This window comes from Ovis canadensis, chromosome 18 (genome assembly GCF_042477335.2).
Source record: "Ovis canadensis isolate MfBH-ARS-UI-01 breed Bighorn chromosome 18, ARS-UI_OviCan_v2, whole genome shotgun sequence".
Classification (NCBI taxonomy): domain Eukaryota; kingdom Metazoa; phylum Chordata; class Mammalia; order Artiodactyla; family Bovidae; genus Ovis; species Ovis canadensis.
In genome coordinates, this window is record NC_091262.1 from 24,003,324 (window position 1) to 24,272,500 (window position 269,177).

At 39.0% G+C, this 269,177-nt stretch overlaps 3 long non-coding RNA genes across 13 annotated transcripts; 2 read left to right on the forward strand and 1 right to left on the reverse strand.

The window, feature by feature from the left end:
- Nucleotides 1–112,941: 112,941 nt before the first annotated feature.
- On the reverse strand, nucleotides 112,942–243,585 carry LOC138423861 (uncharacterized). Of its 10 annotated transcripts, XR_011250490.1 has the most exons (6): nucleotides 242,976–243,456; nucleotides 218,036–218,232; nucleotides 214,532–214,605; nucleotides 132,216–132,366; nucleotides 129,586–129,703; nucleotides 112,942–115,377 (listed from the first exon to the last, which is right to left on the reverse strand). It is a non-coding gene; the product is annotated as an uncharacterized lncRNA (long non-coding RNA). The 10 variants fall into 10 exon arrangements; XR_011250489.1 differs by lacking the exon at nucleotides 129,586–129,703; XR_011250485.1 differs by lacking the exons at nucleotides 112,942–115,377; nucleotides 129,586–129,703; nucleotides 132,216–132,366 and adding exons at nucleotides 186,938–188,230; nucleotides 208,710–208,773 and having other exon boundaries at nucleotides 214,536–214,605.
- On the forward strand, nucleotides 113,135–134,228 carry LOC138423862 (uncharacterized). Its single transcript, XR_011250491.1, has 7 exons — nucleotides 113,135–113,381; nucleotides 115,232–115,438; nucleotides 115,915–116,100; nucleotides 122,836–124,899; nucleotides 126,633–126,663; nucleotides 132,239–132,333; nucleotides 133,667–134,228. It is a non-coding gene; the product is annotated as an uncharacterized lncRNA (long non-coding RNA).
- LOC138423863 (uncharacterized) lies at nucleotides 182,421–234,963 on the forward strand. Of its 2 annotated transcripts, XR_011250492.1 has the most exons (4): nucleotides 182,421–182,505; nucleotides 198,747–198,951; nucleotides 218,888–219,007; nucleotides 234,485–234,963. It is a non-coding gene; the product is annotated as an uncharacterized lncRNA (long non-coding RNA). The 2 variants fall into 2 exon arrangements; XR_011250493.1 differs by lacking the exon at nucleotides 198,747–198,951 and having other exon boundaries at nucleotides 182,442–182,505.
- Nucleotides 243,586–269,177: the final 25,592 nt, after the last annotated feature.

Below are 269,177 nucleotides of genomic sequence, written 5' to 3' on the forward strand. Positions count from 1 at the left end.
GGCTAATACTACTTGAAGTGAAAGTGTTAAAACACTCAGTCATGTCCAACTCTTTGTAACCCCATGGAGTGTAGCCTACCAGGCTCCTCTGTCCATGGAATTCTCCAAGCAAGAATACTGGAGTGGGTAGCCATTCCCTTTCCCACGGCATCTTCCCAGTTCAGGAATTGGACCTGGGTCTTCTGCATTTTAGGCTGATTCTTTACCATCTGAGCCACTAGGGAAGCCCCTATACTACTTAACCTAAGGATAATTGACCACATATTGTTGGACATTTTTCTTTCCATTATGGAGCAGGCAGGGGGATGGGGCAGACACATCATCAAGCTCCTTAGTATGGCACAGAATTCTTTCAAAATTAAATCTTATTCTAACTTTTAAAATCACCTCCAATCACTCTCTCCTATAACAAGAAACCGTGTTTCCCCAGATATATAGGCTTAAAGTCTTCGTTTTGTCTTTGCCTGACACTTCTCTCCTGCAATAAAAATCTCTCCTTCAATTTCCTACTCTTCCTTAGAGACCTAACTCAGAATTTGGCTGGATCAGTGGTTCCCTCCTTTGTGATGCCAAGAGCACTTATCTATTATATGTAAATATCTGTTTACAGTTCACTGGAAAGATGTTCATGGAGGAGCTTATAGCAACAACAACAACAGACCAATAGGAAATAATTTTTTCTTCCTCTAACCTAACACAAAGTCTGGAAGATAATTGCTAATAAATAAATAAATGATGAATGAATGACCTTGTATCAACCATAGGACCTCTGAAAGATTATTATAATGGCACCAACAACGAGATAACTAATATAATTTTACCAGTTTTAGAAAGCCCAGAAACTGAGGCTTTGTGGGGACCAGTAGTCCTATTGCCTGTTTCTTTGCATTGTGTTAGCAATTATGTGACACTCCATGAAGGACGCCAGGCTTTTATTCATAATTATATTTTTTTTTTCTGTAAAAGATAAATCAATTATGAGGGTAAAAGCTAAGATGCTGCTGAAGGAATAAGGGAAATCTAAAACAGTCGGAATACTCAAACCATAGAAAATCATGCAAAAGAATTCTGAGTATGTTGAGTAGTCAACAGACTGAGTGTCTCAAATTTGAGTTGTAACGAAAAGACAATTGAGAAAAAAAATTAAATAGAATCAGTTGAAAAGTGAACATAAGTCTTCATGATACAATATCAAACATTTTTCATCACTATTCATTTTTAATCTTAAAAAACATATTGGTAGCATTTAGTCCCAAATTTCCCAGCCTTGTTCTCCTTCACTGTGATGTTATCAGCTGGAAGGGAAAGCTGGCCACAAAACTGTTATGTTAAGCACTTTTCCACAGGAACTTATTGCTTTAATAAGTTGGGAAATGTTCTTAAGGAAAAAAAAGTCATTGAAGATTCATTAGAGAGGGAAAAAAAAATAGAAAAAACCTACTTGATTCTCCATAGAATTCACACTTTCCTTACCATGGGATACAGCATATACCCTGAGGTCTCCCCAAGGGTAGGAATAAAATAACTACTTATCTCTGGAAAGAGAATTTTTTGTTTGCAGGCCCAGCAGGGTAAGACAAAAATCCACATACTCACCATTTGTATAACCAGCAGTTATCCCGATATCCCATTGGACTAGGGATTCCAAGGTAAACAATGCTTCACACAGGTAAGTGCTCAATAAATATTTTTGAAAGAGTGGATAAACGTTAGAAAACACGTGAATGCTCTTTGATGACTGTAATCACCACCCCCACCCCCCCACAATCCGACCCCTGTGTTGATCAAATTCTCACCTTATAGGAGTGTATGGGAAAGAAGTAAAACTCCATCTCCAAGAGGATTTGCATATCTGTGAATCTGCTGCCTTAGACTCTCTTTAGAATTTAATCTTTTATTCTAATAGTCTTATAGATTTTAACCAATTCTGAAGGCCATATGCAAAAACACAATAAACATGCTTTATGACCTCAGTAAAAAGATAAGTATCTTTTCTGTTTCAAGATTTTGTTTATAGTTAACCTTATTGATTAAAACTTGTATTTTTTAAAAAAAGGCCTTAATATAACACCCATTATAACTGAGAGAGAGAATATTTGCAGTCAGATCCACTACCTCCAGCAACCATTGGTCAGTATTCTTTCACTATGGGTCATTTTAGCATTTTTGAAAATTTCATATAATTTAATTGTGCTGTATGTAGCTTTTTATGTTTATCTTCTTTCCCTCAACATAATGTTTTTGAGATTTAAACTTGATGATGCCTATGTCCATAATTTGTTCCCTTTTACTGCTTAGAATTGAGTTTAAAGAATCTGCCTGCAATACAAGAGACCCTGGTTTGATTCCTGGGTAGGAAACTCCTGTGGAGAAAGGACAGGCTACCCACTCTAGGAGCTTGGGCTTTCTTGAGCTTTCCTGGAGGCTCAGATGATAAAGAATCCACTTGCAAATATGGGAGACCTAGGTTCAATCCCTGGGTTGGGAAGATTCCCTGGAGGAGGGCATGGCAACCCACTCCAGTATTCTTGCCTGGAGAATCTCATGGACAGAGGAGCCTGGTGGGCTACAGTCCATGGGGTCACAAAGGGTCGGACACGACTGAGTGACAAAGCACACTGAGTCTAAAGACAAATAACAATTTATCAAATCAACTAGTGATGGAAATTTGGGTTGATTCCAGGCTTTGGTTATTATAAGTAAAACTTCTAATTACAAAAAAAAGAAAAAGTAACTTCAGACAGATCAGCTTATGGTTAAGAAAATACTGAGTATCATTAAAAAAAAAAAAAAATTCTGAGTCATGTGCATACTCCATGAAAGGGAAAGCGGATGACTCACTTTCCCAGCAATGAGTCTTGCTGTGGGTTTCCTGCTTTCCCGCCACCTCCTTCCACTGTCCCATAAAGCCCCACCCATAGCAAAAGCCAGGCAATTTCTCCTACTTATACAAAGTTTGGATACTTTAGCATGAAGTTGTTCTAAAGTTTCAGTTTGATATGGTCCAAAAGAGCAGGAATGGGAGAGAGAATGGAGCTGTATCCAGATTCCATCTGTGACTAAAACCCAATAACATTCTTTGGTACCAAGTAATCACCCACTCACCTAATGGTCTCTCTGGATGATTGCGAATAGCTTAAGCAAGTACATAGGAGTTTAAAGAGCCACTCCAAATGACTGAGACGCAGGCTGCCCACAGAGGAGCCATGTCACTCCATTGACAAAAAAGTGTGGAGGGAGCAGGCAATAGGCTTCCCAGGGGCTTGCAGGCTGAGAGAGGGAGAACCTGAGTGAGTATGAGAATAAGTGCTAGGAGCATCCTGCTCCATCCCACTCCTACTATTATATGAATGCTATGTTTTTTAGGCTAGCTCCCTCCCCAGCCACCCTCCAAGCAGTTCATAGACAATAAAACACCAGGAATCCCTGAAGAGTGGTAAAATGCTGACATGATTTAAGAAGGAAGACTCTGATAAGAAGATAAAAATCTAATAAACAGAGTCTAGAGAACCTTGGTGCGTCTCAGGCCCTCGGCCAGGGTAAGCAAAACCCTCCCAAGGAAAACAAAAGGAGCCTTAATCGTAAGGACATTCCACTCACAGACCATCTGAAGGAGAAAGTTAAGGCCGTGACCTCTGCAGGCTGCAGTTATGAGCGCTTTGACAAGAAAATATTTGATTTGGTTCAAGAGGCAAAATCAGTCACTGGATTTTTTTAATACCTTTTTTTTCTTCAAGAAAACAAAAAATCATGTATTTTGTATGTGCTTGAGAGAGAGAGAGTTCTGTGTACGTGGTAAATATTTCTCCAAACCTTTGTATCTTTTCTGTTTAACTTGGTTTTAATTTCTTCTTGGATTTTAATCAACTCCAGGAAAAGGTGGATTCACAGGCCCATTGATTTCCCTTTTTTAATTAACACAGAGCTCCCAAAGGCTAATCTTAAGTTTCACACGTGAATCTGCAAATATGTAAAGACATACATTCTCTACCAGAACCAGGTCGAGAGAGTCATAAAGCTGTTTATTGCTGAAGACTTAGGACGACCTCCAACAATTCATCTGTGTCTTTGAAATCTAGAACAGAGAATTGCATAGAAAAATGTTGAAGTGCTACCCAGGCTCTCAGCCTAATTCAAAACAAAGCCTTTATATTGGTTGAAAATCTGAGCAATTTTGTCACACCATTGATAAAACATGTGCAATAAGAAATATTTATGTAGTGATGTATGCATTTGGTATTAAGGGAACATATGTAGAGTTAGGAAGGAGGAAATCTGTATGGAGATTTTAAAGAGCTCTTTCGGTATACTTATAAGAGCTTCAAGGCTTGCAGATACTTCAAGATTAGCTTAATTTTAAGATTCAAGGCTTTCTTTTCACTAATATAGAGGCAAACTGTACTTGTGCTCATCAGATGTAATTAGTTTATTTTTAATACTTATTTTTCCTCCCTAAGAAGAAAAGTGGAACATAGGTATAAATGAGCATGATCTAGAAGGAAACAGGGAAGAAATGAAGAAAAGGGAAGAAGTGAGAAGGAAAAACCTAGGGCAGAGATGAACAGCCCATGAGAGACGAAAGGACGACAAAAGAATAGGATGAGGTCCTTTCTCTTATCCTTGAATAAGTAATTGGGAAGCAAGACTGCGTCGAAGCGCTGAGAATTATCCAAAGCACTTAGGGCTCAGGAAACTTTCCTGGCCATCTGATAATCACAAATTCAACAAAGAGATGGGTGAATGGGGGCACAGGTAGGGAAGGGAACAGATAAGAACAAATCTTGGGTTATGCATCAGGTTACACAGCCTGACCTTGGAGGGAGGAGCCTGGTAGGCTACAGTCAAGGGGGTCGCGAAGAGTCAGACAAGACTGAGCGACTTCATTTCCACTTCCACTTCTCTTCTGTTCTATTTGCTTAGAACCCATGATGGTAGAGTGAATTCTCTTGAGGACATATTTAATTTTAGAAATTTAGAGCTCTAAAAGATTGGACCAGTAAGCTCATGTAAATTTCCTGTATGCTGCTGCTGCTGCTAAGTCGCTTCAGTTGTGTCCAACTCTGTGCGACCCCATAGACGGCAGCCCACCAGGCTTCCCCATCCCTGGGATTCTCCAGGCAAGAACACTGGAGTGGGTTGCCATTTCCTTCTCCAATGCATGAAAGTGAAAAGTGAAAGTGAAGTCTCTCAGTCATGTCCAACTCTTAGTGACCCCATGGACTGCAGCCTACCAGGCTCCTCCATCCATGGGATTTTCCAGGCAAGAGTATTGGAGTGGGGTGCCATTGTCTTCTCTGAATTTCCTGTATGGCAAATCTTTATTCTTTAAACCAAACTTTTTTTAATATAGGAACATTTTTAATTTTTTAAATTAAATTTTTAATTTGTTTTTTAAAGCAGGTGATTTTTTCATGACCATGCTTCAAACTGAAGTGGAGGTTCAACAGCTATGTAATCAGTTTAGGATGTTAGCGAAGAAATTGTTTCTTTTGAATTTCTGGGCTATTTAGTCTATTTACATTGATCTGTTAAACTAGAACCACTTTATTTGGTAACACATAGACATATCTGTGAGAGGACAGTCTTTAATATCATGCCCTCCTTGAGCATGAAAACAGAATATCAAAATTGCCTTTGATATTTGCTAACAAACTCTACAATTAGAATACAGAAAATTCAATTACATGCAGTTAAACAACTCTGAACCTTGACATCAGAAATATGTTAGTGTGCTTGTTGTTATTCAGATTTAGATACCTTATGCTTGGGTTTGCCTGAGTTAATGCTATCTTTCTGGGTAATAACAATTAGGTTAAAGAACTGCTTCCCTTGTGGCTCAGTGATAAAGAATTTGCCTGCCAGTGCAGTTGACGCCAGTTCGATCCCTGGGTCAGGAAGATGCCCTGCAGAGGAGAATGGCAGCCCGTATGTATTCTTCCCTGGGAAATCTCAAGGACAGAGGAGCCTGGCCGGCTATAGTCCATGGGGTCACAAAAGAGTTGGACACAATTTAGGGATTAAACAACAACAATGATCACAAATTACTATTTGGACAACCTGTTTTATTTAGAAAGCATATTATTACAATTTCGGGCTTTGGTGTCAGGTAACCAGGGTTCAAATCCTGGTGTCATCATGTACCAGCTATATGACCTTGAGCAAATGGCTTAACTTCTGTGATAATTAATTCTCTCATTGATAAAATGAGGTAAAATAGTACTTATCTCAAAGGGTAGTTATAAAAATTAAATGAGTTAATGTAAAGAATTTAAAACAGTATCTAGCACAGAGTAACAATTAGCTATCTTTTTAATTTATAAAATTATGTGCATGTCAAAACTTTGTAAGACATAGAAAGGCATTTCCAAAAAAAAAAAAAACAACAAAAAAAAGATACCTTAATAGCTAGGGATGGTCACTCCTTTTCCTAGTTTTTAGTCTCTGTGTTCATTTTAAAAAATTGAAATTAAGTGTATGTATGCTTTTATTTAATTGCTTTTATCCTCTTCTTAAATTTCGTAGGTAGATGATAGGTAGAGATTTATATGGACAGATATCTAATATTCTCTCATATGGATATAATAAAGTTGTTAATCAAATCCTATGGATTTGGATGCTTTATTAATGCCATTATAAATAATGCTACACTGAACATCTTTTTGTACAAACTCTGTCCTATTTTTCCTATATATTTTGGGTAATTGAAAATAAATATTGCATTACTGTGTGGAGAATGCCAATATAAAAATCAATAGTCATTATATAATTTCAAATTTGAAAGCAGACAGAAACAGCAGAAATTGAACTCCTTGAGGTCTCCATTCAAATTTAGGGGGACCAAGATATCTGTCCCTTCTTCCTTATCTCTCCCTCAAAGCTCAACCCTCTGGGTTTCCTGAAATTCAACAAATAAATTGTTGAAAATCTAGTTTAGAAACATGTGTACATGTCAACAAATAGACACTTAATTAAAAGCTAATATGAGCAGTTCAATTTGATAACAAATAATGAAGAAAGTTGGAGAAGAAAACGGCAACCCACTCCAGTATTCTTGCCTGGATAATTCCATGGAGTCTGGAGGGCTATAGTCGATGGGGTTTCAAAGAGTCAGACTGAGCACACACTGAAGGAAGTAGACATCTCAATTGAAAACGCAGTATTTACACTCATTTGAAAGCCCAGTTAGTGCCATCTATGAGTGTGAACTAAATGAATGTCTCTCAACCTATTTTTTGATGTGCAGTTTGTGTGTGTGTGTGTGTGTGTGTGTGCATGCACACATGTGCTGCATAATGACTTCTGGTCTAAGATGGGTTCCACGTTGTTCAATGTCATGAAACATCATGGATTGTAAAAAATTCTACCAACTCGACTTAGGTTTAGAAATATTCACAACATTGTATCGCAACTTGAAGATTGCAAAACTTTTCATTTGAGACTTCTTCCTAACTTGGAATGCAACCTGATTTCTCAAAAGGACTGACACTCATAGTTTTGAGAAGGCTGAAGACTAAGCATTTCAGGCCAATAAATGAAAATTAATTTAGAAGAAAACATACAGAATGTTCATAAATGCATCCTTAGCAGTCATTTTAGTTATGACTCTGTTTCTGTTAAATGTGTTTAGTATTTTAAATGCAATAGATTGTTTTTCCAATTTCAGATTGTACATATTTTATCTATAAAAAAACGCAATTTTTAAAAGTGTCTTTTTTGTAAAGAAAAATATTAAGAATAAAAATCTTTTTCAATTATGATTTCCTCATAAGTGCCCAATAGAGGGATTGCTGGGCCGTATGGTAGTTTTATTCCTAGTTTTTTAAGGAATCTCTGTACTGATCTCTATAGTGGTTGTATCAATTTGCATTCCCACCAACAGTGTAACAGAGTTCCCTTTCCTCCACACTCTCTCCACGTTTATTATTTGCAGACTTTTTGATGATGGTCATTCTATCTGATGTGAGATGATGCCTCATTGTAGTTTTGATTTGCATTTCTCTGATAATGAGTGATGTTGAGCATCTTTTCATGTGTTGATTAGCCACCTTCTTTGGAGAAATGTATCTTTAAGCCTTCTGCCCACTTTTTGACTGAGTTTGTTTTTCTGGTATTAAGTTGTATGAGCTGCTTGTATATTTTGGGGATTAATTCTTTGTCAGTTGTTTTGTTTGCTATTATTTTCTCCCATTTTAAGGGTTGTCTTTTCACCTTACTTATAGTTCCCTTCATTGTGCAAAAGCTTTAAAATTTAATTAGGTCTAATTTGTTTATTTTTGCTTTTATTCCCATTACTCTAGGAGGTGGGTTATAGAGGATCTTGCTGTGACGCATGTACCCCAATGTTCACTGCAGCACTATTTACAATAGCTAGGACACAGAAGTAACCTAGAAATCCATTGACGGATGAATGGATAAGGAAGTTGTGGTACATATACACAATGGAATATTACTCAACTATAAAGAGGAATGTGTGAGTCACTTCTAATGGGATGGATGGACCCAGAGCCTATTACACAGAATGAAGGAAGCCGGAAAGACAAATATTGTATATTAACACACATATATGAAATCTAGAAAGATAGTACCCATGATCCTACATGCAGGGCAGTAAATGACACACAGACATAAAGAACAGACTTCTGGACACGGTGGGAGAAGTAGAGAGTGGGACGATTTGAGAGAATAACATTGAAACACATGTATTACCATACGTAAAACAGATAGCCAGTGGGAGTTTGATGTATGACACAGGAAATCCAAAGTTGGTGCTCTGTGACAACCTAGAGGAATGGGGTAGGGAAGAAGGTGGGAGGGAGGTTCAAGAGGGAGAGGGCACACATATACCTATGGCTGATTCTTGTTGATGTATGGCAAAAAAAATCACAATATTATAAAGCAATTATCTTCCAAAAAAAGAATAAAAATCTCAAATAACATCTTTTGAGAGACAAACTAGAAGATAAAATACAGTAGTAGATAGAAAAAGCAAAATAGAGTGCTTGATGGATTATTCCATTTATTAAGCTTAGGTCAAATACATTTTGAAACCACAATGTGCTTTTGTTATCATTTTAATAAACCACATATTACTTGACAATCTTTGAATATCAAGACGTATGCCATGTATGTGTGCTTAACTGCTCAGTCATGTCCAGTCTTATGATTCCTTTGACTGTAGCCTGCCAGGTTCCTCTGTCCATGGGATTCTCCAGGCAAGAATACTGGAGTGGGTTGCCATTTCCTTCTCCAGGGGACCTTCTCAACCCAGGGATCAAACCCAAGTCTCCTGCACTGGCATGCAGAGACTGAGCAGCCTATGAAGCCCCTAAGAAATGCCCTGGGAAGGAAAGTTTTACAAATGGATCTAAAAAACCAAGCACTTTTCAAACACTGTTTAAAAGGGTTTTTTTTCCTTAACTTTTGAAAGTTTATTGTTCAGTTTTGTAAAGCAATAAGAGACAAGATGTAGATACTTTTCTATTTTATTTTGAAGGCTATGATTGATTATTGTGACCTAAAAATTACCCAAAATATCTCTAATATTTCCCTTATCTCAGCTTCTAATATTCCATTCCTTTGAAGGTGACAAAAGTTAAACATTTGGTCATTCATTTATTCATGGTGTGATAAAACAAAAGCATATATATGCATTATAATCATATATAAATTTGTCTATAAACTTATCAACACTAAGTAGAATCATGTGATATATTATTTTATAATTTGTTTTCCTTTACTTTTGCAATATATTAACTTTATGTTATTTATAACTTTAATTTTTTGTTATTATTTGGTATACAAGTGAACAGGGACTTTGTTTTCACATCTTGTTATGATAACTGGTTGAAAAGAAAAATTTCAATGAAATAATCTGGAGGATTCTTTGGAGGAAACTTGATATTAAAAGGGCAATAAAGGATCCTCTATGTTGAATGAACAATATTCTCTTAACTGTGTTCTGCAGAGGTAAGCAAAATTTGGCTAACAATTTGCTATCAAAGATTATGTGCTGGTGCTGCGTGAATCCACAACTGATTATTTTGTTTGGCAGAAACCAGAGAGAAAGGATTGCATGATCATGAAGAATGTCTAGAAGCAACTACTTAAGACTGCAAAAAAACAATTTGAGAAATCAATTTTCACAGAATTTGGACACAATCTGATAGAAAGATGGGTTGCCTCAGTTAGGTACACCCCAGACAGCCAAAATACATTTCTGCCGTCCAAATGATATGTGGCCCACAGTGTAGAAGAAACGGCCTGAAGGTAATGGTCCTTGTTCAAGTGGAAGCTGAGGCTCTTATCTCTTTCTCTTGATCTTCTGAGTTCTTCCTCTCACCTATTCCAAGGATCAAGATCCTTCTCTAATTCCGCTGTGATCTTGTGATCCACCATCATTTACAAAAAAAAATATGCCTCCTGCGACTGAACAAACCATCTTAACTTGTTGCCACTTTTTCCTCCCAAAATGGTAACGTTGTTGTGTTTGTTGATGATTACTTATTACAATTCTCCTCCTTTCCTTTCTTTTACAGAGTCTCAAAGAACCACTCCGTGAAAAACTGAGACATTCATTTGCTTTTTTTTCTGGTAACCCGTGAGAAGATACAGGTCTTGGCAGAGATATAGAAGGAAAAAAAAAAATTCCTTGACCCAAGGGGAAAAAAATGGAAGAGGGAAAGGGCAAAATGAGATGATTGAAGGGTAAATCTAAAGACGGAATAGACTTGATTCCAGGTGAAAAATCAGATTGACCTATAACACATTAGATGCCAGAGACACTCATGCTCTGTATGGAGTCTTAACCTCAGAAGCCCACAGAAAAGAAAAGAAATTTACATGAATGCGCTCCTTCCCTTGCACATGACACACAGAAATCTAGAAACCAATTTATGTCTTTGCCTCCTTCCCCCACCCTCTAAGTATGTATTTTAAACCGGGAAGAAGTCAGAGCCAGTCATTGCACACAAATCATCTCTTGGCTGAAGTTTTTGGTGGCAGCCAAGAGAAGAGAAGGGAAAAAAAAATTAGAAAAATTTCAATTTCAGGACCATTATTATTTTCATTAATCATAAGAGGCGCTGTCACCCCTGTCCTTATTCTTTAGAAGGAGATCTATTATACGGTCCATTTAGTCCAAGCCATATTACCTCATATGTTTTCCTGGCTGACCAAATAAGACTTAAGAGATAAAACAATTTACTGTTCATTATGATCCGTGTCACTGGAATCAATCTATTAACCTACATTAACTGGATATGTGACGATATCTCACATACACGCTTCCTCAGTTTCAAGAAAAGGCAAGAAAATGGGGAGGGGGCCAGTGAGAGTGAGAGAAAAGGAGAGGAAAGGAAACCAGAGCCCATAAAGTGCAGCAGACGTATAATTTGCCAAGCGAATACAACTTCATTTTCCAGTGCCCACTGCTGTGCCCTCCACATCTTCACACAGCCCCTGACCTGTAAAGAAGTCTAACAAATTGGCTTCTATTGTGGAGCCAAAAGGTGCCATCAAAGAAGGGACGGTTCGCTGGTCCTAAAGTATGATGGGAAATCTCAGGCTGGAATAAAGAGCCGTGGTTTTATGAAGTTAACCCATTGAGGTTAAAGGCAAGCAGGAAGCCCCAGCCTATAGGGCAGTAACACCGGGAGGAGAGAATCCCTCCAGCCATCTCATTCAAACACAGGAAAGGCAGCACCAGGTGAAACGATAGCCACACAAAGTTAAAATAAAAATCAGCATCATTTCTCTATTTTAAGCAATAAAAATTCCCCTGCTGGGCCTCTGGACAGTCCCTCTCTTTCATTCTTTCTCTATCTCTGTCTTTATTTCTCGCTCACTTTCCATGGATGAGGGACGATAAACATCTCAAGAGAGAGAAATAAATCCGTGGGTGGTCTTGATGCATCCTCGCACAGAAATATGGCTTTAGAATAGGCAGTACAGAAGTTAAGGTGCTAAATCCCCAGAAGGTGCACTAAGCCTTGCATTTATCCTGTGTTTGCACCTGCTTGTTAAGGGTTCATCCGGGTATTGGCTTGCACTGTGTAAATTTCTATCTAAGACTTTAAGGCCAAGGCCTTGGTTACCTGGCCTATGGACAGATTCCTCCATGCCCAGATTATCCAAAAATCTATATCATCCATGCCACCAAGGAGCTGAGCATTGTTAGCTCACAGCCAACATAGTGGTGTCCAATATGGCTGAGATCAACACCTGTTTCCATTGTGAGATGGAGAGAAAAAAAAAAAAACAAAAAACTGCAGACTCTATTCTGTCCCATTCATGGGTGATTTGTTTCACTATTTTCCTAGGAAGGCGATAGAAGTACCAAGCTCTGTTCCTCATTCAACCTTTTCAGTCCTAAGAAGAAGGAGAAATATCTGTTCAATCACTACCTGTTCCATAGCTCACGGTACAACTGAGAGTGGGGCTGTAGGTGAGGGGTGAGGGGTGAGAAGTGAGGATGACTTTCTAGGCAGCTGCAGCTGAGTCATTGCTTACCAATTTATCCTCCTCTCAAGAACAGGAAGTGGAAATTTCGCATTAATGGTAAGCCATGTCACAATCAGAAACAGATAGACATTACTCACACACATGAAGAATGCTGAAGAAGTTGTGGGTTGTATCATTAAGAGTGTTCTCATGACATCATTATACTGTTCATGGGTTTCCACGGGTGCATGCTGGGGCCAAGTCAGGGAAGTCACATGCCTTTTGATCCATATCCACATAACTGTTTTTATAAAGATGATGAGGTGTGTCTTCTGTTTGAAGATACACAGTCCACCAATTCTGCCTTTCTCTAGAGATTCAGTTCAGTTCAGTCACACAGACGTGTCCAACTCTTTGCGACCCCATGGACTGCAGCACGCCAGGCTTCCCGGTCCATCACTAACTCCCGGAACATACTCAAAATCATGTCCATCGAGTCGGTGATGCCATCCAACCATCTCATCCTCTGGTGTCCCCTTCTCCTCCTGCCTTTAATCTTTCCCAGCATCAGGGTCTTTTCCAATGAGTCAGTTCTTCATATCAGGTAGCCAAAGTATTGCAGTTTCAGCTTCAGCACCGGTCCTTGCAAATATTCAGGACTGATTTCCTAAATATCAGGTTTAACCTCCTTGCAGTCCAAGGGACTCTAAAGAGTCTTCTCCAACACCACAGTTCAAAAGCATCAATTCTTTGGTGCTCAGCTTTCTTTAGAGTCCAGCTCTGACATCCATACATGACTACTGGAAAATCATAGCTTTGACTAGCTTTGTTGGCAAAGTAATGTCTTTGCTTTTTAATATGCTGCTTAAGCTGGTCATATCTGTACTTTCAAGGAGCAAGCATCCTTTAATTTCACAGCTGCAGTCAACATCTGTAGTGATTTTGGAGCCTAAAAAAATAGTCCTCCCGTTTTCCATTGTTTGTGATGGGACAGGATGCCATGATCTTAGTTTTCTGAATGTTGAACTTTAAGCAAACTTTTTCACTCTCTTTCACTTTCGTCAAGAGAGTCTCTAGTTCTTCTTTGCTTTCTGCCATAAGGGTGGTATCATCTGCATATCTGAGGTTATTGATATTTCTCCCAGCAATCTTGATTCCAGCTTGTGCTTCATCCAGCCCAGCATTTCCCATGAAGTACTCTGCATATAATTTAAATAAGCAGGGTGACAATAAACAGCCTTGACGCACTCCTTTCCTTATTTGGAACCAGTCTGTTGTTCCATGTCCAGTTCTAACTGTTGCTTCTTGACCTTAATACGGATTTCTCAGGAGGCAGGTCAGGTGGTCTGGTATGCCCATCACTTTAAGAATTTTCCACAGTTTGTTGTGATCCACACAGTCAAAGGCTTTGGCATAGTCAATAAAGCAGAAGTAGATGTTTTTCTGGAATTCTCTTGCTTTTTCAATGATCTAGTGGATGTTGGCAATTTGATCTGTGGTTCCTCTGCCTGTTCTAAATCCAGCTTGAATATCTGGAAGTTCACGGTTTATGTATTATTGAAGCCTGGCTTGGAGAATTTTGAGCATTACTTTGCTAGCATGTGAGATGAGTGCAATTGTGTGGTAGTTTGAACATTCTTTGACATTGCCTTTCTTTGGGGTTGGAATGAAAACTGACCTTTTCCAGTCCTGTGGCCACTGCTGAGTTTTCCAAATCTTCTGGCATATTGAGTGTAGCACTTGCACAGCATCATCTTTTAGGATTTGAAATAGCTCAACTGGAATTCTATCAACTCATTAGCTTTGTTCTCAATGACGCTTCCTAAGGCCCACTTGACTTCACACTCCAGGATGTCTGTCTCTAGGTGAGTGATTACACCATCGTGGTAATATGGATCATGAAGATCTTTTTTGTATAGTTCTTCTGTGTATTCTTGCCACCTCTTCTTAACATCCTGTGCTTCTGTTAGGTCCATACCATTTCTGTCCTTTATTGTGCCTATTTTGCATGAAATGTTCCCTTGGTATCTCTAATTCTTTTGAACAGATCTCTAGTCTTTCCCATTGTATTGCTTTCCTCTATTTCTTTGCATTGATTACTGATGCTTTCTTATCTTTCCTTGCTATTCTTTGGAACTCTGCATTCAAATGGGTATATCTTTCCTTTTCCCCTTTGCCTTTAGCTTCTCTTCTCTCCTCAGCTATTTGTATGGCTTCCTCAGATAACTATTTTGCTTTTTTTGCATGTCTTTTTCTTGGGAATGGTCTTGATCACTGCCTCCTGAACCATGTTACAAACCTCTGTCCATAGTTCTTCAGGCACTCTGTCTATCAGATCTAAACCCTTGAATCTATTTGTCATTTCCATTGTATAATCATAGGGATTTTATTTAGGTCATACAGGAATGGTCTAGTGGTTTTCCTTACTTTCTTCAATTTAAGTCTGAATTTTGCAATAAAATGTTCATGATCTGAGCCACAGTCAGCTCCCAGTCTTGATTTTGATGACTATGTAGAGCTTCTCCATCTTTGGCTGCAAAGAATATGATCAATTTGATTTTAGTATTGACCATCTGGTGATGTCCATGTGTAGAGTCTTCTTTTGTATTCTTGGAAGAGGATGTTTGCTATGACCAGTGCATTCTCTTGGCAAAACTTTGTTAGCCCTGCTTCATTTTGTACTCCAAGGCCAAACTTGCCTGTTATTCCAGGTATCTCTTGACTTCCTACTTTTGCATTCCAGTTTCCTGTGATGTAAAGGACATCTTTTTGAGGTGTTATTTCCAGAAGATCTTGTAGGTCTTCATAGAACCATTCAACTTCAGCTTCTTCAGCATTACTGGTTGGGGCATAGACTTGGATTACTGAGATATTCAATGGTTTGCCTTTGAAACGAACAGAGATCATTCTGTCATTTTTGAGATTGTACCCAAGTACTGCATTTCAGACTCTGTCGTTGACTATGAGGGCTACTCCATTTTTTTTTAAGGGATTCTTGCCTACAGTAGTAGATATACTGGTCATCTGAATTAAATTCACCCATTCAAGTCCATTTTAGTTCACCGATTCCTAAAACATTGATGTTCACTCTTGCCATCTCCTATTTGACCACATCTAACCAGTCCATCCTATAGGAGATCGGTCCTGGGTTTCCATTGGAAAGACAGATGTTGAAGCTGAAACTTCAATTCTTTGGCCACCTGATGCAAAGAGCTGACTCATTTGAAAAGAGCTGGGAAAGATTGAGGGCAGGAGGAGAAGGGGACGACAGAGGATGAGATGGTTGGATGGCATCACCAACTCAATGGACATGGGTTTAGGTAGACTCCGGCAGGTGGTGATGGACAGGGAGGCCTAGTGTGCTGCGGTTCGTGGGGTCGCAAATAGTCAGACACAACTGAGCGACTAAACTGAACTGAACTGAATTTGCCTTGATTCATGGACTTAATGTTCCAGGTTCCTGTGCAATATTGCTTTTTACTGCATTGGGCTTTATTTCCATCACCAGTCATATCCACAGCACAGTGTCGCTTTTGTTTTGGTTACATCTCTTTATTCTTCCTGGAGTTATTTCTCCACTGATCTCCAGTAGTGTATTGGTCACCAATTGACCTGGGGAGTTCATCTTTCAGTGTCCTATCTTTTTGCCTTTTTATACTTTCCATGGGATTCTCAAGTCAAGAATACCGAAGTGGTTTTTGCCATTGCCTTCTCCAGTGGACCACATTTTGTCAGAACTCTCCACCATGACTCGTTCATCTTGAGTGGCCCTACACAGCATGACTCATAGTTTCACTGAGTTAGACAAGGTTGTGGTCCATGTGCTCAGTTTGATTGGTTTTTGATTGTGGTTTTCATGTGTCTGCCCTCTGACAGATAAGGATAGGTTTATGGAAACTTCCTGATGGGATAGACTGACTGTGGGAGAAACTGAGTCTTATTGTGATGAGCAGGGCCATGCTCAGTACATCTTTAATTCAATTTGCTGTTGATGGGCAGGGCTGTGTTCCCTCCCTGTTGTTTGCCCTGAGACCAAACTATGATGGAGGTAATGAAGATAATGGTGACCTCCTTCAAAAGGTCCGTGCACACACTGCTGCACTCAGTGGCCCCAACCCTGCAGCAGGCCACCGTGACCCACCCCTCTGCTGGAAACTCCTCGACTTTCATGGGCAAGTCCGGGTCAGTCTCTTGTGGGATCACTGCTCCTTTCTCCTGGATCCTGTGCACACAAGCTTTTGTTTGTGCCCTCCAAGAGTCTGTTTCCCAGGCCTGTGTATATTCTGGTGGCTCTATGGTGGGTTTGATGGCGACTTCCTCCAAGAGGGCTTATGTCACACCCAGGTCTGCTGCACCCAGAGTCCCTGCCCCTGCAGCAGGCCATTGCTGACCTGTACCTCCACAGGAGATGCTCAAACACTCAAAGGCAGGTCTGGCACAGTCCCTATGAGGATTCCTGGTGTGCACACCAGGAATTTTGTTTGCACCCTCTGAGCTTCTCTGGTGATTATGGGGTTTGATTCTAAATGTGATTTCGCCCCTTCTACCATCTTGCTGGGGCTTCTCCTTTGCCCTTGGGCATGGGCTATCTGTTTTTTGGTGGGATCCAACATTCTCCTGATGATGGTTGTTCAGCAGTGAGTTGTAATTTTGGAGTTCTTGCAGGAGAAGATGAGCACATGTCTTTCTCCTGTGCCATCTTGTAGATTACTTGTATGAAATGTCCAAAATTTCATAATCCATGGAGATGAAATACCCCAAACTGATGGAGACAGAAAGCATATAAGTGTTTTCTAAAGGCTTCTCCTCTTCAGCTTCCAAAAGAAAGTGAGCCAGGGAAGCCCAAGTCCCCTCTCCCACTAGTTTTGACTTATGTGAGAAGCCAATTGATGATTTTGAGTAGAAGAATGATATGATCAACTTCCTGGCTAAGGAACCATTCATTCAGGAGAGCTTCCAATTGAGGAATTAAAAAACTGCTCTATCAAAAGCATCACAGGGTAATACAATGGAAGCAGGAGGGATAACCTTCCTTTAGGCTCATCAAAATCTTATCTCATGAAAATTGCATAACTTTTCTCAGCTCTATGTTCTCCCTCTGTAAACTGAGGAGCAGAGCCAGACAAAAGATTTCAAACAGAGCTTAGTAGACCATTCCAAGCGGGAAGGGGGAGGGTTTCACAGGCCGTCCTTGTGCCAACTTGAGAAGCACCATTTGCTTCTGCTTCAGCTATTGGACTACTATTTATTAGGGTTTTATTTGAAGCTAGATTTTTTTTTCCATTAAAATACATTGAAAAAAATCCACTAGGCTAGATGAACTCTAAATTCCTTTCAGCTTGAAAAATGTATGAGTCTATTACTAAACACCCCAGAAATGGGCACATTGAATAGAAGAGAAAATGTATATCAAATTGAGGTGGTGTGGAAATTGACTTATGCTTATAAGTAAAAGCAATAAAATTTCTGTTGGGAATCCCCAGGATATCTTACCCCTGGACACCATCCCTCTGTGTATTTTTGTTTACCTCTCATTGTGAAGAAGGGGTAAAAAATGGATGGGGGAAATGTTGGCAAGTGGAAGGGAAAAGATAAAATCCTAGTGTAATCAAGACCAAAGCAATTTTTGGAAGCTGAAGAAAGTGTACTCTGGGAGCGTTCAAGGAGTTTCTGTCTTTTAGGTGTAGCCTGGAATTTTCCTTTAAAACAGACCTTCTCTTTGTAATGGGAGGGGTTACTTTGTTGAGAACTTTCAATTAATGGGTTTTTTTGTTTTCTCTTGGGGAAGCTTCAGTGCTTCAAAACTAGTCAGTAAGAGAGTCGAAGGGTTTGATAAAGCTCTCTCCCAGCAGAAGCCCAAATGGGATCACCACCTGCAGTAATAGTTGTGATTTCTGAGGTGTGGAGTTTCCCATATCCTCAGGATTTTGGCAAAATGCTCAAAAGGAAAAAAAAAATTCTACTTAAGTCTCAAAGGTGATGTGGGAAATAGTGTTTATGCCTTCTCAGAGGCCAGAGATGAGACCAGCTGTACCCAAGGAACTCTGGGCAAAGAGCCATCAGTAGAGCATAAGCTAAATGAAAGAAAGAAACAGCCGGCATGTTCAGGGTTGCATCCTCAGTCCTAGCAGGTCCCAGAGAACAGACACTGCCTGCCTGCTCTCCCCACACTGGCAAGTGGTGGAAAGAAGAATGGAGGGGAATGGATAGGTTTCAAGGCACAGTGAGGCAGTCAGTCACAGGGGAGCCTGCAGACAGAGCTGGGAACACATGGAAGGGAGTTAACATCCAGCTATTATGTCGGTAGGTTGTACAACACAATATTGGGCACAAAACACAGGCAATCTTAATCTGTAGTCAATTCTGATGAGGCCAGTGATGCATCTGTTGCAGGAGACTGAGGATAGATTCAATCCTGGATGCAGAGCTACAGAAACACCCAGTCAACAGAACTCCAAATGCATAATGTCATTCATTACTCTTGGATCCTAGCTTTACATGGTATGTTCTAGCCTTAGAGAGAGGGAGAAAACTCCAGAAGTGATATCTTACTTACTAGCTTATCTCCCTCATTGTTGACATGTTCCTTGAGTTCCACCAATGGTTCTCTGCATTAGAGTCCACCCAGTTCCTCAAGTGAAGTCTTTTGATGGAGATAAACTCTTTCTCTTGTTTGTTTCCCCTGTTCTTGTTCCTTGTCCCTTCATCTCACGAAAACCCTTCCTAGACTCAGACATAACAATTAAACAATAATTTGACAATTAGAGTAAGAAACACAGAGGAATCATTTAATGTCTTAGCCTGGAACATAATAATTGGTTAGCATATGAGAATTGTTGTTGCTGCCATTATTGTTGTTGTTATTATTAAAATATTAACATCTGCCTCCCTCTAGTCCAAAGTCTAGTTCAGCACTGCCCAGCAGAAATTTCAGAAAATGATGGAAATATTCTATATTCATGCTGTTGTTTATGTGGCCACTAGCCTCCTATGGCTATCAAATACTTAGAATGTGGCTAGTTCAAATGAGAAATACAATGTTTTATTTGGTTTGACTTACATGATTTTAAATTAAAACAACCACAGAACAGTACAGGTGTATACCCATCCATCTTTCAGGGGTGAGGCTTAGGACATCTTTACTCTTTAAACCTGTAGTTATAGAACTTATATCAGCACAATCTGGAAAACTTGTTTAAATACAGACTTTGGAGCTACCCTGGTGACTCAGATGGTAAAGAATCTGCTTGCAATGTGGGAGACCCAGGTTTGATCCCTGGGTCTGGAAGATCCCCTGGAGATGGCAAAGGCAGACCACTCCATTATTCCTGCCTGGAGAATCCACGGACAGAGAATCTTGGTGGGCTACAGTCCATGAGGTTGCAAAGAGTTGGACATGACTGAGAAGCTAATACTTTTGGGGCTCTAATCCTGGAGTTTCTGAATTATAATTTCTAAGATATAGCCTGAGAATTTTTATTTTCACAAGTAACACTGGGGTTGCTGCTACAGAGACCAGACTTTGAGAACAACTGCTTTCGAGCCATCCATGCATCTCCATTCCAGATGCACGTGGGAACCAGATGGGGGTAGGGGGACTGGTGTCCAGGCTCTGACCCAGAAACACAGAACCAGAACTTTTAAAACTCCAGGTCATTTCTTTTTCTAGAATAAATAAATTAATCTTCAAATCACTTACATCTTATATAACTAATAAAATTCTGAAATCAGGAGACATGTGGAATCAGGTCAGGGCTTCTCAAACTGTCCTGTACTTCTGAATCACCTGGTGCCTATGCTTCATTGCTCTGTTGTGTCTGACTCTTTGGGACCCCATGGACTGTAGCCCACCAGGCTCCTCTGTCAGTGGAATTTTTCCAGGCAAGAATACTGAAGTGGGTTGTCATTTCCTTCTCTAGGGAATCACCTGGTAGTCATGAGAAAAAGCAGAGACTAATTTCCTAGGTCTGGGACAAGGCCCAAGCATCAGCATTTTTAACAAGCTCCTGATCACATTGATGCTGCTGGATCCCACAGTTTGAGTAACAAGGGATTAGGTGATCCCCGAGGGAATCTTTAAATGCTGCCATTTCGGGAGCCAGGTAGGATATCTGGATCTTGGCATGCCCACCCAAGTCTAGCACTGCTGGGGAAAAACTGAAAAAGCAGCAAACAGAGTGATGACAAGAACTGCGAGTCCAGGGAAGGAGGAGAGAAAAGTGGTTCATTCCAGGCAGCTGGGTCCTGGCTGTGAGGCTGCCAACTGTGAATGATGCTGGCGAGCTCCTTCCTCCAAACAGGAGGGGGGCAGACAGAATGAGACTATCGCTCTCAATATCCCATTAGGCTCCATGTAGAGTTCAAAGTCTGTAAAACATCTCCACGGGTTTCCAGCCACAGGAGAAGAAAGCTGGGGACCAGACCACCCTATGGTTTAAACAGGGCAGTTCCAGGCTCAGAACTGTCAAGCTGTCCAGCGTTCAGATCCTTTAAATGAAGAAAGAAAACCAAACACTGAAGGCTCTATTACATGATTGGATAATAACCAAGGGGCAGTACAGTACTTGTAATGTCAAATAAAAAGAACACTTAATGTTTCTTTTTCTCATTTCAGGTCAAAGGTGAGTTACAATTGAGGCTTCAGACTTAAGCTGTTAGATAGTGAGGTAGAGAGGAAAAAAAAAGAATGTGCAGATTCACCAAGGAGTCCAGGAAAGCCTTTACATCAACCTTTAGTGTTTTTTCAGGGGAAGCAATGAACATAAGAATAACTCAAATTTTTTCTTTGCAAATCTGAATTTTCTTTGTAATGTACTTGCTGTGGTATCCTAAAATCATATCATCAAAAAAAAGTGTTTTATTTCCATACAATTTTAGTCCATTGCCATGAATGAAAATATATTTAATAATGATGATTGCCTGGTGGTCTCTATAACTTTTCTTTCTTTCTAACCAAAGAGGAAGATGAAAACATGTAAAACCATCCCCAGAAAAGTACTTCTTTTGAATTTTAAGTAGATGATGGACTAGGCTGGACTAGGAGTCATTATAAACAGGCATCTAGCAGTGGAAATTCTTTTAATTCTCTTCTTTCTGTTTCTGTCTTTGCTCCTCTCTCTCACACACATACACGCACACTGTTACTTACAGAGTTGATATTGTAATGATCCAGGAGACCAAATAGAGGGGGGCAAGTGCAGAAATGCAAAGAGTGTTTTAAAGACTGGACTTGACTTGTAGAGCAAATGTTTTTCCATGAGCTTGGATTTTCAGATGAGAACTTCTCTCTCTTTAGTCTCCAGTAAAAATGACTCTATTTGTTCTTTTTCAGGGACCCCACCCCCAAGGGTCCTGTCCTAGAAAATGAATAATGATGCTTTATTTTTCATAGTACCTTTTCCCAAGAAGTTCATAATGCTTGAGAAAACTGATCTCATAAATCTTTAAGACACTCTTGAGAGGTAAAAAGCAATAGTCTCACCCCCATTGTACAGGTGAGGAAACTGAGGTGTACTGAGTGAACTTCTAATGACAGAGCTTGAAAAAAGCTGATTTTTTTCTAAATCAGTCCCCCTGAGTGCACGCATGCCTTCCTTGCCAATGTGTCATATGTTCCAGTATCTACAGACATGAAATACTCAATTCAGGAGCTCCAGAAAATGCCTCCACTTTTTAATGTGCCTTATACTAATCACAACTGAAGAACATCCATGGTGGAGATGTAGATTGCACTAAACAATTGCATATGAATGTGTATTAGGTGTTAGGTAAAGACGACCCAGGACACCGAAAGAGCGTCTAACAGGCTTCTTAACGGCGAAGGTTCCCGGATCCAAATGAGGCAGGTCGAGGAAGTCCGCACCCGGACTGTGTTGGGGGTGGTTTTTATACGTTAGTTGCAAGGGATGGTCAGGCTAGATGGATGGGGTTTCCGATAGGTTGCCAGGCAGAGGCATCGCGGGCTGACAGGTCCTTCTATGTGGCTGGAATGGGGCAGCTTTAGCTGGCAAAGTGTGCTGTCACTGGCCCCGGGATCTGGGAGGCTCCTTCTGTTAGGGACGTCCCCCGCCATTGGGAGGGAGAGGAGGGGCGGCCCATCATGGCCCCCGGCGTCCGGCCTTACATTAGGCATGCTGGTGCCATGTGCTCATTGGGTATTGTTTTGGATCATGGAGCTTACCTGGACACGGTTTTAATGCATTTTAAAAGACAAGGACCTGCTCAAACCTGTTGGCTTCAGGAGTGAACCATGTAGTGGTGGAACTGAGACCTCAGTGATTGATCAGTGGTCTCTAGTCTTGCATCTGTCACCCTGATCTTCAATTCCAACTCCTGCAGCATTCAAATGCATCCTGGAAACAGGTGAAAGCCTTGCTGAAAAGTAGGAGCTCCTAGCAAGAGTACCATGGGCATGTTCCCCAATATTATTACCCTTCTTTCTTTGTTGCCAGCCTTTTAAATAGTAGAGAACTTAATTCTTGGACTTCTGATTTAAAGCATGGTGTTTGTATTGAACTTGAAAATCAGTGATTAACTTGTGTCTTTCAGCAGCTTAAAACAATATAATTCATAAACTCTCCTTACTGTTGGAGGGAAGAAGAATCATGCTCCTGGTGACTAACTCCTCAGGAGAAAAGTAGTTTGGAATGCCCTAGGGTAGAGACATCGCAGATCATTAGGAAGGACTTGAAGGACACCAGATAAAAGGAAGTGAATTGAAATGGCATTTATTTTCTCAGATCTTTGAGCATTTATTTAAAGAGTCGTCTTTTCTCCCACATCCACTACTAACACAGTGAGAAGGTATCTACCCAATCAGTCCGCGAAATATTATTTATTCCTTCAGCCATCTTTTTTGCATTTTTTTCCTTTTACCAAATGAATATTATCTAATCAGTATCAGTCTTTCTTTGACATAGTTTGTTGTTGTTGTTCAGTTGCTAAGTCATGTCTGACTCTTGTGACCCCATAGACTGCAACATGTCAGGTTTCCCTGTCCTTTGCCATTTCTAGGAGCTTGCTCAAACTCATGTCCATTGACTCATTGATGCCATCAAACCATTTCATCCTCTGTCACCACCACCTTCTCCTCTTGTTTTCAGTCTTTCTCATCATCAGAGTCTTTTCCAATAAGACAGCTCTGTGCATCAGGTGGCCAAAGTAGTGGAGCCTCAGCTTTAGCATCAGTCCTTCCAATGAATATTTAAGGTTGATTTCCTTTAGGATTGATTGGTTTGATCTCACCACTCTCCAAGGGACTCTCAAGAGTCTTCTCCAGCACCACAATAAAAAGCACCAATTCTTTGGTGCTCAGCCTTTATGATCCATCTCTCACATCTGTACAAGACTACTGGAAAAACCATAGCTTTGACTACACGGACCTTTGTTGGCAAAGTGATGTCTCTGCTTTTTAATATACTGTCTAGGTTTATCATAGTTTTTTTTCCAATGAGCAAGTGTCTTTTAACTTCATGGCTGCAGTCACCATCCACCGTGGTTTTGGAGCCCAAGAAAATAAAGTTTGTTAGGGGGAAAAAAAAAATCTCTGTTGTATACGAAGAGGGAAACTCACCTTTCCCTTTCCTTCTCAGTTTGGAGATCCCTGACCTCAGCATGAGCACTTCTATCTCAGCAACTCACCACTTCATAAGAAAACCCACTCCTCTTTAGCTGCTAGAAAATTCCATTTTCTTTGGAGCCCAAACCTTCTTTGTCATTTCAACTCATTTTTCCCAGTGTGGTTCTTCTGGATCAATCATCTCTTCTCTCTTTCAAGCATTTAAAAGCAGTGATGATGTTCTCCACACAACCCAACTCTTTTTCAAATGTTTCAACTGCTATGCTTTTATTACTTTTTGTCAAGTCAATTCTATGGTATGTTAAGCATTAATATAAGGAAAATAAAGGGCAGCCCTTTTTAATTAAATATAGAGTTAATTCACCAACTCAAGACTCACACAATATTCTTCAGGAAAATCACAGAGGAGTAGCATGGCTATTGGAAAAGGACATCTAAGCGCTTAATAAGCAAAGGAAGATGAAAGAAGTATTTCCAGTAGGGTGGGGGCTATAAATAGCTCAGGCTTAAAAGGACATGGACTCAATTGAGACTGAGACTCAATTTAAACAAACAACACTGGAGAATAAAACAATTGGGAGGGGAAAAGAAAGAAAATTATGTCTTACAACAATTACCCTGGCTACGAAGCAAAATTAGCATAGTCCTTTCTAATTTAAATGTGTTGAAAGTGACTGAGCAGGACAGCAGAAAATTATAAGGTTTATGGCACAGGCTTTCATTAAAATGATGGCAATCAGAATATTGTAGCTTTCTTCTGCTGATAGTGATGATTATTAAGTCACCTATAAATATTAACTTCTAATGCTAGTTGAGATTTTACTTTGCTGGTAAGTTCAGGTGGGTTTTGTGCATTTTGCTTTCCAGTTCAGTTCAGTCACTCAGTCGTGTCTGACTCTTTGCGACCCCATGAATCGCAGTACACCAGGCCTCCCTGTCCATCACCAACTCCTGGAGTTCACTCAGACTCACGTCCATTGAGTCGATGATGCCATCCAGCCATTTCCTCCTCTGTCGTCCCCTTCTCCTCCTGCCTCCAATCCCTTCCAGCATCAGGGTCTTTTCCAATGAGTCAACTCTTCACATGAGGTGGCCAAAGTATTGGAGTTTCAGCTTTAGCATCAGTCTTTCCAATAAACACCCAGTTCAAAAGCATCAATTCTTTGGCACTCAGCTTTCTTCACAGCCCAACTCTCACATCCATACATGACCACTGGAAAAACCATAGCTTTGACTAGGCAGACCTTTGTTGGCAAAGTAATGTCTCTGCATTTTAATATGCTATCTAGGTTGGTCCTAACTTTCCTTCCAAGGAGTAAAGTGAAGTGAAGTGAAGTCGCTCAGTCATGTCTGACTCTTTGTGACCCCATGGACTGTGGCCTAGCAGGCTCCTCCATCCATGGAATTTTCCAGGCAAAAGTACTGGAGTGGGTTGCCATTTCCTTCTCCAGGGGATCTTCCTGACCCAGGGATCGAACCCAGGTCTCCCGCATTCCAGGCAGATTCTTTAACCTCTGAGCCACCAGGGAAACCAGTGTCTTTTAATTTCATGGCTGCAATCACCATCTGCTGTGATTTTGGAGCCCAGAAAATAAAGTCAGCCACTGTTTCCACTATTCCCCCATCTATTTGCCATGAAGTGATGGGACCAGATGCCATGATCTTCGTTTTCTGAATGTTGAGCTTTAGGCCAACTTTTTTACTCTCCTCTTTCACTTCCATCAGGAGGCTCTTTAGTTCCTCTTCACTTTCTGCCATAAGGGTGGTGTCAGCTGCATATTTGAGGTTATTGATATTTCTCCCGGCAATCTTGATTCCAGCTTGTGTTTCTTCCAGTCCAGCGTTTCTCATGATGTACTCTGCATATAAGTTAAATAAGCAGGGTGGCAATATACAGGCTTGATGTACTCCTTTTCCTATTTGGAACCAGTGTGTTGTTCCATGTCCAGTTCTAACTGTTGCTTCCTGACCTGCATTTATCACTTACAGGTTTACCTGTTTTTTAGTGCCCAGTACTTGTTTCTTTCCTGGGTTCCACTCTTTCCAGCTTTCCCTCCTTCCATCCCTCTTTCCTTTCTTTGTTTTAACTGCTGGATCCAAGAGGAAAATGAGGAAGTCTTAGAAATAGAGACTCTTAAAAAGACTTGTTTCAACTTTGTCCACTTTCTCACATCAAGGCTTTTATTCCAGAAAGGGTCTTAATTTCCAATTTAACTCTACTTTTATTTTCAAACAGAAGTCCACTGAGCTACATAACCATCTTTAGTTCACTCTGCAACACAGTTTTCTTAATTGTTGTGTCTATTACATTGCCCCATTCAGTTACTTACCACTTGCTCATGTTTCTTCATATTGTTCTACTTTTATGTAGAGGAATTCATCAGGCCAATACTTTGTACATTCCCCACTCCTGCTGCTGCTGCTAAGTCATTTCAGTTGTGTCTGACTCTGTGCGACCCCATAGATGGCAGCCCACCGGACTCTGCCTTCCCTGGGATTCTCCAGGCAAGAACACTGGAGTGAGTTGCCATTTCCTTCTCCAATGCATTAAAGTGAAAAGTGCAAGTGAAGTCACTCAGTCCTGTCCAACTCTTCATGACCCCATGGACTGCAGCCTACCAGGCTCTGCTGTCCATGGGATTTTCCAGGCAAGAGTACTAGAGTGGGTTGCCATTGCCTTCTCCACCCACTCCTTCATCTGATCAAATAGAATATGTACCTTTATTTAATTATCAACAGTTAGCCAGTTGTTAGATGTATGTCTCAGTTCAGTTCAGTTCAGTTCAGTCGCTCAGTCCTGTCCAACTCTTTGTGACCCCATGGAATGCAGCACGCCAGGCTTCCCTGTCCATTACCAAGTCCCGGAGTCTGCTCAAATTCATGTCCATCGAGTCGGGGATGCCATCCAACCATCTCATGCTCTGTCATCCCCTTCTCCTCCTTCCTTCAGTCTTTCCCAACATCAGGGTCTTTTCCAAGGAGTCAGTTCTTCACATCAGGTGGGCAAAGTATTGGAGCTTCAGCTTCAGCATCAGTCCTTCCAATGAATATTCAGGACTGATTTCCGTTAGGATGGACTGATTGGACCTCCTTGCAGTCCAAGGAACTCTCAAGAGTCTTCTCCAACACCACAGTTCAAAAGCATCAATTCTTCGGCACGCAGCTTTCTTTATAGTCCAGCTCTCAAATCCATACATGACTATTGCAAAAACCATGACTTTGACAGATGGACCTTTGTTGGCAAAGTAATGTCTCTGCTTTTTAATACACTGTCTAGGTTTGTCATAGTTTTTTTTCCAATGAGCAAGTGTCTTTTAATTTCATGACTGCAGTCACCATCTGCAGTGATTTTGGATCCCCCAAAATAAAGTTTTTCACTGTTTCCGCTGTTTCCCCGTCATTTCCCATGAAGTGATGTGACCAGATGCTATGATCTTTGTTTTCTGAATGTTAAGATTTAAGCCAGCTTTTCACTCTCCTCATTCACTTTCTTCAAGAGGCTCTTTAGTTCTTCACTTTCTGCTGTAAGTGTGGTGCCATCTGCATATCTGAGGTTATTGCTAGTTCTCCTGGCAATCATGATTCTAAGTAAGGAAGGCTAGGATATGTATTTTTCAGAATAATTATTACTGGCATTTTGATAATAACAAAGAAAAAAAAAGAGATTGCATTTTGTGTTCACAGCTAGTGATGTTTCCCATTCATTTATTCCTTTATATTCAGACATATTCTTCTCAAACATCTACTGTGTGCCAGACACTCTGCTTAATGAGAGTCCCTTGGACAATGATGAGATTAAAGCAGTCAATCCTAAAGGAAATCGGCCCTGAATATTCACTGAAAGTACTGATGTTGAAGCTGAAGTTCCAATACTTTAGCCACCTGATGCAGAGTCAACTCAATGGAAAGACCCTGATGTTGGGAAAGATTGAGGGCGGGAGAAGTAGGGAGCAACAGAGAATGAGTTGGCTGGATGGCACTGTCGACTTAATGGACATGAGTTTGACCAAACTGCGGGACAGGGAAGGACAGAGAAGCTGGCATGCTGGAATCCATTGGATCACAGAGTTAGATCACTGAGCAACAGAACAAGACATGCTGCTAGACATTGGAAATAAGATTGAGTGAACTTTGCTGCCTGGGAACATATAATTTATAGGGATCAGCAAGTATTCATAATAAATTAAATAATTGATGAATAACATGCAAGTCCTAGAAAAGCTACAAAAACACACAAGATGCTCTGAACCGCTTAAAGGCAAAATGTGTTTTTCTGCTTCTTGAGCACATATAAGTTGTTTGCAGTGTTGTACGTGCTCAGTAAAACTCTGGGGACAGATGCACAGTCTGATCTGGATTAAACACATGTAAAATCATATGAAGTTCTGAAATCAAAATAACAGTGTAGCTACACAAGTAAAAGTCAATTTCCATTCTATTTTAGTTTCACAGATTATTACTTCAAGCTCAGGTTGCAAAATATACCATCTTCAGCAAAGTCCTAAAGAAATCCTGTCCCCCTATTAAGTAAATTCACCTCCATCAATATTTGCACTGAAAAGGTCAACTGTTCAGATATTTTATTTATTGAATTATTTCTGCAGAAAATTAATATGAATTTCACCCAATAACCTACAATTTGGGCAGCTCCAAAGACAAAACTAGACTCCATTGTTCTTATAGAATCTTGTTTTTATAACCTTTTTTTTTTTTTTTTGCAAGTATATCCTGATTCCTATGTAAATAAGTTCTCTGTGGTGGGTGTACAGTTTAAGGTTGCTTTAGAGGAATCTAGAAATCAGTGCATTTGGGAAGTAAACAAATTCATTTCAGCCATATTAACCTTAAATATTACTCTTATTTGTGCAGCACTAAAGCTTACCCACACTCATACACAAACTCATCCAGAGACTCATAAATAAGAGACTGTCAAAAACATCTCCATTATTATCCAGTATCGTCCAGTCAGTTCAGAAAACAATAACAATTGAAATATGTCTGTACTAGAAGACACCTTCCTTTTATTGCCTTAAAAGATATTTTTCTGTGGCTTTATTTTTCTACAAGAGAGCACTGGGCAATCTCAGAAATTTTCTATTTCTTTTGTGAAGCTAAACTAACCAGCACTCATACAGGGATTGTCGAAGTAAACCTCCAGTCTCGGATTTTGTTTTTCTAATTCTAATGAAACACTGTTAAGAGTAAAGTCTTATAGACTGTAACTTTCTTAACAACAGGGTTATTTTGTGATTTGATCTGTAGATGTTGAACTGGTCCCAAAGCTCATCTTCTCTCAATGAACAAGAACAGCCAAATATGTTTTAGCTCCAAATCACAATGTAACTTAAAGGTCCAGTCTATCTGCTACTACCTAGAGTTAGAAATAAATTTGTCTTATGGGCATTAAAATTTATTCACGTTTGACCAATCTGAAAAGTCAATAACCTGAAGATATTTAGAAAATTATATGTGCAGCTCATCAAAAATACATCATTAGTAGTTGGGCAAGTTTAGCAACTGAAAGCACAATTTTTAATAATGAAATGAAAAATAACTGGTTGAAGTTTGGTGTGAAAGTTATGTATACCTTTGAGGAGATAAAGCATTGACATACATAAATATTCACATCCATTGAATCTAGAATGTTTCTGCCTGTACTACTCAGATAATCCAGGCAAAATCTAGTGGAATGTTTTACTGTTATGTTATTTGCATTTTCTGAGTGGTTTCCTGGCATTATGTAATCTGTGCTACTGGTGCCAATAGTGGAATAAACTGGAAAAGGGCAATCAGGCAACTTTGGACAGGTAATATTTGTATTTCTATCAACTCTTTCTGCATTTCCTAGTGCTTGCCATTGGAGACCAGGGAGGTCAAACTTCAGTTGCAAATGCAGAACAGAAGTGGAAAGAGAAAGCCAATTCATGGGAGCAGGGTACGAGTGGGCCATATTAGTTGGAATGGTCATTTTTGAAGAAACACAATATTCGGACTTTGAGTGAGCTTGCCTAAAAACCAATTTAAGGTTTACAAACTGATCATTTAAAAGCATTGTTGTATTTCTTTCTTTGCATTCCCAAGATTGTTCTCCAAGCCTACATTTTTCTTTCAAGACACTTTTCAACCATTTCATCCCAATCCAATTTGAACCTTGATTATTTTGAAAATCTAAAAATTTTAAACATTTGATATGATTTGAGCTTATTTTTCAAGATACTAACCTAGGTTTTGATTAATACACTTTTTATTTTAGAACAGATTTGGATTTACAGAATTATGATGCAAGTGGTATAGAGAGCTCTCACTGTCTCACATCCAGCTTTTCCTATTTTTAACTCCTTACATTTGTATGATACATTTGTCACAATTAATGAACCAATATTAACCCATGATTATTAACTGAAGCCTGCACTTTATTTGCACTTCCCCATTTTTTCCTTAATGTCTTTGTTCTATGATAGGATCCTGCTCAGGGAACCACATGATGTTCAGTTTTCGTGTCTCTATCGGCTCCTTTTGGTTGGGACAGATTCTCAGATTTTCCTTGTCTTTGATGATCATGAAAGTTTGGGGGAGTACAAACCAGGTATTTTGTAGAATTTTCCTCAGTTAGAATTTGTCTCTCACTTTTATTTTCTCATAAGTAAAATGGGATTATGTGTTTTTCTGAGGAAGGACCCAGAGGTTATGTGCCACTCACATAATATCCAGGTATATACTATTGACACAACTTATCACTGTTGATGTTGACCTTGATCACATGGCTGACATCGTGTTTGTCAGACCTTGTACTGTAAAATTAGTCATTTTCTACCCTTTCCATACTGCACTTATAGAAGGAAGTCACTGTGTATAACCCACACCTGTGGAAGAGGAATTAAGTTCCCCATCTTGAGGGCAAAGTAGCTACATAAATTATTTAAAATTCTTCTGCATGGGAGATTTGTCTTATTCTCCCTCAGTTGCTTGTTTATTCAATAACTTATTTATATCAGTATAGGCTCATGGACATTCATTTTATACTTTGAGTTATAACTCAACATTACTTTATCTTGGTCAAATTGTTTCAGGTTTGGCCACTGGGTACTCTTTCCACTGACTCTTGTGTCTTTTCGACACACATGGGGTTTGGAGGGGATGCTTCATTTCTAATACCTGATACTCATCTTATACCAGCCCTAGTCCTGGAATCAGCCATTTCTCCAAGGAGCCCTGGTTCTTCTTGTTAGAGAATTAGGTTTAAAACCAAGATCTGGGTGCCAGGTTCTAGAGCTATTGAAATATTGTCTTCTACATTACTACAGAATAAATGTTTAATGCAGCTTAACTATAGCAGATACTCTTGAAAGGAATTCATCATTATTAATGATTGCCTTCTGCATTTTATCCTAATATTTGTTTAAGCTACTATGTGGTGTAATATTGTAGCAAATTTTCTAGATAATATACTCCATTTTGCCTACCATTTTTGTCTTCTTGTTAAAGATATCTTCACTTCCATAAAAAACAATGCAAAGAGTTGAGGAAGGGGTAAATTAAAACCAAACAGTATGGAAGCAACATGATGAAAATAGGTTCGTATTTGCAGCAAGGCAAGGATTTCCTCACAATATCTTTATTCAGCTTTTATAGGAAATTCTTCAAAAGATGAATGTTCCAGCATCTCACATGGATTGCATTCTACAGTGAGGAAATAACTACATTTTAAGAGACGTATAGAAATGGTACCACACATGTCTCCTAAGAATACACACGTATTTGTGTATGAATATATTAAGTAATACATTCAGCACATATCCCCTGACCTCCTGTGGGTAATTATAGATTGTGCATGTGTGTGTTTGTGCACACATCACACAGGCACATGCAATTTGGGCAATCACAAGTCCATGATCTTTGTTTTTCTTACTGTTCATTGTGTCACTGATTTTATGCATGTGCTCATTTATGTTGCTTAGGGGGAGAAAAAGCTGTACATAAAAACAGATTATCTTTTAGAGCACCCCAGGGTTAGTTTCATTTTACCCTCATCTTTTTATGAAGAAAATGATAGGAAACATAAACCGATGCCCTTAAAGAAGAAAATGCATGAAATGAAACAAGTAAGCTTTCAAAAATACGCAAAACACGACAGGCAGACCTCCAGCTTCGCGGGAGGGCTAGGGGTAAAATATGCGCTGTGTACACACGCCCAGTATATCTTCAGCACTTAAAAAAGATAAAAGTGGTCTTGAAAGTGAATGAAGTTGACTCTCAAAAAGTGGGTTTTAGATGTTGAATATTTAATTCACTGATAAAAGGGACCTGATTTCCTGCACACGGCTGCCATAAAAAAAAAAAAAAAGCACATCTTAAAAGAGAAGCAATGAGCAGAAACTGACCTTTCTGTGAGCAAGCAGATGAGAGAAGGTATTTGGCTAATCCCAGCTGTCTCTGATTGGCCAGACAGCACCGTGTTGAAAATGTCTCCATCTGGGCTAATCTGCTCTCAGTTGGATGAGCTGAGGCCTTCAGAGTTAACCTGACATTTAACAATAATTACCCTTTCGAATGACCCTGGCCCAATCGTCTGCTCTCTTAGAAATCTCTTTTTTTGTGCGTGCTCCCAAACCCCTTGACTTTTGTGTTAGAGATAGGGAAAAATAAAAAAGATGAGACGATAAAGCTTGTGTGCAAACACCCAGAAGTATGTGGTTGTGTGTAGTTATATACCTATACATTATATATAAAGACATATAATACCATAGATGATAACTAGGGATCTCCAACTGGTTATAGGGCCTCATTTAATGGCTCTACTTTACTGCTCTGCATTCTACAGTTTAGCAATGCCTTGTAATATCACAAAGAAAACACAAGAATAACACCACCAACTAAAATAGGGCAGAATTTGTTTACTGGCTATTTTATGAAAGTCAAAGTTCCAGTCTTGCCTTGCTCAAGCCCTTGTGTGTCCCTTATCAGATACCGTGAGAAACGGTGCATGAAGAGGTTCAGATAGAAAAACCAGGTTCAGGGGTCATGAAGGCTAACTGTGGATGAAATGTGGCCATTTCTTTTTACCTGAGGCTGGCTTCATCTTTTCTTAGAAAGGTCATTGTGATAAAATAAACAAACAAAAAAATTCTTGGAAAGAAAATCCATTTTGGGGTTTTATTTGATTAAAAAATAAGAAAAAGCCTTTCCTAGTTTATATATTTGCATTTTCCCAGAGTGTCCTTAATGAAAGCCAGTATAAGACAAGATGGTTTCTAACACTAATATTTAGTAAGGAACTTCCCACAGGCTGAAAATTGGAATTGAATAGCCACCCGCAAGTTTAAGTACTTGCCCTAACTTTGTCAAAGTATCAGACCTGGTTGGCTTGGGGGAAAGAACTGGTCTGGAACTCCAATAAGCACAATTTCTTTAAAACTCTATGTTTATGCTTTTTTGCATACACTTTAAATACCAAAATAATAATTGTTTATGAACATTCCTTTCCACCTCCTCAATAACTAACATATCAGATATCAAATGTGAAAATGCACACAGACATAACACATGTATGTAAGAAGCCCTGTCAGTGTATTTCATTTTGAGCTGGTCCTTCAGATACATAGCTCAGCTAATAAAGAATCCGCCTGCAATGCAGGAGACCTGGGTTTGATCCCTGGGTTGGGAAGATCCCCTGGAGAGGGGGATGGCTCCCCACTCCAGTATTCTAGCCTGGAGAATTCCATGGTCTGTGTAGTCCATGGGGTCTCGACAAGTTGGACACAACTGAGTGGCTTTCACTTTCACTATCTTTCAGGTATATACAAGAGAGCTGGGGAGAGCAGGCACACAGCTTAGTCTAATGAACTCTTGCCAGTTCCATGTTTATGCCCCAAGGCTCTCAAGCTCCTTTATTTATAATTAGGAGTATTCTTTCCTTGAAATAACCCTCAGCCCCTCCTATCTCTCTGCCTATCTACTTTGATTTCACTTCCTGGATTTTGTGTGTGTGTGTGGGTGGCTCCAATCCTAACTATGTCCAACTATCAACTAACCTCATGGGGCTGTGACCATGGCCTGAACTTCATTATAAGCCTGACTAACTGAACAGATTTCTTAGGAAACAAATGAGTAACTCAAAGAATGACTTGGCATTCAGAATTAAACAGGATCTTTTTGGGAAAGAGGGAGGTTCCTTAGGGGAGAGTAAATACTTTTTAGAAAAGATGGATGAGTTCTTAGAAGAATAGACAGGGGGTAGGATAGATAGAGGAGAAGGCAATGGCACCCCACTCCAGTACTCTTGCCTGGAAAATCCCATGGACGGAGGAGCCTGGTGGGCTGCAGTCCATGGGGTCACGAAGAGTGGACACGACTGAGTGACTTCACTGTCACTTTTCACTTTCATGCATTGGAGAAGAAAATGGCAACCCACTCCAGTGTTCTTGCCTGGAGAATCCCAGGGACGGGGGAACCTGGTGGGCTGCCGTCTATGGGTCGCACAGAGTTGGACACGACTGAAGCGACTTAGCAGCAGCAGCAGCAAGATAGATAAACCAGAGATTAAATTGCCAACATCCCTGGATCATGGAAAAAGCAAGAGAGTTCCAGAAAAACATCTCTTTCTGCTTTATTGACTATGCCAAAGCCTTTGACTGTGTAGATCACAATAAACTGTGGAAAATTCTGAAAGAGATGGGAATACCAGAGCACCTGACCTGCCTCTTGAGAAACCTGTATGCAGGTCAGGAAGCAACAGTTAGAACTGGACATGGAACCACACACTGGATCCAAATAGGGAAAGGAGGATGTCAAGGCTGTATATTGTCACCCTGCTTATCTAATTTACATGCAGAATACATCATGAGAAATGCTGGGCTGGAAGAAGCACAAGCTGGAATCAAGATTGCTGGGAGAAATATCAATACCTCAGATATGCAGATAACACCACCCTTATGGCAGAAAGTGAAGAAGAACTAAAGAGCCTCTTGATGAAAGTGAAAGAGGAGAGTGAAAAGTTTGCTTAAAGCTCAACATTCAGAAAACTAAGATCATGGCATCTGGTCCCATCATTTCATGGCAAATAGATGGGGAAACAGTGGAAACAGTGGCTGACTTTATTTTTCTGGGCTCCAAAATCACTGCAGATGGTGACCGCAGCCATGAAATTAAAAGATGTTACTCCTTGGAAGGAAAGTTATGACCAACCTAGACAACATATTAAATAGGAGAGACATTACTTTGTCGACAAAGGTCTGTCTAGACAAGGTTATGGTTTTTCCAGTGGTCATGTATGGATGTGAGAGTTGGACTATAAAGAAAGCTGAGCACCGAAGAATTGATGCTTTTGAACTGTGGCGTTGGAGAAGACTCTTGAGAGTCCCTTGGGCTGCAAGGAGATCCAACCAGTCCATTCTAAAGGAGATCAGCCCTGGGTGTTCATTGAAAGGACTAATGCTGAAGCTGAAGCTCCAACACTTTGGCCACCTGATGTGAAGAGCTGACTCATTTGAAAAGACCCTGATGTTGGGAAAGATTGAGGGCAGGAGGAGAAGGGGACAACAGAGGATGAGATGGTTGGATGGCATCACCGACTCAATGGACACAAGTTTGGGTAAACTCCGGGAGTTGGTGATGGACAGGGAGGTCTGGTGTTCTGTGGTTCATGGGGTCACAAAGAGTTGGACATGGCTGAGCGACTGAACTGAACTGAACCGAGGATAGTTTGTGACAAAGTGTGTCTGAGCATGACATGGATTTCTATTCTCTTCCCCTGTAAGGAGCCAATTTTCCCTGCTTGGTAAAATGTCAAGGATGAGATTTATGACAATTGTGTTCCTTTAGGAAAATCTGTCCATAGGTAGAGAAGGGAATTGAATTCAGATGAAACCTCTCTTTGCATTGGTTGTTTTTCAGTTCCCTTAGCTCGACTGGGGCTTCCATGGTAGCTCAACTGGTAAAGAAGCCATCTGCAATGCAAGAGACCCTGGTTCTATTCCTGAGCTGGGATGATCTCCTGGAGAAGGGAAAGGCTACCCACCCCAGTATTCTTGGGCTTCTTTGGTGGCTCATGTGGTAAAGAATTGGCCTGCGACTGAGGAGACGTGTTCGAGCCCTGGGTATGGTTCTTCTTGTCCAAAGAGTCGACTCTTCACATCAGGAGGCCAAAGTATTGATGGACAGATAGGTAGATAGATAGACAGATAGATAAAATTAGCATTGCTTTACTTTTTTCCCAGGGTTGGTGTCCTGGAAAACTACAAGCCTTCAGTAAAGTGGCCATTATCTTTTTTCAACTGTTAGCTAATCACTAATCTTGTAATGCTTTTGCATAAAATGATACCTAAAAGTGTCTCTTCAGCATGCTCAGAACCTTCATTATTTCAAAATTTAACTTGAAAATAAATCCTGCTAGTTGAGTACTAGAGACTGGCAGACTTCACTGGCTATATTGTAACACCTGATGATTTCCAAAATGAAAAAGATATTTGCTAAATTTGCTCTATCATACAAGTCCTCAAATTCTCCACTTCTTTAAATATAGTACATACACATAAGTATCCTCACAACAAAGTCTTCTTTTGATAGCATTTAAAATATTTTATCACATAAAATTAATGATATCAATAAATAATTAAATTGCATTTATTAAAATGTTAAAATTAAATTAAGATTACTTTCTCTCTATTCATTGGAGAAAGTTTGGAAAAAAATTGAAAAGTCAAGGAAGGACAAAATTCAGTTAATTGCTACATTCCTTTTTTATTCCTAAAGATGTCATTGAGTAGTAATAGATAAATCATATCAACTTTCACTAGAAACTGACAAAAAAGCCAGACCATATTTGCTTCATAAATTATCTTATTTAATTCCCAAACAACCCTATTCAGTAGGTATTATTGGGTTTTATTTTTAGATTTAAATATAACAAGATGTTTAGAGAAGTTATAGAATTTATTTGAGGCAGAGTTTCCCAACCTCAGCCCTACTGACATTTTGAGCTAAATAATTCTTTATTGTGGGGGCTGTCCTGTGCATTGTGGATTGTGGCAGCATGTCAAGTCCACTGAATGCCAGGGAACCCCCCCTCCCCAGTGGCGACTATATATATATATATATATACATAGGCATTGGGAAAGGTCTCTGTGTAGCATAATCACCTCCTGCCAAGAATGACTGACTCAAGATTCTACTTCTAGTCAGTGATGAAATCCTAGAAATAACAGCCAATTCTCTGTTTATAGCTGTGATCTTATTCCAAACTTTGGCGTTCTCACTTAATGTGTTGTAATTGGATCAACCATTTCTCTTTCATTTGCTTTCCTTTTTGGATAATACTAATAATGTCTTAATGATGATCTTTACATGTAATCTAGATTTGTTCTATGTTCCTGATTTCCCTTATGCTGTTCTTCCCAAGCTGAAACCTCTGAGTCATCATGTGTGAATTTTGCAAGACTTCTGATATAAGTTGTCATATTAGTTGAGAGAATAACCTTGTATCAAAGCGTCTTCTTTTGTCCCTGCCCTAGCATGTTCATTTGAGGTTTATAATTGCTGATCTTAAAATCATGTGGCTGTTAAACATTCAAAATCAGTTAAAATTCCCCTTGAGAAATAAAAACATACGTGTTGTTATTAATGTTATCAATGTACTAAGTATTTTATAAGTAGAATACAACACACAACCATTATTCCCAAGTATATTTAGCCTGCTAATTCTTATTGAAGTCCCTTACCCTTCTGAATACCTCTGGCCACCCAAAATTTCCCAGGGGCAGCTCTAGTCAATGCAATAATTTTTATTAACACGTTTAAAATAAGTCATGTTCTTCTGTATTGTGATGGAAACCACTAATACCAGTTCTTTGCCTTGGACTCCAATTCCTCCCCCAAAGCTGCTGCTGCTAAGTCACTTCAGTCGTGTCCGACTCTGTGTGACCCCATAGACAGCAGCCCACCAGGCTCCCCCGTCCCTGGGGTTCTTCAGGCAAGAACACTGGAGTGGGTTGCCATTTCCTTCTCCAATGCATGAAAGTGAAAAGTGAAAGTGAAGTCGTTCAGTCGTGTCTGACCCTTAGCGTGGACTGCAGCCTACGAGGCTCCTCCGCAATTCAGTCAAAGAAATTAAAGGAAGCATATCTTAATATGCATTTGCTAGATTTAGAGTATGCTGCTTTTTCTAAGTTCAGTTCAGTTCAGTCACTCAGTCGTGTCTGACTCTTTGCGACCGCATGAATCGCAGCATGCCAGGCCTCCCTGTTCATTACCATCTCCCGGAGTTCACTCAGACTCATGTCCATCGAGTCCGTGATGCCATCCAGCCATCTCATCCTCTGTCGTCCCCTTCTCCTCCTGCCCCCAATCCCTCCCAGCATCAGAGTCTTTTCCAATGAGTCAACTCTTCGCATCAGGTGGCCCAAGTACTGGAGTTTCAGCTTTAGCATTATTCCTTCCAAAGAAATCCCAGGGTTGATCTCCTAAGTTTTCTAAGTTATCTCATTTAATTTGTATATACAGTATTTGAATTTGGGAAGCTTCCCAGGTGGCTCAGTGGTAAAGAATTTGCTTGCCAGTAAAGGAGATGCAGGAGGTGTGGATTCAATCCCTGGGTGGGAAAGATCCCCTGGAGGAGGAAATGGCAGCCCACTCCAGTATTCTTGTCTAGAAAACCCCATGCACAGAGGAGCCTGGTGGGCTACAAATCCTTGGAGTAGCAAAGAGTCGGACATGGCTTAGCAACTGAGCACACACACATTTGAATTTTGCAGATGAGGACACTGAGATTCAATATTAGTTATCCAAGTTCACAAGTTAGAAAGTGGTAATGCTGATACTTCAAAGCAAACCTCTGCTGTTTGGATATCTACCATATTGATAGACCTCAAAGACATTTTCCCTGTCAAAAATCTTTAAGCTCAAGGATGCCCCAAAGATATTTCTACAGCCAACAGCATTGGTCCCATCTGAGACCTTGATAGAAATGCAAATCTAAACCTCTGGGAATGGGATCCAGCAATCTCTTTAACAAGTCCTCAAAGAGAAGAGGTTCCCATTTGACTACTTTTCCACTACTTTTCAAAAACCTTCCACCTTCTACAGTATTGGCTGCACCTGAATACATTTCAACAAAGCACAAGAAGTCTTTACCTTTTTGGTGCATCATGCAGAAAAAAGAAAGAAAAGAAAAAGTCAAATGTAAGAAGGGTGTTCTGCTTTTACCCTGACTTTACAAATTATCTGTTTTTTATTTCTCCAGTGTTCCTCTTGATACATTTCCACCCTATTTGGAATTTATCATCTAACTTATTGCACCTCTTTTTACATTTTTCTCTATTGCCAGGCCTGATTTCTCTCAAGACCCTTGTTTGTTAGAGGCTGAAAAGAGTGATGTGTGAGGGCCAACAAATTTAATTTTACTATTTTCACTGAGGCATTCAATCTACCCGTTGAAATTATCATTGTCAATTGTGGTGACCTGTGGTTTTCTTTGTGAATTATTCTACATGGTTTTAGAACCACCATATGGGCTGAGAGCATGGTTGAACTTGTTCCGCCTCAGTTGACTACCTTTCCCAAACTGGACTGGAGTTTCCAAAAGAGATCTCTTCACACCACTGCGTTTTCCACTTTCACAGTCAATTAGCAATGGCTGCCAATCTTGGGCAGGGCAGAGGAATTGGAGCACTGCCCTTGAGAAAATGCCATATGAGATATTACCATAGAAACATACGTCATCGAAGGTCATAAGATAACAGAGGCATTCTTATCTAGGCAAAAGCATATGTTCACACATATGAAAGTTGCTTACATATCTTTATCATGGACTTTGGCAACTAGGCTAAAGAAAATGCAAAAAAAAAAGAAAGAAAGAAAGAAAACCTGGACATATTTGCGATTAGGAAACTAATTCAGCATAAGCCATGAAGTTAGCATTTCTAAACTTATTTCATTCTTGTCATACATTTCAAGTCAGGTCTTTTAATCAGTCATCACAAAGCACGTATAAGGTTCATTGACAGGTCGGAAATGTAGTCTTTCTCTCCAAGTATTTAAGAGTCTTACTCTTGGGGGCTCCTTTGAGATTCCCCAAAAGGCTGTTAAACAATTCTTTCTGCACAATACCCAGTCACAGTTTATACAGCAAAAACATGTGTATTAGTGATATCTCCATCATACTATTTTCTCCATGGCATAATAAAAATAGTTAATTAGATCATACTAGAATGCCTATCAGTGAACTGCAGAAGTAGAAATGGTCCCTTTTAAACCTATGGAGCAGAGAAAGAGCTCTTTGTGAAATTCTTTTGAAATTAACACACATCTATTCAGAAGAAACTTACCTGCTTTCATTCCTTTTATCTACACCCCTCCCCCTGCTTTATTTTTTAAGTCACCCAGACCTTGTCTTTCCAGTAATGTCATAATCAGCAGGCTGAAAGCAAGGTTGCTGATAATAGTTCTTTATGTTGCTCTTTGTTTAGTATCTGATTCAATACATCTGTGTGGACACCATTTCATCACCTTCTTAGTAACAGAGGTGAAAAAAATCAATGGCAATCAGATTACCTTGTTAACAGAAAGGCTAAAGGGCCAGTGTGTTAAGTTCACAGTGCATCACCTTTCATTTAAAACATTTCACTTTTTTTATTATTTATCTTTATTATTATTTATAGCACTGAGTCCAGAGCATTCCCGAACAGAGAGTGTGGCCTTGCATTTGTCTTCTGCAGAGCCAAGCATTTCTGCCACATCACGGAATAGGTCAGGGACCTCTCCGGCAGGCCCAGTGGAGAGCCTGCAGAGAGTCCGCTGCTGCTACTTCTCACAAAGTGCTTCGGAAGAGTCCCAAAGGACTCTGATTGCCAGGCTGGTTTTGTGATCCACGTTGTCATACGATATTGTATCTGTTGTCGTGTTTGTTATTTACTGTTGGTTCTCATTAAGATCACTGTTATTATGCACAGCAGCCATATGCCCTGAGCTATGGAAGAGGTATTATAGTGTGCCCAAGGAACGAAAGCTCTCAACAGGGAACTTACAGATGAAAGGTGTGACATTGGACTGCACAGGCCAAAACAATAGAGACGGATGCAGGGTAGGTGTACACGGAGAGTTAGGTGGTTATTGCAAGAGCAAGCGCTTTGAAGAACAGGTGGGTATGGAGGAGAGTTTTGAAAGTGGAGAAGGATGTTATGTTACTGCAAACATGTTATTGTTTGAGCTTGGTGGGTGATTCTACAACTTTTGAAAAACCAAAGGGACTATCGGACCTAAAACTCCAAGTACTCACTGAGAGACTTAAAAGGCACATAGGCAAGAGGGCAATTTCATTGCAGTTGATTTCAAGACCAAATGTTATGAGGAGTGACCACTGCTTACCCTCCGTTATAATGCAGTGGCCAAATGTCAACTGCCTGCATTCAATTAAGAGACCTGAGAGTGTCTATATGGCTTCCTTAAGCCTGAACTTGTGACTCAGCATTTGGGGAGGGGGGATATTTGGAGGTTTTTCAGAAACCCCTAAACATGAACTTGGCCTAAGTTTTGGCAGGGGCCCTGGAGTAAGCGATCTTGGAAACTAATGTGGTTGGGGAGTTGACTGCACTACTGGACTATCAGTTTTTGGAGCCCATTATACAGAATGAAGTAAGCCAGGAAGAAAAACACCAATACAGTATACTAACGCATATATATGGAATTTAGAAAGATGGCAATGATGACCCTGTATGTGAGACAGCAAAAGAGACACAGAGGTATATAGAACAGTCTTTTGGACTCTGTGGGAGAGGGAAAGGGTGGGATGATTGGGGGGAATGTCATGGAAACATGTATAATATCATAGAAGAAATGAATCGCCAGTCCAGGTTCGATACAGGATCCCTGGGGCTGATGCACTGGGATGACCTGGAGGGATGGTACGGGGAGGGAGGTGGGAGGGGGGTTCAGGATGGGGAACACGTGTACGCCCATGGCAGATTCATGTCGATGTGTGGCAGAACCAATACACTATTGTAAAGTAATTAGCCTCCAATTTAAATAAATAAATGTAAATTTAAAAACCCAGATTATAATATAAGATCATTATAAATGTTCCAGTTTCAGAGTGAATTCTGGAGATCATGCCCAAGGTAGCCCCAGGTTGAGTGCAAAGTCAATAGGCAGCATAAGTATTGATCACCCTCAGATAACCATGAGATTTAGAAACTTCACTTTCTTGACTCTTTATAAGATTCTCAACAAAGTTCACATCCCTTTGCACCTGGGAATGGAATTCTAAGATCATGTAAATTGTAAATGGTGGAGTTTGTCAGGTTTATTCGACTTAAGGCTATTTGTTCCACTTCATTGCTTTTGCTTGGCTTCCCAGGTGGCTCAGTGGTAAAGAATCCACCTGCCAGTGCAGAAGATGTCAGAGATGAGGGTTTGATCCCTGGGTCAGGAAGAATCCCTGGAGAAGGAAATAGCAAACCACCTCAGTATTCTTGCCTGGAAAATTCCATGGACAAAGGAAGCCTGGTAGTCCATGGGGTCACAAAGAGTTGGACCAACTTGTGACTAAACAAAACAAACAAAAAAATTACTGTGGTGCTTAGAGGTGGTCCCAGGAATGACAGCATCAGCTTTCCTTGGGAACTTGTTAGAAAACACATTCCTGAATGGGGGCATTTACACAAGTATGCACAAATTAGCCTCATCTTGTCAGGGGAGCTACACTCTCCTCAGATGGTGCTAGTGGTAAAGCACCCACCTGCCAATGCAGGAGACATAAGAGACACAGGTTTGATCCCAGGATCCAGAAGATTCCTTGGAGGAGGGCATAGCAACCCACTCCAGTATCCTTGCCTGGACAATCCCATGAACAGAGGAGCCTGGCAGGCTATAGTCCATAGGGTTGCAAAGAGTCAGACATGCATGCATACTCTCTGCAATAGGCTTTCTAGGTCACCACACTTCTACTGAACCAGCTATGGCCAACCTAGACAGCATATTCAAAAGCAGACACGTTACTTTGCCAACAAAGGTCTGCCCAGTCAAAACTTTGGTTTTTCCAGTAATCATGTATGAATGTGAGAGTTGGCCTATAAAGAAAGCTGAGCGCTGAAGAATTGATGCTTTTGAACTGTATTGTTGGAGAAGAGTCTTAAGAGTCCCTTGGACTGCAAGGAGAACCAACCAGTCCATCCTCAAGGAAATCAGTACTGAATATTTATTGGAAAGACTGATGCTGAAGCAGAAACTCCAATACTTTAGCCATCTGATGTGAAGAACTGACTCATTGGAAAAGACCTTAATTCTGGGCAAGATTGAAGGCAGGAGGAGAAGGGGACGACAGAGGATGGGATGGTTGGATGGCATCACCTCTTGATGGACATGAGTTTGACCAAGCTCTGGGAGTTGGTGAAGGACAGGGAAGCCTGGTGGGCTGCAGTCATAGGGTCGCAAAGAGTCGGACACGACTGAGGGACTGAACTGAACAGTCTCTGGACATGAGGTCCAGCAATCTGTGTTCTAATAAGATGCCTAGCTGACCCTGATCACACTAAAATTTGAGAACCACACATACCAGCATGGCAGGTTCTACAGTCTTCAGCATCCCTCTGAGATGCTGGTGAAAAAAACAAAGAGCATAGCACAGAACAGAGGACCCAGCAAGAATACCATCTATGTCTCCCATATCACTAGGACAAATCCAGAGCAATTTGGATTACTAAGGAGAAGATACTGATATGCTGCTAAGCATAATTCTTTATTATAATATGCAACATAGTAAAATACTGGGCAGATCAGATTAACTAGGACAGACCATCTAAGGCAGTCAATGGTGTTTATCTCAGATGCTAAAAAGCTAGTCCTCAGCACAGCTGTTATCCAACTCTCCATTGTCAAATTTCCAAAGGGACTTTTGTGCATCAAATTCTAAATTCTCGAAAGATGTTTTAATCAATGTATTTATTTTTATTTTAAAGAAAAGTTATGCAGTTATCAGCCAGGGCACCTCAAAAGTATCCAAAGTTTAAAGGAGACATGATAAGGAAATAAAGTGAGTAAACTTGGACTGGATCCTGATGCAGAAAAGAACTTGAAGAGCTTCATAAATGCTCAAATTGCCCTATTTTTAGCCTCTTCAGGATAGATTTTCGAGTCCTTTTGAGACAGCTACAGTAGTCTTTGATCATTTACTTGCTTTCTGCTAAACCATCCTTGTCTTGCTTTGTTGCATATATGTTTCTCCTCTATCTTTACTATTATTGTACGTTAGCTTTGATAATGGTTTTAATTTCAGTTTTTTTCTGAAATTTTACTGTGAAACATTTGTGCTATAAGTAAAACACATATATAAATACATTCGAAACCAACAATTCTTTTCACACATTATTTTAGCAAGGTATACTAGAAATGGTTGTAAAATATTCATACCCTTTAGCATAAAACATATATTTCTGAGAGTCTATCCTGAGTAACTACCCACAATTTTGGATAAAACCTGTATGTACAACACAATGATGTTATTTTTCAAAAACAAAAAAGTGACAAAAACTTATACCTTCAATCTCAAACCCAACAAAATGGGATGAGTAAAGTGAATATCATGTAGAATTTAAACATGTAATTATGAAAGCAATTTAGCATCTTTGAAAGCATGCTTATATAATTAAATGTGAAAAAAGAACAAAATGAAGTTGTTATGTATACCATGATTGCCATTATAAAAGACATATGCCTATGATAAATATTTTCTTCAGATGATAAACACAAATGAATAGTGATTGTGTTGGTGGGTTAATGATCCAAGAAAAAAAAAAGAAAAATTTGGCTTCTCAAAGATTCTGTGATGCTCTCATATTACTATTATAATTTTAAAAATTACTTAAACCACTCTAAATGGCTATGTTATCAGAATGGTTGGAATATACCCATCATCTCTTCATTTTATTGCTCACCACTTCCTTCGGTATAATATGTAAATATTATTTGAATTAAACATAATACAAATCAACTCTGAGTTCTTTTAGAAGCATTTTTGCTTTGCTCTGTTTGTTCCCTTCCATAGTCGTCTTCCTTCTGAGCCCCTTAGTCACTGCATGGTACTTACACGGACCTCAGTGAGCACCATTATTTTAACTCATTGTCTGGGACAACTGTTGCCAGGAAGATAGAGCTATTATTGCTTTAGATTCTGTTCTCTTGGATTAATACAACCACATATTAAAGACTGACTAAAAAGGACCACAGTCATACTTTGCATCAATGCTTCTGAAATGTATACAGAGAGAAACAAATTCAGAGCTAGATTTAAAACCCACTGAGACCATCAACCTTGATATTCTGATCTTTCTAGGCAACTGAATCTATGTCTCAAATCAAGATCACACTAATTATTACAAACTCAGTTAAAAAAAATTGATTCTAAGTCCCATATTCCTTTTATTTGGCATCTCAGATGTGGGTTGAACTTTATGTTAATCAAGTATGACCATGCAATCTTGGAACTTTTTAGCTATACTGTGCAATTGAGTCTCTCCAGTTATATCTGTACCATACTAAGATGCTGGAGTAGCAGGACATGTGCTCATCTTCTGTAAGAACTCCAAAATTACAACTCGCTGATGAAAAACCATCAATAGGAGAATGTTGGATCCCACCAAAAAATGATACCCCATGTACAAGGGTAAAGGATAAGCCCGAATAAGATGGGTTTAACACTCAACATTCAAAAAACTAAGATCATGGCATCTGGTCCCATCACCTCATGGCAAATAGATGGGGAAACAATGGAAACAGTGACAGACTTTATTTTCATGGGCTCCAAAATCACTGCAGATGGTGACTGCAGCCATGAAATTAAAAGACACTTGCTCTTTGAAAGAAAAGCTATGACCAAACTAGACAGCATATTAAAAAGCCGAGACAGTATTTTGCTGACAAATGTCCATCTAGTCAAAGCTATGGTTTTTCCATTAGTCATGTATGGATGTGAGAGTTGGACTATAAAGAAAGCTGAGCACAAAAGAATTGTTGCTTTTGAATCGTGGTGTTGGAGAAGATTCTTAAGGGTCTCTTGTGAGATCCAAGCAGTACATCCTAAAGGAAATCAGTCCTGAATATTCTTTGGATGGACTGATACTGAAGCTGAAACTCCAATACTTTGGCCACCTGATGTGAAGAGCCGACTCATTGGAAAAGACCCTGATGCTGGGAAAGATTGAAGGTAGGAAGAGAAGGGGACGACAGAAGATGAGATGGTTGGATGGCATCACCAACTCTATGGACATGAGTTTCAGCAAGCTCCGGGAGCTGGTGATGGACAGGTGTGCTGCAGTCCATGGGGTCACAAAGAGTCAGACACAACCAACTGAACAAAAACAGTTTATCTTCTAGAATTAATGAAATACTGAGAATTAGAAGAGAACACAAAAAGATTGTATTTCATGCTATGAGTTTACAAACTATGATGCCTTCTACATGCTTGAAGAATCAAGTCTGCCTTCATAGCTAAGAGTTTACATTCACCTTCATGTACTTGTTATAGCTGCTTGCACTGATCAAGCAAAATGACAAAATCTTATCAAATTTCGTATGTGCCACCACTGCCAAAATATTAGTTATCTGTCACTTTTCTGAGGTTTGACATTGAGCGGCACACATTCCTCACCCACAGAACTCACCTCCTGTGCTACAAAAATCCACTCTTTATTTCTTATCTCTTTGAATTCCTTGAAGGCAAGGACTGCTTTTTCTTCTTTTTTTTCAAGTATTCAACTCCAGAACCACCATGATTTCCAACTAATTTTAAGCACTTGAGGAATATCTGTGCTAAAGAGACAGTTGACCAAACTGATGGTAATAAACAGTGTTGGATATAAATCAAAGATCAAGGGAGAGAAAAGAAAGCCTTAACTGGATGGTTAAGTTCTTCAGACTTTATCCCCAAACAATTAATATTTATTGAAGTTTGTGTGGGGTATGGTTAGGAAGACTAAACAACATTTGTTACTTTATGTATACTAACCAAAAGTATTTAGAATGTCCATTTGACACTATAAATAAATAGATTAATTAATTAATTAAAATAAATAATAGATTGCTTAATTAACCAAAATCGCAAAGGAAAAATATGATACAGGAGAAGTAGAAAAAGGAGGCAACTGATTGACTAAATTCAACAGAGTCTTCATTTTTCATTCATTGATGTATATTTAAGCACCTTTCAGGTTTTAACTAAGTTTAAGATGAATCACATGTAACTACTAGGAACCTCTTCACCACAGAATCCCGCTGCTGGAGTAATTTCAATTAATTAAGTGTTGCAGAGGTTAGTAATGATTTTATGCTGCAGAATGAAGTCATTGCATGAAGTGGCAAGCTCCTCATGTGTTTTCCCTCCCTTCATCTGGATTATGGCAGGCAGAAATTGAATTCTGTCAATAGATTTTTAAAAAGCCTTATTCCTGGAATGACTTCAAGCACAAATCCAATAACTTGTGTAAAAAAAAAAGGAAGAAAAAAAATAAATAATCACACATAATCAAAAGTAATTCACGCCCAACTGAGAGGTTTTTGCAACTTTCTGAAGTGAGATTAAGTTAAAAAAGAAAGTATGCTTATACATTTTCAAATTATTTTTTTAAAGTTAAAAATATCAAAGAAATTCAGTTTCTTATTCAATCCACACTATCCAATGAAAAAAGAATTAAGGACAAAATAACAAAAATAATCCCAAATAATCAACAAATATATATATTTTATCCATATGAGAAGTCCAGCACTACATTAGTTGAAATCAAGAATAGTAGAAAGAACTATAACCTTGTACTCAAGTAATTTATAATCTTGTATATTATTCACAATATATACATAGTATATTATTCACAATATATACATATACATTTAAAAATAAAGGCAGTATATAATAAAGCAACAGCTTACATAGTGGAGAAAGAGGATATTAAAGAAATGAGCCAATTAATATTATTCAGTGCTTACTTTGTGGCAAACCTATGCTAACAATTTTAGTTAATTTTTGTTTACATTTTTTCTACCACAGAAATAATAATAAAAGTAATTCTTGTCATATTTGTTAAAGTTGAGAGGATACATGTGAGAACAAAAGAAAAGAAAATCTCCTATACATTTACTATTAATCAAGTTTAACTTTTAGAATTTCCTCCAGAATTTTCTATGACAATGGCATATTAATATATATCAATCATATCATGTGAGCAGTTTAACTACATTTTTCCCTCAATAATATCATGAGCACTTTCCCATGTCATCAAATTTTTTTTTCTCTAGTATTATTTTAAATCTCTAAACCATTCCACTTTGTGGATATGCCATCATTTAACTAATCTACTAAGTATTCTTAAATTATGTCATTTAATTCTAGCAATTTACAATTTAAAAACTGTCTACCTCATACATCTATACTGTAACATTGTATAGTAAATTACTATTTTGCTTATATAATTACAATCAGTTCAGTTCAGTCGCTCAGTCATGTCCGACTCTTTGTGACACCATGAACCGCAGCACACCAGGCCTCCCTGTGCATCAGCAACTCCCAGAGTCCACCCAAACTCATGTCCATTGAGTCGGTGATACCATCCAACCATCTCATCCTCTGTCATCCCTTTCTCCTCCTGCCCTCAATCTTTCCCTTGATCAGGGTCTTTTCAAATGAGTCAACTCTTCGCATCAGGTGGCCAAAGTATTGGAGTTTCAGCTTCAATATCAGTCCTTCCAATGAACACTCAAGACTGATCTCCTTTAGGATGGACTGGTTGGATCTCCTTGCAGACCAAGGGACTCTCAAGAGTCTTCTCCAACACCACAGTTCAAAAGCATCAATTCTTCAGTGCTCAACTTTCTTTATAGTCCAACTCTTACATCCATACATGACCACTGGAAAAACCATAGCCTTGTCTAGACAGACCTTTGTTGACAAAGTAATGTCTCTCCTGTTTAATATGTTGTCTAGGTTGGTCATAACTTTCCTTCCAAGGAGTAAGTGTCTTTTTTTAATTTCATGGCTGCGGTCACCATCTGCAGTGATTTTGGAGCCAAGAAAAATAAAGTCAGCCACTGTTTCCACTGTTTCCCCATCTATTTGTGATGGGACTAGATGCCATGATCTTCGTTTTCTGAATGTTGAGCTTTAAGCCAACTTTTTCACTCTCTTCTTTCACTTTCATCAAGAGGCTCTCTAGTTCTTCACTTTCTGCCATATGTGTGGTGTCATCTGCATATGTGAGGTTATTGATATTTCTCCCAGCAATCTTGATTCCAGCTTGTGCTCATCCAGCCTATGAATTACAAAAATTAGCATAATGTCAGAAAAATGAAGAAACATGAAGGTTTCTCACTCTTCACACAAGTTTCCTAAAAGATGGCACCCCCATGCTAATAATCCTTAGGTAGTATGACACATGTAGCAGAAACAGTAGGTATTTATATTGGCTCACTCCAATACTTTGGAACTCCAGTACTTTGGCCACCTGATGCAAAGAACTAACTCATTTGAAAAGACCCTGATGCTGGGAAAGATTGAAGGCAGGAGGAGATGGGGACAACAGAGGATGAGATGGTTGGATGGCATCACTGACCCAATGGACATGAGTCTGAGTAAACTCCGGGATTTGGCGATGGACAGGGAGGCCTGCCATTCTGTAGTCCATGGTGTCGTAAAGAGTCGGACACAACTGAGAGACTGAACTGAACTGACGGATATTGGATCACATAACTTTATATCAAGTACATATAAGCTCTCCTTTGTGCACACACACAAAGAATAAATGAAGAAGAGACTGTCTTAATTAATGCATTAACTTGCCAACAGGGTAAGCAATAAGAAAAGTAGAGAATTGGGACTAGATAAGTAAGAATTTTGGTCTTCTCAGGTAGCACAGTGGTAAAGAATCCACCTGCCAATGCAAGAGACTCAAGAGTCCTGGGCTCAATCCCTGGGTTAGGAAGATCCCTTGGAGTAGGAAAGGGCAACCCACTCCTGTATTTTTGCCTGGAAAATTCCATAGATAATGGAGCCTGGGGGCCATAGCCCATGGAGTCACAAAGAGTTAGACATGACTGAGCATGCACGCAGGTAAGAATTCTACTCTTGAAGAGACAAACGACAAGGAAAGAAAAAATTTGGTTGAAAGAAACTAAGGACAGAGCACTGTATTTGATGGAATTCCGTAAAAGAAGCTTGTGGTATAATTGAAGCCAGAGAAAAGAAGAGAGATAACAGGGCAGTTGTATGTAAAGAGGAGCATTAGTACAAGTTACGCTAGGAGGAAGTTAAGACTTTTGCTTCTAACCAAGAAAAAGTAACAAAAAACACATTTACTTGACTAGTCTGAAGTACTCTAAAAATCCAGATGAAAGAAAAAAGCCAACGGTCTCCAATGATATTGAATGTCAAGCAGGAGAGCAGGGATGCCTGCTGCTGCTGCTGCTGCTGCTGCTGCTGCTGCTGCTGCTGCTGCTGCTGCTACTCCTAAGTCGCCTCAGTCATGTCTGACTCTGTGCGACCCCATAGACGGCAGCCCACCAGGCTCCCCATCCCTGGGATTCTCCAGGCAAGAACACTGGAGTGGGTTGCCATTTCCTTTTCCAATGCATGAAACTGAAAAGTGAAAGTGAAGATGCTCAGTTGTGTCCGATCCTTAGCAATTCCTTCCAGGCTCCTCCGTCCATGGGATTTTCCAGGCAAGAGTACTGGAGTGGGGTGCCATTGCCCTCTCTGGCAGGAATGTCTAAGAGACAGGAAACAAAACAGTGAATCCTTCTAGTGTCTCAGCTTACTGCCTTGAGAGATTGTCCAGGTTGCGGCTCAATGAGGGGCAGACAGGCAAAGCATGGCTGATTTTCTGAGCCAAGGACAAAGTGATGAAGGTCTGGAGAGATTAACGCATAGAGAGTTCACAGAATAGGGACTGTATTGTAGACTGCTAAACGAGAGAATTCCAGAAATCCTCTGGAGGCCTCCCTTGGAGCGTTTAGCACAATACTCATCAGCACAGGTGTGAAGAACTTACTCAATGCCAGGCAAAGAACCACCTGAAAGGCTTAGAGGGAACAATATCCAGCATCACACGTGGTTGGAAATTGTTCTTGCTTCACATTGTCAGACTGGAAAATTTCCTAATTCATTATTAGGTAGAGTACTTAGAAGAGTCTTACCTCAGTTGTGGGAAACAATAAGCCTTAGATCGTGCTCTGGCCTTGCCTGGCAAATATGAAAAGCAAGATGTAGAAAGGTCAAACTGTTTCCAAGTAACTTAACTGCATCCTAGAGCAGAACTCAAGAATGTTTATAGGAAAACGAAATTACCCAACACCCAACAAGGTAAAACATCTAGCATTTAATCAAAGATTACGGGGACTGCAAGCAAGCGGAAAATAAGAACAGTTTTTATAAGAAAAATCAATCAATTAAAGCCAATTCATTTTAGGGCTACATAATATTTCATTGTATAAATGTGCCACTTCTTTATCTATTCATCTCTCGATAGACATCTGGACTGCTTCATGTCCTGGCTGTTGTAAATATTGCTGCAATGAACATTGAGGTACATGTATCTTTTAGAATTATGATTTTTCTCAGGATATATGCCCAGTAGTATGATTGCTGACTCTATGGTAGATCTGAGGCTTCCCTGGTAGATTGAGGCTTCCCTGGTGGCTCAGATGGTAAAGAATCTGCCTGCAATGCAGGAGACCTGGGTTTGATTCCTGTGTTGTGAAAATCCCCTGGAGAAAGGCATGTCTATCCACTCCAGTAATCTTGCCTGGACCATTCCATGGACAGAGGAGCCTGGCAGGCTACATTCCTTGGGGTTGCAAAGAGTCAGACACGACTGAGCAACTAACACTTTCACTTTTCATGGTAGATTTATTCCTAGTGTTTTAAGGAATCTCCATACTGTTTTCCACAATGGCTATATCAGTTTACATTCCCATCAACAGTGCAGGAAGGTTCTCTTTTCTTCACAACTTTCCCAGCATTCAATGTTTATAGATTTTTTGATGATGGCCATTCTGACTGTTGTGAGGTGATATACCTCATTTTAGTTTGATTTGCATTTCTCTGAATAATGAGTGATGTTGAGCATCTTTTAATGTGCTTATGGGCCATCTGTATGTCTTCTTTTGGGCTTCCCCGGTGGCTCAGACGGTAAAGCGTCTGCCTGCAATGCGGGAGACACGGGTTCAATCTCTGGGTCATGAAGATCCTCTGGAGAAGCAAAGGGCAACCCACTCCAGTAATCTTGCCTGGAAAATTCCATGGACTGAGAAGCCTGGTAGGCTACAGTTCATGGGGTTGCAAAGAGTCGGACATGACTGAGCAGCTTCACTCACTCATGTTTTCTTTGGGAAAATATTGGTTTAAGTCTTCTGCACATTTTTCATTGGGTTGTTTTTTTTTTTTTCTGATATTGAATCATATGAGCTGCTTATATATTTTAGAGATTAACCGTTTGTCTGTTGCTTCGTTTGCAACTATTTTCTCCCATTCTGAGGGTTGTCTTTTTATCTTGTTTATAGTTTCCTTTGCTGTGCAAAAGCTTTTAAGTTTTATTAGTTTTCATTTTTTTATTTTTGTTTTTATTTCCATTAATCTAGCAGGTAGGTCAGAATTTGAGTCAGATGTAGTGAGGTGGATGAACCTAGACTCTTACACAGACTTACGTATGTCAGAAAGAGAAAAACAAATATCATATATGGAATCCAGAAAAATGGTACTGATGAACCTAGTAGACAACAGACTCAGGGACATAGAAGTAAAAGGTGAGGGTGGGATGAATTAAGAAATAACGTTGACATATATACACTATCATGTATAAAATAGATGGTGGGAAGTTGCTAAATAGCACAAGGAGCCCAGCCTGACATTTTGTGATGACCTAGATGGGTGGAATTAGGGGAGAAAACAGCAACTGATGCTCTTGTACAGCAGAAACCAACACAAAATTGTAAAACAATTTTCTACCAAGTAAAAAATAAATATTTTTTTTAAATCCAGTATTGATATGGATTTAGAATTTTCAGACATATACATTACAGCAATTAAACTTAAATTATAATCAAGCACGCTGCTGTTGCTGCTAAGTCGCTTCAGTCATGTCCAACTCTGTGCGACCCCATAGACGGCAGCCCATCAGGCTCCCCCGTCCCTGGGATTCCCCAGGCAAGAACACTGGAGTGGGTTGCCATTTCCTTCACCAATGCATGAAAGTGAAAAGTGAAAGTGAAGTTGTTCAGTCGTGTCCGACTCTTAGCGACCCCATGGACTGCAGCCTACCAGGCTCCTCCATCCATGGGATTTCCCAGGCAAGAGTACTGGAGTGAGGTGCCATTGCCTTTTCCAATAATCAAGTGTACTATAATGTAAATTAAATATATCAATTATAATGGAGACACTTATGCATATCCCATATATTCAAATGATAAATATTAACATGGAGATATTTTTTAAAAAATTAAATTCTAAAGAATAAATTTGTAATGTCTGAGATAAAATATACATTAGATGGGTATCTTAATTTGAGCTGCTATAACAAATTACCATATGTTGGGTGTCTTAGACAGCAGATACTTATTTCTCACAGTTTTAGAGGCTGGCAAGACTGAAATCAAAGTGCCAGCAGATTCACCATTCAAAGATTGGTGAGAGAACCAGTCTTCTGGTTGTATTCTCATATGATGGAGAGAGAGAACTAGATTAGATCTCTGGTCTCTTCTCATAAGGGTATTAAACACATGATAAGGAAGCTACTGGTATCAGTTCAGTTCAGTTCAGTCGCTCAGTCATGTCCGACTCTTTGTGACCCCATGAATCGCAGCACGCCAGGCCTCCCTATCCATCACCAACTCCCGGAGTTCACTCAGACTCATGTCCATCGAGTCAGTGATGCCATCCAGCCATCTCATCCTCGGTCGTCCCCTTCTCCTCCTGCCCCCAATCCCTCCCGGAATCAAGTCTTTTCCAATGAGTCAACTCTTTGCATCAGGTGGCCAGAGTACTGGAGTTTCAGCTTTAGCATCATTCCTTCCAAAGAAATCCCAGGGTTGATCTCCTTCAGAATGGACTGGTTGGATCTCCTTGCAGTCCAAGGGATTCTCAAGAGTCTTCTCCAACACCACAGTTCAAAAGCATCAATTCTTCAGCGCTCAGCCTTCTTCACAGTCCAACTCTCACATCCATACATGACTACTGGAAAAACCATAGCCTTGACTAGACGGACATTAGTTGACAAAGTAATGTCTCTGCTTTTGAATATGCTATCTAGGTTGGTCATAACTTTCCTTCCAAGGAGTAAGCGTCTTTTAATTTCATGGGTGCAGTCACCATCTGCAGTGATTTTGGAGCCCAGAAAAATAAAGTCTGACACTGTTTCCACTGTTTCCCCATCTATTTGCCATGAAGTGATGGGACCAGATGCCATGATCTTAGTTTTCTAAATGTTGAGCTTTAAGCCAACTTTTTCACTCTCCTCTTTTACTTTCATCAAGAGGCTTTTTAGTTCCTCTTCACTTTCTGCCATAAGGGTGGTGTCATCTGCATAAGCTTACCTAAATCTATTATCTTCCAAGTTCCCATTTCCTAATACCATCACACTGGGTTTTCAACATGTGAATGTTGGATAAGCATTCAGTCCATAGCAGTGAAATTTGATGCTTACTCCTTGGAAGAAAAGTTATGACCAACCTAGATAGTATATTCAAAAGCAGAGACATTACTTTGCTGACTAAGTTCCGTCTAGCCAAGGCTATGGTTTCTCCTGTGGTCATGTATGGATGTGAGAGTTGGACTGTGAAGAAGGCTGAGCGCTGAAGAATTGATGCTTTTGAACTGTGGTGTTGCAGAAGACTCTTGAGAGTCCCTTGGACTGCAAGGAGATCCAACCAGTCCATTCTGAAGGAGATCAGTCCTGGGATTTCTTTGGAAGGAATGATGCTAAAGCTGAAACTCCAGTACTTTGGCCACCTGATGCGAAGAGTTGACTCATTGGAAAAGACTCTGATGCTGGGAGGGATTGGGGGCAGGAGGAGAAGGGGACAACAGAGGAAGAGATGGCTGGATGGCATCACTGACTCGATGGACGTGAGTCTGAGTGAACTCCGGGAGATGGTGATGGACAGGGAGGCCTGGCGTGCTGCGATTCATGGGGTCGCAAAGAGTCGGACACGACTGAGCAACTGAACTGAACTGAACTGAGACATTGTAGAGGAAAAAAGTAGTGAATGTTAACACATAGCAATAGAAACACTTCAAAATGAAACACCTATATAGACAAAAAAGATTTTTTAATTAAAAAAAGAATGCATTTATTTGATAGATCTGGAGTAGAGTAATTTCTCTCTCCTTGCTAACACTTTCACTTAGAGATGCAAGAAAAAATTGTCCCTGAGTTTTGTCTCTGAGCATGACAGCAAAATTGAATAGAGTAATACAGGAATTACAAAAACATGATGAGGTTGGGGATAGTTTCTATCAAAAATAACTGAAAAAAGAACTTGTTTGTATCAGAAAAGGAATCTAAAATCTTGGTTTAGAAAGGGTCAGTGAGCTGAATGACAACTCCAAACGGCCCAATATACATGTAATTGGAGTCCTTGAAGGAGATGAGAAAATAGAATAAAAGAAAATATATGTGAATAAATGATGAATAGCAATTTTCCAAACTTGATGAAAACTGTAAAGTCACAAATCAAAAACATTCAATAAAACCCATAGAAAAGAAGAAAAGTATATCGACACATATTAATAAACAAAACTTTCAAAGCCAATAATATGAACAATGTCTTAAAAACAGCCAGAAGTTTAAAAATTAGAAAAATAAAATGTTCTATGCAAAGGAGCAAAGATAACGATGACAGCCGAGTTCTTTGGTAACAATGCGAGTAAGATGCCAGTGGGACAATGTAAAGCACTGATGGGACAAAAAAAGAAAGACTGCCAACCTTGAATTGAATACATTTGTAAATTACATTTGCAAAAACAAAGGTGAATAAAGACAGTTAGGAATAGAAAGCTGAAACACTAAGTCTTTCAGTAATTTATGCCTAGGCCAAATTTATACAGGTAAGTAATGATACAGAGAGAACACCACTGAAAGAAAAGTTTAATGCGGCAGTTCTTTTAGAAATGAAGAGCACAAAGTGTCATGAAGGGCCACAGGGGGAAGCACCAGTGTCAGTCGGGAGGCAGAACAAATCAGCTAAAAAGCCTAGGGTCAGAACCTTTCTTATGTTTTTCACAGAAAAGGCAAGGTAGAATAGGACAAACATCTTGGGATTCACTAATATGAATAATTCATCCAGGCTTTGAGTAATAGGGGCTGCTGCTGGGAATCTGGTCAAGTCAAGTGGGCCTTAGAAAGCATCACTACGAACAAAGCTAGTGGAGGTGATAGAATTCCAGCTGAGCTGTTTCAAATTCTGAAAGATGATGCTGTGAAAGTGCTGCACTCAATATGCCAGCAAATTTGGAAAACTCAACAGTGGCTACAGGACTGGAAAATGTCAGTTTTCATTCAATCCCAAAGAAAGGCAATGCCAAAGAATGCTCAGACTACCGTGCAATTGCACTCATCTCACATGTTAGTAAAGTAATGCTCAAAATTCTCCAAGCCAGGTTTCAGCAATATGTGAACCATGAATTTCCTGATGTTCAAGCTGGTTTTAGAAAAGGCAGAAGAACCAGAAATTAAATTGCCAACATCTGCTGGATCATGGAAAAAGTAAGAGTTCCAGAAAAACATCTATTTCTGCTTTATTGACTATGCCAAAGCCTTTGACTGTGTGGATCACAATAAACTGTGGAAAATTCTGAGAGAGATGGGAATACCAGACCACCTGACCTGCCTCTTGAGAAATCTGTATGCAGGTCAGGAAGCAACAGTTAGAACTGGACATGGAACAACAGGCTGGTTCCAAATAGGAAAAGGAGTACGTCAAGGCTGTATATTGTCACCCTGCTTATTTAACTTCTATGCAGAGTACATCATGAGAAATGCTGGACTGGAAGAAACACAAGCTGGAATCAAGATTACCTGGAGAAATATCAATAACCCCAGATATGCAGATGACACCACCCTTACGGCAGAAAGTGAAGAGGAAAAGCCTCTTGATGAAAGTGAAAGAGGAGAGTGAAAAAGTTGGCTTAAAGCTCAACATTCAGAAAATGAAGATCATGGCATCTGGTCCCATCACTTTATGGCAAATAGATGGGGAAACAGTGGAAACAGTGTCAGACTTTATTTTTCTGGGTTCCAAAATCACTGCAGATGGTGACTGCAGCCATGAAATTAAAAGACGCTTACTCCTTGGAAGGAAAGTTATGACCAACCTAGATAGATAGGATATTGAAAAGCAGACACATTACTTTGCCAACTAAGGTCGGTCTAGTCAAGGTTTTTCCAGTAGTCATGTATGGATGTGAGAATTGGACTGTGAAGAAGACTGAGTGCCAAAGAATTGATGCTTTTGAACTGTGGTGTTGGAGAAGACTCTTGAGAGTCCCTTGGACTGCAAGGAGATCCAACCAGTCCATTCTGAAGGAGATCAACCCTGGGATTTCTTTGGAAGGAATGATGGTAAAGCTGAAGCTCTAGTACTTTGGCCACCTCATGCGAAGAGTTGACTCATTGGAAAAGATTTTGATGCTGGGAGGGATTGGGGGCAGGAGGAGAAGGGGACGACCGAGGATGAGATAGCTGGATGGCATCACTGACTCGATGGACATGAATCTGAGTGAACTCCGGGAGATGGTGATGGATAGGGAGGCCTGGCGTGCTGCGATTCATGGGGTCACAAAGATTCGGACATGACTGACAGACTGAACTGAACTGAACTGAACTGGGTATCTGGTACCTGGCCCTGGGTTGATTTAGGGCAGGAGAAATAGCTGTTTGGTAGGTGAGCTAGAAAAGGTGACTGGGAATATGAACTCAAGATTGGTTAGTTTGCATATGAAAGGCACACTCACCACCTCTCATAATTAGCAAGGCCTGGGAGAGGCAGGTTTCTTCCTGCAAGTAAGTTCTCTGCACCAAAGATGCCGAAACGCCATGATATATATATATAAAAATATAATATTACCATTGGTCCACTGATATTTGTATATCGTGATAAGGAATCTTCGGGTTGATAATAACAGAAACTTTTAGGGACTTTTAGAGACTATTGCATTATATATTAAATACGTATTTGGTACAATACTTATTGCCCTAAAGAGCACAGAAAATACTTCATTATGAACATAGAAAGAAAGAACGTTTAAGTAGAAGAAGAACGAGTCCTCATGGGCCAGGCGGAGAAGGCAATGACACCCCACTCCAGTACTCTTGCCTGGAAAATCCCATGGACAGAGGAGCCTGGTAAGCTACAGTCCATGGGGTTGCTAAGGGTCAGACATGACTGAACGACTTCACTTTCACTTTTCACTCTCATGCATTGGAGAAGGAAAGGGCAACCCACTCCAGTGTTCTTGCCTGGAGAATCCCTGGGACAGGGGAGCCTGGTGGACTGCCGTCTGTGGGTCGCACAGAGTCGGACACAACTGAAGCAACTTAGCAGCATGGGCCAGGCTATAACTAGGCTTTCCATTTATAAGGCATTAGCCAGGAAAACAGATTTGGGGTTTTTTCCTTCAACAATATTTTGTTAGAGGAAAATATTTGTAGTGGATTTGCAAAGTGTGTTAGAAATACACTTAGGTCAAGTGGCAGGTCAGGCAGTTATGTTCTTGGAAGATAGACATTGATAAACTAGTAAAGTATACAGAAAGACTAGTGATATTTGCATGTAGCTAAGGGGAATGAGGGGGTCATGGCTGGAGATGCAGGACAAGAGGTCATAGCGGAGAACAGTAGGAAAGGGCACTGGGAAGTGAGCGAATTTTTCCCAGGAGGTTGAGGGATGTCCTGATATGAGACAGATAACTCCTGGGAAAAGCAATAATCTCCATTATTTTTTAAGATGGCACAGGTAGTAACCTCTACCAGATTTTCCTTTAGACTTGGGAATGTAGAAGTAATACATTTCAGCAGAGAACAAAGCATATCCAGGATTTTAAGCTAAGTAGATAGCAAGCTTAGAAATATAAGATAATCCCAACTATCAAAGGAAGAAAGAAAAATATCCTGTGTCCAATTTGTGCCTTAGAAGAGGCAGTTGATGAATATCTCTGAAACAGCAGCTTTAGCATACAGGATGAAGTGTAGAGGACAGGGTTATCTCCAATGATGAGATCTTGGCTTGGGATGATGTCATCTGAAACAGTACCATTTCCAGTGGTAAGATTTTGGGCCAGAGAGATTCCATGTGGGATGTGGGACTAGAGTATTCTTTTTTTTCAGTAGATAGCCACTTGGGTTGATGTGGGTCTCAGCATGGGCCATGCTTAGTTGAAGCAACAGCTTACTTGGAAAATTTGTGACTCCACATTGTAAACCAATGAAACACCCAGACTAGGAGTAAGAAGATCAGCAATCACCACAATGATACCTAGCTATACTTGACAGAGATTTTGTTTTAGTATTTTAGTGGAAGTTTAGATAAAAATGGGTCCCCTATCAAATAAGCAACTGCTTGACCCATAGGACAGTCTATGGCTAATGGGTTCCAACAGAGTATGTGCCCTTAATATGGCCTTCAGCCTTTATGGGAAGGAGGTAGGGTCAAAAATTTTTAAGGATTGGATAAGGCTGAAACCTATATTCAGGTCAGGAAGCAACAGTTAGAACTGGACATGGAACGACAGACTGGTTCCAAATAGGAAAAGGAGTACGTCAAGGCTGTATATTGTCACCCTGCTTATTTAACTTATATGCAGAGTACATCATGAGAAATGCTGGGCTGGAAGAAGCACGAGGTGGAATCAAGATTGCCAGGAGAAATATTAATAATCTCAGATATGCAGATGATATCACCCTTATGGCAAAAAGTGAAGAGGAACTAAAAAGCCTCTTGATGAAAGTGAAAGAGGAGAGTGAAAAAGTTGACTTAAAGCTCAACATTCAGAAAATGAAGATCATGGCATCCGGTCCCATCACTTCATGGCAAATAGATGGCGAAACAGTGGAAATAGTGTCAGACTTAATGTTCTAGGCTCCAAAATCACTGCAGATGGTGACTGCAGCCATGAAATTAAAAGACGCTTACTCCTTGGAAGGAAAGTTATGACCAACCTAGATAGCATATTCAAAAGCAGACACATTACTTTGCCAACTAAGGTTGGTCTAGTCAAAGCTATGGTTTTTCCAGTAGTCATGTATGGATGTGAGAGCTAGACTGTGAAGAAAGCTGAGCACCAAAGAATTGATGCTTTTGACCTGTGGTGTTGGAGAAGACTCTTGAGAGTCCCTTGGACTGCAAGGAGATCCAACCAGTCCATTCTAATGGAGATCAGTCCTGGGTGTTCTTTGGAAAGAATGACGCTAAAGCTGAAACTCCAGTAACTTTGGCTACCTGATGCGAAGAGCTGACTCATTGGAAAAGACTTTGATGCTGGGAGGGATTGGGGGCAGGAGGAGAAGGGGATGACAGAGGATGAGATGGCTGGATGGCATCACTGACTTGATGGACGTGAGTTTGAGTAAACTCCAAGAATTGGTGATGGACAGGGAGGCCTGGCATGCTGCAATTCATGGGGTCGCAGAGTCGGACACGACTGAGTGACTGAAATGAACTGAACCGAACCGAAGGCTTGGAGCAATATAGAGACTTGTTTAGGAGTTTGTCTGTTCAACTGGAATTTGAAAGAAGTTTCTACACAACTATTATCTGAGTTAAACCAGATATTTGGTGCCTAGAATCTGTCTGCAATGTGAGAGACCTGAGTTCAATCCCTGGGTCTGGAAGATCCCGTCGAAAATGGAATGGCAACCCTCTCAAGTATTCTTGCCTGGAGAATTCCATGGACAGTACAGTCGATGGGGTCGCAAAGAATCAGACACTATTAAGGGACTAACCCTTTCACTTTCACTTTCAGGAACATAGAGGTTTTGAAAGCCTTTTTTCTAAGAGCCCAGCACTGTGTATTTTGAAAAGTGAAATATGGGTCTTAGTAATTACCAGTAATGTGTATAACCCCAAAGGGAATAACAAGTGTCCTGAAAAAGCCTTGTATTATGATTTTAGAATATGTATAAATGTGTGATTTTGCTTTATATTTGAGGAATCTATAAGAGAAGATTCACAGACTCCTTTCCTTTGGAAGGAACAAGTTTAAGTAATGGCCCAACAGTTTAGAATAAATATGAAGATGGAGCCACATGTTGGTCAGGGCATCCAATATGAAGATAACTGCCTGAATTTGACCAAGTATATTGACCTCTGGGTTCCCCCCTTAATTAATGACATGTGGGTTAAACAAGGGAAAGCAGCAATATTTCACTGTCCCCCATCACACGTTACTGCAAATAGTGCCAATTGCATAGTCTAAGAACTCCCACTGCTGTCTGTCTATTGATGCCAAGAGGGTTCTCTGGCTGCCAAAGAACTTGGAGGAGGATTGAGCTCCTCCAGCATCATGGCATCTAGCTAGGGACTGAAGACAGCAGAAGCCACCTGCTTCTGCAGGTGGAATATACCAGAAGACCACAAGTGGTTCCATCCCGTCTTGAGGGGGCCTTGAGAGCCCTGACAAGTTTGTGGAAGGTAGTTTCCATGATCCAGAGCCTAATGGGTAACTGAATATGGAGGGTCACAGGCTCAGGGTCTGTAAGACCTTCCATCTCTAGGAGAGTGCAGTGTGAAACCAGCAATTGTTTTTTGAATGGTGAACAACATGAAGCCAAGAGGGGTAGTTTCTTATATCAGAAGCCCTTTAGCAATTAATGGCAATCAGAGCTCGCTCAGAAACTTCAGGAGGCCTGAAAAGAGAAGAGGGAGTAAACCTTGTAACTTTGTGTTAGAAATGACTTCATAATTATGACACCGAAAGCATGATTTATAAAGAAGGAAAAAATAATTTAACTTCGTCACAATTTAAAACTACTGTCCTTATAAATATGTTTTTAAGAAATTAAAAAAGAATGAGCCACAGACTAATAAAGGACTTATTTCTAAAATATGAAAATAATTTTCAAGGTTTGAAATAAGAATATAAACAAGTGGTTAAAAATGAGCAAAAGAGGTGTGAACAAACACTTCAAAGAAAATAGACAGGTTTTAATTTACTTGATATCATGAGTCATTAAGAAGATAAAATTATAACACTGAAATACCACTACCTACCAGATCAAATGCCTAAAATCAGGGGGCAAAATAGCTGACCATATGAAGTGTTTGTGAGGATATGAAGGAACTAGAACTCTTATACATTCCTGGTGGAAATATAAAATGGCACAACCACTTTGGAAAACACTTTGATTTTTTTTCAAATGTTAAATATTCATCTACCATATCATCTAGCCATTCCATTCTTAGGTGTTTATCCAAGAGAAATAAAGGTATATGTCCATAAAAAGACCTCTTTACAAATGTTAATAGCATCTTTATTTGTACTCAGCCAAACGTGGAATCAACTTAAAAGCCTGTCAATATGGAATCGCAAAAATAAATTTTGGTGTGTCCATAAAATGGATTGGTGCTTAGTAATTAAAAGGAATGAAATATTGATACATGCAACAACATGGATAAACATCAAAGTAATTGTTCTGAGTGAAATAATTCTGAGAAATGGGGACATGTATTGAATGATTTTATTGATGTAAACCCCTAGAAAATGTAGATTGACCTGTAATGACAGAAAACAAGTAAGTGTTTGCTTGGGGATGTTCAGTTCAGTTCAGTTCAGTTGCTCATTTGTGTCTCACTCTTTACGACCCCATGGATTACAGCACGCCAGGCTTCTCTGTCCATCACCAACTCCCAGATCTACTCAAACTCATGTCCATCGAGTCAGTGATGCCATCCAAACATCTCATCTTCTGTTGTCCCCTTTTCCTCCCACCTTCAATCTTTCCAGCATCAGGGTCTTCTCTAATGAGTAAATTCTTCACATCAGGTGGTCAAAGAATTGGAGTTTCAGCTTCAGCATCAGTCCTTCCCATGAATATTCAGGATTGATTTTCTTTAAGATGGACTGGTTGGATCTCTTTGCAGTCCAAGGGACTCTCAAGAGTCTTCTCCAGCACCACAGTTCCAAAGCATCAATTCTTCAGCACTCGGGTTTCTTTATAGTCCAACTCTCACATCCATACATGACTACTGGAAAAACCACAGCTTTGACTAGACAGACCTTTGTCTCTGCTTTTTAACGTGCTGTCTAGGTCGGCCATGGAGATACAGTAAATTTTAGGTGATGATGGATATATTTACTACCTTGACTATGGCGATGGTTTCACAGATATATATGAACGTTGACATGTACCAAAATGTGCATTTAATTATGGGTATTTTATATCTCAATGAATCAGTTGTTAAAATGACAATTTTGGAGATATGCATGAGGTAATAACTGTGTTGGTCTTGGGAAGAGATCCAAAGTCTGATAATCTGCCCCCCTCACACACCAAGAAAAGAATTGAGACATTATCAATTGAGTATTTTAAATCAGGAAAAATGTTGCTTTTGAAAAGAGATGATAAATTGCTAGATAGATAACAGATGATAGAGAGACAGGTGCATTGATGAAAAATCAATAATTGATACTGAATGGATAGATAATAGATGTTGGTGAGATAGAAAGGTAGATAGACACAGATGTGTATAAGGGACTTTTGGACTCTGAGGAAGAGGGAGAGGGTGGGATGATTTGGGAGAATGGCATTGTAACATGTATACTATCATGTAAGAATCGACTCGCCAGTCTACGTCTGACGCAGGATACAGCATGCTTGGGGCTGGTACATGGTGATGACCCAGAGAGAAGTTATGGGGAGGGAGGTGGGAGGGGCGTTCATGTTTGGGAACGCGTATACACCCATGCTGGATTCATGTCAATGTATGGCAAAACCTATACAGTATTGTAAAGTAAAATAAAGTAAAAATAAAAAGAAAGAAAAAAGAAAAAAAAAAAGAAAGGTAGATAGATAAATGATTGAGAAAAAGATAACAGAGAAATAAAAAGGTACATAGAAAATTCATAGATGATATTAGATAGATAGATAATAGGGAGATAGATAAATTGATAGATGATATATGATGGAGAGAGGTGATTGATAGGAGACTGTGGAGTTACGACAAATGAACACTCTTTCTTCTTAGCTACTTAGCCATCACTGTAAACTCCGTCATATGGAAGTGTCCTCCTTTTACAGAGGGGTCAGTGCCAAGGTGAAGAGAGTCAGTAGCCCTGCCTGAGGCTGTGAGGCTGCAGAGAGGTCAGTACCTGAGGCCTCTTACAACATCCCTCTGTCTGTGATACAACTGAAAGGGCTGTAAAGGGCTGAGAGGGAATCCTTCCTCTCCCACCCCCTGATGCCCAGAGCTTTGTCACTCTCCAAAGACACTTCACAGCAGCCTCATATTTCTCATTTAACCCCTGTACAGACTCAACCGTGGCTACCCCGGATCATAACATGAATGTGCGGAAGTTCAGAATGTTCCAGTGTAAGAGGCAGCAAATCTGCAGGGAGATTTTAGTTCATTTTGTGGCACTTTGGCTGTTCTAACAAGATATACAATAGCGCAGAACTGCTCATCAGATGATTTCCGGGAACAAAGCACTTTGTGGACCTATTAGGAAGCCATGGGGTCAATGCCTAATGCTTCTGTACGCAGGAGTTTGAGCCTGGCATTTTCCCATTCTGGCCAGGCTCTAAGGGAAAGAATAAGGCTTTTAGTTTGGGAAAAAGTCAGAAGAAACAGTTATAAAATTTCATAATGGGAAATAGTGTTTCTCTTATCTTATTTAACTCCCAAAACTTTTATCACTGAACATCACTCTTGACCTTAAAAAGCTAGGCTAAAATAATTATTTGGGGGTTTTTATTTTGAAGTCAACAATTAAACAACAACAACAACAACAAAATAAGGTTGTAGAGCAGAGAGAAAATGTCTCTGAAAATTTAAACCAATGGATACTAAAATTTCTCTAGCAAAAGAAAGAAGAGCAAAATGATGAGTTCACTATGGTTAATTGTATTAATGTGATATGTCTGAATAGAATAGTTAATTGTAAGGAAAACTGTCTGTAGGCTCAGGAAAGATTCTTGGTTGATTTTCTCTCTGTCCCTTTCTCTCTTTCTGCCTCCTCCTTGCCTTCATCCATTTTTTTTGTTTTTTTAACAACTAAAACTGACTGTTAGAGGTAATCTAATAAAGAAGCGAAAGATGTTCAGTTGTGTCTGACTCTTTGTGACCCCATGGATTATACAGTCCATGGATTCTCCAGGCCAGAACACTGGAGTGGGTAGCCTTTCCCTTCTCCGGGGGATCTTTCTAACCTAGGGATAGAACCCAGGTCTCCCACATTACAGATGGACTCTTTACCAGCTGAGCCACAAGGGAAGCCCAAGAAACTGTAGTGAGTAGTCTATCCCTTCCCCAGCGGATCTTCTTAACTCTGGAATCGAACCAGAGTCTCCTGCATTGCAGGCAGATTCTTTACCAACTGAGCTATCAGGGAAGCTCCAATAAAGAAATAGAGTGCTACCTAATAAAGAAAGTGGTAGCCTAACACAGAATTCTAGTGAAATCAGATGAATAACAATACAGAATTTGGATTATATTTAATTTTTAACAAGCAGGATATCACATTACCAAAATTTGAAAATACTACAAAGTTTACCCAGACACTTGTAATATTATTACGTTGTCAAGTTAAAAGACAGAAAAATGTATTTTTGTCCATTTAAAATAAGAGAGTTTTGGAGACACTGGGCATTCTTAGTGTAGAGGTGAGGGCAAAGAGGATGTTTTTGCATATTTGCATTATAAACAAATTACGTACTCAATCCAATATTTCTACAAGTATATATAACAGGTCCTTCTGGATAAGATCAATGAGTCTTCAAGTACATTCTTCATATTGTAGAACCAAGAGGCTTGTCTTGGGCAGTCCAATAACTTCCATGATTATATCATTAAAATTTAGAAATACATCTTTGGTTCCATTTTAGTAAAACAATGAGGAGCTACCATTATCTATGATTGTATCTAAATCCTCTTGAATATTTATATATTAATTATCTTAAGCCATTGTTATATTCCCTAGGGTTCAAAAACAGGCATTTGCTTATAAATTATTAAACTAATATCATAAGCTCTTTAATATAGGATCTCATTTAATTCTCACAATAACTGTACAGTAAGTACTCTTACCATTCTCTTTCTACAGATAAAGCTGAGATATTGACAAGATAAGTAAATTTCCCAGGGTTACAAAGCTAAATGATGCTTTGTAATCAGGTAATGAATTCAGATATTATGATTGTAATAGTCTGCGTGCTTAATAGAACCTGTTAGTCACTCAGTCATGTTCGACTCTGCAACTGTGTGGACTGTAGCCCGTCAGCCTCCTCTGTTCATGGAATTCTTCAGGCAAGAATACTGGAGTGAGTTGCCTTTCCTTTCTCCAGGGGATCTTCCCGAACTGGGGACAGAACTCTGGTCTCCTGCATTGCAGGCAGATTCTTTACCATCTGAGCCACCAGGGGAACTAACTACATGCTTAATTACTACCCTGCATTGCAGAGATGATTTCTCTGGACTGATTTTCTGAGATTTGAGAAAAATATGTTCATCCTACATATCATCATAATGTTATGGAAGGAAAGATACTCACTGTAAATAATCAACAGTGATTCATAAACTGGCTGTACTACTAAATATATTCATTTTCAGGCATGAGTCTGGCTTTGAAAAAAGATATTTTTTTTCTATTTTCATCTTTACAACAACATAATTATAAATTGTCATCATTATTACCCTTGTGAATTTGTTTAGAACTTTAAAATTTATTTATGATGAGCCCTGTAGAAGGAACTGTAACTATGTCCCTTTGTTCAGTGTTAGGCTTTAAATTTAAATAAAACTTTAAATAGAACAAATTTAAATGTAATCATGTTGATAAAATTAACAGAGATAAATACAAAGAAATGGAAGGTGTCATCAGCAGGGTAAATTTGTTTATAAAGATGTTATAAAGATATATCAATAAAAAAGACATCTTTTGTCTTCAGGTCTTAACTTTTACTTGTTACACAACCATATCCTCTCATTGATGGAATGTTGAAACTCAGCAATGCTATGTGTGTGGTTCAATAGCTCCTAAAACTATTTACTTAAAGTAACAATACTTTTCACTGTGCATTGTAAATGAAGGACTGAAATGAATGTAGTACCATTGCATTTAATTGGAAGATTTAGTCAGGCAGGCAAGAAAATCCCCTAACCAGAAATAGCGACATGTGGGCTAGTGTTCTAGCCACTAGTAATTGCTTAATGGTACAGAGAATCCCGGTGAAAAGCCCGCGAGATAGTCTTACTATTAGTGTAAACCAAATTCAAAGCTTTGGTTTGCTTGCTTGGGCATTATGTGCACTTATGAGATTAGATTAATGATAGTCCAAACGGGTTCTGTTATGGCAAGTACAATCTTAATGTTTCATGGCTTTAACCATATTATTTCAGCAAGTCCTAGGTCTTAAATGAACCTCATTATTACAATCTAAGTAACTTTGAATGAATTCAGCCCCTTAACAGAAAATGTCTGTCTCTTCCAATTCCCCCATTTTGCCTGTGATCCTATAACCCCATGAACTCAGAACTTGTAGTAACCCTACATTGCATTCTTTTCTGGAAAGGCCAGGGCTAGTCCAGTTCTCAGGACTCCATGGCTCCATTTATATCAACTCTTTTCTGCCCATTTCCAATTTTTAACCCTAGTCATTTCGCTCCTGGTGGAGACTAGAAGCCTGCTCGTCAGCATCAAAGGTTGCAGATCCTAGGCTCTCCAGTTTTCAATCATAAACTGTCATCTTTCTTTAACTGTGAAACTTGTAAGACAGAGACTCAATGGTCTCTTCCATCAGATTGTAACTCATAAACTTCTCTGAATAATAAATTCACTTCATGTTTGCTTTACATGCTTTGTTAATCTGCCTCACCCTTCCCATGGATCCATACCTGTCATGATCTATTATTAATAAACTTCCCCAGATCTGAAATCCAAGTGACCCCTCTGGATTTCTCTTTCATGCTCCAGCCAATCACCAAGTCCCACAAGGTATTCCTTCATACTAATCCCTGCTGTTTCATGCTCACCATGTTCATAGCACTTCAAGTCTGCAACACTCTATACCTATGTAATGATAGTCATTTCTGGGATGGCCTTTTGGAAGGAGATGGCACCCCAACTCCAGTACTCTTGCCTGAAAAATCCCATGTGACAGAGGAGCCTGGTGAGCTACAGTCCATAGTTTCACAGAGTCAGACACGACTGAGCAGGCACACACACACACACATCTCTTAAATTCCCTTCTTAGAAGCAGAACAGCCTCATCAAAGAGGCACTATGTTAGATTTCTTTATCTTACTGTAAGCTGCAGCTAAAAAAAGCCTAGGGTATGCAAAAAAATAAAGTTGAAAATGATTGTCTAGCAACTAGAAGCTGTTCAGACAAATATTATATCACTGAATCATGCATAGTACGCTTTCAAGGATGATTTACTGCTATGAGGAACTGTTCATGACATAGTGTGTTAAAAACAAAATTAATTATAATAGTCATGTTAGTACTGAGACTTCACTGATTGCTCAGCCCTTTACCTGCATTCCTTTTTTTAGACATTCACTGCAGAAGCAAGACATAAAAATGTTTAAAACTGGACATTTTTTGGCTTATGTGCTTTCAAAATTTTGTAAATGAGACTATATTTGTTTATTTCTCAGAAAACTATTATTTCAGAAAGCTAAATATTAATCCAAGCTCAAACATGATTAGTCATCCCATTTATATCATATCTTTGCAACCTTGCTAGTGCCCTTAAAGGATTATTAATTGTACTCTGTTCTTATCATGAGTACAATCTACTAGAATATATATCCCTTATTAAACTGTAAGTTTCTTGAGGGAAGAGCCATGTGTGGCCTCATTGCAATGTTGGGCACAGTAGAGCTTCAAGGAACATCCATAGGGACAAATGATCTTGATGATAGGAAAAGGCTGTGTTTTCTAAATATTCCACAATTAATAATCACATAAGTAGCAAGGAAAACTAATATTATTTTTTTTTAAAAGCAACCATGACAGTTCAGTTCAATTCAGTCGCTCAGTCGTGTCCGACTCTTTGTGACCCCATGAATTGCAGCACACCAGGCCTCCCTGTTCATCACCATCTCCCGGAGTTCACTCAGACTCACGTCCATCGAGTCCGTGATGCCATCCAGCCATCTCATCCTCGGTCGTCCCCTTCTCCTCCTGCCCTCAATCCCTCCCAGCATCAGAGTCTTTTCCAGTGAGTTAACTCTTCACATCAGGTGGCCAAAGTACTGGAGTTTCAGCTTTACCATCATTCCTTCCAAAGAAAGCCCAGGGCTGATCTCCTTCAGAATGGACTGGTTGGGTCTCCTTGCAGGCCAAGGGACTCTCAAGAGTCTTCTCCAACATCACAGTTCAAAAGCATCAATTCTTCAGTGCTCAGCCTTCTTCACAGTCCAACTCTCACATCCATACATGACCACAGGAAAAACCATAGCCTTGACTAGACAGACCTTAGTAGGCCAAGTAATGTCTCTGCTTTTGAATATACTATCTAGGTTGGTCATAACGTTTCTTCCAAGGAGTAAGTGTGTTTTAATTTCATGGCTGCAGTCACCATCTGCAGTGATTTTGGAGCCCCCCAAAATAAAGTCTGACACTGTTTCCACTGTTTCCCCATCTATTTCCCATGAAGTGATGGGACCGGATGCCATGATCTTCGTTTTCTGAATGTTGAGCTTTAAGCCAACTTTTTCACTCTCCTCTTTCACTTTCATCAAGAGGCTTTTTAGCTCCTCTTCACTTTCTGCCATAAGGATAGTATCATCTGCATATCTGAGGTTATTGATATTTCTCCCGGCAATCTTGATTCCAGCTTGTGTTTCTTCCAGTACAGTGTTTCTCCTGATGTACTCTGCATAGAATTTAAATAAGCAGGGTGACAATATACATCCTTGACGTACTCCTCTTCCTATTTGGAACCAGTCTGTTGTTCCATGTCCCCTTCTAACTGTTGCTTCCTGACCTGCATACAGATTTCTCAAGAGGCAGGTCAGGTGGTCTGGTATTCCCATTTCTTGCAGAATTTTCCACAGTTTATTGTGATCCACACAGTCAAAGGCTTTGGCATAGTCAATAAAGCAGAAATAGATGTTTTTCTGGAATTCTCTTGCCTTTTCTATGATCCAGCGGATGTTGGCAATTTGATCTCTGGTTCCTCTGCCTTTTCTAAAACCAGCTTGAACATCAGGGAGTTCATGATTCATGTATTGCTGAAGCCTGGCTTGGAGAATTTTGGGCATTTCTTTACTAGCATGTGAGATGAGTGCAGTTGTGTGGTAGTTTGAGCATTCTTTTGCATTTCCTTTCTTTGGGATTGGAAAACTGACCTTTTCCAGTCCTGTGGCCACTGCAGAGTTTTCCAAATTTGTTGCCATATTGAGTGCAGCACTTTCACAGCATCATCTTTCAGGATTTGAAATAGCTCAACTGGAATTCCATCACCTCCACTAGCTTTGTTCGTAGTGATGCTTTCTAAGGCCCACTTGATTTCACTTTGCAAGATGTCTGGCTCTAGATGAGTGATCACATCATCATGATTATCTGGGTCGTGAAGATCTCTTTTGTACAGCTCTTCCGTGTATTCTTGCCACCTCTTCTTAATATCTTCTGCTTCTGTTAGGTCCATACCATTTCTGTCCTTTATCGAGCCCATCTTTGCATGAAATGTTCCCTTGGTATCTCTAATTTTCTTGAAGAGATCTCTAGTCTTTCCCATTCTGTTCTTTTCCTCTATTTCTTTGCATTGATCACTGAAGAAGGCTTTCTTATCTCTTCTTGCTATTCTTTGGAACTCTGCATTCAGATGCTTATATCTTTCCTTTTCTCCTTTGCTTTTTGCCTCTCTTCTTTTCACAGCTATTTGTAAGGCCTCCCCAGACAGCCATTTTGCTTTTTTGCATTTCTTTTCCATGGGGATGGTCTTGATCCCTGTCTCCTGTGCAATGTCACAAACCTCATTCCATAATTAACAGTGTCTAATAAGAAATATAAAGACGAACATAGTCAAATAAACCAAATGTCCCCATTAGATTATTACTCTCATTAAGAATGTTGATATTAAATTACAACGTAAAGAACACATGCATGATTTAAAAACTTGAAACCACCGACGTAAAAAGTAAAAGCTTCTCTCTCAATAAACCCCACCCAAAACTCAAATGCACCTAGTATATGTAATTTCTTATGACTTCTTTCGGAAACCATGAACATTCATGGTGTAACCATTTATATATGTGTGTGTGTGTTTATATTTATACGTAATAGTAGATATAAAATATATGTGAAATACACATGCATATGTTTATATATAAACCTAATGAAAATGTCCTATGTATATAAGAAATCATATTATGTATACCACAGTCCTTTGATTTTTCAACTTAATATGCCTAGGGTTCTTACTACTCATAATTTAACAATATCCTATTGACAGATACTCTGTTATCAAAATTATTTTTTCCAAGCATCTTTGCAAAAAGATGTGTATTTATGGCACAGAAATACAAATTGCATATGGAAGATTATATGTATGGATATGCTATGTTTGTGTGTGTGTGTAACTTAGATAACTTCTAGAAAAGTATTTATTTTGAACTTGGAGACACAGCAATACATTTTTCTCCAGAAAGTCTGGAGGAGGTGGTAAGCCTGCCTCCGACCTCTCTAGCTCTGGGGAGAAATCAATCTTAGCATTTATTTCATCAAAGAGATGAAAAATGGTAATCTGTTATCACTTCAATTTGCAATTTTTAAAACTATAAGTAAAATTGAGACACTAAATATATTTTTGTATATATTTTTCGTAATTGTTTTCTATTTTTTAATCAATTTGAGCTTTTATTAATGGCAAAAATAGACCTTTGTCAAATGATGAACACGTTCTGTCCTAGGTTGGCTTTGACAGTCAGCCTTTTAAAAGTTGCAGTATTAGTTTTTGTTGTCATCCAGAATATTTTTAGTCAAGTATATCTCCCATATTTTATCATATCTGAATTTTGTGTTTATTAGGAACATTTACCCACTCCAGGATGAAAACCAAATTCACACATGCTTTATTCTAAATGGTTTATTTACTGATTTATGAACCCTGATTTTAAAACCTTTTAATCTGCTCAGTCGTGTCCAACCCTCAGCGACCCTATGGACTGCAGCCCACCAGGCTCCTCGATCCATGGGATTTTCCAGGCAGGAGTACTGGAGTGGGGTGCCATTGCCTTCTCCAATTTATGTTTATATATTTGCTATATGGGATTCCCAGGTGGCTCAGTGGTAAGGAATCTGCCTGCCAGCGTAGAAGACAGTGGTTTAATTCTGGGCTGGGAAGGTCTCCTGGAAGCCAAAAATGTCAACCCACTCCAGTATTCTTGCCTGGAAAGTCCCGTGGACAGAGAGGCCTGGTGGAGCCTAGCAGGCTACAGTCCGTGGGGTCCCAAAGAGTCAGATGTGACTGAGCTGCTGAGTACACAACACACAGCATACATTTGATGTATAGAAAGTTTGGCAAAGTCGGGAATCTTAGGTTGGCTCATCTTTCTGTTTTTACTTTTCCATATAAATACCTGGCCTCCTCCCTCCACCCACAACCCCGACCCTCAAATGCTCCACAGGTCCTCTCCTAAGAGAACAGTTTGAGGGAGTAGCCTTGTAACCTTGGTTGCTACACCTGGCATTTAGCCTCTATGTTCACTGAAGTTCCATCGTCAAGGCTGGTGTCTCAGTGATGTATCTTCCTCTAGTAGGGGACACAGTAAGGAGTTCTGAGGACTTACTTCAGAGAAACCACACATCAGAGAAAGCCTGGATTGTTTCCTTCCCTCTGGAGTTTTCACTCCTCATAAAGGCAAGTGGTGAAAGACTTGGCCTCCTCCCTTAACTGTGAAGAGGGCTGGAAGGAACTGCCTTGAGATCTCCCACAGTGCCTCTTTGTAGGCAGCTCTGCAGCTTCCTGGCTCCAGAGGATGCCAAGCAGCCTGGGAAGCTCTGGTGCTTCCTCCAACGTCTCCTGCCCCCTTCATTTAGCGATGCGGACCCCTTTCCACCGGGTGAGGGCTGCTGACAGAATTTTGTCCTTGCTTGTTTGTTTTCATTCTTCTCCTATGGCGACGTTGGAGGGTGGGAGTGGGAAACGTTTGAGATCTGGTTTTACTCCCCTATCTTAAATAACAGGAAGTTCAAACTATTGTAATCATTTTTAAATCATCCACTGTCATGGGAAAATGGCTAAAATAAATAGCCCTCAGTGCTCGCTTCTGTAAAGAAAACGGTGTCTCTTGAGAAAAGATCATTAAAATCCAAGAAAAAGTTCAAAAGGAAATTTTGATCAATGTTATTAATTGATCCATACTTATAGAGGAGAACTTCTTCTTACTTAAATCTTCCTTGGAAGCAACAGTTCTTATCAAATTCTTCAAAAGCCACTTAAACTTGAAAGGATATAACATTAATCCTTTTTGCCCCTGCTTCCTATCACTGGCAGAAACAAAATTTTTTAAAAATTATGAATCTAGAATACTAATACAACAATGGAATCCATGTATTTTCCCCCCACGGCAATTCAACAGCTGTTCTATGGGAACCAAGCACATTTACCATTGAAACAATATGGGAAATTAATAACTCTGAGCACAAATTAGATCACTGCTTTACCTATGAGTTTCCAGGCTCAAATATGATTTTAAATATAGGTACACAGACTTTAAACAAATGTCACAGACTTGTATTGCTCTAGGAATGCACTGACAACTTTGAATATTCCAGCTTTACATTCTTCATAACCCAGTCAAATTCAAATAATCATCATTGGAATTCTCTTCTTTTCCCAATTCTCAACATTCTGGATTTTTCTTCACATTTTCACAAAGCTGATATAATCTGGAAAAAAATAAAAACAGCATACATGAATCTTTTTCCAACATTTGGGTTATGGCTCTTAATAGAAGCTTCATGTTTTTGACCCACAGAAGATCTGTGGAAAATGCCCTCCAGGATAAATTTTCTTCTGCGCCTACAAAGATGAAAGACTCCTACCAGAGGGATAACATTTGCCTCAAGCTTTCAAACTGTGATAACCAGGTTCCTTACTTGTGCACCATTTCAGTTAACTCTAGTCAAGTCCACCAAGCAGAATCACCACCCATGACCTTGTCCACCATTTAGAAAATGACTTCCCAAACCACAGAGGGTTAATTTGCAACACACCTTTCCCTACAAGGGTTTGTTTCTCTTTCTGAAGAGTCGAGGTGGTGATAACCAGGGCAATATCTTTTCTGACGCTGCTATTTCTGTTTTTAAAAATATAACAAAAACTCAAACGCAAAACACAGAATTCCCCCCCCCACCCCCCACCCCCCAACTTCCCATATAAGGTCTCAAACTACAGCCCTGGGCCTGTGGATTCCTCGGAAGCTACCAGATTGTGCAATGTACTATCATAGGACATCATGTAAGAGCCCTGCTCCACTCACATCCAATAAGTAATCTGGCATGAAGGAAAGTTAACTAAATTAGTGGCCAATTGGGACACTTGGTGACCTACTAAGGAACTAAGGAGCTAAGTCCTCTGAACTTTTCCATTCGGCTTTGCCTTCATACTTTAATAGGGACCGAATCCCCATTAACAATTGAGCGGCGACAATAAGTGCCATCAGGAAAAGGAAATTCAATTTTCGTGGGGGATGACAGCCTTACCTTTTCGCGCTTAATTGGCCGTATTGTCTCCAAAAGTTAATTGGTTACTTAGTCCAGGTAGTTAGTAAAATGTTTAGCTGCGTCAAAAAGCTCAGGCTCCCACTGTTAATGGGGCATGAAATGGAATGTTTGATACTGCAAATAAAATCAGTGATATTCAAGGATGTTATGGTAGGTAATGCGTTGAAACTGCCATTTAATGGGTCCTGGAAGATTAGGGTAGTGTCAGCCGGAACCGCCCGGGCTCTTTTCTGACATTGTTAGTTGCCTCTTCATTTACTTAACGGCTGTCTGCACTGATTACATAGGCATAAAACTCCCTACAAAAAAACAACAGAGACACGCTCTATTAGCAGTCCAATTAGAACTATTTGCATATTACAGTTCATTTCTGCTTAAGTGAATCCCTAATACAACTTTAGGAAAAAAAAATTCTATTGTGTCATTTGAAAGAAAGAGAAAAGAAAAGACTTAAAGGTGATCTCTCTCTTCCTCTTCCTTTTCTTGTCTCACTTTACCCTTTTTCCTTTTCTCTCACTTTCTCTCTTCCACCTCTAATATTTATTATCTATCTTGGGTAGAAAGGAGAAAATAAAAACTTTAAACTTGAGACAGTTTTGTCAATGTTCCTGAAGATGAAGACATACTTGTGGCCATTCAGTCCTACAAAAATGCAGAGTGGTGTCATGCCAGGGGTATGCTTCATTTAGAGCAATGATTCTACTTTTGAGAGATGTCTCCAGTTTGTTTTACATCTATTATTGCTCTGAATTTTCAAGCAAGCAGTTCACATCTGTAACAATGTCCCTGCTGAGTCAGAGCCCTTTATAATGGCCTCAGTGTCACCTACCTACACAATCATGGAGAAGAGAAACAGGGTTCTAGTGTCTGCCTCTGCACCTCTCAAGGTTCCAAACATAGTAAATTTGGTGGGTGTTCAACTGTACTTGAGGTTAACACATGAAACGGATTCCTTTTTTCACAGGTGAAGACAGTGATTAACCTGGCTGAAGCCAGACTAGAGATCTTACTTTTTCAGAAGTGTTTCTTCTTTTTCAAAAGGTCGTTCTGAGTAATAGCATCGCTTGATGGCTATTTAGAAAGGCACTGAGTGCTCAGTTGCTCAGTCATGTCTGACTCTTTGAGGCCCCATGGACTGTAGCCCACCAGTCCATGGGGTTTTCCGGGCAAGAATACTGGAGTGGGTTGCCATTTCCTACTCCAGGGGATCTTCCCAACCCAGGGATCGAACCCAAGTCTCCTCCATTGGCAGGAGCAGCACTTTACCACTAGCGATACTTGGGAAGTCCATCTGTAGGATACTGATGAATTAAAACCAGCATACTTTCTAAAGCTGATGCTGTGAGAATGCATGGAGTGTTTTAAGAGAGCAAGTCCAGCTTACAGCAAATGTTTTTAAGATGCTCCATAGACTTTCATATTTTTTTTTTATTTTTTATTTTTTTTAATTTTATTTTTTTTTTTAAATTTTAAAATCTTTAATTCTTACATGCGTTCCCAAACATGACCCCCCCTCCCACCTCCCTCCCCACAACATCTCTCTGGGTCATCCCCATGTACCAGCCCCAAGCATGCTGCACCCTACGTCAGACATGGACTGGCGATTCAATTCTTACATGATAGTATACATGTTAGAATTCCCATTCTCCCAAATCATCCCACCCTCTCCCTCTCCCTCTGAGACCAAAAGTCCGTTATACCCATCTGTGTCTTTTTTCCTGACTTGCATACAGGGTCGTCATTGCCATCTTCCTAAATTCCATATATATGTGTTAGTATACTGTATTGGTGTTTTTCTTTCTGGCTTACTTCACTCTGTATAATCGGCTCCAGTTTCATCCATCTCATCAGAACTGATTCAAATGAATTCTTTTTAATGGCTGAGTAATACTCCATTGTGTATATGTACCACAGCTTTCTTATCCATTCATCTGCTGATGGACATCTAGGTTGTTTCCATGTCCTGGCTATTATAAACAGTGCTGCGATGAACATTGGGGTACATGTGTCTCTTTCAATTCTGGTTTCCTCGGTGTGTATGCCCAGAAGTGGGATTGCTGGGTCATAAGGGAGTTCTATTTGCAATTTTTTAAGGAATCTCCACACTGTTCTCCATAGTGGCTGTACTAGTTTGCATTCCCACCAACAGTGTAGGAGGGTTCCCTTTTCTCCACACCCTCTCCAGCATTTATTGCTTGCAGATTTTTGGATCGCAGCCATTCTGACTGGTGTGAAGTGGTACCTCATTGTGGTTTTGATTTGCATTTCTCTAATAATGAGTGATGTTGAGCATCTTTTCATGTGTTTGTTAGCCATCCGTATGTCTTCTTTGGAGAAATGTCTATTTAGTTCTTTGGCCCATTTTTTGATTGGGTCGTTTATTTTTCTGGAGTTGAGCTGCATAAGTTGGTTGTATATTTTTGAGATTAGTTGTTTGTCAGTTGCTTCATTTGCTATTATTTTCTCCCATTCAGAAGGCTGTCTTTTCACCTTGCTTATATTTTCCTTTGTTGTGCAGAAGCTTTTAATTTTAATTAGATCCCATTTGTTTATTTTTGCTTTTATTTCCAGAATTCTGGGAGGTGGATCATAGAGGATCCTGCTGTGATTTATTTCTGAGAGTGTTTTGCCTATATTCTCCTCTAGGAGTTTTATAGTTTCTGATCTTACATTTAGATCTTTAATCCATTTTGAGTTTATTTTTGTGTACGGTGTTAGAAAGTGATCTAGTTTCATTCTTTTACAAGTGGTTGACCAGTTTTCCCAGCACCACTTGTTAAAGAGATTGTCTTTACTCCATTGTATATTCTTGCCTCCTTTGTCAAAGATAAGGTGTCCATATGTGTGTGGATTTATCTCTGGGCTTTCTATTTTGTTCCATTGATCTATATGTCTGTCTCATAGACTTTCATATTATTCCCAACTCTCCTTAAGTCCTATGAGTTGACAGGAGACAGAGAGATTGTAGGGATAGCTCTTAGGCAGCCAAGGAGCTATTTTTTTTGGAATTGGAAAAGGGCCTACTGCACTTTAGAAGAGAGAACACACTGACGGGGGGCTGGGTGTGACAGTGGGCCCAGTGCGTATTTGAAAAGGCATCTCCCTGGATGGGGGTAAGGATGAAGACTCCAGGTTAGGAAGGTTAAAGGCACTCAGGATCTTACATAAGTCACTACTGCTGACCCCCAGTGATGGCTCTGCAACCTCTTGCCGACCATTTTATTCAGAATGAATAAATAGCTCCTCCAAGTACATAAATTCAGGGAGCACAGGACTAGACACCACTCCCAAAGCATCTGGACTTGGCAGCAGAGGAGCAAAGAGCCTGAGAGGGAGAGAACACTTTCCTTTGGGGAATTGCTGTGCCCATGAACTTCATCGGGCTGACATGCCCATCTTTAGATAAAGCCCTGGGTCCCCTCCCTGGGTTCAGTGCGTGGCCCTGAATTTTCCCAGACCTAAGATCAGTGAAGGCCACCACATCTGATCATTGATTGGCCTCCTCATGCTGAACAGATTCGAAGACGACCGGTGAATGGGGATGAATTGCAGCCATTTGGTTGATACTGGGGATGGCTTCTTACAAGAGCCCAGGAACACCTTTGATGTCCATGTGCCAACGTAAATACCTTCAGAGCGTTTTCAAAGCCTTCACCACCCTATTCTCTTTTGCCTGCCTCCCTCATTTCAGAGGTCAGCCCTCCACCTCTACAATTATTCAGATTCACCAGTTGATAGAAGAGTTCAGGAGCTGATCACAACAAACAGGGGAACAAGGAGGGGGAATACTGAAGGTGATGAAAAAGCTCTTCAAGAAATAGCGATTTCTAAGGAGTCCTTTTTCTGTTGTTTTTTGTTTCCCCTCTCCTCCGCTATTTTAAGTGCAACGCGTCCACAATTGTATGGAAACGCGCAAAGGAGAGACAGCAATAACAATAAGAGCCAGACAAGCCCAGAGCAGTGTAAACAAACCGAACAAAAAGCCTATCAGAGGGGAAGGTAGGATCCTCGATCTGTCATTTTCAATTCTTTTCACCCCATGAGTGGCGACGCAGTGCGAAGCGTGTTGGCGCTGGCTGCCATAGGTATTGTTTGGATGCCCCGTTGGCTCCTCCGTGCCCTCCCTCCTGTTTCTCTGCCGCTCTCATTAACGCCGCCGCCAGACGAGCACCGGCAGAGGCGGGGGCTGACATGCCGGCCCGCTGCCTCGGCGCGTGGCCCTGCCAGCGGTGGCGAGACGGTGCCAGAGCCGGGGAGCCAGGCAGCCAGGAGACACGCACTTTCGCCCCTGGAAGCAGGCTTTGCACCCCGCCAGGAAAACGGCTCTCAGGAAAAGCACTGTCTGCTAGTAAAATGGACTAAATCAGTAAACAGTGATTAAGGCTCTGGCTCCGGCTGACTGTTGTCACCACCTCAGACACATGGCTGCTTCTCCTTACATGCACGCACGCACGCACACACACACACACACACACACACACACACACACACACACACACACACACACACACACACACACACAGAAACCAAAGGGGGAGGGGAGGAATCCTCAGGATGGCCAAAGCTGAGGGAGTGAAGTGAGAAGTTAGGCAGAGAGAAGGATCCGTGTTCCTTCCGGGTGAGATGCTTTCTTATCCTGAAAAATAAAATGAATATTTTAGGATCTTCATTTCCCTCCCTTTTGTTTTTGTTTTCGACTTTTTCATTTTGGTTGTGTGATGAGAATTGCCTTTCTAAATAAAATATCAAGTCAGGAATGTAAACAGGCATTTGTCCAATTCCACACCCCCTCCTTTTTTGTCTGGTTCGATCCTACTCATCATGCAATCTCAATTCCTCAGATAGGTGGGATAAATCAGAGGTAGCCTTTAAAAACGCTGATGTGTGCTGTTTAGTAGAAGCATGTCATTTGATTGAGTTGCCTTAAGCCAGAAGAATAAATTCCAAGTGCACATGTATACATTGGCATCAATCCATCTATTTATAGATAGAGATAGATGCTATATATGTCTATTCATGAGGCTTTCCTGGTGGCTCAGCAGTAAAGGGCTTCCCTCCTGGCTCAGCTGGCAAAGAATCCGCCTGCAATGCAGGAGACCTGGGTTTGATCCCTGGGTTGGGAAGATCCCCTGGAGAAGGAAAAGGCTACCCACTCCATTGTTCTGGCCTGGAGAATTCCGTGGACTAGTCCATGGGGTCCCAAAGAGTTGGACACGACTGAACAACTTTCACTTTCACTTTTCTTCAGCAGTAAAGAATCTGCCTGCAATGCAGGAGAAAACAGAAGACACAGGTTTGATCTCTGGGTTGGGAAGATACCCTGGAGGAAGGCATGGCAACCCACTCCAATATTCTTGCGTGGAGAATTTCATAAACTGGGGAGCCTGGCAGTCCATAGGGTTGGACACTGAAGCAACTGAGCATGCACACATATCTATGTATGGATACGTATATTTGCTACATATAATATCTATCCTGTTTTTAATCATTTTACAACACTCTAACCACAATAATTAGAAGTGCATTAGGTTTGTATCAAAATGTTTTCACATGGAGCGTACTCACTGTACCTGCACTTTGAACCGAGAGAAGGCTGGCTGAAACTCTAAAATACACGAGTATAATTCAAAAACACTCTTGACAACTTGGAGAAACAGTCAGAAACAAGCAGAATTGGGTCTTCTGAGTGCAGTTCCACACAGTATAGAAGAAAAAGCAATAAACAGTACAGACACAGAATCTAGGTCTCACTGCTGCCAACAAGCTGATCATGAATCAGAAACGTGAACCGGGAGCAGCTGGTGGATTCATGAGAAGTTGCTACACCCTGGCCAGCTCCTAGAGGAGACTGTATTTAGCCTTGTGCTTGTGCTATGCTTAGTCACTCCGCCGTGGTCTGCTCTTTGTGATCCCATGGACTATATAGCCCGCTAGGCTCCTCTGTCCATGGGGATTCTTTAGGCAAGAATACTGGTGTGTGTTGCTATGCCCTCCTTCAGGAGATCTTCCCAACCCAGTGATTGAATTGAGCTACGAGGGGAGTCCTGGACAACCTTAACTTGGTTCAGAGTGGGATGGTTCAAGTTTGCTTATGAAAAGTCAAGGAAGAGGGACTTTTTTAATTTAAAGGAGAAGAAAAATATGGCAAAAATTTAATGTGTTCACACTGGGGGATGATAGTCCTCAAAAGAAATTACTAAATATTTGCATAGATTCTCTCCCAAATGTGTCTAAAAGACAAGAGTTTTGTTAATAGCAACTCAGGTTTTTTTTGGAGGCATTGTCAAAATTGAGGAGCATAGCATCTCACATTTGTGGTGGTCCCTACAGCAAAGCTAACATTGTTCAGAAATGGCTCTGAGTGCTGGAAACCAGATATACTAGGGGAAGGGGATATAAAGAAGTGAAGGGGGAAATCCCAAGATGGAGGAAAAAAAAAGAAAAAGAAGAGGTTAAGTTTATTTGTGGGTGGTCAGCTAGTAGATACTGGTGTTGAAGTGAATGCAGGGATCTTGATTTATTTGGCCCAGACTTGTCAGTGGGATGTAATAACAACAGTAATGACAATAATAATAATAGGAAGAAGAGGGAGGAGGAGAGAGGAGAAAAGGGAAGAGGGGAAGAAGGAGGAGGAAGGGAAATAATATTCATAGACATGCTAAAAGTTTCTTGGTCATTAGCAACAATTGATAGCCATTCTGACACAAGATAACTGTGTCCTAGGAAAATGCTTAGTTAAGTTACTAACCCACTCTCTCTAGGACTTCCCAGGTGGAGCAATGGCAAAGAATCCACCTACTAATGCAAGAGACACAGGTTTGATCCCTGGGTAGGGAAGATCCCCTGGAGTGGGCGATGGCAACTCACTCTAGTATTCTTACCTGGAAAACTCCATGGACAGAGGAATCTAGCAGGCTATGCAGAGAGTCAGACAAGACTGAGGAACCGAGCACACAAGCACCATTCTCTCTAGGGACTATTGACAAACATTTAATCACTTCCCTGTTAACAACAGAAGTATTGAGAAAATTCTCTACATGTAGGCAAATCACTGAACCATTGCAAGGCTTATTATTTCCAAGTCTAAACTGTGTTTGTGTCTGTTGGAAGTGGTGGTTAGAGCCTCAGTAATTACAGAAGCACTTGGAGCTGGTGAGGCCAGTGTTTGAGTACAGTCATTGCTTTGAGCACGTTGTAAGTATATATGTGTTGACTGGCTATGGAGCTGGCTGGACTCAGTGAACAGTGAAACTGCAGGGCTTGACTGGGAACCCAGAAGTCCCCTACTTGAAGTCACAGCACCCTAGCACATGAGCAAGACCCCATACCCCATCCCCACCCCTAATAGACTGTAACCTTAAGTTGGGGTATACTTAGTATTCCTGGGCTGGCCACCTTATGTGATGAGCTGACTCATTTGAAAATACCTTGATGCTGGGAAAGATCGAAGGCAGGAGGAGAAGGGGATGACAGAGGATGAGATGGTTGGATGGCATCACTGACTCAATGGAGATGAGTTTGAGTAAACTCCGGGAGTTGGTGATGGACAAGGAGCCCTGGTGTGCTGTGGTCCATGGGGTCATAAAGAGTCAGACATAACTGAACTGAACTGAACCTTGGCTCTCCTGGCGGCAAAGCGTCTGCTTATAATGCGGGAGACCTAGGTTCAATCCCTGGATCGGGAAGATCTCCTGGAGAAGGAAATGGCAACCCACTCTAGTATTCTTGCCTGGAAAATCCCATGGACGGAGGAGCCTGGTAGGCTGCAGTCCATGAAGTTGCAAAGAGTCGGACACAACTGAGCAACTTCACTTTCTCTCACTTTCATACTCAGTGTTTGGAGGGTACCCTGATGATCTGCTCCTTGAATGAACCCTCCTGTGGCCAGAACAGTGGTGAGCACTTGTCCCAACCTTCTCCAATCCTTCATCAGGCTATGGTGGGGAAGGGATCCACTCTGGTCATAGCTCAGGAAACTGGCTTGGTGTGTGTGTGTTGGAGGTAGAGGGGTGCAGGTGTATGTGTGTGTGAGAGAGGAGGAGGTTTGCGGGAGGGGAGAGAGAAATGGTATAGTAACCTTTCCAGAGAATTTTAAAGGTATTTTTGTATTTACATAAAATAAACATTGCAGGATTGCCCTTAGTAAATGGCACCCTGATATCAGCCCCCTTTTTGAATCATGAATGCTTCCCTAACAGCTCAGATTGTAAGGAATCTGCCTGCAGGAGACCCAAGTTCGATCCCTGGGTCAGAAAGACTCCCTAGAGAAGAGAATGGCAACCCACTGCAGTACGCTTGCCTGGAGAATTCCATGGACAGAGGAGCCTGGCAGGGCTACAGTCCATGCGGTCGCAGAGTCGGACAGGGCTAAGTGATTAACGCTTGCCCTTGCCCTTGCACTGCTTCCAGTAGTACTCATAGGAGTTCAAGGCTGCCTCTTATCAGCATTTGGAAGCCAGTTTATAGCCTCATTACTGGAAGTCATTGTTTTCCTTTACATATAATAATAGTATTCTGTGTGAAAGTGAAGTTGCTCAGTCGTGTCCGACTCTTTGCGATCCCATGGACTGTAGTCTACCAGGCTTCTCTGTCCATGGGATTTTCCAGGCACGAGTACTGGAGTGGGTTGTCATATCATATACATTGTATGTATATTGTTCATATATATACGTGTGTGTGCTGTATACATATACAACATATAGCATACATTTTTCATAGTATGCAAAATGCATATTATATCTATAAATATACATATATGTATATATTTTATTCAAGAAAATGAAATAGATTATATCAATTCTGAGTTCTAACTCCCCAAAAACTGCCTTTCTAGGAATTGGTATCTCCATTGGTCTCTGCATTAACAGACAAACCCTCTACACAGTCATTATTAGGGAGAACATGTGCCATTAAAATTATATATTTGATGGGGAGGGTAGTGGGAGGGGGGTTCAGGATTGGGAACTCATGTACACCTGTAGTGGATTCATGTCAATGTATGGCAAAACCAATACAGTATTGTAAAGTAAAAAAAAAAAAAAGAATGCTCAAACTACAAAAAAAAATTATATATTTGAGAAACTGGTAAAGAAGTTTGAACGTATCATAGTTCAGTTCAGTTCAGTTCAGTTACTCAGTCATGTCCAACTCTTTGTGACCCCATGAACCACAGCACGCCAGGCCTCCCTGTCCATCACCAACTCCCGGAGTCCACCCAAACTCATGTCCATCAAGTTGGCAAAACCATCCAACCATCTCATCCTCTGTCGTCCCCTTCTCGTCCTGCCCTCAATCTTTCCCGGTATCATAAGGTGACAACATAATGGAGTAAAATAGACTCCAGCATCTCTTTACTCCCATTGCTTTTGCCTTTATTCACGGATAATTGCTGATGTAACTCATTGTTTGAAAGGTTTTAAAAACATTTTAGAAAGCATTTTGTTCTTGAGAAGTTCATTTGGAAATCTACAATGCCATCACAAATTTAGTGAAAATACCCTTTGCAAATATGTTTATATTGATGCTATTTGCCACCTGGCAGGATAATGTCAGCTCTGCAAATGGCCAGTGGAAGTGGGTTGTGATGATTTTCTTCATCTTGCTAAACTTCCTCCTCTCTCAGAGTGTAGGTATGATTAGAGCTGGGGGTGGTATTATCCTGCTATGTAATCTACACGGGTCCCCAATCCAATTAAAAACAGGGCATTTGCTATGTGAACTTATCATTGAAACAAGACTCCTTCTGATGATTGCTACTTGAATCGCCTCCCATAGACATTTGGAGTTGCCACTGTTCTACAAACCCATCAACAACTTCTGATGTTAAGAGAGTCACAGTTGCTATACAAAATTAAAAGGACACCAGGACATTTACTAAATTTTCTAACACTCCTCCTCCCAAATATCAAAAGGACAAATTTGCAATGATCCCTTCGCTAAATTTCCTTTTACCCTCAGACTCAACCTGAGACAGCAGCTTTTTACTATCAGTCTGTCCTTCCCCCCAGAATAACCCAATCTGTGTCCTTCCTTTGAATTAAGGAGCTATCTTCAAAAAGTATTGCTGACTGTCAATGTCACTGAGGGAACAGAATACTTTAGTGGGAATGAAACAGGGGGGAAAGGGAGCAGGGCAGAATCTTTGAAGAAAGTCTTAGCTATAGAGGATAAAACATAGTTGGTTAAAAATGATTAAACCCAAGATGGCAGAAGATTGGACTTCCAGTCGACCTTGAGCCTCATTATGGGCTTATTGTTATGCTTTAGCTAAATGGTACACACACAGGCACAGTGACAGTTCTCAGGCCAACCATGAAAGGCCAAAAAGTGGGTGGTGGCCCAATTCTTGGAAATCCCTGCCCCTTCTCTAAAATAGTTGGGATAATCCTCCCACTCATTAAAGTGAAAGTGGTAGTCTTTCACTCCTGTCCGACTCTTTGCGACCACGTGGACTGTAGCCCTCCAGGCTCCTCTGTCCATGGGATTCTCCAGGCAAGAATACTAGAGTGGGTAGCCATTCCCTTCCCCAGGGGATCTTCCCAACCCAGGGATCAAACCTGGGTCTCCTGTACTGCATTAGATTCTTTACTGTCTGAGCCACCAGGGAAGCCCCACCACTAGCCTATGAAATTACCCAGCCTATAAAAACTACCCCCCCACCACCACCGCCACCATAGTTTTAGGCCTTTTGCCTTCTGAAATGGCCCACCTTCTGTCTACGGAGTATGTTTCTTCCCTGGCCACTCTCACTTTGCAATATGGCTGCATACTGTAGGGCCGCTCTCATCCTTTGAGACAGACTGCAATCTGTCTATGGAATGTGTTCAGTTCAGTTCACTCACTCAGTCGTGTCCGACTCTTTGCGACCCCATGAATTGCAGCACGCCAGGCCTCCCTGTCCATCACCAACTCCCGGAGTTCACTCAGACTCATGTCCAGCAAGTCAGTGATGCCATCCACCCATCTCATCCTCTGTCGTCCCCTTCTCCTCCTGCCTCCAATCCCTCCCAGCATCAGAGTCTTTTGGCCAAAGTTCTGGAGTTTCAGCTTAAGCATCATTCCCTCCAAAGAAATTCCAGGATTGATCTCCTTCAGAATGGACTGGTTGGATCTCCTTGCAGTCCAAGGGACTCTCAAGAGTCTTCTCCAACACCACAGTTCAAAAGCATCAATTCTTTGGTGCTCAGCTTTCTTCACAGTCCAACTCTCACATTCATACATGACCGCAATCTGTCTATGGAATATGTATCTCTAAATAAATCCACTTCTTACTTATCACTTTTTACCTCACTGAATTTTTTATGCAATGTGACATACAGAGCCTGAGCTTCATTAAGTCCTGAGACCAGGTGTGTGATTTCATTTTAAAGACAGTGGGTTCAAGTCCAAATGTGAGTTATGTGGTTTTAGCAGAAGCATGAACATTGAAATGATTCAAATGCTGATTCTAATACTATTAGCTGAGTGAATTTATAGAACTAGCTTGATCTCCCCAGTGTTCAGATTCTTCAACCAAAATATAGATGTGATAGCAGTAAATGAGCTAACCTTGTAAGTTATAAAGCTGCATATACATTTTGTTATTATGTATTAATTTACATGTAACATCAAATAAAATAGTATTATGCTATTTTGTGTAATCAAAAACCTAAGGAAATGAAGAAGGCCAGGGTTTTTTTGGTTTTGTTTTTGTTGGTTTTTTTTTTTTTGAGATATTACACAGAGAAAGAGGAAGGCAAAACCAACTGGAGCACTCCAGGTTAAGTTGTGGACAACTGAGGTGTATGTAATCCAAGGCCACCTTAAACTCAGAAAAGAGAGAAAGTAGATGGAAATGGAAACGCAAAAGAAAGATTGGATGCTTCTCAACTGGTCTAGCACCAAGCTTACTTACACTCCTAAATTATCCTGCTCTAGGGATTGTTGTATAGGGGGTCATTGTTCCTTGATGGTCAAAGTTTAGTGTTCTCTGCACCCAAGATGCATCAGCTCCATTAGGGAAAAGTGATCAGAAGTCATTATATTTGCTATATGAGTACCTCTATTTACAAGAGTTACTCCTAGAAGAAAGCATTGGTGAGCAAGCATTCTTCTAGTATGGTTGTGGCCTTTAATCAGAACAGCAGTTTGAAACTGAAACAGATAGTTTCAGAGTGAAATGCAAATCAGATTCATGAACATACCCACATATAGTCACTACTATTTTCATCATTGATTAACCAGCCACATGACCTTTTCAGTAAGAGAAATAATTGGCAGTTTTAGCAAACAAAAAATTGATCCCATTACTCAGGATGAGAATTTCCCACCTTTTTCGAAGGAGATGCTTATTAAAGAGGTCAGTTCCTTTTTTTTTCCCCCTTTCAGGGTCATGCATATGTAAGTAAGCATGGCTATTATGTGCCATCTATGAGAATGGACGGGTGAGCCACAAACACAAACATTCAGATGCAGCCTGGTCTCCGGCGTTCCTGTTCTCCAATTACAGTAATGCTGATGACATATATAGTTTAATGCACATGGCATTAAAGTAGTCCCCCTTTTTCTAGGAAAATCTAATTACACCAAACCCAAGCACTCAATCAAACCTGTTATTCTGTGGCTAAACAGCCTGGCGTTAATGCAATTTGAGGAGATCCAGGCCGTGACTGGAAACGTCATGTATTAACAATATCTAATGGGGGCTCCCGTAGGTAAATGAATATGCTAACAAGCAAGATCACTGCTAAATCTAATATCTTTAAGCTGTTTAATTCCAAACAGTCCCTTAATAAATCAATTGACCGGGAGAGCTGATGCCCCTATCAATTATTCAAGAGGGCAAATAAATATTTCAGATGATTTGATAGGAAGGCTAGTCCCGGTCTTATAGAAAGCTTTGCATTTCATTAGCCTCTTGCTAAAAGTTTTATAATGAACAGAACACAGGTGGCATCCCCACTGCAGAAATGGGAACGGGAGAAGTAGGAGATGGGAGATCAAGACTTCCTTCATCGCTGCACTATTCCATTATCCAGACTTTTCTTTTGTAATGTGAAAATTGGAGTCAAGTCCCCCAAAGAATTATCATTCTCTGCAATCACAAAGGAAATTAAAATGATCAAAAGTATGTCATATTGCAAGGGTCTTAATTGTAATTCCTATTGGAAATGCAATTATCAGATACCAATATCACAGATATAATTTATGCAGTTCCACATCCAAAGAGCCCTTCACCAAATATTTAATATTATCAATTCCATTTTCCAGAAGAAAAAACTGAGTTCCCCTAGTCATAAAGTGCTGAATAGGTCACCTATGTTTGAAATCAGGCACTTTTTTTTTTCAGCTTTAGAGACCATTATTCATATTGAAAGCATACATTTCTGTTTAACTTGATGTCTGTCTTTTGAATAATCTATTCCAGCTTCTGATCCTTTTTTACCAGAAAAAAAAGAAAGAAAAGAAAACCACATTAAAGTGATTAACATCATTTTCCTTAACGTGCATGTGAATATATGCGCACTTAAAATGAACTTATTAGAGAAAAATTAGAGGGAAAAAATGAATGAAGTCAAGTTACCAAACCCTGGGATATTGGACAGGAAGAGGGTCCCCTATAGCATCTTATTTTATATTGTGGGTGTAGTAACCCAGATTCTACCGGAAATGTTTGAAAACTGCTGATGTCTTATTCCCGTATTATCTGTGAAAGCGAAGAATTTTTTTCTGTTTTTCCTCAAGCATTGGAATTGATCAAACAACATTTGATCAAATTTTGTGTGTGGGGGCCATGAAACTAAAATTGCGTGTCATTTCTTAACAGCATTTTACAGTTTACAAATGTAAAATCTCAGTTAAATTACTGTAAGCATTATTGTTATGAGAAGTACTATAAAGGAGAAAAAGAATTTAGATCACCTGAAAAATAAAACTTAATTGTCAGAAGGTTTGAACATAAAAACGTTTGACAACTATTTTTCTAAATGGAAAAGATCCATATAAAAATCACTGAATGAGGATTTTCTGTGCAGGCAGTTATACTCTACAAAATACTCAATGAGCTATGAAAGAGACATCTCAGCTACAGAAAATCAGAATTTAAATGTTAGATTTGTTCATTTTCAGCTTCGTGAATCAACAGAGGAAATCTTCTATATTATTCTGTAAGTAAAATCTGGTCATGTTTAAAATCAGATTTTGGTATTTCCATTTATCAGAAATATCTTTTCAGGGAGCCATTTAATTAAATGTTTATTTGTTTAGTATTCTAAATCCCACTGGAATCATGAAGGATTTGAACAAGATGTCAGACTGAGCACATGAGGAAATATTCCCATTCTGTCCTGTCCCCAGTAACTAGTAACTGCAGAAAGCAATTTTTTTTTTTTAATTTAACGACATCTGAAAAAAAGAACAGAAACATACTACATCAGAAATTAAAAAGAAATCTGGAAGATGAAAGGCATGTGAAATTAGACTAAGGAAGGAGATAAGAACCAGAAATCTACCAGGAAATAATGATGTTGAAGGTGGCAGTATCTCCTGGGTTACTCCAAAGTGAAATGCAAAAGACACATCCCATGGAGTGACGCTTTTGTTATCACATCAGGAGGATTCAGGGAACCAAGCTCACTCCAACTCTCAATCTTTCTGAAGGCACTGAGAAACAGGGTATGGTGACACCCAGACTGAAATGGACATATCCATACTCAGAAGATGAAGTGATACTGTTCCTTCCTCACCAGGCAACTCATTTTCTGTGTCTATACCATAACCAGAGGAAGGCCTCTGTAACTGAATGTGTGCGCATGTCTCAGAAACACACAACTGATCAAAGACGAGAAGGATATCTACCTCCACATATTATATTTTTGGAAACAGAGAGTTAATAGGGCAAATAGATCAATATATTAAAATCCTAAAAAGAAATGTAAGAAGTTATATAATCTAGTAAAGAAATACATAAAGATTTTGGAAATGAAATTCCAATCATAAAATTATTATTAATATTAAAGCAATATGATTCTTATCCAATGATCTAATAGAATATGTACAGCTAAAGAATATATTTAGTGATCTGGAAGACAGGCAGATATTTACATAGGCCCCCATCAATGCTATTCTGATCAGAATTGATCTTACACTAACTCTTGCTAAAATTCAGCTTCAGATATGTGATACTTCAGAGTAGCTGCTGAAAACAAATAAACCATCTCTCTCCTCCTCTAGAATCTGCATTTTATTCTCAGATTTAAGTAAACCATCAGATCACAGTTAAGAGCAAAACTAAAAACAGAGTTGCCAAGTGATCACTAAAAACAGTCCCTGGGCATGATATCTGGAGAAAACCATAATTTAAAAAGATGTATGTAGACTCCCCTGGTTGTCCAATGGTTAAGACTGTACTTCCACTTCAGAGGTCATAGGTTTGATCCCTGGCTAAAGAAGTTCCACAGTTCATGGAATTCTCTAGACCAGAATACTGGAGTGGGTAGCCTTTCCCTTCTCCAGAAGATTTTCCCAATCCAGGGATCAAACCCAGGTCTCCCACATTGCAGGCAGATTGTTTACCAGCTGAGCCACAGGGAAGCCTACAAGCCAAATGGTATAGCCAAAAATGAAAAAAGAAAAACTAACTAAATAAATTCCTGAAAAAATGTTAAAAAGATCCATGTAACTCATTGTTCATTTTAGCACTATTTTACAATATCCAGGACACGGAAGCAACCTAAATGCCCATCAACAGATGAATGGGTAAAGATTATTGTGGTACATACATACAGTAGAATATTATTCAGCCTTAAAAAAGAATGAAATTATGCCATTTACAGTGACATGGATGTTATATCAAGAAAACAAACTTCTGGTCACAAAGTGGGGAGGGTTGCAGGAGGCATAAATAGGGAGTTGGAATGGACATGTACCAACTCTTAGTGACCCCGTGGACTGCAGCCCACCAGGCTCCTCTGTCCATGGGATTTTCCAGGCAAGAGTACTGGAGTGGGATGCCATTGCCTTCTCCGCATATACAGACTACTATATATCAAATAGATAACTAACAAGGACCTATTTTATAGCAGAGTGAACTCTACTCATTACTCTGTAATGGCCTATATGGGAAAAGAATTTACATAAGAGTGTATATATATTTTGCTGTACAGCAGAAACTAACACAACATTGTAAATTAACTATACTCCAATGAAGATTAATTTTAAAAGGGTGTAAAGTCATCTTAAGTTTACAGAGAAATACCTTCTCCTAGTTGAGATTTAACGTTACGCTCTCAGCTTTCACTGAAGGATATTAATAGGAAATGTCCTTTTGAATAATGGGCTTCCCTGGGGGCTCAGAGGGTAAAGCGTCTACCTGCAATGCAGGAGACCAGGTTCCATCCCTAGGTTGGGAAGATCCCTTGGAGAAGGAAATGGCAACCCACTCCAATACTCTTGCCTGGAAAATCCCATGGACAGAGGAGCCTGGTGGGCTACAGTCCATGGGGTCACAAAGAGTAGGACACGACTGAGAGACATCACTTTCTTTCTTTCTTTTCTTTCATGCTTTTGGAAGTTCAAAGTTGAAGATATTGCCACTATATTACTTAGTGTCCCTTAGATGAAGATTTATATGATATGTTACATGCTTGAAATTTAGCATCAAAAAAGTAAACGTTTTCTCAGGTGATTTTCTTTATATTGTAATAAGAAATCTATGTCAATATGCATCCCTTTTGCTTTGTCTGCCAGGAAGGCCCTAGTTAAATTTAATAGTTAACTAAATGATTCCATATATATATATATGAACATATATTTTTATGTTCATAACAATATTAATTCTGCTTTGTATTAAAATTTCACTTCAGTCTTTTACAGAAATAGGATGACTAAATATTTAAAAATGTTTTAAGCTACCTAAAACTTCATAGCTGTTTATGAACATTTATACAAGTAATAAGCCATAAATTGGATAGGGTGCCATAATTTATCTAGGAGAATCTCATCAAAGAGAGGTATTAGGATCCTATAGAACATCAGATTGAGTTCTATTTTATTAGAATCAAAGAACCCATTCTAACTTCTACTTACTCTCAAAGCTGGTCAAATATTACTGTCACATCTTCTTCAGAAAAATGAGCTTTACAAAGAAGTGTCTTATTTTCCTCATTAGAAAGTGAAGTCGCTCAGTCGTGTCCGACTCTTTGCGACCCCATAGACTATAGCCTACCAGGCCCCTCTATCCATGGAATTTCCCAGGCAATAGTACTGGAGTGGATTGCCATTTCCTTCTCCAGGGGATCTTCCCAAACCAGGGATTGAATCCGGATCTCCCTCATTGTAGACAGGCACTTTACCATCTGAGCCACCAGGGAAGTATTTTCCTCATTACTAGATATGTAAACTTACATCTTGCACTCCTATCCTTTCATGGATTGGGTTTAAAGGGAAGGGAATATGGAGGAGGATGTGAAATTTGATGGGAGTTTGACTTTATTATGTTATTACTTTATTTACTTTATTATTCAATGAAGTTTTTACTTTATTATATTTTTCCTAACAAATCTGCAAAGAAATGAAGTCCTTGAACAGCATTATAAACCAATTAGACTTATACAGTACTCTTGAACCAGAGACAGCAGAATAAATGTTTTTCTCAAGTACACCAGGCTATAGTTTATGCCACAAAACAAATCTGAATAAATTTAAAGAGATTTCTGCTAACATTGTATCTTGTCCAAACACAATGGAATGAAACTAAAAATCAATAGGAAAGGAAAACTGGACAATCCACAAATATGTGATAAGAGAAGGGAGCATTTCTTAATGACAATAAAAGGGAAGAAGGAAAGAAAGGGATGGAGAATGTGGGTGAGTTTACATAATCATCTCCTGGAAAAGAGGATATCTTTTGAATGTATAGTATAGATGCCTCAGACTATTATAGAATTGTCTGTTTCTCCCTTCAATTCTGCCAATGTTGCTTGGTATCTTTTGGGGCTCTGTGCATAAATACTTATACTTGATTCATCTTCATGATGACTCTTTTATCAATATGTAATTTTTCTCTTTGTCTCTAAGAGGAGCTATTAAAGTCTATTTTATCTGATATTAATCTAGTCACCATAGTTCTCTCTTTGGTTGCTATTTACCTGGAAAATCTTTTCTATTTTCAATTTTATCTTCTTTGGGCCTTTAGATCTAAAATGAGTCACTTTTAAACCATGTGTCATGGGATCTGGGGCTTTCTAGGTGGCCCCAGTTGTAAAGAATCCACCTGCCAATGCAGGAGACAAAAGAGAGGAGGGTTCAGTCCCTGGGTCGGGAAGATCCCCTGGAGGAGGACATGGCACCCCACTCCAGGATTCTTGCCTGGAGATCCCATGCACAGAGGAGCCTGGAGGGCTGCAGTCCTTAGGGAGGAAAAGAGTGGGACACGACCGAAGCGACTTCGCACACATGCACACATGTCATTGGATCTTGTGTTTCTTGTTTAATCCATTATGCCAATTTCTGCCTTTTGAATTGAGAGTTTAATCCATTTACACTTAAACTTTGTGAAAGGGTTCTTACATCTGCTTTTTACTTGTTTTTTGTATCTTATATCATTTTTGTCCCTTTTCTCTTTTACTGCTTTCTTTTTTGTTTAGTTGGTTTTTTTGTAATGGCATGTGCAGATTTCAGGCTTCCCTGATAGTTCAGGAACCTGATAGCTTCCCTGAGAGTATGTTTTTGGACTTCACTAGTGGCTCAGCTGGTAAAGAATCCACCTGCAATGCAGGAGACCTGGGTTCAATCCCTGGGATGGGAAGATCCCCTGGAGAAGGGAAAGGCAACCCACTCCATTATTCTGGCCTGGAGAATTCCATGGACTGTATAGTCCATGGGGTCACAAAGAGTCGGACACAGCTGAGCAGCTTTCACTTTGTGTAGATTTCTTTCTCTTTGTGTGTGTGTGTGTGTGTGTGTGTGTGTGTGTGTGTTCTATAGATCATTTTGGGGGTTGGTCTCTTAATTCCCATAGTAAGTAGAGTTACAAACCAGATTTATAATAATACTTGTTTTTATATTGGCTCATGTAATTATTTTATCAGGGATCTTTATATCTACATAGAGCATTGAGTTATTGTCTGGACTCCTTTCATTTCAGCTTGAAGAGTTCCTTTTAGAATTTCTCATAGAGTAGATCTAGCTGGTAGTAAGCTCCTTCACTTTTGTTTATGACAAAGTGTCTTACATTTCCCTCCATTTTTGCAGAACCGTGTAGTATGCGATGCATCGCTGTTCTCTGGTTCCTGTCATCTTTTGTCTTTGACAGTCTGACTACGATGTTTCTCTGTGTAAATCTATTGAGTTGATCCTACTTAGGGTTCACTAAGCTTCTTAGATTTATATGTTCATGAATTTCATCAAGTTTGATAAGTTTTCAGCCATTATTTTTTCAAATAATCTTTCTGTCGTTTCCTGCTCGGTTTCTGGGGCGTCCATGGTTGGCCTGCTGGGTGATGCATCAGAGTCATGGTGATGATGGCCTTCTTTCCTTTCTAGCACTCAAACTTGGTCATTCCAGTTGCTCTGTTTTCAAGTTCCCTGATTCTTCCTTCTGATTGCTCAAATCTGTTGTTGAAACTCTAGTCAAGTTTTCATTTCATTTGCCTTTTGCAGCTCCAAAATTTTTGCTTGGTTACTTTTTCATAATTTCTACCTACGTTGTTTTCATTTCATTTGTATAATATTTTTCTTTTTTCCTTTAGTTCCTTGACTATATATTTCATTAGCTATTTGAAACAGTTATTTTAAAATCTCTGCCTAATTATTCTGGCATCTGAACTTCTTTGGGGACAGGTTCTGTCACGTAATTTTGTTCCATTGAATGGGCCATGTTTTCCTGTTTCTTTGTATGCCTTGATTACCTTGTTGAGAATTGGGTGCTTGACAATTATAATACGGTAATTCTGGAAAGCATATCTCCTCTTTTCCGAGAAATTGCAGTTTTTATTTTGTGTGTGCATGTTCGTGTGTATACGTGTGTTTGTTGAAAGCTGGGGTAGTCTATTCTTTTGAGACTTGCCCAAATTATTTTTTCAAAGACTATTTTATGTCCTGTACCATCACTAAAGTCTCTGAGTTTTTATCTTATGTTCAGTTAATGTTTTGATAGAAATTTCCTTGAATTTCAGGAACTCTTCCACTCATTGTGGATTGACTTGACTATTCTGGGGCACTCCATCAACATTTATTTTGGCCTGCTCTAAATTTAGGGATCAGCCCAAGGTGAAAGCTTAGGTTTTCACAGGATTCTTTTGAAGGGGCATCTTGCCTAGATATGTGCGTGGTCTTCTAAACTCCTTATTTTTTGTAAATGTTTTATTTTGTATTGGGGTCTAGCTGATTAACAATGTTTTAGGTGAACAGTGAAGGGATTCAGCCTTACACATATCCATTCTCCCCCGAACTCCTCTTCCATCCAGGTAAATTCCTTTGTTAAACATGATTGCTTTTGAATGTTTTAATTTGTCTAATTTTACTCTAGCTTTTCCTCCCAGCTTTAGATAGATGGTTACTGTATAGTCTACTCATAATCACTTGCTCCAGGTATCTCCTGGTCTCTCGTCACCTTAAATTTTCTACAATTTCTATTGTTTTCTGTCTGAATTCTGATTCAGGCAAGATAGATAGCATTAGCACCTTATATTAGTCTTTTAGCTATCCCCCCAAAAAGATTAGAAAAAGTGTCTACAGTGATTTGCAGATAAGATCAATGTTGCTCCCTCTGGTTCAAGAGAGGCACCTGAGTGAAAGATCCACTGCTGGGCCAGGCAAAGAGTGGGGTCAGGCATGTACTAGAACAATACAAAGTTTTCCATTTAAAAATAAATCTTTCTTGATTGGCTGATCGTTTGATTGCCCGAAGCCTGTGGTTATTTTATAGAGCTCTGACAAAGTTGGTTCAGACAGTTTCTCCTTAGTTTTTTATTTGCTTGTCTATTTGCCTCTTATTTAATATATTATTTGGGCAAGGGAGAAGCAAAATCTTAGAGATTCCTGATGCACAATTTTATTTCCTAAATGAAATTTTAAGCTTTCAACATCGTTGAAAGCCTTAGACAAATGGGTGAATAAGCCAGAATGCTAAATTAAATGAAACAAGACCAAGTTATAATAGCTTAAAAGTGTTATCAGTTTTAAAAATGAGACGACTAAACCAATGGATTTTTCACATACCAAAACTAAACAATGTAGAGACTGGCAGTCTTTCTGGCTGACAAGGTCTGCATGTTTTTATAAAAGGAAATGCTTCCATTTGTGCAACAAAAAATATTCAGAATAAAAAGAGATATGGATAGCTAAGAATATATGAAGCTTGCTGAAAAGTAAAGTTTTACTCACTCATAAGTTTTTCGGTTATTTCTAAGACAGTAGTCAGCTACTTTTGCTTAGACAATATTTTCAGTAAATGCTCCAGGCAGATTATATGAAAATCAAGTGAAACATGTTCAATTCAAGAAATCAGGTTTATCTTCAGAAAAGACAAAGAATACTTAATACCTGTTCATTCCTCAGGAGAAGCTAGAGATAATAACCCTATCTGAAAATCATGCCGGTCATAAACATGTTATACCATCAAGAGAAGCTTCCTAGCACATCTAAACACACACCTAACAAATCCATCTGCAGTTTCATCCCATTGACCTTAACAGACCTTCACAAATTTGACGGTGCTTGTCAGCATTTCCCTTGGGTCTTTTCTGTTCCAAGCTAAACAACCCCTCTTTTCTCTGTGAAAGTGAAAATCACTCGGTCGTGTCCAGTTCTTTGCGACCCCATGGACTAGACAATATTCTTCAGGCCAGAATACTGGAGAGGGTAGCCTTGCCCTTCTCCAGGGGATCGTCCCAACCCAGGGATCGAACCCAGGACTCCCACAGTGGAGGCAGAGTCTTTACCAGCTGAGCCAAAAGGGAGGCCCAAGAAAACTGGAGTGGGTAACCTATCTCTTCTCCAGGGAATCTTCCCAACACAGGAATCAAACTGGGGTCTCCTCCATCGCAGGCGATTCTTTACCTACTGAGCTATGAGGGAAGCCTGATCATGTCTCTGTAGTATATATCACATACAAGAGGAACAAGAGTGACCTGGAACAGACAGCCTCAGTTCTGGAGGTAGACATCTAGATTCAAATCTGGCACCAGCACTTGCTCACTATATGGTTATAGGGATGTTATTTTTCTCTCCTAACTTACAGGTAAAAGTGATACCATCCACAGTGGGCTGTAATATGAATAAAAGCTTAGCACAGATTGATACATATGTAATGGCATTTGTTACGATATCCTCCTTACTCTTTTCTAATATTCCAGTTTGTCTCTTTTCCTAAAAAAAAAACAAAAAAAACAAAAAAAACAAAAAAAACTGGTACCACAACTGTACAGAATATTCCCAAGTTTATCTGAACAGTTTTAGGGTTTTGGGTTTAATAGGACTATTTCAGAATGAATATTATATTGCATTCCTTCAAATCTTAATATCTTTGTAGCCATATCTTTCCAATAACACTTACCCTTAACTTAGCCTTAAGTCATTTTCTCTTTTAGCTTATAGATAGAAAAATAAACTGACAGACAGATATAGATAGCATCACTACTGCTAACTCACATATTCTCTAACCTATTTTTCAAAATTTGGATTTTGAAACCCAAGTATAAGGTCCTATATCTTTGTAAGTTTCATCTTCTTAATTTGAGTTTATTTTCGGTATCAAATCATCTATATAATTTCTGATGTCCTTATTTTTTTGCCATTAGCAGATTCTATTAATGTGCCCTTTACCTTCCTAAAAGTTATCAATAAAATGACAAAATAGTTATTTCCAGTAAGTTGTATGGCATGTCACAACTATACCCTCCCTAATAAATATATACATGGCATCATGGCATATTAATAAAAGCTACATTGGTTAAAGTTATGCAATTTGGCTTATAACAATTAACTCTTCAAAGCATTACAAAGAGCTTAAAAATTAAGTATCCATAAATGTCTCCATTTGCTAATAAAGAAATAGTGTCATAGAGAGGTTTGCAAATTTCCCTAAGATTACTCAGAGTTCTCGCTCTACAATAACCCAACAGGATTTGTCGTCAACAACAGATTATCACAGATTATCAGGAAGCTTGAATCAGATAGTAACTACAGAATGAATGAAGATTCCGCCCCTTTAGAGATTTTCTTTCTCTTACACTTTTTACTTTGATCTATCATTGTATGTTGGAAATTATTTTAAAAAATCCAAAGCAGTTTAATATAATAGTCAAATATCGAAGTATGGAGAATAACTTTTTCTAATTAAAAGTATCTATTGCCATGAGTTCAGTTGTCCACCTTTCACCATTTAAGATTACCTTTTGATAGTGGAAGTTTTGTGCCCTGGGTTCTGGAAACATTGTATAAAATCACGAGGTGCTCTCTTTGATATTTTATTGCAGATACATAGAGGCTCACTACTACCCATTTAATTTAAATCCTGATGATATTTTTTTCCATAATGTTACAGTTGCCATACAGATATTATTTTTATGAATCATATTTTAGAAATAATTTCCAAATAAAACCTGAAGAAGCATGGGAAAGAGATGTGCAAAAGTGAACATATTTTAACTGATACCTCATTCGGACATTGACTAGACCTCACTGGGGATGAGTTACTTGTTTATCTACACAGATTTTCTTCTCTTTTCATTAATTTAATTTAATTTCACCGATATGTAACCTGAGAGTAACATTTCCCTACAGTATGCCCACTCCATTTGTAAACTGAATTGAAGTCATCATCCCAGCTTTAACGGCTGTGAAGGACTGAGAAATTAATAGCTCTCTCCTGAATTAGTAAATTATATTTTTCCAAAGAGAGAAAAGTACCTCATAAAAATAAGTGACTAGAGTCACTTTTATTTTATTTTTATAACAAGTCTTTTTATGCTATAGTTTTAAGCCCCCTTTTACAATAACATCTTACATTTATATAGTGCTTTATACTTTTCAAAGCACTAGCATGCACATTATCCTATTTTATCTTCACAACAACCTTCAGACTTAAGAAGGCAAGAACTAAGAGGAGGGCTGTGCTGCAGACTGCAGTGGGCTGATGGGCCAGGCCAGCGTCTTCTGACTGCTAGTCTGAAATGTTCTGTGATTTTCCCAGTTACCAGGAAAAGGCAGATAGAGAAAGCACTAATGGAAAATGAGATTTTTATAGAGTGTATGTCCTAGCAATATACAATACTATATAATTTTGTTTTATTATAAATTATATGTCATATAATATGTAAAACCCTTGTTTGCTGTTGTTCAGTCGCTCAGTTGTGTTCGACTCTTTGAGACCCCATGGGCTGCAGCACGCCAGGCTTCCCGGTCCTTCACCCCTCCTGGAGCTTGCTCAAACTCACATCCATTGAGTCAGTGATGGCCGTCCAACCACCTCATCCTCTGTCATCCACTTCTCCTCCTGCCTTCAATCTTTCCCAGCATCAGGGTCTTTTCAAATGAGTCAGCTCTTCATATCAGGTGGCCAAAGTATTGGAGCTTCAGCTCCTTGCAGTTCAATGCTCATAATAATACAATTAGTAAATAACACAATTATAATAATACAATTAGTAACCTGTTTATAGTAATACAATTATATATAATCACCAAATGCACTGTGTTCATTATAAGAAAATAAGTAATAGTAAGTCCTTAAGATCATTTGACTGAATTGAGGAAAATAATGTATACTTTATATTTTAAAATCTTATACACAACTACACACATAATATGCATATTTCTTAATAATATAAAGAATGAATCCATCTTCTGATTGGAATAAGTAAGTCTCATTCAAAAAGCTAAGCTTGAAGGTTGTTTGCTTTTAATTAATATTTTAGTTTTAAGGAAAAAGGAGAAAAACACTAGTCTGCCCTTTAGCTTTCAAAAAAACTTCATTTTAATATATTTCTCCATTTGCATTAACTACTGTATTTGGTGATTACCCCAAGTACTATATGCTATATAGAGTTCATATATATAGATATATATATATGCCGCTTTTGATGATGTAGTTTGTTTGTAGAATTCACAGTTTCACATATACATAAATAATTTTCCCATGATGTTTGCCAAGTTCAGTCACACAGAAACATATACCTTTTTTTCTTCTGAGCACCTATTTTGCTCCAAGGACCAATCTAAGCGATGGAGTTAAAAAGAAAAGGTGCCCAATCCCTGCCCTTGGGAGGGAAACACTTTAAAAACTAATGATAAGATGGTGGTGATTTAGTCTCTAAGTTCTGTCCAACTCTTGCAATTCCACGGACTGTAGCTTGCCAGTCTCTTCTGTCTATGGGGTTCTCCAGACACAAATACTGGAGTGGGTTGCCATTTCCTTCTCCAATGATGCTACTATAGCAATATATATATATAGTATCAATATGAACAGCAGAATGATTAATCCTTCCTGAATTATTCAGAAAGAAATTGATTGCAGAGGAGGAAATATTTTGTTGAGTTTTGAGTTGAGCAGGAGATTACCTAAAAAATCTAGGAATGAATGTGAAGGAAAGTGCTGAAAAGAAGCAAAGATGCTGGAGCCTCAAAAAGAGGAATGGGAGATTTTTACTAGGAAGAGGAGAAAGGGACTATTTTGGATCTAGCTAAGAATGAATCTGAAAACAGAGGCTAGAAAATGTTGAGCTGATGCCATGTGCACTGGGAAACCATAAAAGAGCAAATACCAAGTGAAAGTTGCTCAGTGGTGTCTGACTCTCAGTGACCCCATGGACTATAGTCTGCCAGGTTCCTCTGTTTGCGAAATTCTCCAGGCAAGAATATTGGAGCGGTTTGCCATTCCCTTCACAAGGGGATCTTCCATACCCAGGGATTGAACTCAGGTCTCCTGTATTGCAGGCAGATTATTTACCATCTGAGCCACTAAAGATCAATTCAGAAGGCAATGGCAACCCACTCCAGTACTCTTGCCTGGAAAATCCCAGTACTCTTGCCTGGTAGGCTGCAGTCCATGGGGTCGCGAAGAGTCAGACACGACTGAACGATTTCACTTTCACTTTTCACTTTCATGCACTGGAGAAGGAAATGACAACCCACTCCAGTGTCCTTGCCTGGAGAATCCCAGGGACGGGGGAGCCTGGTGGGCTGCCATCTATGGGGTCGCACAGAGTCAGTGACTCAGCAGTAGCAACAGCAAAGTATTATCATATGCTTGAAGGATTGTGTGTGTATGAAAAATAGAAACTCATTCAAACTAGTTTAAATCTCATGATCTTCCCCAGCATACACATGTGCACACCTGTCAAGTGTTTCTGCTGACCAAGGGTATGGCGTGCTGTCAAGAAAACCTCCAAACATCAAGGAAGAAAGCCTTGAAGTGTCTTAGGCAACCAGGAGACTTTGTTCCAATTATAGGAGTTTTCTGGTCTCTGTCTTTGCAAATCTCTCCATCTGGCTGTTCTTTCTCCAGATTATTTCCTTGAACCATGGCAGACGATGGATGCTCCACACTCCTGTATTTGCATGGACTCTTAATTTGAGTTCTGTGTGATCCAGTTTGTGACAAAACACTGACTGAGCTAGATTGGACCTGCTGAATAAAATTCTAGTAGGGTGTCAGGGAAGGGCACAAAATTGTCTTTGAAGCTCCGTCTGCTAGTTGAAAGAATATGAGGCATACTAGATTTTGGTTAAGAGCAGGGCTGCAGAATATAAATTGTCTATGTTCAGATTCCAGTTTTAACCTGCTTGTTATATCATCTTGAGCAATTTACGTAAGAGCAGAGACTATAAACAATATTATCGCCATTTTACTTGTGCAAGGCCACTGAGGCATAGAAAAATTAAATGACCAGTTCAGTGCATGCATGGACTAGAGCACAGATTTGCACTCTGGTGCTTGAGGATAGGCTCTTAACCACTAAGATATTCTAATCGTTAAGCAAGCACATTTAAATACCTTGCTTTCTTTGACAACAGATTTTAAAATATTTCTTTGCTTTAACGAGGAGTTTAAACAGGACAGTAACTATCGACGACAGAGAGGGAAAGGAGAAAAAAGTTGAAACAGAAGACTTGCCTATAAAAAAATAAGTTCTTTGAAAGAAAATGGTATAATGAAATTTTTTGCACCACTTTCTATTTAAAACTTTTTTTCCCAACATATACATTTGTGATCCCAGATATATCTTTCTATGAAAATTACCTTTAATATATTTCTAGAAAATTACTTGGATAAAAAATTCTTCCCTTTACTCTCATCAACTCCGGAAGACTAGCTCACTATCACATAACTGGATGATTGTGAAAATATCTAGGCTAGTTTTATAATATTATTTATCTTTATTCCTATAAACCCAGCAGGTGAAGAAAAATAAAGACAATTTGGTAAATAATGGATGCAGACATGACTTATTGTTTTTCTGCAATGAGAAATAAGCACAGTTTTATTATGTGACCTTTCTTCAAGTGCCTGTCAAGAACTCAAAAGTAATAAAGCTTTACTTGCAAAGAGAGACTGATTTTAAAAAGATACACACTTAAAATGTTATATCTCTTTATTAAAAGTTGATCTTCTATTTGTGAGTCCATAGAAATAATGGTCACTATGGGTTTACCCCCACAAAAAGCTTATGATTGTCTCCTATAAAATTTATGTCATCTACACTATGTGAATGAGGTTTTGGATAGACTTCAGTTTAAAATGCATTAAAAAAATAACGCGTTCTGTAACATATGTGTTTTTTCTCTTTTCCAAAAGGTCATCTTCCATATGAGGCTTGCAGGTAAAAAGATCTTTTGACTTTTAAGGTCCCCAAGTGTCCAGCCTCAGGCTTTTATTTCTATTAATAGGCAATCTTACCAGTTTCTTCAAATATCAATACTAGGATTTCACCTAATTAGGACTTCTTGGAACTACATGCATGTAATGTAAGACCTTAAGTGATCATGCATATCATAAAATATTGTTGTAGATAAGCTTCAGTAATGCTGCGTTAAACAGTTTAGTGCACTGAAAAGATTTTGTTTTGTTTAACGCTCTTGGTGTTCTAAATTTTTAAGATTATTCACAAACAAAGAAATTTTTTTTTAAAGGCATAAACATCTAACACATGTTCCCTTTGTCAGGCCAAGTTTTTATTAAGGTCTTAAATAAATGTTTTTTTTTTTTTAACATGGAAAGTTCATATTAAATATGAAAGTAGAAATACTCTCTGAAATAAATACAAAATCAATAAAATTAATGATAACATAAAGATTGTAACCCAAGTCACAATAGAAGAGTTTCCTTATGGGGAAGTAAGCTATTTTTATTTTAATTTCTATAAAGAAAATCAGAATCTGTTTTATAGAAACAAACTATTTTAAAAGTGTATTTTTGGTCTTGGTTCCATAACTAGAAGAATGCTGAAGTATCTTCCTACACAAGAAAGAATGTTCTAGGTTCTAAGGATCAAAATATCGCTGGTCTAAACACACACACACACACACACACACACACACACAAAATGAGCACACACACAATAGTAAAATATTTTACTTTCTATAACAGCAGAAAGAAAGGGATGTTTGCTTTGAATTTTACAAATGATAATCACATAACTTTTAAGCTTACCTATAAATCTCATAATCTAAAAGAAAGGAAAAATTAAGAAAATATTAGTTTCTTTTAATAAAATATGTTCTATGCCAGGTGCAGCTTTGTTTTACTTTCACATTTTGATACGACACTTTGGCATTGTGTTTTGAAAGATTTTCTCAGAAGCTGCATTTTAATTCCATTTGTTTGTAATCAACTGGGGGAAACTAAAAAGAAAAAAAAATAAGTAAAAATAAACCAAATACTGAAAATGTCTGCAGATAAGTTCCTAAACTTCTTTCTTCTTTCTTAAAATAATCAGGGTTTGCAAAACTTTCTCAGTTTCGTTAATAAGAGATGAATTGCCTAACTTTCATTCAGAAGAAAGCTTACATTGCACTTTATTTGTAAACTGACTCAAAACATTTGAAATAAATAATTCTTTTAAGACATCCTAGCAGCAATTGAAGAACAAAACAACAAATTTTGTTGTATACTCATTTGTATTACCAATTTTAAGTTGCATGCTCAGGTGGTTTTTTTTTTGCTTTTAAAAGAGATAACCTAAAATTTCCTCATGTGATGTGTGTGTGTGTGTGTGTGCGCCTGTGGATGTGTGTGTTTTTGAGGGAGACAGGAGAGAGAATCTATGAATGCATACTTTCTCTTCATACATAACTCACTTACTTCGTCTTTTAACTAACATCGCAGGAGAGTCATATCAAACATAAATGGAAAGCAAAGGAATTTACCAAAGCAAGCTGGAAATCAGGCATAAGAAGTCTTTTACAGTCACAGAGTAGATGGCTTTGTGATATATTTTAATGCCAGATAGTTTAGGATATTAGAGGTTCAAAGATTCATAAAAATTTTGAGTTTGTTTTTGTCAGTCTTCTGCAGCAATCTATCTTTAAGTCTATCACTTTTTTTTTTTTTTAGCACTTTCCCCAGCACTGGTGGAATGGGATAAAAACAAAATTATAGAAACATTTAAAAACATATTATCAATTTAAACTATATTTCTGTATTTCCCTCTTTAGTGTATTTTCCTACACTATTTTTTTTAACATGCACACATACATCCTGATATCATATAAACACCGATAACACATAGCAATATAAATTATTCCTAAGTCTTTGCTTGATTTCATTCTTTACAACTAAACAACAGGGAATGAGACAGATATATAATTGCATCTGTGTCATTATTCATCCTTCCATCCAGTCCACAATCAGGACTACTTTAGGAAAAACAGATCTTAGAGTTTAGAAACTTATACCTTTGATATTAGAGCAAATGAAATGTGGCCTGTCCCTTTAATATGTAAATCGATTGAAATCCAGCCTTCCACATTGCGAAGGGCTCCTTGCTTATTACTTTATGACATTTCCAGACTGAAGGTGCAGGAGGGGCGCACATTAATTTGCTTTATGTTTGACTAGAGAGGCATCCCATACCTATTAGAGGCCACTTTGGGCCCACTTCATTTCAGAGTTGTTGTCAGTCATTTGAGAGTGATACAGCCTGCGGCCTGGGAAGAATAAACACATCATATATTAGGTAAAGCTGTGATGTATGGGGGTTGACGAACGCCAACACCTCTTTCTGAGGATAAGGAAGATCAGAAAGTGGGAGTGAGATTAGGGTAGAAAAGAGTCTTAACAGACCAGAATCCCGCCAGTTCCCTTGGAACTTCTCAGTTCAGAACAAACTGAGCAGGCAAAGCAGGTATTTGCTTTATTCTTGTTTTGCTGTATTTTGTGGTGGTCACTGGGAAAGAAGCAATAGGATATGGCCCTCATTATTTGTTTCTCTTTCCACTTACTACAAACTGAAATGAAACAAAACACTGAAGAACTGATAACCACAGGCAAACCTGGAACATTTCAATCTCAACCAGTTTAAACAAACGGTCAGGAATTGACTAATTTCTCTGAGTCTGCAACTCCACAATGCTCCATTTTACACATTTTTGAAAGCTGATTTTTTTTTAAAATAATCAAAATTTAGCTTTAGAGAATGAGAAAGCAATTCTTCTTCTTCTTTTTTGATTCCAGAAATTTCAAGTATATTTTCTTCCACCCCCTTAGCTACAGAATGAATTAGTGACTACTACATTTTCCATTTGGGTAGTCCATGAATTACAGCACTATCTAGTGAGAAGTTTCAAAAATTCATAAAAAAAGAAGTTTCACCCAGAGGAAAGTATCTTACGTTTCTATATGTTCAACATCAATTTATTCTAGCTTCTCTGCACTTCATCTTGAAGCCACTGTTGGTGAGTCTGATTTGCAGAAAAGCATTTTCGCTCCTATGGCAGCTGGCCCTCATGCAAGGCTGTAGGATTTGTACTGAGAAGTAATTATTTCCTACAGCTCTAACACTGTACAGAGTCTTGAGAATCTCATGGGATGCTGACAGATATCTGTTATCATCTCACAAGTTATATGAAGCAGCCTGTCTTATGTGCTAACTATGCTGACACTCTGCATGCCTTCCTTGTGCTGGGCTCCCTATGTCTGGGAATGGCCTCCTCTCTATTCTAACATCTTGGTTAAGGACACACCACATGGCCTGCCTTTATTCCTTGGGAAGGAATCAAGGGAGCTCCGTGTGGTAAAAGAAAGTAACTGTTTATGAAATTACAAATTAAAATCTCATATTTCTTTCCCTAAGGCTACAACTCGGAGCCTTTGGGAAGGCGTCAGCTATAGTAGAGAGCTATCCCTCTCCTCTGTTGTTCACCTTAAACAAGCCAACAGCACATTTTTATTTAGTTAAAGAAAGTGAAGAAAGCAGGGAGAATTGAATTTAATGGAAAAGATACATCTCTTACATACATATACATAAACAGATATTTGATATACACATCATAATGTTATAATATAAAGTCATAATATATAGCATATTGTGTAATATATATTAATTATTGTATTATTATATATTAATTATATGACATTACAAGATGTGTGTGTACACACGTACACATACTTAGTTGTGTTTGACTCTTTGCCATCGCCAGACTCCTCAGTCCATGGCATCCTTCACACAAGAATACTGGAGTGGGTTGCCAATTCCTTCTCCAGGGGATCTTCTGGATCCAGGGATTGAATGCACGTCTCTTATGTCCCTGCATTAGCAGTTGGGTTCTTTACCAGCTGAGCCATTGGGGAAACCCTGTGTATATCAATAAATATATATAAGAAAATATATGCAATTGTATATGTAATATATATACAACATTATAATATGTGCATATCGAGTAAACTGTATATAAAGCAAAAGGATACACAAGCATTTCTATTCATTTAAATAACACCAAAGTAACAGTGAGCCACAATAATGAAAACTATTTAGCAGTTACCATAACTAAAGAGCAAAACAATTTCTCCTAGAAGAAAGGAAAAATATAAGAGAGTAGAGAATACACATATGAGTTCCATTTTTTTGCAGGTGGACCAAGAATAACAGTGTCTTTTTTAGAAGCCTAGATTCTTGATCCATCATGATTAATACATAAACATTAGCAGCCTTTCTTTCTGTGGAAAGAAACAACCTCTCCATGTTGGTTGCTTAGGGTTACCTGGAAATATCTAAAAGAGATGGAGTAAACCACACCCTGTATATAAAGTATATAACATTTACTCATGTGTTTGTGGCGTTTATAACCGTGGTCAGCATTTAGTTATTGCTAGATTACACCAACCACTGTGTTAAGGACTTTTCCTGCACCTCAGGGCCCAGATTTAGTTACTTTTAGCAAAATCCATGGAGTCACTGAGTTTTGGAATACTAGAAAAATAAAATAAGATGAAGATATTCATGAATGCCTCTCCATACTGACATAGTCTTATCAACATTGCCAATAAGGTTTTATCAGCTTCAGGCACGAGGCAAATCTATCTTATTAGTGTGAAAACTAATGAAAGATCATCCTGACAATGATAATTAATTGCAGTTGTTGACAAAGACTCAGTTTCTTTGCACTCCCTTTTCTGTTGCTCTTTCCCGGTCTTTCAGCCCTCCTCTCTCAATTAGACATATGAAAAGTCCTCCCTCCTCTTTGAGAAAGAAGCTTTTAGATTAATCATATTATCTTAAGGTTCCAAATCTCCATGCCTGTGTGACCTTTCTTCCTGTTAGAATCCATTATCTTAAACTATCACAATAATCCTGGCTTTAGGGAGGGAGAGAGGGAAGAGGAATCAAACCTAATAGATGGCAAATAAGATTAATCTATGATCTAAGTGCCGATTACACTTGGCCCTGCCCTTGAACACCCAGGTGTAACCTTGAAATTCACATCTGCTAAGACATGGCAATTGGATTGAGTGTCCCTGAAGGCCTTAAGGGCAGCTGGCCAAACTTTACCCATTACTCCCCAGCGAGATCCTGCACTGTCTCAACCTTCAACTCTTTTTTACTTGTGGAATTTGGCAGCTGCGCTTTTTCATGTTTGTTTTGGGATAGTTCACATTTTTTAGATAAAAAAACTTATTTTGGGTCCTTGATTTTTGCTTGTCAGAAGCGCCTGGCCATGGAGGGAATGAAATTTTACCTGGACCTCACAAGAGGAAAGAAGCTGATCCAGCCCCTCAAAATCTGGATCTTTTGGAGATAGCTGCACCAAAATAAATTCAAGCCCTTGCTTCTTTCAAAACAATAACATGCTGATCCCCCCTAAACTACATATGTTTAAGAACAACCAAGAGGAGAAAAAAAAAAAAAATTCTTCCTTGTAACTTGTGTCTTCTGAACTTGGAGCTGATTATTTTTCTTCCCCATGGCCTGAGGTCTTAGAAAGGACACCCTTTAGAGAAGATACGGCATGATTTGGGGAAGTTCGAGCTACTGGAGACATGGACAGGAAAAGGGCAGTGCTTCAGGAAAACAATTTCAGCCAAAGAGAAACCTCACTGGGTCACATAGAGAAAAGGGAAACAAAATCATCGTGCAGTCTCATTAAAGGCTGGCTCTGTCTCTTGAAATTCAAAGTTAACCAAATAAAATGTTCTTTCATCATGCATCTATATAGTCCACAGAACATGATGAACTAAAGAAAAATTAAACCCTGCTTTAGAGAGTGAGAAGGAAAAATAGCTCTAAGCAAAAAGTAACACAAAGTCTTCAAACATAGTGGAGGCAAAACTTGATGGGCAGAAAAATAGGACTTTTTTTTTTCTTTCCAAAAAGTGAAATAAAAAATGCCAGGGACATGGGTTACAGAGCCCATGTCTGAGAAAGGTTCTCAGACCTTTCTCATGAGCATCAACTTTGTCTCAATAATCTGTCTCTGGCATATCCTCAACCATACCATATCTCTCAAAACAGAACAATTTTAGCCGGGTTAGTTCTGTAAAAAGCTTTCTTGACCACTTTAACAAAAGTGGACGTGGATTTATTCTTGGTTCATATGGAATCCTATGGGATAAGAACCTCAGTTCCATAGTTACTGAGTAGTCTATAATTTCTCAGACTTTTAAAACTTGATGCCTAAGCTATTAAGAATAAATCCAATCTTACCAGTAATGTTTCCTTTATTTTCTTTCAAGATTAAGTTACTACATTTTCTTTTCTTCACAGGTTTAATAAAGCAGATCTAGAAATAAATTTTTCCAGGACTCATCTTTTGGAAACTTCACTCTGAGACACAGTTGTTTTGGAGCCATGGCTGGGGCGAGACCCTTGGGTCTGTTGTGTAACGGATGCTTCTCAGTTTGCACAAATGTAAAAAGGGATATGGGAGTAATTCTGAGTCTGTCCAGGCTTGAGGATTCAGTGTGTGCAAAAATGTGTGATGACTGCTGCACAACTGGGTTGAATCCCAGTTCTGGTGCGTGTTAGCTCTGTCACCCAGGGCAGGGGCTGACCCACTCTGCACGTTAATTTCCTCCTTTTAGACTGGGGATAGTAATAGTTCTGGTATTCCCTGATTTTTGAAGGTTTGCTTTACACCATTGCACTTTTGTGAATGACCTCCCATGAGTCACCTGTTTTTGCTAACAGAAAGAAATTCAAAGAAAATTTTTGCTTTACAGGAAAAAAAAAGGGGGGGTGTGAAATTAGTATTCAGCATCTGTTTTGCAGAAAGCCCTTCTAGAGGTAACCCACACCCCAGTTAGAGAAAGTGCATCTCCACCAAGCTCCTTCCCTGGAGCAACACTCAGCATCTGGGGATGAGGGCACTGCACTGTGTCTATGAGCATCTGGGCTTGATTTCAGTGTATTTCGCTCATCGGTGTGCAAGTTGTGTCCTAAGGTAAGTGCCTCTTCCATTTACATCATTTCAGTTTGCAAAAGTTTTCAGAGGAGTACTCTACTTTCAAATATCAGGGAAATCGGTATTTACCTTCTAGTATTTTTGCCAGGGTCTACATGAGTTAAAACAGGTAAATGACTTAGAGTGCATTTAATTCATAATCTATAACTGTTTGCTGTTGTTATTGCCCTTGACATGGCCATCATTAGGGTCTCAGTTGATTACATTATTTTTATTTTTTAATGTTGTTGCTCTGAACTGGAAAAGACTGGGAAACAGCAATTTTACTGTTTTTTTTTTTCTTTTTTTTTTCTTTTAAAGTTTTTGTAAGGCTCACAGCTGAAAAAACACTGAAGAGATGAAGGATTCCGGACACTCTGGTGAAAACACAAAGGATTCTTCGGGGCCTCCTTTCTCCTGCGTGTGAGGACAGTGGCATTTTGACTGAATGGAGGAGGCCTTGTCAGCTGTCCGGGGAGGGTTAACTCACACCTCGGCAGGAGCCCCATGCCATTAAGTCAGGGAGAGTAATGAAATTTCATTTAATTTGTCAGGAAGAAAGTGCTAATGTTAAAAGGCATTTAATAAAAAAGGGAGAGATTCTTTGAAAGGGAGTCCTTAAGTAATTACTTCAAGTGTCTTAGGCCTCCTCACCAGAATATTTACATTAGTGTCTTACAGAGCCAGTGTGTAATTAAATTAGTGCAGCATTTACATTCCCTGTAGTTTTCTTTTTTAAAGGAACTATGATTTTATGAATAATCTGCCTTAAAAGAGAGAGAAAATGACTTGATCTAATACAATTAGATGTTAGTGTTATTTCAAAATGTTTTAACTGAGAGAATTGCTGAATGAAAGGGGTGTGTGTGTGTATGTGTGTGTGTGTGTCTGTGAGGGGTGATCTCAGCATGGGGTGACTGTGCTCTTCCCTCATTTCTACTTGGAAAGGTGCCATCTTTTATTTTTGCAGACCTGACATGGAGAGTCAGGTCAGCAACCGTGGGCTGGCGGCTTATGGCCGTGGCCAGCCTTGTCTAGGCTGGGTTCTCTTTTCAACTAGTCTGGGAGAAGATGGAGACGCACATGTGAGTGAAAGGAAATGCTTGTGAAGCAGGGCGAGTCTACCCCAGCATCATCATGGCTTCTGTGTGCACAGGCAAGTTCATCCCTCCCACCACCAATAGCCGGAGGAGATCATACACGTGCAAGGATGGTGGGCAGCCCGCAGGTCATAGCCAGACAGATTTACACCTCCAAATCAGGTCACGTTATAGGAAAAAAAAAATCTTCAGCATTTCTTTGAAGTAGCCTGGTGATTCCCAGGTGGTTTAGAGGGTAAAGAATCTGCTTGCAATGCAGGAGACCAGGGTTTGATCCCTGGATCAGGAAGATCCCCCGGAGGAGGAAATAGCAAGCCCTTCCAGTATTCTTGCCTGGAGAATTCCATGGACAGAGGAGCCTGGTGGGCTACAGTCCATGGGGTTGCAAAGAGTCAGACTTGACTAAGTGACTAACACACTTTACTTTAAGCTGGTGCCATTTCCAAATTGATTCATCAAAAGTCCTTATGCCTGAGTTTGTGCACAAATATCAGGTGAATGTTTTACTTTTATCAACTCGGTCTTCTGGGTGTATGTCATGGTATGAATATAAATTGCTAAGCTGAAGACAGGTCTGTAAAGCTGTATGATGGGAGATGTGGTTATAAATCTATCTCATATAGCTGATTGGAAGGGTAAATGAGGTTGGGTTATCAGAAAAATTTGTTAACTATAAAATGCTAATAGTTCTAGATATTTTTATAACAGCAGTTGAAGTGGTTTTACTAAAATGCCAGTCTGATCACATCTCTTTCCTTTCTGTCATTCAATGGCTTTTCCATGGCCCTCAGTGAAAGGCTGAACTTTTTAGTAAGTCGTGAATTGCCTCTGTTAATTTCTAAAACTCTTGTCCTTCATAAATCTTCTCTTCAAAATATCAGCTCTTAAAAGTATAAGAACTCCCTCACCTCTGGACCTTCACATGAATTTTTTCTCTCTGTCTAGAGCTGCGCTACCTAGTACATTAGCTACTAAGCTGAAGTGGCTATTGAAATTGAAACCAAAAAAAATAAATAAAATAACATTAAAAATGTAACTTGCCCTTGGCGCATTTTAGGCACTCAATCATCGTATGTGGCTAGTGGCCACCATTTTGGACCGTGCTGTTATTGATTATTCCATCCCTGCAGAGATTTCCCTTGGACATCTACAGTGATCAGAAGATCCCTACCTTCATTAACTTTACAGCTTAGATATCCTTTCCACAAGGAAGTCTTTCCCACACCCACCCCATGCCTTGAAGAACTGTTGGATTGTCCTCTCCAATATCCTACCATATGGGAGTTACCTGGGTGCTTGTGTGAACTGCCTGAGCAGCCGTGAGCTCAGTGAGGTCAAGGACTTATCAGAGTATTGTTGTTCAGTCACTCAGTCATGTCCGAGTTTTGATACCCCACGGACTGCAGCACGCCAGGCTTCCCTGTCCTTCACTATCTCCTGAAGTTTGCTCAAATTCATGTCCATTGAGTCGGTGATGCTTTCTAACCATCTCATCTTCTGCCGCCTTTTACTTTTGCCTTCAGTCTTTCCCAGTATCAGGGCCTTTTGTAATGAATTAGCTCTTCTCAGCAGGTGGCCAAAGCATTGGAGCTTTAGCTTCAGCATCAGAATATGCACCACCATCATTTTGACCCCTTAGAGAAAAAATGGTAACAAAAGTATTCATTGAGTATTTCTAGGTGCCACTCTATAATTTGCATGATGCCCTCACTTGATACATGAATAAGTGCTATTTATCTCAGTTAGGGCATAAGTGGGGACTAGCTGTCATCTCAATGCAGCAAATGAAGAGCCTGAGGAAGACTAGACCTAAACCACCAGCCTAAGTCTTGCAGGTCTGAAGAGGAACACGTCTTGCCGATCTGGAGAGGATGAGTGGGAGCTAGAACAGGCAGTCTGATGGCAGCTCTTACACCTTGCCCCTGTTGTTAACACCCACACAGTTTTGTTGAAAGAATGTGGAGTACCCAGGCACAGGCATGAAAGTAGACAATAGTTACTCTTTCATAACAACACTGGGTTTTAAAATTATATCAATTTTCCCACCAGCTTGAGGATAGAAAGTGTTTTGTTTTGTTTGTTTGTTTTTTTTTGATAAGTGATTTCTACTTTCTTCCTTTAGCTCTCCACTGGAGTGGGGACAAAAAAGGCAGAGTATACCTGCTGAACAATTAAGAAGCAGTACTCTTGCCTGGATGGGGTCGCTAAGAGTCAGACACGACCGAGCGACTTCACTTTCACTTTTCACTCTCATGCATTGGAGAAGGAAATGGCAACCCACTCCAGTGTTCTTGCTTGGAGAATCCCAGGGACAGCGGACCCTGGTGGGCTGCCGTCTAGTGGGCTGCTGTCTATGGAATCACACAGAGTTGGACATGACTGAAGCGATTTAGCAGCAGAAGCAGCAGCGGCAACATTCCGAGAGGGGAAGCAAGATGAAAGGCCAGTGGGCTAACTCTGCAAAGTCAAAGTAAAACAGTCTTGGCAAGTATTCAAGTGACATGATGTACGTGGGCAAGGGACCCGAGTCATTGACTTTGATTTTTCTTGGCTCTAATGTTTTCTTTTTCTGATTGCCCAAGTCATATTAATTAGTGGCATCATTTCTTTCTCATAGCTGCATGTGTTACTGATGTTAATTGTTAGATAATGAAATAACCAGACATTGTTTTCAACGAATTAAGATGATGTCTATAAATAGGTCCCTGCTCAACATTCAGCCTCACGTCTACTGTATCACTGCAGCTACTGATAAACCAGTATTTTAGCTATCCTCATTGACTATTATTATTGTTGTTACTATTTCAGCTTGCATGTTGAAACCACAAGAAAAGCTTATTTTAAAATAAACGTATTTAATACAAAATTTTGGTTAAGTGGGATTCTTGTTATGACTAAAACTGAAGACTTTATATCTTTCTTCAGAGTTTAAATACATGAGGAAATAGGGAAAAAGCTGTATTCATTGAGTCCCCAGTGGGATTGCATTCTATTTTGTTAGGAAACTAAAATATTAAAATGGGAAAGTTTACGTTCTATATTTTGTGAAAGAAAGTGAAAGTGGAAGCCATTCAGTTGTGTCTGACTCTGAGATACCATGGACTGTACAGTCCATGGAATTCTCCAGGCCAGAATCCTGGAGTGGGTGGCCTTTGCCTTCTCCAGGGGATCTTCCCTAGCCAGGGATTGAACCCAAGTCTCCCACATTGCAGGGGGCTTCTTCACCAACTGAGTTATGAGGGAAACTCTACCCTGGGGGCTCAGTGGTAAAGAACCCATCTGTAAAGCAGGAGAATCGAGTTCAATCCCTGGATTAGGAAGATCCCTTGGAGAAGGAAATCGTAACCTACTTTCAGTATTCTTGCTTAGGAAATTCAATGGCCAAGGAGCCTGGCAGGTTACAGTTCATGGGGTGGTAAAAGAGTTGGGCATGACTTAGTGACTAAACAGCAAGAACAAGAGTACTCTATGAACTTTACATATGTTGATCCATCTATTCCAAGTTTAAAATCTGTAAGACTATTATGTCCACTATACAGAAGATAAAACTGAGGTGTAGGACTATGACAAATTGCCCAAATCATATGGCCAATGAATGACAGAGTTAGGAGTTGAACTTAATGTAATTTTAGAACCCACTTCTTAACCACACTGGTCTTTCTCACCTCCTCATCAACAGGTCCATATAATTACATATATATAATTACATACAGATGTTTTACACACACAGGAAAAGTTAAGAATGACCTTTCTAAAGGAACAAGAAAGAAAGATCCTCCCATGTTTTTATTTCAGGATACCATCTATGTGCCAATACAGTTTGGATTATTGACACATTTAAAAACAGAAAACTTGTGCCCATGTCTAAACAGGAAAATGCAAGAAAAGATTTCTGGTAAAATTTGATGCATTTACCTGGTTTGATAAAGAAAGAGATCAGTTTAAAAAAAATCAGAATCCTTTGAATACTTTTTAAAATTCTATTACAACATCACTTTTGTTCAAGAGGAGCAAAAAGCTTTAGAGAACTATTTTAAGTTGGTGTCACTTAAGTGAATTTTGATCTTTAAATAACCATCTGTATTTGGCTACTGTCTGATATTGGTCTGTATAGAGCTAAATTTACAGTCCCTTTTCCCAAACATAAAGAAAAAAAGAGCAAGACTAAGGCAGGTTAAAAACATATTCTATTAGTAGCTGCTTCAGCCAAAACACAGGTATCCGTTTTTCTTCCTCATCATAGTGTCACTAATGACATTTTACAAATACAGATTGCATTTTTTCCTTCCAATTTATAAAGAATTGCATTTTTTCCTTCTGAGCAATTTATAGGGGTTCATTCTGTCATTTGACCAGCTTAGTTACTTGACAAGACTGACGGAAGATCCAACGTGATCAGGTCAACTGTAATCCAGCCTTTAAGTGAGAAGGAATAGAAAACCCAGAAGCTGTCGAAAGGTCCATTGAAGTCAAAGGAAAACACATCCCTGCTTCTGAAGACCCTGAAATAATTTGAAAAAAAAAAAGGTGATCAGTGTTTTTGACTCTAAAGCTTATTCTAAGGTAAGGAAAGAAAAGAATCAGAAGAGATCACTTTGCTTTTCCAAAGAATGCTTTTTGGAAAAGTAGCATTCCATGGAAGTACATAAAAGAGCCAAACCTTTTACACATGACTCTAACAATTGCTAACATTATCTAAACTCCTGGCAAAGAAAACATCAAATGACCAAAACACATGTTTGCAGTATTTAACACACACACACATATTGAAATGGGAGAAACGGATTCAGAAGAAATGATTTGTAAGTATGTGGTTAAAACTATTTATATACCGGGTTCTATTTGTTTTACAGCTAGCGGTGCACGGACAGCATGAAAGGTTATCTTTGACAAGGTTTTAGCTATTATTTTCTTCCAGTGAAATGGTATTTCTTGAGAAAAAAAGGTCTTTGGAACAAAATAACAATAAATCCTGATTTAGATACATAAACCTGCCATTGATATCACATAATATCAGTGTTCTTTCTCACTCGATACAGGCGTTTTAAAGATAAATGGTAAACCTGAACTGGAAATCCATCTGGCCAGCTGCCTGCTCTAATGAATAACCCCACTTTGGCGCGTGCAATGTAAGCAGAAAGTTCTCTCCCGGCCTCTTTCGTCTGTCATGAATCTACGAGACAGCCGACATAATATCTGGGCGACAACGGTGCGCTAACAGTGCAGTGAGTTCCATTTTCTTTGCTTTCTATTGATTTTCACTTAATAACTGGCGAAATACTAAACGTCCGCCCTGAGTACCTAATAAATCCTGCCTGAGCTTTTTATTGAGGAGAATTTAATAAAAACAACCATTGCGGCTGAGGGATTTTTCTTCTGGACAGAACATAGTGGGTAGGGGACATCGGGGTTGGGGCAAGAGGAAGCCATCTGATTTTTTAAGGAACTTTCCTTCCCTTTGGAAAAGTGGTACTCATGTCAAGGACGCCTGTGTGTTTGAACCAGGGTCCGCAGAGAAGATGCTCTAAGTTCTTCAGGCTGGTTGTGTAGGGAACGGGAGGAAAAGGGATGCAAAGACTTGGCCAGAATCATCCTTCTGGTCCCCTGGTGTCCTCTGATACCTTGTTCAAGCTTCAGTTACGGACTTCTTCACTGTTACCAGTAGCTCTCAACAGTCTATAGACATGTGCATTTTACTGTACTATGTAACCCTTCTTGGAAATGTGATACTAGGAATGCAAAGTATGACACGCTTGCTGAATCCTTAGATACCTTTAACAGAATTCTAGATATTTAAAAAATTAGGTAAACATATGAAGTTAGAGAGTACATACAAATTATTCCATTTAATGCTAATTTGAGGCTCACAAATTCACTTGTGGGGCCAAGAGCTATGTTTGTGGCTTTTTGAAGCCCCAAGAGAATTGGAAAGCCTGGACTTTGCACCCATCACCATTGTCCTCTGCATATACTTCTAGAACAATTTCCACTGTTGATGCTTGAGGAAAACCTCTTTATTTTGCTACGTGGTCTTTCAGAAGCATTTCACAGCTATGACTCCCTCCTCACCCTTTATGTTCTAATTGATCTTGAGGCTATTTTCAAATCAGGGGGGTTGGTGAACAAGGACTTTAAAATCTCCTCTTGTGTGTGCATCCATTGCGTTCCATACTCAATAAAATTCCTAACCAAGAATCCACTTTTATATTTAGAAAAAATAAAAGTAGAAATATAATTTAAAGTTTTTAAAAAAAAATCCACGAATTTTCAGTTTGAGTATCAATGTTATAAAAACCACAGTCACCATGCAAAGCAAACCCTGACTCAGTTACTTGTCAGCAACTCCACGACAGCTTTTCCTGCAGAACCTGGGGACAGAGGCAGTGTGACATAGTGCAGGTTTGTGTCAAAGGACCTCGATTGAAATCCTGGCTTTCCCTCCTCTGAGGTTTGGTTACTACGTCTATGAAATGAAGATACTGTTGCCCAACAAGCATGGTTGACATCACCTTGGCAAAAATCAATAAATGTATGGGTGCTGGACAAATGATGCCCATTTATTTCACTGTTACCCCAATGACAAACTGTGGTTAATCAACTGGGCTATGCCTTGAAACTGGCAAAAATCTCAAAAATCCCCCTTGTTGCCCTCCACAGTTTACAGCTGAGTTAACTCTCTTCCCAAAAGGAGCTCGTCTCAAAATTTTTGCTTAGAAGAAGTCCTGATGTAAATGGTACAGTCTGGATGATGATGGCATATCAATGTGGGTTCATTAATTGTGAAAAACGGGGAGGATGTTGACAGTGGGGGAACCCGTGTGTGTTTTGGGGAGAGGAGCTGGGAACACTCTATACTTTACTTTCAATTTCACTATGAGCCTAAAACTGCAGCAAAAATAAAGTCTATTAAAAAGAGAGAGAGAGAAGAAAGAATAGCAACAAAACGAAGATTCCCTGCCCATAGAAAGACTCAATAATATTTGCTTTTATTATTTACGAATGTTGCTTAACAATAATCGTAATCAGGTTGTGACTCTTTGCAAAGCAGAAGTCTGATCATTATTCCAGTGTAATTCGCACTTAATATAGACATTGACACCTTCTTGTTAATCCTAATTTTTTTTTTTTTTTGACAGGGATGGGGTGGGGTGGGATGTTGGGTCCTTTCTTTCTCTGGTTCTTACTAAAAACTAGAGTGCAGTAAAATCTTTAACATTTTTTCTTTTTCAAATCATTTTGTTTTGCCACTTTTTCAGAGGAGAGCTTTCTTCTTTTTCTTCTTTTTTTAAAGATGTTTGTGGAACCTAGTCTGTTCTGTCCTCAGCAGAATGTTTTGGTTCCATCTAATCAGATAGGCTAAACAACACTACAGAAAATTCAGCAGGGCCTGTGCTCACCCCCAGCTGAAATCTGGGAGAGGGCCTTTCTGACTTGAAGCTCAGGGTTTTGCAGGGCTCTTGGTGTTCACTTCCTCTAATGGGTCCACAGAAAGGTGTATTGCTATTCAGATAATGTCTTCCTCTGCTCCACAAAAGGTTGCTGTACTGAGCTGTGATTGTGACAAATGATTTACTATTAGGAACATTCTGTAATTATTGTTCGGTGGGACCGCAGACCGATACATTATTAACATGATAGACGGCCTTTTATATCAGCAAAAATAACTAAATTAATAAAAATGGCTTCATTCCAAACCCTGTCAGAAAGCCAATACTCAGAACAATCAAGTAGCAGTGATACCTGAGAAAGCCATAGTTTATATCCCCCAACAAATCATGTTTTATGCATAAGTAGTAAAATATTTGTATGTATAATCTCTATAATATAGGTCTGTGTAACAGAACAGATTTTTATAGATATCAGCCATAAACAAAAATAGAAGATGTTTAAATATTCTGTCCCAAATGATTTAGATTTAAATTTATGCCTTTATGCAATCAGGTTGCAGTTTTAGAATATTAGAATCTGCCTATGACGTCTTTCTTTCAATTCTCTAGCATCGGGAAACAATTAATGAGGATCCTGCGAACTAGAATGTCTTTCCTTGATCGTTCTTCCTTCCCTCCTTCCCGCCTTTCTTTTCACCAACAAACTCCTGATTTATGCTTTCAATTCTTAGCCTCACTAATTTTTTTACCCTTTCACACAAAATTAAATATTCAACATTTTATAAGGAAGACAATTTTCCTGCACCCAAATATCTCGAAGCCTACAACAGAGCTTTACTGAGAACAGTCTCCATAGCACCAGATTTAGGCCCTCTGAAAGAACTGACCTATCGATAAGGATATTTGTAAAGAAACAGCAGAGCAACATTTGGTGATCTTAACTGATGATTGAGAATTTTTGTGTCTGCTAACCTTGTTCAGAGGTCACTAGAGATGGGAACATCCCAGGTGGTGCTAGCAGTAAAGGACCCACTTGCCAATACAGGAGACGTAAGAGCCTCGGGTTCAGCCCCTGGGTCAGGAAGATTCCCTGGAGGAGGGCATGGCAACCCACTCTGGCACTCTAGCCTGGATAAGCCCATGGGCAGAAGAGCCAACACAGCACATAGACAGCTAGGACTTGAATTTGCCAAGAAATCGGGGAAGGAATAAAATAGAATTCAACTGTTCTCTTTTCTGCTATTTTCTTCCTTTCCTACTTTCACTCTTTCAACATATTTTGTCCACAATCCCTGTTCAAAACTCTTAGGGTGAAATGTGCTTTATAAATCAGAACCATTAGGATGTTGAAAGGTAACATGGTACACATATCCATACATTACCCTCCTATCACAAGTGGAGTCTGGAGTTTCATATATGAATATGTCTGTAACAACACATATGAACACTCACAGTAAATGGGCATAAAGACTACACAGAGCTTACATCAGCCTGGGTTACATTTTGCTATCTATAGTCTTAAGTGCCTGGTGGCTCAGATGGTAAAGAATCTGCCTGCATTGCAGGATACCCAGCTTCGATTCCTGGGTTGGGAAGATCCCCTGGAGAAGGCAATGGCTACCCACTTCAGTATTCTTGCCTGGAGAATCCCACGGACAGAGGAGCCTGGGGCTATAGTCCATGGGGTTGCAAAGAGTCGGACAAGACTGAGCAACTAACACACACACAGCCATGCCTCCAACACACACACACATAAACATAGGCACACACACACACACAGGCACACACATACACAGGCACACACACACAGGCACACAGAGGCATACACACACAAGCACACACAGGCACACACATACACAGGCACACACACACAGGCACACAGAGGCATACACACACACAAGCACACACACAGGCACACACACATACAGGCACACACACACACAGAGGCACATATACACAGGCACACACACACACAGAGGCACACACACACAGGCACACACACAGAGGCACATATACACAGGCACACACACACACAGGCATACACACACACAGGCACACACACACAGGCACACACACACAAGCACACACACAGGCACACACACAGGCACACACACAAGCACACACACAGGCACACACAGGCACACACACAGAGGCACATATACACAGGCACACACACACACAGGCACACACAAATAGAAAAATACCTGTTGATTTACCAAAGATTCTTAGATTAGGAATTACACAGAGGGGATTGTATGCATACCTACACAAACCAACACTGAACATTCAGTTAATACAATTTAGACTTCAGTTCAGTCACTCAGTCGTGCCTGACCGTTTGTGATCCCATGGACTACAGCAAGCCAGGCTTCCCTGTCCATCACTAACCCCTGGAGCTTGCTCAAACTTTCCCCCAAATTTGTAAACTTACCTTTGGATATCTTTAAAAAAAAAAGATTTTTGCTCTTTTAGAGAAGTTTTAACTTCACAGCAAAGTTGAGTGGGATGTACAGAGATTTTCCACTCATGCCTAGCCTCACTCATTATCAAAATCCCACCAGAGTGGTACATTTGTCCGAATTGATGAATCTACATTGACAGATCATTATCACCCAAAGTCTGTAGTTGACAGAGTTCACATGGATATGCCTTATCATAGCACATTTATTCTTTTTCAGGACTTTTCCATTCTTGGTAGTAGCTTAAAACATTAGAAGTTGCCATTAAGTATATGATCAATAAAATATAGTTTATTCATTGAGTAACTGATATTGTAATGCTACTGATACTTCAATACACTTAGTACTGCCGTTTAGAATTATTTCCTTGTAGAGAAATTTTGAATGACTTCATGCTTCAATCCTTGTTCAACTCTATCCACTGCCAACATTGTTTACAGTAGTGATCATGCTTTTTGGTGGGCTTCTCGGGTGGCTCAGATGGTGAAGAAACCACCTGCAATGCAGGGGATCTGGGTTCCATCCCCGGGTTGGAAATATCCCCTGGACAAGGAAATGACAACCCACTCCAGCATTCTTGCATGGAGAATTTCATGGACAGAGAAGCCTTGCAGGCTACAGTCAGTCCATGGGGGTTGCAAAAAGTCGGACACAACTGTATGACGAACACTTTTCATGCTTTTTGGGAAAAGGTGCAAACATAGTCTATATTTGCTTACATACAAGATTTTTACTAAATAAAAACATGGCTTAAAAACAAGATTGTGGTCTAAAAAGACTTGGAGAAAGCTACTTATGATAGCTCACATCTTCAGATTCTTGCAGTATAAGTGAAATCAGTCCAGAGGCTGGTCAACGTGATCCAGAATTACAGTCCAAAGTCCCTCAGATGATATTAGAAATCATCCTAAATCTGAAAGCAAAATAAATGTAAAAGTGATCCAGTCAAGTACTGTGTGAGGTGAGGAGCAGTGTGTAGGTGAAGGATGCAGAGAAACATTCTCTAGACAGATGGGGGAGACTTGGGTGATTGTTTTTATAGCTAAAGCTTGATTGAGACCTATTTTAAACCTCATCTTTTCTGCGTTGGCCTTCTCTTAAAGGAAGACAAATGCCCTTGAAAAGGCGTCTTAAAAGTATGATTCACGGACTTGGGAAGAATTACAGGATGCAGACGGCCGAGAGTGTGGTGCCTCCCCCGAGAGGAGTTCACATTTCCTTCCTCTTAATCTGAGTGAACCATTAAAAAGTTACTTAGTTCCCTGGAGACCCTTCCCAAGGAATCTCCTAAAAGGAAATACCCTGCACTGGAAAGGTAATTTACCTAGACAGGATTTAAAAAGCCAGGTTCCAGTTCAGAGATAGATACCCAGGGACTTCACAGCGGCTGGTGTATTATGCTTTTATGGATTCTCTCCTAAATTAGTTAACAAATCAGAAGTAGGCTGAACAAGAAAACACACACACACACACACACGCAATTACTCTTGTACACTTTATTTATTGATTCTTCCATGCAATTAAATCCTACATATGATAGCTTCGCAGCTATTGGAATATCAAAATGTAAATATGCAATCAATTGATTAAGCCTGAAAATAGGCTCATGTCCAAGCAATACATGTTTTGTTTTCTATTCTGAGAACGGTCTTAATTATTTTATCTAGTGGGAAAACTATTTTCTTAGGGATAGGCATGTGGGAGGGGAGGAAAATTCTGTGTTCTGGACCTTAGGGAGTGCTGTGGTAATTTCATGTCTGAGGTCTTTGGGAAGACGGACTTAAGAGCTGATTCCCTTTTATGGCAAAATAACTTATGAATTTGTCTTTTTAAAGTCCACTGGAAATGGAGCATGGTTACAGAAAGCTGCAGCTGTGAATATTTGTAAAGCAGCTTGGTTTCCCATCTCTGGCAATTCCCTGTTCCCAGCCCCCATCCTCAACGAGTGTCTTATCCAGTGTTGGAGTTAATGATGGAACAGGAAAGAATGAATGAGAATGTTGGATCATATCAGTTCCTAGCAGCAAACTCATTTCTTTTCGAACGTTTTGTAGGCAACAGATAAGCAGTTGAGCCCTGCCTGACATTTATTAGGGATTTTTGCATTTCCTAGGTCCTGGCTCACATCGGAAGGAATTTTACTGATGGCCGTGAGAACTCTGTCACAATTCCTTGCTCAAATGACATCAGGATTCAACATTTAAAGACTCTCTAAGCTGATTAGTTAAAAGTTTTCTCGATAAAACTTATAAATGGAAATGTGGAGAAATTAGAATGCGAGAGCTAGTCCTATGTAAAGAAGATTCTACATACTGAAACACATAGATGAATCCAGGAGACTCGGCTGAGCAAAGCAGGAAATCACGTTATCATCTTTCACTTTTCTCTCCTGAAACCGGAAGGACTAGATTCTGAAATATTTGGGTTCAATAAACAACAACCATAAGAATCCCTTTTCCTCCAAGAATTTCACATTTCTCAGCTATAGGGCAGAGTCCTGATACCATACATTATTACAAAGTAAAGTCAAGCAAGAAAGAAGTGTTGGGAATACTTGGACCTGCGTACTTTTCATGAATATAAACTCTTTAGCATAGGAAACGAAATGCAAATCATGGGGAAATGTACGATTCTATTTACCAAATAGTCACAATCAAGTGATCCGATTATAGGGCAAAATTAGGAGAGACATTTTAAAACTGTCTTTGTAGTGTCATTAAAAATAATGAAGGTATTTACATTTGATAAGCCATTTATCTCATTATTTCTTGTCCAGTGAACTTTGCAAAAGAACTAGGGAAAATTCTACACCCCCTTTTTTCTTCCTTTTCATAAAACTCAATCCACAGGCCTGTATATTATATTCACATTTTTTGTCTGTGTGTGCTTCCTTTTGTGTTTTTTGGCTGCACTGGTGGAATTTTCTATGATAAGAGGACCACCAATCCAGTGTGCATGGTGTGGGGTTGGCCCAGTCAAGTGGGCCCCACTGGGCCTTCAAGGAAAAAGGCCAGGAATTCATAGGGCTTGATTACTGCCAGGGCTTTTTCTGATTGTAAGTGGACTGTGCTCTTCCTAGTAAATCAACGCCTGGACATTAGAAATTTAACTTCAACTCAGAGAAGTGAGCAGAAACTCTGTAAAGAAGCCACAACAATGCCTACATGAGATTTCTCCCAGCTTGATTAAAAGTGAAAAGAAGGTTATTGCATGAGCTACAATTAGTTTTAAAAAAACTTCCATAGTAAAGTGTATAAGCTTAAGTAAAAGTGTCTTCCTTTAAAAAGGACAAACATTTTGTTGTTTAAAGCTTTTGGTTTTGTATTCAAAACACATCTGGCCGCCATACTTATTTTCTTTAATTGAAAAAAAAGTTAAAATCAAGATATCAGGATTCTTCCAATTCTGATTACTCTATTTACCATCTGTTAATACAATCTAATTTGGTAAATATTTATGGGCCACATAGGTCATTAAATTGTTGGGCCACAGGTTGATGATTTGAGAATGAAGCAGATGACTTTGGCCAAATGGCTTAAATGGTGGGTAACCAATTTTATATTTCTATCTTAATATCGTGATCAGTATTCCTTCTTAAATGTTATTTATTTATTTAACTTCTTGGCTATGCCACATGGCACGTGGGACCCTAGTTCCCTGACCAGGGGTCGAACCTGTGCCCTCTGCATCGAATTCTCAGAATCTTAACCACTTGGCCTCCCAGGAAGTCCCAGTATTTCCTTCTTAATGGTTTGGTTTCACGACTGAAACTGATTTTTCTTCTCTCTTTGTACCCATACCCTTTAATATGTGACCTTGTCATGTGACTAAAGGGGAAGAGTATATTGACTGTCCTTTGGCTTAGGTTCCCCACGTGGCCTGCTGTGGCTGAAAGAACAAAGTGGAAATGATGGTATGCTTTAACAGGCTTTGGAAGTTTCTGGTTTGTTTCTTGTGCTTCTGCTGCAGCCTTGAGGAGCACGTGCCTGGTTCCAAGAGGAGGATGAAAAACATAAAGACTGGAGACATCCTATCTGGGTTCCCCCAGACAAGTTCAGCCTGATCAAGGAAGCCCCCACTGACCTGGAAATCCACAAGGGATAATGAAGAGTCGCTGACTGTCTAAAGCCACTGCCTTTGAGAGTGGTTTGTTGTACAGCAGCAAATATCTGATACAGTAAGACTCATTTGTTCACTCACTTACTCATCTTCCAACATCAGTTGGACACCTAACAAGACCTCAGTTCTGTGTTAGTAGTCTGAGATACAAAGGTCTAACTTCTAGGGGAAAAAGGTAAAAGGAACAGCAAATTATATACATTTGCAAAGTGCTGAGATGAAAGCATATTCTCAGGGCTATGATGAATCCCATAAGGTGCTACAGAGGGCATTTTGGAAAAGGAGAGATAAATATAGAGGAATTTTAAAAAGTAGGAATTGGGAGGGCTTCCTTGGTGGCTCAGTGGTAAAGAATCTGCCTTCAGTGCAGGAGACGCAGGTTCCATCCCTGGTCGGGAAGATCCTATGGAAAAGGAAATGGCAACTGCCTCCAGTATTCTTGCCTGAGAAACCGCATAGGCAGAAGAGCTTGGCGGGGTCTCAAAAGAGGTCAACACAACTTAGCAGCTAAACAATAACAGCAACAGGATTTGGGAAGGCCCTAAGTTTAGATTTTGAAGAGGAGAAGGATAGGAAAGCATTCTATGTTGAGAAAGCGCACAGCGTTTGTAAATATCCTATTGCTGAGAAAGATCCTGGGCAGAATGAGGAATTTCACACAGTCAGGAACCATATTTCTTATTTTCTTGAACTCCATATGGTTTTTACAATGGCAAACTTGGGTAAAGCTCAAGAATGCCTTGATGATATTGTTGATTAATGTCTTGAGAAGAAACTAGAGATAATGCTTAAGGAAAGTCTCCTTAAAATTTCCCAGCTCTCTATCTAAATTCAGACCTAACTTCTTGAGAATGTCAGACTTAGGCAGGAAGCCTTTTGATTATTTGTGGTGTTTTTCTCTTCGCTTCCTGCTTTAATCTTATAGCACAGGGACCAAGCTATTCTAAGGGGAACCACTTCCTTGGTATTTTTGGCATGTCTCTTACCAGGAAACTGGTGGAAGTGTCAGGGGTACCCTTTTCAAGAGATTTCCACTTGAACCAAGGGGGGTTGCATCTACTTCCTAACCATTCAAGGCTTTGGCCATTTGTGGTTTACTCATGTTCACTATCATGGAGATTGTTGAGAAAAAACTCAGGAAGTCCTTAAAGGTCCCAGAACCATATTTTCTTAGCTGCCAAGTTATAACTCTATTATTCACAAGAAACTTTTTTTAGAGAGATATATTGAAAATTAGTGTGTTTCAATTGGAAAGACACTCTGAACTCATTGGGTCCAGTCCTCCCCATTTGCCAAGTTGGATGAGCCTGTTCTGGGTGCAAAGTAGTAATAATAATAATGACTGATTCAAAAATCTCATTAATTAAGGACAAAATGGAACTGATTCTCTTGGCTTCCAGGCTAGTGAGTCTAGAACTACACCCTCTTGCACTTTTTTAAAAAAAATAAACTTGTTTTCAAATATTTATTTGAGCAAATAAATATTTTCTTGGTTTCTTTAGAATTATTACTCAGCATCACTATTCATTCATTCTGTTTTTACCTTTGATTATATCTTTATTGTCATTTAACACAGTCCAAAAGTTCCCTACCTATAAGAGTTCAGATGTTGTATATTAAAGGCATTCATTTTAATCAATTCTCTACCTTTGAGTTTTTTATTTTTATTTTTACTATAGTATAGTTGATTTACACCGTTGTGTTAGTTTCAGGTATATAGCTGCCTGAATCAGTTATACATATATTTATACATATGTGCATATATGTATTTATATATCAATTCTTTTTCAGATTATTTCCCCATGTGTGTTACTACAGAATGGTGAGTACAGTTTTCTGTGCTATACAGTAGTATACAAGTTTGGTATTCCAGATAATATGTATTCTTGATTTCTTATACAGCTCATATTATCTAGAACCCCAAACCTGATTTACAAACAAAACTTATACAAAGAGATAAACAAAATATTCTAGTGTCTTAAAACAAGAAAGAGTGAGTCAAAAGAGAAAATGTCATCCAGGGTTCCAAAAAGAACTGAAAGAATGAGTTTCACAGGTAAGGTGATTATTCTGCAGTGGCAAAATGATTAAGGAACTTGGGATGGAGGTGTTTGAAGTCGGGAAATGGACAGGAAAGGAAGGAGAGGAAAGAAGACACTATGTCTTTAAATTGAATTGAATGTTCTGTGACTTTAAATGAAAGCTCTTCTGTTGTTGGGCAAATAAATTTAAACCACTTAACATGGCAGAGAAGGTCAGGCAAGCTTATTATAGTGATCATAGCGTTACAGCTATTGCCATTGACCGCTGCTCTCCGGAATCACCAATAATCAGAGACCACAAGCTGTGTTTGCAGAGAAAGGTCATCATTCATTTTTTTCAAAGCATTAATATCTTTTGTTTGTTTGGCTCAACATGAAACAGGAATCGATAGAGGTAATTCACAGAGCAATTAGCCCCTCATCTGTCAAACGGCATCTGGGTGTATTTAACAAAAAGACCTTTGGAAAGGTTTAAAAAGGAAGAAAGTGCCTATACCATCAACGATTTATATTTTCTACATGACATGTTGTGTATGTATCTGTGAAAAGGGGGGCCCTGGGACTAAGAAAATATACATAAAGCCTGCTATAAATCTACACTTCGATGTTATGATGTTGCAGTGTAGAGATAGACCAAGGAAAGCTCGGATTACATTCTCGCCTGGTTCCTGTGAAGAGGGCAAACGGCTTGGGGTTTTGTATCATGGCCACATGCAGCCTTGATACAGGAATTTCACAAAAAGAAGACCTCAAGGAAAAACTGGTTTGGGGAGGTTAAGAATTGGGAAAGAACAAGTGGTCCCTCTTGGCATCAGACTTTTGTGCTGGGGAACAAGATGCTCCTAAGACCAGCCACTAACCCATTACATGGGAACAGCGCCACCAGAACTCAACCTCAACCATGCCACCCTGGAGTGAACCCATCTCCATACCTAATTTGCCTTTATTTACATAAGAAAGAGAAAATGAGATGGAAATTCACTTAAGAGACTTCAGTATTCAAAAAATAAAATAAAATTCTGTTCTGGCTCTATTTTTCTTTATTGAATGTCAGTTATGTGGACTATGGAATTAATGCAGTATCAAAGAGATAGGCTTTTTAAAAAATTCAGCTTAGGGAGTTGTCTACACATATACACAAATGCTATTACTCTCAGCAGGACCAGATGTATTTGGGAAATTTGGGGAATGGTATATTTTCTTTTCAATTCTCTGGCTCTTCACATTTTTTTCTTGACTTTTTTGGTTTTGTTTTCTTTCTCCCAGTCCTATTCCCTCACTCTTTTTGTTTTGTTTTGTTTTGTTTTGGTGTTCATCCAGAATACATCAGCATGACCAAAACCGAAGTCATGAGATAATAAAGAAAGTTACAAAACTTTGCCTTCCCCATGACTCCAGAAAATATGCATTTTTGGTTTTGAATTTAGTTTTATTCTTAATACCTAGACATTCTAACAGGTTGACTAGCCATCTCTCAGGCTTTTTCAAGATAAGTATAAATGTCTTATTTACAAATTACATGATACAGTTAAATTTAAAAAGCAAGAGACTGTACTGAATTTTGAGTATAATTACAACTGTGAAAAAAATATCACAGTAAAAGACTGAGAGGAAACAATACTTAAATAACATTGTCTTTGGATAGAGAGATTATAGAAGTTATTCTTGTTTCATTTAAAATTTCTGTATTTTCAAATTTTCCTATAATAAGCATACTACTTTTTAATTGGATACACTAAAACTTTACTTAAATTTAATTAGGTAACGCATACATGACAGTAGTGTCTTATATTACATACTGACCTCAGATAACCAGAAATTCACTTTTTATAAACATTGTCAAATATTCTTGTTAAATTTTGTTTTCATGGCTAGATCTAAAACCAGTTCTTAGAGCCTCATGAAATTGTACAGACCATGTACAATTCCAATCTGACTATAAGATTGAAGTTGAGGACAGTGGGATAGCAGGAAGTAACTCATAGTACTTCTAGATTTATGAAATAATGAAATCCTGTTATAAGAGACTTTCACTGTCAAATTCTTGGGTTTATCTCATTATTCTCTTTGTAGAATTTTATTCTGGAGGCATTGTGACCCAGTGTTCCTTTCCCCTCAACCTCCCAGTTTTTTGGTTTGTTTTTTTTTCTGTTTATGTCAGCTGTGCTGGAAGTTTCCATACATTCAACACATGTCTTCCTTTATGTAGAAAGGTTCTCTGCAGCCTATACATTGGCTAATAATTATTTCCCACACTTCCTGTTACTAAAGCAAATATTACAGTCCAGCAGTTACCTAGGGTCTATTTTGCTCTTATGAAAATGCTATAATACACGTCAGCAATAATCCAAATCATCCCACTTCCTAAATGGTTATCCAAAAGAAGCTTTTATTTCCTTGTTGGACCATCTTAGGGGTGGGTCTGGCTTCCATGGACTTTGCACATTCTTCTGATTTGTGAGTCAAACCTGAGCTAGAAAGACGGACTGCCGCCTCCTCCGGGCTCTGCTTAGAGTCACAGGGGTACAGTTCATCAGACAAACACCTCATAAGCATCAGTTCTGGCTGCTTTCCAGGGAAAACCATGTCATGCCATTGAGTAACACTTAGGACCCAATCTTTCATCCTCCTCCTCCATAACTAAATAAATTGGGTAAAGGTCTTGCCCTGCCTCAAGATAACAAGAAGTTTAAAGAACTTACTTATGTTTCATGTGGCAGACACTAAGCTTTAGGGAAGTGAACAAAAACAAGATGGTGGCTTTCCTGAAGTTCAAAGGCAGCTTCTGTCAGCAAATGAATATAGACAATCCTCGTTTCCCTGAAGGGAGCAAATAATATTGCTAATTAAAAGGAAGGAGATTCAGATGAGAGGGCTGAAAGAAAATGAACCTAGACTTCTCTAATCCTACTTTACTTAAAACCTGATGATCAATCTAGCGTAAGACTCTTTTTCTCTAAAACTTTTTCTGAGAGTGATCTGATAATAAATAATTCTGTGCTTTGTTCAGCAGTTACTAAATTCTACTGTTACAGTATGAAACAGCCAATGAAATATTTAAACAAATGAGTGTTGACCATATGTCAATAAAACTTTATTATGGACATGAAATTATGAATTTCATATAATTTTCATGTTATCTCAAGTTATCATTCTTCTTTAATTTTTTTTTCAACCACTTACAAATGTAAAAACTATTCTTGGCTCACAGGTAATACAAAAGGAACCATTGGCCTGGATTTGGTGGTTGGGCCACTGTTTGGCATAGAACTCTCGGTTCTAGAGTTCAGAAATTCTAGTTCAAGTTTGTGTATCAGATTCTACAGAATGACAGGCCTTTCTTGGCTACTCTCAGTTCAGTGACCGCTGTCACTTATTATTCAACTACCTAAGAATAAACGTTCTTTTCTTCAATCTTATCTTTTGTTATTTCAGAAAACACTCATGAAACTTTTTAAACTCATTGAATTTAGTATAGAATCTTAATTATGTGTGACTCAGGTATGGAGCTGAGGGAGAATTTGCATAACCAGACCAAATTAAACTGTATAAAATCACGTCTTCTGGTTTTCCTATGTTATATTTTTCAGGTAAAAATCCTAAGTAGTCTAAAAGTCAATATCAATTTAAACTACAGTTTATTCAAATAATAATATAAAAGTAATTATTGAATAAATCTGAAAACTTTTTGGTGACAAAGGAGAATATTCTCTTTCTGATGTAAATGAAAATGAGTGCAAACCTACATTCGTGTATAGACCTATATGTAACTGAACTATAGAAATTCAAATATTAAAAAATATTTTGGGGGAAGTTAATTGCTTCTTTCTACTCTTTTTTCTTGGAGAAAGAAAAGGCAACCCACTCTGGTACTCTTGCCTGGAAAATCCCATGGACAGAGAAGCCTGGTGGGCTACAGTTCATGGGGTCGCAAAGAGTCAGACACAACTGAGTGGCTTCACTTCACTTCACTCTTTTTCTACTTTCTAAATTGTTCACAATGTGTATACTGCTTGTATAATTAGGAAAAAAAAGTATTACAGAAATATATTTTGCTCCAAGCTTTCAAAAGTATTTCTGTGGACTGACCTATGCTTCTGCAGCAATCTTGGAAGAGGAATCATGAAATATACTGCATGATTCATTGACCACTGGAAGACTTTGTGATAGCACTGAAGATAACCTCCAGTGAGCTCATAAAAATAATTACCTGAAAGTTGTACAAATTCAGCAGTTTTATGACATACAAAATAAAGGAAAGGAAGGAAGAAACAGGCAATAATACAAGTAAGATCTCATTAAAGGGACAGGGACAACTATACGTAAAAGAGAAATAATAGTTGTTACTAAATTCTGTAAAATTGTTTCAGGTCAATAGAATTAAATGAGAGAGAGCCAACAAACCCTCCCCTCCTTTGCTATTCAAAAGAGGAACAAAACGCTAATTACTCTCTGGCATCAAAATCTTACATTTATGACCAAAGTTTTCGTAAAATCTTGCCTTCCTCTTTATTGGTAATTTTTCTAATGTTTGAGGCCAAACATTCAACTTTTATTTGTGGAGACAATGTAGTGAGAAGGGATTCTTTCATGCACTATTCAGTGAATTTTTCAACTTTTTTAAGAAAAGAATCAATCTCAATTGACAGTACAACACATGATTCCTATCCATATATTTATTCCTATTTATATTCTAGCCATCACCAGGAAGAGGAAAATATGGCTTGCTTTTTTCTGAATATATAAAAATAAGACTTTGAAAGGACCTTTAAAGAGAACGTCATATTAAAGATATATATATATATATTTTTTAGTTTTTTATTTTTTAAATTTTAAAATCTTTAATTCTTACATGCGTTCCCAAACATGAACCCCCCTCCCACTTCCCTCCCCATAACATCTCTCTGGGTCATCCCCATGCACCAGCCCCAAGCATGCTGTATCCTGCGTCAGACAAGTGATGGTTTTAAATTATCAAATACTGAAATAGCTTTATTTATGATTTTCACTGCTTAGAAGATAAAGAAATCTATGAGAACAAAAGGACTAGTGACATCTTAGAAGTAAGATAAAGACTTTTTAGACATTTGGGTTAAAGCTTAGAATTTAATCATTAGACTTGGCATGTCAATAATTTTAGACTGAAAAGCACTTATAGAAACATACCTGAGAGAGAGACTATTGTGTGTCTCTGTCCTTCTCTCTCTTTCTTCTGCTTCCATCCCATGGAAACTGAGCTCCCAAGCAATCTACTTGACTGACGGACTTGTAAGGAAAGAAATTATAGCTGTAGGACCCAACTACTTTACTTCACCTTATCAAATGCACTCACCAATTTATGCTCTTTTTCCACAGTCTGACAAGAATCAGGACTGTTCCAGGGCTTTCGGAGCCCTCTTGTCTCTCCGGATGGTGACATTCTATCTTGACAACTCAGATCCAGCCACCAGGTACCACCCACCGGCCACTGATAGCTTTTCAGCCTGTTCCAGGTGAAACAAGAGGAAGCATGATCCAGACTGCAGTTTTAACTATTCTATATTATGACTCATAAGTTTGCTTTAGTATTCAAAACTCAACGTGGTAGACTGAGCTCTGCAGCATAAGCTGCTGATTGAAGGCTTGTAATAAATAAGAGTCTCGGATGAGATGGGGAGGGGGATGGGATTGCTTCTTCTGTTTGGTGGGGGAGGCCTTCCAGGCACTCAGTAACTGTGTGAAGCTGTAAGCGCTAAGTGAGTCGTCCAGAAAACAAAGTTAGAAATTGACACCATGGCCTCCCAGGGAAAGTCATGAAGAACTTTGAACTAGAATGGGAGTTGGAACTTGAAACATCAGTAAGTTTGGGGAGGTGCAGAGAACAGGAGAGGCAGGAGGAAGTAATGAGCTGTGTTAGTGACTAATACATTGTGTCCCAGGACTTGTGTTGGTAGCACAACATATGTAATCCCATTTAATTCTCACCGAATCCTGAAGCTGAAACTCAAAGAAAATAGATTTTATGAATATTTCACAGCTAAGAAATATGGGAAAATGGATTGAGACCCAGATCTGCCTCCTTCTGAAGCTTACATTCTTTTCAGTACACCAAACTATGTTGAGGATGGTTTTTGGAAGGCAGACTGGTGGGAGCTAGAGTGAAGAGGTGTGAATAAACACAAGCTATAGGATGACAGAGCTTCCTTCCTGGAAAAGTGGTTGGGATGAAGAAATAAATACCAAATTTATTATTTTTTTTTTCTAGGAAGAATTGCAAGATGAAATCGCATGCACTTGACAAGCATTTATCAAATCTGAATTTATTTCCTGATTACAAAAGTATTCCATGTTACTGGTAGGCTAGGAAACTATAGAAAGAATCACCAGCTATAGAATCAGAAAGAGTAACTGTTAATATTTTTCCAGTCTCTTTTTTCTTTCTTCAGATATATACACAGTGCTTATAAGATTTGAATTTTGCTTTTTCTATGTTTGTATTCTGATGTCTGAAATAACATAACAGTATTTTCTTAGTCTGTCTTTGTAAACCTATTTTAATGAATACAAAATATTCCATATGTAGAGAATACCATAATTTATTAAACTCTTATCATTGAACATTAAAGTTATTTCTAATTATTCTAGTTTTTAAAATTATAAATGATGCATAATTTTGTGTGTAGATCATTTTGTTAATTTCTGATTTTTCCTTAAGAAAACAACTTTTAAACAAAACATTCAATTTTTCTTATTTCCTATGGTATAGAAAGTTTAAATCTAAATATCAATCTTGTAACATTCTAGAACCTGAAGCCCAGAGCAGACCCTTGAAGGAATAAGCCAGCCTACCACAACCATCATCATCACCACCATCTTCACTTGGGAGAGTTAATCCCCCCCCTGCATCAAGAAGAGAGAGAAAAAAGCACAGGGGGGGTGGGGCGGAAGAAACTGAAGAAAAGATGAAGGAAGAAGGCAAGAAAGAGAACACTGATTTCTTTCTCTCAGAAACAGATGAACTTTCTCTAGGTGGGCAAACTTTTTTTTTTTAGAGTAAACTCCATGGTGGTCTTGCAGGTGGTAGGAAGGACTCATTTCGGATTTTGTCAAAGTGGTTACTGGCTTTTTAATGTCGAGTAACCTTCAGAGGTGGTATATCTGCTCGTGCATCTCTTCATTCCAGAACATCACACAGTGTCGGAGAGCACCCAGGTTCGAATCCCAGCCACTCATTATAACAGTTCTGTGACTTTGGACAAGTCCTTGAATTTCTCTGAGCCTCAATCTCAGCAAGAGTCAAAGAAGATAATGATGCTAACTGGGAACAATGGATCATGACAATTAAATCAAATTATGTATCACCAGGCAACCGCCCCCCAAGAGCTCCTTTCTCACTTTCTTCCATGCTTTTACTTCATTTTCTTCAGCACATTTTTTCATTTTTAAAACTAGAGTGCAATAATTTGACAAAGTTCAATGATTTGACAAAGTATCCCTAGGTACTGAGAATTGAAAGGCATTGCCCAGTCCCTTATGGGGATCACAGTTCAGTGAAAAAGACAGGAACGGTAATGGAGTAATGTGCTAAAATGTCAAAGGGAGAGAACGGGGTACAACACTGTGTGTGTTCCCAAATAAGGGAGGGAAAAATCTATTTGAAGAGGGTGAGGCAGAGCAATAACCCCTGATATGAGTTTTATGAGTATACGCTTGCCAGGCAAAGGCAGGAAAGGAGAGTTCCTGGCGTGAGTTAGCACTTGGTCCATTGGTGGTGGGGTGAGGGTTACTGTTTGGTGTAAGAGTCCTTAACAGAAGCTAAACGTTATTCAAATGCCACTTCTGCTGTAGACCATTGCCTGGTCCCCTATACAGGAAACCCTCTCAACAGGCTCAGCACTTTAACTGTTCTCCATTTGCGGATTTCTTTGACATTTACTACTTCCTGCTTTGCATCAGAGATATTTGTGTACTTATTTTACTTTCATTACACAGCAGAGAAACTAGAGACTGTTTTATCCTGGTATTCCCCACAGTGCATTCAGCTTAAAATTATATGTATACGTATATATGAAAGCCAATGTATTTCACTTTCACTCTCTCCATCATGGTGGAGTTCTTGGTCATTTTATTTATGAACTTTACATGGGTGAAAAGAAGCTCGGCTTTTTGTTACATAGCTTGTTGCATATTAAGCATTGATGAGTATGCTACACCTTCCTCATTACCCAGGAAATTTGACTGAGCTTCTTTTGTTCCTGCTCTTAAAGCAGTGATTTCTTCTAACACCATTGATTCTTGCAGAATAATAAAAAAAAAAAGTCAAGGTATCTCCTCTTTACTACTCACTCAACTTAGGGCTTTTCAGGCAGAGGCTGGGGACTGACAAGAAACCTCTATAAGATGTGATTTGCTAAATTCTCAGCAGAGATAGAAAGTGACTTGGATCTTGAATGGTTAAGGGGCCAGTTTCAGTTCAGTTCAGTCGCTCAGTAGTGTCTGACTCTTTGCAGCCCCAAGAACTGCAGCACACCAGGCATCCCTATCTATCACCAACTCCCGTAGCTTACCCAAACTCATGTCCATTGAGCTGATGATGCCATCCAACCATCTCATCCTCTTCCATCCCCTTCTCCTCCTGTCTTCAATCTTTCCCAACATTAGGGCCTTTTCAAATGAGTCAGCTCTTCGCATCAGGTGGCCAAAATATTGGAGTTTCAGCTTCAACATCAGTCCTTCCAATGAACACCCAGGGCTGATTTCCTTTCGGATAGACTGGTTTGATCTCCTTGCAGTCCAAGGGACTCTCAAGTCTTCTCCAACACCACAGTTCAAAAGCACCAATTCTTCGGTGCTCAGCTTTCTTTATAGTCATTCTCACATCCATACACAACTACTGGAAAAACCATAGCCTTGACTAGACAGACCTTTGTTGATAAAGTAATGTCTCTGCTTTTTAATATGCTGTCTAGGTTGGTCATAAGTTTCCTTCCAAGGAGTAAGCGTCTTTTAATTTCATGGCTGCAATCACCATCTGCAGTGATTTTGCTGCCCCCAAAAATAAAGTCAGCCACTGTTTCCACTGTTTCCCCATCTATTTGCCATGAAGCGATGGAACCAGATGCCATGATCTTCGTTTTCTGAATGCTGAATTTTAAGCCAGCTTTTTCACTCTCCTCTTCTACTTTCATCATGAGGCTCTTTAGTTCTTCTTCACTTTATGCTGTGGTGTCATCTGCATATCTGAGGTTATTGATATTTCTCCTGACAGTCTTGATTCCAGCTTGTGCTTCCTCCAGCCCAATGTTTCTCATGATGTACCAATTTAGGGACATTTTGTTTCTCAGTCTTTTGGGTTTAGATCCCTTTCAGTCAACTAATGAGGTATGCTTACCTCCAGGTCAAATCTGTCAAGAAGATCATTAATATTCACCTTATCCTCTGGCTTATTATAGGTAGAAATGAGTTATAGTATATTACAACAATTTGTTTCAAAATGGCTTACACCTATTAAGCATTAACCATAGCCAGGGACTTCCTAAACATTTTGTCAATACTAATTAAATTCTTATCCAAAGTGTTTCAATGACTCAGTTGCCATTAGCATCTTCATTTAATAGATGATGAAGCCAAAACATGGAGAACTCAAGTATTTGTAACTTTCCCATGGATCACACTTGATAAGTGATGATCTTAGACATAAACCTAGAACAATTTGCTATCTAGCCTGGGCTTTTATCCTCTACGACACCTGGATTGAGGAAATACTATTGTCTTTATTTTATAAAGAAGGTACAGAGATTTTCATGACTTGTCTAAGTCTACACACTGGAAAAAGGCAGAGCCAGGATTTGGAGCCCAGTCCATCCAGCTCTAAAGCTGAGTCTGAATCTTTCTGGTTCTCACTCTTGGTCAAGGTTTATAACACTTTTGGTTATAACTACATGGTACCTTCTCCTACCTATGGGATTTATCAGGAGGGCTTCCTAGGTTGCAGAAGAAGAGAACAAGGTGGCTTCTTGAAGTCAGTCTAGAAGTCATTGATTGAGGTCAACTGAAAGAGGCTGGGATGACTCTATGAGTGATTTAATTTCACGGTATTTGAACTATTAGGGATGTTTCCTATAGGATCTGTTGAAGATGACTTACCCCACTAAACTGTACAGCGAAAACTATAGTCACTTTACTATATTTTGTTACGGTCCAGGCTTGAGGCTGTGGTTCTGGACAAAACGAGTCAAGAATCCAGGTCAAAGAGCAAGAAAGAAATAACTTAAAGGGGTAAAGGTATAGAGCACAGAATACCAAGATCACATTCATCTTTTGAAATACTGAATGGATACACATCAAAGACAAAGGAAGCCATGGATGGTTCATTTCCAGAACCAAGGCTGGTGTAGGCATCTGAACCCACAGGCCAAAATACGCAAAGCCCTCTAAAGACAAGTAGAAGTGAATGCTGGTCTGGATTGTGAGATCAGAGTTGAGTTCAGTAGGAAATAGGTGGAAAATAAAAGTGGTCGATTGAGTGCTACTGGTGTAACCTATTGTTCTGGAACCCTAAATGGACAGCCCCCTGTTTTTTCATTATGGCGGCTGTGTTTATACCCATCAAAATCGTGGAGTCTTGAAAATGGACTGATGAATCACCACAGGAAGCTTCTGCTAATTAACCTGAAGTATCTATTTTATGTGTTTCTTTCCTTCAATGAAACAGGATGAAATGACTGTGTTGTCTTTTCATTCTCTGAGGTACCAAAAGAGACAGCAGGATGTATAAAGTATTTCTTCTCTATTTTGAGAATAAAATCAGTGGTATGTGTTTATTTACAGATGGTTCTTAACAGTTGTCCCTTTTAAATGAAACCTGATGATTGGAAGTGATTGTACTTAATGGCAGTGAGTTCTGCCAAATAAATAATGCTCTAGAGAAGCAAATATGTGTAATTAAATTTGACAAAGTAGTCATGGTTTGCTTTGGAATCATCAACAGCTACTTATATGACAATTAACCCTCTAACAGTCTCTTTAGGTCTTCCTGTTGCCTATATGAGATTATTAAGCCAGTCAGTAGGTGATTAGTTTGGTCAGACTGACAGAGAGTACAATGGATGCCTTAGCAGTAAAGCTGGTTTATCAAATAACCTTAAATGGGTTAAGAAACAAAATAAGTTCTTTTTGTTGTTGTTTTACTTTGTTTGCCGACTCTGATTTTCAACCATGCTATGCCCAAAACTCCCTTTTCCATTCCTGAAAAATAACTTGGCAGGGCTCTATAGCTTTCTAGTCCTTCTCAGATATAAAGACTCAGTGTAGTCTATTTTGAAACTAAAATCTCATATTGGATTCAAATTTCTTCTCTTGGAACCCTCTTACACTGTTGGTGGGAATGTAAATTGGTACAGCTACTATGGAGAAAGATACAGAGGTTCCTTAAAAAACTAAACGTAAAGTAAACATATGACCCTGCAATCCCACTCCTGGGGATATATCCAGATAAAAACATGATCCGAAAGTATACATGCACTGCAGTGGTCACCGTGGCACTGTTTACAATAGCCAAAGCCTGGAAGCAGCCTAAACATCCATTGAGAGAGGAATGGATGCATATATACAGTGCAGCGTCTGTATACACAATGGAGTACTACTGATCCATTAAAGAGAATGGAACAATGCCATTTGCAGCAACACAGACGGACTTAGAGAGTGTCATACTGAGTGAAGTCAGGCAGAGAAGAAGTGTTGTATGATAGCCCTTATATGTGGACCCTAAAAAGAAATAATACAAGTGAACTTACTTATAAAACAGAAAGAGACTCACAGACTTACGGTTGCCAGAAGGAAGGGATAGGTAGGGGGTTGGGGAAGGTCATGTACATACTGCTGTATTGAAAATGGATAACCAACAAGGACCTACTGTATAGCACTGGGAACTCTCCTCAATGTTATGTGCCAGCCTGGATGGGAGGGAAGTTTGGGGGAGAATGGATACATACACACACATACACACACACACGCACACACACACATACATGGATATATATGGCTGAATCCCTTCGCTGTACACCTGAAACTACCACAATATTGTTCATTGGCTATGCCCCAATACAAAATAATAAGTTTAAGGTTAAAAAAAAAACAAAAAAACTGAGTTCTCTTCAGAAGACAATAATGAAAATAACTTTGTTATTATATTATATATTAAAAAAAATTCTTCTCTTTCCCCCAGCAGATGTCAAAACAGACTCTATTATGACTTCTTGGATTGGAAAAGGGAATTAAGAATTTTTATTGATACTCTTATCATTCTCTCTCCTCCTAGTCAAATTCTCCTGGCCTGCCTGATCTGACTCCTATCAGGAAGAGAGCTAAAGGCACATTTGGCTTTCCCTGTCCTTAACTGACCTTCTGTTGTTGGATAAAGTATGTTTGGAAGGAAGGTAAAGGAGGAAGGATTTATCTAAATAGTCAGAAAACTCAGATTGGGACATGCCCGTGGCTTCATTGATTCTCTTTGCAACCAGTAACTACCACTCATTATGTATTCTTTCCCCTTGACATGTGAAGCTTAACCTCAGGCAACTTTCTGAAGACCTTGCCTATTCCCTTGATGTCCCCAGAAATTCGTAGTTTGCTTCTCCATTGGCCAAGTAGCCTCCTGGGCAGCCCTAAGTTTCCCGAACGCTCTTTAGTTTCAATGCTTGCTCAACTGGAGATGAAACCAGTGAGTCCTCTCCTCACCCTCTGGGGGCAGGAAGGCCACTTACAGGGAGGGCCGTGGCTCTATCTTCTTCCCAGGCACACTGAACCATGATTCCAGCAAGCTCCACTTTCAGTGGCCCTGGTGGTAAAGCATCTGCCAGCAAATTCAGGGTTGGCAAGACACTCGGATTCAACTGCTGGGTTGGGAAGATCCGCTGGAGTAAGCAATGGTAACCCACTCCAGTATTCTTGCCAGGGAAATCTCACGGACCGAGAGGCCTGGAGGGCTATGGTCCATGAGGTCACAGAGCTGGACATGATGAAACACACCTACACACATACTAGTAGACTTCCCCCCTTTGATGACCTCTTTTGACCAACCTTGAGCCCAGTTTCTATGGGAATTTTGCCCTAAAACACAATTAGGCACTTTTTTAGGTCACCCAAGCTGCCCTGGTGGCTTAGAGGTTAAAGCATCTGCTTCCCATGCAGGAGACCCAGGTTTGATCCCTGGGTTCAATCCTTGGGTCGGGAAGATCCCCTGGAGAAGGTAATAGCAACCCACTCCAGTATTCTTGCCTGGAGAATCCCATGGACGGAGGAGCCTGGTAGGCTACAGTCCATAGGGTCACAAAGAGTCAGACCCAACTGAGCAACTTCACTTTCACTTTTCAGTTTCACTTTAGGTCACACGGAATCTTCCTCACTGTGTTCTTCCACTCGGTCATGGTGGTAATAAGATACACTGCAATTTCTCGGTTCCAGCAAACACCCAGCTAGAGAGTAACTCACTTCCGTTTCTCACAGGTGCCTCCAAGCTGTATAAGTTATCCCCTCGAATCCCTTATTCTGTAACCAGTTACCTCGGGAATGGGGAGGAAATAGCCTCTCTCCAGAGCCTGCTCAACTCATAGAGCTGAGAGATTTTCTCCTCCATGATGTCCACCACCAGTAGACTGGGAAAGAGGTTGAGACTGAGTTGACTGAGACTGGCTTGGTGGTAGCAGACTCCACTTACATCACCCGGGGGAAATGTCTGGCCCCAACTGCAGTTGGCTCACTGGTGACCTGAGTGTGGGGCACCCATGAATCTCATTTCCAGTTGTATACCATGCTTACTGCTTTCAGGAAAATACCAAAAAAATTAAGTTTTATAGACTTAAATCAGTCATAAAATAGTGACACTCTTCAACCATATATGTATGGTGGCTTTGATGGTAAAGAATCTGCCAGCAATGAAGGAGATCTGGGTTCAATGCCTGGGTTGGCATGATCCCTTGGAAGGGAATGGCAACCCACCCATTCCAGTATTCTTGCCTGAAGAATTCCATGGACAGAAGAACCTGGCAGGCTACAGTCCATGAGGTCCCAAAGAGTCGGACATGACTGATAACTGACACTTTCATTTCATTCATTCATATATTTCATGAATATATATATGTGTGTGTGTGTGTTATATATGTTATATATATATGTGTGTGCTTTTATATATATATATGTTTGCATATGGAAGACAGGATGGGCTTTATTTGCAAGGGTGAAATGGATGCCATATGGATGCCATGTCACTTCTGTTTTTTCCTGTCCACTGAATCCTCTACTACATGACAAGCCAATGCACCTAGGATTGCCAACATCAGAACGCTAGTTCTAGAATAGAGTTGCCAAGGATTCTCTACCATTCGCAGGGACACTGAAACACTTGTCCTCCTCTTCATCTGAGTTCTTTCCAGAAGCAGTCATACTTTTGACCACAAGGTCCACTTGTAATCACTGTTTTGTCCTTGTTTCTAATATTTCAAAGAGACAGCCATGAAAAGAAGCACTTGTGGTAAGCAGCCCTTTGCTCAGTCAAACGAGTACCAGATCATTGCTTCTCCTCCTGTCTATGGCATCCCCTAGCTTCTGAAGAGCCAAAGTACTTCCTCACTCATCCCCTCCAATGTCCTTTAGAGATGTCCACACTGCTTCTTAACAAGCACAATTCTGCTTCTTGCTTCTTACTGGAAATCGGCTCAGTGCTGACCGGATCTGATCTTTTGGTGGGTGGAGGGGAATGAGGGGTCAAAACTGCATTTGACCCTTTGTTCCACAGCCTTACTTCATAGCTGAGCAGTCAAATTCTGATTTAAACTTCTTTTTCCTAGTCCCTAGATCAGTTTCTTACCTTGGAGCATGTCCCCTTTGCTGATCTCATACATTTTTATTTTATTTGATACTTGATGTTATGCTTGGATTATAGAACTTCCATTCAGTAAAGGTTCTGTAACAAATTGTTCTTTTGTACAATTGCCAACTCTCTCAGACTAAAAACTTATTGGGGGAAAAAGCCAGATAAAGAATTAAATGGAGTCCAAATTAGGGGCTGGCTAATAAAATCAGATTTTCTTGACACTTTTAGTCAATGCAAAAATAATTGTGGGAATATAAAAGGTTTTTTATGGTCAATTATTCTTGTCTTAGTAAGTATCTATAATCATAGCCCCCTTGGAATAGGTAATAATCCTCCACTGAGAAAAGTGAGACTTCCCTACAGATCCATAAGAATGGTAAGACATTATCACATGCATGCATAAAATATATTAATATTGAAATGTGCTGGCTTTAAGGTCAAGCAGGTAGGCGTCTTTTTTTCTACCTTGAAAAAATATATATACTCTCTGACTTTATTGGGCTACTGACATCCAATTGATCTGTATTATTCTTAGCTGGCAAGAGCCTATATACCTAAATGCCTAAGATAATAGGTATTACAGTATTAGGTAAAAAGCCTCCATGCAGTCTATAGCAATATCAAAAAGATAGAAAGTGTAAAATAAGGGAGATTAAGATGACACTAGAAAGCTTTGAATGAGGTGTCATTTTGCATTTAGAGAGACAACCAGGACAGTTAAGACAGAAGCAAAAAAATCCCCTTTCTCACCAGCTGCCCTTAAAGGTTTACAAATGATCTGTTAACAGAAATGAGTTTCTCTTGGGCTTCAGACACCATTTATTACGCTGGGAGAGAGACCAAAAAAAAAAAGGAGATGGAAAAGACTGGAAAATTATGCTTATTTGAAGGCAAAATGCTTCCCATCAGCAACATGATGAAAATGCACCAAAGGTGTCAGGCAGATGTTGACATGTTACTATTTCTCATGAGGCCTTTCACTGAGGAGTGAGTGCAAAGAACTTTTGGGGTGTTCTCTAGAATATGAATGGAAATGCACTGCTAGGCTAGATGCCTTGCCTGAGAAATTGTGATTATATTTGATGATGAAGAGGAAGAGGAAGTGTGTCCTAAATAGGGGGCTTGAACCTCGATTCCCTGGCTGCCTCCCAGATGTCTTGTGCTACGAATGGGCGCATCTGATCTCTCTTAGTCAATTTCATTCTGGAAAGTAGCCAGTGGGCCTAGTTCACGACCCAGTGATGTCATTATAATTCATTCTCCCTCACCACAAAGACTTCGGAACTTTCCAATTTACAATGGGTCTTTTTAATAAAGAAGAGTGTCATGCACAGAATTTTTAAGTGTTTCTAATAATTTATCTTTTTTTTTCTGTTTTAGCTTCAAAATGGCCTATGGTATTTCTATGAAGACTGGACTCTCAAAACCATTCAAAGAATTTATATCTTTGTTAAACTACACGGTAAGTTTTATGAGCTGAACTGAGGTTATCGAAGCTTCTTTCAAGAGAGCATCTTGTCCAAATAAACAGACAAAAACTAAATTTTTATCTTTATTCATAAAGCAGATTAGGGCCCCTCAAATGTACTAAGACCTGATTGATCTTACATCTTGAACACGGATGTACAAACTCTAAATAGGATAAATGCCAATTTTAGCAATATTCTCTGTGTTTTGAGCCTGGCTTTCCAAGCTGAGGGTGGGGCCAGGAACCAATAGAGATACGTGTAAGCCAGTTAACAGCATTTAAGGGCTATGGCCTCATCTGTGCATTCTCTCAACACCTCTCCTGGGCTGTAAGAAAATATTCACTGATGAAGATGACATATAAATCGAACTCAGCATTGAGGAGTTAGAGCCCCGCCTGCCCAAGTCCCTCACCTCCTTGAACTTGGTTAACCCTCCTTGCTAAAATAAACTTGGCTGAGATGACTTCACTTATCCTCGGCATGGTTTTTTAAAGCCCTGGGTAGTGCACGCAGAGTGGATGATCAATGGATGTGTGGCCTGTACTGTAATTTAACTTGCTCTGTCTGACAGGAGATGTGGAATAGCTAAAGAGAGGCTTTACTTGTAATCTTCTTATCACCTTATCCTGGAGTGTTTGTGAAGAGCAAGGCCTTGCCTGCCCTGACTCCCAATTGAGGGTTAATACTAAGAAAGAGAAATTGCCCTTTAGTAGGTCTTGATGGAGCGACCTGACAAAACCTTTTCTGGACACATCGGGAACTCTGGCTTCTCAAGGCTGGATGGACACTGGCTTTCTCGAGCTATAGCATGGTTGTTTTTCTCCTCTACGCTTTGTAGAAATAACTTGCTGTAATCCTGATGTGATGGGAGCAAAAAAAAAAAAAAAAAAAGGAAGGAAAGAAAGAAAGAGACCCATACATTTGTTTTCATTCCTTTTCTAAGGTATAGATTCTAAGTCAGATCTTCCTGTACGTGAAGTCACTTCAGTCTCGTCCAACTCTTTGCCACACTATCTTTGGACCATAGCCTGCCAGACTCCTCTGTGCTTGGGATTCTCCAGGCAAGAATACTGGTGTGGCTTGCCATTTCTTTTTCCAGGGGATCTTCCCGACCAGGGGATCTAACCCTCACCGGCAGGCAGGTTTTTTATCTCTAGCGCCGCCTGGGAAGCCCAGATCTTCACCGCTGGATTATGATGAGGCAGAGAAGGAGTGCGAAGAGAGAGGTACCAGACTACCAGTGCAGGATGGGGAGGAGGTGGGGGCCCCCTGAATGCTGAGATGCAGATATAGACAAGGTCAAAACTGACGGGGTGAGGGACGAGAGGAGGAAAACAGAGAAAGGCGGAGGGAAACAGAGGCGGAAGGAGAAAGAGAGGGCCAAAAAGGGGCGGGGAGAAAGGTTATTAACGAGAAGTAAACCCCATCTGGGGGCGCTTAGAGGAAAGAAAGCTCAGGATATAGCCAAATTAGGGAGGTGTGCATACAGAGGTAGGGCTGCACAGAGAAGGGGCGTTGACCTTCTCCGGAGGCAGTTTTCCTGTTTTCACAGAAAGCTGAGCCTCCACAGAAAAGCCTGTCAGCGTCAGGCTTTCCAGGGTCAGGTAATTCACACTCTCCCTGATGACCTTGAGGTATATGCAATTCTTTGAAGTGAGCACTCCGTGAATCTGATCAAGGGACTATTTTCTTTCCAAGGAGCAGGTCCGGGATGGGCTGTGCCCTCAAAATGATCCTGTATGCGTGGGATGGTGGTTATAAAAGGCAACAATCACAACTCAGGGAACAGGTGTCACATAGCCATGGAGACGATGGGCTGGGGGACCCAGAGAGTAAGTAGCAGGGACACAGGACAAACTTTGCGGAGTAGCTGTGATAATGCCGTTACTGATAAGAAGAAAAGCAGACATTTTAATGGCAAGATTCAATGCAGCTACTGATATTTTTTCAGCCCTTATCATTTGCGTGTGGGTCCTGTAAATGTGTCTGAATTACTATTGAGCTCAGTCCTGTCCGACTCTTTGTGACCCCATGGATTGTAGCCCGCTGGGCTCCCCTGTCCATGGGGATTCTCCAGGCAAGAATACTAGAGTGGGTTATCATTTCATTCTCCTGGGGAGCTTCCCAACCCAGGGATCAAACCTCTGTCTCCTGTGGTTTCTGCATTGTAACCAGATTCTTTACCCACTGAGCCACCTGGGAAGCCCTATATATTTATGTATTCAAATATGTATGGGTCTATAAATACATCTAATGTTCACAGACTCTCTCAAGGTAATTATTATTATTATTCTAATTTTATAACTGAGGATATTAATAAATGCTTGAAAAACTTACCCAAGGAAAGATGCCCGTGTATTCAGAAAGTTTGATCAAGGTATACTGCATAAAAGCATGCAGCTATACCTATGGGATCCATAATATACGTGACCAGAGTGGGAAAGAAGGAAAAGGGGGAAGGTGTCAAGTGAAGGAAGACAGCATGGGGAGATGTGGCGGAAACTGGGTCACTGAGTGGTTTACATGCAGCTCCTAGAGAACTATATTGTATCTTATAGGCAATGGTAGATAGGGGAGTTTTATTAGGGAAGTCATATGATTAGATTTGTATTTGTGAAAGATAACTGAACGGTAATTGATTAGAGGAGGGGTGAGAATTCTGATAGGGTGTCAAAGAGAGATTCAGGAACGTCATTTAAACAAAACATAATATGAGTTAAGAACTCACAGAAATAAACATGGTAGTTTATTTAATCCTAACGCTGAAAACTATCACTCCTTTGTACCCTCTCCATCTTTTGGCAAAGAGGGTTTAAATAATCTTCTCATGGCAGCACAACCAGTAATAGCAGAACTGAGAACAAGTTCTCAAAGTCAGGATGCAGAACTTACTCTTATATTCACCATCCTGTATTTTTAATAATGAGAATAAGAGTAAGGAAGGAAATTGAAACCATGAGCTGGATTCCGAAATCTTCCTGAATTAGAGGGCAAGATAAGGATGACTGTAGATAAAAGAGAAGAAGGTGGAGAGTCAGTGCCTTTTTTATGAGCACAGGAAAATCATGGTCAAAAGACATACTGAGGATCAAGAACAGTGACCAGAGTTCTTGACCCTGAGGAATTTGGGGAATGAGTATAAAGCATCCTCTTCCTTTAGGGACTGTGGAGGGAGCAGTACCCTCAGGTACCAGTCCCTTTCTACACACTGATTCAGTTGGACTGAGGTGGATTACAGGGCCTCAGCTTTTATCCTGAGCTGTTGCTATAAGTCAGATGTGAACCCTCAGTTGACAACCACAGAGTAAACTCAAGGAAAGGTACATTGTCTGACAAGCAGAGATGGAGGAAAATTTTCTGGACAGAATGGGAATTCTAGCAGGACAAGTGGAAGTGTTTGAAGAAGAGAAAACAGCCATTGATGTCATTATTGCAATTGTGTGTGTACCCATGAGTCACACTCTTCCCCATCACTTGATATTATATTGATTCCATGACAATGGTTCATTCAGATTGCATTATTCTTTTACTGAAAGCATCTAAATATTTTTGTTCAGAGAGCCATGGTGTGAGAATTCTAAAAATAAAAAAAATGAAAAAACAGTGATAATAAGATATAGCAATGTGTGATTGACTCAGTTCAGTTCAGTTCAGTCGCTCAGTCATGTCCGACTCTTTGCGACCCCATGAATCGCAGCACGTGATTGACTATTGGCTTGTAAATACTGCTGCTGCTGCTGCTGCTAAGTCACTTCAGTCATGTCTGACTCTGTGCGATGCCATAGACGGCAGCCCAGCAGGCTCCCCTGTCCCTGGGACTCTCCAGGCAAGAACACTGGAGTGGGTTGCCATTTCCTTCTCCAATGCATGAAAGTGAAGAGTGAAAGTGAAGTCAGTCAGTCGTGTCAGACCCCTAGCAACCCCACAGACTGCAGCCCACCAGGCTCCTCCGCCCATGAGATTCTCCAGGCAAGAGTACTGCCATTGCCTTCTCCGTGTAAATACTAGACAACACAAATTATTAAGCAGATCTAGGAGAGTGAGTTTTTCTCTGTTTATGCTGTGAAGTGATGGCTTGGGCTGGATTATCTACCATGTCACGTGCCAGCTCCTTCTTTTGCATTTCCCTCTCTCACATACTAATGCCCCACATACCAAAAAGTTTCTGATCTCATTTAAATCAAGATTTGAGAGAAAAAGAAACAAAGAAAAGATGAGGGAAGGAAGGAAAGAAGAAAGGAAACTAGGAAAAGGAATCAAGAATTCCTTATATATCAAGGACAAGTAGAATGAATTTTATGGCACATATAAAGCATAGAAAGATTGCCTGGAGGAGGAAGGACAGTTCATGATTATTTATTAGGCTAATGAAAGAAATAAGAAATGAAAGCAAGCTGTTTCCTGAAACATGGCAGTATATAGATATAATCAAAAGATATTGCAGTTTTATATGTAGTGTGTGCACAGGTGATGATTCTAAAGAAGTAGATGGAATTAATCAAAATCTTTTTTTTTAAAGCTATTAAGGAAGAGTTCCGTGGTTTTTATTATTAACTGCCAGTTTAAACATTTGATTTTGATTATATTTGAAAAATTAATTATGCTATAAGAATAGGGAAACAATAATTCAGAAACAGGTACTTGAGCTTGTCAGTCAAATATGAACTCTACATCTGAGTCCAAAACCTCATTAAATCAGAACAGTATGCATTCATATAAGTAGCATATATGTGAGCTGTATAATACGGCTGCATAAGTAAGCAAAGTAGGCGTGGCCACATAATGAATGACTCAAAGCAGGAAAGAATATAATACTGCTTACCTGTGGGACTTTGCCGACAAAGGTCTGTCTAGTCAAAGCTATGTTTTTTCCAGTAGTCATGTGTGGATGTGAGAGTAGGACCATAAAGAAGGCTGAGCACTGAAGAATTGATGCTTTTGAACTGTAGTGTTGGGATAGACTCTTGAGAGTCCCTTGGACTGCAAGGAGATCAAACCAGTCAATCCTAAAGGAAATCAGTTCTGAATATTGATTGGAAGCACTTATGCTGAAGCTGAAACTCCGAAAATTTGGCCACTTGATGTGAAGAACTGACTCACTAGAAAAACATTGATAATGGGAAAGATTGAAGGCAGGAAGAAAAGGGGACAACAGAGGATGAGATGGTTGGATGGCATCATTGACTTGATGGACATGAGTTTGATCAAGCTCCAGGAGTTGGTGATGGACAGGGAGGCCTGGCGTACTGCAGTCCATGGGGTGGCAAGGAGCAGGACAGGACTGAGTGACTGAACTGAACTCACCTGTGGACTGTAGTAGTCATACCTATATAGACATAGAATTCTGTTCAGAATGTTAAGAGGAGCATTGATGAGCTTGAACAGAGAGGAGATGACTGTTAGGCTTTTTTTCTTGGTTAGTAGACAATTTACAGAGACATAATAAAAATCAACTTCAAAAGCTTGTATGCCATCCTAGAAAGTCTTGTTAAAACAATTTCAAGAAGGGCAATTTTCATCTGATTGTAAGAAAGAGCATTTTAATAATCAGAACTTTCCTGAGATAAAATGGACCTCTATAAGAGGTAATGAGTTAACTTTAGCAGGAGATTTTGATCTCGGGACTAGGTTATCATTTGTTGGACCTATTAACAAAGAGATTAGGATGTCAGGTGGGGATAAAAAGTAATAATAATCATAGTAATAATAATGGGCAATAATGAGTTCTTATTGTATCCCAGGTACTTCTTCATATGTATCATCTTATGTATCCCAATTACTCCAGCAAGAGATTGATGATATTCTGCTTATCACATAGATAAGAAAAATGAAGCCTCAGAAAATTACTCCTAAAAGGCATAGCCAAGAGCTGCACACTTTTGACAACCACCCTATAGTGCTTCTTCAGGTAGCTGCAATAAGAGATCTTCAAGGTCACTTTAAATTCTAATGATCATTGATTTTGGAAGTTACCTTGTAGGAATTTAGAGTAGTGATTTGGAGTCAGATCAGGGTTCAAATTTGGACTGTCTCTTGTCATTAATGCGTAACCTTGGATGATGAACCTAAACTCTCTGCAGCCCAGTTTTTCATCTGTGAAATATAAATTACTGTGTTTAATTTATACGATTGTGAAAATTAAAAAAGGTCATGTATGCAGCTTTTAAGCGCAGTGCCCAATGCTAGTCATACCCTTACCCGATCATGGGTAGCACTTTAGTGTTCTAATATGTAAGATATTATTAATATGGTGTTCTTTGCACTACATATTGTCCTCCTAAGTTTTAGTACCAAAATGTTAAAAAAAAAATGTGATTCCAGACCAAATTTCAGTCCTCTTAAAGGATAACCATTTGATTTCATCCTTTAATTTCTTCAGCAGTAAGATATCAACTTAAAATTAAGTGACAGTTTATAGAGATATTTGTAGTATATGTAGAAAAAAGACAATACCAAGAATATATGAAGACAAAAAATGAATGCATGAAGGCGTATAATCCAATAAAATAGGCAAAGAACAAGTACTTCAGGAAAAAAGAGACACAAACAGTGAGTAAACATAGGAAAACATGCTCAAACAATTATTTTTGGCCCAACTGTCTGCGAAAATCATCACCATCATCATTACAATTTTAATATCCCACACAGTGTCTTATTCCCCCTTGACTCCACATCTCCCTCCAATTATCACTCCATCACTCTGTTCCCTTTGTAGAAAACTCTTCAACAGTGTTGTCCATGCATACTCTTTCCACTTCCTAACTTCTCTCTTGTTTTTGAAACAACTCAAATCCAGATTTCTCCCTGTCACTGAAGAAGAAAAAGTATGTTTCTCTTAGAGCTGTTGACTGCCATCTTGAAATCATAGAGGAAGCCAATTCTACCCAGATCAAACAGATAAGAGGTTCCAAAGTGACATCACTGAGATTTCTAACTAACTTTGAAGCCTACTTGACTTTTGGACATTTCTGTTATCATTTAGCAGTTTGGATGAAGTTTCTGTTTCCTAGAACAAACATGGATGAGTATAACCAACCAGCTGGGAGAGTCCCTGTGTGAAGATGGACTCCAGGAGAGGAGGGAGTATGTGGGGAGTCGGAGACTGGCAACTTCTAAGGAGAAAAGATGTAGAGGAAGTGATAACATAAAATGCCAGTCAGTATTCAATCCAAACAGTGTTTGCAGATTTGTGTCTAAAGAGTACAGGGAAATTCACACATGAGATGTCAAATCAGCGAGAGATTCAAACAGGATCTGAAAGGCTCTGTGAAAGGATAAGGTGATGCACTGAAAAAAAATCAAGAAACATTTTAAAATATATAATTGCTTTGCCCCAAGATTCAAACTAAAATGGTTTTAAAGTCCAAGTTGCTTAATTGATCATTAAATTAATTAATGTTTCCTCCTTCCTTCCTTGTGTGTGTGTGTGTGTTTTGTTTTAGGTTATCAAGCCCATATTTAGCCATGAGTAAGATATTCCTCATGTCCTCATGTAACTTGTATAATGTAACACAGAAGACATAAACAAAAGACTTTAACTTTTACTCATTTTCAGTGTGGCGAGTGAATTTCTTGTGTTTGACTTTCAAATCTTAATTAAAGTTCTTTAACTTTCTTTAGGAGCAGACTCTAAGATTCCTAAGCCCAATATTTAACCTATAAATTTGCCTGTTTGAGTTTTTTGAAAGTCTCACATCTTTTTGTTGATTTTGACCTTAAAGAACCAAATAGATTCGGGAGAAGGAGAATGATGAAGCAGGATACTCTTTACAAGGGGAGAGATTCAGGGACATCCTAGAGTACAGGGGACATGCACAATAAGCAGGGCCTGATGAGTCTTTGAATAAAAGTCAGTCATGAGGCTATCCCACCAAAGGTGACTTATTCACAGTTTAAATCACAACATGGAAAATGATCACCAGAAACTTGGATTATAAGTCTTTTTTTTCTTTTTAGCTGCAGCATGTAGTGTCTCTAGTTGTGGAGCGCCAGCTTAGTTGCCTTGTGGCGTGTGGGACCTGAGTTCCCTGCCCAGGGATGGAATCCATGTCCTACTCGGGGCAGACTTTTAACCACCAGACCACCATGGGTCACTGGATTGCAAACCTTGGCAATCAAAATGTTGCCAGGATGCAAATCCTGATTAATAACCTTTGATTATGGGTCCACTGAAGTCATTTTTTCTGTATTTTATACCCTCTGTTGCAGTAATTTTTATATTGCATTTGTAGATTTTTTTTCCTATAAAAAGTAGTCAACTCAAAAATTGTATTGTACATTTCTCAAATAATGCTTATGTAACTATATCCATTAGGAGTATGACAAAGCTCTAGTTTATGGCCATCATTCATGAACATCATTCTCATACATGATATTTTCATAATATTTCTGAATCTGAAGAAGAATCTCTAGAAGTATGATGAATACTAAAAAGAGGGGCATCTAGAGAGTAGAGATTGGCTTTCAGAGAAGGCCACATTGAATTGTGTTCTGAATTTTTAAAAAGTACTTTCATCACTAAAAATTTTCTTAGTGTGTCTTATAATGATGACTTAATCTGAATTAAATTGCTTCTTTCACCATAATTTTATGCTTTTATTCAAAATATGTAAATTTTTAAAGTCTATATTGAACATTTGTACTCAACACAGAATAAATGGCCATAGCACATAAGGTTATCAATATATTTGAGTATATTCAAATTTGTCATCCTGACTTTATGTTTAAAGATACTCATGTTTATGTTATAATAATGTATACACAGTAAGAATACGTGTATTTAGAGAGTGCTTCATTACTTTTTTATTGTGCCAACGAAGATTTATTATGTGGAAAAGACAACGTCATATCTCTTATTCCCTGCAATCTCAAACAAGAGAATTGTTGCCATAATTATGGTCATGGTTATCTTCAAACAAATTCATGGGTATTCTACTTTCTCTTGAGTGGCAATGAATTTAAAAATAATATTAAAAAACATCAAGCAAATAAACAAAAAACATACCCTACATTCAAGGAAATGGAACTCTTCTGGGTCAGCAACTCTTCTTGGATAGGAACTCTTCTTGGAAAATAACTCTTAATTAAAATCTCTTAAAAAAAAAAAGCTAACCACGTAAAGCAGTGTATGTCATTGCCAAAGGAATGACGGAGCTGCTAAACAAGATTTTGTCGGAGGTGGACATGTTTGTATGTACCTGGAAAAGAGTTTCACAAATGGGGGAATCTTAAATTGAGCTTTAAAGAACTGGGTAATCTTGGACTGTGGAAAGATGGGGTAGGTAAAAATATGTTTTACATAATAAGATGAAAAGGAAAGAAGGCAGGAGGGGAGAAAGGAGCAAAGGGAGGAATGAAGGATAAAAAAGCGAGAAAACCTAGTCTTCCCCTTTTTCTTGGGATTTAGAAAGAAATGAAAGGCTTGAATTCTCAAGAAAAATAATAAGAAATCATCAATTGAATACCAAAAAAAAAGAAAAAAACAGAAACAACACATATTTTTTAAAAAATTCCACCAAAGATCTATAGACAAAGAAATACAAAAGAAATAAACTCTGGAAAATCAATTTTTTTCTAAGTAAATAAAAAATACAGAACAACTCCAACACTGGTCATTTGCTTAAGATGGAAGCCAGTGTTCTGAGAAACAAACCTGTCATATACAACCAGAAGAAACCAACTGGATTGTGATGAATCCATAGGTTACCATGGCAAACTGATCACTGATCTTGAGAACCCCAGATCCACAGAGAATCCTCCCAATCAGGTTTTCCCTTAACAGGGGAAGGTAGATGATTACACAGAGGCTGGGAGTAAAAGCAGAAAGGTTTCCCTGCCTCACAGTGTCACATTTGTCAAAATCTCAGTTTCCTGACATCTAACTGGGATCTTACCATCAGGTAGCTTCATGTCTGTGATCTCATAGTCCTCTGGAGCTTGGAGAAAGTGTAAACATAGACATTTTTTCCTTCATTTTATAAAATTCTTTAAAAGTAAAAAATGCTTTAAAAGACTAAAGAAAAAAATCATAGCTATGTATTATGAGGTCTTAATATATTAAATTACTGTGTAATAAAAATAGCACAAAAATTAGGAGAGAGTATAAATGAAGTTACATAGTTATAAGGTTATTTCATTATACACAGAATGGCATAAAGCTAATTCAATATTTATTGTGATAAATTGAGTGCATACTATAAACTTAAGTGCAACTATACAAATAAAAATTCAAAGATTATAGCTAAAAAACAATAGAAAATATACAGTGAAATATTTAAAATTTATAAATTAATCCAAAGAGAAAGCAAGAAAAGAGAAAAAAAATAGAGAGTGCAGACAGGAAACCAGTAGTAAAATGTTTGACTTAAATTTAGACATATAGTTAAGTAAAAATATTTTAAATGTAAATGAGTATAATACATCCCATGGAAAAAATTAAAACTTTCAGGATGAAAATAAGCTAAGACTCAAGAATGGGCTTTTTACAAGGGATACACTTTGACTATAAAATCACAGATGTATTGAAAGTAAAAGAATGGGAAAAAATATGCCATGGGGAAAGTAATTATGAGATTGCTTCTGTGTGGGCATGCGTGCTCAGTCACTCAGTCATGTCCAGCTTGTGTGGACTGTAGCCTGCCAGGCTTCTCTGTTCATGTGAATTCTCCAGCAAGAATGCTGGAGTGGGCTGCCATTTCCTTCTCCAGGGGATCTCCCCAACCCAGGGATCAAACCCGCATCTCGTTCATCTCCTGCAATGGCAGGTGGGCTCTTTGCCACTAGCACCACCTTGGAAGCTTGCTTGTGTAGTTATATTGATATCAAACAGTAAACTGGAAAACAAGAATATCATTACCAGAAATAAACTGGGTCACTTCATAATGAGAAAAAGCATCAGTTCATATTTATAAAGATATTCACAATATAAAACAGTCCTATATGTATACTCATTTAATCAGTTTCAAAGTAGGTGAATAAAAAAATAGGCCTATAGAGAATACTACATAAACTCAGACTCATATTTGGAGATTTCAATCTCTCTGTCAGTAATTAACAGATGAAGCTAGCCAAAAAAATAATTACAAATATAGTATATTTGAACACACTATAAAAAATTTGACTTAAATTGACACCAACAGAACATTATACTGATAACTGTGAATATGGATTTTTTTCAATATACAGGGATTGTTCAACAAGTCACACCACATGATGTAGTATAACTTTCAATAGATTAAAAAAATGTTGAAGTTTTATAAACTATTTTCTCTAACATCAATTAAATTACATTAGAAGTCAGAAACAATAAAATAGATAAGAAAACGTAAAACATTTAAAATTTAAATGATAGGCAAACAACCCAGGGGTCAAATAAAATACCACAAGTATAATTAGAAATTATTCTAACTGAATGCTAAGTACAAATATTACATATCAAAATTGGTAGGATGTAACTAAAGCAGCTCTTAGGGGAAATTTGTGTCTTTAAATGCTTGAAAGTGAAAAGAGTAAATTAAAAAAATAATCTGAAATATAAACTTCCACTTCAAGAAAATAGAGAAACAATAAAGTAAATTCTAAGACAGGAGAAGTGAAGCAATAAAAGATCAAAGCAGAATGAATAAAATGATCAAGCAGAACCAATGAAATAGGAAACAGAAGAATAGAATAAAATAGAGAGAAGCAATAAAGAAAATTACCAAAGTAAACAGCTCTTCAAAAAGAATAAAATTGTTAAACTGCTTGCCAGATTGATCAAATAAAAAGAGAAATGGTACAAATTATCAATATCAAGGAAAAAAAAGAGAGACATCCTACAAATCCTATAGGAGTTGAAAGGATAATACTAGGATATTTTGGGGGGGGGGAAGCAATAAATTCAAGAGCCTAAACAAAATTGACAGTTTACTTGGAAAAAAGAAAATGACAATCTTCCAAATGGTAAACAGAAAGGAACTGCAAAGTTTGCAGAGTCAGTTCAGGTTGCCACAGCAAAACGTCAGAGATGGGGTGGCTTGAGCAATAGAAAATTGTGTCTAACAGTTCTGGAGGCTAAAAGTCGGTAAACGAAGTATCAGCTGATTTGGTTTTTGATGAGAGTTCTTTTCCTGACTGGCAGATGGCTGTCCTGATATGACATCACACAGCTTTTCCTGGGCCCCTGCTGTTTGTCCTGAGGGCGCTGGAGCTGTCAGAACAGGACCCCATGGTTATGACCTCATTTAACCTTAATTACTCCCTAGATGCATCATCTTTACATAGAGACACACAGAGGGTTAGGACTTCACGTGTATTTTAAAGAACACAAACATTCCGTCCATACAACTCTATACTTATGAAAATATTAAATATAAAATTTGAAAGGTTCTCATTCTTCCTAGTCCCTCAAACAATCAAGAAAGGAACAAAACAATCTCTTCAGACCCTGATGTCTTCAGTGGTAACTGCTTTCAAACATTTAAGGAAAAATTACTACCAATGTCACACAATATCTTTCATAACATAGGAAAGAGGAAAAATATCCCAACTTGGTTTATGAGCTCAGCATAACCTTGACACCAAATATTAAGAAATAGAATACAGCAATACTTTAAAAATATATTCTGTCTAAATATGATTTTTCCCAGAGAGGCAAGGTTGGCTCAATATTCAAATTTTAAATTCATAATATTAATAGCAAAAAGATAAAAATCACATGACTATCTCAATAAATGCAAAAAAATCATTTTTAAAAATTCATAATTAAAAAAATAAGAATGCCAGAATATAGCTCAGAAAACTAGGAGTATTCTTAACTTAATAAAGGGTTATCTACAAAAAATTTTTATTTATTTGTGATATACCCTTGTATTTCATATAAGTGTCCACTGGCACCACTGCACTGGTGAGCCACGCTTTTTCTTTTTCATTTAATGAAAAACTGCAAGAAAGATGGAGAAAAGGATTGCATTGAGCAAGGCACAGCAGTGTGGTCCTTAGATCCTATCAACATTGTGTCTTCTGAACCCGCATCTTCCCAATCTCACCTTACCTCAGTCTTAAGATTTCAATCTTCTCTTCTCTGGATACTGCCTTCAATATGCTATTCCCAGAGAAAGAAATTAATTACTGCTCTAACTCTTCCAAACTTGCAAATCCTCCTCCTGCTCTGCAGCCATCCAAGGCTCTGAGAGTCATGTTGTGACTTGTAATTATACCCATAAGTGGACCAGTTTTATTAACCTTGAAGCTTACACAATTGTGACAGTCTTCTTTAAGAAAAAATATTAATAATACACAACATCAGATACAAAGTGCAATACTTATTGAACATGAAAATAGAAGTGGAACACATTACAAATTAAAAAAAGATCAATAATTGCCACAAATGTCACTAAATTCAGATTTTTACCATGATAAATTTTAAGTTAACAGTTTGGTATCTCTGTAATACCTTTTTCTTATATTTTCTACATATACTTTGAGTACTTCTTCATGCAACGAACTTCATAATATTTCACTCTAGAGAGAAATTTGAAAGATAGATTTTCTTTTCAACATGGTGATAATTAAGCTCTATCATTTAAACTACTGAACATTTGGGAAAATATTTAAAAATTTACAATTGTCATTAATGACAATTTCATGTAAAATATGGAATTATTGTCAAACATAGGAAAATCTTTCCCAGGTCTTTTTATATAGGAGCTATAAGATTTCAGGGCATTTTAGTTTTTCTGAGGGGTGAAATAGTCTTTGATATAACTCATTAGCCAGTTTGCCTACTTTTGTGTAAATAACATCAGTATTTTTAGCTTTTTCAACACAAATTATTTATGTCAAATCACCTAATACTAATTTTTCCTCCAGTGTATTGATGCTATTCACTATGTTTGATTATTTGTAGAAGTATACTTGTAAGAGTGTGCTTGAATGCATTCCTACCCCAGAATTGCTGATAATAAATTGACTTTGCACAGAAATAATAGTGAATCATGTAAACGTATCATCATAAATTCAGACTAAATAGACTCCCAATTCATCTTCTAAAGTAGGTCCCCGAAATAACTGGGACCATGGCAGTGCTCTACCCAGCATAAGGGAAAAGGTGAAAAAAACAAAGTCAAAAAGGAAAGAGACAGAAATCTTAACCCATTATATTTAAAATATCTTCTGCACAAAATCAGATGACTATGTCATGCGGTGCTGCGCCCTCTCCTTGGGCCTTCAAAGTCTTGAGCAAGTGAGAGGTCCTGAGGCCTAAGCTCCCTCAGTTTCCAAGAGAATCAGCCTCTGATTTTGCCTGTAACTATGTTTTCATCTCCGCTGCCATCTATAGATCTACTGAAAGGATATAACATATCTATATTTCCATTTACATTTCTGTTCCATAAACCTCTTATAGCTAACACAGTGCTCTATGCCTAAAATAGTTTCTTACTTATGGTGAGAGCAAGATATGAGCTTTTAGAATTAGTTGAATTGGACTGAATTTAATTGACAGTGTAAACAATTTAACTGGGCTGGTTTTTATCCTTTTTATGCCTTATGGCAAATGAGAAGAATGCAGGCTCTAAAACTGCTTACTCGATTTATTTCCTTTTTTCTTTTTTTTTTTAATTTAGGGAAAGTTATTTTGCCTTCCTTAGATTCTGTTTTCTAACCTGTAAAACAGGGCAAATAATCTTATGCCTGAGACTGTTCATTGTCTCCCTCTATTCATTTTTGTCTTCTGTAATCAGAGGAGACTTGACTCTTGCTGGATGCGTGCTGCCTAGAATAAAAGCTACAGTTCCTAGACTCTCTTGCGCTTAACATGAGATGAATGAGATGTAAACGCCATTCAACTCCTTGCCAGAAACTTTCTGAAGGGATCTGACAGACATCTCTGCCTTCCTTCATCTTTTCTTCGTCCTGGCACCCAGAACACACATGAGATGCTAGACCTGCCGTCTTGGACCGTGAAGGAAAAACGACCACACCTTCAGGGGACTAGGAACACGGGTGGAAAGGCTACTCACCTGGTGAGATTTTGAGAAGCAGAGTCACAGCGGCAATTGAGCTGCTCTTCTTTACGTATGTTTGTTTCAAGGAAATACTGTCCCCTGTTATTTCAGTCGCTAATATTTTGTGCTTCTGATTCTGTCACTGGATTGAATACTAATGACTGCCCTTGCAGGGTTTGTGAAGACTGAATAAGAAAGGTGCCTTGTACAGTGTCTCGAGTAGACTTGGTGGCTAATCTTAGTAGTTGCTCAGCACTTTTTCTTTAATCTGGATAATTTTGGCTTGTCCAATAAAGTGGCCTTGAAAAGTATTATGTTCCTGATGCTAGCTAGTAAATATCTTCATTTCTTAATTTTCTAAAAATAAGCCTGCTTAATTACATCTGCGGATTAAATTCGCTTACTCTGATCTCTTTTATGAACTGTTAACGAGAGAACCTTCCAGGATGGGATTAAATTTTTGCTACTGTGTAGATTTCCCAGAATGAGCTGGTATGTAATTTTTCCAGCATATAATTTTCATCTTATTTTCTATTTTTTCATCTTGCTGCTGTCAGCTATAACTTAGATAACATCTTTAAATAGATACCTGGAAGTTTAAAAAGGCAGTGTAATTTTTTTTCTTTTTAATTTATAGCACAAGCATTTGTGTAGACAGTATACAAAATGACCAAATTTTGTCATTTTAATAAAAGTCCATGAATTTGGGTTGGAAGGGGCCTATGCCAGAATCCCCATGAACCTGAAATAGATGGGGAGAAAATGGCATTATTCTATCTTCCCAAGATAGGGATCGAATTCATATTATTATCATTTGTGAATGGAGGAAATTGTATACATGTTCAGTCCAACCTTCCCAAATTCTCATTTATCATGCAGGATTTCTTCAGTTACCATCAGTGGATTATTTCTCTCCTTCTGGACACGTTGTTTGGCTTCATTATCCTGCCAAGTTCTTTGGATCATGACTTATAGCTCTTTTCCACTAAAGATGCAAAATGCAAATAGAGTGTTAGACAGATGAGTGATTTTTCCAGGAGGAGGGCGATGCGGCGGGAGTGGCTCTCCCAGCCTTCCAGGACTTGGCTCTTTCTTCAATTACAGCCCCAACAACTCTCCTCCTTCGGGGCCCCAAGAGGTGACTTGTTAGAGAATGTGCAACCTGCCATCGGCTCAGGAAGGGCCCCCAAATTAATCTCGCCCGGTACATTAGGAAACACTTCGCTGACATTTGCTGTCCTTGTCAGCCCTAATAAAGAGATTTTTACCTGTATTTGCCTATTCAACACTTCAGCCCCTCAGCCAATTTTGGAAATTATTTCTGATTTATGGCTTTCTCTCAGGCGGGTGTCACCCTGCCTGTCAATTATGCCTCAAAGCAAATGCTAAGTGAATGCTGGCTGGAAAATTAATAAGGGAAACCTTTACTCAAAAACCTAGAAAGAGGCTTGTAAAGAGGATCATTCAGCCTGGCAGTAACTCACTGACTGCCTGTGATATTTATAAGCCAGATAGAGATATGTGGAGAATTTAGTCACACACAGAAGGGAGAAGTATTTTTTCTCCCTCCATATTTGGAGTTTGGCCACTCTGGAGATTGCAAAAACCATGATGATGGAAGTTCAGTGGCTCAGTTTCTTCAGAGAGAGCCTGGGTTATGCCAGGCTTTGAAGAACGAAAACAGGTTTTCGTCATTTTGTTAGTTCAGACCGTTCATTTTACCGTGTGTGTGTTCAGTCACTCAGACGTGTCTGACCTTTTTTGTAACTCCATGGACTGTAGCCCACCAGACTCCTCTATCCATGGAATTTTTCAAGCAAGAATATTAGAGTGGGTTGCCATTTTCTACTCCAGAGGATCTTCTTGACCCAGGGATCGAACTTGAGTCTCCTGCATTGGATTCTTTACCGATGAGCCATCTGGGAAGCCCATATATAAGATATATGGAATAATGCAAAATGGAAAATTGTGTGTGTGTGCTAAGTCGCTTCAGCCGTGTCTGACTCTTTGCAACCCTATGGACTATAGTCCGCCAGGCTCCTCTGTCCATGGGATTCTCCAGGCAAGGATCCTGGAGTGGGTTGCCATGCCCTTCTCCAGGGAATCTTCCCAATCACGGATTGAACCCGCGTCTCTTGTCTCCTGCATTGGCGGGCAGGTTCTTTAGTACTAGCGCCACCTGGGAAGCCTGATTACTCAGCCATAAAAAAGAATGAAATAATGTCATGTGCAGCAACGCGGATGGACCTAAAGATGATCATACTAAATAAATTAAGTCAGGCAGAAAAGACTATTATATGATACCACTTATATGTGGAATCTAAAAAGGAGTACAAATGAACTTATTTACAAACCACTTACAAACCTAAATACAAACTGTTCATTTCAGCACAAATCCACAAACACCACCTTGTTCTGTTCTTTTTTTTTTAATTGAAGTATAGTTGATGTACAATATTGTGCTAGTTTTAGACACAAAGCAAAGTGATTTGACTGTGTATATATCGGCTTCCCAGGGGGCTCGTGGCTCAGTGGTTAAAAACCTGCCTCCCAATGCAGGAGGTTCAGGAGACTCGAGTTTGATCCCTGGGTCAAGAAGATCCTCTGGAGGAGGAAATGGCAACCCACTCATATTCTAGCTGGGAAAAATCCCATGGACAGAGGAGCCTGGTGAGCTGCAGTCCATGGGGTCACAGAGATTCGAACACAACTGAGCAACTGGGTTTGCATACCTACATGCATATGTATATATCTATATAATTTTTTTATTCGTTTCCATTACAGTTTATTACAAGATATTGAATGTGGTTTCCTATGCTTCACACTAGATCCTGTTGTTTATCTATCTTGTATATGGCAGTTTGCATCTGTTAATCCCATACTTCCAATTTATCCCTCCCCCTGCTTCTCTTTCGGTACCCGTAAGTTTGCTTTCCATGTCCTTGAGTCTGTTTCTGTTTTGTAAATAAGCTCATTTGTGAGATATTTTTAAGATTCCACATGTAAGTGACACCACATTTTACTCGTCTTTCTCTGCCTCAATTCGCTTAGTATGATCATCTTTTGGTCCATCCAGTGTACACCTGAGGAACACAATTCTCCAGTTTTCTGGCATTGGGAGGCTCTGATCCTCAACAGCTATGTGTATGTTAGATTCCAAAGAAAACACAAAAAGTAAAGATAAAACTCCAGATTTATTAATATGTATTGTTTTAGATTAGACACCTGCTTTTAACTGTCAAATTAAATAACATAACTAAAGTTTCAGAATATTGTGCCTTGTTATTGAGTTTTGGCCAGTATCAGTCAAACTGCTAATTAAATTTACAATTGTGTGTGTATTACTTGCTCAACTCTTTGCAACTCCATGGTCTGTCCATAGAATTCTCTAGGCAAGAGTACTGGAGTGGATTGCCATTCCCTTCTCCAGGGGATCTTCCCAATCCAGATATCAAACCCAGGTCTCTTGGACTGCAGGCAGATTCTTTACCATCTGAGCGACTAAGAAAGCTAAATTTACAATTAAATTGATAATTTCTCTGCTCCCTCAAAAGCTTTGGAAGTAGTAGTATTTTCACTCTTTTATTTGAGAAGAAACTGGAAATCATAAAAGTTCAGTCCTTATCCCACTTCTAATACTCTTCTTGTGGCTGAGCCTGGATTTGAACCTGTCTTTCTGACTTTTAAGTTCCTGTGTATACACACGTGCATTCCCATGCACACATACACACTGGAAGCAAGAACATGATTGTTTAGAACTTAATGATCTTATCTCTCCCTACAAATTAGTAGTGAGGGAAGATCAAAGGAAATGGAAAAAGGAAAATATCAGATATTAATAGCAAATTAGAAAGGTTAGAGAGAAGAGGAATCTGGGGAAAAACCTTCTACTGAGTTATGTTTGTGAAGTGTATCACTCTGGGACAAGGTTTTCTCAGCATGCACGTTTTAAACCATTTTTACATGCCCCATGTTGCTTGTCAGCAGGGATTTGAAAGGGATAAATGTAACCCCTTGAGGTTTCACAGCTTTGCACTTTGAAAAAAATGAGCAATCCTTTGCCAGTTATCAAAAAACCAACATTTCTCAGAGAGATGGATGTAACAACTTTTGGAATTACACAAGTGGAGGTAGCAAATGCTGGGCTTCAAAATCACTGCAGATAGTGACTGCAGCCACAAAGTTAAAAGATGTTTGCTCCTTGGAAAGAAAACTATGACAAACCTAGACAGAATATTAAAATCAGAGACATCACTTTCCCCACAAAGGTCCATATAAACAAAGCTATGGTTTCTCCAGTAGTCATGTACAGCTGTGAGACTTGGACCATAAAGAAAGCTGAGCATGGAAGAACTGATGCTTTTGAATTGTGGTGCTTGAGAAGACTCTTGAGAGTCCCTTGGACAGGAAGGAGATCAAACCAATCAATACCTAAGGAAATCAACCCTGAATATTCATTGGAAGGACTCATGCTGAAGGTGAAGCTCTAGTACTTTGGAAACCTAACGTGAAGAGCCGACACATTGGATAAGACCCTGAGGCTGGTAAAGATTGAAGGCAGGAGGAGAAGGGGGCGACAGAGGATGAGATGGTTGGGTGGCATCACCGAGTTGATGGACATGAGTTTGAGGAATCTCTGGGGGTTGGTGAGGGACAGGGAAGCCTGGTGTGCTGTAGTCCATGGGGTCACAAAGAGTCGACATGACTGACTGACTAAACTGAACTGAAGATACTGAAAGATTGACCCATGGGGTCAATACGTTTTTCCTGGGCTGTACTTGCAGTTCAGTTTTCTTTACCCAGAGCTGTTGCCTTAGTATTCTGGATCCTCCCTCTTTCCAAAATAAGCACTGGCTTTCTAAATTGACCTTTGGAGAAGCACTATTGCATGGATGAATCCTCAGCACCTGCAGCCCAAGCTCCATGCTTGCCATCGTACCTTTAGGAGATCTGCTTTCAAATTCCAGAGATGACAAACTCCACTTGCTCTCTTGGACATTGATGTGTTGGCTATTGATGGGTTTTTCTAAAGGAGACAGTTAGCATCGTGGTTGAGCCCACTGCCTCTGCTCACTATTGTGCTCTATTCCATCAGCTCTCCTGCCTGAAGAAATGGATCCTGACCACACTAGGTGTGAAAAATTCTTCCTCTCAGAAAAGGCAACCTAAGATTCCTGGCTTGTGACAGTTACAATGCTGCTTCTTAGCTTAACAAAAAGAGAAGGAACGCTTCTTTGAAAATATTCAGTCACAAATCAAGAAATATAACTTCTTGACATTGATAAACAGTCAATAAATATGGATTGAGATAGGAAAATAAAACAATTTCAAATTCATAGACAATATTATCTAAACTTTTCTTATTGAGACCCCCATCAGAAAAAGAAGAAATTAAAGATTACCCACAGTATGTTGTTGGTGTTCAGCTGCTCAGTCATGTCATGCTCAACTCTTTGCGACCCCATAAACTGCAGCATTCCAGGCCTCCCTGTCCTTCACTGTCTCCCAGAGCTTGCTGAAATCCATTTCCGTTGAGTCAGTGATGCCATCCAACAATCTCATCCTCTGTCACCTGCTTCTTCTCCTGCCCTCCGTCCTTCACAGCATCAGGGTCTGTTCCAATGAGTGGGCTCTTGGCATCAGGTGGCCAAAGTATTGGAGCATTGGCTTCAGCATCAGTCCTTCCAGTGAATATTCAGGGTTGATTTCCTTAAGGATTTTCTGGTTTGATCGCCTTCCTGTCCAAGGGACTCTCAAGAGTCTTCTATAGCACCACAGTTCAAAAGCATCAGTTCTTCAATGCTCAGCCTTCTTTATGGTCCAACATTCACTTCTGTACATGACCACTGGAAAAATCATAGCTTGCATGATAGGGACCTTTGTTGGAAGAGTGATATCTCTGCTTTTTAATTCACTGTCTAGATTTGACATAGCTTTTCTTCCAAGGAGCAAGTGTCTTTTAATTTTGTGGCTTCAGTCACCATCCACAGTGATTTTGGAGGCCAGGAAAATAAAGTCTGTCACTTTTCCCACTTTTTATTTGTAAATTATATATGTGTGAGGACTTACCTGGTGACTCAGATGGTAAAGAATCTGCCTGCAATCCAGGAGATCCAGGTTCAATGTCTGGGTTGGGAAGATCCCCTGGAGAAGGGAATGGCAACCCACTCCAGTATTCTTGCCTGGAGAATCCCATGGACAGAGAAGCCTGGTGGGCTACTGTCCATGGGGTCACAAAGAGTATTATAAAACATACCTAAATATGCAGATTTTAAAAGGATGAACAGAAACTAAGTAGAAAAAGAATTTTATTCAGCAAAAGATCATCCTGCCTAGTGGTGCATACTCACAGATGCACCAGTCATGCTCCAGAGAGCTCTATTCTCAGACAGATGATCAGTCAAGAAAGTTCAAGATACATTTCCTCTGCTGCTCCTTGCAGTCACCATTCAAACTCATATCACACTGAACTCTCTGATCTGGTCATCACTCCAACTTAACTGTGGTGTGAGATTACAGAGGCATTCAGAGAAATTGACAAGTTCTGTGCATGCGCATTTTTCACAGAATAAAACGAAGCAAACTGTGTGGTTGTTTCTGTTTCATACAGAGGGGAACCTAAACAAAGCATGGCTAACAGAGAGAGTTTTCATGATCTGTAAGAGCAGAGTCCCTTGGACTGCAAGGAGATCAAACCAGTCCATCCTAAAGGAAATCAGTCCTGAATATTCACTGGAAGGACTGATGCTGAAGCTGAAACTCCGATACTTTGGCCACCTGATGCAAATAGTTGACTCACTGGAAAAGATCCTGATACTGGGAAAGATTGAAGGCAACAGGAGAAGATGGTGGCAGACGATGAGAAGGCTAGATGGTATCAATGGACTTAAATCTGAGCAAACTTTGGGAAGGACAGAGAGGTCTGGCATGCTATAGTCCATAGGGTCACAGAGTCTGACAAGTCTTGGCAACGGAACAACAAGGTCACTATTAGAAAGAAGGCAAGAAATCAGGAGAGAGACATAAAACATGGCTGCCTGGTCCTGAGTAAGTAAGGCAGGTTCCACTGGCATGTGTGTTCAATAAAACCTTTAAACACATGCCCAAATTCAAGCTGCCCGTAATGTTCACAGATTGTGTAATCTAATGCTATTAACAAATTGTTTAGCTAACTTAGTGCAAGAATTTTATCACACCTATGTATTTCCTACTTATATATCAGAAAGAAAAACCCAATATTCAACCCCTACAAGTCTTTTGAAGAGTGAAATTGGATTTTTAAGTATGTGTTTACAAATAACTGGGATTATCATTACCTTGTAAATTCAATGTGGGGGAGCAGCCCACTGGGTTCATGTCTAGTTAGTTGTGGCAACTGGTTAGGATTTCCCTATTTTTCCCCTCCCAGAAAAGAACTATGAACAAAGATCTGCAAGCTTCCCAATCTATCATTCCAGTTCAGAAAATGTCATTTTTCTCCTTGACCAAAATGCCTCCCAGCTGTCTCCTCCTGCCCTCAGCCCAAACAAATCTCAAACAGTTTTGTTAAGCGATAGGAAGACATCCTTTGTCTGACACTCCAGAATTGGTGTTAGGCTAAATGCTCAGGATAGCATGAAATAGCCAGTGAAAAATGAAAATATCTCAGTGACAACACAAGAGAATATTCTATTTTCTGAGGTACCAATTGCAAAAGGATAAAATACCAGACCCAAAGAATATGTGCTTTGTCAGGCCATACGTCTTTGCCATTGCCCTCGATGGTATAATCATGAAGGCAGGATTTCATCTCCCCCTAAATACTGTGCATATAATAATGGCTTTCAAAATTTCACAGCACATGCCTATGATGGTCAAAGACCAGTAAGTTACTATTGATCATTCAAGAGGGCTGGAGTTTCATGAGAGTGACTTGAAGGATTGTGAGTCTGAACATGACTCAGAGGAAGCCACAAGACTGACTGTGGTTTTCCTCTGCCTTCAAGATCACCACTGTCCCACAAGGCTGTAACACTGGATCAGCATATTTGTGGATGCTTCTGTTCTTCCAGATCTCATGAGGTTAATAAATGCACTTGTTTCTCTCTCCTCAGAGATATGGGTTTCCCTGGTGGTTCAGTGGTGAAGAGTCTGCCTGCAATGCAGAGACATGGGCTCGATCCCTGCATTGGGACGATCCCCTAGAGAAGGAAATGGCTACCCATTTCTGTATTCTTGCCTTGGAAATCCCATGGACAGAGGATCCTGGTGGGCTAGAGCCCATGAGGTGGCAAAAAATCAGACACAGCTTAGAGACCAAACAGTACCAACCACCTCAGAGAGATACATCTTAAAATCGGGTGGAATAAACCCAATAACTGTGAGCAAATTAAGCCATTCCAGAACTATCTTTCACCTAAGAACCAAAAGGAAACAATAAGAGAAAGAGTTGTGTCACCAAGTAAGCTTAGAATTTAGCCAGGATGACCAATTATAAACTTGAAACACTGAAAATCAGAGCAACTGAAATGTGTATATTATCGACACGTTTCTGTATGAAAGTACAGGATAACCTAATAACATATGTATGTTACATTATCATTGCCAAATTGTGTGATATATTAGCCTTGTAAAGCCTCAACAAAAAGCTTATACTTTCATATCTGTATAGCATATTATCATTGTAAAGTGGATCAAAATAGAAAACTGTAAGGAAGATAATAAATCATCCTTTATTCTAGTACTTGGTGATAACTTCCATTGATGACTTTTATTGTACAGACTATAAAATTTAGTTTCCTAGATTTTACATTCACAATCACAATATAAGCCCTTAAACATACTTTAATTGCTGCATAAAACAGTATTACATTGATATTACATAATTTATTTACTCAATCTTTTCTATTCTAGTATACTTATTCATTATTTGCTTTAATATTCTATAAGGAAAATTTTAAAAAATAACATCTATTTATATTTTAGATTATTCATTAGGATAGACACCTAAGGATGTTATTACTTGGCCAAAAGCTATGGAGATTTTTAAGTCTCTTGATTATTAATAATAAGTTATTTTCAACAATAAAGTAATTTTAGTTATAATAATTATTATTTCAAGAGAAAAACTGTATGTAAAATATTCAAAATATTTGACTCAGTAATCCTACTCTTTAGAGTTTTGACTGATGAAGACAGGGAAAATGGGAGGATAAAAGTAGTCAGGAGGGAAGCTGGAAGTATTTTAATTTCTTAAGCATTTACGTGTCAGCTTTCCTTACAGTGAATGGTTCTGTTCCTCAGATTCATATTTGCCTACCCATTAAAATAACCAATCAAGCAGCATGGTCAAAATGATTTGTCCTCTTGTTACCTCATCACTCATAAATAAATCATCCAATAAGTATTTTCATTTTTTAGTGAAGATATTTTAGGCCAATTCCAGTCAATAAATCAGTGGTTCTTCACTTTTTTATGACTGAGAACATGGAAATATATGAAAGCTATTGATTCTTCTAGAAAATGTACACACACACAGAATTTTGCATCCATTGGCAGGGCTCCACAGATCCCAGGATGATCTTTCTGCAGTCCCCTCTATGTAGTCTTTTGATTAAAAAACCTAGGATAATAGCTCTTCAAAACATTTGAGAGAGAATAAAGAGACAATATTTTAATGCCATAACCAAATGTCTTATTCTTTAACATTCACAGAATCATCAAATTCTAATACTGGAAAAAATTTAAATTCTATTTGGTTAAGTAATCTACACATTTAGGGGGACACAAGTTCCCTTTAGAACATGATGAAAGCAGTTGGAAAAAAAAATGCACCTTTTTCCCCAGGGAGAAGTGATCACAGTCACAGTCGGCCACAGCAATGCCATAGCACTGCTGGGCTCCGAATTCTCCCCTTAGTGTCCAAAGAGTCCACACTGACAGTCACTGAGTTCCACTCCACCATCCGCTCAATTGTACAGATGAAAAAAACAAAGGCTAGAGTAGGTAAAAGATTTGTTCCCACTCACAAAAGGAGTTGATAGCAATGCTGGGACTCTAGTCTACATTTTATGATCTCTCAATTGATACAATTTTGGACCCATTGTACAGATCGGAAAACTGAAATTCAAAGAAGGCAAATTACTTACCATCATCCTATTTCACATGACAAACAGCAGAAAAGAAAGTGATTACATTTTCAGGCTCTTGAGTTTACACCTGAGTTTATGGCCCTATTCTTCCAAGAAGAAAATAAATTTGTTTTGGAGAGTTACATCTTAGGAATAGATCAGTTAACTGAAGGTGGTCAAGTTAGTTATTTTGTTCAAATAACGCATTTTCACTGAAATACTTTGTAATTAACTATAGAAACTGCATGTTTAAAAGCTGCACAGATGTATTTGCATACCTGGGTAACTACCAGTGCAAGCGTTAGCTTCTCCGTGTGCTTTTCCAATTTGCATCAGCAAATACGAACTGACTTCTCACCGAGAGCTTGCCCTTTTGCCCTTTTGCCCTTTCAAGGCTGACCCTTCCAGTTCTGAAGTTGACAGTAATTATTTGGTTTAACTTTTGAATATGGAATGTCTACAACCAAAGTTCTTCAAATAAACACTTCTTCCCTCAGGCCCACTAATTTACACCGCGTATGGAAAGAAGATATAAAAATGTCCTGATTTTGATAAGGTCTTTTATAGATCCTAGTTTCCAATTTGGGAGCACAGAAGTGAGATGCCACAAACTGTCAGGAAGCCCACCTTCTTGAAACCAACATATCAATAAATATGTAGACAACCAGGTCCACTGGGCATCACTGCCCGTCACCCATTAGTTGTTTAAGCATATCACCACTCTCAGAATCATCAGAGGCAATTTAATCAAATGGTGCCCAGCCACTGGGTAATTGTTTTCTAGGCCTGTTAGAAAAATAAAGGTTGGCATTTATTAAATGCGTATCCTCTTGCCTGTTGATTGCTCTGCTAATTTCTTGTTTGTAATCCTTTGTTCTAGCTTTCAAGAGAAGGCTGAATTCCAGCCTAGTGAATCAGTACCCAGAGGGACAAATTAAAATAGAGAGCTATGTCGGGGCCTCCAAGGTTGAGACCCCAGAAAACTCAGGTCATAAAGCTGAGGGGTCATCCACAAGTGAGCCAGAATTCGTTTTCCTTTGCACACTTTCTGCTTTTCTGCTAGATACATTAAAGAGGTCGATTTGCTTTACATGGCCATTTTCTGTCACTTATACAATGAAAATCAGGACAGTCCACACACACAAGATAACTTTTGTGTCCATTTCAAAACTGACCTGAAACAATGGCGATGTACTTCTCAGGACTGCACCCGTAGTCAGCTGCTAGAGGAGAAAAATCAAGAATATGTTGTTTTTTAAAATATTTATTTATTTATTTGTCTGCACTGGGTCTTAATTACAACATGGGGATCAGTTCACTGGCCAGGGACCCAGCCTACACCCCGTGTATTGCGAATGCAGAGTCTGAGTGACTGGACTTCCGGGGAAGTTCCAAGAACATGTTTGCGTGTGTACCAAGTCACTTCAGTCGTGTCCGACTCTTTGTGACCCTATGGACTGTAGCCCACCAGGCTCCTCTGTCCACTGCATTATTCAGGCAAGAGTACCGGAATGGGCCGCCATTCCCTCCTCCAGGGATCTTCCTGACCCAAGGATCTAACCTGCATCCAGTGAGTTCTTAACCACTAGGGTCATCTAAGAAGCCCCAAGAAAATGTTTAAACACAAGGATTTTGATTCAGTTTAAAATCATTTCATCTTGTTATGGATTAACTAAAATGGCCACAAGTAGTTTCCAGCAGCTACACGCTTCTTTCTACAGAGATCATTGACATACACCATCCAATCCTACCATGCTGATGCTAATTAAGTGGGCAGATCATCGGACCATTGATTACAAGAAATATCACTGTAGCTATCATATGTTGTTTGACCAAATGGTGTGGTCTTTGGTAAAATTTTTGTTTAGAAGGGAGAGAAAGGAAAGAATCTTTTCCCACATGGATGTTCTTGCCACACTGTGTCAGACTTCTAGTTATCTGAACTCAGAGAGACATGGGATGGGCAAAATTAGGTGGTCAGATCACGTAAGGGTTGAGTTCCTACTAAATGCTGATCCTGAATGAATTTTTTCCTCACTGAGCTTAAGCTCAAAGACCCTGATGCTGGGAAAGATTGAGGGCAGGAAGAGAAGGGGAAGACAGAGGATGAGATGGTTGGATGGCATCACCGACTCAATGGACATGAGTCTGAGTAAACTCCAGGAGTTGGTGACAGACAGGGAGGCCTGGCGTGCTGCAGTCCATGGGGTCGCAAAGAGTCAGACACAACTGAGCAACTGAACTGACTGAACTGAGCTTAAGCTAACTCATTTGCAAAATGGAAACAGTGATATTTCCCTCATGATCCATTTCAGGGTTTCAGTGAGGAAACACATGGAGCATTTAGGGTAGCCTTCTGCACATAGGAGAGGCTCAGTGAATGATAACTATTAACAGTAATCGAGTGTGAATAATACTGTGAGATTCTTTTCCATTTGTATATAAACTTATGACATACTGTAGCCTGAAGCTTGGCAGAAGTGAGATAGGCAACTTAAGTTCCGAGAGAGAATCTAAGGCCTTCTAGATGATTTGAGAGCAGCCAGGGCTCTGTATCCCCATCAACCTCCATGTGATACTGTAAGTGAGCAGGCTGGTATAGAACCCCAGGAAATCTCTACGATTATCTTCAAATAAAGCAGTCCTGGGAACCTTTTTACTTGAAGCAAGTTCTAACATGAACACAAATGGCATCTTTGGTGAGGGACAATTCATTTTCATAGTGGAATTTCATGGCTGACAGAATTAATTTGGAACATCGAGCAGAAGATTTCATTGAATTTCTCTGTGGTGAAAAGAAATCTCATCATTTAGTTAGGTAATTTATTTAGTTTCTGGGGAAAAAAAAACCAGTGATTTCTTTTTCAATTAAAAAAATGAAATAAAAGTTTTAGACAGAAAATTTTCCAAGTAGCAGAATAATTGCAGAGGTAATTCAAGCCAGAGTTCAAGCACAATGATTTATTTGAGCTGAGGAACTTTCCATATAATTACGCTTATTATACATTTTCTAGTTGTTGAGATACTACTATATGAACATGCATGTATGTCCAAATTCAAATAAAAGAACTATAAAATATGATTCAAGTCATATGCTTATTCTCCTTTCTTTAAAGAAGGACATGCAGAAAATAAATTGGGGTATGGATTCATAAAAGACTGTATAAATGTATTTTAAAAAATTAATAGCCAGGTGACACCTGAAATGGGGTCTTTGTAATACCCCCCAAAAGATCTGGTCTCACCAGCCCTGAGGCTAGAAATGTTGGACAATCCAGCTGGTTGTAGTAAGATTGCTGAGCTGGTAGACACAATTACCTGAATTTCTCCACCCAGCTGGTGAGTTTGCTGGTCTAGGCACCATGGATTATAAGGGCATATGGAATAGAGAATAGAAATGATGATCTAATTCAACAACAACAAACAGTGACAACCTGGCCTGCTCCATCACCCACTTTTAATTAATTTACTGTGTAAAGCCATGTCAAAAAGTCGAGTCTGATCCCAGTTCAGAGCTATAGAAACCACTTCTATGCCGATGAGTGTCTGTACCACCATCACGCTTATTGTCATCAATATCATCATCATTCTTATACGCGTCTACTGTGTAGCAGGAACTGTGCTGACTTTCACATACATTATACCATCTGAGTCTCCAAGTCATTTTGGGAATTATGTATCCCCATTACAGCTAAGAAGACAGTGACATTCAGAAAGAGCCTTTTTGTACTTGACAGTCTGGATATGAGATAGAAATACCATTGTCTGTTTCACAAAAATTTACTTTGCTTCATTTTGCCACTTCTTTCATCAACATGCCTTCCACATATCAGTCACAGCATGGGCAGGTAGATAAAGGACGTATCTACAATCTACTGACCTGGGTTTAATTCCCAGCTCTTATTCCTATCTACTGAGCAATTGGCTTTGGGCATGTAGCTGCTAGCCTGACTGTGCTATCTTCCATTTAAAGATGAGGAAACTAGCACCTACTTTATAATAAACAGAGCAGGCATCAGTAAAACAGCTGTGATATTGCTTGACTTTCTTGTGGTAGAAGGGCCAAGTATCATGCACGCTCAGTTGTGTCCAACTCTATTCAACTCTTTGGACTGTAGTCAGCCAGATGCCTCTGTCCATGGGATTTTCCAGGCAAGAATATTGGAGGGATTTTTTTCTGATGCAGGAATCAAACCCACATCTCATGTCTCCAGACTTGCAGGCAGATTCTTTACCCACTGACTGAGCCATCGGGGATGCTGGAGGAACCTCAGTTATCTCCAAAAATGAAGAGACATGACTGTTCAGTACCTTAAGAACTTTTACAAAATACAGCTAATTTTTATTTATTTGCTTAAAAACAATAGACAGGTGGCCTATGGTAACTTTGAAGGAGCTTGTCAAAAAACCAATCAACCCCATGCCATTTTGATGCCGAAGTTCAAAGGAGACCAGAAGTCACTGCTCTGCTTCATCCTTTGGGTTAGAGTGGCGGTTCAGCCTCGAAGTGCCTCACACAGTCCCTGGGGCCTCTTTACAATACCCTGGGTCTGTTCCTGCTACTTTCCTAAGAATTTTAACATTTCTGACAAATGGGGATGGATAGCATCAAAATTTGCCTCCCCAGAGGGAAGTTCAGTTGTTAGTCTTCTGCCTTTTAAATTACCCCAAAAAATGCATATTTTTATTTTTTGAAAATATGTTTTTGCCAATTTGCACTTGGAAAGTCATAAATATATAAAAAGGGAATTTCCTTTTCTCTGAATAATTAGGAGAGAAAAATGTAGCTTTTGGTCACGGCACATCTGCTTTAGTTTTTTTCAGTTATGTATTTAAAGGGAAAGGCTGTCAAAGGAACCAGTCCTTTTTGTACACTCACAAAATGCTGGACTCCTAAAGTTTATGTATTTGTAAACTTTAAACGGATCCTGGATAAACCGACCTTGTATAAAAGGTATTATTATCATCTCCATGTGATAATTTTATTTGTATGTATTTGTATTGTATTTATAATAATTTTGCTTGCAAATAAATGTATTTGCATTTATTTGTAATTCAGACATGTACTGAGAAAGTATCTGATATGGCTGAGACCTTATATTTAAGATGAGGGAACCCAAAGAGGTTAAATGTCTTGTCTTGTTAGAGGATAAATGCCCAGGGTGGCACAGTGATTTGGGGTCCAAGCCTCACCTTCCTTCCCCTTGTGGAATACTTCCTTTTTAATCTGGCTTGTTTAAATTTCTTTCTCCTTAATTCAGAAAACATGTTAACATTTGATTGACTTAATATAGATACTGCTTGAAATCTTACAAGCAGGATTTCTTTTGGTCACTGGACTCGCTGGGACACTTGAGCAGGGCAGACTGGATCCAGCGTGGGTTAAGGAGGGTCACTGTAGAACCCGATACTTCAGTACTAAGATGGAGCTTTGAGGACTGAGAGGTCCAATGCTTGCCATCTTTGGTTATTTCTGACTTAAAAGCTCTTTCTGACTGCTGCTGTTTAGTCATTAAGTCATTTGCAACCCTTTGTGACCCCATGGACTATAGCCCACCAGGGTCCTCTGTCCATGGGATTTCCCAGGCCAGAATACTGGAGTGGGTTGCCATTCCTTCTCCAGGGGATCTTCCCGACCCGGGGATTGAACCAGTGTCTTCTGCATTGCAGACAGAATCTTTACCATCTGAGCCACCTGGGAAGCCTTTTGACTTTGAACATAACTAAATAGTATTTAATCTTATTATCTTGTGTTATAGAAAATGTTATTAAGTATTTCTTTGCCAAGCTACCATCTGATAGTTAATTCCCTGTCTGTCTCTGGGACAGATTGAAAGAGTGGTCCAATTCCCTCCCCTCCCTTTGTCCATTCATTTCCCCAAGTAAGAAGTGTGCAGTCGCTTCCACAGAAGCAGAGTGTGCTTCTCCACCCCCGACTTTGAACTTGGCCAAAGTACTTCTTTGTAAGTTATTTGGCTCAGCACAAGCAGGGGATTGCACTGTGTTCATGCCCCTGGGCTCACCTGCTTGCGTTTCTGCCACACACATAATAGCTTCCTTCAGGTAGTTCCTCTTGAGCTCCAGCAGGTCTATGTGTGGAGCTCAGCGGAGCCCAAGCCATAGTAAGGTGAGAAGCCAAGTCCAGCCGGATCCACTGCTTGACGCGGAGAGGCCCAACTGACCCCCAGGTAACCCTCAGCAGAATAACAGACACACAAAAAAATAAATACTTACGCGTCCTCCACGATCTTGTGGTTGTTGTTCCATAGTAATTGATGATCAATAGAGCTTCTGATTATATTTTGATGATAAAGTACAATAGTGCAACTGTAAAATGGATAGCCATCACTGATCTAATGTTTATAAATCTCAGGGTTTTTACAAATGAGCAATTTCCAGAATATCTGTGTATTACTGTTCTCTTACAGAAATTAGGCTCCCATTTAAAATAAGATTTAGAAAATATGACTCTTGGTTGAAGAGGTGGACCTAGAAGAAAATAACTACTTTTTACAACATTATTATGTGTTTCATCCAAGTACTGAAAAAAAAATCTCTCATTTGTTCATTAATATATTCCACAAACTGCACTATTATGGGGCAGGTAGTAGCTTTATCCAGATGAACTGCCCAGGTGCCAAAAAAGCTTCCAGCTTAAAAGAGAGACGGAGATTCAAATGAACAATTGGTCTATAACCTGATAAAAGGCTAAAATGGGCACATGAATTGTGTAAAATTTGAAGAAAGCTTTTAAATAACAATAGCTAAAATGGACTGTGTACGTATTGCAAACCCAGTACTGATCTGGTCCTTTATATCAATTGTCTTATTTAATCTTTCAAACTCTCTGAAATAAGGTGGAAATAACTAATACTACTTCCATTTTACAGACAAAGAAATGAAGGTCCACAAAGGTCAAGCCCCTTGTCCTGGGTCAGATAACCTATAATGTAGTGGCTGCGTTGGAACTTGCACAGCCTGATTCCAGAGCCCAAGTTCATCACTGGTATCCCACAGACTGGAGATCAGGTTATACCTGAGCTGATTCTTAAATGATAAATGAAAGGGCTGCAGCAAATAGCCACATTGTTTGGGGTGGTTTCTGGTAGACACAGCAGGCTGGCCAGACTCCACATCCTAGGACCTGAGGAGACTCTTGGTTCACCCTGATGTTCATATCTACTGGGGCCCAAAGTTCTTTCTTTTGAGAATCATGCTAAATATAAGTTAACCAACAATCTTGTTTCTCCTTCCTATTCACAGAGAATTCTGACTCACACATTTTCCATCTTACTTTATTCTACAAACTACCAATGTCCACAGGAATGACATAGTCCATATCTTGACGTGTAGCCCTGGACTTCAACTCCAGTTCACCCTCACCTCTATTTTATAGTTTGATGACCTTAACTTTGACTTATCACTATCAGGAACTGTGGTACCCATTAATATGTAACTATCCCATTCTCTGGCCACAAACTCTGTAATTACAGCTCTCTAGATTCTCCAGTTCTATTCAATCTGCACACAATAGCACATTCCTTAGAATCTTTCTTGAACCTCTTCCAGTCTCTTCTGCTTTTGCCACTTATTTTAATGTATCTCCTGACTTAGGAAGCACATTTCCTCGATCCTTTGGCCTTTTTAACACCTCGTCTCCCTACGATATCCATTTAAAACACTCACATCAGTGGAGCAGTTACGGTCAGCTGTGGCCCCCTACAAATTTGTGACTCTTCAATAGAACTAGATTGTGCAGCAGGCAATTATCTATATTTGTGTATTAAGCCATCTCTCCCTTCTCGACTGCAGTTATTCCAAAGTGTTATCTATGTTGTGGGTTGAATTATGTCTCCTCAAAATGTATATATTGAAGTCCTACTCCCAGTACCTGAAAATGCAACTGTATATTACAGGCAAGAATACCTAGTGGATTGCCGGTCTCTTCTCCAGGGCATCTTGCAGACAGATTCTTTGCCATCTGAGCCGCCAGGGAAGCCCATATATTAAGATAGGGCCTTTAAAGAGGTAATTAAGCTAATGTGAAATCATAAGAGTAAGCCCTAATCACATATGACCAGCGTTTTTATAAGAAGACTAAACTTGGACAGAGATCCACACAGAGGGTAGAGCATATAGGGACTTAGGGAGAAGGTATCCATCTACAAGCCCAAGGGAAAGATCTCAGAAGAAACCAATCCTTCCAATACCTTGATCTCAGACTTCTAGCCTCCGAAATGTAAGAAACTTAATTTCTGCTTTTGTAGCCACCCAATCTGTGGTACTTTGTTAGGACAGCCCAAGAAAATTTATACAATTGTTATTGAAACTGAGTTCACGTGCCCAATGCACAGTGATGCCAAACAAACCAACACCTTGATGTTTGGAGCAGAGAAAGGCTTATTGTGAGGGCCAAGTAAGGACAATGAGCAGCTCATGCTTAAAAAGCCCAAACGCCCTGCTGGTTTCCAGGGAAGAACTTTTAGAGGCAAATTTGGGGAGAAGACTGCTAGGTGTGTGACTTTCCTCTGATTGGTCACTGGTGAGTCACCGAGTGGTATTTCAGGAGTCTCAGTCATCGCCTTCTAGTTCCAACCAGTCTAGGTTCCACACGCTTGTGTGTAGCTTGAAGTTATCATCACCCACTTGGGTGGAAGCATCAGTTCCTGTAGAGAAACTCAGAGATCTATATCAGATTGTTACACGTGTCTCTTGAGGAAGAACTTGGACTGTAGCTGATCATTCTTTTCTCTTGATTTCTTTCCCTTTGTTTCTGCATTCCCCCAATCCCCTAACTTGTAACTCTTTGAATCTGACCTTTGGAACTCAGGAAACATCTCAAAGACTAAAAGCCTCTTCCCTACATATAGGAAACAGGAGATCTGGGAAGACTTTTGTACCCAAGAGGTTTCTGCATGGTTTCACAATCAGCCCCTATAAACCTCCCATTTCTTCTTCTCTTTTGTGTAGCAAGTAAGCTCATCTCCTATTTTTTGGGGGGCATAGATGATTTCATGCCTGAATTCTAACTGCCTACTGTTATACCTACAAAAACTATTCTTCTCACTTTCCATCTCCAAGAAAGAACACCTTCTAGCTCTTCTCAAAGCTGACCTTCTATTTTTCACTTTGGAGCATATGTCCTCTGGGGAGATTCCAGTTCGGGAACTGTTGACCAAAACCACCTGCCGTGACCAGGCATGATGACAACCACTTGCACATGTTGTCTCAAAACAGGAGATTCTGATAAGGAATATGGTGTTGTCACCAAAGCGAACTGGAATAATTCAAAATCCACCAGAAGGAGGAAGGAGACTCCATAATATTTTTTACCATCTTCCCTCTAGAATTCACCTTGGCTGAGAGATGCACATACAACTGGGAAGGATACTGGGTCAGACCAAATATAGGTCAAGCAAGATGACTGACCAGACACAACCCAGCAATTAACCCCATTACCGTAAAACCTAAGACTGGGAGCCACATGGCAGAATAGTTCTCCTGGGTTCCCTACCCTGCTGCTCTCCCCTGGGGCACCCCTTCCCGTGAAAGCCATTTGTCAGTACGTGTGTCTTCTCAGACAACTTATTTCTGAGTGTTAGACAAGACCACTCTCGGACCCTGGAATGAATAGGTCCCCTTTCCTGAAACAATTCCATGCACGACTGCTTCCCTCTCCTTTCTCCTAAACATTCCCATATTTCTTGCCAACCAAGAGTTATACTAACATTACAGCTATACTTTAAACAGTGATATAAATAAAATCTTATTCCATCTTATAATACCCTAAAGAAATGATTATACATTCTCTTTCTTGTCCCAGTCAAACTTCTTTAAAAAAAGAAGTCAATATATCCTCCTGCGCCCATGACCCACTAAATCTAGCCAATATCCATTTACTGCACTGAAACTGCTTTGTCAAGTCAACCTAGACTTCAAAAAAATTGGGTATGTTTCCATTCCAGTCTTTTTTGACTCCTCTTGTTCTCAAACTGTCCACTTTATTTTCTCTTATGCTTTGTTTTCCTTCCTAAATTCCTAACAGAAAGACTGTTCATTCTCTACTTACTTCTAATGTCTCTTATTTCTTCTTATTTTTACATCTGTTGATATTTCTGTGAATTCTGCTTTTCTCCTTCTTCTTATTTCATTTTTATTCCCCTTTTCCTCTACTAATGTCTATCCTATATTCTACTAGAATTTCAACCCCTTGGAGTCATCCTGATGACTACTTTTTTTCCCTCCAGTAACTATACTGTAGTGATTAAGAGTGCACCTTCAATAGCCAAATTATTGGATTTACCTTATGGCTCCACTACTTCCTAGCCTTGCAACCATCAGGACTTCATTTAACCTCTCTATTTGACTTTTTAGTCATCTTAAAATGGGTTTGATTGTTTTGAGGATGAAACGAGTTCAAATATGCTAAGCACTTAGAAATTTCTGGAACTTAACAGACCTCTAGTGTGTGTTATCTATTATTAAGTAACTGTCCAGAAATCCAATTCTATATTTAAAACCATAACCATCCCTGGATGTCCCATGAGTACCTCAAAATCTTATCTCAAGCTGAAGCCATCATCTCCTCACCACGAAATTTTTTTTTACCCTGGATACTTTCTTTGAAAGATTTGTATCACTGTTTCCAGATAAGAGGCCAGAGTGTGGCTATCAGCTGAGATTTCTTCCGTCTCCTTCCTATCCATCTTTCAATAGCTACCAACTCCTATCATTTGTATTGTCAACTTTCCCTCCAGCCTGTCTCTTCCCTTTCAGTGCTGCTACTCCCGTGATGCAGGTCTGCATCTTCGATGTGTGTGGTTATGTTGGGGGAGTGAGCATATAGACTATTACAACTAACATCCCTTGACTGGCTCCATTCTTCCAGAACGTTATTCACTTGGCAATCAGGGTATGCTTTTAACAACAAACATTCATGCCACTCCTCTGTTTGAATCCCTTCAACAGCTCTTTATCAGCTTCAACATAGTGTCCATCCTTTCAGGCTGATTTACAAGCCCCTCCACCCCCATCTGGATTTAAACGAGGCTCTCGACCTTTCCAGCTTAAACTCCCATCACCTCCCCAAAGTGCCCTACAGTTCAGTTAAACTCAACCACTTGCACCTGAGGATTCCTGTTATTTTTCAAATGCCTTCTTCCCACCTGCAATATAGCTCTAATTACAGGCTAAGTGTGAAGCTCAAATAAAAGCCCTAAATACTTAAGCAAAAATAAATTCAGATGAAAGGAAAACCTAGATGTAGTAAAACTATCTTGATGATTTAATAATCTAATTATATAAAATAAACAATATTTTGATTTCTTGTAATCGTCGCTAGTTTCTCTCCATTTAAAAGAAAACTTCTTTTGAAAATGCATTTTCCTTTCCCCCTCTTTTTACAGCTTGACTCACATTATTATTCCATTTGGCAATCCGTCTCCCAAAACTAGGCTTTCTAGGTGGTGCTCGCTGGTAAAGAACCCACCTAACAATGAGGGAGACTTAAAAGATGTCAGTTTGATCCTTGGGTCAGGAAGAGCCTCTGGAAGAGAGCATGGCATCCCTCTCCAGTAGCCTTGCCTGGAGAATCTCATAACAAAGGAACCTAGTGGGCCACAGTCCATAGGCTTGAGAAGAGTCGGACAGACTGGAGTGACTTAGCATGCATGCACACACCCTTCCAATACTAGGCTGAAAACACTCTGAATTTAGTTATAGCAAAAATGAATCCAATTTTGAAAAAAAAAAAGTAGAATCAAATATCTTGATTAGACAGAAAACAAAAACAATGAATAATATCATTGGAGTTGCCTTCATAGTTGCCCTGTGTGTGTGTGTTTGTGTGTGCCTACGTTTGTGTTCAAACCTATACATTTATTACATCAGTAATAAGAAAAATATGTCTAAAAATGAAATAATTACCAGACAGTCAACAACTTAAAATATGTAATGGGATCCACATACGTGGTCTCTTAGCATAAAACACTTGGAGTTAAGTGTTACTGAATGCAAATGTGGAGACACCTGCTAGTTCAATGTGTACTTTAACACAGACCCCCTGGGGATTTGCTGTATTCTTGCCAGATGTAACTTTTAGATTTTCCCTCTGGTTTAGATAGCATAACGTAGTGGAAACAGCCATATGACTTGCGGACTTTCTCAGTATCAGTGTTGATAGAATTACATTTGAACTTAACTCTCTTTAACAGGATTTGAGGAATCTTCCCACATCTCAGAGTGCATGATTGTAAGTGTTTCATTCTTGGCTTCAAGCACCCAGGCTTTCTCTGCCTTCTCTTTTCCCAACCAGTTCCCTGGCTCTGTCCCCACACATCTCTCTATTTATCTCTATGAATGCTACTGCTTTGTTTATAGTATAGGTGACAAGACACAAACCAGGATTTGGAAAGAGTGCGTGGGATGGAACTGACTTCAAGTTGCCTTTTAGGAAATGTGCTATAATTGTAACATTTGATTCTGGCATTTTGTAGCCTGTAGCCCCCTCATCTTATGCTATGTGTGAATTCCAGTCGGGTGATTCATCCTGACATGGGAGTTCTTTGCTTCTTCTACTGCAAAAATGTGAGAGAATGAGGGGAGAACTGTCTCATTCCTTCTGATTTCTCTAAGTAATCTTTATTTTTTTCCCATAGCTGGGAAAGAGATTTTCCGATGAGAAATCTTACAGTTATGACATAACAATTCCATGTTTCACAACCCAACTCACTTTTCTGGTTGCTCTTTTCTACCCTATTTCTCACAATTCAAAGTAAATTGTGAGATTACAAGGCTCGGGAAAGAGGAAAACTGCATATTACAGCCTTGATAACCCTTCATGGAGAACAAGTCACAACTGTGCCACAAATTCCAATTTTAGAATTGGATTCAACAACAAGAGTGAATAGAAGAAACACAGGAAAGCAGATATGTGTTTTTAAATCATCTTGACCAGAAATGTTTATCTAGAAACATTGGGCTCCGACGAGATGTCTATCATCTCCTACTTTGCATATATTCCAGTTTGGACAGAATAGTCCTTATCTATTATCTAAGTACTTTTGCAACCTTATTTTGGAAAGGTCTCCCTGGTCACACGTACATTAAATTAGAGAGGAAGGCAGTTGATTGCATAGTTTTTTTAACCGAAATAGTTTCTGTAAAACAATGCAGAATTATATTTATACCATCACTTCCAAAGACAAAGATAAATGGAATTGTCACAGCTACTGGGATTGGGATTGAAAGCCTCTTTGTTTCATGGGAAATACATATATTTCATAACCCAGATAAAGCAATGTGCTGAAGGTAAAACTAAAATTGCTAAGGCAAATAGTCTATCCAGAGGTTAAATATTTTGAATTAGGATACTATATTTGTACACAGTCTGATTTCAAGCAAGTATTTAAAAGTCATAAGAATGTGCTGTCCTTCACTTTCAGAGATTCTGTAATAGATAAAATATCACAAAGAAGTTTTCACATCCAGCATGTCACTTCTCTATACTTACTGGTATATATCCTTCAAATCTATACCCCATTTCCATCTGTTTCCGTGATCACTGGTATAGGATTTCACTATTTTATATCGGTAGTGGTGATGGTTTCGTTGCCAAGTCCTACTCATTGTGACCCCATTGACTGTAGCCTGCCAGACTCCTCTGTCCATGGAATTCTCCAGGCAAGAATACTGGAGTGAGTTGCCATCTCCTTCTCCAGGGGATCTTCCCAAGCAGGGATTGAACCCTGGTCTCCAGGATTGCAAGCAGTCTCCTGCATTGCAGTCGGTTTCTTGACCAGCTGAGCCACTGAGGAAGCTCGTTTTTATTTTCTTAGTCTTCCGTCTTGTCTTCTTGCCTTCAAACTTCTCCAGCTCTTTTCTACAATCACCAAGCCTCTCCTTGTGCCTGAATTAACTTAAAAAATTAGTGAGGATTTTTTTTTTTTAGTTGGAAGTGACAAAACTCTATTTAAAATGATCTAAACTGGGACAATTTTGGCGGTTCAGCGGTTAAGACTCTGAATTTCCAGTGCAGAGGGCATGGGTTTGATCCATGGGCAGAGAACAAAGATCTCGCATACCTCATGGTGTGGCAATAGATAAATAAATAAAAGCATCTAAACTGAAAACGGAATTTGTTGAGCCATGCAAATGGGGAATGTGAATGGTTGATACAGATCCGGCTCTCAGAGGATATTATCAGGACTGTGTGAGTCTCTTAATTTCATGAGCTTGATTAATTATGATTGCCTCTTTCACAGATAGAATTTCTCAATGTGATAACAAGATGTTTTCAAGAACCATAACCTAAATTTCACTCTACCCAACCACACTAATAGAAAAAAATATTTTTGGTGGGGGTGGGGAGAGGGGGAAGAATACTTGGGAAATGTTATGGCTATTTCCACGTGGTTTATATTTCATTCTTGAATAATCAAATGTTATGTCCATGAGCAGGGGGCCATTCAAATGGATAAATCTGGATAAGAGGCCAGAATTAAAACTCTATCAAATGTCCAATACACAATAATCAGTGTAATAAATGAATAGACAATTAGAGGAACTATGCAACATGATGAAAAAATAAAAAAGTAAAAAGCAGTTAACAGTAAATGTTACAGGTATTCCAAATATTAGTATTATAAAGCATACAGTTTAAACTAACTATATTTACCATGCTCAAGGAGATAAAAGACATAATGGAACACACAGGCAAAGAACTGAAAATTATAAAAATGAACCCAATTAGAAATGTGAATTAGATTAATGACTTGATTGGTTTAAGGAGAGAGTGGACACAGCTAAAGAGAGTTTATGAACTTGAAACTACTTTGAAAGAGCATGTACTGATTATGAACAGAGAAACAAAAAGGTATAAGAAATAATGAGATATCTAGCATGAGCGTGCATGCTCAGTTATTCAGTCATGTCTGACTCTGTGACCCCGTGGACTATAGCCCGCAGGCTCCTCTGTCCTTGGGAGTCTCCAGGCAAGAATACTGGAATGGGTTGCCACGGCTTCCTCCAGGGGATCTTGCTGACCCAGGGATCGAACCCAAATCTCCTGCAGCTTCTGCATTGCAGGCAGATTAATTATCGCTGAGCTACCTTGGAAGCTCCAAAATATAGCATTTGTAGTAAATTAATTTAATCAGGTAAATAGTATAGGATAATCTTCATGCAGAATAAAATGATTACATATGGAATCTCAGAAATGCAGAAAGAAACAAAAAGCAGTAGCTAAATGGTGAGCTGGTGAGCAAATAAAAATAATTATAGTACATACTTAACAATGATAATTATGTTTGTGATTTTAAAATACAAATTATTAAATTACACAAAAAGTATGATATAAAAGTTAGGAAATACAATGATCTAATTTCCTTTTATTGTCCTGTAAGAGGGTAATAATGACTAAAATTTGATTGTGAAAACTCAAGCAGTCATAGTATGATTCTATAACAACTATAAAAAAATTGTAAAAGGTACAATTTGCAAGGTAATAGAGAAAAATTTGGATTAATAAAAGATAACTAATCAATATAAAAACATGAGAGTAGAAAAAAGGGACATGAAATTAGCAAAATGATATGTTTAATCTCAGATATATGAGAAAATATATTGAATATATTTGATTAAAATACAAAGATTGCTGGTCTTTCAGAAACACTAAAAACCAAATTCTGTACTGTGTAGAAAAGACATCAAAAGCATAGGGATATAGAAATATTTAAATCAAATGAGTGATAAAAACACACAATACAAATACTAATAGAATATTTTCATGTTATATTTAAACAACAAAGTAGACTTTACAATAAAATACTAATACAGATTACAAAGGATAATTTTGATAATAAAAGTATCAATTAAATGGTCTCTCCAGTGGGATGATAACAATTTTGATATGAATTGCATTTTATTTGTAGATTGTTTGGGGCATTTTAACAATATTAATTCTTCTAATCTCTTGAGCACAAAATATATTTCCATTTATTTTTGCCTTCTCAATTATTTTTATCAATATCTTAAAAGTTTCAACATCTTCACCTCCTTGGCTAAATTTTTTCATAGGTTTTTTTGTTGTTGTTGTTGTTGAAATTTTTTACCATAAATAGATGTCACATTTTGCCAAATGCTTTTCCTCCATCTATTGAGATGATCACACGATTTTTATTCTTCATTTAGTTAACATGGCATATCATGATTGATTTGCAGATACTGAGCCATCCTTGCATCCCTGGAATAATTCTCACTTGATCATAATTTAGGATTCTTTCAGTATATTGTTGAATTCTGTTTGATAATATTTTGTTGAAGATTTTTACATTTATTTTTATCAGAGATATATGCCAGTGATTTCTTTTTCTTTTTTCCCCTGTGGTATCTTTGTCTGGTTTTGGTATCAGACTGATCTTGCATTGTAAAACAAATGTGAAAGTATTTTCTCTCTACACTTTTTTTTTTTTTTGTGGAGTTGGGGGGGTATTGATTTTTCTTTGAATGCTTGGTAGAATTCACCAGTAAAGCCATCTGGTCTTGGAATTTGGTTTTTTGAAGGTTTTTAATTACTTATTCTGTTCACTAGTAATTCTTCTACTCAGATTTTGTGTTTTATCATAATTCAATCTTGGGAATTTGTGTGTTTCTAGGTATGCATCCATTTATTCTAGGTTGTTCAACTCATTGGTATATAATTGTTCATAGTGACCTCTTATGATCCTGTGTATTTCTGTGGTATCAATTGTAATGTCCCTTCCTTCATTTCTGACTTTATTTATTTGCACTCTATTTTTTTGTAAGTCCAGCTAAATGTTTGTCAATTTTGTTTACCTTTACAATGGACTTCCCTGGTGGCTCAGACGGTAAAGCATTTGTCTACAATGCAGGAGACTGGGGTTCTATCCCTAGATTAGGAAGATCCCCTGGAGAAGGAAATGGCAATCCACTCCAGGACTATTGCCTGGAAAATCCCATGGACAGAGGAGCCTGGTAGGCTACAGTCCATGGGGTCGCAAAGAATCTGACACAACTGAGTGACTTCACTTTCACTTTACAAAGAGCTAGCTTTTATTTTCATTCATCTTTTCTGTTTTCTTTATTAGTCTCTATTTCATTTGTATATGTTCTGGTCTTTGCTATTTCTTTCCTTCACTCATTTTGAGCTTTTTAATTTTTTTTTCTAGTCCCTCAATGTGTAAAGTAAGAATAATTTTTTTTCCATGCAAAAGGCATGTATCTCTATGAATTTTCCTTTTGAGCGCTGATTTTGTTGCATCTCATAAATTTTGGTATGTTGTATTTCCATTTTAATTTGTCTCAAGGTATTTTTTATTTCTCCTTCACTATTTTTATTGAAGTTGTTTAGTAGCATGTTGTTTGATCTCTACATATTCGTGACTTTTTTCTAGTTTTTTCCTTGGAAATGTTTCTAGTTTTATACCATTATTGTAGGGAAGAATGCTTGATATGATTTCAACCCTCTTAAATTCATTAAGAATTTGTTTTGTGGCTTAGATTTAGATCTTATGATCTATCATGGAGAGTATTCCATGTGCTTTAAGAAAAATGTGTATTCTATGACTTTTGGATAAAATGTTCACTACATATCTAGTAAGTCACTTTATTCCAATGTTTTGATTAAGGCACATATTTCCTTATTGGTTTTCTGTCTGGATAATTTATACATTGATATAAGTGGGGTATTAAAATCCCCTGATATTATACTACTGTCTTTTTCACCTTTTACATCTGTTAATATTAGTTTTATAAATATAGGTGCTCCTATGTTGGGTACATATTTACAATGCAATATCCTCATGTTGGATTCACCCTTTTATCACTATATAATGTCCTTTTTAATCTTTTCTTATAATCTTTGTTTTAAAGTCTATTGTTTTTCTGAAATAAGTGTAGCTACCTCAGACTTATTTTGATTTTCTTTTCATGAAACATCTTTTTCTATCCCCCCTCTTTCAGTCTGTGTTTGTCCCTACTGAAACAAGTCTCTTGTAGCAGCGTATAGATGTAGATGGGGCTGGTCTTTTACCCATTCAGCCACTCCATGTTTTTGATCATAAATTTTTGAGGTATTATTAAATCTCACTAGGAAAGCATCTGTTTCATCTAATAAGATGCAATTGCTTCTAAAGAGACATCTTCTCATGACCTAGATCTTTCTGGGAGAAAATGCATTCTGTGTTCTAAGTATCCCTTCCTTTGCCACTGTATAATCATCCATCCAAACCAGTCATCCACCACAAGCCTTGGGCTGAAAGTTAGTGATCTGTCAGTACTTAAAGAATGCTATCTTATTATTGGTGTATTTAGTCAAAGTGAGATTTATTTTCCCAATCAATAGATGTCTGCATCAAAAAGTGTGTTCATTCTTCTCACCAGTGTCATTTCACTAGAGAGAGCAGAAGACATTCAGTCATAATAGGCTATGATCTCTTACAAACAAATGACAACCATTAAGTGTTTGGCACACATATGCTAGTGACCATGATCTGTAAAGTCGGTGAGCAAATTTCCCACAATACTTGACAACCTAAGCCTTCCAAGTATATCACATGCTTGCCATGAATGGTGGTTTTAGAGGGAACAAATAACACAGTAAATTATAATCAACTCTTCAAAACTGGTATGTTGTAAAAGGACCTTTTTATTTATACTTTATCTTCACAGGATAATTCTCAGAATAAATGGTGAAATATAGGTATTAAAGAAATGAGGTAATAAACTTTTTTTTTCCCCCATCACTGAGGTTTTCTTATAAGCCCGAGTGTCCTCTATTACTAGTTCTCTCTGACTGAATTTCCTTTTATTGGAGTATCCAAATCTCATTACTGATAAGTAAAGAGTTTCTATGGATCAGTTAAGACTTGAAGATTTGTTTAATTTATATCTATGTGCTTGTTTTACCAGTGATCATGTGAATACTATGGTTCTGGTCTAAATTTATTTCTAGCCTATGCCCACTCTCCTCCGTCATTTCTTTTCAAAACAGCATGTTGAATATTTAATATGTACTGATATTTATGCTAAGAACTTGGAGATACAAAGATGAGTAAAATAATTTCTCTTCCCTCAAAGAGTTTCTAGGCCTGGGGGACATTCAAGGATAGAAATAGCTACCCACAGTCTCTAATAAGATTCTTCCCTTCTCACATTCACTTATATAATTCTAGAAGCAAGTAGAAATGCAAAAGACCCCTAAAGTTCACTGTAAATATTCACTTAAAAGAAAAGCAAAATACTTCTTCTGTGTTATCAAGGTATTTAACAACTCCAGATAGAAATAAAACTGTCTATTGGCAAATTTACAATTTTAACAATAATCTAGTCTTCAAAAGATTATATATTTTTTGTTAGATATGCTTTAAAAGTCATTGAATTTAAACTAAATATTTTGATACTGAATATTTGTAAGTTGCCAATGAGACAATTTTGGCCATATTACTACTAGTTTTGACCAAGCAAGCACTTAAAATTTTCTTTCATGGTTTTATGAATAGATATTTTTACACATAGATATTCATCTTAATTTTTTTTTAAATTGAAACTGATCATATAGTCTATGTCCTGAACCTTGACAGAAAAGTACACATTTATTGCATACGATAGATGTATTCACAAGATAGGCTAAAACAGATTTCTCATAGCTCTCAAGTTTGCCAAAGACTGATTTCAGTTCAGTTCAGTTCAGTTCAGTCGCTCAGTTGTGTCCGACTCTTTGGGACCCCATGAATCGCAGCACGCCAGGCCTCCCCATCCATAGACACACCCAAAATTTAACTCAAGTTTCTCATGCCTAATTAAATTTAAGGCAAAGTTGTATAGAGCTAGTTTAATCAAACATCCATCAATTCCACCCCCACTCCATATCCAGGCTTGCATCATGCAGCATAAATATGGTTGCTTGAGACCCATCCCTATAAAGAAGGAAGAGAGGGAAGACATTGTGAAAAACCAAAGACACAGCCAGAAAACCATCAATTTCATTTCCTTATTTGGAGGGTGAGCAAATCTTTCACTTTTCCCAGAAGATTTCACTTTTATACATAATATTCTCATATAATTGTTAACAGTATCCTCTTCCACTGATAAAGACAATATGTTGCTTTGGATAAGAACTATCTGATATATTTAGACTTTACTTATTTGATATAAATTGACTTTTCTACATTAGACTTTCTTTTGGCTATGATTACTAGTTTGGGGCCATAAAATGAGATTGTTTCTAAGATATTAGTTTAGCAAATGCATAAGGAATGCCTGTAAGTATGCATAGGCAGATTAAACTTTAGATGATCAGCAAAATATACACTCACATTATCCCAGAATATGCACATGTAAATCAAGCCAAGTAATAATTATCCAATTTTCAAAATATTTATAATCTATGACCAGAAAGATAAAGCACTGAGATCCTACCTAGTATTTATTACAGGTTTTCTAGGTTTCAGGAAGCCATGTTGGTTTTTTTAAGGTATATTTTCAAGATTCTTTATCATGGCTATCCCTATTTTACAATGACTCTCATCTAAACACAGAGAATAGCCATACTATTCAAAGAAATGGGGACTAGGTGACGTTTTCCTGGAAAGGATGTGTCAGTTTAAGCAATAAATAGAATTTTAGCCTGTTTCTTACTGTTTGTTCAGCACAGCTGACTAACAATGGAAGATTTAGAATGAGCCATTCATATGAAATAATTGATTTTGGCATACATGTTAAGCACAGGGAGAAGGAAACAATCAAGATAGAATGTCTTCTAAGAAGGCATTCCTTAGAAAATTGTTTTGCAAATTTTGAAAGAGGTGTTGGCAGCTTTTTAATGGGTGCTAAAGATAGGAGTGTCAGAATACACTTCTCCTGGGCTCAAACATTATTATCTGCAAAACCCTGGGTTAATATTAAGAAACTCACAGTGAAAATTTTGCTTCTCTGATCATAGAACTGTGAACCTTTCACTCTGGTTTCATTTTCTTACTTCAATGCCAAGAGGATAGGAGAGAACCTGATATGCAAATTGAAACCAAAACATGAACAAGGATTCAGTCCCAGGGTACAATCCTCAGAGGGAAAAAGGAAGTTTATGAACTCTGCGTTCAGTGGGAGCAGGCTACAAGAGAGTTTAGTTGTCCTTCTAGAAAACAAAAATTAATTTGCTTTGGCCAAATTAAAATTAATTAAAATTATGCAATGTCGCCCTTGTGTTAATTTTAACGGTGAGGTTGTTGTGATTTAAGGCTACAATTAGTTCTAGTGTTTGAAAGAGAAGCTCTGTAATCGAGACAGGACATTTTAATAATCCTGGTTATAAACATTTAATACATCATCTTTAGGGACTCACAAACACGTTGTAATTAACTTTTACAACTGAAATAAATCAGATTGCATTAGCATATTGCAAAGGAAAAAATCATTTGCATGATTGAAAACAGCTTCAGAAAATTATGTATAACAGGCTTCATGCAAACACCAGCATAACTTTTACCAGGTTTCTTATATGAGGATTCTTTTTAACAAGTACAGTTGAGGATTCTGTAACTAATTATGACTTTCACCATAAAAGGAAATATCCTGGTTTTGAAGAAGCAGCAAGAGTCATTCTCTGGTCACTAGAACTATGTCCAACTTTATTGTAAACTAATTAGGAAATATTCAAATAAAAATATGATGACTTGGTCTGTAGCTACTTCTATGCTACAAGCAAGTAATTTGGTCAGGAGAAAAGAAATTTTATTCATATGTTATTCATCTGTCTAGTGCTAAAATCTTTAGCAGGAAAAGAGATGCTGATATTGGACAAACAAGTGTTCCTTTGTCCAGCACTCAATCTGCTTCGTAGAACTACCAATGCCTTCCTGACTGGTTGAGCTGTGACTGATATGCAAGCTGTGACAGTCTGCATGTTCACTTTGGAAGTGAGCCAATGGAATAAGTTCTTATTAAACACTGGCTCCTATTTTTACCAAAGAGATTTCAGGTCAGTTGTACCAACTGGATGCCCCATTCATCCTTGGGCTTTGGTCAATTATTTTGTCTACTAAGTGATCACTGAGGCCTAGTAGTTATTAAAAGCATAGATTCTGTAGTCACAGAATCTAGGTTTCCTAGGTTTGAATCCTAGTTCCATCACTTAGTCACATTGTATTCCTTGCCTCAGTTTCTCTATATAAAAACAGGATAATAAAACATGTGCTGAAAAGTACTCTTGTGAGGAATAAATGAGATAATGCATGCCAATCATCTTAGAATAATGTCCAGAACACTCAATTAGTAAGCACTCAATAAACATTAATGATTATCACTGTCACTAATATTTCTATGGGCTACCCTTAGGCCAATGCCTAAAGGAAGAGGGGAATCAGTTCATTATGGTCTGGAAGCTGGTGACTTTCCTGTATAGACTCTAACCAGGGCTTTAACAAATATGCAATTTCCATTCATTTATCCAATTAATATTGTGCCTCTGCTATGTATAAAACATTATCAGATTTGCAAGAGAGGACATGTTTGTGACACTGGGACTGAAGATAAAATAGACACAGCAGAGTCAGGGATCAATTAACTGGTCAGAAGTCTCACCAAGTTATGAAATTAGGGGGAAGAGCATGGCAAGTTTAGATTTCAGGTTCTAGACAAAGTAACTAGAAGCCTACCTCCCAGACTTTCCCAATGCTCCCTCCAAAAGGGAAACAGTTTGAAAAAAACCTAAGAATCCCCAAGTAGAGCAGGACAAAAGTCAAAATTTATGGCTCAATCTTTGACCAAAGGAAAGGAAGCAGGGTAAGGCGTGCTGGTGAGAGTATTCTGAGTTGCACTGAGACTGTTCCCCAGGATGGTTCTGAAATAGTCCTTTCTCCCTGCTACTAGGATCAATGATTAACAACTAAATGACAAGGATAATGGCAGCATTTTGGAAGGCAGGTTAAAGCTTATCATTTTGATACAAAGCAAGAAAGAGATTGTTGATTATACAGAAACAGGTTAGTGGTTTCTCTTCAAGTATTTCTACTCAGATTTGCATTTAATTTTGACTCTAGAAATGGATCGTGAATGAACTGAAAATGCAATTTGCTCTTATAAGTTTTTCTTCATTTGGGTCTTTGTTTTAAAAGCAGAAGGGTCCCTATTCTGTCCCTTTCTGGGGGAGGTACTTGGACTCTTTCAATGGGAATCTTCTCATTTCTCCTGAGGCTATAGTTTATTGACTTAAAAGAGCAGTAGTTTAATTAACAGAAGAAATGAAGCCTATTGCATACTTAACCAGACATTTACCTAAAATCAATAATCTAATTGCCACACCTACAGAGGGGATAATGTTTATCCTATTGAAAACAATTCATTTGTATCTACATGTTAACAAGGTGATTGGTGGTTTGTTTAAGAGACTAACCTGATCTGTAAAGTGATAATTTATTGAACAATCAATTAATCTTTTTAGTACTACAAATATAAACAAGCAAGAAAGAGCCACAGTGTGTCTGCTTATGAAAGGTCAAATTTAACAGACTTCCATCTTGAGCTCTTTCTCAAACAGCACAAAGATGTAGAGGCAATGAATAAAAATTAAAGTTTCACACTATCCCCTTGGACGTGACACTTTCACAGGGAGCCAATAACATGCAAAACATCTGCAAATACATAAAGTAGTTTAGACCTATATCCTGTCTTTACAATGAATTCTTTCTCTAAATTGCATTTACCTTATGACAGATACCCATCAAGCCTGTCCCAATGATTCTGGTACACCCAGCTGTATATACTTACATATTCTCTAGGCTTTTAACTCAACAGAAGGAAGAATTGTTTCCTATCTAGAAAAACAGATTATTACATTTATCTAAGACTATGGGCCAGTGTCAAAAATCTTTAAGTTTTAAGTTGAATTAAGTAGCCCACAGTCTGCATGTTTGTCCAAAGTTTATTTCAATTTTTTCATCCTGAATAATTGAATGTGAGGTTTCCCAAGATGTAAGGTACCCCTTGTTTTATAACTATTCCCAAAGCATTTCATTTCTTAAAATAGTCATAGCCTAGTATGAATTCTCTTGCATCTATCTTCAAATTTGACTAATTTAAATTCCAGGATTTATACCAAGATAGTTCAACCTGCTAAAAACATAATTGATATAATAATTATATCAACCTGTGTCCAGGTATGAAGAGCAATTTAAATATCCTAAAGATTTCAAAGACTTGGACTCAATGTCTTTACAAACTTCATAAAATGGGTGTATATCTGCAGAAGAGCAAACAAGGAAGTGGTTATGGGAAAACACAGTATGCCAAATTCATCAAGTGAAAAAAAAATTTAGGTTTTAGACAAGAGGTTTTAACTTTGGGTTTTAAGCAGAGTCATTCTTCATTTGGGGTTCTCGAGCAAGGGGTCTAAGATGAAACTGCATGGGCAAAAGTTGCATCTTTACTTTCCCTGATTTCTAACTGAAAGGGAGCATTCCTTTTCATTATGAATATGGATTAGACATCATAACAGTACTAACAATACCTGTGAATGTCACCAAGAGATGTTACAGATATGTTCCTATTGTATTCCACGTGTTACAGATAACTCAGAGTATTATGTGTGCACAATACATCTTTGAACTATAGTGGATGGGTAGGTATGAGACCTGTGACTGCTGCTGCTGCTAAGTTGCTTCAGTCGTGCCCAACTCTGTGTGACCCCATTGACGGCAGCCCACCAGGCTCCCCTGTCCCAGGGATCCTCCAGGCGAGAACACTGGAGTGGGTCGCAATTTCCTTCTCCAATGCATGAAAGTGAAAAGTGAAAGTGAAGTCGCTCAATCGTGTCCGACTCTTAGCGACCGCATGGACTGCAGCCTACCAGGATCCCCCGCCAGTGGGATTTTCCATGCAAGAGTAGGGATTGGGGTGCCATTGCCTTCTCCAATGAGTCCTGTGACTAGATCCCATTATTTACTATCCTAACAAAGAAAAGTGTATATTGTGGTATGATGTTTGTCTTTTTAAACATTTTAATGATGGTTTTTTAGAACGCATTTTTAAAATGTATTTAATGTATCATTTTTTAAGTGTGTGTATGTGTTTGTTTGTTTGTTTTAATGAGAAATTTTCATAGGCTTCATCAATCTTCCAGAAGAATCCATGGGCAGATGTTTTCGGAAAGACTCCTGGCTTGGAGTTCCACAGCATGGTGATAAACTTCCCTGTATAGCGCACAAGGTAGACTTGCTCATGGGTCAGGGAGCATTTCCCTGGCTGCAGGCTCAGATTCAGAATCCTTCTTATCCAAGCATTATTACCAACTATGGGCTTCCCAGGTGGCTCAGAGGTAAAGAACCCGCCTGCCAAATGCAGGAGCCGCAGTTTCAGTCCCTGCATTGGGAAAATCCCCTGGAGAAGGAAACGGCAACTCACTCCAGTGTTCTTTCCTGAAGAATCCCATGGCCAGAGGAATGTGGCAGGCTACAGTCCATGGGGTCACAGAGTCAAACACGACTGAGCACACCCATGCACGGACTAACACCAACTAAAGCACAACTATTACCCTCTGACGGCTCCTCTTTCATTCCCACAGAAACTATTTTAGGTGAAATTTTCTACAAATAATGACTGTAACAACAGCTATCATTTATTGAGTACCAGTACTTTACCTATGTTATCTAACCAGGACTCACCAGGATCCCACGAAGTGGGTGTTTTCATTGAATAGATATGAAAAATAGCTTAGAAGGGGACAGAGCCGGTTTTCTAAAATCTCTGCTTCTTCCAGTATCCTAACACCAACAACTGCGTTTTTTTAAGAGAACTAATGAGGTCATGTATGTTCATAGACCTTCATATTAGCCAATAAATAAAACATAAAGTATATATTTTATCATTATCGTAATATGTGGCTCTTATCAGTCAGTCTTCCACATGGCTTTGTATGACAATTATCTAATGCTTTATTGTTGCTTTTGAAAACAAAAAAAACTGGATTATTAAGAAAATCAAAGCGCGGAGAGTGAAAGGAATGTTCCGGTCAGAAGATGTTGGCATGACTTAAGACCCTCTTTTTAGTAGTACTTTTGTGCTTAGTACTGTGATGTCATGGAGTTGAATGAAACTATTCCTGGGCCTTCAGGGGACTCCTGAGTGTAGGAGAGATGGCAAAAAAAATACCGAAAATAAAAGATAAAATGATAGAGCTGAGGTTTATGGAGTAAGCCATATGTCAAATGCTTTTCTGAAAGATCTCTATATAATAAGCCACTTAATCAAAATAATTTCAAGAAGTAAACACTAATTTCCCTCATGCGTACAATAGGGAACTAAGGCAAAGAGAGGTGATGTTAGTTGCCTGAGGATAGTATGTGGTGGAAGAGCAGGGATTCTGACCAGGGCTCATGCTCTAAATCCCTGCCACTCATAATGAACCAAATGTTCCTAGTGCGGTGGCACCAGTGATGAAGTAAAGATGGATTCTGATTGAAAAATTGCTGATCATTTTCCCAACCTGTGTTATATACACTTGAACACTCATCTGAGTCACCTGACTTAGTAGATATCACTGAGTCTCTACTATGATAGTATTAGCCACTTCTGACAATTCATCATCTCAGTTGTTACAGAGATTTATAACCCTTTCGGATCTGACCTGTGAAAGCAGAGAGCTGATTAGGAGGATCAAAGGACAATTTACATTTTCCATAAATAATTAAAAATTCCCATAAACATTTTCCATTGAAAAAGTGGCCAAAGCACTTATTATAAATAAGGAGATTATCATCCGGGAAGAAAAAAATCCCATTGACTTTGGGAGCTAAATATGTTCATAGGTGGATCCCCTTCCACATTCATATATATTTATTTTTTTACATAAATTTTTAAAATTCTGGAGATACATTTAGAACAAGGATAGAGTACTGTATGATTTACTTATTCACATTTTCAGGATTTTTCTATTATATTATACTTGGCGGTAAGAGAACTTAAATCCAAACTAATGTTTTGCTTCTTCATTGATTCTCAGTATAAGAATTTATTTTTTATAAGAACTTATTTTTTCTTGAGAAATCATTTCTCTACTCAACAAGGAAGGGTTTGGTTTTTTTATTGTTTAATTTTTAAATTTATTTTATGCTTGTTCCTAACATAATTTAAAGTATTTAAATAATTTTGGTCATTGGAATGTTTTTAAGATACATGTTCTTCGTTTTTTCATTGGGATTCTAAAGTCATCTATTTCGACTATACTGCTACTATTATCCGATTTATGATTTTTCTTCTTTTAAGAGTGTACTCAATAGAATGCCCTGTGTGCACATGTGTGCTTAGTTACTCAGGTGTGGCCAACTCTTTGCAACCCTATGGACTGTAGCCCTCCAGACTCCTTTGTCCATGGGATTCTCCAGGCAAGAATACTAGAGTGGGTTGCCATTCCCTTCTCCAGGGGATCTTCCTGACCCAGGGATGGAACCCTGGTCTCCTGCATGGCTTCAGAGTCTTTACTCTCTGAGCCACCAGGGAAGCCCATAGAATGCCCTACCAATGATAAAAGACTAATTTTCTATCCTGACTCAGATGGGTCCTTCAGGAGTCTATGTTCAGAATATATACCAGAATAAGAGTTTTCATAACATATTTCAAGTATTGGAAAAGAATAGAGTTTACTTATGTCTAAATAGGTATCTATTTCTGGACCAGAGTGAAATGTGAGACCCTCCAATGTTTAGTGTTGAAATCTTAACAGAGAAATTAGGCAAAGGCCTGGTAAGAATTGGAGCAATGAGCAGGAGAAGCCAAGTAAAGCCAGAGCAAATAACAGATTGGCCCCAAGTCTGAAATGAGAGTTTAGCACTTAGGAGATCAAGCAAGACAAGACAAACTATAATTTGCACACTGGAGACCCAAGCGAGTTTGTCCAGTCAGTATTCCAGAGTACTGAAGCCTTTTTTCAAAATCCATAGATCAGCTCATGAGAATGTCCCCTTGACGAGTATTAAAACCTTTGTATTAAACACTCCCCCTACGTTCTTTTACTTTGAATTCTCCTTAACCTATCAGGACTCCTCACACCTTTGCTGGAATCGAACTCTGCAAATTCCTTTCATTCCTTGAAAGTGGACAAAAGTGAATATTAAAGAAGCAGGGAAAGATCCAGGAGGTAAGGGTCAGCCCACATAGGCAGACCATATCACTTTTTTTAAACATCATTATACAGGGACAAGTTATCATTGAGATTTCTTTTAAAACAGAATTTTTACTTTACCCCTCAAGCTGCTGTTGACAGTTTGTTTCCAATAGTTTGCCCGTTATCAATTCTGGCCTTCCATTTTTCCGAGGACTATTGTCTTAATGCATTTAACCCTTTCTAGGTTTTGCTTCTTCATCTCTGTTTTACTTTTATTCTTTTGGACTTTAGCCATACACAAACATCCCAGCTAATCTTTCCAAATTAGCACAGCACCAGCTCTGGAGGGTCTCATTAGATGTGCAGCTGAGATTTATCAGATCTCATTTGCCTAATACGGAGCCTAACTTTGGGCACCTGGCCCTTGCAGTGGGGGGTAAGGGAGAATAGGAACGGGTCTTTTGTCACTGCTATGCAGACTCACTAATTTGCTCCGCCTAATAAAATTACAAATGAATACAGCTTTATTCCCATTGCCTTTATAGGTTATAATAACCTTGGTACCCCATAACCTCCTGCTAGCTGAATTAATCAGATCATATTAATATTTCTTCTTACTTTCTTTTAACTGGTTCTTCTCTTAATTAAAGGGGCCAAAGACGTAAACAGGGTAGGTGACTAGAAACATGGCGTCAGGTTATAAACAAGGCTCATTAAAAAGATGGATGTGCAAGCCGACTGCAAAAATTGCTTACTTCGCAAGTGTACATTTTGTAATTTCCTGACGACAAAAAGAACTAATGCCAGACCCCACCCCCTCCCTTTTTTCACATGTATAAAAGATGATAATTTTTGAATGCTGGGGTGGGAATGGCAAAGCCCAGGAACCTATTCATCAACGAGAATAAGGTCTTTCATATTATAAAACTCCACTCCTTTCCGATGAGCCTCCAAATGTGAAATATATTCGAAAGAGGAGGAAAGGAAACAAACAAATAACAAAAACCAGTTAGTGAGCTAAGAAGAAAAAAAAAAAAAGATGAGGAACTTTTAAAAGAGAACATTAACATGTATTAAACCACAGTTAGATTTGAAAGAGAAAATCAGGAATTTCTTAAAAGACAGATAAGTCTTCTGAACTTGCAAATATCCAAGGATGCATAGGACCTGGACACATGGTCCTGGACACACAGAACGCAATGAGAGCTTGATCTTTATGTGTGAAAACAACGGTCGAAGTGGACAGTCCATGATACCAAGTTTACACAAAGTTTTAAGGGCAATAATCCAGTAGAACTTGAAATGGTATGATTTAGGAAATGTAATTCTGGTATATTTTCCACTGTTGTAAATACTTTGAATCCAATCATGCACTGAAATGATGGTGCACCTAGACAATGCTGATAAATAGGTTCACACAGATGGAATGATTTTTTAATATTATATATGCATTAGATAAAATGTATACATTATGCATATTATGTATTTATAATATATAAATATGCATATATATATATAATACATGTTTCTATTGGTATACTCACACAAATTTAGAGGCTCATTCAGTTATGGTCCTGGCTTTTGAAACTTTTGCTCACGTTCACTTGCCCTAGCAAGAAGGCACCAGCATTTCTATTCTCACAGCAATTACCAGCAAAGCCCAAGCCCACGGTTTCCTGTCCTTCCATCTCCCTCCTTGACAAAACAGAAAGTGATTCTGACAGGTTGATGCACAGCATGACCAGGCAAGACCTCGCTCCTTCATGAATAAATTAGAGATGAAAGTTTAACGGATCCCCTTGCATTTTTATGGAGGGACCTCATCCTAATTTACCTAAATGCTTTGAGTAGAAGGAAAGAAAATGTAAGAGGCTAAGGTGGAAAGGTTAAAATCCGTGTTTAAATGGAGGGTTTTTTTTTTTTTTTTCAACACACCACAACACATGGATGCCTGCAACTATACTGATGATTCCTTACTCAAATGTTTGAGGCAAAAACCAAAGAAAGGAAGATTTTTTTTCCTGCCACTATTGCTTTTCGTATGAGCTGCTGCAGGTTTGACCAATAATTCTGAGTTCAAGAAATCTGGTTCAGATAAGTTGTATATAAAAATATATAATGCAGGATTGGAGACTCTGAACAGTCTGTATTTAAGATCATTTTTCTCAATGGAGCTCAAACTCTGTGCAAATGACATTTTTTTTTTCCTCAAGCAGTTCTAGTATATGCTTCACAGAGTGACCTATTTTAGTATGTTCCTCACCAATGCATTTTTAGTACTAGGTGGGCGTACCAGGAGATGGTGGGGTATGGTCAAAATATATGGTTTTCCCATATAGGATCAGACCAGTGGGCTAATGGTTTTGGAATCCTCCTGCTGGCGGTGGCCATTACCTGATGCTTCAGAAGCCAGGAATGAATTTGCATGACCCCAGCCCTTCAGATGTCCCCTGTGGAAAAATAGGAAATTGGCAAGGAGGATCATTTCACGGATGTGCTGAAGTTGTCATTCCTAGAAAATCTCTGACTTCAGCTCTGTGCCTGGTGAGTTCACTTACAAATGTCTTCTGAGCTGTTCCTGTTTGCAGTTGATCGTTTTATAGGGAGAAGAGCCCTAAACTCATTCTTAATCCTCCTTGCCTTTGGCTCTTGAAAAGGTTGCTAAACACTGAGAACTGATAATATTGGGACTGAACGTACAGACTTGTCAAGCATGGCTGAAACCATGAGGGAGAATACTTTTAAAGAAGGGTCAGTGAAGAAAATTAAATCATTTCAATCACTTATTTTTTTAAATGGTAGTTTAATATTCAGCTATAAAACAGCAGAGGAAAAATAGAGGCACATCTCTTCATTTCGTAATTCCACTATTCCCTTAATACTTAACCAGATATTCTTAAGGTTTAAATATGTGCTTTGTGTTTTAAATAATGCTTTCTTAGCATAAAATCATTTTGACGTCTCACTGTACTTTGTCTGAATAAGGAAAACTCTAGTCCATGGCATACCACATAAACATTTTTATAGAAAGCCTTTTAATTTTACTTAAGTTTTTTGTAATTGCCATATGTGTTTCAAAAATAAATAAACCTCAAGGACAAAATATGCTATTTTCATCCCAGCGATTCTGAATTTTAATAACCATTCTAATTTAGTATTAACTAAAAGCTTTAGTAAAAACTAAAATTATTTCTGTTTCACAAAAATAATCATGAGACACAATTATTTCACATTGTGTTTTTTGCTGAAATGACTAAAGTTTTGGAAATATTTACCATGATCCACCATTAAAATTTCCAACAACACCTTAATGAGCTTTTGGGAGCACCCAAGATGATTTCTACTAAACAGAAGCACAGCATTTTCAGAGTCCTGCCTACTAGCTGTGCATATTTTTCTGAATTAAAACTCTTTTTTTTCCCCTTCTCTTTTGATCATCTTTCTGCAATGGATTGTCTTGCTTTCTCTCTCTCATTTGTCATTAGAGGAGTGTAATTTCAAGACCCTTTTATTCTACTTGCAACTTCCTCTAAACAAAAAGACACAATAAATAAACACAGGAGATAAGACAGTTCCCCCACCACCTCCACCCACTCTTTTCCCTTGAATCTCTTGGGCCGCCAGAACCACTTTAGTCCTTCAAATATTGTCCTGAATTAGTATCCACGCTGATACAGGAGGCAAGAGTGTATGATAAGAATAAACACCAAATGGGGTCCCAACTGTAATATGTGTATTGATATATATTTTTCCAGTACTTTTGGCAAACCTATCTTGCTGACTATACTGATGAAGGTTGCAAGTAATTGTGTATGCGTTTCTGTGAAAGATAAATGACCTTCCTTCCCAAGGACGCTTGGCCAGGCCTTAATCCTGAGTGTGTGTGTGTGTGTGTGTGTGTGTGTGTAACTGTTTTTTTGAAGGCCTGACAAGGCATCTTGATCATTTCCTCATTTTGAGGCCTACCCACAGCCTCGCACACGGCCCCCCTCTCTGAAATGTTATTATTCTGTCATGAGGCCTTCTACGGCCAGGATGTTACTTCATTTCCACGTTTTGTCTCAGCCCGAATGTGAATGATGCTCTTTCAGCAATATACAGCCGCTTGAACTCCCCGCTGCTGGCTTACATAAATATACAACACCCGTCTCGCCCTATAACTCACGTTAGGCCTGGAAAAATAGTGACTTCCTTTATTGGTCAGATTCTCTTGCAATTCCCAACAGCTGTACGTTCTCACCTCTGGGGATCCTTATCTTCAAGTTTCCATTTGTCTCAGCACTATTCCAGTGGATTGCCAATAAAAATGATTCCCGCTTTTATAACCCTTGAGAACACAGGAGCCAGCTTTCCAGAGAACCCGATCCTCCCACCCGTGCCCCCCACATACACACACAATCAAACAAACAAAACCTTCTTTCGACTTACCAAAAAAAAAAAAAAAAAAAAAAGATGTGGTTTGTGTTTAGGAGAGATGGCCTTAAAACTGAGCAAGTTGGAGGGTTCGGGAAAATGTGAAGTGTGGTTCTGAAACATTAATTATAATCAAGAAAATCTGTATTTTTCTTCCTTGAGAGAACAAATTGGGGAATATGGCATGTAATCATTAAAATAACACATGTTCAGAGGTATATTTAATACACATAGAGGTAAGTAACTATCAAAAAGGAATACCACGTTCATATTACATTAGTTACTTTATCTTTGCTAAGAAAACTTAATCACTTCCTTGTGCCTCTAAACTGAAAGGTATTTTAAAATTTCATGGGTTCTTTGAATTCATTATTAAAAGAGAAGAGGTAGGAAAGAAGAGTGCTTTTGAAATGGAAATTTCTATACAGTTAAATGGTAATATAATGGCTGCTGGCTGGTGCTTCAGTTGCTAAGTCATGTCCAACTCTTGGGACCCCATGGACTGTCGCCCGCCAGGCTCCTCTGTCCATGGGATTTCCCAGGTAAGAATACTGGAGTGGGTTGCCATTTCCTTCTCCAGGGGACCTTCCCCACAGAGGGATTGAATCAGATTCCCTGGTACAAGCAGTATCCTCACTGCAGGTGGATTCTTTACTGGCTGAGCCACCAGGGAAGCCCAATGTAATGGTTAGAGGCACTTAATGTAGTTACTGATGCCAGTGAGTGATGAACTTGAGGGAGGGCTCTGCTATTTAGTGCTGTGGAATCTGGGATAACTTACTACTTATCTCTGAGCCTCAGTTGCTACACTTGTCAAATGGGGGCTAAGTTTCTCCCTCTCAAGATGTTTTGAGAATGAAAAGAGATGCAATAACTAGTATAATTCAAAGTGCTCTCCAAATAGAAGATCTATGTTATTTTATTCCCTCCATACTAAAGTTGTGGTTACGCTCAGCAGTTTTTAAATAAAACTGTTCTGGAGGAGTAGGGCCATGAGATAAAGAGCATGAGCAGTGTGGGTAGTAGTATCTTCCACAAAACCATACACTCAATGGAAGGGCAAGAACAGTAAATATTAATGTGTTAAAGCTACACTTCAAAAAACAGAGATGTGGATTTAAGAAACAGAGAAACGACCAGATTAAAGTGAGTGATACCCCTCTCTTTTATGACCTCACAAGTCTCCATAAGAGGAAGCAAGATGGTTGCAGACATATAGCTTGTGTTCAGTTCAGTTCAGTCACTCAGTCATGTCCAACTCTTTTCAACCCCATGAACTGCAGCATGCTGGACTTCCCTGTCCATCAACGACTCCCAGAGTTTACTCACACTCATGTCCATTGAGTCGGTGATGCCAGCCAACCATCACATCCTCTGTCGTCCCCTTCTCCTCCCGCCTTCAATCTTCCTCAGCATCAGGGTCTCTTCCAATGAGTCAGTTCTTCCCGTCAGGTGGCCAAAGTACTGGAGTTTCAGCTTCAGCATCAGTCCTTCCAATGAATATTCAGGATTGATTTCTGTTAGGATGGACTGGTTGGATCTCATAGCAGTCCAATGGACTCTCAAGAGTCTTTCCCAACACCACAGTTCAAAAGTATCAATTCTTCGGTGCTCAGTTTTCTTTATAGTCCAACTCTCACATCCATACATGACCACTGGAAAAACCATAGCCTTAGACTAGACGGACCTTTGTTGGCAAAGTAATGTCTCTGCTTTTGAATATGCTATCTAGGTTGGTCATAACTTTCCTTCCAAGGAGTAAGCATCTTTTAATTTCATGGCTGCAGTCACCATCTGCAGTGATTTTGGAGCCTAAAAAAGAAAGTCTGTCACTGTTTCCACTGTTTCCCCATCTATCTGCCATGAAGTGATGGAACCAGATGCCATGATCTTAGTTTTCTGAATGTTGAGCTTTAAGTCAGCTTTTTCACTCTCCTCTTTCACTTTCATCAAAAGGCTCTTTAGTTCTTCTTTGCTTTCTGCCATAAGGGTGGTGTCATCTGCCTATCTGAGGTTATTGATATTTCTCCAGGCAATCTTGATTCCAGCTTGTGCTTCATCCAGTCCAGCTTTTCTCATGATGTACTTTGCATATAAATTAAATAAGCAGGGTGACAATATACAGCTTTGATATACTCCTTTCCCAATTTGGAGCCAGTCTGCATTCCACGTCCAGTTCTAACTGTTGCTTCTTGACCTGCATACTGATTTCTCAGGAGGCAGGTCAGATGGTCTGGTATTCCCATCTCTTGAAGAATTTTCCACAGTTTGTTGTGATCCACACAGTCAAAGGCTTTGGCATAGTCAATAAAGCAGAAGTAGATGTTTTTCTGGAACTCTCTTGCTTTTTTGATGATCCAATGGATATTGGCAATTTGAGCTCTGGTTCCTCTGCCTTCTCTAAACCCAACATGAATATCTGGAAGTTCATGGTTCACATACTGTTGAAGCCTGGTTGGAGAATTTTGAGCATTACTTTGGTAGTGTGTGAGATGAGTGCAATTGTGCGGTAGTTTGAGCATTCTTTGGCATTGCCTTTCTTTGGAATTGGAATGAAAACTGACCTTTTCCAGTCCTGTGGCCACTGCTGAGTCTTCCAAATTTGTTAGCACATTGAGTGCAGCACTTTCACAGCATCATCTTTTAGGATTTGAAATAGCTCAACTGGAGTTCCATCACCTCCACTAGCTTTGTTCCTAGCAATGCTTCCTAAGGCCCACTTGACTTCACATTCCAGGATGTCTGGCTTTAGGTGAGTGATCACACCATCATGATTATCTGGGTCATGAAGATCTTTTTTGTATAGTTCTTCTGTATATTCTTGCCACCTGTTCTTAATATCTTTTGCTTCTGTTAGGTCCATACCATTTCTGTCCTTTATTGTGCCCATCTTTGCATGAAATGTTCCCTTGGTACCTCTAATTTTCCTGAAGAGGTCTCTGTTCTTTTCAGCATGTGTTAGAAGATGGAATTCTAGGGGTAGCTTTGTGCCCAGTGGAAAGTGATGATTTATTATGCAAAACTCTAACTTCTGGTATCATTTTGCTTTCCTGCTCCCACTGTCCACCATTGCCCCAAAGAAGGAATAGTTATCTTGGAAAGCAACCTAGCTGTGTTCAACATAGTAAACCACCCCCAAAGACAGCTCCCAAATTAACTAAAATTATCCTTTCACCATTTACTGCTCAATACATCCCAGAATACCTTGGCCACCTGATGCAAAGTGCTCACTCATTGAAAAAAATCCTGATGCTGGGATAGATTGAGGGCAGGAGGAGAAGGGGACGGCAGAGGATGAGATGGTTGGATGGCCTCACCAGCTCGATGGACATGAGTTTGAGCAAGCTCCAGGCTATGGGGACAGGGAAGCTTGGCGTGCTACAGTCCATGGGGTTGCAAAGAGTTGGACACAACTGAGTGACTGAACACCAACAGCATCCCAGAAACGTAAAGTTTCTTCCTTCCTGCTCTCCTTCCTTGGATGTACATGCAAAAGTTGCTTTTTATACATTCTCCTTGATACTCTCACATTAGACCCAAATCTCCAAAACTGTCTCTCCGAATGGGAGGTGATTGTAATCTTAGAGCCCACAACACTGAGCAGCTCCATCTTCTATTGCCCATTACCTCAAACAGCTGTGGGTAGAACTTAACATTTTCTTAGGGTCAAATGTTCCCTTGTCGGTGGGGAATTTTTTCTGCTCTAAATGAAATGTTACAAAATATATTTTCCCCCCACAAAGCTCTGGAGCTGTTTTATTTATCCAACCGTTCTGAGGACTGTAAAACACGCTATTTCACGTTGTAACATAAGCTCGTTTTTAAAGTGTGCCCTGAGTATTTGCAATTGTTATCAGGCCCAGATGTATCCGAGTGTCAGCGTGAAGCTTGGGTAGTTGGCTCAGATATACAGAACATAATTAGCTCAAAGGCCTCTGTGCTGTTTGTGGTAGAAGCATTGTCTGGGAATAACCATTTACTTCTCTTCCCTCCTCTTCTCCGAGCAACTCCCCACAACCACCACCCCCTACACCCCCCCACCGCCTCGCCAACAAAATTGTAGCAGATTAGACTCTCTTTTTCCTGACACTGAAGCTGTTCAGAGAAGTGAAAATATATGTCTCTGAGATTTTTGAGTGAGAGAGAGAGAGCCAGTGACAAAAGTTAGCTGGAATAAAGAAGCAAGATGAATAAAACCGGGGACTGGAAGTAGACAGGTTTAGAGGGTCTCAAATAGAAAACGTTGAGTGTTAAGCCTGTGTGCTTGAAATCCCAAATCATATTATTTTTCTTTCTTCTCCATTCAGTTTTCTCCTTCTAGACCTTCAGTGCTAAAATATAGTTCCATGAAGGGACATTTACATTTTACAGGCAGCATTTCCCAACCAGTGCTCTAGCCAATCTGATATGATGCAACCAAGGAGGGGCATGGGCTAACCAGAGTTGCATTCTTCAGAAAACTGATCAGTATATTCGTTTCAGAAATAAAAGGGCAAAACCAAACAAAAATAGGTAAGTCAGTTACCCAACGCAGTCCACATTGGTGAAGGCAGCATAATTCCTTCGTGACCCTTGCAGGAAATCAGTTTATGCCCTGAAGCATGAAATTTGATTGTAATTATTTTAGCTTGCTCCGCTACATATGTTATTGATGATCTTTTCTAAAAATCACCAGCCTTTTAGAAATCCTGCCATAGTACTTGACTCAATGACCTGTAAGGTATACATAATAGAAAATAAACCATGCAGGGTTTTGCTATTGATTGTTCCACAGAACATGCTTCCTAAAGAGCAAAGCACCCATGTTATTCGACAATGGTATATAAAGCAAGATTGTGTTTACAAATGTCTAAATATTTATAAAATGTGCAAATTCCACAGGCAGTAACCAACAGCCTGGGAATCTTGAGTGTCTTAAAAACTTAAAGTTCAAGTTCAGGTAGACATTTTGCCCTTAGCTTATAAAAAGCTGTGTGTTTTTTTTTCTTTTTTTAAGTTCACTGAAGTAATACGTTGAGATAATTATCTTGCTGATACAGATTTTCAAACCCACTGCTGAAAATGCACATTGTGGTGAAGACTGCAACTAGTCATACGCATATAACAAAGTCCTAAATAACCTTTTGATCCCTCACTTTGCTTTCCTGCTCAATAAATGAGTAAAAAGACAGCTGCTACTCGTGCTAAGTCGCTTCAGTTGTGTCCGACTCTGTGCGACCCCAGAGACGGCAGCCCACCAGGCTCCCCCGTCCCTGGGATTCTCCAGGCAAGAACACTGGAGTGGGTTGCCATTTCCTTCTCCAATGCATGAAAGTGAAAAGTGAAAGTGAAGTCGCTCAGTTGTGTCCAACTCTCAGTGACCCCATGGACTGCAGCCCACCAGGCTCCTCTGTCCATGGGATTTTCCAGGCAAGAGTACTGGAGGTAAAAAGACTAGGTATGTAAATAAAGAATAAAGCAATCGATAAGCCAGGTAGTACAAAATTTGAACTTCCTACTGGTGGCCCCTGAGAGTCCCCAAGTGGTCCCCAAGTCCCAACATGGAGACTTGTGATATTTGTGTATTTGTTGTGGTATTTATGGGTCTGGTGGCAGAACTAGTCTCCTCTAGTAGTGTGTTATCTTAAGAAAATCATACACTTGTCTTGGTAGGCAGGAAAGTTCTTTTCCATAATACAGGAAATGCGTGACAGCATATATAAGTTTTCTGTTATTTTTCTCTTCAGAGAATGTCGCCTTCCGTTCTGAACAAGAAAACCTAATTGAGAGATTTAAATCTTAATTGCAACTTGAATTCCCACCCACATCCCCTGCTAGATCAAGTTTTACTCAGGGTTTCTCTTTAGTCTCAGCTTCCAAAAATTTAATGCAAACCTACTATATGGTGTATGAACAAACGTATATAGTTATTGAGGGGAAAGGCGGGGAAGGATAGTTAGGGAGTTTGAACTGACATTTACTCACTGGTGTATTTAAAATGGCTCACCAACTAGGACCTACTGTATGCACAGGAAACTCTGCTCCGTGTTAGGTAACAATTTAAATGCCAAAAAAAAAAAAAAAAGCATTTGCAAAAGAATCGATACATGTATAATTGAATCACTTTGCTATACATCTGAAATGAACACAACTTGTGAATCCACTGGGCTCCAATATAAATTTTTTTAAAAAAACTAGTGATGTAGGTAATTCTTGATAATCCTGTAATAAGTAGGAAGGGGGAGCAGGGAAGGGTGTGCTCTGAGGGAACATCCAGAGAAACAGGATCCTAGATTGAGGGGTGGAGGAAAGGAGGTTCTTGGGGACGGATATTGAATGAGATTTAAAGCTCCATAGGAGCTGCAAGGTCACGTGAGAGGTAAGACACATTTCACACAGCAGTATTTCTCAGCGAAAGGCATTTGAATTTGCTTGAAGGTCTGAACTCTTCATTCAGAGAAAAAGTCAGCCTTAGCGCATTCAGGACAAGGTATCTACGAGATACCTGCTCTGCGATTTGTCACAGGGGCACTCAATCTCTGGGTGTCCCTGTAATTTTTTCTGATTCCACTGTGATTCTTTTTTTTCCCTCAACTTCATTCCCACAGCTCCTGATTTTGCTCTGATTAGAAAGCCTCTCATTAAGGGCTAGGATACCCCAAAGGTACAACTCAAACCAGGCCAATTTCAATACAAAGAGGTAAAAGGAAGATTTTATAAGATATCTTTATATTCAAAGAAGAGGATGAAAAAGAAGTGGCAGATAACAGAGGCAAAGTGGAATCTCCTCTGAAGATGTTTCCTACATTGTTAAGAAAAGAAATAAAAGAAAGAGGCACCCAAATGCTTGAAGGAACGACACCAGGTAAACAACTGCAAGAGAATGGGAGAGAGCACAGACATCTTTGCAGGCAAAGATGTGCTCCTACCCTCCCCTATCATAGCCACCTGGTGAGATTTTGCAAGACCTTGCCCCTCCTCTTATGAGATAATTTTTCCCTGCAGCCTCAGTTCTGCAAAGTCAACATGGCTTATGAAAATCAAGTTGTATTCTGTATATTTAATACATCATCTCTAAGGATAATCATCCTGGAATCTGAACTTGTTTCTGTTATCTAGCTCCGCTTGACAATGATTTATGAACCAGAAAACAAGATGGCTTCATTTTCATAAAGCAAACGGAACCTTCTGGGCCAGGAGGAGCTGAGAAACTTGTTTTGACTAGTAAACTGAAACAAACATGACATAAAAGTCAATACAACCGCACCACTGGGCTCTCATTTTACAGGATAACTTTCCCCCCAACCCAGCAGGATGACAGTTGAAATGGTGCATTATCCAACAGCAATTTTTATCTTACTAATTACCAGCCTGGTGTGATCATGAAGGGTGCTGAAAAATGGAAATGAGCACATGACAATCATCTCCTAGAGCCGTCAGTCTGACTCAGGAAGTGGGAGCTTAAAACAATGTTTTTAAATAAATGTTTTACAGTTTCCATTAAAAAAAAAAAAACCTTTGATGCCTTTAACTTAAAAAGATGTCAACATTATTCACCTGATGTGGGCATAAATATTACTCATAATGAACATTTGCAAAATAATTTAATGATGGACATGCAATACACTAAACATGTGAAGACAGACCTTTTACTGTAAACATACATAACATATGCATAATTGCATATAGAGTAATTTTGCTCATTCATATGGGATGGAGGGCAATTTATCAGAATGGTAGAAAAGGCAAAACGTCACAGTTCAAATATGAGCATAGCCATTTATTTTGGGAAAGTCTTTATGCTTCCTGTGCATTATTTTTCTCCTCTGTAAGAAGGGGATAATTAAGACCAGTATGAATCTTACAGAGCTGTTGAGAGAGGATAAAAGGAGATATTATGCTCTGTGTACCTTCATTGCTCTTGGTGAGCTATTCAGCAAGCATTATGGTTTGTCTGTTACCTTCTTCCATTTCCTGTTGGAAAATAAGATAAAGATAAAAACTATTCAAACAGTATCTACTGTTTTAACACGTGAGAGTATGATTTATCTAAATCTCCTAAAATTATACAACAATGGTGACTTTCAAATTACCTCATGAACACATCTGGGGGAAATGGGATGATAGTGGCTAAAGTGTCTGATTTAGTCTTTGAAAATTGTCTTAAAAGGAGACAGGAACATAAAACAATGGGCATTTTAATGGACTGCACTTGGCTAACTTCAACGTCTGAATAATTGATTTAAAATCATAACCCTTAGACATGCTGCTAACTATTAAATGTATATGCAAAGTATTATACAGAACATGTGAGATCTCCTATAACTTTCATGTATATTAGATAATCTCTGTCTAGATTTGATTTAAAGCTGATACGCTACAGAAACACATTTCTATTTGTGAGATAAAATGCACAAGTTAGAGGGGTACCCATTTTTGCTTACACCAAGCACTGCTGAATGGTTTTGTCAGTCTCTTTAAGTGAAAATGGAAGAAAGGAACAGAGGTGTCTTTGAAGTCCCCTCCACCTCTTTTTCCTTCTTCTATTTATCTATTATCATTTCTTACGTTTTGAATTTTATATTTAAAAAATGCATAACTACTAAATGTACATTTAAAATAATGGGTATTTTTTTAAATCCTTGTACCTATCTTCCAAGACTAATATTTCCATGTAAGAAATATTCCATCGCCAGTGTAGCAGGAGTATTCCACACTGTCTACCTTCTTCCATCATATACCCATCCCTTAGCCCAGCTTCTCAAAATGCTGCTATCTTGAATTTTGTGTTAATTATTTTCTTTTCTTCTTTAAAGAGTTTTCACCTTCATATGAGTCCCTACTCAGTGTGAAATTCAGATTTGCTTTTTAAATCGTTTATGAAAATGGAATGGAATGTGTACATCTCTCTCTGTCTTCCTACTTTCCCTCAACATTAAGTTTTGATGTTCATTGACGGTCATACACATAGCTGTTCATTCCTTTTAATTCAGTGTATAGTTGTCCTTGTATGAGCATGTCACAATTTATTTCTTAATTCTACCACTGATGAAATTTGGGTTGTTTCCAGTTTTAGGCTAGTTTGGCTAGGCACGGGTATTTCTGCAGGTATATATCTAGAAATCAAATGATTATGTTGGAAGGTACACATATTTCTACATTACTTGATAATGTCAAAACATTGTCCAAAATGGTGACATCGATATTTTCTCCATGCAACAATGAATGAAACATCAATTTACCGAGTCAAAATAAGGAATATATTCACTGAAAAATGATTCAGTCTAGGGATATTGAATCATGAGGGTATCATTTTGATTTTACAATCCGTTGTCTTAGTCTTATAACAGCATTTCAACTAACGTGTTCTTGGCTAATTAACTCAATAACAGTGTTTGCTGTGAAACACTAAAAACTGAGTCAAGAAGCTTGGCCAGGACTCTGCCCAGAATGATCGGAACAAATGAAATGTCATACAGTCTTTAGAACCTCAAAGATGGAGACAGAGATAAAGAAAAACACCAGAGCCCACCTTTCTCTCCTGCATGCTTCATTTGAACTTGGGGAAAAAGAAATGGGACAACACTTGTGCAGTGTGTATATCAAGGAAAAGAGAACTCAAACAATAAAATTTGAATCCAATGTTTCCTGTTTTAGTGATTCAGAAAGACCATCCAGGTGATGTTGAAATTTCCTTTTAGCCCTAAGTATTATAATGTCTACGCAAGAGTACAAAGAAGCTACAGAACTGTTTAGAGACATGAATTTGTTCTTCAGTTGCTAAGCGGCGTCTGAGTCTTTGCGACCCCATAGACTGCAGCACACCAGGTTTCCCTAACCATCACTATCTCCTGGAGTTGGTGCAGACTCATGTCCATTGAGTTGATGAGACCATCCAACCATCTCACCCTTTGTCAGCCCCTTCTCCTTCTGCCTTCAATCTTTCCCAGCATCAGGATCTTCTCCAAGGAGCTGGCTCTTCACATCAGGAGGCCAAAGTATTGAGCTTCAGCATTCGTCCTTCCAATGAATATTCAGAGTTGATTTCCTTTCAGTTCAGTTCAGTTCAGTCACTCAGTCATGTCCGACTTTCTGCGACCCCATGAATCGCAGCACGCCAGGCCTCCCTGTCCATCACCAACACCCAGAGTTCACTCAAACTCATATCCATCGAATCGGTGATGCCATCCAGCCATCTCATGCTCTGTCCTCCCCTTCTCCTCCTGCCCCCAATCCCTCCCAGTATCAGAGTCTTTTCCAATGAGTCAACTCTTCACATCAGGTGGCCAAAGTACTGGAGTTTCAGCTTTAGCATCATTCCTTCCAAAGAACACCCAGGACTGATATCCTTTAGAATGGACTGGTTGGCTCTCCTTGCAGTCCAAGGGACTCTCAGGAGTCTTCTCCAACACCACAGTTCAAAAGCATCAATTCTTCGGCGCTCAGCTTTCTTCACAGTCCAACTCTCACATCTCTATATGACTACTGGAAAAACCGTAGCCTTGACTAGACAGATCTTTGTTGGCAAAGCAATGTCTCTGCTTTTTAATATACCATCTAGGTTGATCATAACTTTCCTTCCAAGGAGTAAGCGTCTTTTAATTTCATGGCTGCAATCACCATCTGCAGTGATTTTGGAGCCCAAAGAAATAAAGTTTGACACTGTTTCCACTGTTTCCCCATCTATTTCCAATGAAGTGATGGGACCAGATGCCATGATCTTAGTTTTCTGAATGTTGAGATTCCCTTTAGGATTGACTAAAGTTTGCTCTTGCTCTCCAAGGGACTCTCAAGAGATTTCTCTAGCACCACAATTCAAAGGCCCCAATTCTTTGGCACTCCTATACATCACTGGCCATAAATCCTTAGTCAATGATTTTGACTGATTGCTCTGCTGTTTTACACGTAAAGACTTTATCAAAAGATATTTTCTCTGATAGAAACAAATGTTGTAAGCTTAGTAAATGAGCAGACTTAAATGAATCTAATCCTTAATGATTTCAAGCAATTAACAAACTAAAGATTTTATGACCAGTCATGTGACTGATGGGGAATTGCGACATATCAACAGATATTAAAATCATATTCCTGTTAACCAGAATGTATGAACAGTAGCATTTTCACAGGGCAGTTTCTCAGCACATCAACTTAATGGTTTTCCTTCAGATGAAGAGGCATAAAATATTTAAAAAAGGTTAGGTTAGGTCCTCATGTGGTGACCAGACCCCACTGAAAAATATATGATTAAATCATTTCCTTTCTAAGGAAAATCAGCAGTAGTTACTATATAATTAATCCATCACAGGCAATTATTAAACTGACTATAAAAATAGACAAAAATATTGGGTTGACCCTGCCCTGTCTTCTTGTTCAGGTGAGTAGAGAGACGGTCCAAAGTATGAATTGTCTCCTTCTCACCTAAATTAGGCAAATGCACTGGAAATATAGCATTTAGGGAGGCACTTCTAATCGAAATGAAGCAAAAGTATTAAACTATAATTTCGTCTAGTCACCCCACTTTGTGAAGTACGGTATATCTTGGAATATCTGTATAACCATAGGACATAAAAGCCATAAGTGGAGATGGAGATAAAAGTGTAAATCTTGGATTGTTTATTCTCAAAATACATTTTTGAATGGTTAACAATAAATATTTTAGACTCACTCATATAAATTGTTAACAAGAATTTTGGATTGCTCAGTAGTATCTATTTGCCAATGTGTAGTGGTGTTCTCTGAGAGCATCTGAGTATGGACTTGTGTAAATGCAGAAGCAATTACATAAGTTAATAAAGGAAAGCATGACTAAATTAATCTCAGATCCAGTTGCTATAGCTCCTCTCCATCTGATACAAATTTTTTTTTTTCTTGCAAGTATCCCATGTTGATGGCCATGGGCCAAAAACCTCAGTGTAAGGTGGAAGAAGTTACAGATTCATTTCACACTCTTCTAATCAATACATTTTGATTACTTACTATGTGCCAGGCTCAGAACTAGGTGCAATGATTTTGACTGAAAGGAAAATACTCACAGATTCCTTCATGTCTTCATTTTTTGTTACATTTACAAAAATTTTAATTGAAGTATATTTGATTCACAATGTTGATTAATTATTGATATGTAACAAAGTAAGTTATACATGTATATACATTCTTTTTTATATTCTTTTCCATTTTGGTTTATCATAGAATATTGAATATTGTTCTCTGTGCTGAACAGTAGGATCTTGTTGTTTATTCATTTTATCAATAAAAGTTTGCATCTGCTAAACCCAACCTTCCATTCCATTTCTTCCCCAACCCCCTTCCCTTGGCAAGCACAAGTCTCTTCTCCATTTCTGTGACTGTTTCTGCTTCATAGGTAGGTTCATTTGTACCTATTTAAGATGACAGGTAAAAATGATATTATATCTGTCTTCCTCTTCTTGATCTACTTCACAGAAAATCTCCAATTGCATCCATGTTGCTGCAAATGGCATTAATTTGTTATTTTTTATTGCTGAATAGTATTCTATTGCATATGAAAGCGAAAGTTGCTCAGTTGTGTCTGAGTCTTTGCAACTCCTTGCCTCTTCTCCTGCACTGCAGGCAGATTCTCTACCACCTGAGCCACCAGGGAAATGGTAAACAATCTCCCTGCAGGTCAGGAGATCAGGGTTCAATCCCTGGGTCAGGAAGACCTACTGGAGAAGGGAATGGTTACTCACTCCATATTCTTACCTGGAGAATTCCATGGACAGAGAAGCCTGGCGGGCTACAGTCCACGGGGTCGCAGATTCAGACACAATAGAGTGACTATTTAGATCAGGTATTCCGTTGTATAGATCCTTCATTTTTCATTTGAGGTAGTCATGGTAGGGAGGTAGGGCACACATCCAGTAACTAGTTGAGTACACATCTGGGGCAATGTGTAATAAATTACATGATATGGTACTGCACACACAAGGTTGATGTTTTCTTCTTAGCCCTGGCACAGAACTGAACTGTGTATTTGATTTTAACCTTAAGTCATGGAACAATCTGAGGTTCTACTGGAGATAATAAAATTCCCTTTAGGTGTGTTATTTGTGTCCAGTCTTAGTTTTGGTATCAATTTAAGGCTCTTGTTGACAATAATTAAAATTTTATGATCAAAGCCACATATGAGTAAATTGACAATGTTAAGAACAGACACGACCCCTATTAAGATATATGTCCTGTTTAAACATGAGATCTAAATCAAGTTTATAATTGTATTACATTCACCAAGCAATACATGTTTATTTTTGATATTTAAAACATATAAAACTCTTTCAAGTGTTGAGTCTCTAGGTTTACATTAGTATTATAGATAGGCATAGGTAAGTCAAATATCTCATCGTGTAAAGGAAGAAAAAGCCGTACAGAATTTCTATACTTCAAAACAAATGTGGGTCCTTTCGAAGTGCGCCATTAACTACAGAATATATTGTAGCTTGGGGCTTCCCAGGTGGCTCAGTGGGTAAGGAATCCACCTGCAATGCAGGAGATGTGGGTTCAACCCTTGGATCGGGAAGATACCCTGGAGGAGGGCATGGCAACCCACACTATTCTTGTTTGGAGAATCCCATGGACAGAAAACCCGGGCAGGCCACCATCCATAGAATTGCAGTCAGACATGACTGAAGCGACTGAACACGCATGCATATTGTAGTTTGCTAAAAGAAAGACATGTATGTACAGAAATTACAAAAGCATCTAATTTAGGACTTACCTACCTGGATCATCCCTCCAGAGTTTCAGTTCTGACCCTCATCCCTCTTTCCTGCATGTGAACGCCAGAGATCTCTGAGCAAGGAGAACAGAATGGAAAATCTTCAGGCATATGGCATAGCGGAAGTAAGCAGGCAGCAAGATTACCCTAGAAAGCCATTCATTATATGTTTTCAATATCCCCTAAAAGGGTTGCCCACCCCTAACTACATATTTATACGTATTTACTTGATAATCAATAAAGGAAAATGGCTGCATTATTCTGATTAAAATATCAACTCTACGTGTTACTATAAAATCACATTTAAGAAGCCAGAAAAGGGGAGATAGCAGTTCAGGCTACCCTCCAGCCCATGATATATGATATTTTCAGGCTGCAAGGAGAATAGACACATTAAGAAAATAGTGCTAATGATATTAAAGTACTTTACAAGGCTTGTTACTAAGAGCTGACAAACCTGTCAAGTGTATAATGTAGGAGGCTATCGTAACGTTCTCAGAAAACCATACCTCTACCCCATTTCACTGCAATCTCCTAATAATGGAGCTGCTATAAATTCTAGCCAGCAATGGGACAGCCATGGCTTCTCACCCCAATGTGAGGACATGATAAATATAAAAGAAAATGGCTGTCAGTTTTGGCGCCCGAACCTTATTACAAAGTCTTAATCTTACTGGCCTCAGCACCTTTTATCACCGCCTTGTTATGAGCTGATGGCTTTTTTATTTGCTAGGAGATGGAGGATGTGTCATTTGATGTCCTTTTATGTAGCCACTGCTCTGTCCTCTCATGAAAAAAAAAAAAAACATTTTATATGTTTATTACAGTAACCGATTAAATGCAAGACTCTCGCTGTTGGCTCAGGTACTGTGGGTTTAGGATTTAACAGACTCTGGATTTAAATACACCATTATGAGTATTTATGTGAATGGAACACAAATAGGAAATTAATTTTTCTCAGCACGGGAGAGAGCACATTGCAATATTCCTGCTTGTTTATTCTTGCTATTATTGTTATTGGGATTGGCCAGTTTGGGTTCCAAGGTTAGCCGGAAATCCCAGCTCTCGCTTTTCTCCTTTCTTTAAACATCTAGCCCAGAGGAAGAAGGCCTTGTAAACACAGCAAGTTCAAACTCGGCTCGCGTTCAGTCAGCTTGATCCTTAAGATGAGATAAATTGCAGTGATCTAAATATTAGTCTAAAAATCTCACAGCTCACTTCCCATCTTCTTCATTTATGGCAAATGAGACCCTCAGCTTCACTGGAGACACTGACCCCGCCAGAACCTTTATCCACCGGAAGTGCTGCAAAGTGTCGGCATCAGGTGCTTAACGAAGCCTGACATTGATGGGCTGGTCTCAGGCTGTGGCCGGAGACTCCATCAGTAGATCTTATCTTCAGTTTGTGTCCATAAAATGCGATGGCTCAAGTGTCTAAACACAAAGAGGCTTATCCTGTCTGTTGTGCCTGCCAGCTGAAAATCAACCACCCCTCTCCCCCAACCCCTTGTGGGGAAATTCGCAATTTCACTCAAGGATGGGTCTTGCATGGCTGTAGTCTGCAGACGCTGGAGCACATGCTCACCATACGTTTCTTTTCTCCCAGAGCGTTTGCATTCCAAAGTCAAAGGCCAAGGGTCCTCCGAGATTTATTTCTCTCTGTCTTGTAGGAAATTGCCAAGTTGGTTGCTCTAGTTACTCCGTTCGTGTATCTGTCTCCTAGCTCTGAGGCACTGTCTATGGGAAGCTGGCAAAACTGGTTTAAAAATAAACATTCAGTTGTATGACTGAGACTTCCTTTAACTACATCCTACCAAATAACTGATCTCACTAAGTTTTTGCCTTATGAGTTATTCATTTTACAAAAGGACAGAATTAGTTAGTAGATTGGCCATTATAACAGTACAAGTCACATTCTCTCCTTTAATAAATGATATCTTGAGAAATTGCCTAAGTTACACCAGAATACATTTTGTTCTGGGATCTAGTTTTGGCCCATGAGAAGGGATGGAAAAGACCTTATGTTCTTTTCTTTGAAAATAAAAGAATTTGAGTACTTGCATTTCCTGAATGCACCTGACACAGGAGAGTTAAAATCTCTTTGAGTATTTTTAGAACCTTGACTTTTCACTTGGAATTTTCTGTCCAAGGAGTCTTTATGCTTAAAATGCAGCTTGGGCATGAGTGGGCACCCAAACGGCCCCTTCTGTGATTATTCCTGAAATAAGCTGTTCGTGATTTGCCACTCTATGAGGAAAAAGCTGATGAAAAACGTAATACATCGGAAAAGGCAAATTGCATGTCTAGAAATTTAATTAAAAAGGAAATAACCCTCCCTGTATAAAGGTTGGCAGTCTCCTGCACAATCCTCTTCATACTCCTCTTCTTCCTTCTCAATCCAAGTACAAAACGTCCTTACCAATGATAGCCACCCATGCATATTAATGAGAAAAGGCAGTCTGCTGCAAGTAACTCAGAGGTTCTCGGCCCCTGAGAAGAGGTGAACAGGTTAACTGGTCTATAACTTACAGTATCTCCTCTCATTGACTTCCACTCTGCATGCTTCAACCTGTTCCTGAACTGGTGATGATTTCAAAACCCACACTAATAATCACAGCATTCCCACATATCTGAATCACATGTTCCAATTTATAAAACTTTTGCGTGTTTATTTTTTATGTCATCCTCACCATCACGCTCTAATACAAATGAGTAAACACCAATATCTCCTTTATCAGACAAGGGGATTGATGCTAAGTTTGCCAGATAAAACTCAGGACGACCAGTTCAATTTCAATTTCAAATAAACAATGAATGCTTTTTAGCATAAGTTATATCCTGATATTTCCTGGATTTTTTTTTATCCTAAAAATTATTTCTTATTTATCTTGAATTCAAAGTTTACCCAGGCACTCTGGATTTTTATCTGCTAAATACGTAAGTTTCAATTGAGGTCCAAAGAAGACAGTTCATATAAGTAATAGATGTCAGGGTTATTCCAAGACATTATAAGAGTTGCAAACTCTAAGATTTTGTATATATCACCTCATTTAATCTTGACAGTGTGAGGGTATTTTCCCCATTTCCCAGATAAGGAAACTGAGATCTCAGGGAATAAGTAACTTACTGAAAGTGGCAGAATAGGGGTGTAGTTCCAGACCCCATGTTTTTTAAGCACTCCACTGTTTTCAAGCCTCTGCCATGTTTGGGAGCTGGCATTCTGGTTCTTTCTTGCAGTGTCCTCTTTGGTTGCCTGTTTCAGGCAACTGCTTTGTGGCTTGCATGCCAAATGTTGTTGAGTCCATAAAGGCACTAGGAGAAAGTCCTCCACAGATGCCCAGTGTGCACTGGAGTGTCAGCTCCCACTAGCAGAAGTTTCTGCATGAGATTTTGCACTAAGGCATCCTCAGTGAACTCCTTCACCCTCTCCTGAGAAAGACATCATCATCAAGTGAAGTCTGACTTGCACCAAATGAGAAGTAAGGCACAGATAAGGGCTCCTTACCATATACCGCTGGTTCACACTCCTGTGGAGGTCTTGTGGAGAAGAAAGATCTGTGGCAGTGGGCTCACTCTGCAGAGTCAGAAAGCCCGAAAGATCTTCAGTGTGGGCTTCCCTGATGGCTCAGTGGGTACAGAATCCACCCGCAGTGAAGGAGACACGGGAGGCGCAGGTTCGATTCCTGGTGTTGGGAAGATACCCTGGAGGAAGAAATGGTGACCCACTCCGTTATTCCTGCCTGAAAAATCTCATGGACAGAGGAGCTTGACTGGCCACTGGCCATGGGGTCACAAAGAGTCAGGCATGACTGAGCGAATGAGCGTAACACAGCAAAACAACTTCAGGTGCAAAACACAAGTGAAACAAAACAAAAAAGCCCCAAATCTCTAGATGGGATTGTTGGGTCAGAAATCAAATGACTGCCATACAGATTATTTCCAAAAGGGGGGAAAAAGTGAAAAGGGGAATGAGCTTAAAAAGGTTGAAAACATGTTGCAGGTTTTACATCTGTTCAACATCCACACTCAAAGGTAGACTTCAGAGCTTTTATTTTTTCCTTCGAAGACTTAGATCCTGCTCCCTGTAAACTGCCAACAATACACAGTATGGGATCTCTGGATACCCAGAGAAGACACACGAATTGTACTCTTTCTGAGCCATCCTTGTGCTTACTTATCTGTCCGTATGTCACTGCGCGTTTGAAACATCAGCTCTGAGCCAGAGTTTCGGAGGCTCCAGCATACTTCCCACTGGTTTTATTAAACCATTAATGCATGTTCTTTCTCTACTTTCCGTGTAGCTCCCTTTTTAAAATGTCACTGTTGTGATTAATTTTCTGTTCCCTTTCACGTTCAGATGACATTTGGAAAACAATTCTCTCTGGAGAACCAACTTCCCCGATTCCTGACCACTCCATGGCACTTGAAGTCAAGATGAAAATTAGACTCCCTTCAGAACCTCCACACTCAGAAAAGTGTAAGATGCTTCAATTACCATGTTGTGAGTACCTTGTAATCACATGACTAGCACTATGGTCATGTGTTAACGAAGTGAGAGAGCACTGAAAACAATGCTAGGTGGTATGTTCGTGGCTTTTTACAAGAAGTATCACTCTCTTTTCCCCATTGTGGGAGCTATAGAATTAAATGCAATTTCTTCTTTGAATGTACAATAGAATTGTATTGTAAATATGCATATCTGGTGAAATATTTTGGAATTTTCACTAGTTGCCCTTACTCCTACCTCCACCCTTCTCAAGGTTATGACTTAACCCTGAGGCTGGAATCTGAATAGAGGGGAAAATTTCATGAGGGATGTTAAAGAAAAGTGTGATCCTATAAGGCAAGGGAAGGAAGATGGGAGAGATCAGAAGGAAAGGGGATTGGGCACTGATATCCTAATCTTCCTTCTGCTAAAAAAAAAAAAAAAGAAAAAAAGGTGAAAGTGTTAGTCAATCAGTCGTGTCCATGTCTGACTCTTTGCGATCCCATGGACCGTAGCCTGCCAGGCACTTTTACATTTAAGCCAGAAATGGAAGTTTATATGATAAATTGAGAGGGATATCAAAGGAAAAGGATGGACGTCCTTTTCCCAGCTCAGTGTCTGGACCTGGTGAGGGGTTATGCAGAGCCTTCACACACAGCATCTCAGGACTGTCATTCCACAGTGAACTCGGTGGTAGCAGAGTCAGAGAGGAGGAGGGCAGGGTTTACATTTCCCACTCTACCTTCCCACACACCTGGAATGGAGCTAACCTGAAGAAGCACCCACATGCCCCCTGGAGATAAACTGAGGGACAGTCAGCCTGCTGTGCGGTGCTCTGGGATTCCAAGGCAATGCCGCAACTCTGAAGCACAAGCCCTCAGGTGCGCAGCCCAGACTCAGGGCCAGATGAATGATGTGCTGGCAACTCAGAGGAGCCAGTCACACCGTGGGAAGGATGGTGTGTGGCTGACTGGGGAGCACCAGTGGGCTTGATCAGACACAGGGTGCGCACAACACACGGAGCCTTCACGCTGAGACTCACCTCTGCAGGAAGCAGCCCAGAGCAGCAACTTGGTGAAAGAGGCCAGAGATGCCCTGAGAATGCAGGGGCCCCATCTCTCCTTGAACCATGAGAACAGAAGACATGTTTAGAAACCAACTCAGAGAAGAGATAGGAGGATGGGGTACCTCCAAATGACTGGAAATTATATCAAAAGGAGATTACATTGTCTAAAAACTCTTCAAACTCTGCTGTCAAATTGAGATCATTTATGCTGTTAGATTGTTCTCCATTGTTGTACCCTTTCCCCTCCATCAAGCAGAGGAAGAAAGGACTCATGAGAAAAATCAAACAAATTAGTTCAAAAAATAAAATAAGTAAATGAACCTCCATGTGTGCTTTATGCTTAGTCACTCAGTCGTGTCCGACTCTTTGTGACCCCACGGACTGCAGCGCACCAGGCTCCTCTGTCCATGGGGATTCTCCAGGCAAAAATACTGGAGTGGGTTGCCATGCCCTCCTCCAGGGGGTCTTCCCAACCCAGGGATTGAATCCAGGTGTCCCACATTGCTGGCGGATTCTTTGCCATCTGAGCCACCAGGAAAGCCCACATGAACTTGCATGGTATTTTGCAAGAAACTGGGTGATACTGTTACACATGCTTATGTGATATGCAGACATGCATTTCAAAGATCTCAATGCTTCGTGAACCAAGAGTTGACCTACTCAAGGCACACTTGGAGGAGACCAAAAGTCTAATTAGAAATATTAAATACCTATGTGAACAAAACAATACATAGAAACTTTACCAGATAACATAAAACACTATTTAATCAAATGAAAAGTGGAGCTGTATGTTACATACAAAAATTCAATATTATGAAGATATATTTTTCTAAGTGTATCTATGGTTTAAATACAATACAAATCAAAATTGCAGTACAATATTTAATGACACATGTCATGTTGATACTAAAAGAATATGCACAAAAATAGTCAAGAAAGTTTAGCAAACAAGAGCATGAATGGAACCTTACTCTATTAGATTGCCAACCATACTGCAAACATAATAAAACTGTGGTACTGGAAAAGCAATAGATATATCAATGGAATATATCAATATCAATATAATATATATATATATCAATGGAAGAGAAACATATAAAAAAAAGGCCCATGTGCATTTGATCATTTACTTATGATAAAGTTTACATTTTATATTCACTTGCTTCCCTAGTGGCTCAGACAATAAATAATCTACCTGCAATGCAGATGACCCTGGTTTGATCCCTGGGTTGGGAAGATCCCCTAGAGAAAGGAATGGCAACCCACTCCAATATTCTTGCCTGGAAAATTTCATGGGCAGAGGAGCCTGGAGAACTACAGTCCATGGGTCGCAAAGAGTCACACAAAAGTGAGTGACTAACACTTCTGCATACATTTTATATTAATAGGAAAAAGAAAACTGTTTAATTTTTGAATTGAATAATTAGAGCCTTAAGAAAAAAACAAAATTCAAAGTAAACCTCTATTTTACAGCAGAAAAAAAATCATTGCAGATGTACCAGAGAAGTACATACATTTGAAACCATAAATATTAAAAATATTAGAATATTTTGAGCTACTTTCATAGTACATGAAATGTACTTGTTTGGAAGAATTTAATATATTAAACTAATACATTATATAAAGAGAACATATAAAGAGTTACCACACATCATTAAGAAGATAATATATCTCTTTAATAAGATTCATTAAGTTGAATTGAAATAACGTATTTTCTTTGTTTTTATATACAAAATATCTAAATAGATTCTATCTTCCAAAGATTAAAACAATCAGGATAACACCTATGTGAGACTCTCCTTTCTCTTTTCACAGACTCCTTATTAACACCTTCTCCCCTGCCACCAAGAAATATCACCTTTCTACAATTTGCTTTGCATCCTTTCAAGTGGTCCTTTGGCACATTTAAATATGGTCTTTTTTGCATGTGAGCATACATGCATTACTTGTTGACTTCTTTTTTTTTCACTTGACATATCTTGGAGATCTTTCCAGGCTAGGCATTTTTAAGGTGTGTCTAGAATCCTACGGCACAGACACATCAAAACTTTGTTGCTGTTGTGGTTTAGTTGCTAAGCCATGTCTGACTCTTGTGTGAGCCTATAGACTGTAGCCCACCGGGTTCCCCTGCCCATGAGATTTCCCAGGCAAGAATACTGGAGTGGGCTTCCATTTCCTCCTTCAGGGGATCATTCCAATCTAAGGATTGAACACGCGGTTCCTGCATTGGCAGGAGGATTCTTCACCACCAAACCACTAAGGAAGCCCACCTCAAAACTTGAATAATCACTTACCAACTACATGAACACTGAGCCTATTTGTGGTGTTTTACTATTACTAACAAATCTACTTTGAAAATACTCATGAACAATGCTTCTGTGACCATGCTAGTAGTTTTTTACAGCATATTTCTAGAAGTAAGGTTGCTGGGTCCATTTCCATTTGAGAGTACAAAACTTCCTGTCAATTCCTTTCAACAGTAAAGGAGTATGTATCCTTGCCAAACTCTACTTATTAATATCTTGGTAATTATTGTTAAAATGAGAAACAAAAATTTATGTTTCTTTATTTGCTTTTGTCTGGTGACTTGTTTCATAAACATATTGTTTCATAAATTATGTTATTTTACCATTTCAGACATTTATTGTCTTTTCCTGATAACGCATTCATCATGATTTGCTCATTCTCCTACAGAATTTCTTCCTGATTTGTAAGACCTCTTCATATACTAGAATGTTAACATTTTGTCTCAAAGCATTACAAATATTTTCCCACAATGAATTTTCAAAGACAAGTAGGAGTTTATGTTAGGAGTTATGACCAACCTAGACTGCATATTAAAAAGCAGAGACATTACTTTGCCAACAAAAGTCTGTCTAGTCAAGGCTATGGTTTTTCCAGTAGTCATGTACGGATGTGAAAGGTGGACCGTAAACAAAGCTGAGCATCGAAGAATTGATGCTTTTGAACTGTGGTGCTGGAGAAGACTCTTGAGAGGCCCGTGGACTGCAAGCAGATCCAACCAGTTCATCCTAAAGGAAATCAGTCCTGAATATTAATTGAAAGGACTGATGTTGAAGCTGAAGCTCCAATACTTTGGCACCTGATGTGAAGAACACTGACTCATTGGAAAAGACCCTGATTGAAGGTGGGAGGAGAAGGGGACAACAGAAGATGAGATGGTTGGATGGCATCACCGACTCAATGGACATGAGTCTAAGTAAACTCCGAAAGTTGGTGATGGAGAGGGAAGCCTGGTGTGCTGCAATCCATAGGGGCGCAAAGCGTCGGACACGACTGAGTGACTGAACTGAATTGACTGAGGAGTTTATTAGGGGATAAAGAGAACATATTTAGGCATGAAGAAATATTGATTATTTATTTGAATAGAAGGGTTATATAATACACTTAATTTGTATCAATTCAGGTTAAACGTTTTACGTATAGAGACAGTCTTACCAAAATATAAATACAAGAGAGTTCCTTTAGCCATCTCGTACTAACCAAGTCTTATAAGGTAGAAGAGCATGGCATACGGTTGCTTACACTACATTGTCCACACTATGAAAGGTCTGAACAATCAGACCTACTCAAAAATAATACCTATCAGCTGTCTGCCATGTTCTGTATAATTTCTTTCAATAAAGCTGTAATGTATGTTTTGGGAGAGGGAGGTTTTGTTGAACTGAAAGTGGGAAGGGAAGATGGGAAGGTGGTTAAAGCAAGGTGTGAGTGGGCATGCTGCTGACATCTGAAGGGTGTCTGGCATCACCCATATGTTTCCACACATGTCTTAGCCCTCAAAGATGACATTTTTGAGATGTGTAAGGCCAGTTTGTTCTCTTATATGATATTAAATGACTTGTTCAAACTCAAGAACTGGTAAAGAGAACACTTCTTTCCTTCCCCCTCCCTCGTTTCTACCTCATATGCCTATAAAGGTAACTGCTTATCCAATAGGACATTTAAAAAAATTAGTTGATCAGAGTACTGAATTGATAACCATAGAGATCATATAAGCATAAAAAGGTAACACAGATCTTTTCGTTAACCTGTTTGAAAGATGCTTTATTTTTTCAATTCAGTTACTCAGTCATGTTCAACTCTTTGCAACCCCATGGATTGCAGCATGCCAAGCTTCCCTGTCCACCATCAACTCCCAGAGCTTGCTCAAACTCACGTCCATCGAGTCGGTGATGCCATCCAACCATCTCATCCTCTGTCATCCCCTTCTGTTCCTGCCTTCTATCTTTCCTAGCATCAGAGTCATTTCCAATGAGACAGTTCTTCCCATCAGGTGGCCAAAGTACTGGAGATCCAAATTCAGCATCAGTTCTTCCAATAAGTATTCAGGACTGATTTCCTTTAGGGTTGACTGATTTGATCTTCTTGCAGTCCAAGGGACTCTCAAGAGTCTTCTCCAACACCACAGTTCAAAAGCATCAATTCCTTCTCTTTTTTTTAACCTTTTATTATTTTTTTTAATCACCCACTATGAGTTAGGCAAGTAGTGAAGAGAGGTGGGAGAAGTAAAGAAACTGTCTGCCTTGCCTTCAAGAAGTTGACCTATAGGGGCAGGGGCTCTGTCCTTGGCTCAGTCCTGAGTTTGCTTCCAGCTCAGAACATGGCATCTACCATTTAGCAGGAGGGCTGTAAACATGTGTTTGATCAGTGGGACTCAGATTTAGGATTTAATGGTCCAGTAACAAAAAGAAAGACAAAAATAAGTAATAAGGATACACAATTGATTGTCAATATTCTAATTTAGCAAGTAAGGTTATTTAAGAACTATATTAATCAGATAGCAATAGTAAATATATAGGGACCCAACACTGGAGCACCTAAATAACTAAAGAAAATATTAACAGAACCAAAAGGAGTCACATTCTTGTATTTCTGTCTCTACAATAATAGTAGGAGAATTCAATACAATATTACTACATAATAGTAGGGGATTACAACACCCGAATTTCAACTTTGGCTAGATCATCCAGACAGAAAATTAAGAAGCAAACAGAGTTCCGGAATAATACTATAGACCAAATGTACCTCATAGACACATGCAACTCATTACATCCTAATAGACACATACAACACATTGCATCCAATAGCACCAGAATACACATTCTTCTCAAACTCACACAGAACATCATCCAGTTTAGGTCATATTTTGGAACACAAAACAAGCACTAACAAATTTTAAATGATTGAAATAAAATTAAGGATCTATCCTGACCAAAATAGTAAGAAACTAGAAATCGAAACCAGAAGGAAAACTGAAAAATTCATAAATGCATGTAAATTAATCTACACAATTCTTAACAGCCGATGGGTCAATGAAGAAATTTAAAAAAAAAAAAAACACAGAAAGTCTCTTGACACACATAAAAATGAAAAACACATGAAAACTTATGCGGTAGAACAGAACTGTATTTAGGGGAAAGTTTACAGAAATAAATACTTACATTAAGAAAAAGAAAATTTGCATATAAACACCTTTAAAATTTTCATACAAACTACCTTTACACCTCAAGAAATTTAATAGAGAAATAACTAAGCCCAACATTAGCAACAGGAAAGGTATAAAAAGATAAGAGCACAAATAAAGAAATGAAAACAAGAAAGACAATAGAAAAAAATCAAGGAAACTAGTTTCTTTGAAAGATAAAGAAAATTGACTAATCTTTAGCTAGACTAACCAAGAAAAAAGAGAGAATGCGCAAATAAAATTATAAATAAAATAAGAGAGAATACAACTGACCACAGAAATACAAAGCATCAAAAGAGGTTATTATGAACAACGATATGCCAAAAATTGGATAACCTAGAAGAAATTGATAAAGTCCTATAATACACAATCTTCCAAGACTGAATCAAGAAGGAACAGAAAATCTGAGCAGATCAATAAAGACCAAGGAGGTGGAGGCAGTAATTAAAATCCTACCAAGAACAAATAGTCCAGAACCAGACAGTTTCCCTGGTGAATTCTATTCTAAAGAAGAGTTAACATCAATCTTCCTCAAATCCTAATTAAAAAAAAAAAATTGAAGAGACTAGAACACTTTTGAATTCATTTTATAAGGCCAGCATTACCCTGACAGCAAAGACAGGTAAGCACAATATAAGAAAGAAAGAAAGGAAAAAAAAAAAAAAACCTACAGGCCGAAAATCCCTAATGAATATAAATGAAAAATATTTTGAAAAAAATTCTAGCAAATCAAATTCAACAGCACTTTAAAAGGATCATACGCCATGGTTAAATGAGAATGATCCCTGGGATGCCAGTTTGGTTCAATATTTTCAAATCAATAAAGGTGATATACCACATTAATAGAATGAAGAATAAAAATCACATGATCTTCTCAATAGATGTACAAAGAAACATTTGACAAAACTCAACACTCTTCTATGATAAAAGCTTTGAAAAATTGTGAACGGGAAAGTTATACATAAATATATAAAGGCTATATATGGCAAACCCATAACAAACAAAATCAATGGTGGAAAGCTGAAAGCTTCTCCTCTAAAATTAAGAATAAGATATGGGTGCCTGCTCTCACCATTCCTATTCAACATAGTACTAGAAATTCAAGTCAGAGCACTTAGTCTAGGAAAAAAAGTAAAGTCATCCAAATCAGAAAGGAAGAAATAGAATGGTTTCTATTTGTGGATGTTATGATATTATAGATTTAGCAACCACAAAGATTTCACCAAACGCTTTTAGAACTAATAAATGATTTCAGTAGTTAAAGGATACAAAATCAGCATTCAAAAATCGGTTGCACTGCTACACACTAACAATAAAATATATGAAAAAGAAACAAAGTAACACAATTTACAATCATATCAAAAATGATAAAATACTCAGGAATAAATTTAACTAAGGAGGTGAAAGACCTGTACATGGAAAACTGCGACACTGATGAAAGAAGTTAAAGAATCAGCAAAGGAAAAGATTTTTTCTCACTCATGTATTGGAAGAATATTGTTAAACGGGCTGCACTACTCAAAGCCATCTATAGACTGAATAACGTCTCTATCAAAACTCGAATGACATTTTTCACAGAAATAGAAAAAACAATCCTAAGATCCATATGGAACCACAGAAGACCCTGAATACTCAAAAAACTTTTGAGAAAAAAAGAGCAAAGGTGGAGGCATCCCTCCCTCTAATTTCAAATATGCCAGAAAACAACAGAAATCAAAAGAAGGGTAGTGGCATAAAACACACATACGGTGTATAATAGATAGCACAGAAATAAACTTACAAATACAGGGTCAATTAATATTTGTATAGGGAGCCAAAAAACACTCAAAGGGGAAAAGACAGTCTTTTCAAGAAGTGATGCTGGGAAAAAACTAGGTATTTACCTGCCAAAGAGTGAAATTGGATCCCTACCTTGTATCACTGTAAAAAAAATTTGAAATGGATTAAAGACTATAATGTACTACCTGAAACTGTAAAACCCTAAATGAAAATATGGAGATGCTCTTTGACACTGATGCAGGCGATGAGTTTTTAAATATAATGCACAAAGCACACACAACAGAGGCAAAAACATACAGGTGGAGCTACATCAGACTGACAAGTTTCTGTACAGCGAAATAAACAATCAACAGAGTGAACAAGCAACCTACTGAAAGGCAAAAAAAAAAAAAAAGAAAATCTGCATATCATATATCAGATAAGAGGTTAATATCCTAAACATGTAAGGAACTCATACAACTCAATAGCAAAAAAATTTTTTAATGGAGAAGAGGACTTGGATAGACATTTTTCTAAAGAATGCAGGCAAACAGACAGGAGGTACATGAAAATACAGTGAAAATTACTAATCATCATGGAAATGTGAATGAAAGCCACAATAAGCCTCCTCACACCTGTTAGAATGGTTGTGTTCGTGAGGATGTGCAGGAAAGGGGACTTGGTGCACTGTTGATGGGAAACTAAGCTGGTCCATCCACTTGGGAAACAAATGGAGTTTTCTCACACAATGAGAAACAGAACTATCCTGTGATCCCGTCATCCCAATTCTGAGTTTATATCTTATGGAAATTAAATTGCTGTCTCAGAGAGAGCTGTGGATTTATGTTCATCACAGCATGTTTCACAATAGCTGAGACACAAAATTCTAGGGCTTCCCTGCAGCTCAGTTGGTAAAAAATCTGCCTGCAGTGCAGGAGACCCGGGTTCGTTTCCTGAGTCGGGAAGGTCCCCTGGAGAAGAAATGGCAACCCACTCCAGTATTTTTGCCTGGAGAATCTCATGGAAGGAGGACACAACTTAGCGACTAAACCATCACCACCACCAAGACATAAAATTAATCTAAGTGTTCATCAACAGATAAATGGATAAAGAAAATGGAATATTATTTGGGCATAAAAAAGAAATCCTGTCAGTAAAAGGAACTGAATGGACCTTGAGAGCTTTATGATAAATAAAATAAGTGAGACAGAGAAACACAAGTTCTGTATGCTCTTTCTTATATTTAGGATCTAAAATGAGAAGTCAAATTCATGGAAACAGTGGAGTACTGGTTGCCAGAGGCCACAAGTGGTGGGTGGTAGGGAGATGTTGATCAAAGTGAAACATCCAATTGTAAGATAAGTAAATACTGGGAATCAAATGTACAGCATGGCAATGATACTTATCAATATTGTATTACTGGCTGGGAAGTTACTAAGAGAGTAACTCTTATGTGTTCTTATAACACACACACAAAATTTTAGTTATGTGAGAAAAAGGATGTGCTGGGTTTCCCTGGTGGCTGAGCAGTAAAGAATCCAGCTGCAATGCAGGAAACTCAGGTTTGATCCCTGTAGAAGGAAATGGAAACCCACTCTAGTATTTTTGCCTGGGAAATCCTGCGACAGAAGAGGCCGGTGGGCTGTGATTAAACAGCAACACCAATAATGGATGTGTTAACTAACCTTATTGTGGTAATCATTTTGTAAGATATATATCAAATCACCACACTGTATACCTTAAACTTACACAAAGTTACATGGCCATTTTTTCTCAATAACAATGGAAAGAAAGATAAAGTACAAGTTCAAAAAAATTAAAAAAAAACTTGTTCATACAAGCAGGCTAAAAAAAGAAAAAGAAAGTCACATGATTATATCAATAGAAGCCGAAAAAACATTGGATAAAATCTAATCCATTTGTGATTTTTAAAAAATCTAAACAAGGAATGGAGAAGAATTTTCTCAACTTGATAAAGGATATTTGCCAAAAAAAAGAAACCCCTGCAAATATTCCATGTTCATTTTATTGCACTGTGCAGATATTGTATCTTTTACAGACTGAAGAGTTGTGACACCTCGTGTCAAAGAAATGTATCGGCACCATTTTTCCAACTGCATTTGTTCACTCTGTGTCTCCAGGTCATATATTGGTAATTCGTGAAACATCTTATACTTTTTAATTAGTATCATATTTATTACAGTTATCTGTGGTCAGTCATCTTTGATGTTGTGATTATAATTGATCTGGGCTGCCACAAATCATGCCTTTATATATAAGACTGGAAACGTATTATATAAGTGTTGTCTGTGTTCTGACTGCTCCACCAACTGGCTGTTCCTCCATCTTTTCCTCTGTCTTTGGGCCTCCCTCTAACCTGAGACACAGCAATATTAAAATCAGGCCAATTAATAACCTTATGAAGTGAAGTCGCTCAGTCGTGTCTGACTCTTTGCGACCCCATGGACTGTAGCCTACCAGGCTCCTCTGTCTATGGGATTTTCCAGGCAATAGTCCTGGAGTGGATTGCCATTTCCTTCTCCAGGGGATCTTCCCAACCCAGGGATCGGACCCAGGTCTCCCGCATTGTAGACAGATGCTTTACCATCTGAGCCACCAGGGAAGTAGGTATTTAAGTGTTCAAGTGAAAGAACAGTCACATGTCTTTCATTTCATATCAAATATCTGACTCTTTGAAACTCCATGGATTGTAGACTTCAGGCTCCTCTGGCCATGGAATTCTCCAGACAAGAATACTAGAGTAAGTAGCCATTCCCTTCTCCAGGGGATCTTCTCAACCCAGGGATTGAACCCAGGTCTCCCACACTGCAGGCACATTCTTTTCTGTCTGAGCCACCAAGAAAGTCCAGAAATGATTGAACTAAGTTAGGAAGGCATATAGAAAGCTGAGATAGGCAGAAAGGAAATTAAAAGTACCTACTCCAGTGAATACATGAATGATAAGAAAGCAAACAGCCTTATTGCTGATAAGGATAAAGTTTTAGCTGTCTGGAGAGAATATCAAACCAGCTACAACAGTCCTTTCAGCCAAAGCACAATCCATAGCAAGCCCCTAACTCTCTTCAATTCTATGAACACTAAGAGAGGTGAAGAAGCTGCAGAACACAAGTTTGAAGCTAGCAGAGGCTGATTCATTAGGTTTAAGGAAGAAGCTATTTTCATAAAGTAAAAAAAAAAAAAAAAAGGTTAAGTAGCAATTGCTGATATAGAAGTTGCTAGAAATTATCCAGAAAATCTAGCTATGGAAATGAATGAAGATGGCTATACTAAATAATGGCTTTTCAGTGCAGCCAAAAAATCCTTCAACAGAAAGAAAATATCATCTAGGACTTCCATAGCTAGAGAGGATAAGTCAATGCTGAATTCAAAGCTTCAAATTATTGTGGTAATCATTTTGCAAGATACATACATATCAAATCATCACACTGTATATCTTCAACTTACACAGTTATATGTCAATTTTTTCTCAATGACATTGGAAAGAAAGAGTAGGGGCAAATTTCAAAAAAACCTTTTTAATAAAACTATCAATCATACAAGCCAACTAAGAAAGAAAAAAATCACATGATCACATCAATAGAAGCAGAAAAAGCACTGGACATAGATCTGCAGGTTTTTTTGCTGACTCTCCTATTAAGAACTGCTGCAGCTGGTGACTAAGTTGACGCCAATGCTCATTTACCATTCTAAAAATTCTAGGGCCCTTAAGTATCATGTTAAATCTGTCTGCCTGTGCTCTATAAATGGAAAAACAAAGCCTGGATGACAGCACATCTGTTTACAACATGGTTTCAGTTCAGTTCAGTTCAGTTGCTCAGTCGTGTCTGACTCTTTGCGACCCTATGAATCAAAGCACACCAGGTCTCCCTGTCCATCGCCAACTCCCGGAGTTCACTCAAACTCATGTCCATCGAGTCAGTAATGCCATCCAGCCATCTCAACTTCTGACATCCCCTTCTCAACCTGCCCCCAACCCCTCCCAGCATCAAAGTCTTGTCCAATGAGTCAACTCTTCTCATCAGGTGGCCAAAGCATTGGAGTTTCAGCTTAAGCATCAGTCCTTTCAATGAACACCCAGGATGGATGTCCTTTAGGATGGACTGGTTGGGTCTCCTTGCAGTCCAAGGGACTCTCAAGAGTCTTCTCCAACACCACAGTTCAAAAGCATCAATTCTTCGGTGCTCAGCTTTCTTCACAGTCCAACTCTCACATCCATACATGACTACTGGAAAAACCATAGCCTTAACTAGACAGACCTTTGTTGGCAAAGTAATGTCTCTGCTTTTTATGCTATCTAGGTTGGTCATAACTTTCCTTCCAAGGAGTAAGTGTCTTTTAATTTCATGGCTGCAGTCACCATCTGCAGTGATTTTGGAGCCCAGAGAAATAAAGTCTGACACTGTTACCACTGTTTCCCCATCTATCTGCCGTGAAGTGATGGAACCAGATGCCATGATCTTCGTTTTCTGAATGTTGAGCTTTAAGCCAACTTTTTCACTCTCCACTTTCACTTTCATCAAGAGACTTTTTAGTTCCTCTTCACTTTCTGCCATAATGGTGGTATCACCTGCATATCTGAGGTTAACTGATATTTCTCCCAGCTATCTTGATTCAAGCTTGTGCTTCTTCCAGTCCAGCATTTCCATGATGTACTCTGCATATAAGTTAAATAAGCAGGATGACAGTATACAGCCTTGACATACGCCTTTTCTTATTTTGAACCAGTCTGTTGTTCCATGCCCAGTTCTAACTGTTGCTTCCTGACCTGCATATAGGTTTCTCAAGAGGCAGGTCAGTTGGTCTGGTATTCCCATCTCTTTCAGAATTTTCCACAGTTTCTTGTGATCCACACAGTCAAAGGCTTTGGCATAGTCAATAAAGCAGAAGTAGATGTTTTTCTGGAACTCTCTTGCTTTTTCCATGATCCAGCGGATGTTAGCAATTTGATCTCTGGTTCCTCTGTCTTTTCTAAAACCAGCTTGAACATCTGGAAGTTCATGGTTTGTGTACTGCTGAAGCCTGGCTTGGAGAATTTTGAGCATTACTTTACTAGCATGTGAGATGAGTGCAATTGCGTGGTAGTTTGAACATTCTTTGGCATTGCCTTTCTTTGGGATTGGAATGAAAACTGACCTTACCAGTCCTTGGCCACTGCTGAGTTTTCCAAATTTGCTGGCATATTGAGTGCAGCACTTTCACAGCATCATCTTTCAGGATTTGAAATAGCTCAACTGGAATTCCATCACCTCCACTTGCTCTGTTTGTAGTGATGCTTTCTAAGGCCCACTTGACTTCACATTCCAGGATGTCTGGCTCTAGGTGAGTGACCACACCATCATGATTATCTGGGTCGTGAAGATCTTTTTTGTACAGTTCTTCTGTGTATTCTTGCCACCTCTTCTTAATATCTTCTGCTTCTGTTATGGTTTACTGAATATATTAAGCCCATTATTGAGATCTACTGCTTAGGAGAAAAAAAAAGATTCCTCTCAAAGTATTTCTGCTCATGGACAATGCACTTGCTTGCCCAAGAGCTCTGATGGAGATGTACAAAGAGACTCATACTGTTTTCATGCCTGCTATCACAACATCCATTCTGCAGTCTATGGAATCAAGGAATCACTTTGACTTTAAAGTCTTATTATGTAAGAAATATATGTGAGGCTCTAGCTGCCTTAGAACCTCTGATGGATCTGAGAAAATTCGATTTAAAACAGTCCGGATAGGATTCACCATTCTAGTTGCCATTGAAAACATCTGTCATTCATGGGAAGAGGTAAAAATATGAACATACACAGGCGTATGGGATAAGCTGATGCCCATTTTCATGGATAACTTTGATGTGTTCAAGACTTCAGTGCAGATGTGGTAGAGGTGAAATCTGAAGATGTGACTCTATCGCAATTTCATGATAAAATCTGAAGAGATAAATTGCTTCTTATGGATGAACAAGGGAAATGATCTCTTGCAATAAACCTACTCCTGGTGAAGGTGCTACGACTTTACTGAAATGACAACGAGGAATTTAGAGTATTACATAAGCTTAGTTGATAAGCGGTAGCAGAGTTTGATGAAACTCAATCTTGATGGAAATTCTACTGTAGGTGAAACAGCACTGCTTGTTACAGAGAAATCTTTCATGAAAGGAAGAGTTGGTAAATGAAGCAAAATTTATGGTGTCTCATTTCAAAAACTGCAACAACCACCTCGGCTATGATGTCCTTCAGTAGGTGAATGGATATATAAACTGTGATACATCCAGAGAGTGGAACATTATCCAGCACTAAAAAGAAATGACCTATTAAATTGTGAAAAGATGCAGAAGAATTTTCAATGCGTATTATTAAATGAAAGAAGCCAATTTGAAAAGACCACATACTGTATGACTCCAGGTACGATACAATAATAAAAAAATAAAATAAAATAATAAAATCAGTGGTCACTAGAGGTGACCATAGGGGTCTCCCCTGGTGGCTCAGCAGTAAAGAATCCACCTGCCAATGAAGGAGACATGGGTTTGATCCTTGGGAGAAGGAAATGGTAACCCCCTCCAGTATTCTTGCCTGGGAAATCCCATGGACAGAGGAGCCTGACAGGATGCAATCCATAGGGTTGAAAAAGAGTTGGACACAACTTAATAACTAAACAACAACAAGGGTTGGCCATGGGGGAGAAAGATGAATTGGCAGAGCACAGAGGATTTGAGTGCAGTGAAAATACTTTTATATGATGCTATAACAATTAATAAGTGTCACCACAGATTAGTCCAAATCCATAAACTGTACATCACCTTGGGTGAATGAACTCAAAGATAGATGGCGAACTTTTGGCGATTAGGATGTGTCAATATACAGTAATCCTGGAGGCGGGGGCCGGGGGGGAAATACTATTCTAGTGAGTACTGTTGATGATGGGGGGAAACATGCATGTATGAGGAGAGGGGTATAAATCTCTGTTCCTTCTTTCCAACCTTCCTAAAACTGTTCCAAAAATTATCTTTAATTTTTTAAAACTATCATCTACTATTACCATTATTTTGAAATCTCCTCCAGAACTTGGGCAATAGGGCAAGCTGGTCCCCACTCCAAGCCAGTGGCTGATTCCGCTTCTCTTCTTGCCTATGTTCCTTCTACAGTGTAAAGACTTTGCCAACACTTCTCTGGACACTGGGCCTGCTCTGCTCATCACTGCCCACCACCACTCTCAAAGGTGTTCAGACTACTGGACCTGACATCTGGACCTGAAGGTTTGAAGAGCCAATTTATATAGCTTTTCTTTCTACATTACTAAATATAAATGACACGCTTGGTTAGGCTTCATGGACACAGGACCTGTGGAAGACATCTGGAATGATTAACTAAGTTTTACATGAGAGTGTATACCTTACAATTCAACAAAAGGTGCATTTGTATTATGTGTTTTTTTATGTGCTATGCTTAATAATTAATGTGGTTTTTTTGATATATGATAATTGGATTAGAACATCAAATATATGACTGAGTTCACGGTGGCACTTGAAATGTCAATGGTCACTTTTGGAGACTGCTAGTGAAAATGTCTTTATTCTGAAAACTAGTTTTTAATGAAATGTTTAATAAAGAGTGTTTAATTAAACGTGACCCAAATTTCCTTTTATCTTGTGCCTAGTAAGCTTAGACCCATCCTGAAAAAATGAGGGTTAACAAGACAGCACTGATAAAGTCAAACCAGCTCATCCATCTCACAACCCATGCAACGATGGGACATATGACAAGGACTCGAAGAGTACCAACAGGAGTGTCCTAAGGTCGTGACGGACAGAGAGAGCTGCACCCCTTGTCTGGTTGATTTCTCCTTGACAGCCTTGGAGGCAGATCTTAGAAAAGAAAACTGGAACAGCATAATGAGCCAGAAGGTGCAACAGGCTCACCTCTAAATCAGAGTCATCCAGAGAAAGCCCTAAGCAGGGAGATTTGCAAACTTTCAAGGTGTCTACCCTCAGATGATGAGGGTTCTAAAGTGCTCGAAACTCAGACCCAGAGAACCAGCTTGATGTGGTTAAAATTATATCATTTCAGGAACTTCATCTCTAATATCTTTAGTATATAATATCTGAAACCCAGAGCACTAAAATTATAATGCCAGTTGGTAGAAAAGTGAACAATAAAAATATAAGAAAATGTATACACATGTGAAACCAACAGTGAAATCATGAACAGCAACAATGACTTTCAGATTATGAGTGTGCCTCCTCTAAGCCAGGCTCTGTCCTACATACCTTGTTAAATTCTGATAAACACTCGCGATTATCCTTATTTCACTTTCGAGGTAACCAGTGACCACAGATAAGTTTAGCAGCTTTCTCATAAGTGGCAGACATGGGATTTGAACCCAGCTGTGTCTGACTCAAATCCTGTGTTAAGACTGGAACTCACTCCTGTCAATTACAATCTCAGGAAGAAGCTGCGAATTATGAGGAAGAAAAAAAACAACTTGGTATTTTATTTCCAATGATAAAAATTCATTTCTTCAAGGAAAAGGGCCAGCACTTAATCAGTATTTGCCACATGCCATCAAGTTCATTTTCACAATGGTAATATGTTCTTGACAACCAGAGATAAAAGTGATCTTCTTTGAAAACGAGGCCACAATCCAGATAAAATAAAAATGTCTGACACAAGGTAAGCTTAAATTTAATTTAAGTCTTGGTAAACAGCTTGCCTAAAAATGGCTTTTACAAGTCACGTACGGTTTTTCAATCTGTCATTTTGCATTGACCTTCACAGGCCTGAAATATATTGCACTGGACTTGTGAAGCTTATGAGAATGATATTAAAGCTGGTAATATTTTTAAAATTTTATTTTATATCCACTCTCACTTTTACTTCATTGTGTACAGTTCTTGGGAGAAATGGTTTTATAGAGTGTTCTTAGATATCTACCAGTTTTCTTGTTAATTAGAATTTATGGAAGGTGATTCAATAAATCACTGTAAAGATAGAATGTTTATTCAAGTCAAATGCAGCAAATCACATATCCAAAAGAATAGCCCCCACAATATTTCAATGCCCGGTATGATGTTTTGTTTTCAGGTTTTAAGAAAGTGTGTTTAAGGCCTAGCACTCAGCTTATCAAAATTTGCATGTGCAAGTAGGATTTGGAATAACTCCCTTTAAATTTTATCTTGTCGACTACAACTCTTCTATAATATAATCTATTTCTTCCATCTCAATTTTCACTTTTCAGTAATCTCATAATAGAAATTAATCTTCTTTAAGGTGTGGTACCTTCTGCTTTGTTGGCCAATGTGGAGCTCAATTCAGCATCATACATTCATATTTCATACATACTTCACTCTATAGTCAGCAATCCTCTACTAATTTGGGGAATAATCAATTGCTGAGATAATCAATAACATGTTACATAAAAAAACATAAACAATGTAAATATTAAAATGATGTTAAGAAAACACTAGGATATGTGGTATGCACAATTAGAATCTTCTAGAAAGGTGGAAAATTATACACTATAGTACTGTAGTCTTTTTAAGTAAAAATTTTTTTAAAACTACATGGTGCCTTATAATCACAAATAAAATAATAAAACTCTTTTTTGTGGGTGTCATATCTTTAAATTTCATTTTAATAGACTATATTAATTACCTAATCATTGATTTGTATTTTAAAAAAATGACCCCAAATTGACTTTTTGATAAAAATACCTATAAAAGTTGAAAGGAAAAGATTTTCTATCTTAGAATTCTAGTCCAAGAAGATTACTAGTTAACAGGGTGGCTAAAACAAGAATACTTTTAGACTGCAAAGCCCCCCTCCTTTTTATAGTTAGCCATATGGGGATGAGTGCCACATATGTAAGAGACTAAAGCAAGAAAAAGAAAGAAAAGTGATACAGTAACAGAAAACCCAACACAGCAGACTGGTGGAGCATAGTTCTGAAGGGAGAGTCCAGAAGGACAGCAGTGCCCAGATGACAAGGGTTGCTGGTCTAGAAGGAGGTAGAAGTTTCCAGAATGAAAGTCTTGAAAAAGTAACTGAAGTATATGAATGTTTTGAGAGGAGACTGCCAGAGAATTTAGTGATGACTTAGCGGCGACTACCTAGAAAGTAAAAGAAAAAAAAATTAAACTAAATTAAAAACAAAGGAATTATTAACTCTACAAAAAACAGAAAATGTGTAAGAAAAGGTTTGTTTATTCCCTAGCACAGTCCTCAGCAGAATTTATTAGTAATATTACACACCAAATATTAATAAAAAATGCAATGTAACAGTATAAAGAATATTAAAGATGTAAGTATAGTTGGGGGCCGGGGTGGTAAAGAGAGACAAATCTTCTTCTTTTGTGGAAAGTCCATTGATAATGCCCCATATTCAAACAACTCTAAGAAGGCGGAGAAGAGGAAGAAGTAGTTGTTAAGACACAGCAATACACACATGTTGCTTACAGATAGGAAAGTGAATTCTGAAGAAATATAATAGAAATGTTGGAGGAAGCTGCAATTATGAAAAGGGAAATGAAGGGCTGAACCAGGAATGGTCATTCTTAACATTTTGGAATCAGATATTTGAAACTACTACAAGTGTGACTACACTACATACTGTCTGCCTTGTGTATAAATACATTTTATTTAGGAGAGCAAGGTAGAAAGTCCAAAGTTTAGTCTGTGGAGAATCATCCAATTTCAAGACATTCAGAATTTTTAATAAGCTACCTTATCATTCTATCAACAGAATACATGTCCTGTACCAAATAACGCAACATCTACTTGCAATTAATATAGGCTATGCATCTAACACAGTACACATTTTTAGGTCTCACGTGCATTTTAGCAGTCATTTAGCCCTGAAAACTCAAAAACATGTGAGCCAGACTCTTCAAACTTGGTTTTACTGGCACAGTGGGATCACAGTTTTCTGAATGAAATATATAAAAACAAACACCTTGAGGTTTCACAAGTAGAAAAACATCCATACCACAAGGTCAATTTTAATAAAAGTCTCAGTATTATAAAGCTCATAATTTTATTACAGTTGATGTACATTCCAAATGATGTACAATAAACTTTCAACTTCCTTCTTGTATGCATTTAACTCAAAAACTAGACTAGAGCTGGTTCATCAGGTACTCATCAGATGGGGATTTAGAGATGAATGATGTAACCAAGGTGTCTGTCTCACGATTCTGCTCACCCATTAAGTATGATATTCTGAAAACCTCAAAGAAATGCTAGAATCCCCTTATTTATGTTTTTATGTTCCTCAGCCAAACAATGTTCTCAAATTAAGATCACTAGATTGGTTTCTTTAATTAAAGGTTAAAAACCTGTTTCAATTTAGGTACAGTCGATTAGAGACAGAATATGAGGAAAATGCATGGCTCCATATCCACGAAGAAACTTTCCCCAAGCACTTTAATACATCTTACTTGGAACCTAGAATTCCTTTTCCTCTGGGCATAATACCAGAATGAGAGCAGCTAATACACTGAGTATGTTTGGTGTTCATGGGAACCTATGGCTTATGTATTTTTTATTGGCAATAACCACGTGTGTATATTTGGACATGCAAATGTATTCAAATCATGCTTTGTGTCAAAAAAAATTAATAGGGTAGTCAATTGGAATAGTTTAAGTTTTTCTTTTCTTACTTATTTCTAAAGGCACATAGAGCACTAAAAATACAGACTAGTGCCCAGAGGTTCCAGGCAGCTTATGTTTCAGCATGAAATTCAATATTTGATGGTATATTATTTTCTCATTCCCATCAACATTTTTTGCATGAACTGCATTATGCATAGCCTAGGATTTGGGGAGGAGGTGTACAAATTAAATCTCATTGCTGTGAACAATTTGCTTCCAGGTAAAATGCCAAAAAAAAAAAAAAAGGACGTTTGCAGTAAAGTCATTTTAATGTAAACCTATTAAAATCTATTGTAATAAAGAGCTTTGAAAAACTAAACTTTTAAAAAACATTATTTTGAATCAAATACAATATTTTAAAATAAACAAATATGGACAAGCTCTGTCTTGGACATATTACTGCATACGTATGACTTTCTTATTTCAAAAGAATGGGACCTTTTTTGGTAAATGCTCTTTTCTAAAATGTGGGAGAACAATGTCCGTTCCAAAGTAGATTTTGCACAGTCTCTGCATGCTCAAAATTATTAACTTGGTGAATCAGTGCATCCCTTCACAGATATTGTGAGGAAGACTGGTCTCACTCCCTGTCCAAAGTTTCACACAAGATTCATTAGCAAATTTTTCATTTTTTAGATGAAATCAATAAAGCCAGTCAATGCTCAATTGTCTTATGTAAGATGTACGATACAAACAATTATAACCAAAAAAAAAAAAAGTGGTATATTTCATTACAGTTTACACAAAGGAGTTTGGTCCATAGTTCCACCACACACACACGATACGCATTTTGTAACTGAACAGTTCCCCTCTCCAAAACCACCATAATAATTTTTTAAATGTATGATTAGAGCACCTGCCTCAAATCCTTTGAAAGGTTTTTAGTTCCTTTCTTGGGAGAAGTGATTCTGACTGTTTCTTTTTTTAATCAAAGCTACTTTGCTAAATTGCTTTCCAACCAGACCTCAGAATATTAGCTGAGGCTGGCCCTGGCCTTGTTGCAATTTGAATATTAGCAGTCATAGTTTCACAGCCGCTCCATGTTGAGTAATGCACCGCAACTCCCACAATTCAGCCGTCCTTCCTTCCCTTCTCTGGCTGGCCCTGGCCCTTGGAATGTTTGCAGGGTGTCACCGTGAATGTGCTCAGAGCAGAGTTATATGGCATCATTTGGAGAAACATTGCGTTAATAACCAGAGTTCAAGGGCAAAGGATATAAACGGAGCAAATTACAAGTCTGAACAGATATATAGCTTTTGCTAAAAGGGACATGGGCTGCTACTTTATTTACTGGGCACTGGTTCACTTGTGGAAGGTGCCGGAATGCAAGAAGGCATTTTTAAATGATCGCATCACAGTTTAAGAAAACAACACAAATTTTCAGCCTTGAAAGAATGGCAGTGCAAAAATCAAGGGGTCTGAGTTTCCTAATCAGAGAATACGACTTGCTATAAAGTACCTCAAGTTTCTGAGGTAATTTCACAGATGATAATATCATTTTATGTGCCCCCATGAAGGTACGGTGGAAGAAGCCTGCTGGAAACCTAAATTCAGTAGATCATTTTAAATTGCAACCTGACTCAATTTTGTCCAAGATTTCTTGCTATGATTCTTTTAACCAGGGGTTACCACCTAAGTTCAAAATTAACACCATGAAAGAGTGATTTATAAAAACACTCTATTTTGTTTTTATATATGGGGGCTTCAGGGCTACCCAAAATAATGAAATAAAAATAAAACCAATAATGAAATAAAAAAGGAACCAAAAAATTCAGAAGAAGGGAAGCCAGAAGAATTTTTTTTAAAAAGGCAACTTTGTTAATAGTCAAAAAAGAAATAATTTTCACCAATTATCAAATATTTTAATTAATATTCTGAATAATACTGAGTATACTGTAAAATATGTGGCCTAATATTTTCCTATTGGTAGGATGGAAGGCTACTTTTTTTTTTAGTAAAATAGCTTGGAAACTATTATGAAACTATCAAAATGTCCATAAAGGATGGCTTATTTACTCCATTAAAATTTATTTGAAATCAATACATTCAAAAATGAAAATTTTGCTTTAAGATGTTCCTTACTGTAGTATTTACTTTACTGAAATCTAGAAGCAACATGAGTATCCATCAATGGGGAAATGGTTAAGGAAATTACATACATATGCTCCATAAAATATACAATTATTAAAGCTGATAAATAGGGCTATTCTCTACTACCAATAATTAAAAAAAAGAAAAAACTATTTTGACATTATACAAAACAACCCCATAGGATTCAAATGTGCTCTTTTATAAAAGTATTTAAGCATCCAGAAAAAATATTTTTTTAAAAAATGCATGGATTTATGTGTGTACTTGTTTCTTTTCTTTTTCGGTATGTACTATCAGTGTTAGCCTGATGGGATTATTAGGTTTCCTTTAATTTTTTTTTTCTGTTTTCTAAACTTAGAGCATTAAAATATAGCATTTAAAACAGAAATGCATGCAAGTTCTTTTTCCCCCTGATCACTTTTTAACGACAGTGAGATAAAGCACATCTTTGTGACATGGTTTAGTCTCACTTACTGCTATTTTAAACGTGGCTTTCATTTTTGTTAGTGGTGTAGTGGGGAGGCAGAGGGGGTTGGTGACTGCTCTAAAGCACAATTAGAATATTTCCCTCACACACACACACACATATATATATATGTATGCATAAAGCCACTATATTCTCTAAACTCTTTTGCTATCAGAGGTGACTGCATCAGCCTTCAGCCAGGACTGCCTTATTCGTGGACACGAGATGTATTACCGTCAGCTCGCCGCCTGTACAGGACGAAATGCCCAGGGTGAACCGACCTGTCCTTCAGTTGCCAAAGAGCCCGAATGATACAATAGCTCTCTACCAGTCCCATCTCCATGATGTTCACGATATATTTTTTCCTGTTAACCCGTCTGTCTGCTTCAACTCTTGTTCTCAACCTAATGAGTTTTAAAAAGGACACTTCTTAAATCGAATTGCCTAAAACCACTCGCTGTCATCTTTTTGCAAGGATAAAGAAAACATATTCAAATTGCTTGTGACTTTTAAACACGTAAGAGCCAGGCAAATTATGAAAATTTTATATTCTAATCTGCAGACGATATCTCTAGAACACGTCTATCTCATTTTATTCTTTTTGAAATCAAGTTCTGTTAAACATTTAATATCCAGTTGTCTTATCCTGCACAGACCATCTAAAGTGCATCCCCCTCCACAATTTTTTTAAACGTATTTTCAATGATTTTGCTATTTCCTGAGATGAAAGGATGCAACTGTTCAGGTCTGATTTCATACTGCTTCTCAGATCCTGATAGAGCATCATTCACAGACACGACAAACAGGAGTTAGAAGCTGTTCCGGAAGGGGAGGCTTAGGGGTTGTTCGGATGGCAAAATGATCTGTCAAACATCAGGCCAAAATTCTGCGAGGTTCTTGGCACTCCACTTTCCCAGAGCGCGTTCTGCTTTCTCCCACAGAGATGGACTAGAAACTCATCTTCAAAATCTAAACGTTCCCAGCCGGGTCCTTTTGTGCCTGCGTCTCGCTCTCCCGGCTGGGGCCAGGAGGCTCCGAGCTTGCGCGTTTTTACCTTCCGCTCGGCCCGCCGCTCGGACCCGGGCGGGGAGACCATCCATCACCCACCCGGCTCCCGCCCGGCTCGCCGCCGCGGCCAGTCGGGCGGCAGGTAGGGCCACACCTGCGGACCGCCTGCCCCAGCCCTGCTCTACCCTCCGCTCGCCTCCGGGGCTGGCGGTGCCCTGGGGAAGCCCCGCTTTCTCCGAGGCCAGGACTGGACAGGTGCGCTCAGGTGACCGGGCGGAGTGCGCTCGGAGCCCGCCGCTGGCGGCCAGGGATCCGCAAGATCGCCGGGCGATTCGTTTTCGCAGACCTGCTTTGGATCGTGTGTGGACCCACGGGCCCTCACTGCGTTTATAGTCTCCCCAAACCGGAAGAATTCTGATGCTTACCTTTGGGAAGGAAGAGTCAGTGAGGACACGCGCAAGTGATAGAGTTCTTTGCCTCTGGTCTGTTTGTGATAGTATGAACCAGGGATGGAGTGTGCCAGCCGAGTGTGAATTCAGAATGTCCTCTTGCACACTTCAGACAATATCTCCCCAAGATCTAACTGAGCGATATTAACACTGCACTAATAGCTAGTCTCCATACGGTGCCCAAACAAAACCTAACGCATATCTTAAGGGTCATGAGAACAGATTGCAACAGTTCAGAGAAAGAGCTGAACCTCAAATCACAGGGAGTCTTCCTTTTCCAAATAGGCAAAATAATTGCATCGCAGGCACCTTGCTTTTGGAATTCTGAGTTCCTAGGCTGCTCTGTGGAGGCAGCTACAACTAGTCCTGCTAATGTGGTACAGACTTTGTAACGAATCCGTAACTCTTTCTGGTATAAAAGATCCAAAATTTCTACTTTATCATGTAATTTGAGAACAATTGAGGACGAGCAGAATCGGACACCCTCCCCTCAACTGTGTCTATATAGTTGTCAATTACATCCAGACAAGGCTTTGGAACAGAACAGACTGTGCTGCTGGTGACATCAATGCTTCAAGGTTTCTCCAAGAAAGCATATCTTTTAAAAACAAACAGAAAAAAAGCAACCACAGCAGCAAGCATCACCCCAACCCTTTACCCCTATCTTGCTTCTGAATCATAAATCATGAAATAGAGTGAGCAGTGACACCAGCCTTCCTGCCTTTAGCAACTGGAGCTGATAATGCCGAAAAGGAAGAGAAACAAACATTTGAGCTACAGGCTGTTGGGGGAGGGTGCCTGTGGGAAGTTCCAGGTTCACCATTTGTTAGAGACCTCCCAGGGGTAGGAAGGGTCTCTCTTCAAAGTAAGTGGTTCTCAAACCCGGCTTCACAAGAGACTCACCTTGGAGTTTTTAAGAAAATACAGGTGCTTCCAGTGTCTCCTAGTTTATAGTCTATGGGAACTTGAATTTGTATCCTTCTGTTGTGTGGAAATTGTGTAAATCTTAATTATGTTGAATCGGTTCAAAATAAAAACATGCAAGCTTTCAGTTACAAGATAATTGAATATTAGTAGTGTAGTATATGCATGATGACTATAGTTAACACTGCCCTATGATGGATATGAAAGTTTGGAGAATAAATCCTGAGTTCTCATTACAAGGAAAAAAAAAACATTTTTTTGTATCTATGTGAGATGATGGATGCTCACTAAACTTACCATGGTAATCATTTCATAATGTATATAAGTGAAGTCATTATGCTGTGTACCTTAAACCTGTACAGTGATGTATGTCAATTTTATCTTAATAAAACTGGGGGAAAAAAGAAAATACCAGTGCCCAGAGCAACCTTCTGATTCTCTTGGTCTTGGGTGTGGTCTGGATAGAAGTACTCTGGAAAACCTTTCCTGTCATTGGAATGCTCAGTCCTCCAGCTGCACATTCCAATTTTGTTCTGTTTTATGGGTTATATGAATGGCATTCATGGGGTATTATTCTCTTCTGTTTCATGGGATGCAAGTGTCCCCTCTCCGTCATCCTTTACTCTTCCCTCCAAACACAGCACAGAACCCACAGTGGATAAACAAAGTCTCTTCTCTTTGTGAATTAGAAACGAATAGTGAAATACAGTTGATTTATAATATGTGTTAATTTCAGATATACAGTAAAGCTGTTCAGTTATACACACATATATATTCTTTCTTTACGTTCTCATCCTTTATAGGTTATTACAATTTATTGAGTATAGTTTTTCCTTATCCTTCGCTTGCTCCTCTTCACATTCTGGTCTATTCATTCTAGATACTAAAAATGTATCACTGTATTGTGAGTGTTTACTCACTAAGTCATGTCTGACTCCTTGCAACCCCATGGACTGCAGCATGCCAGCTTTCCCTGTCTTTCACCATCGCCCAGAGTTTGCTCAAAGTCATGTCCATTGAGTCGGGGGTGCTAACCATTTCACCCTCTGCCATCCTCTTCTCCTTTTGCCTTCAATGTATCATTACTCATTTTCATACCTTGATATTAATAGAAGTTGTTTTTGCTATTGATAGTTTCAGGTTTTCATTATTTAAAGTATTGACTGGAGTGGGGGGATTCTTACTGAGGGATTCTGAACTCTAAAATATTTTTCTTAGAAAGTTCCACCGTGAGCTTGTGGCTTTTTATTCATCGGCTTCAGGCCCACTTTAAGCTTTCCCAAATCCCACTCCGATGTCTGGATCAACATTTTGTAAGATCAGAGCATCCTTCCTGTTCACCAAAGTGGAACTGGAGTTTGTCTTTCCCTGGATTTTCCATGCTCTCCGTGGCCAGCAGTGCCGCATTGCTGGATTACGTTGTACACTTTTCCTTGAGAGATAGATGATCTGCTCTTTGATTAGACACCCTGACCTTTTACGGGTGTTGATCATTGATCTTGATCTGGGCTGGAGAGAAAGCTCTTGACTCTGAAAAGTTCCTCTGCTGCCAACACCAGAAGGAAATTCAATTTCTGCATCACATACCAACGGCAGCAAGATTTCTCTTCAATTAGGACTTTTCTCGTTATTATTTTACTTTTATTAAGCAAGCTGCAGCCTCCATTTTCCAGCTCTGGCTTTTAGTTACAGTAATCAATTTTTCAGTGTAACTGGCTGTAATTGTTGGCTTGGATATTGAGCTTTCATGGGGCTTAGACAGAGTGTGTTCCCATGAAGGGTCTTCTCCGTACCTTGTAGACAGATGGGTAATAATACCATACATTAATACCTCCACATTGGTTTATGTGTGTTTGACCACAGTGCAAGCATAATTATTTTTGCCCAGTAAAAGCTATTAGAGATCTATTTGGTAGGTTTTACGATCAATAGCTCCTGTGATATTTGTGTTGCAGCCACAGAATAATCAATTGAAGGTCATATAAAGTAAATTACCATCCTCCTATAATGATTCTTTTTTCTAGATGAGAATTGGGTTTTATTATTTCATCAGGAGCCTCTCTCGATGCATGCTCTGTCTGTTTGAGAAAGAGAGAGATAAAAGTTGTGAGCGTGTTTTGAACACAGTATTAATATCCATTACTCGAATTTATGTTATTGGATTATTGAATTAGTGGATTCACACTGGAATTCCTTCCAAACCCTTTCTTATGGACTCAGTGCCACAGTTAATAATAGGCGGGAGCACACAGATGTCTTTTGATACACGGTGGAGTGAGTCACTTTGCAAAAGTCAATCTTTGTAGCTGTCTCTTTAAAGCAAATTTAGAATTGGTTAAGTGTGTTCTATTGACAGGGTGCCTGAATTTCTCTCTTCAAACCCTTTTGGAGAATGACTGGTCAACTAACCAAGGGATGGAGGCCAGAAGGCTGAATATCCTAGTTCACTGCCCACTGGTACAACCGAGATCAAAGTGGAGTAGAGCAAGGGCACTGTGCCTGCTTTCCTGGGGGCCAGGGGAGGGGGCTTTTCCCTCTGCTGAGATGCCTAAGCTGGATTTCCTACTCATGTTGTGAGCCAGAGTGATGGACGTGACTCTAGAAAAGATTGCAATTTGCCAACCTGAGGCGTACAATCCCCCAGCTGTCTTAAAGGGACCCATTTTCGGAGTTCAGTCTTTCTTTTTGTGGGTGCAATCAGTTGTGCACTGAAAAACTGCAGCCACAGTTGGATAACTGCAGGCACAACAGGCCACAAGAGGCCTCTTTGCTCCAAATTTTGTACCTGCAACTAATTGCACTTACAGAAAGTGGGAGTGTGGTAGAAAGATTTTTTAAAAATTTGGGCCAGTAAATTCTCCATGGAGGGACTAGGCAAGGAGAGAGACAGTCACTCACTTTCTTAAAGACAAAGGCAAATAAAGGCATCCTTTTCTTTACACACTCTATCCAGCCTGGAGTGCAGGGCTTGGGAGCCAAATATCAGGTACCACAAGTATCCTGATCATTTGGGACACGACCCATCTGTGACATTTCACAAATGTACCAGAAATCATTTGTTGAAAAGTACAGTAGAAAAGACATTGGTGCGTTTAAGGGTATGTGCTTCATGCTAGGTTGCTTCAATCGCGTCCAGTTCTTTGCGACCCTATGGATTGTAGCCCACCAGGCTCCTCACTCCATGGGATTCTCCAGGCAAGAATACTGGAGTGGGTTGCGATGTCTCCTCCAGGGAAACCTTCCCAACTAGTGGGTTCTTTACCACTAGCACCACCTGGGAACCTGTTAAGACAACAACTTTTGTGATAAATTAATGTTTAAAAAAAAATGGGAAAAGGCTCCTTTGAAGAAATGTTTATCATGGATATTACTTTTCATTTGCTTTGGGGACAATTAATACAGAAATTAAGATTAGTAGTGCCTCTAGATTTTAATCAAATGATAAATTAACATATATTTTCAATTTATATAAATACAATATATATTTATGTACATATATATATTCATGTTCAGTTCAGTCTCTCAGTCATGTCTGACTCTTCGTGACCCCATGGATTGCAGCATGCCAGGCTTCTCTCTCCATCATCAACTCCCGGAGTTGCTCAAACTCGTCCATCAGGTTGGTGATGCCATCCAACCAGCTCATCTTCTGTCATCCCCTTCTCCTCCTGCCTTCAATCTTTCCCCCAGTATCAGGCTCTTTTCAATGACTCAGTTCTTGGCATCAGGTGGCCAAAGTATTGGAGTTTCAGCTTCAGCATCAGTCCTTCTAATGAATATTCAGGACTGATTTCCTTTAGGAGGGATTAGTTGGATCTCTTTGCTGTCCAAGTGACTCTCGAGAGTCTTCTCCAACACCACAGTTCAAAGGTATCAATTCTTCGACACTCAGCTTTCTTTATAGTCCAACTCTCACATCCATACATGACCAGTGGAAAAACCATAGCTTTGACTAGGCAGACCTTTGTTGGCAAAGTATATATATATATATATATATATATATATATATATATATATTCGTGTATACAAATATACATATATTGATGTACTTATATTCATCTCCTGTGCTGTGCTAAGTCGCTTAAGTCATGTCCGACTCTGTGACCCTATGGACTGTAACCCACCAGTCTCCTCTGTCCATGGAATTCTCCAGGTAAGAATACTGGAGTGGGTTGCCATGCCCTCCATCAGGGGCTCTTCCTGACCCGGGGATCAAACCTGAATCTCCTGGGTCTCCTGCATTGCAGGCAAGTTCTTTACTGCTGAGTCATTGGAGCGTGTACTTATATATATAATATATTCATGTATTAGTGTATTTATATATGTATTAATGCCTTTATATATGCACGTATACAAATTATACCTGAATGTCTCTGTATGCATATGTATACACAGGCATACATACAAACAAACATATTTCAAATACACATGCATATTTTATTTACCTTTTTTTATGAGCCCCAGGAAAGAGGGGCTCATAATCTGCAGTCTGAGTCACTTCCATATCCCAGTGACTTTGCGTGGAGGGGCTGTGGAGCTATGTCACATGAACCTCAGCCTAGCATCTCTTCTGTATAAAGTAGCAACAATCAAGCTGAGCTTGAAATCAAGAACTTATTTTCCACCTTTTGCAGTTGACCATAAATTAAACAGATATTCTGGAAACCAGAAATCAAATACAAAATCTTATTGGAAATTTGACATTCTCTTCCAACAGAAATAGTTTAAAATGTAATTTTATCCCAATGACAGATTTAATAGCAAACAAATCAGGAACAGGTCTCAGTAGTTCTTACAGTTCCCAGGAAATTGATAAGGAATAGTATAGTAGCTGTTGTTCAGTTGCTAAGTCGTGTCCCACTCTGCTACTCCATGGACTGCAACACGTCAGGCTTTCCTGTCCTTCACTTTCTCCCTGAGTTTGCTCAGATTCGTGCCCATTGAGTCGATGATGTTATCTAACCATTTCATCCTCTGCTGCCCACTTCTTTTGCTTCCATCTTTCCCAGCATCAGGGTCTTTTTCACTGAGCCAGTTCTTCACATCAGATGGCCAAAGTATTGAAACTTCAGCTTCAGCATCAGTCCTTCCAATGAATCTTCAGGGTTGGTCGGTTTCCTTTAGGATTGACTGGCTTGATCTCCTTGCACTCCAAGGGATTCTCAAGAGTCTTCTCCATCACCAGTATGGTACCAGTATAGTCGTAGCAGTAGTTTAAAAGTAAGGAAGCCCAAGATACCATCGCGGACTACTCTTGGAATGAGACGATTAAAGACCAGGAATTTTGTCCCTTGTCCCTTTCAGTTTACCTACTGTCTTCATATTACAATTTGAGAATAAATCATATTTTGACGGGGTTTTTTTTCCTATAGAATAATGTCAAAAGGAATTGCTAGTTTCTCCCAGAAGTTTACTTTGCAAATTGGCTTTTAATATAAATCTAAAATCCGACAACACAGCGCTGAGCGTATCTTGGTAGCAATAATGCCATTTGTTTTCATCTAGGTGTGATGTCCTGGGGATTTGGTCTCCTAGAAAAATGCCTTCAAGAGCTGAGTTGCCACTGAAAACACAAATTAACCCTCAAGCAGCTTGTTAAGGGCCACCCAGTCTGCACCAGGACGGGAACTTTCTATATCTCAGAGCAGTCTTTTCATCTCTCTGCATCTTTTCATGGCACCTTATGAAATGAGGCCTCCACCATGGCCCTTTGGAGAGTTAAACATCCCCATTTGCCCTTAGTCCTACTTCTAAAGGGGATGGAGGAATTGGAGAGGATTCAGATAAGAGGAACCCGAACAGTTTTTGTGATGAAACATTGAGACGCGTTTAGACAATCCTTTGTTTTACAGAGGAGGAAGGTCAAGATGAGAGTCTGAAATGATCTGTGAGGAAATTGCAGGACTGTTTTACTTCAGGGGTAATATAATATTATCCCTGTATTACTTCAGGGGTAATATAATAGCAATTTGGGAAATGGGTTTAAATTAGGGACAATTCCATACATACTGAAAAACATCTTCTGAACCATTGATAGTTTAAAAAAATAGTTTTAATGAACAACACAGAGATGCTACAAAATATCAATCCTTATAATTAAAAGTGCTCATGCAAATGAGGCATTAAATAAATAAGAAGCTGTTATTGGAACTGATTGATGATGATAATACTGGTGATCATTAGAACCACTTCCTTCCAAGTTTCTGTAACAACTTCCCACTCTCTTAGTCACTTAGTACTTGCCTTGCCAAACCCCAGTCTTGGATTAAATCAACATCTGCCTTCTCCACAGTTGTGCCAGCAGCTTCATTTAGCTAGTGTGGTCTGCCCCTGCCTGGATCACCTTGGTTTGACTCTTAAGTATAAAATCCTGAGCCTCAGATGAGCTCTTAATGCTGCCCTGCAGTTCTGTTGAGTCTACCTGCTAAGTTGGATCTCCAAGACAAAAAACAATTCCATGCCTTCTTCTTTCTCCTGAAACATTTAGTTTAAGCTTACCTTGGTTCAAAAGGCACCTGGGAAATAGATGCCATCAGTTAGGAATTTCTCATCTTTTACATAACTTTCAGTAGTAAAACTCACCGACATCTACACTGTCTTATCTTTTCCCTTTAAAATTCCAACCGAAGACAGGTGCCTTGTGTTTTCAAAGTCCCTTGACCTGGGTTTTGAATCCTAACCCCTCCTCCCTTTCAAGGATTTTGTGGCCTTTGGTCTACCAATCTCCTGCATCCTGCACTCCTTTACTGGATCAGCTTACAAACCCAACAGTTGTTGACCTGAAACAAATAGTCCACTAGATATTTCTCCAGCAAGGATTGGGTTTATTTGGGTTCAACAGAGAATTGCGGTTCAGACTCTGCAACCAGGGTGAGCTGCCACCCCTACAGAGTAAGAGAAGGAGAAGGTGTTCACAGAGAGGAGAATGAAGTTGAGAGGATTATGATGAATGGAGAGTCCATGGTTTGTTTAGTTGTTTTTTTTTTTTTTTTAATCCATGGAGCCCTTGCCAGGAAGAAGTCTTTCTTTTTTTGTGTGTTCACTTCAAGTCGCTTCAGTCATGTCTGACTCTGCAACCCTATGGACTGTAGTCTGCCAGGCTCCTCTGTCCATGGGATTCTCTTGGTGAGAACACTGGAGTGGGTTGCCATGCCCTCTTCCAGGGAATCTTCCCAATTCAGGGATCAACCCCACATCTCTTATGTCTCTTGCACTGGCAAGCGAGTTCTTTACCACTAGTGCCGCCTGGGAAAGCCCATACTTTGCAGAGTAGTATCTAACTCATTTGGAAAGCTAATCTGATTCAAATGTCTCATTAATTATCACCTGGCAATTGTTCCGACTTCTGAGAAACGCACATGCTGCTTCCAAGAGTCTCCTCTGTTCTTTCCTTTCTTCATCCTTCTAATATAGTCTGTACACCTTGTCAAGAAAAATTTACAGTAAAAGAGTCTGTTGCATAAAACTGTTTTGATAATAATAGTCATATTTCACAAAATACTCAGTTTCTTTCACTTAGCTTGTTTAAAACAGAAACAGGTCTGAAAAGGTGGCCGAGGTATAAGACAAAGTCGTTCTGGGTGTCCATAAGTTTCCCAACTTTTTTTTGAGAAGAGGGGAGGGGGTGAAACAAGCAAGGGAGGTGATCACAAGAGAATCACTGAAAGTGGCTAGTGCACACCTAAAATGACAAGCGTTGGCAAGTCATGGTCTTCCACTGGAAGAAGGGAGGGCTCACCTATGTGTCCCCAACTCAGTGCCACAGAGCATGAGAGCTCCCCCTTCTGGTCTTCCAACTCTATTTAACCGATTTCCCAATTTAACTAAGGTTTCTGTTTATTTCTGGGCTTTCCAGGTAGCTCAGATGGTAAAGAATCTGCCTGCAATGTAGGAGATCCAGGCTTGATCCCTGGGTCAGAAAGATCCTCTAGAGACGGAAATGGCCACTCACTCCAGTATTCTTGCCTAGAGAATTCCACGGAGAGTACAGTCCATGGGGCTGCAAAAAGTCGAACACAACGAGCAACTAACACTGTCTGTTCACTATTTTTTTACACAGTTATAACTGTATAACACCTAAATAAAACCAAACAAGCAAAAAAACAAACAGAAACCAAACAGTATCTCTGGTAAACGATGATAGTTGGTCTTCAATACCCATTGTCCCCTTCTGCTTTGATTAAAGAACCTATGCCTTTAGTTGAGCCCATACATGCCTGGAATAGGCAACATCTCCCAGACTCTTGCACTTAGGTGTGGCCATGCAAACAAGTAAGCAGATGGAAGAAGCATCGTCCAAATGAAAGGGTCTGAGCACTTCATCACTTCCTCCCATGCTGATGTTAGCCTAGCTATGCAATAGAAGGATTTGGGCCCCTGGGCATAGGTTCTTTAACCAAAAGAAAAGGGAGCAATGGATACTGAAGACCAAGTATTATCCTTTAATAGAGATACTGTTTGATTTTTGTGAGTTTCTTGCTTTTTTTGTTTGCATGTTTGTTTTATTTTATTTAAGATTTGGACCTCTGATGTGATGTTTGGGGAGACACCATAGCAGCCCCAAACTTCTTAATGCCTAAACTAAGAAGGGGATTACAAAGGAAGAGATGGTTGGATGGCATCACCAACTCAATGGACATAAATTTGAGCAAACTCCAGGAGGTAGTGAAGGACAGGGAAGCCTGGTGTGCTGCAGTCTATGGGGTTGCAAAGAGTGGGGCATGACTTAGTGACTGAACCACCACCACCACCATCACAACAACAAAGTAATGAAGGAGAAAAACATACATCTTTCTTGTTCAAGTTGTCATTGTGGGGCTTTTTAACATTTGAAGCCAAAACTAAACTTAAATGATATGCTTATATTCTCTGATCCCTCATTCCTTAAAATGAATGCCATTCATTTTATGCTTAGAAGAAAGCTTATCTTCCATTCAAGTCCAAGTATTTTGAATCATCTGTATATATGGCCTCATCACCCTCACTCTTTGATTACAGAATGGCTTTCACCTTCATCCCTACAGAGACTGCTCTTGTTAGGCTCATGGGGCTTCACTTTGCCCATCCTCATGGTACCAGCATCACTGTCCACTCTCACTTTCTCAGAAGTCTCTCTTTCCTAAGATTCTGTGATGTCACACTCTGTTGAGTTTTCTTTGGCCTCTCTGGTCACTATTTCTCAGCCCCCTTTGCAAACTTCTATTTTTGTGCCTTTCCCACCACTTCTAATTGGTCAGGCCTTTTAAACGCAATGTGTCCAAAATGAAACTCTTGATTCTCAACCTTCCAAATTTGTTCCTGCCTCAGTCTTTCTCATTTCACTTAATCAATAGTAAATTCTCTAGCTAGAATGTGGAATTCATTTTGATTCTTCTCTTTTCCTTGCTCTTCGAAACACAAATTTCAAAGTACCCACATTTAGATCTACCTCAAGCATTCAAATCACAGGCATCTATTTCTATCCATCTTTTCTTCAAGCATCCTCTCATCCAAGATGGCATCATATGCTCCTGGGCTGTGGAGGAGCAACTGATCTGATTTTCCTACTTTCTCTCTTACTTCATTCAGTCTCAGTTAGTTCAGTTCAGTTCAGTTGCTCAGTCGTGTCTGACTCTTTGAGACCCCATGAATTATAGCACTCCAGGCCTCCCTGTCCAACACCAACTCCTGGAGTTCACTAAAACTCACATTCATCTAGTTGGTGATGCCATCCAGCCATCTCATCCTCTGTCGTCCCCTTCTCCTCCTGCCCCCAATCCCTCCCAGCATCAGGGTCTTTTCCAATGAGTCAACTCTTCACATCAGGTGGCCAAAGTACTGGAGTTTCAGCTTTAGCATCAGTCCTTCCAATGAACACCTAGGACTGATCTCCTTTAGAATGGACTGGTTGGATCTCTTTGCAGTCCAAGGGACTTCCAAGAGTCTTATCCAACACCACAGTTCAAAAGCATCAATTCTTTGTCACTCAGCTTTCTTCACAGTCCAACTCTCGCATCAATACATGACCACTGGAAAAACCATAGCCTTGACTAGATGGACCTTTGTTGGCAAAGTAATATCTCTGCTTTTCAATATGCTATCTAGCTTGGTCATAACTTTCCTTCCAAGGAGTAAGCGTCTTTTAATTTCATGGCTGCAATCACCATATGCAGTGATTTTGGAGCCCCCCAAAATAAAGTCTAACACTGTTTCCACTGTTTCCCCATCTATTTCCCATGAAGTGATGGGACCAGATACCATGATCTTCGTTTTCTGAATGTTGAGTTTAAGCCAGCTTTTTCACTCTCCTCTTTCACTTTCGTCAAGAGATTTTTTAGTTCCTCTTCACTTTCTGCCGTAAGGGTGGTGTCATTGGCATATCTGAGGTTATTGATATTTCTCCCAGCAATCTTGATTCCAGCTTGCACTTCTCCCAGCCCAGCATTTCTCATGATGTACTCTGTATATAAGTTAATTAAGCAGAGTGACAATATACAGCCTTGATGTACTCTTTTCCTATTTGGAACCAGTCTGTTTTTCCATGTCCAGTTCTAACTGTTGCTTCTTGACCTGCATACAGGTTTTTCAAGAGGCAGGTCAGGTGATCTGGTATGCCTGTCTCTTTCAAAATTTTCTGAGGTTTATTGTGATACACACAGTCAAAGGCTTTGGCATAGTCAATAAAGTAGAAATAAATGTTTTTCTGATACTCTCTTGCTTTTTTTCCATGATCCAGTGGATGTTGGCAATTTGATCTCTGGTTCCTCTGCCTTTTCTAAAACCAGCTTGAACATCAGGGAGTTCATGGTTCACATATTGCTGTAGTCTGGCTTGGAGAATTTTGAGCATTAATTCCCTAGCGTGTGAGATGAGTGCAGTTGTGCGGTAGTTTGAGCATTCTTTGGCACTGCCTTTCTTTGGGATTGGAATGAATACTGACCTTTTCCAGTCCTGTGGCCACAGCTGAGTTTTCCAGATTCACTGGCATATTGAGTGCAGCACTTTCACAGCATCATCCTTTAGGATTTGAAATAGCTCAACTGGAATTCCATCACCTCTATTTGCTTTGTTCATAGTGATGCTTTCTAAGGCCCACTTGACTTCACATTCCAGGATGTCTGGCTCCAGGTGAATGATCACACAATCATGATTATCTGGGTAGTGAAGCTCTTTTTTGTACAGTTCTTCTGTGTATTCTTGCCACCTCTTCTTAATATCTTCTGCTTCTTTTAGGTCCATACCATTTCTGTCCTTTATTGAGCCCATCTTTGCATGAAATGTTCCCTTGGTATCTCTAATTTTCTTGAAGAGATCTCTAGTCTTTCCCATTCTGTTCTTTTCCTCTATTTCTTTGCATTGAGGAAGACTTTTTAATCTCTCCTTGCTATTCTTTGGAACTCTGCATTCAGATGCATATATCTTTCCTTTTCTCCTTTGCTTTTCACTTCTCTTCTTTTCACAGCTATTTGTAAGGCCTCCACAGGCAGCCATTTTGCTTTTTTGCATTTCTTTTTCTTGGGGATGGTCTTGATCCCTGTCTCCTGCACAATGTCACGAACCTCATTCCATAGTTTATCAGGCACTCTATCAGATCTAGTCCCTTAAATCTATTTCTCACTTCCACTGTATAATCATAAGGGATTTGATTTAGGTCATATCTGAATGGTCTAGTGGTTTTCCCTACTTTCTTCAATTTAAGTCTGAATTTGGCAATAAGGAGTTCATGATCTGAGCCACAGTCAGCTCCTGGTCTTGTTTTTGCTGACTGTATAGAGCTTCTCCATCTTTGGCTGCAAAGAATATAATCAGTCTGATTTCTGTGTTGACCATCTGGTGATGCCCATGTGTAGAGCCTTCTCTTGTGTTGTTGGAAGAGGATGTTTGCTATGACCAGTGCATTCTCTTGGCAAAACTCTATTAGCCTTTGCTCTGCTTCATTCTGTACTAAAAGGCAAAATTTGCCTGTTACTCCAGGTGTTTCTTGATTTCCTACTTTTGCATTCCAGTCCCCTATAATGAAAAGAACATCTTTTGGGGGTATTAGATCTAAAAGGTCTTGTAGGTCATCATAGAACTGTTCAACTTCAGCTTCTTCAGCATTACTGGTTGGGACATAGGCTTGGATTATTGTGATATTGAATAGTTTGCCTTGGAAATGAACACAGATCATTCTGTCGTTTTTGAGATAGCATCCAAGTATTGCATTTCAGACTCTTTTGTTGACCATGATGGCTACTCCATTTCTCCTAAGGGATTCTTGCCCACAGTAGTAGATATGGTGGTCATCTGAGTTAAATTCATCCATTCCAGTCCATTTTAGTTTGCTAGTTCCTAGAATGTCGACATTCACTCTTGCCATCTCCTGTTTGACCACTTCCAATTTGCCTTGATTCACGGACCTAACATTCCAGATTCCTATGCGATATTGCTCTTTACAGCATCAGACCTTACTTCTATCACCAGTCACATCCACAGCTGGGTATTGTTTTTGCTTTGGCTCCATCCCTTCATTCTTTCTGGAGTTATTTCTCCACTCATCTCCAGTAGCATATTGGGCACCTACCAGCCTGGGGGAGTTCCTCTTTTAATATCCTATCATTTTGTCTTTTCATACTTTTCATGAGGTTCTCAAGGCAAGAATACTGAAGTGGTTTGCCATTCCCTTCTCCAGTGGACCACATTCTGTCAGACCTCTCCACCGTGACCCGTCCATCTTGGTGGCCCCACACGGCATGGCTTAGTTTCATTGAGTTAGACAAGGCTGTGGTCCATGTGATCATTGGCTAGTTTTCTGTGACTATGGTTTCAGTCTCCTGCATTGCACGAGGATTCTTTATCAACTGAGTTTTGAGGGAAGCCTAAATGTGACTATAGTAGGCTGATTAACTGGTTTGCCAGTTAACTGGCACTAGTGGTAAAGAACCCACTTGTCAATGCAGGAGATGCAAGAGACAGGGTTTGATCCCTGGGTCAGGAAGATCCCCTGGAAGGGGGCATGGCAACCCACTCAAGTACTGTTGCCTGGAGAACCCCATGGACAGAGAAGCCTGGTGGGCTATGGTCCATGGGGTCACAAAGAGTCAGACACAACTGAAGCAACATGGCCCACATGCAGGCTGAATAACAGTCCTCCAAAGATGTCCATGTCCTAATTTTACAAGCTCATGGACATAGTCTTTTACATGAGAAAAGATAACTCTGGAGATGTGATTAAGTTCCTTGAGATGGGGAGATTATTCTGAATTATCCAGTGTAATCACAAGGAATAAGAGAGACAGGAGGGTCAGAGTTAGAGAAAGATGCAGCTGAGGCAAAGGCTTGAGTGACGTGGGGCCGCAAGCATGAGGAGCAGGTGCTTCTAGATGCTGGAGAAGGCAAGGAAGCAAATTGTCCCCTCGTCTTCAGAAAGAATAGAGCCCTGCTAACCTGCTTTAGACTTCTGACCTCCTGAGCTATAAGGTTCTGACCTCCTGAGCTATAAGGTATATGTTTGTTGCTATGTGGTCACTAAGGCATGCCTGACCCTTTTGAGACCCCCCTGGGCTATAGCCTGCCAGGTTCTTCTGACCACAGGATTGCCCAGGCAAGAGTACTGGAGTAGGTTGCCATTTCCTTTTCATATATATATATATATATATATATATATATATATATATATATATATATATATATATGTGTGTGTGTATATATATATATATATATTAAGGAGTATTATTGAAAGTAATAACATATATTTGGGGATCTGTGAAAGTGGTGGCTGTTAGAGAAATTAAGCGAACTTAAGAAAATTAAGAAATTTCAAATTTTGAGCCTTTGCATAATATCTAACAAAGATGTATCATACCAGTTAAACAAACCTCACTAAAACTGGAATTGCAGAATTAAAGCCATAACTGATAGCAGTAAAGGGTAGAAATCATATTGAAAATAAGTAAACACAGAAAACTCTACTAGAGATATCAGGAAAAAATTTAAGTACTCAAAAGAGAAGCATATTTGTGAAAATACAGTAGTGTTGATCACAAAATGGAGATGGAATCTAAGAAGTTATGAGTCCTGGAGGAAGAAGACAGGACAGATGGAACGGAAACAAAACTCAAAGACAACATTAAAGAAAATTTACTGTGTTAGAAAACTAGACTATGTATATCAAATGGCTCCATACCAGTATAAGCAACCTCAGTAGGAAATTAACAGACTGGAAAGATAATTAAATTATTAAAGTAAATATCATATAAGCACAGCAGACTGTTAAGGAAACAAAAAAATTACCTAAAAAATGACACAAACTGGGCTGACAGACATTTTTTTTCGTTGAAAATGCCGAGTATAATAAAAAGCATCTCCTCACTTATAGGGGAAACAGACTGTGATTCATTTCTGTTGTCACTAATCAAGTTTCTTCTGGTATGGAAAAGCTTCATAGGTACATGTTCAAATATTTTGAAAATTGATCATGTGTGAATTATGATTTTTGAAAGTAAATTCACACTTATATACTGGCCAACAGAGAAATGAATCAAAGTGAATAAATTGCGAAGGGGAATTCCATGGCTTTACACAGCCCCATCTTCACTTTTTCAAACTGTATTCCAGTTTTAGAAATGCAAATTAGGAAACCAGTTAAAAGGATGATCTGTGTTGAGAAGTATGTCCTGCTACCAGGCAAGTATGGTTCTGCATTGCTCTCGTCAGCCTCTCCTTTCTAAGACACCTTCCTGGAACTGGGAAATGAGGTCTGTGTGTAGCTTGGTTGCTTGTGTTTGATTACTCCTCAAAATAATAACTGATGGAGCTCTGTTTCAGCGCTTGGTAGAGATAACACCACGCTTTACACTTTTAGGGCATGACGCTGAGCTATGGAGCATCCCCTCCTCAGTCCTCTGCTTCCTATGAACAGCAAAATGATGGCCATCTCATGCCAAATGAATTATCTGCATCATCGGAACTCGTATTGAATGCTCTAAGTCACTGGTTTTAGGCTGTAACTGAGCAAAATATAATAATAATCCCAAGAGCAGCAGGCAGTATCTCTTGTGAAGCCTCATTTTTCCCTTCAGAGGTTTAGCTATAAAAGGTACTGTAATTTGGTTTTATGTTTTAATATAAATTTATTTATATGTATACTGACATATGGCTTCCCAGGTGGCTCAGTGGTAAAGAATCTGCTGCTGATGCAGGAGACCCAAGTTTGTTTCCTTGGTCTGGAAGATCCGCTGGAGAAGGGAATAGCTACCCACTCCAGTATTTTTGCCCAGAGAATCCCATGGACAGAGAAGTTTGGTGGGCAACAATCCATGTGGTCGCAAAGAGTGGGACATGACTAAGCGACTAAGGTTTTCACTTTACATAGTGACTTATGGCCTCTCCTGTGGTTTGGTGGTAAACAATCAGCCTGCCAATGCAGGAGGCATGGGTTCAATTCCTGGGTTGGGAATATCCCCTGGAGAAGGAAACTCACTCCAGCGGCAACCCACTCCAGTGCTCTTGCCTGGGAAATCCCATGGACAGAAGAGCCCGGTGGGCTACAGTCCATTGGGTCTCGATGAGTCAGATGTGACTTAGCAACTAAACAAAAGCAACAATACTGGCATATAGAAAAAAAGCAATGCAAAAGACGCATTTCCATTTTTCATTCCATTTTTTTGTTTTTCCTTTTCTTTTCAGCTTATAAACTCACTTTCCCCCTTTCTCTCTCTACTCACATCAGCTTACTCCTCCACAGGAAAATAATGTGAATTACCTAGAAAGAATCCTTCCATATGTCTTTAGGAATGTACACTCTTATCCATTATATATCCTATGATCCTCTGTGGGTGATACAAAAGATAAGTGCATGCAAGTTTGGAGTGTGTGAGAGTGATTACTTGTTTTTTCCCAAAATGGGCTACACCCAAAGATTTTCCTATTCAGCAATTCTTCACAGAATTTCATCTAAGTCATTTGACGCACCTCTAATTTTTTTTTCTTTTTAGTGATTGAATCATTGTCCATGGCATGAATGTACTGAACTTATTTTTTTTGGTCACTATGTAGCAAATATTCACAGAGAAGGAAATGGCAACCCACTCCAGTGCTCTTGCCTGGAGAATCCCAGGGACAGAGAAATATGGTGGGCTTCCGTCTATGGGGTCTCACAGAGTTGGACACGACTGATGCGACTTAGCAGCAGCAGCAAATACTCACATATATGAATGTTTATATGTATTTAAATGTATATATAACCTTCAATATTCCACATACTGACTAAAACAGAAAGAGAGGGTTTCGTTCATTTCAATTCTTCTTTTCTTGGGGAGACTTTTAAGGATGGGACTATTGAGTGGAAAAATATATGAACTTTTAAAATATGCTCTCAGATTGTGCTTCTAAAATGCAAAAAGTCTTTGAAGCACAAATTGGAATCAAGATTGCCAGGAGAAATATCAATAACTTCAGATATGTAGATGACACCACACTTATGGCAGAAAGCAAAGAAGAACTAAAGAGCCTCTTGATGAAAGTGAAAGAGGAGAGTGAAAAAGTTGGCTTGAAACTCAACATTTAGAAAACTAAGGTCATGGCATCTGGTGCCATCACTTCATGGCAAATAGATGGGGAAACAGTGGAAACAGTGTCAGACTTTATTTGGCGGTGGGGGGGGGGCGCGGGGGGGGGGGACTCCAAAGTCACTGCAGATGGTGACTGCAGCCATGAAATTAAAAGGCACTTCTCCTTGGAAGAAAAGTTATGACCAGCCTAGACAGCATATTAAAAAGCAGAGACACTACTTTGCCAACAAAGGTCAGTCTATTCAAAGCTATGGTTTTTCCTGTAGTCATGTATGAATGTGAGAGTTGGACTATAAAGAAAGCTGAGCACCGAAAAACTGATGCTTTTGAATTGTGATGTTGGAGAAGACTCTCGAGAGTCCCTTGGACAGCAAGGAGATCCAACCAGTCCATCCTAAAGGAAATCAGTCCTGAATATTCATTGGAAGGACTGATGCTGAACCTGAAACTCCAATATTTGGTCACCTGATGCAAAGAACTGACTCATTTGAAAAGACCGTGATGCTGGGAAAGATGGAAGGAAGGATGAGAAGGGGATGACAGAGGCTGAGATGGTTGGATGTCATCACCAATTAGATGGACATGAGTTTGAGTAAATTCCAGGAGTTGGTGATGGACAGGGAAGCCTGGCGTGCTGCAGTCCATGGGGTTACAAAGAGTCAGACGTGACTGAGTGACTGAACTGAACTGAACTGATCAGATTGCTTCCCTAAAATTCAAAAAGTCTTCACATTTTTACAAATGGTGTATGAATGTACCCTTTCCATGTATTCCTGTCCTAAATGAGTGATGTACCATTAAAACAGTACCAATTTGATGAATTAAAGTGATACTTTGCTATTTTGTTATTTTCATTTTCCTGCTGCTTAGTGATTTGACCATCTTTTTCTTTGTTTGGGGGCCACCTAGATTGGCTCTGCCTTCTCCTCACAGCCTCTGCCCATTTTGTGTTAGACTGTCTCCATCTTGACAGTTTGCAAGTGTTTTTGGTGTGTATTCCTATTAACCCTTTTTCTCTATTACTTTTGTAATTAAAAGAAGCTTTGTTTTACAAAAAGAGACAGAAGATAAAAGGATCTGAATTTCATTCAAAGATGAAAATGCTTAAAACATTCTCTCTTGGAAAGATTTGCATTTTAATTGGTATCAAGCCTGGAAAGAATGAAGATCCTAGAGATACTTCTGATCGTCAAGGAAAGGGTATAAATCAAACCTCTTTGATGGCTTGATTCGCATTTCTCCCACCGACATTTAGTCTGTACACACTATAGTATCTGGATACTCGATCATGCTGAAAAGCCGAGTATGTGTTGTGTCCAGACTTACAGTGGAGAAGGGGCTGGGGCACAAAGGCAGGGAAAGCAGCTTTTAGAGACTTAAACTTTGGGTCTTAGGTGACTGCAATGGACCGTTTGTTTTGCTTTGCTTTGTTCTTATTTTTTATTGTGGTAAACTACATATAACATGAAATCTTCAGCACAGAGCTCAGCTCGGTGGTGTTAGGCACATTCATATTGCTGTGCAGTCATCACCCTCATGCGTCTCCAGAACGTTTTCATCTTCCCAAGCTGAAACTCTGTATCCATTAAACACCAGCTCCCCCTCCCCCGTCTCTCTGCCCCTGCAACCATCATTCTGCTGTCTGTTTCTTTAAGTTTGACTACTCTAAGAATGTAATATAAATGGGATCATATGGTATTTGTTTTCTGTGACTGGCTTATTTCACTTAGAATAATGTCCTCAAAGTTCATTCATGTTGTAGCATATGTTAGAAATTCCTTCCTTTTCAAATTCTGGAATATATATATATACATATATATATACACACACACACACACACACACACACACACACACCCCACATCCTATTCATCCTTTCCTGCATGCATTTATGGACACTCATACTGCTTTTACATTTTAGCTATTGTGAATAATGTTGCCACGAACATAAGCATACAGTTATCTGTCTAATATTGCTTTCAATTTTCTTGATACCATTCCTAGAAGTGGAATTGCTGGATCATGTGATAATTCTGTTTTTGATATTTTTGAGAAACCACCATACTGTTTCCCATAGCAGCTACACCATTTTACACTCTTACCAATAGTGCAAAAGAGTCCCAGTTTCTCCACATCTTTGTCAATGCCTGTCATTTTTAAAAAATATATATTAACTATCTTAATGGTTGTGAGTTAGTACCACTATTGTAGGTTTGATTTGTATTTCCCTAATGATTAAAGATGTTGAGTATCTTTGCATGAGCTTATTGGCTGTTTGTATCTCTTCTTTGGAAGGACTTTTTGTTTTGAGGCTGCCACAGGCTTGATTCCATAAAGGGAGCTGATATGCAGACCTCCTGGGCACATAGAAAACAAATTCTTCAGTATTTCCAGAGCACCTAGAAAGACTGGAAGTAGAAGGCTGATGTTTGCCTTCACAATTTAGAGGCAACAGAGGCAGACGGACATAGTGCAGCGCTCTCTCACCCTCCAATCCATCAAATAAAAAAGACAGACAGCAACAGCGGTCCATGAGCAAACACTCTTCTCAGCCTCTGTATCTTGTGGCCATAGATTCCCAATGTAGGTACCAGTACGGGCTCCACTACTTACTACTCGTATAAACTTGAACCCTTAGATACGCTACTTACCTTGTAGGATGAACCTTGACTTGCTTTTGTGTCGAATTAGGAAAGCATCTCCAGGAGCTGTTCAGGCATTAGTGGATCAAGAGTTGAATGTGTATGTAGTTGCTTTGAAATTGATTTAAAACTCTCTAGAAATGGGACTGCTTTGGCTACTTTTCAGAGAAAGGCTAGTCTCATTCTGTGAGCTATAAACCCTGGAGAGTCATCGTTAAATATCTCCTTAGAGTGAGAATAAGATGGCAATTTAAGTTTGGTTCTTTATAAATGTTTATTGTTAAAGCCTCCTGTTTAGTAAGGATGCCAGAGGGGAGAGACTCCACCATGGTAGGACGTCCCACTCAAAGGTGTGATTCGTAACACAAGGTTCTGGGCAATGGAATCTGCTTCCTCCTTCCCGCATTCAAAATTTCAAAAAGCATAGATGAGCTACTGGCTGGTGAATGCTTGCCTACATGGATGAAGATGGGCTGTTTATAGCTGCAAATTGAGGTCCTGGGGGTGTGGACCGGCAGGCTGAGCCCACGCCAGCTCTGCTAAATAGCACCCACGTTGTTCTCTTTACCTCCTCCTCATGGAAGCCAGGTGCTTTGCGAACCCAGAAACATTATTTCTGCCATTTACATCATGTTTTTTTAAAGTTTGGAAAATATAAGTAGAAATAAAATCTGTCGGTAGGCAAAATGTGTTATGAATCACAGCATCTCTCTGAAAGAATTTGAGCCAAGAGGATATTTTGATTCGAACAAGTCATATAATTCAGGCCAACATGGCTTCAGATTTGAACTTCCCCAAAATAGTGATGGTTTGCCACGTCACTCAGCTGACACAGATAGGGTGATCCCCACTTCTAGGATGAAATGAAACTTCTAGGAAAATTCAAAACTGTCTAGTTCCTTTGTACCTCTGGAGGGTATGGGAGGAAAAGAGACAAACCAGGGAGCAATACTACGTTGTAATCTGTTAGGCATCAAAGAAACCTTTCTCTAGGTTTTATAATCCAGCTGCATAAACTGCACTAGACTCAAGCCTACACACATGCACACACACACACACACACACACACACACATAAACACATAGGCACAAAGAATAGATCTAGGGACCACTTTAACAGCAACGTGGCCGTAAATCAGTGTGTTGGAATTTCATCGATATGACATCATTCCCAATGTGACATCGGAGAGCCCACCCTCCATTTCCTCTCCCTCTATCCCTCACACTCGCCCCCTTTCCTCTTAAAGAGATGATGAAGCTGCCCGTGCAGCACAGAAGGATAATAAAAACCTGTATCCCTTAAGCTGAATTCAGCCCATTGAACTGCACAAACAGCAATAACCAAAACAAAGCTAGCAGGAAACGTTTGCACACAGCATCTGTTATGATCACATAACCACGAGACAGCTGTTTAATCCCAACTGTTAACATAAGATCATTTGTGTGTTTGAAGAGCAATCCCATTTGGATTTCCCCCTTTATTTATTTATTTTCTAGCTTTTCCAAGAGAGAGGCTTTCTCAGCTGTAGGATGCAATTTGTGTTTCTGTCTTTTTCCACTTTCACCCTCAGCTTCTGAAGGAGAGGGGTGTTGTGGTTTTCCTAACTCTAAATACTCAGAAGGGAGAGGGGATGGCTGTGTGGTCTCCTAACCGAGCAGGGCATGGCCCTTTCGCAGCCTGTGGGACCTGCTTTTTGCTCTCCAGAACATTTATAAACCATTCTGGTCAGATTATGGGAAAAGGCCCTCACATGAAACGCGTCTGGTGGTCTCAGCCAAATTCTGGTGAGACTGGAGTTTTCTCAGCACCACCCAGGATTGGAACCAATTCCTGTGAAGCTCAGTTCCAAAACCCAATCGTTAGGCTCACAGCTACTTTGAAAGGGTCAAGGAAGGATGTCAGCAGTTTGGGTGGCCTGTCTGAGTACCCACTTTGGAACAGTGAGCAGGACACCTACAAGTCTTCTGATGGTGAGTTTTAGGGTCATACTTTTTTCTGTTTTTCCATTTACATCATATGTCACTGCCTGCAGACTCCCTAAATGCTCAGCAGAGAATATGCACGCTTCACTGTTGAATTGCAGCCAGCATATCACAGAAGGAGTTGATGCCAGTGGCAAGCAGGCCAGAGCTGATCATGTGGGCTTGGGGTGAGGAGAGCTGGCCCATGCAAATGTGGACAAGCATTAACCTTGAAAACTGCCTGAAATTAGCATTACATAAATCTTTCCTCACCTCTTGCTTTAAATATTTAATTCCAGCAAACCTTCCATGTTGATCCCAACATGGTGATAATATTTGTGATATTAAGTTTATTTTTCTGGGAAAATAGAAAGTCTATGGTTTCTAATATATCTTAAACCTGATTCCTAGTACAAGTTCATTTCTAGGTCATATAAACCTTGGGAATGGAAGGGACTTTTACTCCTCCGGCATTTTTTTCTTTTTTTAATTTATTCCTGATGTTTAATTTTAGTGTTTTTTTGAATTATTGACAAATAAAAGTTGTATATATTTAACGTATTCCACTACATATTTGACATATGTTTCCATTGCGATCATGCAAATTAAATTAATTAACAGTTTTAAAGATGTTTTTATGTGGACCGTTTCAAAATCTTTATTGAATTTGTTATAATATTTCTTCTTTTTATGTTTTGGTTTTTTGACCCCCAAAGCATATGGGATCTTAGTTCCCCAACCAGAGATCAAACCTACACCCTTTGCTTTGGAAGTTGAAGTACTAACCACTGGACTGCCAGAGAAGTCCCAATTAATATTTTTGACTTTAACTTTTGAAAAATGTAAGTTGTTTAAGAGGAATTTACATCTCTTTGAAATGAAAAATATCACAATAAAAATTTTTGAATGACCACTGAATTTCTCCTGATGAAAGCGGCCTCATTCTCTCTTGTGGCTTCATATTCTCACAGCTATTGCTTTATTCTCTCTCTCTGACCCTTCAAAGAATAGGTACTGAGCGTCTACAGACGTCAGTTTTCTGTGATTTAGTGGGAAAAACAAAAATAGTCAGTGATGGAAGCAGTCAAAAAAAGAGTAACTATCAATGTTGGAAAAAATTAAACATGTAGGTCAGTCTAGGTGGTGATTTATTACCATACTTAGATAAAATGCATTTAACTTTAGCTTGACATTCTTTATCACACACACAAAAGTTTGAGTCCAGCTGCAGGGGGTGGGGGAGTAACTGTGATCTCTATAGATTTTGAACATTCATCTTAATGGTCCACTTCCCCTCCATGGGACAAAATTGCCAACATCGTTAATGGGAGAAAATCCTTTATCGACTGATTCATTTCCATGTTTTGTTTCTGCAGCGAGACGGGATATCCTGTAAGGTGGCGAAAAGGGAGGGAAAATTAGTACTATCCGTTTTTGATTTGCCATTATTATTATTGTTATTTCTGCTCTCAAGATGGTATTTTATTTATCTACTGGTTTTCATATATAACAAGTATTTTTGGTGATGTTTTTCTCCTCTCCCTTCCCAGTTTACCCCAGTTAAAAAACTACTCTTGGCAGGATTTGGAAGGGAGTTTACTTTTGTCGCATAAAGATGTCATTCTCATTTAATATTTGGTTCTTTTATTAAAACTAATGGACTAGTTATTAGGTACCCTCATTTACTGAATCAAAGCCCTGGTTTATTTTATTTGTTTTGCCCAAGTATGGGAAATACTTTTGATTGATTTTAGAAGAAGAACTACCAGAGTAAAGAGAGACATTCCACTGCCTGAGCAAGCACACACAAGTTACAAGTATCTTTCAGATGCTCATTAGTCAGCTAAAACCAGGAAATAAATATCCTACTGTTTTGTGATCAGTTCCAGTTACTGCTGTCACAGGAAACATAAATGAGAGGGAGATGATCTGAGAAAACTGGGTCCCAGTTGGACCCCGACCAATTCACATACCACACACACCTCACCAGGACATTCAGCCCTGGTGAAAAGAACCAGATGAGTCTGCTGCTACCCTAGAAATATTTGAAACTGACCACATTTATTTCTGAAACTTCAAACACTCAAAGTTTTAGAAAAGTATTTTTTTCTGGATTATTAAGCTTTGTTGCATTTTTATCCGGTACAAAATGCTACATTTCAAAGCAGTATATATCTCTAGAACAAGGCTTGAAGATTTTCCCATTGAATAGACTTTTCTTTCCTGGTGGCTCAGACGGTAAAGAATCTGACTGCAGTGCAGGAGACATGGGGTTCAGTCTCTGGGTTGGGAAGATCCCCTTGAGAAGGGAATGGCAACCCACTCCAGTATTCTTACCTGGAGAATTCCATGCACATAGGAGCCTGGTGGGCCACAGTCCATGGGGTCAAAAAGAGTCAGACATGACTGAGCAACACACACTTTCACTTTCGCTAGTAAGAATTAATAAAATGTTTCTCTGAATTTTGAATATACTTTAGAGTTCTATGAAACATAGGACAGATCTTGGCAAACAACTATTCATAAGATCATGATTTTACAAATAAGCACCTTTGAAATGAGGACAGGAAGGCAGTATATTGCTTGACATCAGAGGATGGAAAACAGAAATAAACCAGTTCTAAATTATCGAGAGATTTTGCAAGATGGATCCTTCTTATATTATATATTCTTCATTTTTGCAGACTGTGACTCCTGAAGTGGTAGCCTTTTCTCAAGATGTTCATCTTGAATATAAGAAAAAAATAAATTAAAAAATGAGTAATCATATTTGGGAACGCATGTAAGAATAAAAGATTTTAAAATTAAAAAAAAAAAAGAGTAAACAGACAATGGAGGTGAAGTGTTAAGAATGTGGACAGTATGTGAGTAGGAAGTTGTCCTCCAGAGTCCAGTGCATCATTTCCTGTAGCTTCTGTTTCCACCTCACCTTCCTCTTGTCCATTCATCCCCCTGTTTTTCCATGGTCTATGTCCTGTGGCCTGTAAGGCTGTTTCATGCTGACTTTCAGCTTTGCTTTTTCTAATCTACATTTCCCTTCAAGATTAGACCAGAGGTCAAAGAGAATTTCTGCTTACCCACTATCTCCTCCTCTGATTATTTTATATTACATCAATCTTCCTTGTCATTCTTAATAATGAGTTCTAGCTTAGAATGTGTTTGATATCGTTTAATATAAGACACTGGGGAAAAATGAGAAGGACCCTAAAATTTACCTGCCACACATCCTTTGGAAAGTGTGTACCTAAGTCGTGAGAGGAAAAATGTTCGCATTTTCTTCTAAATTGCTGGACTTTAGCCACTCTTTACTCCCTCTTCAAATCACCTCCTATGTCCCTCCCAACAATCTGCACATACGGTGGAGGAAATGGAAACTCTGTCCAAGACAGTCACTCCCATTGTCCTTGTAAATCTGATGGGACATAACTCAGCACAACACAAACTGTAGATTACAATTTACTTGTTAGAAATATTCCAGGGAACATTTTACACTTTAAAATATGTGCTTTCAATTTGTAAACTAGCCTGTTTGCTTCTGTTCAGTTTTCTTTAAAAAAAATATTAATTTATAGAATTGATTGGTAATTTGGACATTGATAACTGAACTATTCTTTTGACAAATGAGTCAAAGAATGTTTTATATAAAAGAGGATTTTCACTGAGCAAAACAATATTTTGAGACAAACAGTCCGATTAAGCATTTTATACAATCAGAAAAGAAAACTATGCCAACAAGTTCTGGGTACTTCATTCCCTCAGACAACTGAAGGGGTAAATTGAGGCAATTATCCCAAACACCTTTTCTTAAATTATAGGGACTGTCTAGGTAAGCAGGTTCTGGGCCTAAATTTTTGCAACAATTATCTTAATTTGCACTTTGTTTTGCGTGTGAAGACACTGCCTATGCATCAGGGTCACTTATAATTTTGTTTTTGAACTCTGTAACTTAACACATTTGAAAACAGTAATTGGTCCAAAAAGGTATTTTAATATCACTGCTAACTTTATCTTTTTTTAAATCTTACATTCTTGAACATGCATTCCATTTATAACTTAAAACAAATGAGCATTTCAAAAATTATATCAAAATAAAATACCTTGAATGAATGTGCAGAGTTGCTCA